Source organism: Oryctolagus cuniculus, chromosome 6 (assembly GCF_051225735.1).
Source record: "Oryctolagus cuniculus isolate XC-2025 breed Fujian yellow rabbit chromosome 6, ASM5122573v1, whole genome shotgun sequence".
Taxonomy (NCBI): Eukaryota; Metazoa; Chordata; class Mammalia; order Lagomorpha; family Leporidae; genus Oryctolagus; species Oryctolagus cuniculus.
This window is the reverse complement of record NC_142872.1, coordinates 105,355,221-105,643,578: the sequence shown is the minus strand read 5'-3', so window position 1 is coordinate 105,643,578 and position 288,358 is coordinate 105,355,221. Positions and strand designations below refer to the sequence as shown.

Sequence of the window (288,358 nt, the reverse complement as noted above, 5' to 3'; positions counted from 1 at the left end):
TTATACTGAGTTGTTAATACTCAACTTTTCAACTATAAGTATAAAGGTATATGAGATGATGTATTTTTCCTATCATTATGATTCTAGAATTTTCTCACAGGTTTTGATATGAAATTCTTTTTTGTTAGTTTCTAAATAGTTTGTGGCTTCAAACTCATTCATCTGAGTGTGCTTATCTTGTAGAATATGTTTTAAAATTTTTCTTAATTTAATTTTTTTTGAGAGAGTGAGCTTCCATCTGCTGGTTTTCTCCCTAAATGCCCATAATAGCTGGGGCTGAGCCAGACTGAAGCTAGGAGCAAAGAACTTAATCCAGGTCTCCCATGTGGGTGACAGGAATACTATCACGTGAGCTACCACCTGTTGTCTCCCAGGATGCTCATTAGCTGGAAGCTGGAACCAGGAGCAAAGCCAGGTACTCTGATTTGGGATGCGGATATGCAGGGTGGAATTGTAATGCATAGGTCAAATGCCTGTTCCACATCTCAATTTTGATCCGTTAATTTGTTTTTGGTTACCTTTACCTTTGATGATTTTTTTTTATTGTACAATGTCCAAGGAATAGTACTTTTTATTTTTTTTTCTTTTAAAGTAGTGGAAGATTTTTTCTACCTAATTTGAAAGTGATCAGGCTTTTTTTTCCCCAATATTTCTTGTTACTAAGGAAGAATTCTTATTCTCTCATAGGGAGTAAAATATCCTCTTTAAATGTGTATTTATTAGCTCAACATTGGGGATAATACTACTCAAATTCCACATATTTTTAAAATATTTATTTATTTGAAAGGCAGAGCTACAGAGAGAGAGAGAGAGAGACAGAGACAGAGAGAAAGGGGAGGGAGAGAGAAAGAGAGAAAGGGGAGAGAGAGAGAAGGAGAGAGAGAGAGGGAGAGAGAGAGGTCTTTTACCCACTGTTTCACTTAAATGGTCACAACAGCTTGAGCAGGGCGGATCCAAAGTTGGGAGCTAGGAGCTTCTTCTGGGTCTCCCACATGGGTGCAGGGGTCCAAGCACTTGGGCCATCTTCCACTGCTTTCCCAGGCTCATTAGCAGAGAGCTGGATTGGAAGTGGAGCAGCTGGGACAAGAAATGGCATCCATATGGTTGCCAGCACTGCAGGTTGTGGCTTTGTCTGCTACACCACAGTGCTGGCCACATCCTGCATATTTGTACATGGTGTTTTCTCTGTGAGACCTGTCAGATAAATAGAAAGATGTATAAAAGCTCTCATATACTTTATCAAAATATCTTTGTAGTTTTAATATCTATTTTCCTTTAAGTTTTACTCCATAAAAATAATATTATGTATTGTTCAGAGATTGTAGTTTTTTAAAGTGCAAAATAGCATTTTGCCTTTAAAATTCATTTTAGCATCTATTATTCAGTCAACCTATTTTCCTTTGTGTTTTAAAATTTTTGTTTATTTATTTTCATATTTTGTTGAAAGGCAGACAGCCAGAGAGAGACAGAGAGAGAGAGAGAGAGAAATTGATCTTCCATTTGCTGATTCAGTCCCCAAATGCCTGCATCAATTGGTGCCAGGCCAGGCCAATCAGAAGACAGGAACTTACTCTGGGACCCAACTACCAGAGCACTGAGCCATGAGTGCTGTCTCCCAGAATGTGTGTCAGCAGGAAACTGGAATTGGAAGTGGAGCTGAGACGTGAACCCAGGTACTGCCATGTGAGATGCTGGTGTCCCAGTGTCTTAACTGCTGTGCCAGATGACGCCCCTACACTTTTTCCCTTTGAATTTCTTTAATGTATTTTGTCTATTCTTTTTATGTTCAACCATTTCCCCTTTTTGTTTTTGGTATATTTCTTGCCACACATTTGTTTTGCTGTATATGCAAGCATTACTGGACACATAATTTTTTTGATAGTTGTTCTTTGTTTTTTTGTAGATTATGTTTTCCATCTAAGCTTGCAAGGAGAAGTTTAATGCCAGAGTGTTGATTTTTACTTCAAGAGGCACATTTTATATTGGACTGGTTGCATAGTTTTCCCTTAATTATTAATGCCTAGACATTTCACAGGGCTATATTTAGATGTAGACCTTTTTTTTCCTCCTCAGACTTTCCTAACTGAAGCAGATATTGAAGTGTTCTGAATTCAGTTCTTTCTTCAATTCAGCAAAAATATTTTATTATTTCCTTAATTGTTTGCCATCTCTATGATGTCCTTCTAGAAATTATTTTCTTTATTTTTCTGTATTTTTAAACCATGATTTTCTTTAAAATTCTTTGATTGTCTAATGAGACAGTTTCTCCATTTGATTTCATAGAACAAAAATTATTTCCTTCTCTTTTTTTTTTTTTTTTTGTATTTTTGACAGGCAGAGTGGACAGTGAGAGAGAGAGACAGAGAGAGAAAGGTCTTCCTTTGCCGTTGGTTCACCCTCCAATGGCCGCCGCTGCAGCCGGCGCACCGCGCTGATCCGATGGCAGGAGCCAGGATCCAGGTGCTTTTTCCTGGTCTCCCATGGGGTGCAGAGCCCAAGCACCTGGGCCATCCTCCACTGCACTCCCTGGCCATAGCAGAGAGCTGGCCTGGAAGAGGGGCAACCGGGACAGGATCCGGCGCCCCAACCGGGACTAGAACCCGGTGTGCCGGCGCCGCAAGGTGGAGGATTAGCCTATTGAGCCACGGCACCGGCTCTATTTCCTTCTCTTTCTTTGCCAATGTGTTTTCTCTTTGCTAACTCTTTAATCACATTTTAAAATTAAGATGCTAGCTTTAAAAAAATTTGCACCTGTAAGTGCTCATTGTTCTGTGTCATGGATCTTCTTATTGTAGCTCCCTTGGCAGTCTCATCTGTTTTTTCCTCTAATGTTGACCTAGTGTGCAACACCTGTGCAGACTGGCTTGGGAGCCTCCCTCCTTTGGATTGTGGGTCTGTCTTCTGGCCCTGCGCATTCGTCTCATTGGCTCTGGTCTTCTGCTCCTGAGGAGGGGGGATGGATGTGGATTTGCAGGTGAGCAGTAAGACAGATGTTTCCTTGCCAGCTGGCCAGTCACCCCTGTAAGGGTCACAAAACCTAGGATATCCACATGGAGGCAGGAGTTAGAGGCTGCTGTTTCTGGATTTTCCAGATGTGAGGGAGAAAGGCCAATCAGATTGCTTCAATCTCTTTTTATCTTCATGGATTTAACCAAAGAAGGTCCTTCTTTAGCATAGCTGCCCTGCCAGGGTCAGCCCCATGTTGTTAGATCTGCCTTTGACACAGTTGCCCTCTATTTGTGGGAGCATCCATGCTCAGTTGGTTGAGCTGCCTACAGGGTCTGCAGTGTTTATCTAGGATTACAGCAGGAGGCAGGTGTGTGGCCCCCACACTATCATTGTGCCCAATGATAATATCTCTGCACTTTAAACAATTTCAATCCGCATACATACAGCCAACTGATTTTTGACAAAAGTGCTCAGACTATAAGGTGGAGTAAGGATAGTCTCTTTAACAAATAGTTCAGGAAAAACTGGATGTTTATATGTAGAAGAATGAAATTAGACCCATACCTCTCACCATATACAAAAGATGGATCAAAAACTTAAATTTAAGACCTGAGAATATGAGGTTGCTGGAAGAAAATGTAGGGAAAACTTTCCAAGGCATTGGTATAGAGGATGACTTCTTAGATAAGACCCTCAAAGCACAGGCAAGAAAAGCAAAACTAAACAAATGGGACTATATCAAACTAGAAGCTTTTACACAGCAAAGGAAACAATCAATAGAATGAGGAGGCATCCAACAGAATGGGAAAAAATTTGCAAACCATCCATCTGACAAAGGATTAATATCCCAAGTATATCAACAATTTAAAAAACTCAACAAGAAAACATCCAATCCAGTTGAGAAATGGGCAAAGGACTTTGAAAGACAGTTCTCAAAAGAAGAGCCACTGGAAACTGGCATGGGATTGAGTCTCACCTCAGGTTCAGTAGCAATTTGTCTGGGAGCACATCGGGTCTACTTTTGAATGTTAAAAGGATTACCCCTGGTATAAATCCTCTTGGCTCACATAAATGAAATCAACTTAGTAAAACACATTTTCCTAATGAATGAGGGACATCAAGTTGACTTGGATCACTGTGTAGGTGAGTAGCTGTTAAAGGCTTAAGCAATCAACATTAAACTTATTAGTGACAATTAGTATGCACAGCTTACTCATCATATTCAATTAGCACCTTAATGTATTTGGATTATATTATATGAGGGAATGATCTTTTATTATAATTAGGAAGTGAAGTGGGAAAAAAAATCATTTGAGACTCTCACTAGATAGACCTTGTTAATTTGCTGAAATAAAACTTAAATAATTCTCATAAACTTCTAAATAATTGTTGATTTCCCCAGTATAATCTAAGCCAGCACTATGTAACAAAGCTGTGTGTAATCATGGGGATATTCTCATGTGTGATATCATAGATTATGTGGCCAATGACCACTTTATATAAAACTTGTGTTGAAAAACTGAATTTTTAATTTGATTTAATTCAAATAAATTAAATAACCACACATGGACATTATAGACCAAGTTGCTCAAATCTTTGGAGCTGTCAAATTGTTACTTCTCAAGTGTGGTGAAAATGAGAGTTGTAGGATAAGACTTTACACTTGTGGGGCCGGCATTGTGGTGTAGCAGGTTAAGTCACCGTATGCAGTGCCAGCATTCCATATAGGAAAAAGTTTGTGTCCTGGCTACTCCACTTCTGATCCAGCTCCCTGTTCATGCACCTGGGAAAGCAGCGGAAGATGGCCTAGATCCTTGGGTCCCCACACCCACGTCAGAGACCCTGATGAAGCTCCTGGCTTTGGTATGGCCCAGCCCTGACAGTTGTGGCCATTTGGGGAGTGAACCAGTAGATGGAAGATTTCTCTTTGTCTCTGCTTTTGCCTCTTAGTAATTCTGCCTTTCAAATAAATAAATAAATATTAAAACGATCTTATGCTTGTATAATGTCTTAACATTTATAAATCTTTAAAAATGACTATATGACTAAATATTTTCTTTTTACAATTGATGTAATAAAGTATCTGAAAGAAGGATGACTTGTGCAAAGCCACCTTGTTAACAAGACCATACCCTTTCATAGTGTATAATGGATTATAAGTAGTAGCATGTGGACAATGGAAATATACTGCACTTTTCTCATGTACATTAAAAAAAATGTGGTTTGACTTTTCACATAGGTATGGGCTTGGAGAAACAGCTCCAGACAACAACCTGTAGAAACATTATCTTTTAAATTTTAAGTTTCCTCTAAAGCTGGCTGGCAAAACTTTTGCTTTTGGACTTGTACGGCAAAATCAGGACTTGTTCCTTTTTAGTATTTCAGAATTAAAAACCATTATTATTATTATTAATTATCATTATTATTACTTTTTTGACAGGCAGAGTGCTCAGTGAGAGAGAGAGAGACAGAGAGAAAGGTCTTCCTTTTCCTTTTCCATTGGTTCACCCCACAATGGCCGACACAGACAGCGTACTGCGGCGGGCGCACAGGGCTGATCCGAAGCCAGGAGCCAGGTGCTTCTCCTGGTCTCCCATGTGGGTGCAGGGCCCAAGCACTTGGGCCATCCTCCACTGCACTCCCAGGCCACAGCAGAGAGCTGGACAGGAAAAGGAGAGACCGGGACAGAATCCGGTGCCCCCACCGGGACTAGAACCCGGTGTGCCGGCGCCGCAGGTGGAGGATTAGCCTATTGAGCCACAGCGCTGGCCAAAAAACATTATTATTTTAAAACTGGAAAAGATCTGAACATGTAATGTAGTTTGTCTCTTGTTACTGCTGCTATAAACAATGTCTATACATTTGGGTAAGATGAGGATCTTCTTTCTTTTCTTTTTTTATTTGACAGATAGAGTTAGACAATGAGAGAGAGAGACAGAGAGAAAAGTCTTCCTTTTGTTGGTTCACCCCCCAAATGGCTGCTATGGCTGTAGCTACGCCGATCCGAAGCCAGGAGCCATGTTCTTCCTCCTGATATCCCATGCAGGTGCAGGGCCCAAGCACTTGGGCCATCCTCCGCTGCCTTCTTGGGCCACAGCAGAGAGCTGGACTGCAAGAGGAGCAACTGGAACTAGAACCTGGTGCCCATATGGGATGCCAGCACCGCAGGTGGAGGATTAACCAAGTGAGCCACAGCGCTGGCCCTGATGAGCATCTTTTCCAAAATAAAAAGATAACTAGAAAAATATTTTAAAAAGAATATATATCTTCAAATTTCTTTAAAAGGTTTATTGTTTAAAAAGATAGTAATAATATAATTTGAAAGCAAAATGCATACAACTATACCACAAAGAACTAGCAAGGGTAACACAAAATATCTTTGCAAAGATTTTACAGTATACATGAAATAATACATTATTTAAAAGTAGGTTGTAATTAAGAGTTATAATATAAACCAAATACTACCAAGAAAAATATAATTCAGTAATAAGAAAGAGTCCTAATTCAGGGCAAAAAATTTGAAATCATGAACAGTTTTTCATAATATGCATTTTCATGAGCTTTTAGAAGTATCCTCATATCATTAAATATCATCACCAGGGAATGTGAGGTAAGAGGTGAATTAACAGATGAAACAAATGGTAGATTTAACATCAATAAAATATTGATAGTTACATTAGCAATAAATGGTCTAAAGTTCTGTTTTTTAATTAAAATTTTTATTATGATTTTAATATAAGCAGAACAGATTTAATGTAGTCAATAGATACAATTCTAAGAACATTTTAGTTTTTTAATTTTTATTTCTAGTTTTACTGCATTATGAGCAGAGAATATTGCCTGTATTATTTTAATGTTTTGATATTAATTGAAGTTTCATAGTGCCATAATATATGTTCATTTTTAGGTGGTTCCATGTAAAACTAAGTTGTTTTTATTTCAGAGAATGTTTGCTCTGCATTAATTACTCTTACTTTAGGTGTTCTATATCATTGTTTCATGTTTTTTATTCTTGCTCTCTCAAGAACCAAGAAGATGGGTAAGATTTTCCTATTGATTTTGTGTTTTTCGTTTTAACCCTTGAAATTTTGCTCTGTGAACACTGATGTTTCTTGGTGTGTTGAATCTTAGATTTTTAAAATAGTCTTCACGACGAGTATTTCTTTTTAAAGTTAGATAGTGACCTAATTTGTTTTAAATTATGGCTTCAACGAGGCCAGATACTGAAGTTACCTCTCCCCCCTGCCCTCCTCCTGCCTTTGGCTTCTTTTTTTCCTTCTCTGCTTCTCTCCGCCAGCTTCCGCCATTCATGCCTTCCTTCGTTTTCTGCATTAGCCTCACATAAACTACCTTTGTCCATCTTTTTACTTCCTTTATTAGAGATGACTTTATTTGAGTCTAGTTCTTTGAAATTGTACTTTGTTTTCACTGATTTAAAGAATCTTGTATAGTCCAAATTCCTTGCTTTATTTTTACTGTATAATTCTTGTGATAATTAAGAGGGTTTGCATTTTTGTTCTAGTGGCTAACTTTATCATTATTGTGTGATATAAATTTCTAATTTTTTTAATACTTTAGCTAATGCCTTTTGCTTGCCTTTTATGAATCATCATATAGTTAATATATCTCCTTTCCTTTCTCTGAAACTCTAAGTTTTTTTATTATTAGTACTTTCTTTTATAATGATAAATATTTATGTCTTTTGGCATCTTTTGAATTGCAGCTGCACAGGTGAAGAAATAGTGTCCTTGTTCTAACTTCAACATTCTTTCCCCTCTGCTCTCAATTTGTGTTATATTATCTCTAGATGTCTAGGTATGTAACATGCAATATGTTTCACAGAATCTAAGGAGCCATTTACTGTAAACTGCAATAAACTTGTTGGATAACACTTTCTATGGTTTGTAAAACTAATCAGTAAATATGAAAATTAGGAGAAATGATTGAATGTTTGAATTAAACACCTAGTATTCAAATGTTTAAGACTGAAATATAAATTTTAATTTGGTATTTGAGAGTCAAGAGGCAAAATTGGCTGCTAATCAAACTGAAATCGATAAGTCAGTCTTCTTATCTGATGAAGAATAATAAAAGCTACTTAGACAATGAAAACTTAATTTTTTGCTCTTTTATCTTCAATAAATTTTATCTTTTCATACATAAAGTATCTTTTTATCTTAATTTATCATCTGTGCTCTCACTGTACTTTTATGATGTCTGAGTGTTGATTAATAGGGAAATCTTCTAGGCAAACTATATAAAGAGTTAATAAATCACTGACATACAAAGAATCATACAATTCTGTTAATTGCAAGTGATGGATCAGATAAGTGATTTTTTTAAAAAAATGTATTTATTTGAGGGGCAACGAGAGGGAGAGAGAGAGAGAGACAGAGGGAGAGAGAGAAAGGGAGAGACAGACAGAGTCAGTCATCTGCCAGTTCTACCTGAACCATCACCTCTGCCTCCCAGGGTCTGTATTAATAGGAGTCTGGAATCAGGAGGTGGAGCTGACACCAAACCCTGGTACTTTGGTGTGGGATGCAGGCAGGGTAACTAGTGATTTAACAGGTAGGCCAAAAGCCTAGAAAACTTTTTATTCTGCATTGCTATGTGTGCGTATTTTGCTGGAAGCATATGATTTTTGATTGGAAAATGAAATGGAAGCCAGGGTAAAATTCTACAGTTAGTGCAGGAAAGACTAGCAGTGCCACAAATGATGATGGTAGCTTGGCACTTCAGTTTTCACAATCAGATCACGGACATATCTCTTCTCTTGATATTTAGATTCCATACCTGAGAAAAGTATTTGTAAACTATTCTTGAGTAAATAATAAAGACAGACGAGAGGAAGCAGAGAAAAAATTATGGAGACCCAAAAGTGATGAACATAACTCGCAATATTTTGAGGTTGGTGAGTATTGTGATTCAACACTTAAAATTGTCGATGTATTTATGGTAATAGTCTTTGACTGTTTAGACAGGTATATAAATATTAAAAGACAGTTACTTTTAATAAATCCAATTTAGGTTAGCATCATGTTCATTGGATGATATCAGAAAATTATATCAGAGAGGTAAGATATTATATTATGTCTACAAACAAAAAAGAATGGGTGAGAATAGTAAGTATAGGAATCTCACAAGTTTAACTGATTATGGAACTTGATCTCAGTATTCTCAAGTCAACAATTAACCCTGGGTCAGACATCCATGGGACAAAGCCATTTTAGGACTCAATCTTCTAAAGATGTTTACTGAAGGATGAAGATATATTAGACCTTACTAGGTGAACAACTCAGGTCTAAATTTAGGTTTTAAAATAATGTATCTAAAAGTGTATGCTGTGTTAGTTATTTGACTCAGTCAAATCCCAAATCAATTTTAATCCTCTGTTGCTTAAAAGTTGAAGTTCAGTTATTTTTTTAAATTTTATTAATTTATTTGAGAGATAGAGAGTTCTTCCATCTGCTGGTTTGCTCCATAAATGGCCACAATGGCCGGAGCTGAGCCAATCCAAGGCCAGGAGCCAGGAGCCAGGAGCTTCTTTTGGGTCTCCCACATGGGTATAGGGGCCACACACCTGGGCCATCTTCCACTGCTTTTCCAGGCCATAGCAGAGAGCTAGATTGGAGGAGGAGCAACTAGGACACAAACCGGCACCCATATGGGATGCCAGAGCCACAGGTGGAAGCTTACCCTACTATGTCACAGTGCCAGCCCCCAAAGCTCAGTTAAACCATGGTCACATGAGTTGCAAATACTAATACCTTAGGTTGACTTAGTTGTAATTTTGAAATTAGCATCTAATGTTTATTGACAGTTTGCCAAATGGAAGTCCCTGAGTTAAGTATGTAATGGCTCATTCAATCTTCATAGCTAACTATATATGGGACATATATATCCCCAGTTTACTCATGAAGAACTTGAGGCATGAAAAAAAATCAAGTAACTTGACCAAGCTCACTGTTAGCGCATATTGGGCCAGGATAGATGTAGATCTGCAGACTGCAACACCTGTCCTTCCTGAAGTCATGTGATATACATTAACCAACAGGTAGGACTTAGGTGCATTTGGTCTGCTCTTTAAATTGAACCCTCTGTGGACATGCATCATTATTTTGTTCTTTATTTAGAACGTACTCAGTTCTGTTTTTCTTTTTAACCGAATGTTCTGTCACACTGATCATGAAATGGTGGCTTTGAGCAAATTAGTCCTTTGAGAAGTTAATGCCATTAGGTTAAAAAAAAAAACAAAACTAAAAATGAACACATTCCTGGCAAATATCATAACATATTTAAAATTTGGAGAGTCTATCCTAATATTGATCCTATTTATCTATGTTGTCAAACCTGTAGTTTCAAATATCCTTGAAAGTACAATAGTCCAAGTGGGTGTTTTCAGGATAGCCATGTTTTTGTGAATGGAGAAGGACATAGAATTTTCATTCATGCACTTAACCTCCCACTGGCTTGCAGTATATTTTACAAGTTTGCTAATTACAGACATCTGCATAGCACTCAGTCTATGGCAATTAAACAAAAATTGAGGCAGTTTGATAAAACCCTGATGTTAAAAATTCAGTTACCTTTTCAGGCATTTTTCTTGACTGGAATCTATAATTTGCTCCAGTGGCACACCAGAGATTCACATGAATGCCATAAATATTTGTGAGGAATTCAGGATGGAAAGTGCTTTGTCGGTGACTCCATTTTCATGCTTTGTCTCACCTTTCCAAATATTTCCAAAACAGAAATCACAGACGTAGAGATTAGTCCCTTAAACTCTATCACTGACAGTCAGCCAAAGTAATTATTCTTTAAAGGTACTTCTCTTGAATTCTCTGCACTTCTTGATCCTTAACTTATATCTTTAATTCTCTAAGTGACAGTTTAAGATGTGGAAGATGGTAATTTAAATGTCAAGTTTTTTTTTTTTTTTTTTTTTTTTTTTTTTTTTTTTTACAGAAATGTATGTCACATTCTACTGCCATTGTAAATATCATCTGCAACACATATTTAGCACTTCTGGAACAGAATTGGACATACTGATCTTTTTAGTAAAACAGGCAGATAATGTCTTTAATACTATATAAATCCTCTGGTTTAGTTGCATGATAGGACTATTCTGAATAATTTATTTTACTCAGAATCTGCAAAGAATGTCACAAGGTTTTCTTCTCCCAAAGTTTTCCTCTTAGGTTTTCTTAAGATGCACCCAGATTTCCATTGTCTTATAAGGTGACACCAAATTTTGTATTTGTTCAAGATTTTGCTGCAGAAAATTTAGAATATCCTTTTAATACAGCTTTTTCTTTGCTAGAACTAATGTTATGCTTCTTGTACAGTGTCTCTTATGGGACATTGAATAGTGCCAGTTGAGACACACGAGGCCCTAACAAGCTGCTGAAGTGAGCTCACAACCCTTGCTCTCTCTGATTGTTCCCAGTGACATGCTAGCTAGTTAGCAGCATTTTCTTGTAATATGTGTCTGTTTTATTTTTTCCCCTTTTTAAAAATAAAGATTTATGGGACCAGCGTTGTGGCTGAGTAGGCTAATGGCTACTGCCTGTGGTGCTGCCATCCCATATCGGCACCAGTTCGTGTCCTGGCTGCTCCTCTTCAGATCCAGCTCTCTGCATATGGCCTGGAAAAGCAGTGGAAGATGACCCAAGTGCTTGGGCCCCTGCATTCATGTGGGAAACCTGGAAGAAGCTCCTGGCTCCTGGCCAATCTCTTGCCATTGCCGCCATCTGGAGAGTGAACCAGTGGTGGAAAACCTTTCTTTGAGCTCTGCCTTGCCAATAAATAAGTAAGTCTTTTTCGAAAAATGAAAATTTACTTATTTGAGAGACAGAGATCTTCCATCCACTGGTTCATTCCCCAAATGGCTGCAATAGCCAGGGCGGGGCCACGGTGAAGCCTGGAGCCAGGAGTTTCTTCTAGCACTCCCACGTAGGTGCAGGGGCCAAGCACTTGGGCTGTCTTCTGCTTCTTTCCCTGGCACATTAGTAGGGAGCTGGATCAGAAGCGTAGCATCTGGGACCACTGCACCACAAAGCCAGCTCACCCTATTCTTTTTATACCAGTAGTAGAACTCTGCACTGTTTCCATTGGCACTTCCTACCTTCCCCTTTCCACTGTTGTTATTCAGCGCTCTTCCTTTTTCTGTGCACTGTTGTTTCTCTTTTTAACTTTTCTCATTAAAAAAAATTTTTTTGGCAGGTTTTGGCCCAAAGTAGGCTATTTCTTTTGTCAGTATGGCACACATCACAATTTCAGTGATCCTTTTGCTGCCAGTCATTCTTGAATATTTTTCCTACTTTCTTTATCAGGGACTTCATGTACTGGGTGTCCCATGGCTGTAGACATTGACAGGTACAGAAAGCCTGGGGGCCAAAAAGTGAAGTGCTAAACCTCTCATGTATTTTCTGGTTTTAAAATTTTTCTTTCAGAGACAGAATTTCTGAAATTCCCAACATAAAAGAGCCATGAATATAGCCATCAAGGAAAACAGTATGGAGTTTCCTTAGGGAACTAGAAATAAAAGTGCCATGTGATCCAGTAAGCCCATTACAGGGTATATTTCCAAAGGAAAGGAAATCAATATATTGAGGAGACATCTGCACTGTTATGCTTCTTGCAGCACCATTCACAACAGCTGGAAATGAACTCAACCAAGATAGCCACCAATGGATGAATGTATAAAGCAAATGTGCATACACACAACAGAATATTTTGTTCAGCCATGAGAGTGAAATCTTGTCAGTTATGGCGACATGGATGAAATTGAGTACATAGGTTGGCAAAATAAATCAGGCACAAAAAGATGAATATTGCATGTTCTTACCCTTATGTAGAAGCTAAAATAGCTGATCTCATAGAATTAGAGAATAGAATAGTGGTTACCAGAGGTTTGGCAGGATGTAGGGGAGAGGAGACAAAAAGGTGATTCGATTAATAGTTACAGGGTGAAGTTGCATAGGAAGAACAACTTCTATTGTGGGGTAAGTATTATTGGGTGCACTTAATTGTATATTTCAGAATATGTAAAAGAGAGGATTTTTAAATGTTTCCAGTACAAAGAAGCGAGAAATGTTTAAAGTTATGGTCATACTGATTACCTGGATCTGATCATTACACACTGTATACAATTATTGAAATATCACATTGTACTCTGTAAGTATGTATAATTGGTACATTATTTCATTGTGTGTCAATTAAAAATACAATGAACTTAATAAACACAATTCTTAGAGAATAAAAGATCAGGAAAGACATAAATTCATGAGGCTTCCACTAGTTAGTTGGCTAGTTGTGCTTCATAAGCAAGGTTTTCTTACAGATTTCTTTAGCTTGGATTTTTTTTAGCTAAATTCTTAACTCTCAGGTTTTCTTTTTTTCTGTCTGATGACACATAACACAAAAAGCTTGCGATGTCAGCAAGTGACTCAACCTTGGTTAGAAAAGCATGATGGGAGGGGACAGGAAAGTGATATAGAGAGCAGGTGCTGCTGCCACTGCTGCTGACTTCACGATGGTCCAGCCAAATCCGAGAACTGAGGGTAAACAGAAGATCAGGGCTGTTCAAGACACTTTTTTCTGTAGATAATTTTGATGTTTGTTTAACCTGTCATATAAAACATTTTGCAAACCATAATACCCAATCAGACATCTTTCTATTAAAACTGTTTCTTTTCCATATGCTCCTCCATTTGGGGTGAAGGGATGAAACTAAACAAGACTATCATGGAGTCTATAGGGGGCTCTGCGTGTGTGTGTGTGTGTGTGTGTTGTGTGTGTATGTATACTTTTTTAGTCATAATAGGCCTATCTCAGAAGAAGAATAGGCTTGTCCATTTAATTTTTTTACCAAATTATAAAATGCTAGACGTGGTTTTGGAATCACCCACATCAACATTAGGTTTGAACCTCATGCCAGTGAATCTTCTTGGACCACAGCTAGACATACTCAAGTATAATCTTTATACATGTGCTTGAATATGCAAGTTTTATTTAAAAACCCTAGACTTGAAGTTGTTCTTAAATCTACCACAATTTAAGAGCTACTGTGCTTTAAGGATCATCAGTAAGCCTATTCCAAACAAAATTATATAGTCGGTGTTACTTAGTTTTCTTTTTAGTAATTATTTGCTTAACTTTCTATGTCCCATATACTGTAGATCCAAGCCTCTTTTGTCTTTATCTTTCTTTATATGTTCTCATAAAAGGCTGGCACAATAATTAGTCATTACTAGCAATTTATCAAAATCTGAATTGGCATACATTGCAAATCTGAAAAAACAAGGGAAATTTGGAAAGAGACTAGTAGGAGAAATATTTTTCATTCTTTTTGATAGTCTACTCAAAGCTTGGGTGAAGAAGAGGAGAAAATATGTCAGGTTATGAGTTATCTGTTCAGCAGGGAAGTGTTTCTCAAACTTCTAGTTCAAATCATTTCTTGCTTATTAGACAGCTCTCTTAGCAGCTGTGTCTGAGTTCTTGTGTAGTTTTTTATTAGTGTTCTCAGAGATGACAGAAATAGAAATCAACAACAATGATGTTTTAAGGAGTAAGGGTCTGTTAGTTATTGTACAAATCAGCATAGGTTTCACATTAAAGGGTATCAAAATTTAAAAAGGCAAAATTAACTGAAGAGTCTCACAATACCTACAAATTAACACATTTTTATTTTCATATATATATATTCTCATATATTTTTCCTTTTTCTACACTCTTATTTGTTTGCTTGGCATAACAGCATTTTATATTTGTATTATTTTATTATAACAATGTTATAACACAAAACTAGCATATTTTCTGTGATGTTAATAGCCTTTAAAATTATTATTTTTAATAACTTCTTAAGATCCTATGGGTTTGTTTTTAACCGTTCTCTAATTGTTGATCATTTAGATTGTTACCATTTTTTATGAGTCTAAAAAAAGACTACGAAATAAAAACATTCGTAGTTACAGCTTTTTATGTTTTTAATATAATTTCTTAGGATTCATTCCCAGCAGTGGGATCACTGAGTCATGGCGATGGACATTTTTACTCTTGGTGAAAGGCATTGCCAGATTGTTCTCCAAATGCATCATACGAATTCCTATTACTGTCAGTGATGTGTGATTTTGACCTTAACCACACTGACGTTAATATTCCCCTTATCTTTACCTCCCTCTCTCTGTTTCCTTCTGCAATTGTTTATGATAGTTTTTTGACGACATTTGTCCTTTAAAAGCTTGTATTTATCAATGATTTTTGAAGAAAATACAAACACCTCAAAAGAAATATAGCATGGAAGGCTTTTTTTTCAGAGTCTTATGTAATATAATCTACATAATTCCTCTTCATGTTGAATTCATTTTCAAACTGTCTCCTCTGGAAAGAGGTTTGGTTACTGTAACTTAGCTTTCTTAGCCACTGGATATAGAACTAAACATTTTGCCATCATTATTAAGAATCATTATTACTTAAAATAGATGTTATTTGCTAATACATGCTTTGTCATTGGACAAAGGTAGATAGAATTTGATAAATTCTTCCCTCACTGAATTTGTACTATTTAAAATTCAAGTGATGCTGGCTCATACAATGAAAGGTTGACTTTGCACGTATGAGATTCCAGGAAGCTATATATTATCTCTTAAGACATTCCAGATAAAAATTAAATTATTGATTCCTGGAGACAAAGAATTTCAAGTTCAAATCACTGCAGAATCTCTTAAAATATCTAAGCATAGAAGTTCTTAATGAAGGGGTACTTTTCACTCAAGAAGTGTCCTCTTGAGTGGGAAATTTGACTTAATTTTCTTAACTTGCAACTTCAAGTGGGGCTTGTGTGAAGGAAAAGGGAAAATCTGTTTAACCATATGTTTTAGTCAAAAAAAAAACTGGACATCATTGCAGTTACATATGTCATGCCTGGATCACTGTAACAGCCGAGAGGTTGAGGTCATTTATTTTTGTGTAACAAATCACTTCAGAACTTAGTGGAAAAACAAACAAACAAACAACAACAACAACAAATAAGCATGAATTCTATAGGTCAGTAATTTGGACTGTAATGACAACTATTTGAAGAAGGGTCATTCCTTGTTGTCTCTTGCCCAAGTGTAGATCCCTGAAAACATCATGCAGGATGGTTGAAATATGTTGAAAAGTGCAACCTTACTGGCTTGAAAAACCAGTGGATAAGTTTGGATGGCCTACAACATGTAGAAAGTCAAGGGGAGTTTAATCCCACAAAAATGAGAGCCCAAGAGATGAAGCCCTATGTTGTGCATATAAGTGCTTTTCAACTCTCTGGCTGCTCTTTGAGCTGTGTAGTCTGGTGGACTCCATGCAACTCAATGGATATTGAAAAAACCATAGAGATGTCAAGTTCCACTCATCAAAAGGAAAATAGGTTTGGGATTTTAGTTCAGCCAAATTGTTTGCTAAAACAGCATGGAATCCAGAGATTCCATGGGTTTGTTTCATCCCTCTTGAAATGCTGACACATACATTTGGAATTGTGCCAGTCTTTCTAGCTACACAGGCAGAAAGTAGCTCTCAATGACTAATTCTTAACTCTCTGAATGACTTACTCAAGTCAGGTGCCAAGTTTCAGACACTTCGTTCAAAAAGCCCCCACTGTACAGAACATGAACATATTTTCTCTACACATCTTAAGTTATGCTATGTGATTCCATTATTTGAATTTCTAGAAGAGGCAAAAAGAATCTCTGGTAAAAAGAAACTTAGAAGAGGGGCTGAAAATTGACTGGGAAGGGGCATGAGGGAACTTTCTGGAGAATTCTTGTGTATTCTGATGGGAGTTTTTGTTATACAGTTCTATGCACTCATGATTCATACATTTCTACTGTACATAATCTTATCTCAACAATGCAAGCATAAGAGTTTTGAACTCTAGTTAATCAAATAAAAGCCGAAGTGTTCACAGGTGAGGCATGCCTTGAAATACATAAAAAAATTATGATGGACTGACATACGGAAAGAAGATCGAAAAAGCAAATATAATAAAGCTAATTGTAGCATCTGGAGAGTATGTACATGAAGAGCTGAGACTAGGGAAAGGCAAGCAAGGTACCAAGAATGGGAATTTTAAGTAAGTGTTCACTTCAAGCACACACAAGTGCAAAATCAGCACCTGAGAGTAAGCACCACTTTAAATTTTGTACCCAGGATGCACCTCTTGCCTCTCTAAATGTCTCAGGACAGTGAACAATCTATCCATTGTCTAGTCATACTTATCTCATTGTGAGCAGCTTGGCCTCACCTCTATGGGCGATGGAGGAGATCTCTGCTCGGCTGCTGTTCACCAGAGGAGCCGCTGTGCAGGATGCAGTGAGCTGAAAAATCCCCAGCTGCAAGTGTTTTTCAGGGTCCTTCGCAGCTTTTGAATTGAATTGTGCACTTTCAAAGCAACTCTCTGCTGAAGACTGCGCGTGGTGATGATAAAAAGGCTCACCAAATCTGGACTGTGAAGGCCCCTTCCAGCTAGAAGATTGGGACAGCTAGGACTTTCACAGAGCTGTGTCTGAGAATTTTCCTACCAACCCTCCTTTCATATCATACATGACAGACCTGCATCATGGCCTGAAGATTTTCTCTGCCTACCTGCTTCATTTTACTTTTCTTTTCTTTTAAGATTTATTTATTCGTTCTTTTATTTGGAAGAGTAAGAGAGAAAGAGGAAGAGAGAAAGAGACAGAGAGAGCGCGAGAGAATGAGAGAGCGCAATTCCATTTGCTGGTTCACTCCTCAAATGCCCACATTGGCCTGGACTGTGCCAGGTCAAAACCAGGAGCCTGAAACTCCATGTGGGTCTTCCACAACGGTGGTAGGGGCCCAAGTATTTGGGCTATCATCTACTTCCCTCCCAGGTGCATTGGTAGGCAGCTGGAGTGGAAAGGAGCAGCTGACACTTGAACTGGCACTCTACTATGGATGCCAGTATTGCAAGCAGAAGTTTAATATACTGCAGCATAATGCCAGCACCCATTTTTTTCCCTTGTGTATAGATTTTCCTCCTAAAACTGTGCACATGTAAGCCAGTCTTAATGTCTGCATGCCAGAGAACCCAACCAGCACAACATAATACCTGCCCAATCTTTGTTTAGGTCCAGATCTCTGTCTAACTGCTTATAAAGTTCACATTCTTAAAAGGATTATCAGTCCTCTGGTTTCCCTGAACTTTCAGGCAAGTTTGTTCAGAACTAAATGTCCTATTTCTGTAGACCAGCTGAAGCATCTGCCCTCTGGCAAATTTCTCTGCCATTTTCCAGCTGTTTGATCCTATGGCTATCTGTATTGCTACTTCCACACCCCTCATAAAATTTTCCCCCATCTTTTAGTAGTATTAATTAGCAATTACTTACATTAAAGATTTCCCTGCTGTATTTGCTGTATGGTTTCTGCTTCCTGACTGGGTGCCAGCAGAAATAGCATTGACAATGGATTGGTCCTGGGGAAAACACCTTCAAAGGTGGGGCTTGGAATAGGTCTTGTCATGCCATTGGGCTTTAGTGGGTCAGGTACAGAGTATGAACTAAAAGAAAGAAAATTTCAAATTTTGCTGATATACTTGTATATTAACCCTAACCTGGGGAATATATATGGAAATGGATCCTAAGTGTGTTATATCAAGGAGAATAGAAACCATACCAGAAGGGCCAGGCCAAATATGTTGGTATGAGTACAGTTACTGAAGATTCTGGATTTATTTTAAAACTTACATACATAAAAATATCTGGTTAATCCCTTCTGTGCCCAAGTGTGACTGTGGGCAATGCCAACATCTATATGGGGCATTTTCAGGTATTAATGCCATCACAGAATACTTGATTGAAAGTTGGAGATACCAACAATTCCCTCTTTCACTTATCTGGTTGGCAATGTGGATTATTCTAAATTTTATCAGATGTAAAGTCTATAGTTATTGCTCAAGATAGAGTATCTGTATGGGAGAAAATTAACATCACTCTTAAGCACAACTTTGTAAACCGTATTGACCTTGTCAATGCTTTTTTTCCTTTATTGTGTTTGTAAGGACTAGTAGAGTGTAGAGCCAATGTTACACCTTCACAACTTTGCATGGCTATGTCAACTGTCTTGCTCTCTAACAACACAATCCACAGACATCATCATGTCCTGGATGTTGACAGAAAAACCTATCATAGTCCACTATTTTGAGGAAGTTATGCTGATTATATATATTGAACAGGAAGGAGTAAAGCATGTTTTATAACTTAGTGAGGTATAGTCAACCTGAGGGTTTGAGATAAATTCTACTTTTCAGGAAGTTACTTTGTTAGTGAAGTGTCTGGGGGATTCAATGGGCAGGAGCACATTGGGATGGTCTCTCCCAGTAGAGGACATGTTGTTCCTTATATCATCTTCTAAGAGAAAAGAAACATGTTTGCTAGGATTTCAAAAGTTCTTTTTTTAAATTAAAGCTTTAGATTTACACAAAAAGTCAATATTGTATAGAGAAATCCCATATGTGTATATGTATATATGTATATTTTCTACACATCCCATTCACATCCAGCTTTCCTTCTTATCAGCATCTTGTCTATGTGTGGTACATTTGTTTCAACTGTTAAAACAATACTGATAAATTATTATTGACTGGAGTCCCTACCTAATTCAAGTGTCCTTAGTTTTCACATGTGTCTTTCTGTTTCAGGACTGCATCACATTTTGTCGTCTTGTTGTTTGTGCTCCTCTTAACTGTGAGTGTTTCTGAGATTTTCTTTGTGTTCGATGTTCTTGACAGTTCTGATGAGCAGTATTTAGATACTTTGTCTAATGTCACTTGCTTAGAATATGTCTTATATTTTTCTCATGATTAGACTAGAGTTGTTGGCTTTTGGAAAGAAGACCAAAGATGTGAAGTGTCACACTTGTCACATTATATTGAGGGTATATACTCTCAGTGTGATCTATCATTGTTGATGTCTATTTTGATCACTTATCTAAGTGAGTGAGTGACAGGTTTCTCCCCTGCAAGCATACTCATTTTGTTTTTAAAAAACATGTTTTCTATATTCTTTGGAAAGAACTCACTATACTCACAGCCCACACTTGAGAAATGAGGTATTAGGCTCCTTCTCCTCAAGGATGGAGTACCCATATACATTACTTGGAATTCTTCTGCACAGACTTTTGTTTATGCTCTCCCATTTATTTATATGTTTATCTATTTAATTATTTATTTTCCATTATGGAATGAGTCTTCTCTTTGCGTTATAATCCAATGATATTCCATTTACATTGCTGCTTAGATTGTTCCAACTTTGGCTCTGTAAGTTGGCTCCTGTATTCCTTTGACATGCACTCATCATTGTGCTTACTTTTTTCCTTGAGTACTATAATTCCTTATATTGCAGTGTAAGATGATCCAGGATCATTTTGGGCTTAATTTGTTAAAGCTAATATATTTGACAATATATCTGTCTGATACCTTTTAATCTTTCAACTGAAAAATAGTAAACACTTATTATGTGCTAAATACTCTGCAATATGCTGAGTGTGAAATTATTTTTATATCTGTGGCTATGAGCAGGTAAGGATTGTCATTTGGGTTACCACTTCCATTTTTATAATTTTTTGCTCCTTTGTTTTTACTAAGCTTCTTCCCTTTCCCTATACATTAGGTCATTAAAATTTTATCTATTTATTTGTCTGAGAGGCAGAGCCCGAGACACACACACACACATAGAGAAAGATAACTTCCATTTGCTGCTTCACTGTACAAATCCCTGCAATGCCTGGAGGTCCTGGCACTCAATTTAGGTTTCCCACATGGATGGCAGGGGCCCAATTGAGCCTTCACTGCTACTCTGAGGATTAGAATTAGCAGAAAGATGGATTCAGGAGCCAGAGAGGGGAACCAACCCAGATACTCTGACAGTGGATGCAGATGTCTTAACTATTAGGTAGATGGTCACAAAGAAGTTCTGTATTATGTGTAGTGGGAATTATGATTTTATTTCATGGATCAAGAAACTTTTTATGACTTTAAAAGGTTTTTTAAAGTAGAGTGAAATTCTAGTGTGTTGTAGCGAATGCAGCCCTTCTAAGCATATGTGGCCACCTGCTCAGATTTTTTCTTAAACAACTTCCAGGGAGCTCTCCTGATTATGGCAGCATTAGGACCACAACAGGGTTTTGTTTTATTCTCTTACAGATTTAGTCTCCACTCTTTTTTCCATTTAAAGCTATAAAATTAATTTAAATTCAGTTATATAATGTCAGCATATTTTGACTTACTTCATATTGTAATAATGTAAACTGAAGAAAATTCTATGGAATGTATTGCAATTTCTCTATAGCTTTATTTTTTAGCATAAAGTTTTCTAGGAGGTAAAATAAAATCCCCATAATTAAATGTATAAAATATTTGATATAAATTTAAAGTGTTGGTGAAATTATGAGTAATGGCATCAAATGTGTTTTAAAATACAAAATTCAGCAGAGACTGTAGAGTTTCAGTGTGGTTCTGGTGTTGTAAAATATGAAGACCTCCATTTATGGTGAAATGATGACATTGTAATGATCTTTCAAATGTCTTCCTTGTAAAGGTATAAACTAAGTTTGATTTAATTTTATTGTCTTAAGAATATAGGTTCTGGGGCCGGTGCTGTGGCGTAGTGAGTAAAAGCTACGGCATCCCATATGGGCACCATTTGAGTCCTGGCTGCTCTACTTCTGATACAGCTCTCTGCTATGGCTTGGGAAGGCAGTAGAAGATGACCCAAATGCTTGGGCCCCTGCACCCATGTGGGAGATCCAGTAGAGGCTCCTGACTCCTGGCTCCTGGCTCCTTGCTCCTGGCTTTGGATCGGTGCAGCTCCTGCTGTTGTGGCCGATTGGGAAGTGAACCAGCGGATGGAAGACCTCGCTCTCTCTCTTTCTGCTTCTCCTTCTGTCTGTGTAACTCTGACTTTCAAATGAATAAATAAAATATTTTTAAAATATAGATTGTATAACCTCATGCATAACTCATGTATTTTCAAAGACCCATGCTTGTTTGACTTTGCAATTACAGATCATGAACTTCTTAGAAAAATCTTCCTTTACTCTGCACTACACTCTAGTGTTTGTTAATGTTAAGAGAGAGCACTAAGCAGTGAGTTGTAATACAGTGACCTGTTCAGTTAATAGAATCAGGGTAGCGTTAGGGAATATTTTGGGAAGAGTATACAGCTAAATGCTACAGGCCACAGCTAAGCTGTCCCACTGAACTTCAGATAATAGATGGTCACATTTAGCCAACTTAATTGAACTGGTTTTGGCTTTCCCCTGCCCTGGTTATATGAGAAAAGGGCCATACAATTCTCAGAAGTACAAACTGTGCTGTCACTACATTGCCAGAACGCTGGAGTTGAGTTCCTACTTCCAAGTAGGAACATTTTTAACCACATTTGAGACTCGTTTGTTTATTGCCTCAAGTAGTGTCTTCTTAAAACAATTTTCTTCTGAAGAAAGTAGGACATATTTGTGTTATTGCATCTGGAACTGACAAGCCTCTAGCTAACCATTATCGCATAGCTTATCTCATGCATTAAATCATCCAGTGAACTCTGCTTATAAACTCAGGCTGCAAATCCTGCTCTGCTTCTCACTTATCATGTATATGGTTTGATTAGGAAGCAATCTGAGAATTTCCTGGAAAACTGTTGTGCATTTTTTAGTATTTAAGTAATCAGGGTAACAGAATTCAATGTCAGTAGTTTCCAGGGAATAATCAGTTTGTGGAGGTAGCATCTAGTTTATTTAAGACATTTAATTTATCCAAATTTAATGATCTGGACTATGTGCGATATACTTTCCATGAGGTGGAGGATATGAATGATCCATTCTCAAGGGGCTCAGAATCTTGTTAAAAATATTTAAATGCCTCAAGGAAGATTATTTCATATTATAATGATAATCACATAAGATTTTTTATTATACTAATAATCAAAGTAAACTTATCATGAGAGTAATTATTTCTGACTTAGAACCAAAATGGCTTTGAAGCAGAGAGTGATATTTGTACAGTGCTGTCTTTATATAGTACTCATAACAATACATGGTATAATGTTGATATTATTATTCTATTTTACATGAAATAAAATTAGGCTCAGAGAAGCTGAGTACTTGCCTGATGTTACAGAATAATGACAGATATTTAAAAGAGGATCTTGTCTGTTTCTAAAATACTTTCCTCTATTCAGTTAACTATTATCAAGGTCCAAAAATAGAGTTGACAAACCAAACAAAATAATTTTTAATTGTATCTCTCTTTACATATAAGAATGTAAAGCCTTAAAATATGTAAGTGACTTGCTTAGTATTAAACTGATAACAAATAGTGGTTCCAAGGTTTATACATGTATTTTAAAATTCGTTTTTTAAAATATTTATTTATTTTTAAAGGAATACAAATTTTATAAGTACAACTATAGGAATATAGTTATTCTTCCCACCATATCTGCCCTCCTACTCCCACTCCCACTCCTCCTTCTCCTTCCTTTCACCTTCCCAGTCCCACTATCCATTAAGATTCATTTTCAATTACCTTTGTACAAATAAGACCAACTCTATAATTAGTAAAGATTTCAGTAATTTTCAATGCACACACACACAAACTGTTTGAAATCTATTTTAACAGTTAACTCTCATAATACAAGTAATTGAAGACAGAGATCTTACATGGGGAGTTAGTACACTGTGACTCCTGTTGTTAATTTAACAATGAACACTCTTATGCATGACAAAGTGACCACCCTTGTTGCTGTGGATTCATTCTGAGAGGAGGAGCATGGTGGGGGCAAGAGGTGCAGAGTCACTACAAAGAACCGGAAGTCGAGTGAAAGCAGGCCAGAGGCGAGCAGCCCGCAGAAGCGTTTATTTCAGTTGGTACAGCAACTTAAATAGCCAAGGCAGCCAATCTGGTCCAGGGGTGGTCTATATGCTAACCAATCACAGCCTGTTGCCAGTCAGGCTCCATTGTCATGTGGTTTCCGAAGCCATCCAATCACAGCCTGTTGCCAGGCAGTTTCCATTGCCAGTGGCCATCTTGGCATGGCCTTCTCATTCCACCACACACCTGAGGCTCTTGACATGAGCTGTCCAGGCTATGGAAGCCTTTTGAATCCATAAACTGTCAGTATCTAGACAAGGCCATAAGCAAAGTGGAAGTTCTCTCCTCCTTTAGAGAAAAGTACAATCTTCTTTGATGGCCACTTCTTTCCACTGGGGTCTCATTCACAGAGATCCTTCATGTAGAACATCTTTTTGCTACAGTGCTTTGGCTTTCCATGCCTAAAATGCTCTCACAGACTTTTCAGCCAGACCAGGAAGACTTAAGGGCTGATTCTGAAGTCAGATTGTTAGTTAAAGTGATTATCATTTTATGATTCTGCTGTGTGTACTGTTTTCCATGTTGGAACATTCTCTTCTTTTTAATTCTATTATTATTACTAGACAGTTGATTCTATTTATATGATCATTTTAACACTTAATCCTGTCTATATTTTCACTTTAACACTTAAGATGGCATTTTCACTACCCAGCTTAATGGGATTTGGGGTCCCATGACTAGTTTTTAAACTGTACCCTTAGAAGTAAGTCTGGGGCCGGTGCTGTGGCTCACTTGGTTAATCCTCTGCCTGCGGTGCCAGCATCCCATATGGGCACAGGGTTCTAGTCCCGGTTGCTCCTCTTCCAGTCCAGCTCTCTGCTGTGGCCTGGGAAGGCAGTGGAGGATGGCCCAAGTGCTTGGGCCACTGCACCCTCATGGGAGACCAGGGAGAAGCACCTGGCTCCTGGCTTCAGATCGGCACAGCACCGACCATGGCAGCCATCTGGAGGGTGAACCAACAGAAGGAAAACCTTTCTCACTGTCTATAACTCTATCTGTCAAATAATAAAAAAAAGAAGTAAGTCCATAGAAATGTATGCAGAACAATACAGCTTTACAGTTACAAACTTCTTCCACCCACTCTTATTCCCACTTTTATTTTTACTGAGATCCATCCTCAATTGATTTTAAATACATATGATTAATCCATGTTAAGTAAAGAGTTCAATAAATAGTATGAAGAAAATAAATGAAAAACAAAAAAAGACCTGAAACTGTTCCTCGACATTCAACATAAGGGCAGCCCAAGTCATCCCTTCTTGAAGTGTCAATTTCACTTCTACAGATTTGTTTCTACTAGTTCTCACAGTTCAGGGAGAATATATGATATTTGTCTCTTTGTGACTGGCTTATTTCACTAAATATGATGTTTTTCATGGTCATCCATTTTGTTACAAATGATTGGATTTCATTTTTTTTACCACTGTGTAGTATTCCATAGTGTACATATCCCATAATTTCTTTATCTAGTCTATGGTTGACAGGCATTTAGGTTGTTTCCATGTCTTAGCTATGGTGAATTTAGCTGCAATAAACATGGAGGTGCAGATAACTCTTTTGTTTACTAATTTCATTTCCCTTTGGTAAATTCCCAGGAGTGGGATGGCTGTGTCATATTGTAGGTCTATAATCAGATTTTTGAGGAATCTCCACACTGTCTTCCACAGTGGCTTTACCAGTTTAGATTCCCACCAACAGTGGATTAGGGTACTGTTTTCCCCACATCCTCACCAGCATTTGTTGTTTGTTGATTTCTGTATAAAAGCCGTTCTAACTGGGGTAAGGTGAAACCTCATTGTGGTTTTGATTTGCATTTCCCTGACAAATAGTGATCCTGAACATTTTTCATGTATCTGTTGGCCATTTGGATTTCCTCTTCTGAAAAATGTCTGTTTAAGTCCTTGGCCCATCTCTTAACAGGGTTGTTGTTGAGGAGTTTCATGATCTCTTTATATATTGTGGTTATTAATCCTTTATCAGTTGTGTAGTTTGCAAATGATTTCTCCCATTCTGTCAGTTGCCTCTTGATTTTCGTTAGTGTTTCTTTTGCAGTACAGAAACTTCTTAATTTGATGTAATCACTTTTGTGAATTTTGGCTTTGATTGTCTGTGCTTCTGGTGTCTTTTCTAAGAATTCTTTGCCTGTGCCAATGTCTTGCAGGATTTACCTAATGTTCTCTTATAATTTGATGGTGTTGGGTCATAGATTTAGATCTTTAATCCATTTGGAGTGGATTTTTGTGTAAGATGTAAGGTAGGGGTCTTTTTTTTTTTTTTTCTTTACAGGCAGAGTGGATAGTGTGAGAGAGAGAGACAGAGAGAAAGGTCTTCCTTTTTCCATTGGTTCACCCTCCAATGGCCGCCACGGCTGGTGCGCTGTGGCAGGCGCATAGCGCTGATCCGAAGCGGAGCCAGGTGCTTCTCCTCATCTCCCATGGGGTGCAGCGCCCAAGCACTTGGGCCATCCTCCTCTGCACTCCCTGGCCATAGCAGAGAGCTGGTCTGGAAGAGGGGCAACCGGGACAGAATCCGGTGCCCTGACTGGGACTAGAACCCAGTGTGCCGGTGTCGCAAGGTGGAGGATTAGCCTAGTGAGCCACGATGCCAGCCAGGTAGGGGTCTTGCTTCATACTTCTGCATGTGGAAATCCAGTTTTCCCAGAACGTCTGTTGAAGAGACTGTCCTTGCTCCAGGGATTGGTTTGAGCTCCTTGGTCAAATATAAGTTGGTTGTAGATGTTTGGATTGATTTCTGGCATTTCTATTCTGTTCCATTAGTCTACCCTCTGTTTTTGTACCAGTACCAGGCTGTTTTTGATCATAACTGCCTTGTAGTATGTCTTGAAATCTGGTATTGTGATGCTTCCAGCTTTGTTTTTGTTGTATAAGATTACTGTAGCTATTCAAGATCTCCTGTGTTTCTATATGAATTTCAGCATCATTTTTTATATATTTGAGAAGAGTCTTTGGTATTTTGATTGGTATCACATTGAATCTGTAAATTGCTTTTGGAAGAATATTGATTTTAATCATATTGATTCTTCCAATCTATGAACATGGAAGATTTTCCCACTTTTTGGTTTCTTCTATTTCTCTCTTTAATGTTTTGTAATTCTCATTTTTGAGATCTTTAACATCCTTGGTTAAATTTTTCTAAGGTATTTGATTTTTTTTTGTAGCTATTGTGTATGGGATTGATCTTACAAGCTTAATCTCAGCCTTGGCATTGTCTGTATATAGAAAACTCATATATATATATATATATATAAATAATTTTAAACACATTTTGTAGAGAAAAAGGTACAATGCACCTATATGCCCATTATTCAGCCTCAGCACTTGCTAACAGCTCACATGCATTTACACCTCCTTACTCACTACCCCTGCCCCAAGAACTGTTTTGAAGCAAATCCCATACAAACATACATGGAATGTTGGACTTTTATCTATACAAAGTCCATGTGTCTGAGAGTAATGACCTCTTGTTAAGGTAGCTACAATGCTGTATTCACCCTAAAACAAAACAAAACAAAACAAACAAAACAAAACAACAAATAAGTAATTCCTTAACACCATCAAATATCCGTTCTTCTCATATGTGTTTTGTTTCTTTTTAGGTTTTGCTTTGATGACTTATTTGAATCAAGATCCCAATAGTGAACTCACATTACATTTCATTTGTAGGTCTTTATGTCATAGATTAGTCTCAATTTTATTTGTTTATTTTACTTGGAATTGACTTGTTGAAACTACTGAGTAATTGTCTCACGAACTTTCCTCTTCAGTTATTTTTGATTGTTTTCCTCTGTTTTCTGAGTTTTTTTCTGTATTGGTAGCTAGATCAAGAAGTATAATCATTGATATGCTGTATTTTTTTTACAAGACTATTTCATGGATAGTATTCTATACCTCCAGCATGGGTTGCTTAAAGCCCAGTTGTGAGCTTCTGTGGTGTTAGCTGCTGTTGGGGATCTTTATTTTAGACACAAGGTCTACTTAGGGGTAGACAAGATTATAAGATCACAGTTTTTCCATTCTCTTTTTACTTACTAGCAGGAATACTTACACAGAAATTAATTTTTATCAATTTTTGAATATCTTGAGATACTTTTTTACTGGAAAGACAAATTATATGGATGAATCTTTCTTTTCATTTACCAATTTTCAGAATGAGTTGTTTTCCCACATCCTCCAAAGGTGATCAGGTTTTTAATGATCATTGTGAATTCCTGGATTTTTAGGATATTTGACTCATTTCAATCCACTGATGCTATTATTCTTAATGGTGTTCTAGATGACCCATCTTTGTACAGGGGAACCATTTCAAGTTGGTCCATGAATCCTATCCCAATAGATTTTGATAACTTCCTTGTTCTCTGTGATGATGAAATATTAAGATTTATCTTATAAGTTTCCTGCTTCTGATCTTTATCACTGTCTCCTATATGAGTTTTCTGTCAATGATCTTAGAATTAATTCCATTCATCTATTAAAAAAGGACATTTAGATTATTTCTGGCCTTTTGGCACTACAAGTTATGGATCAAGTAGTCACATGTTTACACTTTTTAATATTTACCATTTTATCTTTGGAACTGATTCCTAGAGGAAGGGGAAAATACATACATATGTAATTTTGCTAACTAGTGCCTAATTGCCCTCCAAAGGGTTTGAAATATTTGCATTCTTTTTAGTAATACATGTTTACTTATTTCTCCTTGGCCTTTCCAAGCAAATATGTGAGCCAACTTCTGCTTTTTTTTTTTTGCCAATTTGATGGCTAAAATATAGTATAACTGTGTTATATGTATGTTAATTTATATTTCTTTTATTAGTGCTGTCACATAATTGTGACCCTGAGATATTTAAAAGTCTTAAATTTCTGAAGACCATTTTTAGTACATTTTCTTTTTTTTTAACTTTTATTTAATGAATATAAATTTCCAAAGTATAGCTTATGGATTACAATGGCTTCCCCCATAATGTCCCTCCCACCCGCAACCCTCCCCTTTCCCACTCCCTCTCCCTTTCCATTCACATCAAGATTCATTTTTTATTCTCTTTATATACAGAAGATCAGTTTAGCATACATTAAGTAAAGATTTCAACAGTTTGCTCCCACACAGAAACATCAAGTGAAAAATACTGTTTGAGTACTAGTTATAGCATTAAATCTCAATGTACAGCACACTAAGGACAGAGATCCTATATGAGGAGTAAGTGCACAGTGACTCCTGTTGTTGACTTAACAAATTGACACTCTTGTTTATGGCATCAGTAATCACCATAGGCTCTTGTCATGAGCTGCCAAGGCTATGGAAGCCCCCTGAGTTCACTAACTCTGATCATATTTAGACAAGGCCATGGTCAAAGTGGAAGTTCTCTCCTCCCTTCAGAGAAAGGTACCTCCTTCTTTGATGACCCATTCTTTCCACTGGGATCTTACTCGCGGAGATCTTTCATTTAGTTTTTTTTTTTTTTTCCCCCAGAGTGTCTTGGCTTTCCATGCCTGAAATACTCTCATGGGCTTTTCAGCCGGATCCGCATGCCTTAAGGGCTGATTCTGAGGCCAGAGTGCTATTTAGGACATCTGCCATTCTATGGGTCTGCTGTGTATCTCCCTTCCCATGTTGGATCGTTCTCTCCCTTTTTTATTCTATCAGCTAGTATTTGCAGACACTATTCTTGTTTATGTGATCCCTTTGGTTCTTAGTCCTATCATTATGATCAATTGTGAACAGAAATTGATCACTGGGACTAGCGAGATGGCATTGGTACATGACACCTTGATGGGACTGAATTGGAATCCCCTGGTATGTTTCTAACTCTACCGTTTGAGGCAAGTCAGCTTGAGCATGTCCCGAATTGCACATCTCTTCCTTCTCTTATTCCCACTCTTATATTTAACAGCGGTCACTTTTCAGTTAAGTTTTAGCACTTAAGAAGAATTGTGTATTGATTACAGTATTCAACCAAAAGTATTAAGTAGAACAAACAAAAAAAATACTAAGAGGGATAACATATCAAGTTGCTCATCAACAGTCAGGGTGAGGGCTGATCAAGTCACTGTTTCTCAAACTATGCAACTGATAAAGGGTTGATAACCAGAATCTACAAAGAGATCAAGAAACTCCACAACATCAAAACAAACAACCCACTTAAGAGATGGGACAAGGACCTCAATAGACATTTTTCAAAAGAGGAAATCCAAATGGCCAACAGACACATGAAAAAATGTTCAAGATCACTAGCAATCAGGGAAATGCAAGTCAAAACCACAATGAGGTTTCACCTCACCCCGGTGAGAATGGCTCACATTCAGAAATCTACCAACAACAGATGCTGGAGAAGATGTGGGGAAAAAGGGACACTAACCCACTGTTGGTGGGAATGCAAATTGGTTAAGCCACTATGGAAGTCAGTCTGGAGATTCCTCAGAAACCTGAATATAACCCTGCCATTCAACCCAGCCATCCCACTCCTTGGAATTTACCCAAAGGAAATGAAATTGGCAAACAAACAAGCTGTCTGCACATTAATGTTTATTGCAGCTCAATTCACAATAGCTAAGACCTGGAACCAACCCAAATGCCCATCAACAGTAGACTGGATAAAGAAATTATGGGACATGTACTCTGTAGAATACTATACAGCAGTCAAAAACAACAAAACCTGGTCATTTGCAACAAGATGGAGGAATTTGGAAAACATCATGCTGAGTGAATTAAGCCAATCCCAAAGAGACAAATATCATATGTTCTCCCTGATTGGCGACAACTAACTGAGCACCAAAGGGGAAACTTGTTGAAGTGAAATGGACACTATGAGAAACAGTGACTTGATCAGCTCTTGTCCTGACGGTTGATGCACAATGTAATACTTTATCCATTTTAGTATTTTTTTTTTTTGTTCTAGTAGTGTTGGTTGACCTCTGTAATTAACACACAATTATTCTTAGGTGTTTAAATTTTAACTGAAAAGTGATCCCTGTTAGGAATTTGGAAAGCATCATGCTGAGTGAAATAAGCCAATCCCAAAGGGACAAATACCACTTGTTCTTGATAGGTGACAACTAACTGAGTACATTTTCTTTTTTTAAAGATTTATTTATTTATTTGAAAGTCAGAGTTATACAGAGAGGAGAGGCAGAGAAAGAGAGGTCTTCCATCCACTGGTTCGCTCTGAAACGGCTGGAGCTGCGCTGATCTGAAGCCAGGAGCCAGGAGCCAGGAGCCAGGAGCCAGGAGCCAGGAGCCAGGAGCCAGGAGCTTCCTCTGGGTCTCCCACATGGGTGCAGGAGCCCAAGCACTTGAGCCATCTTCTACTGCTTTCCCAGGCCACAGCAGAGAGCTGGATCAAAAGTGGAGCAGCCGGGTCTTGAACCAGTGCCCATATGGGATGCCGGCACTTCAGGCCAGGGTGCTAACCTTCTGCGCCACAGCACCGGCTTCTGTAGTGCCTTTTCTAAAAACTACCTCTTCCCATCTTTAGCTCATTTAAAAAACAGAGTTATTAGTTTTTTAGTTTGCTTATGAAGTTATATTTAACATTAATATTTAAATTTTATATAACAAATTTATTCATTATTTTATTATTGCTTCTAGAATTTGAATTGAAGGAATTTTTTTTCATTTCTAGGCCTTATAGACATTTACAGATGTCTGTACTTGTGCAATATAATTCTTTTATATTTAAATTTCTTATTCCTTTGAAATTTTTCTTGATTTTTGGTGTCAGAAATGCATTCAATTTTTATTGATTTTTTATTTAATGGCAATGTATATTGCCATTATGTTATCCTAGCACCATTTATTAACATTCCTATATGTCCCACTTGAGTCATGACTCTATCCTTAAAGATTTTATTTTTTATTTATTTGAGAGGTAAAGCCACAGAGAGAGAGAGCGAGAGACAGAAAGAAAGATCTTCCATCTGCTGGTCTGCTGGTTCACTCCCCAAGCAGCCATGGCTTGTGCCAGGCGGATCAGGAGCGAGAAGCCAGGAGCCTCCTCTGGATCTCTCACGCGGGCCCAGGGGCCCAAGCACTTTATCCATCCTCCACTGCTTTAGTAGGCCATAGGCTGAAAGCTGGATTGGAAAATGAGCAGCCAGGACATGAACTGGTGCCCATAGAGGATATTAGTGCTTCAGGAAGAGGCTTAGCCCACTATACCACAGTGCAGGCCCTGTGTCTGTATCTTCAAATATCTATGCACAAGTGTATATATTTCTGGATCTGTTTTCTACTGATCACGGCCAGCACTACCCTGTTTTGCTACAGAGGCCTTATCATGTTTTATATGAGATAGCACCCACTATTTCTACTCTTACTCTTTCTTTTCAGGTGAATCTAGATCTTTAAACACTAAATCCAATGTCTTTTCACTAGGTTTTACTTCTCTCAGGAGGGCATGAAAACAGAATGTCCAAATTCTTTTAAAAAGAAAAGAGGAAAGTAAAATTGTGAGAGTTTGATAGTAAACAGGGTTAAAAGTAATTTTGTTTTTATTTTGTTTTAATGAAAAAGATAAGAAGACAATGGTATTTTTAGCCTGGTTAGCCTTATTTTCCCTCTGCAAAGCCCCTTAGAGAAATAAAGGATTAGCCTGATTTAGCAACCAAAATTCCATTTTGTAGACCTACTTAATTGACTCTTACAGAATACAAGAGAATAGCTTGTGTTTGAAATCACTTGAAAGATTAAAATTTATTAATGATAACACCTTTTCAACAAGTAGGAAGTAATGTTCTCAATATTTTTGTGTAAGATCCAAGGCAGAGTTATCTGTGGTTGTTATATTGGAATATATGACTGTGTGTGTTCGTATGCTACACACCATTCTTCACTAGAATATAGTGTGGTTCAATGTGCATGTTGTTAGTCCCCAAATTCAGTTATATTTCTTAATATGATAATTGGAGGAGAGAAAACAATAATTAAAATGTTGAGATCATACATTTTATGAGAAAAATAACACATTTCCCATTATTTTGGGATTTAATGTTGAAGCACAGCAGTGGTGTCATAGTTTTGGTATTTTACCAAAGTCTTTATGATGATACTAAAAACAGATTAGTAAGTACCCATACCATGTGCCAAACTCTATGTAGGTTATTCTGGATATATGTCAAAGTAATTTGGGGAAACAGACATGTCACAAACAAGAGTATAATGTTGAGGGCAGACATTTGGCTGGTTAAGACACCAGCATCTCACATCGGAGTGCCTGGGTTCAGTTCCTGGCTCTTGATTCTAGCTTCTTGCCAATGCATACCCTGGGAGGCAGTGGTGATTGTTCAAGTGATTGGTTTCCTGCCAAAGTGAGGAGCCTGGAACTCATTCCAGGTCTCCCACTTGGGTGGCAGGGACCCACATACTTGAGTTCCTCCCAGAGTGTGCATTAATAGGAAGCTGGACCAGACAGCTGAGCCAGGACTCGAACCCTAGCACTCCAATAAGTGATGCAGGCATCCCAAATGGCTTCTTAACCATTGCACCAAAAATCTGCCTCCAAATTTCTTGTATTTAAAAGACATCATAAACTTCAGTAACCTAGTATTGTCCCATTGTGACTTTTTAATTCAATTGTTTTAATTCAACTGCTTCCTTTTTTCTCAAAGTGTTTGTCATCTAGGTTTTTAAAACCAATGTTGTAACCTCAGCTGGTAAGACTTTGTCTCCCCCCCAAAAAACTCATCTATCCTTGTCCAACCTGCTCCCTTCTTTCTGCAGTATTTCCCATATTGGTGAACTATGTCACTGTCTATGAACTGGTCTAAAGTAGACACTTCACATTGGAACCATAGTTAGTCCTATATTCAGCGGTCTTAAAATCTTACTAATTCTCTCTCAAATGTCTGTTCAGTATGTCTCCTGCTTTTCAACTCCAGTGCCCATTGCTGTGGTCTAGACTCTGGTCTTTTATCTGTATTATTACATTCATTGAGCTGGTCACCCTATTGCTGTTGTCGACATTTTAGAGGTACTCAAATAATCACATAGCGGAACCCTTTTGCATAGGTTGCAGTAATGTGCTTCAAAGCTTGCTGATCCCCAGCCATTTAACCATACTTCCTGATGGTCTCTGCCCACTCCACAGCATTCCAACCTTAGCTGTCTGTTCTATCTACCTTAGCTATTCACGAAACATGACGTGTGGCTCCAGGTCATCATGACTTTTAAACATTATCTTTCATGTCTGAGATGCAAGTCTCTCATCATCATGCCTCTTAAATTCCTCTTCTTATTTGAGAACAAAGTAAGGAATTTTCCTGATTGTTCTCCATTCCCCCTTTGCCTGCCTTCTACTTCCAGCAATAAAGCAGACTATACAAACTGGCTGGATCTATTGTGCTCTGCATACACACAGACCACATTCGTTGCACTGCATTATGGTTTACAGTTCTGTCTCCTTGGGAAGACACACATGTATGCATACAGATGCATGTATTTAAAGACACAGATCTATTATGTTTCCCTTGTACTTTATACCCTTAGCCTAGTGCTTCAGACACAAAAAGGCTCAAGAAACTTTTTTGTGAACATTAATCTGGTTGACTATTGGGGCACACCAGATGAGGCTCCCTATTCACAATTGCAACTCAAAACAGAGGCATACTGAGGAAAAAGTCCAAATAGGGACTCTTTACAAAGCATGGATGAGCAAATCAGTGAGGAGTGGCCAAGTCTCAGAGAGAGGCTAAAGAAGCTAGTAACACCCAGAAGCCTGAATGGGCAAAGGAAGGAACTGCAGTTGTTATCAGAGTCCAGCAAAGGCTAAAGCTGTGGAAGGGCCCAAGTAATGGCCACAAAGAAAGTGCGGTGAGAAGGAAGACATTCTAGACATAAGATTTCAGGTCGGTGCCTCCCATTGGCTGGATGTCGTCAGAAGCCAAAGGACAGAAGAGCTCAGGCGATGAAGCCCTTGTAGGTCTTTTAGGGCACAATATAGAACCAGGAAAGGCAGAGAATGGAGTGATCTGGGCAATCATAGGACAACCAGCACAAATAATTTGCGTAAGCTTCAATATTTATGGATGGGTGACAACATAGCCAGCAAGACGCTTTTGATATAGTTTATTGTAGTAATATTATTACTAGTCTAAAATTAAGGTGCTTGTGTTGCCGAACAACATTCCAAACTGGTTGGATTCCCAAATCTAATTCCTGAACTGTGCGAATGCAGAGAGAATCAGTATTCTGTTCAATCCTGTAAAGAATGCTGTAGCATTCTTTAGTGGAATTGTGCAAGGTGAAAGGCTCTCCCAAGGCAGCATAAATTGTGGTGAGTAAGGTCTATGCAGAGGAGCAATAGGGAGGAGATTACTATTTTTGTGTTAAACACAAAGTAAGATGGCAAGGTTGTTTTACTTTCAAGGAGGAAAAGAAAGATTAAAAATGCTAATCAAATCTGAGCATCAGGTTACCTGGGAGGGTTTAATTAGAAAATTGCAGTGCATGTGTCTAATGAAAGATAGCACTATAATTGAATATAGAGACATGTTGATAATTAAATGATCATGTAGAATAAATCCTTTTAATAGGTTTAATGCTTTTTTGTGTCATGCATTAATGGAGCAATGCCCCTACTGTTAGCACATACCATATACAGAGTATTTATTTATTCTTTTAAAAACTTGATGCTGCATCATAGAACTGGTGACCTTCCTCTCCTTTCTTACTCAGAAACTGGAACTGTGTCGGTGTGCCTTGTCTTATCGATAAGGATGATCTAAGGAAAGTCATTTCTTCAGCCCCAGGATCTGTTTTCATTTATTTATTCATTCGTTGGTTTATTAATTAAATCAAATTGGGTCTCGCAGCGTCAGGACTGGCCCACTTAGGTCTCCGCTTTTTATCAGAGTCCCTTTGCAAGACAGGGAACAGCCTGAGAAAGCGAAGCCGCAAAGACGCTGCCACCCTCGCAGCACCGGTTTCCCAACAACTAGGGCTGGAGCCGCGGTTCACTGCGCAGGAGCGCCAGGGGCGGAGCCGCCACTCCCTGCCAAGCCCGCATCTCTGCATTGTTTTGGATCCTGAGCGCTCTGGCTATCCAAGGCCCTGGGTTAAAATTTGTTCATAGTGAACTTCCGAGTCGTTGGCGTTTTCAGTTCTTGGGGGAACTGTAAGAAATTACTGGATGTGTTGCATAATTGTTTTTCCAGGAAAAAAAATGGCATGCCTGATCACAGCCAAACAGATGTGCCACCAGTTTCTGAATTTTACAAGAGGGACGTTTTTGAGATTTATGCTATTAGTTTGCAGTCTAGTCTATTCTTTACCAGTTACCTTCCTGTTGTTTTGCTATTTATGGTTACTTCCAAGTTTGTATTACAAAGCTAAACAGTTAAATGTATTAGAATGACTAATTTAGGAAAAGAATTTTCTGGCTTTACAAAATAGCAAAGACAAAAAAGGACTTTTGTTTGAAGGGTATCTTAGTATTTATTCTCGGTATAATACTCTGTTAATGATTTTAGCATGAAGAGTTCTGGCGATCTTAATTACAACTGACACCTTTTCAAGGAGAAGATGAATAATTCAAATATTCTAGAATTGCAAAAGCATCATTTCTTGATCTTGATCTGTCAAGTCATTTTCATTTAAAGTTGCTTTTTCCCTATTTTGGGGGAATGGTGCAGATACCGTTTTATGTTTCCTTAGGTGAATATTGATTGTCAAGTCAGAATCTTTCCTTTTACAACTATATGTTTGCAAAGCCTGAACCAAGAATGCAAAGTCATTGGCCATTACTTTTCATTCTTCCTGCATTTTGTGAGTGTTTATAGCTGAACCTCTTCATCTTTCTCCTTTCCTTCGGCATTTTGTTTATGAATCACTTCATTTTAAGACTACAATGTGTAGTTGGAAACTTCAATAAGAAGAAAAGAATCATTTTGATGGTTAAATGCTTTTTATTTAAACCAAAACTTAGATTTACTGCTGAATTTTCAAAATGGGCTCTCGCCTCCATCAGGCCTTTTCAAACATTGTTATTTCAGCCATGCAGGTGATCACTTTCAGAAGCAGTGGAGGGGAGAGCTATTATTGCAACAAGCAGGGCTGTCAGAGAAACAAACCAGGCTACCAGCAGTTCCTGCAGGCAGACACTCAAAAAGCAGATCATTTTGCTAAGATGTGCTACTACTACAAGACTGTATCTATGATATCCCAAGACTGTTTGACAAGTGAAAACTAATCATTTAAAAATATTTTCCTCTCCTAGGACAATAGAAATTTGTATATTAAGAAAATATCTAGAGGTTTTGTGACAGTATGCATATAAATAGTTGAATAACTACTGAGTTAGTTTCCTATTAGGATTTTGAGTTTCATAAAGACCATGACGATGCAAAAGCTGAATTTCCTTTTGTTTCTGCTCCAAAGATAGGTACTTTACTTTGAATGTAACTTCTTAGTACCATTTACTTATGAACTTTGAGGCTTAAACATCCAAATGGATTTGCAAGCCAAATCTTATTCAAAACATAGCATTGTGAATAAATTTTTACACTGCATTCACAATGTGCAAGAGTTGCAAATACTTCACATCATTACCAACACTTGATACTGTTTTTTTTTTTTTTTAATTTTAGCTATTCTAATGGGTTAGGTCAAACCTATGGCCATTTTTGTTGTTGTTAAAGTTCTACCTACTGAAGTATAATTTACTTGTAGTAAGATTCACCCTTTTAAGGGATGCTATTAGTACGGAAATGCTTAGTAGTATTCTGCCATAGTGATGTACCACAATTTATTTATTCATTCAAAATTTTGACATTTGGATTGCTTCCACTTTTTTGCTATTATAAATAAAGTCTCTGTCAATATTCACATACATGTTTTTACGTGAGCATATATTTCATTTATTATATCCAGAAGTGGGCTTTCTGTGTCACATTGTATTATATATTTTGGCTTTACAAGCAATTGAGAAAATGAATTCCAAAAAGGCTATATTAGTTGGAATTCCAACTAGCAAAATTTGAAAATTCTTGGTGTTCCACATGCTGCTCAGTACCTGTTATTTTCAGTTTTAAATTTTAGGCATTTATTTTTGCACTTGGACACTTCTCTAATGACTAATGATAGCAATTATATTTTCATGTGTTTCTTTTCTATCTCTCTTTTATGATAAAATATCTTTAAACTCTTTCACACACTTGAAAATTGGACTGTTCTTTTATTATTGTTTTGTAGGTTTGGGCACAGATATGAGATACATGTTTTGCATATGTATAGAAACATAGTTGTACATATGGTATGTTTAGCCAAGTCAGGAACTATTAGAAAGAATTGGCATTTAAAATCAGAAAAATGCATGACAATGTAATTTAGAACTCTTCTGACTGAGAGGTTGGGGCAAAGTATTGTCAGTCAATGATATTTTAGGTAACATAAAAAATAAAAAAGCATGAGATCTGAGATTTTCTGTTTTATACCCTGATTTTTGACTTTCCTAACTACTTAGTTCAAGCAATTTAATATTGTTTATATTGCAATTAAGATATCAAGCAACAACTATGAAATAAGCTCACTTTTTTTCAAAGTAAGAAAATGAAAGCAGTTTTACTGAAATTTTAGTTATTAATCTAAAATCAAATAGAAATAGAGATTTTGATTGTCACATCTATATTTATCTGTAGCGTAAAAAGATTTCATTCTTCTTCCCAAATCCATTTTATTTTCCTCATCTCGACTGATAGGCATTTTCAAACATGTCTTTCGGCTGACAATTCATTATACTGATGACTTTCCCATGCAGGGGTGTCCATTTCTCATCTTTGATTCTGTTTAAAAGTATGGTAAATAATGAGATTGCATTCTTGAGGCATTTTAGAACAAAATTAATTTGTCCCTGACCTCATGTAGGTATCCAAACTTTTTGAGGAAAATGAGTTAAATATGCATAAGGAGGCCAATGCTGCCTCTTAGTTTGCTGAGTGAAGAACAAGTATTGTTGAAGGATTGTCCTAAATTTATGAGACTCTTTTTCTTCAACTCTGTCCTCATAGGAAGAAATACAGTAGTGCATGACTGTGGTTGTAGGGTACAACTGTACTACTTAATTTACTTAAGGTGGAAAAAGCAGAAAAGAGTTCATGCATTTAAAACTGCAGGGGTGGCAGAATGAGAAAGAATGTGATTTTCTCAGTTGTAGCTTGGCGATACTCAATGATGAGAATTGCCATATGATCCTTAATGGAAGATAGTGGTGTAGAGCTCCTAATTTCACACATCTTGTGAGACTGAGCCTGTGTTTGCAGAGTTGGGACTAGGCATGTCTAAGCCAGCTGCCTGGTTTTGAAAAGCAAATGGCCCCCGAAGTTGGAGGTATCGGCTATAGTGGGAAAAGACAAAGTGTTAAAATCACTTCTGGTTGCCTCAGGTGCCCTCTAGAAATAGTTTTCTGTGCCGTGATTTGCCATAGGCAGACAAGACTCCATCCAAACAGTGATGACTACATTTGGCAATGATTTTGCTTGAATAATATCATGAGGTCATGGGGCAAAGAAATATAGGCATGAGCAACCAGAGCTTTATGGTGGAGTGATTGAGTCAGTCGATCAAAATAAATATTTAATGTGAGCTGGGCAGGTCTTGTGCATATTGTATATTCCAAGATGTGTTTTCTAAAGAATTGAGTGATTTCAATTCCCGTAAGAATTTTTTTGACAGCAGTGACTTTAGGCAAGCTTTAGAAAACATTTTTGTTTTCCAAAATGATTATTACTGGATGTCAGAAATTTGTCAGGAAATTTAGCAGCATTCTAGCCCTTTGAATTTTATTTTGCATATCTGTTGTGTATTCTTCTCTTAGATCTTAGCATTCCACTCCAAAGAAGCAAAATGGCAATGCCACATTCCTTAGCTCTTACCTATTATTCTGAATAATTTTTAAAACTGAATTCATTTTTCAAATGACATGTCTGTTACATTAATGCATAGGTTAACGTGACTCTTTGAAATAGAAACTTTAAATGTGAAATGATTGTAAGTAATAGAATTTAATAGCTTTAGAAAAGGTTTCTTAGTAACAATCAAATGTTTTATCTTTTAATTTTTTTTATTATAAAAGTAGAGTTACAGAGCGAGAGAGAAGGAGAAACAGAGAATGAAGTATTCCATTTGCTGGTTCACTCCCCAGATGGCCACAACACCCAGGGCTGGGCCAAGCTGATGACAGGAGCTAGGAGCCAAGAGCCAGGAGCCAGGAGCTTCTATTGGGTCTCCTGTGTGAGTGTAGGGTCCCAGGGACTTAGGCCAACCTCCACCACCCTTCCAGGCACATTAGCAAGGAGCTGGATCAGAGGTGGAGCAGCCAGGATTCCAACTGGCACCCAAATAGGATGCCGGCATTGCAGTCTACAGCACAACCCACTGCTCCACAGTGCTAGCCCTAATCAAATATTTTAAAGCTGATTGCCAATTTACTAATCTCCAATGAAATCAGGTTTCAAAGTGGCCACATACTGCTTCAGTGACCCGGGAAGTGTAGGCTATGGGTAGGCTGCTGATTGAGTACTGTCAAGTGTTGGGCCTGCTTGCCAGCATGTTGGTCCCTTGGCTTTCTCTGTGCCTCTGCATCACAAAGGAGCTGACCCTACTTGGCATCTTTGGTGGTGATTGAGTTTCCTGACTGATTCCAGCCTCCATCAAGCACCCTAACTCCAAGACTCTGGCAGTATGCTGTCTTCTCTTTGTTCTAACCTAGGAGTATTTGTGACTTCTTGCTGTTTCTAATCTCTGGATTTGCCTCTTACTCTTACTGGGCTTCTCAGCAATTCTAACACCCGTATAACCAGATGCACTGATTCCCTTGTGTTTCAAATACTTTGTAGTGCTTCCTTTTTCCTTTGTTGGACCTTAATGATATAGTGGGCAGAGAATGAGACAAAGGAGTTGGTTGTATCAATCAAATGGAAATGGTCCCCAGTAGAAGCCAAAATTTGGGTTTGTTTTAAAAAGTTTTATTTATTTACTGGAAAGGCAGAGTGAAAGGTGGAGAGAGAGTGAGAGAGAGAGAGAGTGCTTTGAGCCTCTGGCTCACTCCCACAATGCCTGCAACAGCTGGGTGGGGCTGGGGCAGATCAAGGCCAGAAGCAAGGAACTCCATCTTGGTCTCCTAAATGGATGCGGTGACCCAAGTTCTTGGATCATCACTGGCTGCCTCCCAGACACATTAGCAGGAAGCTAAGTCAGAAGCAGAGTGGGGGACTGAATTCCAGGCACTCCGATATGGGATGCAGGCATTCCATGCAATGACTTAACCCACTGCACTATAATGCCCAGCCTGAAACTTTGAAATTTGATTTTTTCCTGGGCTATTGATATACCGTATGATTCCCTCTCATGATGCTGGGCAGAAGCAGTGAACTATAGCTCTTAGCCATGCAATCATGAGGGTAACCAATCAAGGGATAATGCAGTATAATGCTAGAATGTTTGGTTTAGTTTAGATACACAAGTATAAGACCATTTACTATTTATAATATTTTCAACTTATAATTGGTTTATCATGAAGTAACCCCATTGTATGGTGAGTGACATCTGCATTTAATGGTATTTTGCTTTCTCTTGTGAAAGCATGGAGCTTGGAAAATACTTGTATATGAAGTACACTCAGAGTCAGTCTTCTAACAAGGGTAACCGGAAAATGCTAAAATCTTTGAATATATTCTGGAACATCTATTTCTGCTTTCCTGAATTAGTGAATGAGATCGAATTTTTTAATTCTCCTTGCTGTTTCAGATTCATTTAATATTTCTTAGGATATCTAATAATTCAATAGGATTGGACCAAATGGGATTTATCTTTAGAATATAACTTTGAGTTAGTGTTTTAGAAACCATCTTTAATTTACTTTGTGTTTGTGTATGTCTGTTCTATTATATTAAGAAAATACATCTTAAAAGATGAATACACATCTAGTGTTTTGGTATTTAGACATATTGTGTTCAAATACACTGTTTTATTTTAAACAGAGCAGCCATACAAAGTCAGGAAGATTTTTAGGAGCAAAATCTATTTATGGTTGGTCCAACATTGGGTCATTGGAAAAGACTAGCTTTAGAAAATTTATTCAGTCAGTCATTCATTGTTACTTAAATATTTAATGATCACTTGCTATGAGCTAGGGAGTGCAAACCCCATGGTAAACAAGACTGACAGTGTTCATTTCAGTGCACTTAAAATTTTGTGGTGAAGGCAAAACCCATGGGCAATTGTAATAATTGCAGGAAGGGCAAAAGGACTTTACTGTACCCAAAGGTTAGGAAGGTAAAGAAGTGATCAGAAGAAGAGAGAGATTTCTGGCTAAAATTGGCCTACGTTATCACAGAAGATCCATTCTTCTATCCATTCTGCTCAAGAACCATTATAAAGCTCTAAGGAAGATGTTAAACAGGAATAAGGCACAGTTGCCAGCGTGTCTGAATGTGTTATCAAAAACGTGAAAGATGGCTTGACAAAGCAGGCATTCTTAAAGTTGAGCAAAGAGTTGGGGCTCATGTCATCTTAATAAATTCATGACTAACAGTGATTAATGACTTCTTTCTCTGTGCTCTAAAAGTAGCTTTTACATTCATTATAGCATTTAGTATTGCTCGATCTAAGAAATCACCTTGAGACCCTTTAATTTAGTCATTGAGGAAATTGGGGGCTCAAAGGGTTAAAAGACGTGTCTAAACTCACTGAGCTAGTTGAGCTAGTGAATGGTAGAGCATTAGCAATATGAACGAGGCTTAGGAGTCAGAATTTGTATGTTGCCTAAGCTCATTCATGCTGTGATTTCCTTATCTTGGCAAAAAAAGATATTAATAAGCATGAGGATGAAAAAAGAAAACATTTAAATCATTTAGCACTACCTGGCACAGACTATTTCATGCTAACTCTTATCAGCTATTAGACCTGTGAATCATTATTGTTGCAGTCAGGGTTCTCCAGAGAAACAGAACGAAGAGGAAATATCGGTCTATGTCTATGTCTATGTCTATATCCATATAGCTCATCTTTATTATCTATCTGTCTCTCTATCAATTTCTATCAATTATTTGTCTATCTAACTATATGAGGAATTTTGTCACAGATTATGTAGGCTGAAAAGTCCTCAATCCGCCATCTGCAAGCTGGGTACTCGGGAAAGCAAGTGTTGTACACACCAGTGAAAAACCTGAGAACCCCTGGGGCTGACGGTATAGCCTGAGGGTAGAAGATGAGATGCAATGTCCAACCCAAGCAGTGAGGCAGAACAAAAACAGGTCAATTCTTTCTTTCTTGCTTTTTGATCTAATGAGGCTCACAAGATATGATGCCCACTTGTATTGGGCATGGAAACTTGCTTTATTGAGCCCACAGATTCAAACATTCATCTCTTCTGGAAACATCTTCACAGATACACCCAGAAATGATATTCACCTTGGCATTGCGTGGCCTAGACAAGTAGACTTGTAAGGTGAACAATCACAGCCATTCAGTTTATAAAGACTCTGTGAACACATTTCATTTGATCCCATGGATGTCACTGGGAAGAGTAAGGGTGGCTGTGATCACTCCCATTTCAGAGAAAAAAGAATCAGAATCAAGAGACGTTGGTGATTTCCCCTAAGTAACACATCAAAAATTGAGTGGTGATGGAACTGAGAACTGGAGTCTTAATTAATTGCAATTTATTGCAAGTCTATTGCCTTTCCCATGCAGTCAAGTTTCACTTCATTGTACTATAAGAGGTGGTAAGAACATGAGTACATAAAAAACAAAACAAAACAAAGCATGACTACATCTTTCCATTGCTACACTAGATTATGCTGACTCTTCACACCTTTTTATTTCTTAACTAGGTATCCTGTTTTCGAAGCCAGAGAATAGATTTTATTCATCTGGGGTGTTGTTGTACCATCTAGTAAATAGGTGTTTCACCAACATCTACTGAATGAAACTGACAGGCAGACAGAGGGAGGCATATAGATAATATGTAAGGGAGGTTGCTTCAACAAGGTTTTGGATTTTCAATGCATATTATGGATACTTAGAAGCTGCTGTACCTGTCTTTGATTCACACGTCATATTCTGGGTTCACACTACAAAGTGTTGGGCCCTTTGTAAAAACATCAGCCTTCCTCTTGTGTGGACCTGTGTGCTCTTCCAGTTGAACATGGAAATGAGAGAGGGTGCAATTTTTGGCCTTCTTTTGTGTACATTTGGAAGCAGTCGCTGGATCATGCCATACTATGCTGAAGAGAATTCTCATTCCTGGAGCCACACAGTAATTCCTACATTTGTGCCTCAAGGCTCTCACAGGGCCAGCACTTCCTGTGGGGTCACAGCCTCACCATAGGACTGGGAAGCTGATACTCCTAAGGTGAAGGCTCCAGTGTGGTTCTTCCCTTTGCTGTTGAGCACTGAATGGCTCAGGCTCACTGACCACTCCATGGCTCTGCTAATTGCTGACCCAGCGCAGGGTAAACCAAGAAATGGTGTGCCTGGAAACCGAGAAGAACTCTTTACTCCTTAGTGCAAAATTCATAGCTTCAAGCACTGTGGTGATTACACAGTCCTTTTCATTCTGCTATAAATAACATTCCATTCTGGAAGTCACAGGTTATGCTTTGACAGAGTCAGCAGAGGTAAAATCTGCACGAATAGATCACAAGGCCATTCTCCTGAAGCTTACAATGTCTGTTAGAGACTTTATACAGCGGTAATTTTATGTTTCAATAACATACCATTAAAATATGATGGATAGCTAGTGAAGGGTGCACTGAATTTCCTCTGAGAATGAGCAAGAGAAAATGTGCATGAGCATATGTGTGTGCGTGCATGCGTGTATGTGTGTGTTGTGCATATATGCACATGAAGATGTCTGCATAGAACTTAGTGTGGCCTTGAAAGAGCCAATCTGCTTCTTTTTTAAAAAATGTTTATTTCAGATGACAGAGGAAGTGGGACTTCTGGGTGGAGTTGGCGTGGGATGGTGGTGCAGGCCCACTCCACCATGTCGAAGACTTCCTTTAAGATCATGCTGGCATCGGACCCACGGCTGCTATAGAAAGTACTCAGTGTTCCTGAAAGTATGTTTTTCACAGCAGTCTTAACGTTGTGGCAGAAGAATTTAAATTCCTGCAGCAACACGTGCAATTATTACCAGTCGTGTAATAGGAAAAAGCCCTGTACGGACTGCAGGAAATGTTTTTCCAAATCATGGTTCAGAGCGGCGAGTTATTCCTGGAGACTGTGTTGGAAGCTGTTAGTATCTGTTATCAAATGCATATGATTACCTTTCACAATAAATGTTGATATTTTTATCTCTGTAAAGTTGAAATCATTTAACAGACTGAAAACACCAAGTCAATGAAGTGCTGAAAGGTGACTTTTTTCTCCCTTTATTTATTTATTTGAGAGGCAGAGTCATTGAAAGAGAGATGGAGAGACAGAGGAGAGGTCTTCAACCTGCTGGTTTAGTTCCAAGTGTCTGCAACAGTTGGAACTGGACCAATCTGAAACCAGGAGCCAAGAGCTTCTTCTGGGTCTCCCACATGGGTGCATGGGTCCAAGTACTTGCGCCATCTTCCACTGCCTTCCTAGGCCATCAGTGGAGAGCTGGATCAGAAGTGGAGCAGCCAGGACTAGAACTGGCGCCCATATGGGATGCCGGCACTGCAGTTGGAGGCTTAATCTACTACGCCACAATGCAGTCCCCTCTTTTCTCCCTTTAGACACACACTGTTGTCAAAAGGGAATGCTTATTAATTGAGGGTATGACCCCCAAAAATGATCATAAGCTTTGATTGCTGCCTCACAACACAAGTAGGTGATCCATTTGGAGGATGCTTCTGATAAGTTCTTCTGAGAACATTTGGAAAATTAAATTTTACTGAATCTTACATATTCGTCTTTGAGCCAAAAATGTAAAAGGATTATGGATCATAAATCATAGTTTTCTTGATAGCATCTGACATGCAGAATCAAATTACTTGAGTTTTAAGTAAGAATATAATTTATGATGAAGATGATAGACATATCAATGAATAGTTAGCTATTTTACCTTCTTATTAATTAGGTTTTTTTTTTAATTTCAAAAGTTCATGTGTCTTATAAATTTCAGTTTCATACAAAGGAACCAGAAATTAAACTTTCGATCTAACCCTCACATGTGTGAATTGATGTTAATGGTGATCTTGTAGAATCCATTAACTGTCATGGTGGGAATCAACGTTATAGAAGCAGCCTTTGCTGAATGTTGCATTCCTTTGTCAATCTCTTTGAAATACACCATTGTAAACACAATTCCCCAGGGAAGAGGTGTCTTTTTTGAGGATGATGTTTCTAAATAGCAATGTTGCAGAGAAGATAGGACGTTTACAACAAAGTTCAAGGGGAAGCTAATGAGTTACACTTGTTGAGGATCTAATTTTTAAGAAAGTGCTAAGATTGGTTGCCCAAATGAATAAGGAACCAGGAAAGTGGGAAGCCCTCTGCCAGGGAGGAAACGAACAAAGAACAACAATGGAAAGGGACAGAAAGCCATCACAAAATTTCACAGAGAAAGCCAATTGAATAGATCACACTGCAGGAGGTTTGTTGGAAGGACTGAAAGAGAAAACAAAATATTTGACTCATAGCAAAGGCAGTAAGGAAAATCAAAGTACAGCTCTTGTCAATGTACAGATCACAAAATATCCCTTAGGAGAATCCAGAGAATGACACACAAGCAAAGGGCTTTAGTTTCCCTTCCAGATGAACTCGGTATCTACACAAAGCTTGAAAGATGAAAGGAGGATGCACAGTGCCATAAACTAAATGGTGAACTCCCTGGAGACAGCGATGGTGTCCCTGGTCCTTCCTGGAGCTGGGAATGTGGGAGGTTGTCAATAAACAATTGCTTAAAGTTATTCATGAAGAAAGTCTCAGATTGGTTCATTGGAACAAATATATAATAAAAGGCAAATGAATTGCATATGAAGGGTGGCATCCATAGTTAAGATTAGGAAATTACCGGATCTTGTTCATAAACTTGACAAATGAGCAGTAGGATTCTGAATTATCAAAGAAAACCTTTGCTGAAGTAGAAAAATATACTACAAATATTAACTAAACAGCACTCTGGCCTCAGAATCAGCCCTTAAGGCATGCGGATCCAGCTGAAAAGCCCATGAGAGTATTTCAGGCATGGAAAGCCAAGACACTCTGGGGGAAAAAAAAAAACCTAAGTGAAAGATCTCTGCGAGTGAGATCCCAGTAGAAAGAATGGGTCATCAAAGAAGGAGGTACCTTTCTCTGAAGGGAGGAGAGAACTTCCACTTTGACCATGGCCTTGTCTAAATATGATCAGAGTCGGTGAACTCAGGGGGCTTCCATAGCCTTGGCAGCTCATGACAAGAGTCTAGGGTGATTACTGAGGCCATAAACATGGGTGTCAATTTGTTTAGTCAACAACAGGAGTCACTGTGCACTTACTCCTCATGTAGGATATCTGTCCTTAGTGTGCTGTACATTGTGATTTAATGCTATAACTAGTACTCAAACAGTATTTTTCACTTGATGTTTCTGTGTGGGAGCAAACTGTTGAAATCTTTACTTAATGTATGCTAAACTGATCTTCTGTATATAAAGAGAATTGAAAATGAATCTTGATGTGAATGGAAGGGGAGAGGGAGTGGGAAAGGGGAGGGTTGCGGGTGGGAGGGATGTTATTGGGGGGAAGCCATTGTAATCCATAAGCTGTACTTTGGAAATTTATATTCATTAAATAAAAGTTAAAAATTTAAAAAAATAAACAAACAGAAAAATATACTACAAATATTAAGGGAGCATTTTTATAAACAACATTTGATGCTCAAAGACCCTTTTTTCTTATAAAATTAAGCCTCAATTAACTAAACTTTATGGATACACATTCCCTGAATTTTAGGTTTGATTTGAATATTTTTTCGGTGTGTTTGTAGCATAAAAATCTGCTTGCTGTGTTGCATAAATAAGTATATAGTGTCCTGTGCTATCAAATGACTTAGCTAATGATTTGTTCTTTGTGTTTTGAAATTATATATTGTGGTAGGCTCTAAAAACATTTTATTGGGGCCAGTGTTGTGGCATAGCTGATTAAGCTGCTGCCTGAGACTTCAGTATCTCATATGGGTACCAGTTCAAATTTCGGCTACTCCACTTCTGATCCAGCTCCCTGCTATGCACATTGGAAACAGAGGAAGATGGCCCAAATGCATGGGTTCCTACACCCATGTAGGAGACAAGGAAGAAACTTTGGGTTTCTGTCTTTGGCCAGGCCCAGCCCTGGCTGTTGTGGCCATTTGGGGAGTGAGCCAGTGGATAGAATTCTTTCTCCATCTCTCCCTCTCTCTCTCTGTAACTTTGCCTTTCAAATAAATAAAAATAAAACTTTAAAAAATTTTGTTAAACAACTAGATATTTTGTTATTAGATATATGTGACCTATGAATTAATTCTTTGAGTGTAATTTTTAAAAAAATATTTAGTTTAAATGTATTATTGGTTCATGGTTAATATCTCATGAAAAGCATTTTGTGGCCGGCGCCACGGCTCAACAGGCTAATCCTCCGCCTAGCAGCGCCGGCACACCGGGTTCTAGTCCCGGTTGGGGTGCGGGATTCTGTCCCGGTTGCCCCTCTTCCAGGCCAGCTCTCTGCTATGGCCCAGGAGTGCAGTGGAGGATGGCCCAAGTGCTTGGGCCCTGTACCCCATGGGAGACCAGGAGAAGCACCAGGCTCTTGGCTTCGGATCAGCCGCAGTGCGCCAGCTGTGGCGGCCATTGGAGGGTGAACCAATGGCAAAGGAAGACCTTTCTCTCTGTCTCTCTCTCTCTCTCTCACTGTCCACTCTGTCTGTCAAAAAAACCCCATTTTGTTATAGAAAAGATTATTTTATTTATTTGACAGGCAGAGTGACAGGGAGAGATAGAGGGAGAGGCAGAGAGACATCTTCCACCTGCTGGTTCTTTCCCCAAATGATCCCAACAGCTGGGGCTGGTCCAAGCTGAAGCCAGGAGCCTGGAACTCCATCTGGGTGGCAGGAGCCCAAGCACTTGGCCAACCTTTTACTACCTTTCCAGATGTATTAGCAGGGAGCTGGATCTGAAACAAAGCAGCTGAGAGCTGAACTAGTGCTCCCACATGCAATGTCGACCTTGCAAGTGGCAGCTTAACCTGAGGCTCCACAATGCTGGCCCTGCAAACTTGTGTCAAGAATATGAAAGGAGGCGGAGCCAAGATGGCGGAATAGTGAGGGCGCGCACCGATAGTCCGGGAAAATTTAGTTTAATAAAAGGGGAGTTACGGTAGCCGCAGAAAAAGAGAACCAGGAAAAAATTGCACGGGAATCGTGAATCAGAGGACCTACTGGGAGAACAAGGTCGCCCACCGCGCGGAAGCCAAGTCGCGGGACCGAGCCGCAAAAGCCCCAGGGTCGGCACGCCAGTGCTCCAAGGGGAGTGCACGCCACACAGACAACAGCGGGGAGACTTGGGACGCTCAGGGCTCCGAGTCCACACATCGGCGCTGGAAGGGGAGGTGAGCTCAATAACCCGAGACATTGGTGGGGAAACGGGGGTCAGAATCTAGAGGGGGGCCGGAAAGTGCAGCAAACTCACTACCGGAAAGAAGGAAAAACAAAGCTTCGGGGTTTCTCTTCCCCCTAACCTTGCAAAGGTTACAAGGCTGCAAGGCTTGAAGAGACAAAGAGCAGGCCTCCTCTCTGGATTTACATATCAATCGGGGAGAGCTAAGGAACTGAGTCACTACAATTCAGTAGCCTAGGCAACCCAGTGGGAGTCCAGAGGAGCCAAAGACTGGAAGCTAAATACCATCAATTCTGCACAGCCATGCCCTGCGGTGTTACTTACCCCCTGAATAAATAAAATAAATAAATAAATGAAAAGAGAGAGATTTACCACGCATAACCTGAGGGTGTCACCTTTGCACACCCTTAACCAGGAAGAACCAGGCAGAGCTCTCAGGCCGCACCCATCTCAAGCCTCCAAGGCTCCTCCAACAGCAGGCAGTCCACTTAACACGGACACAGTATAAAATAAAAAAAATAAAAAAAAACGCACAGTGACGCAAGAAGAATTAACTATGCCGAGTAACAAACACAGAAATAGAGGGAGCAAGATCAACGATGACACTATGATGCCTCCAAATAAGCAAAACACCCCAAGCCAAGAGTATGAAGATGATGAGATAGAAGAAATGCAAGATACGGATTTCAAAAAATTTATGATAAGAACATTTAGAAGTTTTCAAAAGCAAATCCTTGAACTACAGAAATCCTTAATGGACAAGATTGAAAATCTCTCTCGTGAAAACGAAATTTTAAGGAAGAGTCAAAATGAAACTCAGAAACTAGTAGAACAGGAAAGTGTAATAGTGAAGAGAAATCAAAATGAAATGAAGAGCTCAATAGATCAAATGACAAACACATTAGAAAGCCTTAAAAACAGAATGGGTGAAGCAGAAGAGAGAATATCGGACTTAGAAGATAGAGCACAGGAAAACATACAGTCAAACCAAAGAAAAGAAGAGGAAATTAGAAACCTAAAAAATATTGTCGGGAATCTACAGGATACTATTAAAAAAACCAACATTCGAGTTCTAGGAGTTCCTGAAGGCATGGAGAGAGAGAAAGGATTGGAAGGCCTTTTTAGTGAGATACTAGCAGAGAACTTTCCAGGTTTGGAGAAGGACAGAGATATCCTAGTACAGGAAGCTCATAGAACCCCCAATAAACATGACCAAAAGAGATCCTCACCACGACACGTGGTAATTAAACTTACCACAGTGAAACATAAAGAAAAGATCCTAAAATGTACAAGAGAGAAACGTCAGATTACTCTCAGAGGATCTCCAATCAGACTCACAGCTGACTTCTCATCAGAAACCCTACAAGCTAGGAGGGAATGGCGAGACATAGCACAGGTGCTAAGAGAGAAAAATTGCCAGCCCAGAATATTATATCCTGCCAAGCTCTCATTTGTGAATGAATGTGAAATAAAGACCTTTCATAGCAAACAGAAATTGAAAGACTTTGTGGCCACTCGTCCGGCCCTGCAAAAGATACTTAAAGATGTGCTACACTCAGAAACACAGAAACACGGCCATCAATATGAAAGAAGGGAAAGGAAGAACACCTACCAGTAAAAGACCATGGGAAGCTCAAAGCATATACTAGAAAATATTTCCGGGAAAATGGCAGGGCAAAGTCACTACGTATCAATAGTCACATTGAACATTAATGGTCTGAATTCTTCAGTTAAAAGACACCGTTTGGCTAACTGGCTCACAGAACACAACCCAACTATTTGTTGCCTACAAGAAACACATCTCTCTAACAAAGAGGCATGCAGACTGAAAGTGAAAGGTTGGAAAAAGATATTCCATGCCAACAGAAACCAAAAAAAAGCAGGTGTAGCCATATTAATATCAGACAAAATAAACTTTAATACAAAAACTGTTAAGAGAGACAAAGAGGGACACTATATAATGATTAAGGGTTCAATTCAACAGGAAGATGTAACTATTATAAATGTATATGCACCTAATTACAGGGCACCGGTCTATTTAAAAGATATGCTAAGGGACTTAAAGGGAGATTTAGATTCCAATACAATAGTACTGGGGGACTTCAATACTCCACTCTCAGAAATAGACAGATCATCCGGACAGAAGATCAACAAGGAAACAGCAGATTTAATCGACGCTATTGCCCAAATGGATCTAACCGATATCTACAGAACTTTCAACCCCACATCTACAGACTTCACATTCTTCTCAGCAGCGCATGGAACCTTCTCTAGGATTGATCACATACTAGGCCATAAAGCAAGTCTCAGCAAATTTAAAAGAATTAGAATCATACCATGCAGCTTCTCAGACCACAGCGGGATGAAGCTGGAAATTAGCAACTCAGGAAACCCCAGAAAGTATGCAAACACATGGAGACTGAACAACATGCTCCTGAATGAACACTGGGTCATTCAAGAAATCAAAAGAGAAATCAAAAACTTTCTGGAAGTAAATGAAGACAACAACACAACATATCAAAACTTATGGGATACAGCAAAAGCAGTATTGAGAGGCAAATTTATAGCAATAGGTGCCTATACCAAGAAATTGGAAAGGTACCAAATAAATGAGCTTTCAGCGCACCTCAAGGACCTAGAAAAACTGCAGCAAACCAAACCCAAATCTAGTAGGAGAAGAGAAATAATTAAAACCAGAGAAGAAATTAACAGGATTGAATCCAAAAAAACATTACAAAAAATCAGCCAAGCGAGAAGCTGGTTTTTTGAAAAAATAAACAAAATTGACACCCCATTGGCCCAACTAACTAAAAAAAGAAGAGAAAAGACCCAAATCAATAAAATCAGAGATGAAAAAGGAAACGTAACAACAGACACCACAGAAATAAAAAGAATCATCAGAAATTACTACAAGGACCTGTATGCCAGCAAACAGGAAAACCTATCAGAAATGGATAGATTCCTGGACACATGCAATCTACCAAAATTGAACCATGAAGACATCGAAAACCTAAATAGACCCATAACTGAAACAGAAATTGAAACAGTAATAAAGGCCCTCCCAACAAAGAAAAGCCCAGGACCAGATGGATTCACTGCTGAATTCTACCAGACATTTAAAGAAGAACTAATCCCATTTCTTCTCAAACTATTCAGAACAATCGAAAAAGAGGGAATCCTCCCAAATTCTTTCTATGAAGCCAGCATCACCTTAATCCCTAAGCCAGAGAAAGATGCAGCACTGAAAGAGAATTACAGACCAATATCCCTGATGAACATAGATGCAAAAATCCTCAATAAAATTCTGGCCAATAGAATACAACAACACATCAGGAAAATCATCCACCCAGACCAAGTGGGATTCATCCCTGGTATGCAGGGATGGTTCAACATTCGCAAATCAATCAATGTGATTCACCACATTAACAGACTGCAGAAGAAAAACCATATGATTATCTCAATTGATGCAGAGAAAGCATTTGATAAAATTCAACACCCTTTCATGATGAAAACTCTAAGCAAATTGGGTATAGAAGGAACATTCCTCAATATAATCAAAGCAATTTATAAAAAACCCACAGCCAGCATCCTATTGAATGGGGAAAAGTTGGAAGCATTTCCACTGAAATCTGGCACCAGGCAGGGATGCCCACTCTCACCACTGCTATTTAACATAGTTCTGGAAGTTTTAGCCAGAGCCATCAGACAAGAAAAAGAAATCAAAGGAATACAAATCAAGAAGGAAGAAGTCAAACTATCCCTCTTTGCAGACGATATGATTCTGTACTTAGAGGATCCAAAGAACTCTACTAAGAGACTATTGGAACTCATAGAGGAGTTTGGCAAAGTGGCAGGATATAAAATCAATGCACAAAAATCAACAGCCTTTGTATACACAAGCAATGCCATGACTGAGAAAGAACTGCTAAGATCAATCCCATTCACAATAGCTACAAAAACAATCAAATACCTTGGAATAAACTTAACCAAGGACGTTCAAGATCTCTATGATGAAAATTACAAAACCTTAAAGAAAGAAATAGAAGAGGATACCAAAAAATGGAAAAATCTTCCATGCTCATGGATTGGAAGAATCAACATCATCAAAATGTCCATTCTCCCAAAAGCAATTTATAGATTCAATGCAATCCCAATCAAGATACCAAAGACATTCTTCGCAGATCTAGAAAAAATGATGCTGAAATTCATATGGAGGCACAAGAGACCTCGAATAGCTAAAGCAATCTTGTACAACAAAAACAAAGCCGGAGGCATCACAATACCAGACTTCAGGACATACTACAGGGCAGTTGTAATCAAAACAGCATGGTACTGGTACAGAAACAGATGGATAGACCAATGGAACAGAATTGAAACACCAGAAATCAATCCAAACATCTACAGCCAACTTATATTTGATCAAGGATCTAAAACTAATTCCTGGAGCAAGGACAGTCTATTCAATAAACGGTGCTGGGAAAACTGGATTTCCATGTGCAGAAGCATGAAGCAAGACCCCTACCTTACACCTTACACAAAAATCCACTCAATGTGGATTAAAGACCTAAATCTACGTCCTGACACCATGAAGTTATTAGAGAACATTGGAGAAACCCTTCAAGATATTGGCACAGGCAAAGAATTTCTGGAAAAGACCCGGGAGGCAGAGACAGTCAAAGCCAAAATCAACTATTGGGATTGCATCAAATTGAGAAGTTTCTGTACTGCAAAAGAAACAGTCAGGAGAGTGAAGAGACAACCGACAGAATGGGAAAAAATATTTGCAAACTATGCAACAGATAAAGGGTTAATAACCAGAATCTACAAAGAGATCAAGAAACTCCACAAAAACAAAACCAACAACCCAGTGAAGAGATGGGCCAAGGACTTCAATAGACATTTTTCAAAAGAGGAAATCCAAATGGCCAACAGGCACATGAAAAAATGTTCAAGGTCACTAGCAATCAGGGAAATGCAAATCAAAACCACAATGAGGTTTCACCTCACCCCGGTTAGAATGGCTCACATACAGAAATCTACCAACAACAGATGCTGGCGAGGATGTGGGGAAAAAGGGACACTAACCCACTGTTGGTGGGAATGCAAACTGGTCAAGCCACTATGGAAATCAGTCTGGAGATTCCTCAGAAACCTGAATATAACCCTACCATTCGACCCAGCCATCCCACTCCTTGGAATTTACCCAAAGGAGTTTAAATTGATAAACAAAAAAGCGGTCTGCAGCCTAATGTTTATTGCAGCACAATTCACAATAGCCAAGACCTGGAACCAACCTAAATGCCCATCAACGGTAGACTGGATAAAGAAATTATGGGATATGTATTCTTTAGAGTACTATACCGCAGTAAGAAACAACGAAATCCAGTCATTTGCAACAAAATGGAGGAATCTGGAACACATCATGCTGAGTGAAGTAAGCCAGTCCCAAAGGGACAAATACCATATGTTCTCCCTGATCGGTGACAACTGACTGAACACCAAAGGGGAAACCTCCTGAAGTGAAGTGGACACTATGAGAAATGGTGACTTGATCAGCATAGCCCTGACTGCTGATGGACAACTTAATACATTATCCTTCATAGTATTATTTTTTTTTTGTCTGTTCTACTTGATATGACTGGTTTAATTCTGTAATTATCACACAGTTATTCTTGAGTGTTGAAAATTAACTGAAATGTGATCCCTGTTGAACGTAAGAGTGGGAATAAGAGAGGGAAGAGATGTGTAATTTGGGGCATGCTCGGGCTGACTTGCCCCAATTGGTAGAGTTGGAAACATACCAGGGGATTCCAATTCAGTCCCATCAAGGTGGCATGTGCCAATGCCATCTCGCTATTCCAGGTGATCAATTTCAGTTCACAATTGATCATAATGAAAGGACTGAGAGTCAAGGGGAGCACATGGGCAAGTCTAGTATCTGCTGACACCAACCGATAGAATGGATAAAGGGGAGAGTGGTCCAGCATGGGAAGTGAGATGCTCAGCAGACTCATAGAATGGCGGATGTCCTAAATAGCACTCTGGCCTCAGAATCAGCCCTGAAGGCACTCGGATCTGGCTGAAAAGCCCATGAGAGTATTTCAGGCATGGAAAGCCAAGACACTCTGGCAAAAAGATCTCTGTGAGTGAGATCCCAGTGGAAAGAACAGGTCTTCAAAGAGGGAGGTGCCTTTCTCTGAAGGGAGGAGAGAACCTCCACTTTGACTATGACCGTGTCCAAACAAGATAAGAGTCGGAGAACTCAGGGGGCTTCCATAGCCTTGGAAACTCATAACTGGTGCATAGGGAGATTACTGATGCCATAAACAGGAGTGTCAATTTGTGAAGTCAACGGCAGGAGTCACTGTGCACTTACTCCTCATGTAGGATCTCTGTCCTTAACGTGCTGTACACTGAGGCTTAATGCTATAACGAGTACTCAAACAGTATATTTCACTTTGTGTTTCTATGGGGGTGCAAACGATTGAAATCTTTACTTAATGTACACTGAACTGATCTTCTGTAAAAAAAAAAAATTATCAATTCCCAACTTGACTCTCATGGGATTAAACATGACAATAGGTCTGATCTGATTTCATCATCATTTAAAAAAAATCATCTATTATTTTTCACTTAATGTTTCTGTGTGGGAGCAAACTGTTGAAATACTTACTTAAGGTATGCTAGGCTGATCTTCTGTATATTAAGATAATCGAAAATGAATCTTGACGTGAATGGAGGGGGAGAGGGAGTGGGAGGGGGGGTTGTGGGTGGGAGGGACGGTATGGGGGGGGGAAGCCATTGTAACACATGAGTCGTACTTTGGAAATTTATATTCATTAAATAAAAGATAAAAAAAATAATTGATATATCTTGAGAAAAAAAAAAGAATATGAAAGGATCATGTTCATTGCATGTTGAGAATAAATCATATTTTGACTCTCTGGAGAAACAACACAGAATCTAATGACTGATACTATCCTTCTTCCCTGCCTACCTCTTTCCCTTTTCCTTTTTTTCCTTCTCTCCCCTTCTTGTACTGTAACACAAATACTTTAAAAGAGTTTTAATCTGTATCTAAATATAGAATATGAGAAATTTCATCCTTAAAAACAAAATCCAAAGAAAATTAGTGTAGTTATTATCAGTAATGTAGTGCAATAAATGAAGAGACTGTTTCACACATATGGAAACAGTTATGTTTGCTACAAGATAGAGAAATAAGAGAAGTCTGCTTCCTTTGAGATGTTTAATTCCATTTGATAAAGTATTTGGCCTGGTAAAAAATAGCATTTGCATATTGAAAACCTTGCTAATGCCTATTTCATTTTGCTATCATGCATAATCACATATATGAATGACTTCTGTGAATAGATCTATTTCTGAGAACATAATTATAGTGTATTTGTGGTAATTATCATGTTCTTCCACAGTATCTTACATAGCATATTCTTGCAAATTATTTAGCTTTAAGACATCATTCTTATGCTTTCACTTGGAAAACAGTTAAACTAGGCTTTTGTCCAAATGTAAAAAGGGCTTCCAGAAACAGGGCTGCCAGTTGATAGACAAGTCTAAAACTGACCATACTGGGGGGTGACCTGTGAGACAGTGTGATGGCTGATGTGGGTGTTTTTATTTTTTTTAAGATTTATTTTATTTATTTGAAAGGCAGAGTTACAGAGAGAGAGAGAGAGAGAGAGTTAGACAGACACATACACACACAGACACACACACAGAAAGAGGGGGAGAGGGAGAAGGAAAGGAAAAGAGAGAAAGAGAGGTTCACTCCCTAAATGGTCTGAAGGGCCAGAGCTATACCAATCTGAAGCCAGGAGCCAGGAGCCTCATCGGGGTTTCCCACATGAGTACAGGGGCCCAAGGACTTCAGCCATCTTGTGCTGCTTTTCCAGGAGCACTAGCAAGGATCTGGATTGGAAACGGAGCCGCCAGGACACCAAAGCCATCACCCACATGGGATTCTGGTGCTGCAGGTGGCAGCTTAACCCACTACCCATAGCGCCAGCCCTGGTGATATGGGTGTTAATGTGAGTGGACACTCAGATGGCTGCTAAGTCGTTGTTTATTCTCAGTGCTTCTGTTGGCACTGAGCCCATTTCTTTTCTACTGAAAGGGAAACTCAGGATGTTTTGCTTTTGATTGGAAGGCTGGCCTACCCCAGCCATGCCTCTGAAGGTGTTTCCAGAGGAAATTGGTGCCTGATCAGAGAACTACATGGAGAAGATCGACCTGCAGTGTAGGCATGTAGCGTCCAAGGAGCTGGGGGCCCAGACGCAGCAAAAAGACACCAGGAAAGAAAATTCCTCTGCTGCTTCTCCAGGAAATGGGGCACTCCTGCTCTCATGCTTTTGGACATCAGAACTTCCAGGTTTTTAGGCTTTTGGCCTAAAAATTCTGCCATCAGCTTCCTTGTTTCTAGGGCCTTTGACTTGGCCTGAGTCAGGCTGCTGGCTTTTCTGGGTCTCCAGTTTGCAGATGGACCACTGTGGGACTTGTCAGCCTCCATAGTCATCGAGTCAGGCTCCATGCTAAATCTCTTTTCTGATCTCTGTTTCGAAATATCCTGTTGGTTTTGCCCCTCCAAAGAACCCTGCCCGAGGCAGGTGGCAATCCTCTCTGGCTCACTTTGTCTTTCCTTCTTCACTCACCGTGAGGAAGTTCCTGGCTTCTGCGAGACACTGAAGCTTGAATTATTTGAAGGCAAGAAGCAAGGTGGTGACTTCTATTTCAAATCTCTGGGTCTTTTCATTTCGGCTCCTACCTCCTGATACTGCTTGACCTTTGGTGGCTGCTAACCACAGGCTGAATGCTGAGATGCGGGGAGAGGAAGACGCTCCGAGCAGTGAAAGGCCTCCGTCAGTTTGAGAAATGGAAAGTTCTAGCGAAGAAGAAGGGAGCATTAAAGACAAGACTGAAGAACTCAGATTTTGGGAAAATTCTGTCTGGGCTTCTTTTTTATGAGAATAACCTTGCTTTTTGAATCTCTCGCCTGCTTTTGTGTTTGATGTGTTTCTGGTTCCTGGGTTCCTGGCTCAGTTCCAGTGGGCTGACAGGTTGAAGCTCGGAGACACCGGCAGCCTCTCCTGAACAACCCTCCACATCTGCCTCATTGTTCTTCCTTTTGCCACCTGAGTCCTGGCTCCCGCATCACTTGTCACTTTTCTTTATCACTCATGCTTGAGCACATTTTGCTAGTGTGATGAAATGGGAAGACAAAGAGCTGTGGGACTTAAAGTCCCAGAAACCAATTACTGGCGGTGTGGCCTGGGATCACCTGTCCTGGCCTCAGTTTCATTTTCATTACTAGGAAAAGAGGATTTTCTCATCCCGGGTAGAGTAGAAGTGGGGACTGATGAGTTAACAGTGCTCCCACCGCGGTGATGGGCATCTGTACCCATTCAATGCCCCTTACCTTCCTTTGTGTCTCCCGGATACCATTCATTCAGAGGTGCTCCTATTTCTTTCTGCAGTGGCAAATCCCACTGAATTTTTAGGAGCTGCAGAGCCATTCCTGCAATATTGTGTAGCTTTATATCTGACAGATTTTCTTTCCCTGTTGTCCCTCGTATTGATGCTTTTCATTTCTGTTTCAGTTTTTTCAGTTCCCGGCAGGACCCCTTTCTGATACCTTACGGTTTCTCTTCTATGCCTTACTTTCACCACTTTTTGTCATGTACCGCTATTTAGAATCTGGTTTTGTCATAGATAATTTTGACTTTTTCTTTTGCAATGGTTCAGTGAATATCTTCAAAGATTGTCTATGACTAATTTTTCTGTGAGCATCATTTAGGCCCTTTATATTTTTGGCCCTCTTTCTTGTATTAGGTATTTTATCTTGGGTGGCTCTCAGCTTTGAGGACTCTAAAAATCATTGCTCAGACTGTTGGAAGGAAGCTTAACATCCTTAAATAATTGACATGACATCCCTACTGTGTTATCACCTGGCACAGCTTGAGCAACCCCAGTTCACTATAAACATTGTCTTGAGCCATCAACCTGCTCCTGAGCTTTGATTGCTAGAAATTTATCTTTCCTATTAACTCTTCACTAATTTTACCCTTTGGAATCATGAAGCAAACTTGGTTTCTACTTCTAAGCCATTTATACTTTTCAAAGGCAGATGTGTTGTATCTCCCAACAGACTTTTCCCATCTCCAGCATTTTATTTATAAATATTTATATTTACCCTAGTCATCTTAAAACCTAGTTTTTGTAAACACATAAATATACCACATTTGCCATGAAGTTAGGAACTTGTTTATCTTGGTAATTCCAGAGAAATAATGGTCATCAAAATAGTTACACTATTAAGAAAAAAACCAGCAGCATAAAAAAATTTGTGATATAAGTAATCCCATGAGATAGAATTTATGAAATGATAGCTTTGCATAGCCATCTATGTTGATTTACATAAGGAGCGTTAACAGTGTGTTTAGCCAAGCATTCACATTGTTGTGAAGATAAGTGGTATGATTTTTGAAATAACTTAAGTGCCTTTACTTTTAGAAGACTTAGAATTGTATCCATGAAATACGTGAAATCTGTTCTTTTCATATTATTTTTTTTTTTTTTTTTTTTTGACCTATTGTCATGTTTAATCCCAGTGAGAGTCAAGTTGGGAATTGAAAATTTCTTTCTTTCTTTCTTTTTTTTTTTTTTTTTTTACAGAAGATCAGTTTAGTGTACATTAAGTAAAGATTTCAGTCGTTTGCACCCCCATAGAAACACAAAGTGAAATATACTGTTTGAGTACTCGTTATAGCATTAAGCCTCAGTGTACAGCACGTTAAGGACCGAGATCCTACATGAGGAGTAAGTGCACAGTGACTCCTGTTGTTGACTTTACCAATTGACACTCCTGTTTATGGCATCAGTAATCTCCCTATGCACCAGTTATGAGTTTCCAAGGCTATGGAAGCCCCTTGAGTTCTCCGACTCTTATCTTGTTTAGACACGGTCATAGTCAAAGTGGAGGTTCTCTCCTCCCTTCAGAGAAAGGCACCTCCCTCTTTGAAGACCTGTTCTTTCCACTGGGATCTCACTCACAGAGATCTTTTTGCCAGAGTGTCTTGGCTTTCCATGCCTGAAATACTCTCATGGGCTTTTCAGCCAGATCCGAGTGCCTTTAGGGCTGATTCTGAGGCCAGAGTGCTATTTAGGACATCCGCCATTCTATGAGTCTGCTGAGTATCTCACTTCCCATGTTGGATCACTCTCCCCTTTATTTATTCTATCGGTTGGTGTTAGCAGATACTAGACTTGTTATCACACAGTTATTCTTAAGTGTTGAAAATTAACCGAAATATGATCCCTGTTAAACATAAGAGTGGGAATAAGAGAGGGAAGAGATGTATAATTTGGGACATGCTCGGGCTGACTTGCCCCAATTGGTAGAGTTGGAAACATACCAGGGGATTCCAATTCAATCCCATCAAGGTGGCATGTGCCAATGCCATCTCACTACTCCAAGTGATCAATTTCAGTTCACAATTGATCATAATGAAAGGACTAAGAGTCAAAGGGAGCACATAAACAAGTCTAGTATCTGTTCTTTTCATATTATTAAAAATTTTTTTTTTAAACTTTTATTTAATGCATATAATTTTCCAAAGTACGACTTATGGATTACAATGGCTTCCCCCCCATACCGTCCCTCCCACCCACAACCCTCCCCTTTCCCACTCCCTCTCCCCTTCCATTCACATCATGATTCATTTTCGATTATCTTAATATACAGAAGATCAGCTTAGTATACATTAAGTATGGATTTCAACAGTTTGCTCCCACACAGAAACATAAAGTGAAAAATAATAGATGATTTTTTTAAATGATGATGAAATCAGAGCAGACCTATTGTCATGTTTAATCCCAGTGAGAGTCAAGTTGGGAATTGATAATTTCTTTTTTTTTTTTTTTTTTTTTTTTTTACAGAGGATCAGTTTAGTATGCATTAAGTAAGGATTTCAACAGTTTGCACCCCCATAGAAACACAAAGTGAAATATATTGTTTGAGTACTCGTTATAGCATTAAATCTCAATGTACAGCACATTAAGGATAGAGATCCTACATGAGGAGTAAGTGCACAGTGACTCCTGTTGTTGACTTTACCAATTGACACTCCTGTCTATGGCATCAGTAATCTCCCTATGCTCCAGTCATGAGTTTCCAAGGCTATGGAAGCCCTCTGAGTTCTCCGACTCTTATCTTGTTTAGACAAGGTCATAGTCAAAGTGGAGGTTCTCTCCTCCCTTCAGAGAAAGGTACCTCCTTCTTTGATGACCCGTTCTTTCCACTGGGATCTCACTCGCAGAGATCTTTTGCCAGAGTGTCTTGGCTTTCCATGCCTGAAATACTCTCATGAGCTTTTCAGCCAGCTCCGAATGCCTTTAGGGCTGATTCTGAGGCCAGAGTGCTATTTAGGACATCTGCCATTCTATGAGTCTGCTGAGTATCTCACTTCCCATGTTGGATCACTCTCCCCTTTATTTACTCCATCGGTTAGCGTTAGCAGGTACTAGACTTGTCTATGTGTTCCCTTTGACTCCCAGTCCCTTCACCATGACCAACTGTGAACTGAAACTGATCACCTGGAACAGTGAGATGGCATTGGTACATGCCACCTCGATGGGATTGAATTGGAATCCCCTGGTATGCTTCCAACTCCACCACTTGGGGCAAGTCAGCCTGAGCATGTCCCAAATTATAGAAGTTAATTGGGCAAATGGAGTGAGATGTTTATGGGAACCCTACACTAGCACCTCACAAGTTTTGCTTCCTTTTTCTTTTTTTCTTTTTTATTTTATTTATTTATTTATTTTTTTATTTGACAGGTAGAGTTAGACAGTGAGAGAGAGACAGAGAGAAAGGTCTTCCATTGGTTTACTCCCCAAATGGCTGCTACAGCCTGTGCTGCGCCCATCTGAAGCCAGGAGCCAGGTGCTTCTCCCTGGTCTCCCATGCAGATGCAGGAGCCCAAGCACTTGGGCCATCCTCCACTGCCCTCCAGGGCCACAGCAGAGAGCTGGACTGGAAGAGGAGCAACCTGGACTAGAACCAGATGCCCATATGGGATGCTGGTGCCACAGGTGGAGGATTAGCCAAGTGAGCCACGATGCCGGCCCACAAGTTTTGTTTTGTAAATTTAAAACTACTCTGAAATAATGTTAAAAGTAATAAAATCATAAGTAAGTCATAAAAAGAAAATTGACATTAAATATTCCTAGTTTAGTATACATAAAGAATTATCTCAGTTCATTTTTCATTCCTAAGTATAACTAAAGGTTTTAATGTAAATAATTGTTTTTAAATTGTGTGATTCTATGTTCATACATATATTAAAAAGTTTAGTTTGCAGCCGGCGCCGTGGCTCACTAGGCTAATCCTCCGCCTTGCGGCTCTGGCACACCGGGTTCTAGTCCCGGTCAGGGTGCCAGATTCTGTCCCGGTTGCCCCTCTTTCAGGCCAGCTCTCTGCTGTGGCCAGGGAGTGTAGTGGAGGATGGCCCAAGTGCTTGGGCCCTGCACCCCATGGGAGACCAGGATAAGTAACTGGCTCCTGCCATCGGATTAGCGTGGTGCGCCAGCCACAGCACGCCGACTGCAGCGGTCATTGGAGGGTGAACCAACGGCAAAGGAAGACCTTTCTCTCTGTCTCTCTCTCTCACTGTCCACTCTGCCTGCCAAAAAAAAAAAAAAAAAGTTTAGTTTGCTAGAAAAAGAGAGTCCCATGGTCTTTGCTTTAGTTAACTTGAGATAGCCATCTGTTCAAGGGAGGAAGAAATTTATTGAGTATTGATGAACAATGAGAATAGCTTTTGACATGAAAAACAAAACTAAAGCAAAATAAGAGTCTTGTGAATAACATGATTTTGGGAGATCATTTTACAAACCCCATTATTTTTCTCCTCTAACAAGTCAGATACTAAACCTGGAAGATCCCGTAGTAGAGAAATTACCCTTCCATCCATGGCAACAAAGCCATGTGCCTAATAGGGTTAGAATATTGGAGGAAAAGCAAAGCTTACCTTTCTTTTTTTGAAATCCGGGAGATGATGGTGCAAAGGGGACAGAGAGAAAGAGAAGGAAGGATGTAAACCTCCATTTCTCCTATCTGAGCTGAGCAGGGTGGATATAGGACGCTGGCTGTGATGGTGGTAAACGGAGAAGACTCTGGACCGTGATCCCCTTTGGGGGCTGCAAAGGAAACTCCCCAACGTTTACCAGCGTTTAGTGCACCAAACACACTTCATTCCCTGGTTAAGGAACCAGAGACCCTGGGGATTAGTTTTCCTGAGCCACGATTCAGTTCCCAAGGGGATTGGGTGCTGAGCCTTTGAATCTATGTAGGGGTCTACCAAGGCGTGGCCAACTCTTAAGGGCAAAAGCTAGCAAAGAACACAAAGTTTTGGAGCCAGCAGGTGTCACAGTGAGACCACTTTGGCCAATGAATGGACTGAGTTGTGACTGATTTGGGGGAGAGGGAGAGAGAAAGAAAGACAGGAGAGAGAGGAAGAGCAAAAGTGAGAGAAAGTGAGTGAGCAAGAGACAGAAGCTACAGACTGCAACAGCAAACGCAGCCAGCTAAGCAGGACAGCATCATGTAGGGACTAGAACACCTGTTCAAGATCACTGTCTCTACACATTTCCCACTCTTTGCCTAGCACCATCCATACAGCCACAGGCTTTCTTTTAGAGATAGGTGAGTAGAGAGAGGAAGAAGGAACCAGAGACTGAGTTCTTCTTCTGCTAGAGATACTGAATATTGCCTGAAGAGACTCTATAAATTACCAAATTAGAATGTGGTAGACATTCATTACAAAATTTCCCCTCTAATAAGAAGGTGGGTGCTCATGGAGAAAACCCTAAACAACAACAACAGAACATTTTCTCTGCATATCCCAGGTGTGTGAGTTAAAATCTTTGACTCCTATTATGACCCTACTACCCTACAAATACCACTAATCACATTTGAAAGGGGGAGAGAAATTGTCGCCATGATTTGTTTCCTGGATTTACTGATGCATGAAGCTAATCCCAACTTTCTATTCATGTAGGGTTTATTTGCACACAGTATACTACATTAATTTTTCAGCACAGTTTTTATGTATTTTTATTAAAGTATACTTTTCTTTTGGCATTTTAAAAGCCCTGTCGGCATTGCAGTAACCAATGTGTGCATCCATGGGTTTGATTCATGTCTGCTTCTTGGTTTACTGTTTGTGTGTCTTCAGGGAGAGCAGAGCGGCAAGTCCTGTTTACCCTTTGCTGTTCACTCAGTATTAATCTAGGCTTCTATATACTCCCAGAGTTATTATTCCTTATGCTTGAATGCCATGGAGTTAGGAGAGCTGATAAATTCATTAATTTCCATGAGAAAAAATTTTAATATTTTACTACAAATAGCAAATTGATCTTACCAAAGTACTTTCCTTTAAGACACTGACTTCAGATGTTCATTATCTTCAGAAAAATTCAGATTTGTTGAGATTTACACAGTTTTTGTGAGATTCTGCTTTACCATTGGAGTTATAAGAAATTATGTTATTTGTGGTAGTGTTATATATTTATTGGGAAAGCAAAGTGATTATATTATAGGATCAAAAATTCTGATTTTTTTAATTAAAAACTTGAAATATTTATTGAGCCGCTATCTTTTTAAAAAATAAAACTTAAAAATTAATATTCTTTTTTGTTTGAAAGTCAGAGTTACAGAGAGAGAGAGAGAGAGAGGGAGAGACAGAAAGAGAGAGATCTTCCATCGGCTGGTTCACTCCTCAGATGGCTGCAGCTGCCAAGGCTGGGCCAGGCCATAAACAGGAGCCAGGCGCTCCATCTGGGTCTCCCACGTGGTTGGCAGGGGTCCAAACACTTGGACCATCTTCTGCTGCTTTCCCCAGGCTGCTAGCAGGAAGATGCATTGGAAGTGGAACAGCTGGGACATGAACTGTCAGACATATGGGATTCTGGCCTTGCAGGCAGCGCCTTTATCCACTATGCCACATGCCGGCCCCATTTAAACTTCTTAAGTGGTAGAGCTCCCCATGGAAGTCCTAGTGAATGGAGCCTAAGCTGAAGGAATGTGTTGATGGATGGCATCATTTACCCACAGAAATTCTTGCAGTCATTGCCTGAACTTAGAGAAACATCTGTAAGGCAGCATATTTGGGAACCTAGGAAAGTTGGGGGAGAAACATTTTGGGACAGCAGGCACATCAGTGCTTCTTAAACTTTAAGTGACTGCCTGGTTTCTCTCCTTCTATAGCAAAGCAATGGTGAAGAAGTAATAGACCCACAGAGGATAGAAACAGTAGGACCCTGTGAGTTCTAGTTCACCACCTCCTGGGGCCTGTGTGCTCTTGGGCAAATTACAAACCTTTCAGAGCCTGAGTTTTACTCATCTGTAAACTGGGGATAACAATGGACCTTGGCATGCCTACCTCACAGAGTTTAGAACGATGAATGAGGTGACATATGAGAAAGCCTTTTGTACACTATAATCACAGTAAGTGCTGATACATGCGTTTATTTTCCTTGGCATATATGGGCTGAGAGGAGGATTGAGGTGGTAAGTGTAAGGAAACGGGATACAGATTGCTGCCTCCTCACATGGGGCACAAAATGTAAAAAAAGGGTGCAGAACAGAGAGAAGACAGAACACAAACTTGCAGCCAGGCTCAATTTATTCAAAGAAAATAAACTTGCAGAGGTTGACTAACTGCCAGTGTGCACACAGACCAAACATACGGCGGAGGGCCCAGATGCCAGCGGAGGTGGTGTAGGGGCAGTAGGTAGGGGCAGTAGGCAGGGGTGAGTGTCTCCATATAGGTTTTTTCGAATTTGGGTCACAAATGGCTTCCAAACCTGAGGAAGAGTGCAGGGGGTGGGGTGGGGAACAATAAGGTGTGAGACCGAACTGGTCTCTCGAAAGAAGGCAGGGGTAACAAGACTCTAAGATGGCTGAGGCTCATGTCCTTATTTCATCAGGAGGGATGCTGGTTCTGTTCCTTCTGACTGTGGTCCTCCCAGCCACTGCAGGAATGGTCTTTCCCCTCATCAGATATTGGCTTCCTTCTTTCTTTTTGACTTCCTATGGTCTGGCCTGTAACAAAAGCACTGAGTTCAGATGGAAGAAGTTACAGAGGACCTGCACTAATGCCCGAACATGGAGACTGTACCTTCTGAGGGCGATGTTCTGAAGAATGCGGGCTATTACCAGCATGAAGTCCCAGCTGAAGGCTGGTGAGCAGGTGCATTATTTGTTATAACCACACTACTTCCAGTAGAGGCAGCAAGCACAGATCAAAGCTTGCACACTTCTGATCATTCGCATATGCTCTTCCAAGTAAGCCTTCACTTGAATAATAGTTCTTTCATCCTCTAACTTCTGTAGTATCTTTATCTCCATTACTTTCTTCTAATCATTTTCCCCCAATCTCTCACCAGTCTGAGTGAATATTTTGGAGACTTAAAACTAAGTCCCACTTCCTGCATAAACTCAATTATTTTTTAAATTTTGGCCTAAGCCCCACATTGTTTCTATTTTTTCTTTTGGAAGTCAAAGCCAAGTAAATTCAGCAAGGCTTTTCACCTTGAAATATATTCCTTTTCAGGCAGTCATGAGGAAATAGTGTAGCTGCTTGGAAATGAATGGAATGTGAGAGGTTTGAAGGTCAAATGGGAATACACCAAGGAGAATGTGGTAGCTTTAAAACAATGACCCTGCACACCGGGTTCTAGTCCCGGTCGGGGCGCCGGATTCTGTCCCGGTTGCTCCTCTTCCAGGCCAGCTCTCTGCTGTGGCCAGGGAGTGCAGTGGAGGATGGCCCAGGTGCTTGGGCCCTGCACCCCATGGGAGACCAGGATAAGTACCTGGCTCCTGCCATCGGATCAGCGCGGTGCGCCGGCCGCAGCGCGCTAGCCGTGGCGGCCATTGGAGGGTGAACCAACGGCAAAGGAAGACCTTTCTCTCTGTCTCTCTCTCTCACTATCCACTCTGCCTGTCAAAAAACAAACAAACAAACAAACAAACAAACAAAACAATGACCCTATCATGCTTGTGTTTGGGATTATTTACCATGGCAGATTTTGGAGGCATGAGAATAAACTCACTTTAACCCATTCTTCTCTAAGTAAGAGAGTTATTTATTTTTATTTTTTTATCATGTGTCTTAAGGGGTAGAATTGAATATATCAGCTTCACTAGTTCCTAAGATCTGAGACTGAAAAATGCAGTGTCCAATGAGGAGCTGCAAGCTTGGTATAGAAATGGTGTTTATTTCCGGGTGAAGTAGTCTAGACAACTTTATTTTAAATCTGTGTAACAGAGCACATGTTTCCAAGTACAATAAAACATGGTGTCCCAGGCAGGGGCAGCAAGGCTTATTCCTGGACTTTCCTAGAACCGCAACATGTGGAGGTTCAGCTTTGACTCTGCTCTCTCGATGTGGTTCTAGCATGAGGAGAAACTCATTTGCAAACATCTAAAAAGTGAAACACATTGAAAATGTTCCAGAAATTTTCGTTTTCACTTTATTTACACAGCTAGTTCAACGTCTTGAGTTTGATTTCAGCCTCTGCTTCCACATGTTTTATCAGCTTTCTTTTCAATATTGATTTCACACTACTGAGTAGTGTGGGTCTGAGAGTGAGAGACAGCAGAACACAGATAATTAAATTTATCAACTTAGAAATTAGGGCAAAAGGGCATGAAGGAAAATAGGTTATGTGATGTTTAATACTTGAATCTCAGTCTTCTGCGGTCCAGTGATTCTTAGTTATGTTAAGGCTAACAAATCTTGAAGGGTAACTATTTGATTGAATAGCTTTAAAAATTTTCTTTTAAAAACTTGCCTTCCATAAAATGAAACTGAATATAGATAAATTTTTACAGAGACATGAGGATCAAAGTTCCAGTTTTTTAACCTGGAACATCCTGACACATTTTAATAATCATTGCCTTCATCCTTTCCCACCTCCTGCCCTTGCCAGCTCCTGCTTGTACTCGAAGTTTATTAATGGGTTTCACCCTCAGTCACCTAAATCAGTCTTAGTTCTAGTGCTTTTCAAACATCTCCCAGCTTAGCTTGTTTCCAGGAAGTCTGGTCCCAGGGTTGGAAAACATTTTAGGATCATTCAAAATCATGATTCTTTTTGTAATATTTTTATTTATTTATTTTTATCTTATTTGAAAAACATGCAGGGGTACACACATTCACAGAAAATCTGTGAACTGGCAAATGCTGACGATGGCCAGAGCTAGGCAAGGAGGAAGCCAGGAGCCTGGAACTGCATCTGCCACATAAGTGGCAGGGGACCAAGTACCTGAGTCATCCTCTGCTCCTTGCAGGATTCACATCAACAGGAACCTGGGCTAAAAGCAGTGTAGGCGGCCGGCGCCGCGGCTCAACAGGCTAATCCTCCACCTTGCGGTGCTGGCACACTGGGTTCTAGTCCCGGTCAGGGCGCCAGGTTCTGTCCCGGTTGCCCCTCTTCCAGGCCAGCTCTCTGCTGTGGCCCGGGAGTGCAGTGGAGGATGGCCCAAGTGCTTGGGCCCTGCACCCCATGGGAGACCAGGAGAAGTACCTGGCTCCTGGCTTCGGATCAGCCAGGATTACCTATTTCAAAAGCCAGAAGCTAGCCAGTTCTTTGGACACCTCACACGCTCCCTTCTGAATTTCTGCTGATCTACCTGAAATGAGTCTTTCCTGGATTTTGTGTGAAACATATGATTAATTTTATCTTTTATTTTCCCACAAATGCCATGTCATGACAGGAGATACTTGATCATTTTTGGCTTTATATTTATTGAATTGTATTATATCTATGTTCCTGAGATTTGCTTTTTAAAAACTCTATATGTGCTTTTTTTCATCTTCAGATTCAACCCTTTTGATGCAAATAATTCATTTATAATTCTTTTTTTCATACTATTTTTTGTTTTATGAATACCAAATATTACTCTCTTTATGAATTACCAAATATTACACAAACAACATTACCCAGCCATCCCACTCCTTGGAATTTACCCAAAGGAAATTAAATTGGCAAATAAAAGAGCTGTCTGCACTTCAATGCTTACTGCAGCTCAATTCACAATAGCTAAGACATGGAATCAACCTAAATGCCCATCAACAGAAGACTGGATAAAGAAATTATGGGATATGTACTCTATAGAATACTATACAGCAGTAAAAAAAAAAGAAATCTGGTCATTTGCAACAAAATGGAGGAATTTGGAAAACATCATGCTGAGTGAATTAAGCCAGTCCCAAAGGGACAAATATCATATGTTCTCCCTGATCAGTGACAACTAACTGATCACCTAAAAAGAGACCTGTTGAAGTGAAATGGACGCTATGAGAAACAATGTCTTGATCAGCCCTTGTCCTGACTGTTGAGGAACAATTTACTGTTTTATTCCTATTAGTATTTTTTTTGTTCTACTTAATACCATTGGTTGCACTTGTTAATTAACACACAATTATTCTTAGTCATTTAAATTTAACTGAAAAGTGATCCCTGTTAAATATGAGAGTGGGAATAAGAGAGGGAGGAGATATACAGTTTGGCACATGCTCACTCAGACTTACCCCTAATGGTAGAGCTAGAAACGTGCCAGGGGATTCCAACTCAATCCCATCAACGTGGCATGTACCGATGCCATCTTACTTGATCAGTTTAAGTTCATAATTGATCAAAAAGATAGGATTAAGCATCAAAGGGATTACATAAATAAGACCAGTGTCTGCAAATAATAATTGATAGCATTAAAAAGGAGAGAATGATCCTACATGGGAAGCATGATACATAGCAGACTCATATAATAGCAAATGCCCTAAAAGCACTCTGGCCTCAGAATCAGCCCTAAGGCATCTGGATCAGGCTAAAAGGCTCATGAGAGTTTCACAGGTGTGGAAGGCCAAGACACTGTGGCAAAAAAAAAAAAAAAAAAAAAAAATGGCATAAATGACAAATCTATGTGAGTAAGATCCCAGTGGAAAGAACGGGTCATCAAAGAAGGAGGTACCTTTCTCTGAAGGGAGGAGAAAATTTCCACTTTGAATATGGTCTTGCCTAAATAAGATTGGAGTTGGTGAACTCAAGAGGCTTCCATAGCCTTGGCAGGTCATGACAAGAGCCTTGGGTGATTACTGACGTCATAAATAAGAGTGTCAATTGTTAAATCAATAACAGGAGTCACTGTGCACTTACTCTCCATGTAGGACCTCTGTCCTTAATGTGTTGTAATATATGAATTAATGGTAAAACTACTACTCAACAGTACTCTATACTTTGTGTGTTTGTGTGGGTGCAGTCTGTTGAAATCTTTACTTGGTATATACTAAAGTTAATCTTCTGTATATAAAGATAATTGAAAATGAATCTTGATGAAGAATGGGATGGGAGAGGGAGTGGGAGATGGGATGTTTGTGGGTGGGAGGGACATTATTCGGGGGAAAGCCACTATAGTCCAAAAGTTGTACTTTGGAAATTTATTAAATAAAAGTTGAAAAAAAAGATTCAAAATCAAGATTTATGTCAGTCATAGACCTCCAGATGGAGTGGCATGGAGGGTGGCTCCAATAGAGGAAAAACCCAAAGAGGCTGATGGTAGTGGGGTTTTTAAGCATAATCTTGGGGAAAGAAACTGTCAATCAGTACAAGGTAGAAACAAACAATTTATATTATAATTTTTTACACTGTCTGGCTTGTTCATGATAAAACAAAAGAGCCATCAAAAGGGTAGCATACCTAATTTGGTTTATGGTAGACTGGGAGCTAAGAAGGTTGGAGTCATCACCCTCTTGCTATTCTCATGGTAAAATTAGAGATTCCTAAAGAAGTAGGGCAGACATTTTTGATCTTCCTGAAGATAACTTTTTTGGGGAAGAAGGCATTTTGCACTCTCAATTTCCACTAAGACCAACCTGATTGCCTATTAAGCCATCTGACTCCTCACATACCCTCCCCTAGAAGAATAGATCCTACTTCTATTAGGGGAACTGGGAGATGACCACTCTGGCTGCTTCATGCTCAAAGGGGATGTTGTTGAAATGGTAGTCAAGACAAGATTCCCTCAGGAGGTGGCCTCTTGAGGGAGACACAGTGCCAGCTTGCAGAAACTGCTTCCATCCAAGGCTTCATGTGCATGGCCATCTAAGATTTCACTTTTCAAGTCTGTAGAAAGATTAAATACACAAGATCTAGAACAAGGGACAGAGTCATTATCAGAAGATCTAAGAAAGGTGCTACCTAAACCATGAAGACGTTTTCCCATTGAGAAGCAAATAGAAACTGACAGGAGGGGCCTGATAACAATCAGATGGGGGATAAGGCCTGGCCAAGTATAAGGCCCAGATCTATCTGCCTTTTCACATGGGATATTAGAAGAGACATATAAGGGAAGTGTGAATCTCCTTAGGGAAGGCAACCTGTTGACTTCCATTACCTAGCTGGCCTGGGAGGACAGTTGGCCTGAATAGAAAGTAGGTGGCAGCTCTAAAAAGAAAGAGTTCTTGCAAAGTTTCTGACTCAACTTGGCCATCTCCTCAACAGCAGTGGTTACCTTGGAAGCTGGGCCGAGTGAAGGACTTTAGAGCCAACAAGGTCTGCAGCTCTGACCTGGGAGACTTTGACTACAGAGCATTCCATTTTCAGTGACCCAACTCTTGGCTGGCAGAGCTGCCAGGCTCTTTAAAAGCTGACTTCTGTCCGTAGCCCTGAGTTTCCACATAAAAAACCGATGCCATTTGTGATGGACAGGTCTGTTGGGTCTCCTTGATGGCAGATTACTGTGTAAAGCAGCCATTAGTTAGCTTGACACCTATTCTTACATTGCTTCTGCTGCCTCGCTTGCTCCTCTTCCTCCTGGTTTCTGGTAGAGTAGACCAGAGGAAACCTTTAAGAGGATGCAAGTCAAGGGAATGCTCATTCCCATTTCTAATCTTTGGTGGCCTAAGCTCAAAATCTATAGTTATAGGAATGTTCTGATAGTGGTTTTTCTGTGAGGTAGACAATGCCCATGAGGAAAGCTATATCCTCACTTTAACATCAAACATGATGACCACCTTACATATAAAACTTGAAGTCATTAATAAAACTTTCTCTCCCTTCATTTAGTTTGAATAGGGAGACATTGACTGTTTACTGTGCTGTGCCTATGGCAAAGTAAATCTAGCTGTGAAATCATAATTTAAGCTCTCATTTTGGCTATGTTAATTGGTTTTTTATGTGGCCAGGCTATTATTGTAGAAAAATATTAGCAATCCCTTCTATAAGGTCTAAAGATCAAACTGTACATCCCAGTGGATAGTCCTTAAGAATAGAATCAGTTTCTCATGTTGGAAAGAATAGAAGAATGAGGGAACAAGTTAGGCTTCCCAGATTGCATACTCTTAGTAACTTAATAGCAAGTGGAAACTTAGCAAACGATTTTAACTATTAAATAACAACTTACAAAAACATTTATCAAAAGGTCCAATGCCTTCTATACTTTTTTTTTTACAGACAGAGTGGACAGTGAGAGAGAGACAGAGAGAAAGGTCTTCCTTTGCCGTTGGTTCACCCTCCAATGGCCGCCGCTGCCGGCGGGCTGCGGCGGGCGCACCACGCTGATCCGAAGGCAGGAGCCAGGTGCTTCTCCTGGTCTCCCATGGGGTGCAGGGCCCAAGCACTTGGGCCATCCTCCACTGCACTCCTGGGCCACAGCAGAGAGCTGGCCTGGAAGAGGGGTAACCGGGACAGAATCTGGTGCCCCGACCGGGACTAGAACCTGGTGTGCCAGCGCCGCTAGGCGGAGGATTAGCCTATTGAGCCATGGCGCCAGCCAACCTTCTATACATTTTAAGACAAGAGCACATATATTTGGAAACATCTCTTAAATATCTAACACAGAGTAACTTGTTTGACCAGCAAACCCAAGCATAAACATACCAATGACTTAAACATTTTTAGTTCCTTACAGAGATTTATTTAGGTTACATGAACCCAAAAAAGGTATCTTTGAGGAGTTTAGCAGTTTAACTTTATGAACAATCTTATATCTATAAGCCAATTAAAACATAGTTCTTAATAAATTTTCCCATGTAGGCATACAACATGTACACATGTATAACATACTTCTCAGTTGGAACCTGTAGACCATTATTGGCTTTATCTGCTTACAAAACTGTCCCAAAGTATTGAATACAATTAAGTTCATGGAAAAAGAAGTCCTTTGGAACCTAAAAGAAGACACATTTAAATGCAGAACCAACAATGTTTTAACTTCATGAGCAGTAAATCATATTTTTAGTGTTTGGAGAATACAAAGCTGTGGATGACAAAAGACTTTAAATAGCCATGTTTAAAATTATAAACTTATTGACCAACAAGAAGCACTTGCTTACTCCACACAGTATTTTTGAAAACAGCTTTAGGATTTTATAAAACATTTATCCCTTTTAGGCCTCTGAGCCTTTCTCTTTAAGATAACAATCATGTCTGAAAACACAAGATCATTAGATTTTGTAACTTTTGGGACATTTTTATCAGAAGCATTTTACATGATCATAGTATTTAGCGCTTCACATATTGACAGTTTCTTTAACATAATCTAAATATCTTTATTAGTTGGTGTCGCTGCAAGATGAGACTTATATCCTTTGATATTTCCAGGGGCCCAACCAGAAATATCAAAGTCCAAAGAATTCGGAACTTTGATTTTTTTTTGAATTCCTGTCAAAGATGTAAAGAAAGTTTAAAATATCTGGTAGAAACAGTTTAAAATATCTGATCCCTTAACATCATGACATAATATAGACCATGTTTGATCATTATTACAAAGCAGTCACCTAAATGCTTTAGAATAAGTATGTATACCCATTGCCTATTAAACCACGTTACAAAACAAGTTTGGCAAATTACAATGCAAAATTTTTTAGGCAGTTTTCTTAAACCCAATGTCCCATTACAGTTGAGTCAAATTCTCATGCATGAGATTGTTGTCTACCCATGACATCTTTTTAGACTCTAATTGAATTTGAGTCTATTTTCCACTGGATATTGTTCACCATTATGTTAGTTTGAATGGGAGAGGGCATCCATCAGAGCAGATGGGTACCTCTCCAGTGCTTCCTAAGGAGAATCTGATAGGGCAGAATAAAGGGCAGTGACCTACAAGGAGGCTCCTGTAAGAGCCCACAAAGAGGCAGGGTAGAGGGAGAAAAACTGGAGGCCTTGCAGAGAGACAAGCAGTCAAACCAGACTCAGTGATAAGGTGTCAGCTCAGGAGGTGTCTCAACAAGTCCAAGACTTCATCATATGGATTAATCCATGTATATTCAATAGCATCTGAAGTCACTGGGCCTAGATTCTTGCTTAGAAACTTCTAGGCAAAATTGCAACAATGGGGGCAATGGTTGCCTGATAAACTCTCCTCCACTGGGGATTAAAGGCCTCAACACTATTCAAATGTGAAAAAAGAGGGACCCTGGTGGCTCACTAAATAGACCCAAGGATCTAGTGACACTCTGGAAAACAGTTTAATGCATATTAGATCATGTGCAGGGAAATAGAGGCAAATGGCCATTTAGGAGGCAGAGTTCTGAGTCAGAGAGTCAGAGTAGAGGGGCTGGCGACTCTACTTAGGCTAACTTCTCCATCCTCTAGCTTGTGAGCACACCAGATGGTCGTGCAGAAAAAGATGAGTCATTTTACTATACACTTGGGAGTCAAAAGAGTCCCAAAGTCTATTGATGCATCCCCAGGGAATGCTGACACCAATGAGAATCAAAAATGGAAGTGCTCCCCAGTTCTTATCTCTCCTGAGTTTGAGGCATCTCTTAGAACCCACTGCTTGTGGTATCCAGACATGCACGGAAGCCCACAGGGAATGGAGGAAGGTGAGGGTGGGATTAGCATGTATTACCCACTCTTGCTCAACCTTCCATGCCTGTAACCTTGGGTATACATTTGACAGAATAGCACATGCAGGGAGTGATCAATTCCTTTTACTAGTGGTATGCTAGACTGGGCCTCTGTCTGGTCAAATACATACTGTCACTTTTGTCTCCTACATGAAAAAATAATAGCTGTTTTATGCCTTTTAACACTGAGTCTTATCTAATAGTCCTGGTTTTGACAATGAGCCTTCATGGAGAGAGCCTTAGCAAACAAAAGTGTTTTGAGCTAGAGTTTGGAGAGAGGGTACAAGTCCTGGTTACCACCTAGGTTGGTGACTAGGCAGGTGAATGAATAAAGAAACATAGTCAGGGAATAGAATTCTCCCCAGTAAACCTGAATTAGGCAGATGCAGAGATAAAGAAGCAAAATGGGGGAATAGAAATACTCCCCAGTAAACCTCCTCCGAGGTATGAGCCACATAGGAAAGACCTGACAGAGGGTCCCAATAGAGTGTTCCAATAGAAGGAAGGTAGGGGATACCAGAGACCTGCTGAGATTTGTCTACACAAATTCAGATCATGTGGGGACTTATATCTAATGGGAGTCTAGATCACAAAACTGTCTTCAACTAATGAATGAACTATGTAGGAAATATCTTCAAATAGGATTGAGGAGACTTGGCAAGGTACAGAACACATTTGGAGGAACAGATAGAGACATAGATCTTGTCAGGTTCTGGGGTAAAGGAAAAACTCACTGAGGCATGGAGCCCAGAGGCCATGGCCTCTCTTCAAGCTGTGCCCCATCTTGCTGACAAATTAGTCCGAGGAAGGAAGAATGGAATGCAGTTTTCAGCCAGCACCCTAAAAGGTTGTCAGAGTCTAGTGTCCAGTCAGGGAGCCCTGGCATGAATTTCAAGGTGAATCCAAGCCCGTTTCCCAGTCCTGAGTGTCAGGCTGGTCCCCGTGAAAGGAAGCCCAGTCAGAACAAATCAACATTCCCAGAGTTGAGATGAAACGTATGAAGAGTGGAGCCTCTGGCTTTACAGCTCGTGAGGACTCTGAAAGAACAGGGGACTTGCCCCCTGCAGTAAAGTGTGTTTTCTGGTCCAACAGCATTCTGGTTGTCAGGGTCTGGTGTCCAGCCCAGAGACCTTCTGGAAGCACTGGAGTGTAGCACCACCCAGGATCTGTCAGTTGTCTCAAGGTTTTTCCCCAGTCCCATGCAAAGGGCTAATCCACACGTTGGGGAGGAGAGATGTTTCTCAGCCCAGTGCCTGTGTGGGCTTGCCAGAGACTGGGGTCTGGCTAAGAGATGTTCAGAACACTGGGGAGTACCCTAGCCAGAGTCCTTCAGTCATCTCAAGGCCTTTTCCCAGTTCCTTCATGAAGGGCCAATTCTCGAGAGAGAGAGAGAGAGAGAGAGAGAGAGAGAGATTTTTCCATTTGCTAGTTCACTTTCCAAATGGCCACAACTGTTGTCAGGGCTACACTAGGTTGAAGCCAGAAGCCAAGAGACCCATCCAGGTCTCCCATGTAACACCAAACTAAGTAATTACTAAAGATAAGTAATATTTAGATTTTTATCACACATAATTTTTTAACAGTCATAAAAATCTTTTATTAAAATCCAGTCAAAGGGAAATAGTTAATAACACAGTTCAAGTGCACTGCCTGACTTTAACTTCCTGAGTTAATCAATTTTCAAGTAGGTATGCAGAGGCATATGCACAGAGACAGTTATTTCTTTCTTTTTTAAAAACTTTTATTTAATAAATACAAATTTCGAAAGTACAGCTTTTGGATTATAGTGTTTTTTCCCCCCATAACCACCCTCCCAACTGCAAACCATCCCATCTCCTACTCCTTTTCCCAATCCATTCTTCAAAATTTTTTAAGCTATACAAGGTTCATGTATTTCATATATACAGATTTAAGAACACAGAGATACTTCTTACCCTACCCTCATCCTGCACATGTTCCAACCCTTCTTCCTCCCTCTCCTATTCTCACTCTTAATTTTTATAAATATCTTTTTTTAGTTTATTTTATATTCATAAGGTTAGCCCTACACTAAGTAAAGAGTTAAACAGATAGTATGAAGGAAAAAAAAAGCAAGGTTTCTCAACAGTAGAGACAAGGGCTGTAAACAATCATGGACTCTCATAATGTCAATTTTACTCCAATACATTACATTTAGGCACTCTAGTAGTTACCATAGATCAGGGAAAAAAGATGGTGTCTTTTTGCAACTGTCTTATCTGACTAAATATAATGGTTTCCAGTTGCATCCATTTTTTTTTGCAAAAGACAAGATTTCATTTTTTGTTTTACAGCTAAGTAGTACTCCATAGTGCATATATACCATAATTTCTTTATCCAGTCAATGGTTAATAGACATCTGGGAAGATTCCATACCTTAGCTATTGTGAAATGAGCTGCAATGAACATGGGGGTACAGATAACTATTTCATATACTGATTTATTTTGGTTTGGGTAAATTCTCAGGAGTCAGATGGCTGGATCATATGGTAGGTCTACATTCAAATTTCTGAGGTATCTCCATACTGTCTTTCACAGTGGCTACACTAGTTTACATTCCCACCAACAGTGGATTAGGGTACCTTTTTCCACACATCCTTGCTAGCATTTGTTTTGTTGATTTCTGTATGAGAACCCATCTAACTGGGGTGAGGTGAAACCTCATTGTAGTTTTGATTTGCATTTCCCTGATGGCTAGTGAACTTGAGCATTTTTTCAGCTGTCTGTTGGCCCTTTGAATATCCTCTCTTGAAAAATGCTTAAGTCTTTTGCCCATTTCTTAATTGATTTGTTTGTTTTGTTGTTATTGAATTTCTTGAGCTTTTTATTTTTAAAAAGATTTATTTTATTTGAAAGGCAGAGTTATAGAAAGGCTGAGGCAGAGAGATAGAGAGAGAGAGAGGTCTTCCATCCACTGATTCACTCTCTAAATGGCCCCAGTGGCCAGGGCTGGGCTGATCCAAAGCCAGAAGCCAGGAGCTTCATCCAGGTCTTCCATGAAGGTTCAGGGGCCCAAACACTTGGGACATCTTCTACTGCTTTCCCAGGCCATATCAGAGAGCTGGATCAGAAGTGGAGCAGCCAGGACTCAAAGTGGCACCCATATGGAATGCTGGCATTGCAAGTGGTGGCTTTATGGCACAATGCTGGCCCCTTGAGCTCTTCATAGATCCTGAATATTAACCCTTTATCAATTGCATAGTTTGAAAACATTTTCTCCTATTTTGTCTGGTGCCTATTCACTTTGCTGAGTATTATTATTATTATTATTATTATTTTTTGCAGTGCAGAAGCTTCTCAGTTTGATGTAATTCCATTTGCTAAAACTGGCTTTGATTGCCTATGCTTCTGTAGTCTTTTCCAAGAAGTCTTCGCCTATGGCATTGTATTGCAGAGTTTTGCAAAATGTTCTCTAATAATTTGATGATGTCAGGCCTTAGATTTAGGTCTTTGATCCATTTTGTGTGGAATTTTGTGTAGAGTATAAGGTATGAGTCTCATTTCATATTTCTGCATGTGGAGATCCAGTTTTTCCTGAACCATTTCCTTGCTCCAGGGATTGATTTTAGCTCCTTTTTCAAAGATAAGTTGGTTGTATGTGCATGGATTAACTTCTTGAATTTCTACTCTATTCCATTGGTCTACACATCTGTTTTTGTGCCAGAACCAGGTTGTTTTGATTATGACTGCCCCGTAGTGTGTCTTGAAATCTGGTATTGTGATGCCTCTGTGTCGGGGAACGGGACAGCCTGGCCAGCTGTGCCGCTCCCGACAAGAAGTTTAGTGCTGGGCTTTTTCCACCCTGCCCGTTGCTAATTGCAAGATCCTGTTTTGACTTTAAGCATCCTGTTATTGCATGTTTCCCACACTTAGTTGGTAACATGTTTTCCGTGAATCATATATAAATAGGTGGACGGTGGGCGGGGGTAATGAATGAAGGCTGGTAAAAGGCGGAGTGAGTGAATGAATGCTGGTAAAAGACGGAGGAATGAATGAACGCTGGTAAAAGACGGAGGAATGAATGAACGCTGGTAAAAGACGGAGGAGTGAATGAAGGCTGGTAAAAGGCGGAGTGAGTGAATGAATGCTGGTAAAAGACGGAGGAGTGGATGAACGCTGGTAAAAGACGGAGGAATGAATGAACGCCGGAAACAGGCGGGAGTTATGAATGAACGCCGGTAACAGGCGGGAGCTATGAATGAATGCGAGTAGTAAGCAGGAGTGGTGAATGAAGGAGTTGTGAATGAATGAGTTGTGAATGAATGCCGGTAACAGGGCGGGCGTTCGCGACATGTAACGCGAGTCTGCTGAAAAATAAAGTGAAAGCTGAAAAGCCGATAAACGCGTCTGGTGTCTCCGAGGTCTCGCCGGCGTTAACCTATCCGGAAGGTGTACGCCTGCAACTGGTGCCGTGACTCGGATCACTGCGACGCGGAAAGAAGGTAAGAAATAAAACGTCTATAGACGGGAGTCTAGGGGAAAAAGCCTAGGAATACCGCGGTACAATGGGGAACACAGAGTCCACCACGAAAATGCACTTATTGATTAGCCGCCTTTTAAAGGCAACGGGGACGCCCGTAAAGAGTGTAGCTGTGTGCAATTTTACGAGGATACTATATAAAACTTGTCCTTGGTTTGTTGAAGAAGGAGATTTATCACAGGTTCGGTGGAGACGGGTGGGACGTGAATTGAGAAACGCTGGAGTCGAGGAGGGAGTGATCCGCTTGTGGTATCTGATAGATACTGCTTTACGGTCGGAGGATGACCAGATCGGGGAACTCTTAGATGAAGGCTCCGAACTACTGGAGGAGCTCAGCGAAGACTCCCATGATAGTAGCGAAAAAGGAGATAGTATAGAGGAACAAAGGATGGAAGAAAGCGGAGGAGCCCGACCAAAAGCGAAACATCCGCAGACGCTGGGATCGCTTCCACTATACTCGGAGTTGCCCTTAATGCCCTCCGCTCCTCCTTACGAACCACCCCGTCATCCTATGCGCTGTTGCTGTTTTGCCGGCAATGCTTTCAGTGAGATGAGGCCCATAGTTTTAGAGTCTGGGCCGGAGAAACAGACTAGAAGGCAAATGCTTGAAAATGAAAGTGCTCGTAATGACGATGAAGCCACTTTTTTTATAAATACTGGGGATTCAACTCCCCACCCACCGCGGCGCCTGAAACCAAATTGGGCAGAGTTCTTTAACCCCCATCATCTCCACTCATCATGTTAAAACCTTAAATGACTTACAAAAATTGTGTGGAAATTTAAACTGGATTCGGCCTTATTGTAAAATGACTACTGAAGAAATGCACCCTTTGTTCCGACTTCTGGAAGGCGATGCATGCCTAAATTCACCCAGACAACTTACAAAGGAGGCAAAAGCAGTATTAAAAAATTTTGAACAGCGCCTTAAGAGCACCGCTATGCAGCGGTGTGACCCCACTATGCCCTTAAGTATTTTGGTGTTCATACAAAGTCATTATCCCTATGCTTTACTCTGGCAAGAAGGACCATTGTTGTTTATATACCCACATAACCATATGCCCAGATCTATTACCTCCTGTGCGGAGGCTATGGGAAATTTAGTTTTACAAGCCATCCACCGAGTCGTAGACATAAGTGTAGATAACCATTATCCCAATCATCCCTTTATTAGATTTTGCGACACGGTACCCTTACACTATTTTAAAAGAGTTTATTCTAATCCCATTCCCAAAGCACCCATAGCTTTTACTGATGGAGCAAAAGGAGGTACCGGGGTGGCTATTTTACAAGGTCAGGTGCATCATGCAGTTACTGCATCTCCCTCACCTCAACATGCAGAGCTAGCTGTAGTGGCTAAGTTATTAAATATGGTTGAGGGTCCTCTTAATATCGTTTATGATAGCTTATATGTTGTTAATGCTGTTAAGAGGCTAGGCTCCCCTTCGTTAATATCCAAAAGTTCTACAGTGTTTCCTTATTTTGAGCTTGTTCAGCACGCTTTATTTAGGAGATCAGATCCCATTTTTATCACCCATATTAGAGCACATACCTCCCTGCCAGGTCCTCTCACCGCGGGAAATGCCCTTGCCGATCAACATTCCCGCTTCCTTTTAGCTTGCACTGCCATGGAACAGGCAACAGAATATCACAAACTTTGGCATGTTAATAGTAAGACCTTAAGTATGAGGTTTAATATCCCTATTCGTAAAGCTAAATCTATTGTCCAAAATTGCGAAAAATGTGTTATTCATCAGCCTGTTACTATGCCTACTGGAGCTAATCCCCGGGGCCTTTATCCATGTCACATTTGGCAAATGGATGTAACGCATATCCCTGCCTTTGGAAAGCTATCCTGTGTCCATGTTACGGTGGATACTTACTCAGGAGTAGTTATGGCTACCGCCGCTGCCAAAGAGTCCACCTCCCATGTAATGCAACATATGTTACAATGTTTTGCTTCTTGGGGAATTCCTAATATAATAAAAACTGATAATGGACCTGCTTATACTTCTAAGGTTTTTTCTGAGTTTTTAGCAACTTTTCATATCTCTCATTTAACCGGCATCCCATATAACCCTACTGGACAAGCCGTTGTGGAACGCACTAATCTGTATCTGAAAAACTTTGTATTAAAACAAAAAGGGGGAATAGGGGCACTATCCCGTTCCCCTAAAGACATTCTCAACCTCGCCTTACTTACCATAAATTTTTTAAATAAAAAAGCTGATGGTCTTACCCCGGCAGAACGTCATGTAATCTTGGAACAGACCCCCAATAGTAATAAACCCCATGAACCGACAGAAGCTCAGCCACACGTTAGAAAAATGATTATGTGGAAAGACCCACAAGATAACAAATGGAAAGGCCCATACCCATTAATAAGAAGGGTATGAGGCGCTGTTTGTTTTCTCCCACAGGAAGAAAAAAATCCAATCTGGACTCCAGAAAGACGGACAAGAACAATAGAGTGGCAAGATGATCGTGATCCTACTCCTACTAATAATGACGCCACTGTCACCGACGATGGCCAAGCTGGATGAGTATTGGGGTCTCTTGAGAGCCCTACCTCTCCCTCTCCAGTTGTGTATTTGCCTGAGAAGGACTTCTCTATGGCTGTTCAACACAGGAGAGACTTTGGAGTCACCGTGGTCGTCGTTGCAGTAATTGCGGCGTTATCAGCTTGTTAGGCCGCTATTGGCATGGCCATGAGCCAAACCTCCACATTGTCCATACTTGATAGCATCACAAGATCTACCGCCCAGGCACTTGATGATATACTGCTATTCAGCTGTTAATGAACGGATTTATTGCAAGATTAGGCCTGGTTGGCATACCCTGTGTTATTCGATCTACTGCAGTTTGTGTTCCCGTCTTTTGGGTAGCATGTTAATAACAGGATCAATTATTGTTCGGATCTTGCAAGGGCTGTTAATACGCAAATGGTGGTTAAACAAGCCAGCTAACCAGTCCCCATGCAAAATGGACAGATTCAGGTGTGGCTGAATCTGCTGGAATGGTAGTCAAAGACGGGTAAGTTCCGAGAGGTCTTCAAGGCAACCTAAGACAGGGCATGAACGCTCCCTCCACACCTCATGTTCATGTGCCAATGACGGGTAAGCCTGATAGATGCTCTTGGTCACCTAAGACAGGCACAGTACCACTCCATTTTGCAAAGAAATAAGGGGGAGATGTCGGGGAACGGGACAGCCTGGCCAGCTGTGCCGCTCCCGACAAGAAGTTTAGTGCTGGGCTTTTTCCACCCTGCCCGTTGCTAATTGCAAGATCCTGTTTTGACTTTAAGCATCCTGTTATTGCATGTTTCCCACACTTAGTTGGTAACATGTTTTCCGTGAATCATATATAAATAGGTGGACGGTGGGCGGGGGTAATGAATGAAGGCTGGTAAAAGGCGGAGTGAGTGAATGAATGCTGGTAAAAGACGGAGGAATGAATGAACGCTGGTAAAAGACGGAGGAATGAATGAACGCTGGTAAAAGACGGAGGAGTGAATGAAGGCTGGTAAAAGGCGGAGTGAGTGAATGAATGCTGGTAAAAGGCGGAGTGAGTGAATGAATGCTGGTAAAAGACGGAGGAGTGGATGAACGCTGGTAAAAGACGGAGGAATGAATGAACGCCGGAAACAGGCGGGAGTTATGAATGAACGCCGGTAACAGGCGGGAGCTATGAATGAATGCGAGTAGTAAGCAGGAGTGGTGAATGAAGGAGTTGTGAATGAATGAGTTGTGAATGAATGCCGGTAACAGGGCGGGCGTTCGCGACATGTAACGCGAGTCTGCTGAAAAATAAAGTGAAAGCTGAAAAGCCGATAAACGCGTCTGGTGTCTCCGAGGTCTCGCCGGCGTTAACCTATCCGGAAGGTGTACGCCTGCACCTCTGGATTTGTTTCTGTTGTGTAAGATTGCTTTAGCTATTTGGGGTCTCATGTGTTTCCATATGAATTTTAGCATTTTTTTCCTAGATTTGAGATATGAGTTCCAATAGTTTCTCAGTAGAGACTTTGAATCCCCTATATGTAGAATCATGTCGTCTGCAAATAGGGATAGCTTGACTTCCTCCTTCCCAATTTGTACCCCCTTGATTTCTTTTCCTTTCCTAATCGCTCTGGCTAAAACTTCCAGGATTATATTGAATAGCAATGGCAAGAGTGGGCATCCTTGTCTGGTTCTGGATCTTAGAGGAAATGCTTCCAACTTTTCTCCTTTCAATAAGATGCTAACTGTAGGTTTGTCATACATTGCTTTGATTGTATTGAGGCATGTTCCTTCTATAGCCAATTTGCTTAGAGTTTTCATCATGAAAGGGTGTTGAATTTTATGAAATATTTTCTCTGCATCTGTTGAGGGAATCATATGGATTTTGTTCTTCAGTTTGTTAGGCACAAGGGCTGCCACAGATTCTGCTCTCAGCCAGTTCCCAGGAGCCGTTGTTGGGGGGATGGGGTTAGAGAAACTTGCCCCCTTTATATACTGGGTCCACAGGTATCTTCTCCCCATTAGGGCTCCAGCTTTTTTTCTTTTAAGACTTGGGCTATATTTTTCCATTCTCTCCTAGGCTGAAGAGTTTCTGATGAAAAATAGCTGTGAGTATAATTGGAGATTATCTGAAAGACATTTATCATGCACATTTAGAATCTTTGTTTATGTTTTACTGTTGAAAGTTTGACTACAATGTGTCATAATGAAGATCTTTTCTGGTTATGTTTATTAGGAGTTTTATGTGTTTCCTATACTTGGTGTTGGCTGGGCACCCAAGACTGTGAGGTACTCCCAGCCTCCCAACATATCACAGGCTCTGAATAATTTCTGTCTCACTCACTGACATGTTTCCCTTCAGCAATTTTTCCTTTATGTGGGGTCTCATATCTGCCTCCAAGTTATTACTACTGTCTGCTCTCCTCAAGTTGCTGTTAAAACTCAGACTCTGGTGAGCAAGAATTATAAAATATTCTCATGGCAAATGCAGTCTCCAGGGCTGGCTTATCCCTGTAGAATTGCTGTCTCATTTCTGGACTCAAATTGTTTTTCTCAACTGCCAGCTCAACTGTGGTTTTTTTTTTTTTTTTTTTTTTTTTTTTTTTTTTTTTTATCTTTTATTTAATGAATATAAATTTCCAAAGTACGTCTCATGGGTTACAATGGCTTTCCCCCCCATACCGTCCCTCCCACCCACCACCCTCCCCTTTCCCACTCCCTCTCCCCTTCCATTCACATCAAGATTCATTTTCGATTATCTTAGTATACAGAAGATCAGCTTAGTATACCTTAAGTAAGGATTTCAACAGTTTGTTCCCACACAGAAACATAAAGTGAAAAATAATAGATGATTTTTTTTTTAAATGATGATGAAATCAGATCAGACCTATTGTCATGTTTAATCCCAGTGAGAGTCATCAACTGTGTTTTAAAGAATTTAAAATGCCTGTTATCCAGCATTCTTTTTTGGTGTTCTGTCCTGTGGTTACTTTCTACATCTAGTACATATTGCTGAAAATGGAATTCCCACTGGGGTGTCTATATAGGTTTGAATGAAAACTCACCAGGCCTCAGAGGATCTGTCTTAGCTAACACTGCTTTGAATTGCAAAATGCAAGAAGAATGAGACCAGCGGCATGTGCCTTATATTGTCCTTTGTCCTTGCTTTACTCAGAGTTTCACCATTGTGTAGGTACAGATCTCTTCATGGTCTACAGGATGAAGCTCAAACACATTTCTACAATTTACAGATGAATATTTGTGTGTGTTGATCATATATATATATATATATATATATGATTCTATTAAGACCATTCAGCCCCACAAATATACTATACATAGTCTCTCCCTCCCTCCCTCTCTCTCTCTCTGTATGTATGTGTGTGAATGAGTGTGTAACTGCTTGAGATCATTATTTTTACAAAATACTTATTTTTGATCATGAATTTCTGAATTTTCCCTGAAAGGGTCTTTGCTTACCTTGGAATGTTTGCTCTTATACTTCTTCTGTTTGGAATGTTTTCCATGCTATAGTCATATGATTCACTCTTTTATCTACATTTTGTTTTAATGCTACCATTCTAGTGAAGACTTCCTTGGTCATTTCTTATAAAATTACAAAAATTTCTTCATTTTTTCTCTTGCCTTAGCTTTTCCTTTAGTTTGTGTCAGTATGTAACAACTATGAATTTGTGTTCTGATTTCCCCACTGGCATGTAAATTTAATGTGGTCAAAGATGTGGCTCAGACCATGCCTAGCATATACCAGATACTCAACAGATATTTGTTGTATAAATTAATGAATGAATGTGAACAAACCACATTTCTATGAAGACACACAGCTTAAAGTTATCTGTTAGTCTACACTGTTATTCCTCAATTAGAAAAAAATGATCTTATAGTTGGCATGAAGTTGGAGTTACCCATATGTAGTTGGCATAGTTAGGTTGCATGAAGCTGCCATCTGTTACATGAAGCTGGTATGTAGTTTGCATATGGTTGGCTTTGACACATGTGATCCCATTTGGGGCCGGCACTGTGTGTAGCAGGTAAAGCCATTGCCTCAGTACTGGCATCCCATATGGGTGCTGATTTGAGTCGTGGTTGCTCCTTTTCTGATCCAGCTCTCTGCTATGGCCTGGGAAAGCAGTGGAAAATAGCCCAAGTGCTTGGGCCTCTGCATCCATGTGGGAAACCTGGAAGAAGCTCCTGGCTGCTGGCTTCAGATTAGCTCAACTTTGGTCATTGTGTGGCCATTTGGGAGTGAACCAGGAGATGGAAGACCACTTTCTCTCTCTCTCTCTTATTCTGCCTCTCTGTGACTCTGCCTTTCAAATAAATAAATAAATCTTTAAAAAGTTAGCATGCAGTTGACATGAGGTTGACATGTAGTTGATATAAATTTGGCATGGATTTGGCATCATCACATGTAGTTGGTGCATTGATGGTAACATTTAATTTAGTTGACATGAAGTTGGCATGTAGTTAATATGATGTTGGCATGTAGTTGCATCAAATATCATTCTCATGTGGTTGGCATAAAGTTGACATCACTTGCATGTATTTTGTATTGTTCTCACATAGATGGAGTGTTGTTATTCACATGTAGTTGGCATAACAAATGTAGGTGGTGTGTAGTTGTTATCATTCACATGTAATTGGTATGAAGTTACCATATTTTACATGTAGTTGACATAAACTTGGCATTATTCCCATGCAGATAGCATGTAGTTGACATCAAGTTGGGGAGCTTACATGTAGTAGACATGAATTTGATAATGTTCACATTAGTTGTGCATGTAGTTTGCAATGTTCAAAGGTAGTAGGCATTTTTCATATGTAATTGACGTGAAGTTGGCTGCATTCTCATCTGTTGGTTTCAAAGTGGCATCTCTCACATGTAACTGTCATAATGTAACTGTCCTCATTCACATGAAGTTGGCATGAAGGTGGCATTGTTCAGATGTAATTGGCATCAAGTTGGGACTTTTCACATGTAACTTGCATCAAGTTGGCATGCTTTCACCAGGTTGGCATCAATCATATGTAATTGGGATGAAGCTGCCATTTAGTTGTCATCAACTTGATGCCATTCACATTCACCTGGCTGAACTTGGCATGTAGTTGACATCAGTCACATGTAATTGGCATGACAGTGACATGTACAAGGTATCAAATGCCATCATTCACATGTAATTGACATACTATTAGCATGTTTGTTGGCATTGGTAATATGCAGGTGTCATGAATTTGCCATGTAGTTGGTACCATCCACATGACATTGCTATGTAATTGGCATGTATCTGCCATCATCCTCATGTAGTTGACATAGCTCACATGTAGCTGACTTGAAGTTTCTATGAAGTTGTCATATAGTAGACATCATTTGCATGTTATTGGTATGGAGTTGGCATGTAGCAAACATCAGGGTGGCATCATTTGCATGTAGTTGGTGTGATGTTGGCTTGTAGCTGGGATCAGGTTGGCACTAAGTTGGCATTATTCATATGTGATTGGCATGTAATTGACATTATATTGGCATGTATTTTGCATCATATTGGCACCATTCTCATGTACTTGGCATGTAGATAACATGTTACTGGCCTTGAGCTGACATTAGGTAGGCATATTTCACATGTAATTGGCATTAGTTAGCATGTAGTTGTTATAAACTTGGCATCAAGTTTGTATAATTCTCATGTATGGTGTGTACTCGGCATCAAGTTGGCATCATTTATGTTACTGACATCAAGTTGGCAGTAGGCGTGAAGGTGGCATATATGTGGCAGCAAATTCCCACTGTTCACATATAGTAGACATGAATTTGACATAAGTTGCATGTACTTTGCATGTAGTTTTCATTGATCACACATATTGGTATGTAGTTGTCATTATTCACATGAATTTGGCATGGTTCATGTGTAGTTAACATCAAGATGACATCACTCACATGTAATTGGCATCAAGCTGGCATAGCTCACATGTAGTTGACATACAGTTGGCATACAGCTGTCATGAAGTTGGCAATATGTTACCATCTTCCACATGAAATTTACATGTAGTTAGAATATAGTTAGCACATATTGGCATTGTTCACATGTGGCTGACATGAAGTAGGCTCATTCACAAGTCATTGGCATGATGTTGGTATGTAACTGGCATCATTCACATGTTGTTGGCTTGAAGTTGCCATGTAGAAAACAACGGAAGAAATCCCAAGTACCCACATCGAAGACCTGGATGGAGTTCCAGACTTCTGGTTTTGATCCGTCTTAGCCCTGTCCATTGTGACCATTTTGGGGAGTGAAGCAACATGTGTCTCTCAATCTCTCCCTCTCTGTCACTTTACTTTTCAAATAAATAATGCTTTAAGTAAATATATAAATAATAAATAATTAAATGTGGGTTTAGGGATTTCTTTGTGACTTCCCAACTTGTATTTTAAAAAGTCAAATGTCTCGGGACAAATACCACTTGTTCTCCCTGATAGGTGACAACTAACTGAGCACCAAAAAGGAAACCTGTTAAAGTGAATAGAACACTATGAGAAACGGTGACGTGATCAGCCCTCGCCCTGACTGTTGATGAGCAACTTGATATGTTATCCCTCTTAGTATTTTTTTTTGTTTGTTCTACTTAATACTTTTGGTTGAATACTGTAATAAATACACAATTCTTCTTAAGTGCTGAAACTTAACTGAAAAGTGATCGCTGTTAAATATAAGAGTGGGAATAAGAGAGGGAAGAGATGTGCAATACGGGACATGCTCAAGCTGACTTACCTCAAATGGTAGAGTTAGAAACATACCAGGGGATTCCAATTCAATCCCATCAAGGTGGCATGTACCAATGCCATCTCACTAGTTCTGGTGATCAATTTCTGTTCACAATTGATCATAATGATAGGACTAAGAACCAAAGGGATCACATAAACAAGACTAGTGTCTGCAAATACTAGCTGATAGAATAAAAAAGGGAGAGAACGATCCAACATGGGAAGTGAGATACACAGCAGACTCATAGAATGGCAGATGTCCTAAATAGCACTCTGGCCTCAGAATCAGCCCTTAAGGCATGCAGATCCAGCTGAAATGCCCATGAGAGTATTTCAGGCATGGAAAGCCAAGACACTCTGGGGGAAAAAAAAAAAAAAACCTAAATGAAAGATCTCCGTGAGTGAGATCCCAGTGGAAAGAACGGGTCATCAAAGAAGGAGGTACCTTTCTCTGAAGGGAGGAGAGAACTTCCACTTTGACCATGGCCTTGTCTAAATATGATTAGAGTCGGTGAACTCAGGGGGTTTCCGTAGCCTTGGCAGCTCATGACAAGAGCCTAGGGTGATTACTGATGCCATAAACAAGAGTGTCAATTTGTTAAGTCAACAACAGGAGTCACTGTGCACTTACTCCTCATGTAGAATCGCTGTCCTTAGTGTGCTGTACATTGAGATTTAATGCTATAACTAGTACTCAAACAGTATTTTTCACTTTATGTTTCTGTGTGGGAGCAAACTGTTGAAATCTTTACTAATGTATGTTAAACTGATCTTCTGTATATAAAGAGAATCAAAAATGAATCTTGATGTGAATGGAAGGGGAGAGGGAGTGGGAAAGGGGAGGGTTGTGGGTGGGAGGGACGTTAAGGGGGGAAGCCATTGTAATCCTTAAGCTGTACTTTGGAAATTTATATTCATTAAATAAAAGTTAAAAAAAGTCAAATATCTCAATAAATTAAAAAAAGAATTTACTTTTTAAAAATGCTCAATATCTTTACTCATTAGGGAAATACAAACTAAAACCATAAGGAAATACCACAACATATCTACTAAAACATCTAAAATTAAAAGACTGACAATAATAATTCCAAATATTGAGGTTGATGCGAACAACTTGAACTCATACACTCTAGATGGGTGTGGAAAATGTTAAGCACTTTGGAAACAAGATTGGAAGTTTGGTAAAAAGACAGGCATGTGCTCAGCCATGGCATCCCTAGGTATTTATCCAAAAGATTCACATGCTGTTTCCAACATTTCTGTGTGACTAGTTATTACAGCTTTATTTGTAATTGCAAAAAAGCAGAAACAACCTTAATGTCCACTCACACGGGAATGGATAAACGTTTCGTGGTCTACCTGTACATTTCTTTCTAAAGTGGTTCCATATTCTGCTTGAAAAATTCAGAGTTCTACGACTTGATCAAAAACAAAGCCAAAGGTGACTGATAAAAGTTTGCGACATTTCTCCTGACTCTGGCCTGCTGTACCCTGCAATCTGGCACACTCACACTATGTTTGAGATTCTGTTTATGCACCTCCCTTTGGTAATTTCTCCTTTTTTTTTTGATTGCATGACAGAGTGTGTTACTGCCTTGTTAGGCCACCATAATAATGAGTTTATTTATTAAATTGAATGGCTGATAGTATTGTAACATTGACTACATCTTATTTATCTTTGCTGCATTTTTTCCAGCTACAAAAATAAATGAATGACTATCTGAATGCTTCAAAAAAAGATACACACGCCCTTCATGTTCTGCTGCTGGATGTGTGACTAAGTGCGGCTGGGCTGCCCCTTTGGGCTGCTTAACTGGGCTGTTTGGCCCAAAGTTTTCAAGAAAGTTATCTATTTAGCTTAAAAATTGATTTTTTTTCGACAGGCAGAGTTGGGCAGAGAGAGAGAGACAGAAAGGTTTTCCTTTTCCGTTGGTTCACGCCCTAAATGGCCGCTATGGACAGCGTGCTACTGCTGATGCGCTGCGCCGATCCGAAGCCAGGAGCCAGGCACTTCCTCCTGGTCTCCCATGGGGTGCAGGGACCCAAGCACTTGGGCCATCCTCCACTGCACTCCCAAGCCACAGCAGAGAGCTGGACTGGAAGAGGAGCAACCGGGACAGAATCCGGCGCCCCAAACGGGACTAGAACCTGGGGTGCCAGCAATGCAGGAGGAGGATTAGACAAGTAAGCCGTGGTGCTGACCCCAAATATTGATTTTTAAAGGAAGAATACAAGAGACTCTTTCCTGGATACAAGACAAAATCCTGAGAAGCTCAGAGTAGTACAGAATTCTGAAACAAAGAGTAGCTTTGCATAATATCCAAGGTGATAAATGTCATTAAAAAGCTAAGTTTTCTTAAACATTGTCATATGGCCTGTGTCTTGTCCAGCATGCTTGGGAGAATCAGGAGCTCTAGTGCTTTTCCAGTGATTCAGTGGGGTCCACCAAACATCTAAATGCAGTTTGATCATTTCACCTCTAACCTTTTGGGACAGAAGTCTTTTGACAATTTTATGAAAATTATGGAATTTCTTCTTAAGAAAGGATTTACTTGGGTGTGCCCATAGTTTTATATGTAATTTCAGGCAGTTCACTCTATTAACTTCTTAACTTTGTATTTCATTTAATTTTAAAATGATTGTTAAATTAAAAGAATTTAACATACATATCAAAATTGTACATATTTTTGGATACTGTTTGATGTTTTCTTACATGTGTGCATTGTCAATAAGGTAAATACAGTCATCCTTTTGGGACTTTGATGCTCCTCTTTTCTAGAGAAATGTACAGTGCATTGATACCTACTATGCAATAGAACCCCAGAACTTCTTACTCCTATCTAGCTATAAATAGATATAACTATCATTTACCTTTTCCCCCAAACCTCTCTCCCTGCTTCCCCACCCCAGTCTCTGGTGACCACCATTATATTTTTAGCTTCTATGAGATCATCTATTTTTAGACTCTATATATTAGTGAGATCATGTGTGATACCAGTTCTATCTGTGTTGTACATTTCATATTTTAAAATATCTGTGTAATATTCCATTGTGTACATGTACTGTATTTTCTTAGGCATTCATCAGTGAATGGACACTTAGGTTGTTTCCCTTTCTTGGCTATTGTCAGTAGTATGGCAGTAAACACAGATGTTTCTTCCATTTTGTTCTTTTACAAACCTTCCTGATGAGAACCTTGCACCAAACAGTATAGGATAATATCTTCTCAGTATAATCAGGGAAATTGGAGGACAATTAATAAACAAAGTATAAAAGATTTCTATGACTTACATCACAAACTTGGTGGCTCAAACCAGGAGAAATTTATTCTCAGTTCCAGAGGCCAGAAGTCTAAGATAAATTTCGTTGAAAAGAAGTCAAGGCGTCAGTAGGGTGTATTGCCTCTGGAGACTCCAGGGGAGAATCCTTCTTTGCCCATTCTAGCTTTTGTGGTTGTTGACATTCCTGGACTTGTGGTGGTATCAGTCCAATCTCCGTGTTTGTGGTCATGTTTCTTCTTCCTCTTTTTCTTTCTTTTAAAAATTAATTAATCCGTTTTCTTTCATTTGAAAGGCTGAGAGACAGAGAAAGTCAGAGACAGTGATCCAGAGAGATTTTACAACTACTGATTCATTTCCCCCATTGGCCTGTAATCACCTGAGCTGGGCCAGACTGAAGCCAGGAGCTGAGACTTCAATCCAGGTCTCCCATATGGGTGGCAGTGATCTAACTATTTGAGCCATATCTTCTGTCTTATAGGATGCTTTTTAGCAGGAAACTGGAGTCTGGAGTGGAGCCAGGACTCAGATTCAGGCATCTGATACACGGTGTGGGCATCCCAAGTGGTGTCTGAAAGCCCTTTGCCAAATACCCTAAGACTAGAATAGCTTTCATCTTATGTATGCTTTCTCATGCATGCCAATAAAATAGATTTGATATAAATTGTCGTCATGTTATAGATTAGATAATGAAAGTGTTGATCATACAGTGGATTTCCCAACAGTGCATTGCAAATCTATGAAGACTAAGATTAAGAGTCAGTTCCCTGGCAGTAAAACCATCACTTTTTCCAGTAGTATTCCTCACTGTGATTTGGGTCTCCTGGCTCTTTAATACCCACTGCAACTCAGCTTCAGAGGGTTCCACAATTTCTTACCGTTATGTCCTCTGAGGAGAGGGCATTTCCTCAGTGACTCCTTGTTACCTCCTCTAAGGTTGAGCTCCAGGGCTTTCTCCCTTACATTCCTTGAGTGGGTGCTCAGTCATACAAATTTCAAATGCTTTCTGGTTTTGTGTATACTCATGATTGTTTTCCTCCTGGGCCTCAGGAGCAGAGCAGTGCTCCATTGTCCCTCAGCAGGTGCCTTGTTACCCCTTCAACTCCCTGTCTGTTTTCATCCTCTAACCTCTCTTCTCAATAGCCATTCCATGCATCATTTTTTTATTTGTGTGTGTTCAATAAAATGCGCACTGTTTTGTTCTTGCAATACAATATATGGAAGTCATATTTTATTATTATGTTAGGATAATATTAGCTGAAATAATAAATGGTCCTTAAGTTTTAATGACTGAACACAGTAGGATTTCTTATTCACAGAACAGCACAGGAGAGGTGTTGCTTGTAGGGTGACTGCTCCACCCAAGGATCCAGGACCTGGCTCCTTCTGTTTCATGGCACCACCATCCAAGACAATGGCTCCCAGTGTCACCTTGAGGGTTGTTTCAGTCTAGACAACTAGGAAAGGGACATAGTCTTTTTGGAGGATTGCCACGTGTAGATAAATTGCCTATACTCCACCTCTCTTGCCTCAGAGTTTCAGGCACAAATGCACATAAAAGATTTCTTCTTAATCACTATTTCTTCATTCACCATGAATACTAGGTCCAAGCTCCCTAGACTACATGGATTGCTTTTGCAATAAAAGGCTTCTCAAGAAAATATCCAGTAGCTGAACAAAGTTCCATTGAGGACTTTGCTTTATTCGTGAGTACATTCAGCAAATATTGCTGGGAGTTCTTTACTTTGTTGAGTCCTGCACTAAACTCTTTGGAGGAGAAACAGGTCATACGTGGGCATTTTCCAAGCCAAAAGAAAAACCAAACAAAAAAACCCCAACCAAAAAGTCATATGAAAAATTTATGGTTTAATGCAGGAATCAGGAAAGAAATACAGCCTGCTTTGGAAGGTGTAAATAGTTTTGACAAATGAATCTGAGGATGGCTCATTTTATTATATTTACTTGGGAGAGGAAGGACACTGCAGATAAATGAATAATGTTTCCAAGCGTTGAAGGCATGAAAAAGCAGAGCAAGTCAGTGGGATGCCTGAAGCACTTGGGGCCTTGATGTTAAGGTAGCAGCCTGGATTTAATCATGCTATAGAAGTCTGCAATTATACCCAGGCTCTAGAAACAGAACATCAGGGTTCAAGTGCAGTTTTGCAATTCAGTTGAATTTTGTATACTTAAGTTTCCTGATGTGTAAAATTCCCTTGATGATAATTTCTGACTTTCATTTGGCAATGTCGTTGTGAAGCTCAAAATGGTGTGAAATTCTCCTGCATATCTTGCAACTCTTTGTACACAAGAAATTTTATTGTTTGTACCAGTCACTGGAAATCTGTTACCTAGGAGAGCCTTTGTCTCCCAGCATCATTAATCCTTTCATCTTTGATTGGTTTTTGATATAGTAGGTTTTCTTTTTTTTTTTTTATTTACACAATTTCTGTATTATGAGATTAAAACATAAAGGAAAAATACTGGTTTTTTGGTTTAGAATAACAAAAAATGGAAGTATATAACTGGTACTCATTTGCTAATAATACAGTTTAAAACCCATTTTCTTTGTAAATGAAGAAATTTTCACTTTTTAGATTTTAAATAAACTCACATGTATTTTTAGACATACTACCTATAGAATAACATTTTAAAGCATTCAGCTGTTCATAAGTGACTCTGAAGAAACTAATTCATCCATTCCATAAAAATGTATTTTGATTATGGTCAACTATACCTGGTTTAAATAAGGTGTAATGATACATTTTATGACATGTAGGTTGAGTATCCCTTATCTTAAATCTTGTGATTAAAAGTGCTCTAAATATTTGGAGTTTTTGCATATCCATAATGAGCTATTTTGGAAAAGGGACTCAGATCTTAACATAAAATTCCTTTATATTTCATATACACATTATATTCAAAGCTGAAAGTTAATTTTTTACAATATATTTGGTGTGTATTGTGACTGCAATCCATCACTGAAGGACATATGTGAAATTTTCGACTTGAGGCATCATATTAATGCTTCTAATTTCAGATTTTGGATCATTTTGTATTTTGGACTTTTCGATTAGGGATGTTTAACCTGTATTCACACTCATTGTAAAGCTGGTACATAAAGTACACCATGAGTTTGATCTATTAGGTAAATTGCATATTGTAAAACCTGAATATTTACTTGATCATAACTTAAAGTATGAAACCTCACAAGTTTCTGAAAAGATGTTTTTTGTTTTCCTAATAGGAACATTATTAAAAATCGGGGGGGGGGAGCATGAAGAACTAAATCTTCATGAGTAATACTTGCAGAGAAGTATAGCAATAAGTCTGGTGTGCACATATTTCATATGGGCTGTAGTTTCTACACACAAGGGTTAAACTGACATTTTTATTTTCCTTAGACAATAAATTTAAAATAAAGCTCACATTTGCCCAATATATTTAACAACACAAAACATTTTAGCTAAGTTCCTCATATGAATGCCACAGTGCAAGCAATATAAAATATTTTAAAAATTGAAAAAATATTTTGATTAATTCATTAGTCATCACTATATGCATGCGTGAGTAATCTGGTTAAAGTTAGGAAACTCCTATTTCGCCACCCAAAATATTAACAGCACTGCTGACAAACAGGTGCAACAGTGTAATCATGGGTAAGAATCCAGAAGTATGTATATACACACCCACAAAGTCTATATCTCTCATTCATTATGGGGAAAGTAGTGACTACATTTACTATAAAGCTAATTTGAACCTCCCAAATGGTTTATCCTACAGATTACTTGTTGTAGTACATTCTCATATCTTTTCTCCCTCATGTCTTAAGTAACTTCCATTCACGTACAGCATGACACAAACACATAGTATGTATTAACACACATCTTGATTTGTTAATTGCTTGTTAAAATAATTGGCACTGGCCATACCATTATGTAGACATGTAGACATGGTCCTTGGTACTTGACAGTCAGTAAGAAAACAATCCAAAACAAAAGAAAAAAAGTGAGCTAATTAAGGGTTACCTTGACATTAGGAACTGAATGGACATGTCATGGACTTGAGCCAGAATAGAGAGCCTCTAAAGTCTTCATTAGTCTATCAGGGCATGCCACAGAACCCCTGAGAGACCATAAGGTAGAAATGGGAGAATTACCATGACTTTCTTGGCGGCTTTAGGGAGATAAGATGCAGGCAGAAAATAGAGGTCCAAGCTGCATTCAGATGAGAGAGACCAGAAGGCAGGTTTTAAAGTCCCAACTCACATAGGAGCTATATGAGAGCCTGGGAACGAGCACCAGGGAGCACGGCGAGCATGAGTCCTGTCCTGGGAAAGCTGCTGACAAGAAACTGTGAGCCGAAGCAACAGAGAAATAGGCTGGGTCTGCCTCTTGGAAAAGGATTTTTACTAGGAACATGGAAGAGGTCCAGTTGCTTGAATGATCATGAGGTCAGAACACTGCTGTAGGCTCACTGATGTGTCTCCTGATAAATAACAGAATGCATCACAGATCTGGAAGCAGAATCATGCCTGCTGGGGGTGCTGAGGGACCTTGGTTGTGAGGCCTGGAGGGAGCTGAGTCAGCAAGCAGTCCCCGGCAATCACTCAGTGCTGGTCAGAAGATGGAGAGTTTGTAGGAATTTTAGGTCATCCATGGTGCTGTTTTTCAGTTTGCAAAAATGCATCACGTGAGACTATGAGGCTAATTGAATCAAGCTTATGTGAGTCATAGGTTTCAACCTCGACAAGAGACTGCTCATTTTGTCTTTTCCATTCTGTACCCGTTCCCCTGCCATCCTTTGTCTCTTTGTAATTATGAAGTGGCATCTAAATATTGTTTTCTCAGTTGGAGTATCTCCACTCATTGTCCCAGTTGCCTCTTGCCAGCTTGGTAATTCACCATAATTGGCTTATATGAGCCCAAATTGTCAAAGCCAAGAGGCATTTTTTTCCTAAGCATTCTGCTTCAGTTGACATGACCACTTTCATACCTTTCTTTATCTTCCTTCATCTTCTGTAATTTCAATTTCTTTATGGTTCTCCTTGCATATTGAGAAGGCTCTTACGACTACATATTTTTTTCCCCTGGATGATACCTCTAGCCCTAGAGACATAACTATCATTTACTTACTGATATTTTCCAAATCTATCTCTTATGTTCAGAGATTCTAAAGAGCTTTAGAATTGTGTACCCAGTTTCCTGCTTGGCCAGTGTGAACTGGCGTGCACTTTAGATGCCTATAATGTAATACTTACAAGCAAGCTCAGCATTTTCCTCTCTAAAGTTGATAATTTTTCTATAATGTTTTAACACCTTTTATAACATCACAATCACATAGTCATCTGTGTTACAAGTTTGTTGATGAGACATTCCTACCTCCTTATATTTTTATTCCTCATTCTTTGCTATACACAGCTACATCCCACCAAGTTAAATCCCTAAACACTTTTTTACTTTGTTTACCCCTTTTAATCTGTCCCAGGTTGACTATAGATTGCTAATTGTTCATTCCTTCTCTGCTAATTCTTCCTATTGTTCATTTGTAAGGTAAGAGATTGACCAAGGAAATTAATTTCTAAAATGATAACAAATTTTTCTCTTAGATGATGAAATTGTGAATAAAAGACTGCTAAAATAAATGATTAGGTCAATGAAATAAAATGAGAAAGTCAGAGTCCGACAAATATGGGAACTTGATCTATGACAGAGGTGGCTTTACAAATTAATAGTGTAAGGGCATTGCATTCTCTAACTTAACCAATATTTCCAAGCAAATTCTGGTGGATCAAAATCCCAAATGCATTAACAAAACACTTAATGCCCACAAGATTAAAACAGAGAAGATTATAACCTGGGAGAAGGAAAGAATTCTTAAGTGTAAAGAGAAAAAAATGATTGATTTGCATAAATATTAAAATCCTCTGTACAAAAAAACAAATATTCAAATTAAAATTTGAGCAATGAGGTATGGGAACATATTTACTACTCACATAAATTGAAGAGGTAGAATCCTGAATATATAAAAAAATCCTTCAAATAATGAAGAAGAAGACAGGAGAAAAATGAACAAAGAAAACGAGCAAGCATTTCATAGGAGGAAAGCTAAATGGTCTATTCTGGAATGCTCAGCCCCATTGATGGTAAGTGAAGTATGGATTAAAACAAAATTGACTGGATTTTTTTATGATTTTTTTGTTAAGAATAAAATGTTGGCCAATATTAAATGTTGGTGCAGACACGAGGACATGGAAATTTAGACATGTGAGCTAGTAGAACAAAATTGGACACAAATTCATAAAACAGTGAATTCTTGTCCAAAGACTCAAAAATTCAATTGGTGGAATATGTCATAGAGATACTCTCATTGTGCCAGACAGGACATGCACAAAGATGGTCACTGTGGCTCTGTTTGCAAAAAAACAAAAACCTGTAGATAACCTTTCAGTTGGGTTACACATGAAAAACGTGCATAACAGTGGAAAATTAAAATCAGCTATAGAATGATTAAAGCAGTGATAAGAATTAACATCTTTTATAAAATATTAAAAATTATTTATTTGAAAGGCAGAGGGAAAACAGAGAGAGGAAGCGATCCCCCATCCTCTGATTCACTCCCCAAATGGTCACAAGAACCATGGCTGGGTCAGGCTGAAGCCAGGAGCCTGGAATTCCATCTGGGTCTCTCACATGGATGCAAGGGACCAAATGCTCGTGGTCATCTTCTGTTGCTTTCCCAGGTGCAATAGCAGGGAGCTGGATCAGAAGCAGAGCACCTGGGACTTGAACTGGTGCTCTGATATGGGATGCTGGTGTTGCAAGCAGTCGCTTTGTCCACTGTGCTACAATGCCAGCACTGGAATTTATTATTTTTATTTTTTATTGACAGGCAGAGTTAGACAGTGAGAGACAGAGAGAAACGTCTTCCTTCCGTTGCTTAACCCCCCAAATGGCCGCTACAGCTGGCGTGCTGCCGCCAGTGCGCCACGCTGATCTGAAGCCAGGAGCCAGGTGTTTATCCTGGTATCCCATGGGGTGCAGGGCCCAAGCACTTGGGCCATCCTCCACTGCACTCCCGGGCCACAGCAGAGAGCTGAACAGGAAGAGGAGCAACCAGGACAGAATCCGGCGCCCCAAATGGGACTGGAACCTGGAGTGCCGGTGCCGTAGGTGGAGGATTAGTCTAGTGAGCCACGGCGCCAACCTGGAATTTATTATTTTTGAAAGACTTAAGTGTGTCAGACTCTGTTATAATCTTTTTGTATGTATTACCTCACTTATTCATCACACTAAATCAGCAACACTCTTTACAAATAAGAAGGCACAGACAACAAGGAGACAAATTCATCCAGGATTACAGACCTAGTAGCAAAGTTTAAGAATTTTAATGCAACCAGTCTGACTTCTGAGTTCAAGTGTTAGCCAATATGCTCTGCTGCCATCTCAGAGTTCACACATTGTGATATCATTTATACAATTAAAGATGAATACACCAAGCAAGCTATATATTATCGCTAGTTAAAATACAATTCTGGAAGTATGAAACATGGAATACATATATAAGTCCATATATATACATATATATGTTAAATTTAAAATGGTCGTTGCTAAGGAAGGAGAAGTGGTGTTAGGAAGATGGAATAAATGAGACTTTAAATTTTTTGTTTTGTTCTGTAAAAATAGAGTCTGGATCTTCATGATGAAGTAATTATCCATTGTACATGGTGTTTATTTAATTTTTCCATAAATTAGCTGTAGATTTAAAATTTCTTAAGATAAAAAGGTATAATTAGCTTTTCTTAAGTAGGGTGCAGAATAAATGAATAGAACATGATCTTGGCTTTGTAAAAAATACATATGAAATATAGAAAATACACAGAGATAGGTTGTAGTGCATTGTCTTTGAGTGATAGGATTACAGACAGGCTTTCCACTCCTCTTTCATATTTAAAATAATAATAATTAACTATGCATTACAGTAAGAAATTACAAAAAGTAATTAATTTATACTTTCCCAGTTTCCAGGCAGTGAAACTTCATAGTGTATACTCTTAAATGCCGCCTTTTCCCATTTCCACAATAAAGGGCATCCGAATCGTTTCTGTCATCTTCCTTTGTACCACTTCTCCTCTGGTTCAGACTTTAATAACATCTCTCCGGAAGAGTAACAGTTGCTGTGTACCTGGTCTCCCTATCCCTATCTCATTCTTTCTAACCCTCCTGCATTCTGTCTTGCTGAAGAGCCAGCCCCTTTATATCACTCTGCTTCACATCATCTGCAGGAGAAAGTTCATATTTATCAGAAAAACAGGAGCAGTTTCTCTGCCTCATTTTTGCTTGCCTCTTATCTTCAGTGACATCTCCGCCTTGACTCCTTTTTCTACCTATAGCAAACAGCCCCGGAGTACAAATGGTAGGAGCAAGCTACTGTCTTCCAAGTATAATATAATATAATATAATATAATATAATATAATATAATATACTATACCGTTTTACTTCTGTGGCTTCTTCCTGCCTGCCCCCACTCCCTCAGCCTGGAGGACTCTTGTTTATTTTCTATAGATGAGTTCTGTTATTGAGACATTTACTATACTTTGCATCCTTACCTAAGGTAGCAGCAACACTGCCTTTTTCCCACAGCCCATATCCACACTCCTGTGCTTATCCCATTGGGTTTAATAACTGATTTTCTTATCTGTCTCTCTGAGCAGACTTCAGATGGCTTTAGGGCAAGAATTTGTGCTTTACTTGAGTGCCTGATTCTAAGAGGAACTTAGCATTTAGGGGAATGGATTAATATATTTTCGCCTCTTGATACCTTCTTAACTAGATTGCAAAGAAGGCAGCTTTTGTGGTTTAGAAACAAGGAGTGGAATTTCTGGGAGATCTTCCTGCACCAAGAAGGTCAGGTTTGAGTGATTCAGCCACTGAGCACTCCTGCTTCAGATCACTCTAGCTTCTACAGTCTGTGATTGCAGTGACCTACATTCAGAATCACTTTATAATTCAAGAAGGAAACTCAAATGTGTTATAGAAGGGGCGCTTGTCGGTACAGGCAAACAGAAGTTTTCCGAAATACAAGATAATAAAAATGAAGAATTGAAGAACTGCTGACAACAACAGTTCAGAAACTAGGACGGTTAGACAAAGATTTTTAGAGGAAAAGAATATTCAATCACTGGAGTTTTCTACCTTTCCCATGCAGTTCCTTATCTTAAAATGAAACTTTGAATATTTTTGACCCTGGCAAGGATGTTGGTGGGATTTCCTCTTGCTTGTAGTTGTCCTACTCTTTGCATATTGCTTGAACCCAAGGGTCAATTTAGTTGATCTAACTAAGCACCAGCTTAGTGAACTGAATGAAAGACAAGTGAACTTCCATCAGACAAGTCAGAAGGGAGTTCTTGTCAGGTGAAAATGCATTTATTTATTTATTTATTTCATTAATTTATTTTTTAAAAATTTCAAGGTGAACACATTTTGTGTATTTCAAATATACAGATTTTTTATTTTTATTTTTAATTTATTTTTATTTATTTATTTTTTTTGACAGGCAGAGTGGACAGTGAGAGAGAGAGAGAGAGACAGAGAGAAAGGTCTTCCTTTACTGTTGGTTCACCCTCCAATGACCGTCGCGACTGGCACACTGTGGCAGGCACACTGTGCTGATTGGAAGCCGGGAGCCAGGTGCTTCTCCTGGTCTTCCATGCGGGTGCAGGGCCCAAGCACTTGGGCCATCCTCCACTGCACTCCCGGGCCACAGCAGAGAGCTGGACAGGAAGAGGGGCAACCAGGACAGAATCTGGAGCCCCGACTGGGACTAGAACCTGGTGTGCTGGCGCCCCAAGGTGGAGGATTAGCCTAGGATTAGCGCCAGCCCCAAATATACGGATTTAAGTGTATAGTAATAATTGCCACCCAACCCTCCCTCCCACCCACGTTCTCACCCTTTTTCCTCCTTCCTTTCTTATTCTTTCTCTTAATTTTTTACAATGATCTACTTTCAGTTTATTTTATACTCATAAGATTAACTCTATACTTGTAAAGAGTTCAACAAATAGTAAGAAGCAAAAAACCATTTAGTATTCTAAACATATATTATGAGCTCATCAAGTTAGACATAGCACATGTTCATGATATAACTTAAGATTATAAGCAAACAGGGACCAGCGTGTGGCACAGTGTGGGGATGCTAGCATCACATATGAGAGCACTGGTTCTGGTCTTTGCTACTGTTTCCAATCTAACTGTTGGTTCATGTGCTTGGGAAAGCAGTGGAAGGTGGTCCTAGTATTTGGGACCCTGCAACTCATGTGGGAGACCTGGATGGGTCTCCTTACTTTGGTTCTTGACTTCTGCCTGGCCCAGCCCCAGCTGTTGTGTTCATCTGAAGAGTGAGCCAGAGTATGAGAGATCTCTTTTTTTGCTCCATGTCTCCCTCTCTCTCTGTCGCTCTGCCTTTCAAAAAATAAATCTTTAAAAGAAGATAATGAGGAAGTACAAAGAAAACTCATTTTCAGTGGGTCTGCTGCTCCGGAGGAATTAGAGCCAGTGCTGACTGCAGGTCCTGGTCACACTGCGGACCCCAGTGCACTGGCTGACAGCCTTCTCTTCTCCAGGAGGTTCAGGCTGCCAGACAGGTGCTTAAAGCGTCCCTAGCAACTATTAATCCTCCATTCACCATCATGAGAACTGATGCCAGGGGTGTGCCAGAAGCAGGGGTCTCCAGAAAATAGACAGTAGCATATTACATGCTTCAGCTTTAGCCTCAAATTTATTCAAATCTGCTTTCCAGCAAGAAGCATTTTTTAAAAACTCTTTCTCTTTGCCTATTCTCAGTTTATGCCCTGGGGGTTTAGATATAATCGAATGTCAATCACTGCTACAGAGCTTGTTTTTCCTGATTTTAATTACTCTAAACAGCAGTTCCATCATTGATTCAAATTAGTATTTAGTAAAGAGATGCCAACAAAACTTATGACTAGTCTTCTCATTTTAAGAGAAAAAATAATGACAATTTATGCCTTATGAAATTATGATAGACTTAATCAGGCTACCAATTAATACATTCAGCAATTGTTTTGACACAGTTTTCAGTATTTTATATACATAATACATTATATTATACCACTTTGAGGTAGATAGGAATATTATTCTTGTTTTTTTTTAAGTATGGAAATTGAAGCAGAGAGTAGTTAAGAAATTTTCTTTCAAGTTTATAGAAAACGCTATGGCAATAATTATTTATGGTAGATTTGCTGCTACATAATTGTAAAAGAAACCAAGCTGATGAGTCCTTAAGTGACTTGACTGAGAACCCAAAGCACGGATCTTCCCTCCACCATATGTGGTCGGTCTGCAGTGGAGTCGGAAACGTTCTTGTGCCTCCCTCCTTGCTTACAGTTTAAAGATTCTTCTGAAGCACTTTCCTGGAGCAGGTGTCTCTTCAGAAATGACGAGAATCACTGAATGTAATGTAAGGATGCCCACTGGGATATCTTGAGTGATGGCAAGAAGTCTCCCTCCCTCCCTCCCTCCCTTTTTCCCTCCCTCCCTCCCTCCCTCCCTCCTTCCTTCCTTCCTTCTTTCCTTCCTTCTTTCTTTTGAGGCAGAGCTACAAAGAGAAGAGAGGGAGAGACAGAGAGAAAAGTCTTCCATCTGCTGGTTCACTCCCCAAATGGTCACACCAGCTAGAGTCAGGCCGGTCTAAAGCCAGGAACCAGGAGCTTCTTCTGGGTCTCCTGTATGGATGCAGGGGCCTAAGCACTTGCACCATCTTCCACTTTACTTTCCCAGGTCATAAGCAGAGAGCTGGATTGGAAGAGGAACAGCCAGGACACAAACCAACCCCATTTGGGATGCTGGCACCACAGGCAGAGGCTGAGCATACTGTGCCACAGTACCAGCCACAATGCATATATTTTAATGAAGCAAAAGAAAATTTACATTTTTGTCAAGTGCGAAGTATTTGTGTCAGCTAAAATCATAGCACTCATGCCTGTGGGCACTATTGCTTTGGTTAATTTCTCTACAGGAAGCAATCCAAGTGCACTCTCTTGTTTTTTCCAACTTCTGCACCAAATCTTGGCTTCATTTATCTCTCTTTACCCTTAAAACCCAATCAACATTTTCTTCAGCATATCTTCATTATGACCCTTAATTCTTCAGTCAAGATGAACTCAAAGGCTATGGATTTTTTTTTTAAGATTTATTTATTTGAAAGTCAGAGTTACACAGAGAAGGAGAGGCGGAGAGAGAGAGAGAGAGAGAGAGAGAGAGAGAGAGAGGTCTTCTATCCGCTGGTTCACTCCCCAGTTGGCCACAATGGCTGGAGCTTCACCGATCTGAAGCCAGGAGCCAGGAGCTTATTCCGGGTCTCCCATGCGGTGCAGGGATCCAAGGACTTGGGCCATCTTCCACTGCTTTCCCAGGCTGTAGCAGGGAGCTGCATCGGAAGTGGAGCACCTGGGACTTGAACCAGCGCCCACATGGGATGCTGGCACTGCAGGCAGCGGCTTTACCCACTGTCACGACGCCGGCCCCAAAGGTTATGGATCTTATACATGACTCCTCATACTTTCTCAGTGAACATCAAGGAAATGAGCTTAAAGTTTCTTTTACTTGTGTGTTCTATGCATATGTGAAAATGTTGATCATATCTTATTCTGGTACAGATCCCAGGCCAGACACCATTGTGACAAAAGATGTTACAAAGGTCTACATGTGCTCTAAAAGAGTTAACAGCCTGTGGGAAAAATAAGATTGCATTTTTATCTTGTTTCCATAAAAATTTCTATATATTTATGAGCAGAAAAATTGTAGAAGAATTTATAATAAAGTATTAGTGATTATCTCTGGATTGTAGGAATATATTCATTTAATATTCTTACTATGTTAACTGTATCTTTAACTTTCCACCATGCATAGCTAATGCTTGAGTGATAAAAGTTTATTTTTAGTGATGAGAGTAATCTAATGGAGTCTTACATGAAAAAAACCGTAAGAATCATGGAAGGCATACTTGGGCAGAGTAGAATGGGTAATAATGCCTTTGCGAGTCAGGTAATGGTCTACAGATAAAGTGACCTGGACTTCGGGAAGAGTGAAGAGTTTACTTGGCAGAGAAATTGTTGAGAAGGACATACTAAGCAGAAGTGTTAGAGAAAATAGGTCCAGTAAGGAATGGGACATGTGTGGGGTGAGGGCGGACAGTACAGCATTGAGGGAGTCATTGAGGAGATGAGATTGAGAGTAGAGCTTGGTCAAAAAGCACAGTCTTTAGAGAGAAGTTTTGGGTTCAAATCCCAACTTTGCCAATTTACTGGTTGTGTGATCTTCGGGGAGTTACTTTGGCCCTTTCAACTTTTATTTCTCCATTAGCTAAATGTGCATTTTGGAAATATACATGGGAACGTTTAAAGGAAGTGTGTTATAAAAATTATATATATATATTATATAAATGAAAGTGGTGTTGTCATTGTCTACAATATCTATTAGAAAATGCCTGATAGCTTGATAAATTCTTTTCTTCATATTTTAATTAAATTTTATGGTTACTTGATTTTTATTTAAATCTTTCCACCAACATGCTAGTCAGTTCTAACATACAATCCTGACAATATACAAGAATATACATCTTATGATTTACTAATTATCCATTAAATGGGTGGGGAATAGCCACCATAGTTGATGAGCCTCCTTCTTGGAGAAAGGTTGCAGGGATCAGTGAAATTCCTCATGAAGATGCAGGGTGGGGGTGTGTTCTAGGATGGGTTAACCTTGGAGAGGTAGAATCTCAAGTCCTGGAGACTGATGTTAGGCCCAGCAGGCTAATGAGCAGAAAGTGATGGTGATAAAGTGTTGGGATGGGCGGTAGAGGATGTGAGGGACTCTGAAGGCAGTGGGCTCAGGTCTGTCCAGCACTCTGTGAGTCAGATATCATGGAATGAATCTAACCTTAGAGCAGGAGTCTAATTATTTGGAGGACAAAAGGCAGGAGACTAGACTCAGAGTAAACAGGTTCCTGGAAGTACTAATAGGAAGATTCAAGTAACATCCTCAGGAAAACAGTCTGAAGCCTTGGTCTTTGATTAAGCATGCAAAACTTGGGTTCAGGACAGAGGCAAGATAGTCCATGTGATCATGAAATCCAGGCATGTCAGCATTCATGACAATCTTGGTCCCCTATTGTTAAGGGTTTTTATCATTATCAATAGTCGTAATGAGCTGGTCCTTTGGGTATGAGTGCTTATGGCTGGGAGAACCTTGGAGTAAGAAGTTTTGGTGTTGACTCTACCCATCAGTTTAAGAATTGAACTTGAGTGTGGCTGGATGCTGTTGGGGGCAGGTCTTGTCGTGGTTTTATGTGAATAAATACTCACTGCTCAAGTCACCTTACAAATAACTCCCAGTTGCTTTCTGATAACTTACTTAAAAATTATTCTGGGTCTTGTTCTCCCTGTATGTTATGATGCACCAAAGGGATTACAGCTGCATCTTGTGTATCGGTATATCTGCATCCACCCCTGAAGAGAGTTATTTGGTTTTCATTGTTCAAAACAAGCTGCTTTGAGTTGTTTTCATTTTGCTCTACCTTTCTGTGCAGTGCTAGTGCAAGGGACGTTCACAGGGATGATTTCCCTTTGGAGATGATAGAATTTGGTTAATTGGGTTATTTGCATTTCTCCCCCAGTCTCTTTCTTTTGTAATACATCGTGCACAATTATATAAACTTTTCTAAAGAAGAGTCTGTATTCACTGCCCCAATTCCCTTATCTACATTTACTTTTTTTATATGACAGGTAGAATCATAGACAGTGAGAGAGAGAGAGAGAAAGAGAGAAAGGTCTACCTTCCATTGGTTCACCTCCCAACTGGCAGCTATGCCTGGAACTATGCCGATCCAAAGCCAGGAGCCAGGTGCTTCTTCCTGGTCTCCCATGTGGATGCAGGAGCCCAAACACTTGAGCCATCCTCCACTGCCCTCCCAGGCCACAGCAGAGAGCTGGACTGGAAGAGGAACAACCGAGACTAGAACCTGGCACCCATATGGGATGCCAGTGCCGCAAGCGGAGGATTAACCAAGTGAGCCACAGCGCTGGCCCTATCTCCATTTACTTTTTATTCTACAAACTCTGGCTCTCATCTCAGCCACACCAACAACCAAGTAATTATCAAATTAAAGTGATATTTTCACTAGTTATTTATCTGAATCTTTGTTTTGGATGACACTGTCAATCACTATAAACTACTCTCTTAGTCTGTAAGACCCACATGTTCTTTAATGTTGTAATTTCCTTGCCAGGGTTTCCTTCTTCCTCCACCATCCCTCTAAAATATTGTAGAACCTCTTCCCACTGTGTGTTCTTCCTTAATCCTATCTATTCTAATAGTTTCAGATTCTTCCTTATTTTTATGGATCCCCAAATTTACATCAGTAGTCCCATATATGTCTAGTGAAATTTAAACTTGTTTGTCAAATTGCTGCCTGTAATCTCTCAGTTGTCCAAAAGACACTAAAAAGTCATTATTCCCAGAACTGAGCTCGTATCTTTGGCCACCTCCTACATTCTCTGTTCATCTAGAAGCAATAATCCTGGTGGTCACCTAAGCTAGAAACATCATTTTTAATCTTTCTCTTGTCGTCTTTCCAGTGATCATGTATATGATTTTTACTCTTAAATATTTCTTAAATTTGTTCCCTAGCCTCTATTCCTTCTACTGTTGTCTTGTCTCTTGTCAGTCTTATCACTTATCATTTCCTGCCTGGCTTTGCTGACAGATTCCCAATGGATGAACCAGTTCATCCAATGCTAAATCTTTCTGTTCTTCATAGTGCCTTCAAGACCACCTACATGTGATATAGACCTCTTCTGCTAGTATTTTTCAAATATTCATCACTAATAGGATGGTGTCGCACTTTCTTAGCATGATTTGTACATCTCATTATGACTGATTTTCACTTGTGTCCCTAAATCCTCAAATATCACCAGTCTTTTTGTTATGATTTACTTTTACTGATATGGACTTGCCTGAAGTCTCTCAATTCATTTTTTCTCCTTTCCAAGATTGTATTTGTGTTGTCACTGCTGCCTGGCCTTTTCCCTTTAAGTTTCTGGATATGTCCTGCATCTATTTGCATATGCTCGTACTGTGCTGACATCCTTCAAGAAAATCTCCTTACTCATCTTCCCTTGAGACTATCACAATTGTTTCTCTTCCATAATGTGATAATACTCTGTGCATAAGCATTATTGCAGAAGCCCTCAGATATCCTGGTAAAGGGTATGAATAAGTGTATGTTGAATTGAATTAACATAGCTTATTCTCCTTAATCTCTCTTGGGGATATTGATGACCTGTATGTGGCTAAAATGAAGTTCAAATCCAACACATGGACATAAGCCTCTTCCACTTGAGGTGTGCCGTGTCTACCCCAGTGACCTGGCCTTTCCCAGAGCCTCCTGATCCTAATCAGACCGTGGTCCTCATGGAGCCTTTTCAGTGAATGCAATGGCTATTAACATCATCTGTAGCAAGGCTACTGCCCACTCCTGATCATTTGCTGCCAGACTCCAGAGTTATGGTTGAGAGATACAAATAGGGCATTTTCCCCACTTTTCTCAAATTTGTGAGAAACACTGGTCCCTGATCTTGTTCCTTGAGACTCCATGCTGACCACTTCATGCCCAGATATCTATAACAGAATACCCCAGACTGGGGATTATACAGCAAAAGTTTGTTTCCTCACTGTTCAGAGGCTGAAACTTTAAAGATCCAGGTTCTGGCAGAGTTTATTTTCTGCTAAGGCCTCTCTTCCTGGCTTGCAGATGTATTCTTTGTCCTCAGATGATCTTTTGTGAGGGATGGAGTGAGTGAGGGGGAAAGAGAGAGAGAGAGAGAGAGAGAGAGAGAGATTTGATGTCCCTTCTTATAAGGACACTAATCCTGTTGAATCTGGCCCTATTCTATGGCTTCATTTAACCTTATTTACCTCCTTATCAGCCCTATCTTGTAACATGGTACACTGAGAGTTAAGGCTTCAAGACACGAATTTTGTCGGAAACACAAACATGCAGCCCATGAAAACCAGTTTTCTTAGGTCTGCAGAATGAGAATCACTAGGGTGAGCTGCCATGGTAACTGACCTATGAATGCTGCCCAGAGAAAGAACTGGAGCCTACATTAGAGTTAGGTCAGGTCCTGGGCACGGAATGTGCTAAGACACGAGCTTACAGTGACTGATGCAACCTGGGAAGGAGAGAAGCTATGCTTTGGATTTCATGGTACTTATGAAGTTATATTCCACTCCAGTTCATAGTTAACTGTGATTGCACTGGCTTTTTAGTACTTTGTAGCTGTGGATGTGGAAAGGCATGTCTTTGTAATGAATGGCACTGGCTCAAAAATTTCATCACATTTATTCTATATTGTATTTATTGTACCAGTCAACCAGATAGGTCACTTCAGGTTCTTTAATACGCAGTAGGTTTATAATAAGAGGATGAAACCATCGGACTTGTTTTGGGGAAGTAATGCTGAGCACAGGACTTAAAGAAACATCTAGAACATTTCAGGGGCTAATGGGAAAAATAAAAAAAGTTCCAATAGAAAAGAGAGTACATAAAATCCATTTTATTTTATGGTTTAAAAAAATGCAGCAGTAGGTCTGACCTCTTTCTTAACCTAGACAATTATGTTATTTCTTTTATTTTGACAAATGTTTATGTTAATAGTTCAGTTGATTGATTGATTGATTTTCATTTATTTGAGAGAGAGAAAGAGAGAGAGAGAGAGAGAGAGAGAGAGAGAGAGAGAGATTTTTCCATCTGCTGATTCACTCCTCAAATGCCCACAAAAGGCAGGGCTGGGCCAGGCAGAACCCAGGATCCAGAAACACCATCTGGATCTCCAATGTGGATGGCAGGGACCCAGTACTTGAGTCATCACCTGCTGACTCCCAGGGTGAGCATTACCGGGAAGCTGAATCTGAAGCAGGGGCAAGGCTCGAGCTCCCGCACTAGGATATGGGATGTGAGCATCCAGAGAGATGCTTAACCCACTGTGCCATAATACCTTCCCAGCTAACACTATTTGCATGATTAGAATTCATTAACTTTTCATAAAATGTATGGCGACTTTTACCAGGCATATATCTTCAGTTTTATTGTCGGTATGAGCAATTGCATTATAGAGCCCTCTCTCCCTCCCTTCCTCTTTTCTTTCTTTCCTTCCATCCTTCCACACTTCTTTCTTTCCTTTCTCTTCCCATTTCCTCCCTATCTCCTTTATTTTCTCTGTGTTCCTTTTGCCAATTCAAATTTGTTAATTCTGAAATTTGTTTTAGGAGAAGCGTTTAAGGAAATAGACATCCATGTCGTTTCATATTGTCTCTTAATGTTTATTTAGATAGGTCTGTATTATCACTGCAGATAAGTATAAAAGTTCTAGATTTCTGATCATGAAACTTTAGCAGTAAGGGCACATGCTACTCAGTACTCATTTATGGACGAATTTGAAGTTACAGCATTTTATTATCGCTTTTTCCCGATCTTCCTATTTTACATCCTGAATTAACATAATTTATGCCCTGAGGACCATTTCTGGAATGTTAGATTTGCCATTTTGTGGTCAGATGCACTAAGATCCCTCAGATGACAGTGGTAGTAATGGCAAATCCTTAATTTGGAAAGGAATCAGAGAGTAAAACCTCCTGTGAGTACATGACTTATTCCTTGATCCTGACAAATAATATGAATATGAAGATAGAGTGAAATGGAATTGCATTTCTTAAATTTTAACACATGTATATAATACTTGGAGGTCTTTTTAAAATTCAGGCTCTGGTCTGTAACAAGGCCTAGCATCTTCTGTTAGTTAGGATTTTTCAGATGTATTTTTTTTATTTCTCTATGTATCTATGTCTATCTCTATGTAGATATAGGCAGATAGATGGATGAATCATGGATCACACAATTATGAAAGATAAGAAGTCCCAGGATTTGCCATCTGTAAGCAGGAGACCCAAGCAAGCAAATAGAACAATTCAATCAAAATCTGAAAGCATGAGAATCAGGGTAGGTGATGGTATAAATTCCAGTCCCAGCTTAGAGGAAGATGAGATGATGTGTCCCTGCTTAGGCAGTGAGGCAAAAAAGGAAAAAAAAAAGAAAGATAAATCAGAAGTGGGGGACATGTCATTTGTTCTATTGAGGTTCTGAATATATCAGGTAGGACCCACCCACAATGGAGCAGGCAATCTACCTGACTGAGTCCACTCATTCCAATGTACTTCTCATCCTGAAACAGAAATCATGTTTCATTTGGGCTCCCCATGGCCAGTAAAATAGACATGTAGTTAGCCACCACAAGCCTGCATTTCTAACAGCCCTCAGGCAGTGCTGATGGTACTGGCTCATGGACAATGTTTTTAGAAGTAAGGACCTGGGATCCTGCTGTCTAAAATGGTAGCTTCTAGTGTATACATGACTAAACTAAAATGAAGTAAAATTAAGAATGAATTTCTCAGTCACACTAGCTACAATGCACACGCTTAACAGCCACATGTGGGTAATAACTCTCATATTAAACATCTCCATCCATGTAGAAGTTCTAATGGACAGTGCTATGTATAGAGGATATGTACCCAGATCTCAGTTCTATAACTTACTAGATTTGTCAACATTGAATTTCATATATATAAATCTCAATTTCCACATATAAAAATGGAAATTAATAATAATAACCTCAGAAGGTTGTGGAAAACAAATTAGTTAACAAAAGAGATTGACATATTTTGGGCACTGCATAAGCCACCTTATCTGTGGTTAAAAGCATGTTCTAGCCCTGAGCCAGACAGTGCAAATTATAATCTTGCTGTCTTGTTGCTGCCTCTTACTGGGTCTGTAATTTCTGCCTAGTTTCCTCACTTTTGAAATGACTGTAGTAGCTATGACATAAGGATTTTTAGGGGGACTGAATTTCCAAACACACATAAAGCTCCTAGATCAGTGTCTGGAACATAGGAAGTAGTCAATGAACATGAACAAGAAATAAGCAATGACTATTTCAGAATGAAATCGGATGTTCTTGACATCTAAACTATTCAGAAAAGGGAAACTTTTTTTTTTTGGAAAACTATTTCAAAGGGAGAGAGAAAAGGAGAGAGAGAGAGAGAGAGAGAGAGAGAGCAAGCATCCATCTACTGATTTACTCCCTCAAATGCCCACAACAGCCAGAGTGAAGCCATGAGCCAGGAACTTGATTTGGGTCTCTCATGTGAAAGGCAGTGACTCAATCACTTGAACCATTACCTGATGCCTCCTGGGGAAATATTAATAGCAACTCGAATTGGATATGGAGAAAGGACTCAAATCATGCACTCCAATATGGGATGCAATATGGGAAACAATTCTGAAGTTGTTTCTTGACCATTATACCAAATGCCTGCCCAAGAACAGGAATTTTCAACCTAGAAAATTTATAGATGGCTTCAGAGAATCTAAGTGCTCTCTAAACTTAGGTTAATTTGAGTGAATATGTGTTATGTACATTTCTCTGGATTCCTGATGTTCATCCATTCCTTAAACAGTTCTGAGAGTGTGAAAAGAAAAATGAAAGAATCACTGTTTTTAAAAGGGCTTTCATACTTGAGGGAGTGCTTTATCCAATTGTGACCCTTTGTCAATGATTTATTCTCCCCACTCATTTTTTCTGAAGTGGTTTTGTATTTGGAGTTTGGGTTCTGAGGAAGAAGAAAACATTGTGTTCCCAGAGATCAGACATTTCGCTTCAGTTCTGTGAGCCTAGTTACTTCATCTGTAAACCAGAGGCACTGGACCAGATGATCTTTGAATAACACTGGAAAGCTAACGTGTTGTGATCCTAATGCAAATGAAGTGCTGTTAACAAAAAGCTTGCTGTATCAGGGACACTGAACAGAATTAAAGTAAAAGCTTGACCAATATTGCTTTATCAAATCTCTTTAACATTGAACAGACAGCCCAGAGCAAGGAGCTCTGGGAACATAGCAGGTCTCTGAGCGGGGAAGCAGTGCTCGCTGCTTAGCAACGGTCCTGGCCATGGAGTGCAAATGAAAAGCTGCAGGACTGCAGAGTTGAGCCGTTCCAAGAGGAGCGTGACAAGGCAGCTCTGCCTCTTCTGCAGAAGGAATGCTTTAGGATACAGAAAAACGTTGCTTAGACAATGCGGCAGAATTTGGGTGTGGTCAGAAAAATCTCCGTTAGCCATATTGAGCATACAATAAACTGAAGTGCAGCATTCTTTTTAAAATTTATTTATTTGACTTGATTTATTTAAAAGGCAGAATGACAGAGAAACAGAGAGAGAATCACACACACACACACACACACACACACAGAGATAGAGAGAGAGAGAGAGAAAATCTTCCACCTGCTGTTTCATTCCCCAAATGTCTGTGACAGCCAAGGCTGGGTCAGGCTGAAGCCAAAAGCCTGGAACTCCATTAGTGTTTCTCACATGTGGCAGGATCACAGTGCTTGAGACAGCACCTCCTGCCCCTAAAGTTGCATTAGCAGGAAGCTGGAATTGGAGGCGTAGATGGCACTCAAACCTTGGCACTCCTATACAGGATGTGGGTTTCCAAGTAGTGGCTTACCCACTGTGCCACAAGGCTTGCCCCTGAAATACATTCTTTATAGCACAAACAAATCTGGAGGAAGTTAGTTATAAGATCTATGACAAACAGAGACATCTCTGTCACCAACAGCTTCAGCCTTAGACAGATATTTCTATGCAAGTGATTATAACTTTTTCTGACAAAATATTCAGACCTAAAAAAAACCTTTCTTTTTGAGCTCAAACATTTAAAAAGTATACCATTATAAAGTAAGTTTAAGTGGAAAACAAGTTGAGACACAATTCTTTAGTCATTTTGCCCAAAAGTAAATATTTTTATTTATTCTTTTTTATTCACTCTTGTATATTCCAAAGCTGTCTTTTCTTCATATTACGCCGCTTTCTTAAGAGACCACTTTTGTTTCCTGATAACAGCTGTAAGTGTTTGAGAGTAAAATGTGTCGTGTTCTAAGTGATGTAGAGAATGTAATTAGTTTCTAACCCAGATGAAATCTGTAAACCACACAGCCTCTGCCAGTACCACAGTGGTAGGACATGTGTATGTCAGCTTGAAGGGAAAGGAAGGAACGCTTCTGCTCTCAGGAGCTTTCTGGTGATTTAGTTTACTTAGGATCACACTCACGTTCTCATCATGATTTTATTCTGAGCTAATATTACCGACCCGAATGTTTCTAAGTGACAGATTGTTCTGTCTCCGACATGAAACGTAAATTGCTCTCTCTTGACTGTCTGAGTCAGGAGTCACACAAAATCTTTCTGGAACTCTGATTAAGACCATTGCTGTCATCCATCTCTGACTCATATGTAGGGTTTGTTTGCCTTTCATTTGACCTCTATTCCTGGTTAGATTCAGTATCACATTTTCTCCCAATAGTTTTCGTTTAGAAATACCACAAGCTGACCACAAGGGCCAGAGTAATTGGAGGATGTGCAGTTATCTGATGCTGGAAAGAGTAGTACATATTTCCCCATCGTTTTTGGAGTTTGAACAAGGAGAAAGAGAGCCAGTGCCTGGAACAAGAGAATCTTGTCTCGGTTCTATTTCCCCCCTACCTTAATGCAGGGAATGAGTTGGCTGAAAGGAGGGAACGGCCTCCAAAGGCTTTGAGATTCATTACTTTGGCAACATCTACAACGAAACCTTTAGAGCCAATTGTTATTTGTGCTATAGCATGTGGGTTCTTTGCAGCCATGTTTTGTGGTTTAAGAAAGTCAAAGATACATCTTCCTCATATCAAACTGATTATCACAGGCACCCTAGTCTGAGAGCTAAAATGTGGGCTTGGTAGCTAATAGATCAGGATTCAAATTCTGGTTTTTTTTTTTTTTAAAGATTTATTTTATTTATTTGAAAGACAGAGTTACAGAGAGAGGTAGAGACAGAGAGAAAGGTCTTCCATCCACTGGTTCACTCCCCAAATGGCAGCAGTGGCTGTAGCTGTGCCAATTCGAAGCCAGGAGCCAGGAGCTTCTTTTGGGTCTCCCACGTAGATGCAGGGGCCCAAGGACTTGGGCCATATTCTACTGCTTTCCCAGGCCATAACAGAACTGGATTGGAAGTGGAGGAGTCAGGACTAGAACCGGTGCCCATATGGGATGCTGGTGCTTCAGGCCAGGGCTTTAACCCGCTGCACCACAGTGCCTGCCCTCTGGTTTGTTTTGATAACTTACCTAATCTATTTGTGCCCAAGATTTCCTATCCTCCACCAGCTCAAAGAGATTGCTTAGCCTATTTTTGCCCTCAGTTTCTCTCTCTTTTTTTTTTTTTTTTCTGAAAGAGTTCCATGTGTGTTACTTACAGAAATTTTATAGGTTCAATGTAATAGTGATTCCAAAGTCCCTCCAATCTTGTTTAAGATAAGCATTCACTGGGGGGCATACATCAATCAAAATAATGAACAGTTAGAAAGCCATCTTCCAGGATGAATCCACGTGGAAGTGTTGAATAGTAAAGCCTCTGTAAGCTCGCAGTGGACAAGAGTTAATCACAGCTGCTGGAACCAAAGAGGAGTTTAACAGTGTGACAAGCAAACAATTATAAAGGGCAAACTGACCACCAGGGAGAGTTTTCTAAGTAGCACCTAAGTGGGAATGTTTCCTTTCCCCAGCTCTAGGGACCTGTAACAATCCCTTACTTCCCCCTCTGGACATATACATAACATTTTGTAGTATACATTACCAGCTAGGATGTTTTGTTACATTTTGTGTTGCTACAACAAAGCCCTCAAGACTGAGTGATTTATACAAAGAGTTTACTTTGGCTCTGTTTCTGGAGACTGGAAAGTCCAAGAGCAGGGCGCCAGCAGCTGTGTGGCTTCTGGTGAGGGCCTTTTTGTTGCAACATAACACAGCAGAGGGCACCACATAGCAAGACAGCACAAGTGAGCCACCGGTAGCTCACTTTTATCACAAAGCCACTTGCATGAATCAATCTACTTGTGGGACAGAGCCCTCCTGACCCAGTAACCTCTCACAGGTCCCACCTCTCAAATATCACTAACAGATGACTTTGGGAATAAACCTCCCAACACATGAAATAGGGGGACATGTTTAAACCACAGTAGGGATACAGCCAATTATGGAGCTATGTCCCCCACCTCCATTAGCACAGCATTGCATAGATCAGGGCGAATACTGCTAGAATAGCAGTACATCTAGCATTGCACCATGAGCAGCAATTTAAAAAAGAAACAAGTCTTTTGCAATAAGAACCACTTTCCTGATTCAGTGAAGTAGCTCAGTGTGGGTCAGCTTGGGACATAGATCAGCATGGAATGAGGAAGCAGATAAAAACAATGACTCAGGAAAAGAATTATGAAAATGAACTAGACCGCAAAGAGGCTAAGATTTATTGATGAACTAATATTAGCTATAATTGATGAGCAGAGAGTAAAGAGCTATAATTCAACCCATAATACAGAATAATTTTTCTGAAGTGGGTTATTTTCCTTTTTTTCAAAAAAAATCAAAGTATAAAATTTTGTAGAATCTTGAGTAAGGAAATACTATCAAAATTCTTCTGGTCTTTTCCAAGAAGGAGAAATATTGATTTGATCGTCATGCTCTAGGAAATTGCTTGAATTATTCTTGGTATGCGATGGAAGCACTGATGTGAAACGGAAATGGCTGGTCCCTGCTCTGCAGCTCACGTCACCAGAATTCTCTTGTCTTGGATTTTGGGGGAAAATAGCAGTTGAAATTTGTTGTTACAGTGATTTTCTTTGCCAGATGTTTCTCTTGCAAATTTTACAGGTAGGCATTGTCTTATCCTGGGGCTGAATCAAGATATCTGAGACTCCCAGGCCATAATGCCTCCATAATGGCATTGTAATCTCATCAGAGTTTTAGCACAATTATCTTGTTTAAATTTGTGTTGACTTTTTGGAGGACAATTCTGTGTACCGAGGATGCTTAGAAAGGCACATATATTATAGGAAATGGAAGCCGTAGCTCCTAACTATGAGATGGGAATGCAAATAGAGTTACTGTTAATGTGAACTTGAGGTCAAATAATGTTTAGATGAGAGCATTAATCAACTATTTTGCATACTGTGTGATATTCAAATGAGTGAGATGTTGGAATTTCTTTTTGTTGTATAGAATGCTTTTTGTGTGTTTTTGAGGATATCTCCTGATTTTTTCCTTTTGTTCTGACTACACAGCTTGAAGCCTAGTCAAGGCCTCTTTCTTCAAGGGCCCTTGCAAACAGGGCACCTGCTACTAGAAGTAATAGAAGATATGAGGGTTTATTTCTTTTCTAAGCAGAAGAATTAAAAGCGGGAGGTAGCATGGCTTAGTGGTCTTTTCTAAGCAGAAAAATTAAAAGAAAATCAGTAAATAAAGGGCCTTGCAATGACCTTTAGGCAGAATCTGACAACAGAAGCAAATACTAAGGACAGGAATGGAACGGGAGCTTTTTACTCACAACTGTAGTCTTCCCTAGAACAGGTTATTGATTGTTTCTAAAGAGTGGCTCTTGATCCATTAGTGGGTTATGAAATTAAGTTAGTGGGCTAAACCATGCAATTTAAAAACATGAAGTTGAAAAGAAAAAAACCAAAAAACTTCAAAGTACATCTCATATTTCATAATGTTTCATGAAACTCGTCTATAGTGAAAACTGCAGATTTATTTTTTCTGTGTTTTGTGGTTAAAAAAAAATTGAAAACACGCTTCTCTAGGTCAAAACTGACTTCCCTGAAGCCAGGAACAGAGTTCTCATCTGCCCACCATCCCCATCAGACTTGTGACACAATGCCTCCACCACAATATTGGAACGCTCGGAGAGATACACTACGATACCAGCCAAGAGACTGCAGTTTGGACCAGTATACTCCTTTCTTCTTAGATATTAAGATGTCTTTATACTCATAAATTTTGTGCATAGTAGTTTGCCTCTGCTATCTCATCATATCCTATTATAAGGAGGAACAAGGGGAAGAATATCTTGGCCTATTTTGAGATTGCAGGTTTATGGCAAGTCAGCTCATTCTTCACACTCTGTAGAGGAACGTGCTTAAAAACTCTGAAGCGATTGTAGTCGCTCCTCCTACTCCCTGAATATGAGATCCCTTGAGCATATGACTATGTCCTTGAAAAAGTGACTCATTTTGTACAGAAAGGAAACTGGAGCAAAACAAAACAATACAAAAACAAAACAAAACTGTTTGAAAATTTGCCCAGAATAAACAATCTAGAATAAAGCCAAACGCTTTTTTTTAAAAAAAGATTTACTTATTTATCTGAAAGTCAGAGAGACAGAGAGAGACAGAGAGAGGAGAGAGTGAGATCCACCACCTGCTTGTCCACTCCCCCAGATGGTCACAACAACCAGGGCTGGGTCAGCCCAAAGTCAGGAGCCAGGAGCTTCATCTGGTTCTCCCACATGGGTGTCAGGGTCCCAAACACTTGGGCCTGCGTCTGCAGCCTTTTCCATGCCACCAACAGGAATCTGGATTGAAAAGTGGAGCAGGCAGGACCTGAACCAGTGCCTGCATGGGACGCCGGCATCACAGGTGGAAATTTTTAAAGAAGGTATCTTGAGGTCATGCATTCACAAATACCTTTATTAGAGAGATAGAGCGAAATTGTACATCTTTTTGTGTTGTATTCTTTTTTTAAGATTTTACTTATTTATTTGAGAGGTAGAGTTACAGACAGAGAAAAGGAGAGACACAGAGAGAGGTCTTTCATCTGCTGGTTCACTTCCCAAATGGCTGCAATGTTGGAGGTGGGCCATTCTGAATCCAGGAGCTTCTTCAGGGTCTCCCATGTGGGTGCAGGGACCCAAGGACTTAGGCCAACTTATACTTCTTCTCCAGGTGATAGCAGAGAGCTGGATTGGAAGAGGAACAGTGGGACATGAACTGGATCCCATATGGGATTCCTGTGCCACAGGTGGAAGCTTAGCATACGACGCCGGCCTCTGTGTTGTGTTCTTAATTAGAATCTTCACTACCAAAGGCCTGAACCCATGTCTTATACGTTTCTTGACCTAAGAATCCATCTGACTGACAGGTAGGTATTAAGGCATATAATATTTTTGAATAAGGAAATCTTATTTTTATTTAATTTATGGACATTTGACATTGCTTAAAAAATTTCACGTTCAGGGGGTGAATGGGGCTAAGCAAATTGCTTCAAAATTTTTAAGTATTTTCCTCATTAGGGTATAGAGAATGAATTACCATAACACTAGCAGTCTCAAAAAAATAGATAAAACCTCAAGATATTCTTTCCCTTTGTTGCTTATTGAAGTGAGAAAAGATTAGACATCAAAGGCAAAATATGGAGTAGAAAATATGCAAGTATGAAGACATCTTTATATCTAGTGAGAAAAAGAGAGAGAGAAAGAGAGAGATTTAGGTAGAGAGAGGGAGGAAAGGGAGAGACAGAGAGAGAACATGCCATTCCAAATTACAGTCTCCCTTACCTGATAGGGAATATATTTTATGGTGAAGGCATTGCATCACAAGTCTCATATGGGTGGTAGGCAGATGAGAAATCTTGCCTTGGTTTCAGGGAAGTCATTATTGAACCATGGAAGTTTGATTTTCAAGCTGTTTTAAGCAAGCAAGAAAGTATGGAGAGATGTTGGGAAGGCCTTGCCAGTCATCATCTCTGCGTTGGCTTCTCTGTCATTCATTGTCAACTTGTACATTCTTTTAACTGAAAACTCGAGATGAAAAATGACTGCTGTGTGAACTCACCTAACTCTGTTACCATATATCATTTACAAATGGCTTGGCTACAGAAATGCCAGTTGCCTGGAAATCTTTTCAGATTGTTATGGCACTGGGTTGAACTCTACAAATGTCAGAGAAGAAAACTTCACTCTTGGATAACCTTGCAGACCTTAAATTACAGTACACTTAATTGAAACATTTACTGGCTATATGGCTTTGTTCTGTGTGGGGAGCAATCCGGACTAGACTGAGTTACTGGAATTAAGACTTATTCTGTGCATCTGCTCTCCCACAATATGGCGCTGGGAGAGGAGAAAACAGCTTCTACGCAGCTGCCTCCAGTTCAACCAATAAACTGTAGGACCTACTCCTGATTGGAGGAGAGCAGCGTACTCGGCGTGTGGGCAGCCGAGTTGGGATTGGCAGAAGGGGACTATAAGGGAGGAGAGAGACGGCATGCACCGGGAACATCTATGGGGAACATCTAAGGGAACCCGTGCAGCCCCCGAGAAAGCTGGCCGGCGGTGTGCCGCTCCCCTGCGGAAGTGGGGAATGCGGCCAGGGGGAACTGCCCTTCCACGGAGGTGGAAGGGATAGTAGCCAACCCGGGAAGAACCAGCAGCAAACCCGGGGAGGGCCGAGCAGACGAAAGAACAGCGCAGGGTCCTGTGTCGTTCCTCCACGAAGAGGGGGAGCGACATAATGGTGCCGTGACTCGGATATGAAGCCTAGGCAGGGTCCTGTGTCGCTCCTCCACGAAGAGGGGGAGCGACAGTTCTGGGGTATATATAAATGGATGCAGCCCAAGAGGTATAGGAGAAAGAAAATATATACAATGAGCTGTATCACAAGGTATTGTGTGGGAAATGCCATCAACAACATGCCAGCCAAGACCTATAGGGACTCAGAGGTGAGAGAGTCAATTGTGACGTGGACCTCATGAAGGAGATACTGGAACTTGAACTTCTATTGTAGTCTTGCAAGAGGCTCAAAGAAAATTTTGTCAGGAGGGCTTTCCACGGACAGAAAAAGTACACACATTGGAGAAAAGAGTTTCTGAAGGTGAAAAGTAACTGGCTAAGTTTGGGTGACTACAGGTCACTGGGCATTTGGAGCTTGTGCCAGTGAAAAAGGAGTTGGGACATTGTATGGCAAATCAAGGGTTCTTAAATAGGAGCTATGACCATAGGTTTGCTGGTGAGGAAGCCTGCTCAGGAAAGAGTGGAAGGCATGGATTATGTAGACAGAGAGAGTTCCTTTGGGAATTATTGCCTTATTCCTGTTGGATACAACAGAGGCTTTCCATGGGACCAGGTGTGAAAATGAAAAGGTGGGATGAGGATCAATGCTTTGAGGATGAACAGAGCCCTTATATATCTTTTTGGGGCTTTACTTAGTGATGAAAAGGGCACTTGAAGGATGGACACTGGATCATCACTGTCTGGTAGAAATATAATTAAAGTCACAAATACAAGTCACATACAGGGATATTTAAAAAAGTTCATGGAGAATGGGTATTATGAAAAAACCATGCATGAGTTTCCAAATACTTTTTTTTTAAGAGAAAGCTATGGTTATCTTATTTGAAAGGCAGAGTTACAGAGAGGGAAAGAGAGACAGAGAACAAGAGTTCTTCCATGTGCTGGCTCACTCCCCAAATGACTGCAATGGCTGAGGCTGGGCCATGCCAAAGCCAGGAGCCAGGAGCTTCCTCAAGGTCTCCCATTTGGGAGCAGGGCCCAAGCACTTGGTTCATTTTCTGCTGCTTTCCCAGGCCATTAGAAGAGAGCTGGACTGGAAGTGGAGCAGCTGGGCCTGCACTGTAATCAGTGGCTTAAGCAGCTACATCACGGTGTCAGCCCCCTAAACTTATCTTTAATTTCGTTTTTCTTTTTTTTAAATTTATTTATTTTATTTGCAAGAGTTACACAGAGAGAGGAGATGCAGAGAGAGAGAGAGAGAGAGAGAGAGATACAGAGAGAGAGAGAGAGAGATACAGAGAGAGAGAGAGAGAGCTTCCATCTGCGGGTTCACTCCCAAATTGGCTGCAACTGCTGGAGCTCTGCCGATCCAAAGCCAGGAGCCAGGAGCTTCTTCCGGGTCTCCCATGTGGGTGCAGGGGCCAAAGACTTGGACCATCTTCTACTGCTTTCCCAGGCTGTAGCAGAGAGCTAGATTGGAAGTGGAGCAGCCAGGTCTCGAACCGGCATCCATATGGGATGCTGGTGCTTTAGGCCAGGGTGTTAACCTGCTGTGCCCCAGTTGCGGTCCCTTTAATTTCATTTTTCTGTGAAAAATGTTTGAACTACCTCATATATGATCAACAATTTTTAATAGTCATATTGACAAAAGAAACATGTAATAATATATTCAATTTACTAAAATATCAAAATATTTCAATATGCAATTAATGGAGTACTCTTTTTTTTAGTTTCGAAACACAATTTATCATGTTATATATATATATATATATATATATATATATATATATATATATATTCCTTTGCTCGCTATCTGAAATGCGAGCCAGGAAACCCCTCTCACACAAGCGCTTCTGCGGAATATGACCCGGAGAGGGAGCACCTCCACCGCCTCCAAGTTCCTTCCAGCGCCTTCCAGTCCTTAAAACCCATCAGCAAGTCTCAGCAGTGGAGCTTTCTGGGCTGAGAAGCACCTGCACCCTGCAGCGGGGAGGAGGCTGGCGACGCTGCTTTCTCTCGTGTTCTTTTCTGGTGCTTTCCTGCAGGCTTCCTCACTCTCCAAGCGCCCAGTCTTCTCCCCGTACACCACTTTTTTTTTTTTTTTTTTTTTTTTTTTTTTTTAGCAGTCCAGGTTGCAGGTGGAAATGCAGTGGCTTCCCCCGCCGGCTATTCCCTGTTGATAAACTTATTGCACCCCAGTTCTTCTATGAGAGGATTGATCACCTTGGACGCAGTCAGAGCTATGGTTAAAAAAAAAAAAAAAAAAAAAAAGAGAGAGAGACCTGGAAGTCCATCTTCTGGGGGTTGCGCTGGTACTCAGCAGGCCTCCATGAAGCGCCCCCAGCACGCCTCCCGCTCTGAATCCGGCCCAGCATGGAATACTCTTTAATAAATTATGTTTACATTACATCCAATAACTTCCAATGATGAATTTAATAGTTAATATATTTTTATATCATTATCAGTAACAAATTAATACTACTATTTAACTTTATTTTTCTTACCAAAACTTTGGAACCCAGTACTTCCTATTCAACAGCACATCTCAATTCAGATTCACCACATTTCAAATGTTCAGTGGTCACATGTATTCATTAGTGACTATCCTGCTGGGCGGCACAGACTTAGATCAACACTTACAAATCTATTTATTACTAATGTACTATCTACATAGCTAGATTATGCTATTTGCTTAACTCATTAAATTGAAATTATTTGTTTTAGTGATTTTGAGCTCTTAGAGGAGGGACCTGGTTTTATGATGGCCCAGGATTCACAGCTCTGGCCATGACCAGAGAAAAGGGAAAGTTTGTGTTTTTTAGTCTGATTCAGTTCTAACATTGAGAGAATTGTGAATGGTCCTGCCTCCCCCAGTGAAGCCAGTGTGACTAGGAGAAGCAATGATGTTGCTATGATCCCTATATTTATCCAAGGTACTCATAGACAAGGAATTGGTCTGGATAAAGTTGTGTGGCTTCACTGATGAGAGAGTCATTAAAAATACTTAATGCTTTCACCCTGCAAAAAAAAAGGTTTCAGGACTGAAATGTGTTTCTCCATCAAAAGTGGCTTTAATCCTTTCTCGTTTTTGAAATGTTCACCTTTAACCTCTCACACCTGATCTCCTTTCATTTTTCCCTGTCTGCTTTGCTGTCTGCTTTTCTTTTATAGCTCATTTATTTTGGACACGTATTCTTGCCAATGGTAAATTTAGGGCAGAAGGTTGTACATATAAGGGTGTATCAGAGGATTTAAAATGTGCTTGCACTAAAGGGAAGTCTTTTAGGGAAGTGGTAACTGACTAAAAAAAAGGGAGTAAACCCCATTAAACATTCTAAAAAGTCCATGCAAAGACATTAGGAGAGTAGGGTGTGGGGCGTGTATCTAGAACATGCTGGGTGTTTTTCCTGTGCTGTCTTATTTATTCATCCTCAGTGCACAGATGAGACTCAGAAGTAAATAATTAGCTCAAAGTGATGCAATGAGGTGCTGGACTTGAACTCAGGTCTTTCTTAGTCTACCACCCACACTCTCAGTGCGAGACTATTTTCCTCTTTCAGAAATTCTACAAAATTGTGCATGAAAAACTGAACCTAAAATTATGTGTACTTGGAGGATGCAGAATTTGTAATGCTTTCTTGTTGTTCATGCTTGATGCACAGCATATTTTTGGATATTGTGTTAAGGGACCAAGAATATGAAAAGAAACGCTGTAGAATTTATTTAAGAATGAACAGGGTCATATGGAAGACAATGACAGAGACACTGAGCATGAGAGGTGTTGCTCATATTGGAAAAGGAGGCACAAGTGTACAGAGACAAGAGGGAATTAGACAGCTGCCAAAACAAGTTGAAAGTGAGTGGCCACGTCTCAGCTGCTTCTTCCTTTTTTTTTTTTTTTTTTTTTTTTAGGGAAACTTATGAGTTGATAAGATTTAATTTATCAATTTTCTCAAGTCTACTATATTAATGCTATAATTCAGCCCACGTTTATGAATTTTTCATGGAAATAGAGGCTCTGATACTCTAGAATTATGAAACATAATTTGAGGGTTTCCTAGGCAATGACTGGAAATAAGATGAATGTAATATAACAATAGAACACTTGCTTTTCACAGCTGCTAAAGAATAATAAACCATGTAAAGATTTTTCTTCTGTAATAAAATATTTTGTCAACATACTTTTTAACACAGATAAATGAGTAGATAGGAAAAGAAAGATATACATGAATATTAAATTACATGAAAAGCAAGGATAATTCGTACTTCCAGGAGATTTAACTTTTAGTATAAAAAGGTGTGACTCCAAAGGGAAATGACATTGGAAATTTGGGATTCAGGAGAAAGTAAACATTTAGTTTGATTGTCATAAATTATTACTGGAATTATTTTGATGTATTTATGGTTCAATGAGTCCTGATTATACTTTCCAATGACTTCTTTGGCTCTTCAGATTATTTCAAAGTACAAAATTACAATGTGGCAATTTTCCAAAGCTTAAACTGAGGCATCACTGGATTTATAATACCTCAAAACTTGGATTCAACATTTTAAATGAAATACAAGTGTGGCAAAGATGAAGTGAAATTACATGGATTTAGCAGAAGAATTCCTTGTGTATTACCCAGCTACGACTGCTAAGAAAACTCTGTCAACTGGAAAATAGCAGATGTCAGAGAAGAAGGGTGTCCCAGTAGTCGATGAAGCATGGAGCCCTGGAAAAGACACATTACCTCTGCATGGGAACTCTATCAGTTCCCTTTCATCTGTTTATCTTTCGTACAGTGCAAGAAGGTGTAGTGTGACCTTCTGCTGTTCCTTTTTTTGCAACAATTTATTATAGAATAGATTTTGTGTTCTAGTGTCCTGAAAGTGGGTAAAACTAAGAATTTTCTAAATATAGGGATAGGCGGTGAAAAAGGGAGAGACATGCCTGAGGAATAACGAAAGGTGAGTCAGTTGAGAGCGACTTCAGGGAGACTCCTAGAATTAAATCAGTTCTCCCTGAAGTTCCCAGGGCAAGGCAGTGACAACGTAATAAGAGCTTAGCAGTAAGAATGGGCTCTAAATTTGGTGTTTGCCAGAAGACAGCATTTTCCCTTGTGTTCAGTCTAATTTCCTTCCATAAAAAAAGAAGCTAGACTAAGACACTTTGTAAAAGAATCCACTCTCTTGACTGGAGCAGAGAATGTATGAATTCTGGAGGAAAAGAAAATCTAATTTATGTGAGATAATTCCTCCAAGAGATAGAGAAGGAAAATGGAACATTTGAAAGATAATAGATTGGCTTTTGCTTATAGAATTTCTTGGTTTTCTATTACCTCTTCCTTTGTTTCTTTCTCACATCCACTGAAGTTGTTATGTAGCAGAAATGCAAAGTCACAAAAACAAAAGGGCTCTCTTACAGTGTAATAATGGTCTTGGTGTCTTTCAAAATTATCGAATATCTGAAACACAAAAAGTACAGAGAATGATACTGTCACAAATTTGCATTTAGTTATCACTCAGAAGTTTTCAAATATTAATATTTTGTATTGCTGTCTTTTAATAGAATTACAGAGACACTTAAGCTACCTTGTCACCCATCTGTGATCCCAGTCTCTCCCTTCCTAAAGATAAAGCCAACTGTTACTGGATTTTATGTTCCAATTCCCATGCAGGAACTCTGAGAGCAAAGAGAATCCTACACACAGCGTCATCAGGCTTGCAAACTGGTTAACTTCAGTAGAGCACAACAAGCTGGAGATGTAGCTTTCTCAGGAAGGAGAGGCTCCACTTCCGGGCATAATCTTAATGTGCACAGAGAAAATATACAGAGTTCATTGCTGCATTATCAGAAGTAAAAAAATCATCTTAGTTACACACATTATTTTATGCTATAGCTACTCTCCCTTGTGAGATTTATGTGAAATGGAAATCAAGAAAAATCTAAAAAAGGACAGTATAGAAAAGAAAAAAAAACAATCTTTCAGGATCATGTGAACATTTTGTTAAGCTATGCATTTTCTAGGGTTTACCCTGGTTGGTTTGGTAAGCAGTAATCTTAGCTTTTGACTCAAAGTGTGGTCCATGGATCAGGGCAAGAATGTCTACTGCACTGTATTTAAAATGCTGAATTTGGGGCAGGTGCTGTGGCATAGTGAGAAAAGCCACTGATTGCTATGCTGGCATCCCATATGGGAGCTGGTTCGAGATCCAGCTGCTCCACTTCTGATCCAGCTCTCTGCTATGGCCTGGGAAAGCAGAGGAAGATGGCTCAAGTCCTTGGGCCCCTGCAACCATGTAGGAAATTTGGAAGAAAATCCTGACTCCCAGCTTTGGATGGGCCAGCTCAGCTGCTGTGGCCACCTGGGGAGTGAACCAGCACATGGAAGACCTCTTTCTCTCTTTCTGCCTCTGCCTCTCCCTCTCTGTAAGTATGCCTTTCAAATAAATAAAAAAAATCTTTAAAAAATAACTAAATTTCAGGATCTTATTACTAAATTAGAACTTGCACTTTAGCAAAATGGACAGATGATTTTAATGCATATAAACATGTGGTGGCACAGATCTGGAGCAGCTGCCCTCAACTCAATGGGCTGAGGGATGATTAAAAGCTGTGAGGTGGGGCTGGCACTGTGGCGTAGCGGGTAAAGCTGCCACCTGCAGTGCTGGCATCCCATATGGGCACCAGTTCAAGACCTGGCTGCTCCACTTCTGATCCAGCTCCCTAATGATGGCCTGGGAAAGCAGTGGAAGACGGTCCAAGTCCTTGGGTCCCTGCATTCATGTGGAAGACCTGGAAGAAACTCCTGGCTCCTGGCTTCGGATTGGCACAGCTCCAGTCATTGCGGCCAATTGGGAAGTAAATCAGTGGATGGATGACCGCCCCCCCCCCCCCCACCTCTCCTCTCTCTGTGTAACTCTGAATTTCAAATAATTAATTAAATTAAAAAAGAGCTGTGAGGTGAGTCATAAACATATTACTTTCATTAATAAGTACAATAAAAACTTTTTTGAATGACTTAGAAAGGAGCAAATTTGAAGTATTTCACACTCTGCACCATTACTGAGGTTTCTGTGTTTTTCCTGAGTGTGAGAATAGGAGCTGAGAGGAGACAGAATTCAGGTTATGTTGGGATGCTGGTGGGGCGTTGGGGAACCATGAGTTTTGTGCTTGTTGTGGAGTAAGAGGGAGGTGACAGGAGAGCTGCCTTCCCCAGGGAACAGACAACACGATGATAATGAGTATCTGCTCTGAGAGAGCAGCCACTCATTGACATGTCTGCTCCTCTCTCACACATGCCACCTGCTCTGCTAGACCTCAGGGGACAGCGATGAGCACCACAGTCTCAGTCCTTCCCTCCTGGAAACTGGATTTGCTCAGTGGAGGCAGACGTTTAGTATTACTGGCTGAGGAATTTTCTGAGAGAGACATTAATCTTAAGAAGACAGATGCTAGGCAGATATAGAGGTGGATGGATGGGTAGACAGATACAGAGACAGTGCAGGGAGAGTGAGAACAGATACCAGAGGCCACTCAGGCTTCACGCCAGATGCCAGGTGTTAGCATTTGAGAGGTTAGAGAGAGAAGAAACATCTGATCTTCACAGAATGTGTGGAATTCTTAGTGGGACAATAATACTTGGGGCATTGGCTTTAAATAAGATGATCAGATACATCAAATTTCTAAAAAAGGTATTATTTACTGTATTTGGGTAGGTATAACATTTCAGAAAGGCATCAGGCTATCTGTAAACTGGCATTTGGAAATCTTGATTCAAATATGATCCAGATGCCTTAAGATTTAGTTTTTGAGCTTTTAGGTTGAATACTTTTCCTCCATGTGTGACATCTTTCTCAAGGATCTTTCGGGGGATTCTCAAGCTAATTTTATTTGAAGAAATGAGGACACACTAGGTAATTTTTTGTAAGTTCCATATGACATATGTAATACACATATATACTCATGTGTATATAATGTGTATGTGTGTGTATGTGTATGTGTGTGTTCTGGTACTTTCTGTTACCTGAAGTCTCCTTCTCCATGCTACATTTATTTCTTCTTTAGAATGGATAAGACATCAGAAAGAGAAAACAAAGTTTTCCTCTGGGTATTGAATTACACATGTTTAGTATAGTGTTCAGAAGGCAAGGTCATGATGTTTGGGAAACCTCAGTAAAAGAACACAGTAGCTTGCCTGGTGATCAGATAAGGATATTCTGATCTGCAGGAGGGTGATCCAAAGGGAAATAAGAAGAGGCTTGAGCACTTGACAAGGAGGGAAGCTCTTTCCTGTTTTTTTTTTTTTTTCCCTGCAATTTAAACCCTTGGGAGAATAAATAAAGGCCCCATTAAGTTTGGTAAACTGAGAGCAGAGATGTCTCTTCTTGGGCTGAGTTGGGCTGGTAGAAGCACCGTAAGGCCTTTCTTCTTGGGCTGAGTTGGGCTATTAGAAGCATCTTAGGGCCTTTCTTCTTGGGCTGAGTTGGGCTGGTAGAAGCATCCCAGAGAGGGAGTGCCTGTGTGGTGGGTTTCGGCAGGGAGGCTTTAGTCCGACAGGGGCAGTTTCAGTTCTCCAGGGAACTGCAGTTTAAAGGTAAAGGGGCTTAATTCTCCATGGCCCAACCTGGTGTGGAAGTGCAGAAGGAGCCTGCAGATGAGCTGGGCTTGAGGGGTCTACCGCCCGTGCACATGGGTAACTCTGTCCGGTGGACTGCAGGCCAGCCCTCTGACAGGAATCAAAGCTCTCATCCGATGCTGAGGCCATCCATCCGAGGATAACACCATGGAAACACTCTAGAATGCATATGTAATCCCAAGCTGGGGAAAGGCCTAAACTCATTAAAATTTAATTTGTATTATTGTTCAAATGGGGTTGAGTTATAGAACAATAAAGATATATTCCTTCACAATGAAGTTTTGGCTTGAAGTTTGCGTTCCTCTTAGTGGTGCTCTCTGTATTGGGTTGTACTGGTGCTTAGGGATGAAGTATACCAAGGGGATATCCTTCTGTCTCCTTCTAACTTTAGGCCATTGAGTTATTTGTTTACCACAGAAGAATTTCTGTTCCTTCGCCATCTGTCCCAGGCTTGTTCATGCACATCTATTTTTCCCTCCGTGGCTTACCACTGAAGTCAGAAATGATAAAGACAACACCATTTCACAGGTTTCTGCAGGTATCTGAGGCCCTGTTGGCTCTAACACCCACTTACTTTTCATTTTTGGGGCCCAAGTTATTCTGGAGGTATGGAAGCAAAATCTTTGGGACTTTGTGAAGAAATGGAAAATGTGAATAGGGAAGAAAATGGATGGAGAAAGTATCCACAAAGCTGGAAAAGATTTAAGAATTCAGCTAGGGGTGGGTATTGTGGAGCAGCAGGGTGAACCGTGCTTGGGATTTGAGAATCTTATATTAAAATGTCGAATGAGTGCTGACTACACCATGCTTCTGACCCAGCTTCCTGCTAATGCAGCTGGGAGGCATTGAATGATTCCTAAGTACCACTAACGTGGGAGACCCACATGGAATTCGTGGCTCCTGGCTTTGGTTTGGCCTAGCTCCAGCTCTTGTGGACATTTGCACAGAGAACCAAGCAGATGGAAGATCTCTTTCTCTGTCACTCTGCCTTTCAAAGTAAATAAAAAGTGAGCAAATAATAAAATTCAGCTAGAGAGAAGGGAGAAAGTATAAATGTGATTTTCTTTTTTAAAAAAAATATTTATTTATTTTTTTGAAAGGCAGAGTTACAGAGTGAGAGAGAGGTAGAGAAGTCGGCTGGTTCATTCCCCAAGTAACTGCAACAGCCAGGGCTGAGCCAGGCTGAAGCCAGGAGCCAGGAGCTTCATCTGGGTCTCCCACGTGGGTGGCAGGGTCTCAAATACTTGGGCTATCTCCTGCTGCTTTCCCAGGAGCTTTAGCAGGGAGCTGGATTGGAAGAGGAGCCGCCGGGACTTGAACATATGCTTATATGGGATGCTAACATCGTAGGTAACGATTAACCTGTTATGCCACAATGCCAGCACTGGAAGTTTGATTTCCCTATTGAAAAACATGTATCAGTTTGCCAAACAATCATTTCCCCTCCCAGGGAGAATAGGATAGATGCTGTCACCTGGAACCCTCACTTACTGCTGTGCTCCTGTGTTGCTGGCTGCTCAGCCACCCTCTGTCATATGCCAGGGACACAGCAGCACCGGGTTTCCATTTCTATACAACAGAACTAATTGATATTTATTTATTTATTTAACTATTTATTTTTATTTATTTGAAATGCAGTGTGTGTGTGAGAGAGCAAGCGAGCTAGCGAGCTTCCATCGGCTGATTCATTACCAAAATATCTAGAACAACAAGGGCTGGGCCATGCTGAAGCCAGGAGCCCCGGACTCCATTCAGGTGCCCCGTATGGGTAGCAGGGATTCACATCCTGGAACCATCATCAGTTGCCTCCTTGGGTGACCATTGGCAGGGCTTAGTCCCGGGCACTTATATATGAGATGCTGGCTTCCCAAGTGCCGGTTAAACTTGCGATGCCACAATGTCTGAGAATGTATTTTGTTGTATGCAGATTATATACACACACGCCTAACGTAGATTCATTGCTGTGGACATGAGAACATCTGGGGGCTTCTAACTCTCTGGGAGCTGAGCATTATATTTTCTGTTTTTAAAGCTTTTTCTGTTGTCAAGATAGATTCTGTCCCCTGAAGTCCCCGCCCTTCCTGCTCTGCTCCTGTGTGGCTGGCTGCTTAGCCACCCTCTGTCAGAAGTCAGTGAGAGAGCAGCACTAGGTCACCATTGCTGTCCGCAGAGCAACAGAAGTAATTATTTTGACGACAGTGAGAAACATCTTGTCATCATGAGATCCCCTGACCCTCCCTGCTCCTAGGAGTTGTCATTTTGCTGTTGAAAAAAAGTCTTTGGTGGGAAACTCTTTAACCCCTCCAAGGAAGTGTGCTGTGTGCATTCAGCAGGGGAACTGGTTGCTACTATTGCAGTAAAGTTAATGGAGGATTTTGTTTGGTCTGGCCACACCTATGACCCTGCAGACCCGCGAACAGTGTTCCCCATTGCTCACGTTCACAGGAGAAGCCTCCCATGGCTTGTTTTTGTCTACGGCAGATGCTTGTCTAGAGCCCAACACCACAGCACTACTTAGGACCATTTAGGGTGGTCGATGGCAAACCCTGGGGAGACCGCGGGAAGGGGAGGGAGGTGTGTGTTTCGCCAAGTCTCTGGCTGCAGCATTTGTCTGTGTGAGGAAGCCAACTCAGCACCTATCTATGCTGCACTGACTCAGGCTTCTGTAATTATTTTTTCTCTTTAGGGAACAATAAAATGCACAAAGCAGGAGCAGAGAGCTCAGGCTGGGTTGCAAGAGAAGAGGAAACACTGTGTGGTCTGGGGAGGGACTGCTCTGCCTCTTTTGTCCTGCTTCCCTGTTTCCCACCCTTCAGTTGGTTTCATTAACACTTTGTTGAATGAATTAATATTTTGACATGAAATAGTTAATTGGAATTGTTGCTTTGATAATCAAATTGTTGGCAACAATGACATTCTTGTCTACTTTTGTTACTGGGAGACTTGTTTTTATGATCACATTGTCTAACATTTTTTTTCTAATAACGCATCCGTGATAATTAGACATGAACCTTGCCCATAGAAATGGATACAGGCTGGGTAATTCTGTGAAACACAATCTCAGGCCCCAGAAAAGGGAAGTCTGAAGGGGGACTCTGTATCCAGCACTGTCTCCCCACCCCTGGGAGAGCATTTTGGGGCAGAGAATCCATTGTGTGATTGCTTGGTTTGTGAAGGGATGGCTCAGGCAGAGCCATTATTTCTTTATATGATGGGAGAGGGATTTGCAATGCAGGCAGAGTGGGAAGGAAGTGGCAATCCCCAAGCACATCAATGCCAAGGTCTTATTTCGCAAAGAGGAGAGGAAAGGCTCTGTGATGGAAAGAACTGTTTTCTTGTGAGAGTCTTTCCTTTCCCCTAGGTGAGTTAAGGAACATGACTGCAGTCGCTACTTGTGAAACACTCGGCTGGATTCTTCTGCTCGTGAGTGCACTGCCTGTGGCTCCTTCTCAGATCCAGCAGAAGCTTGCACAAAGAAAATCTTCCATGACCATTTTGCTAAGGTCTGAGATGGCAGGGTGTGCCCAAGGTGAAAGAAGAGAGGAAGATATCAAAAGGCCTCTTTCTCACGTTGGGAGGTAGGAATTTTCTGGAAGTAGAGAGCAGACCTGGGGAAAGGTGAGATTTGGGGAAGATAGGGTCTTCGTTAGATGCACTCTGCAGGGACAGTGGAGCTGGCAGGGCAGATAGGGTTAGGGGGAGCAAAGGACTTTCCCCCAACAGCTGGATGGAGAACCTGTATTTTCTGATGCCTTTGCGTGGTTCTAAGGATTGAAGTTATTAACTAAGGCTACATCTCCTGGTCCCATTTTATAGTGTTAGGATGTATACTTGGTATTTCTGTAAGAGTTTTAAAACCTCTGTTGGAGCCCAGAGTTCATCTGAACGTGAAAGAGCAGCATGGTGTGATGGGGAAGGGGAAAGCAAGCCTGGGTCCCTGGTCAGGGGCCCCTTATTCCTTTCACCTCGTTTTGGGTTACCAGACAGAGGATGCTGACCTGTGAACCACTCCAGAGAGGTGGAGAAGCCTCTTCCATAAGCTTCAGTTCCCAAGAGAGGCTACTGGCCTGCATGGAGTCATTGTTTTTCAGGATAAAAAAAAAGATTCTTGTACATTGTAGTATATAGAAGCCTTTTTCTCCACTCTCCTCTCATGAAATTCTTTCTCAAAGACTTCAAGTCTTCTATGGGCCAATGTGATTCCACAAGTCCAAATGTTTTAATTGCTTATTGTTTTAAAGGAGCTGAAACCTGAATAAATCACAAGTTATATTCTTCTGCATCCTTCTACATATCCTTTTGTGACACTCATAAATGAGTATTTCAAGCATCCTAAAATATATTAGGGGATAAAATTAGAGAAGTAAAATACTATTTTTACAAGTGTTAGAATTTCACTAGTATAGGATCTTTATCTGGGTATGTGGGCCTATTTTCAAGATTTCCAGTTTTTTTCTTTTTTTTCCTGAGAGGGAGGGAGGGAGGGAGGGAGGGAGGGAGGGAGAGAGAAAGAGAGAGAGAGAGAGTGATAGAGAGAGAGAGAGAGATTGAAATTCCATTTGCTGGTTCACTGTCCAAATGCCTGCAGTTGCTGGGGCTGAAGCCATGAGCTGGGGCAACAATTCAGGTTTCCCATGTGAGTGGCAGGCCCCAGTTCTTGGGGCCATTTAAGCTGCTTCCCATCACTTGCTTTAGCAGGAATGTGGAGTCAGGGGCCAGAGCTGGGAATTGAATCAGGTACTCAGATGTGAGATGCCAGAGTCCTAACTACTAAGCCAAATGTCCACTCTCTTTAAAACTATTTTAGCATATCATCCCGTGTACCTTTAAGCCAGCTACTTCTGTGCTGTTTTTTTTTTTTTGAACAGGAAGCCATATATGTTAAGTATATCATATATAATTACATGTGGCATTGCTTGGATATTGCAAATTCAACTGACAAGCCCTCATTAATTTGTTATCCTGCAAGTAGAATGAGATCAGTCTATTATTTGAGTCTGGATCCTTCTTGCAATTAATCTTCTTAGTAATTGATGCTTCCTTAAGAGTTGTATTAAATTAACTTGTTACTCTGGCTTTTTTCTGAAGGTGAACTGGATTCATTTTTAACTTTTCACTGATTTTTAAATTATGTTTATTATCTTTACTAGGTTTATGGAGTTGTATCTCACCTGTATAATAAGTTGTTTCTAGAACATCTAGAATTTCATCTAATACTTGTGGTAAATTGGCTTATAGAGCTCTTTTTATGGTGTCATTAAGTATACTTTTAATTGTGTGGAGAAGAGTCCAATATTTGTTCATCTATCGCTCATTCTTGAGCATGTAGAATTTAATTTAGTCAATAATTAAGTATAACAGTGGAGACAGTTTTTTTTGTGTGTGTACCAATAAGTAGGTTACCTCTCAAAATTAATCTGATAATGTATCATTTAGCAGATTTAGTCAGTCAGTGGAGCACATGAGATGTGGGGAGCAACTCGGACTAGACTGTTACTGGAATTAAGACTTATTCTATGCATCTGCTTTCCCACAATATGGCGCTGAGAAGGGAGTAAACTTCTACGCAGCTGCCTCTCACCAACTTGACAAACTGCGGGAGCTGATCCTGCTCCTGATTGGAGGAGAGCAGCGTGCTCAGCGTGTGGGTAGCAGAGCACGGATTGGTGGAGAGGACTATAAAGGAGGAGAGAGACAACATGCACCAGGGAACATCTATCTGAAGGAACACCTGAGCAGCCCCCAAGAGAGCCGGCTGGCGGTGTGCTGCTCCCCCGCGGAAGTGGGGAAAGTGGCAGGGGGAACCACCCTTCCACGGAGGTGGAAGGGACGGTAGCCAACCCAGGAAGAACCAGCAGCAAACCCGGGGAGGGCCGAGCAGACAAAAGAACAGCGCAGGGTCCAGTGTCATTCCTCCACGAAGACGGGGAGCGACATAATGGTACCGTGACTCGGATAGGAAGCCTAGGAGTGACATAATGGTGCCGAGACTTGGATAGGAAACCTAGGCAGGGTTTAGTGTCATTCCTCCACGAAGAGGGGGAGCGACATAATGGTGCCGTGACTCGGATAGGGAACCTAGGAGGGAAGAAGCGGGAAGAAGTGGGGATATACCGGAGAGAGAGACTAGCAAAGAGCCGAGGGAAAAGTGGGATGGAAGAAGTGCCAGAAGTTAGGATTGAAAGCGAAAGTGAAAGCTGGAGGAAACATAGACTCGGATGCAGACTATGGCGGGGAAGCTAGGAGATTAAAAGAGAAAGTGAAACCTAGAAGAAACTTAGACTCGGATACGGACTGTGGGGAGAAGCCAGGAGAAATGAGAGGGGAATATTGTTGGAAGAAAACTTAGGGAAACATACTGGGTAGAGAAAAATATTAGGGAAAATGAAGCTGCGGGGGCAGGCTGAGGCGGAGACGTAAGCTAGCTTGGGATTCGTCAAGTCAGCCCGGGGAGAAAAAGGCGAAAAGCTAAAACCAGAGGCGGAGACGCGTAAACTAGGTTGGAATCCATCAGATTAGCCCGGGGAGCAAAAGACGGGAAGGCAAACCGAAGCGGAGATGTGAGCTAAGTTGAATTTGCCAGGTTAGCCCGGGGAACTTAGACTGAATACCGGTGGCGGAAACGTGAGCTAGGCTGTGTGACTCGCGGAAGCCGCCGCGCGCAGAGAGAGCGCGCGGGGCACGAGCGGGGAGAGCGCACGAGGCGCGAGTAGAGAGAGAACGTGGGGCTGGCGCGAAGGCCGTGGTGCGGGCGCGAAGGGCGTGGAGACTGCGGAGTGTGCCGCGAAGCTGAGCCGCGCAGAGCCGGGAGCCCGCCGGCGGGGCGAGGTGCCGGGAAGCCTCGCAGAGCCGGGAAGCCGCCGCGGGGCGAGGCGCCGAGAAGCAGCCTCGGGGAGGGCGCCGGGAAGCCACGGGGATAAGAGAAACAGAAGTTTAGAAGTAAAATGAGAGAAATAGGAATGCTGGCAGATAGAAGTAAAATAGGAGAAATAGGAATGCCCGGAGATAGAGAAATAGAGAAAAATAAGGCCTCACCACAACAGGACAGTGAGAGGGCTTGGATTCGGTCTGCCTGATTAGTAAGATGATAAGCACCTGCTGGCGGCTAGCAGCTTACCCGCTGCAGGTCACCGAAGACAGGCACGTTATCAACACCAATAAGTCTCCCCTCAAGACGGCAATGAGAAGGCTTGGATTCGGTTTGCCTGATTGGTAGGGCTTGTAAGCACCTGCAGGCAGTTCTTGCAGAGCAGAGCATGTGCTGCAGGGCACCGAACACAGGCACGCATCAGCGCCTAAAAACCTCCTCACAACATGGCGAAGAGAGGACCCAGATTCGGTTTGCCTGATTGGTAGGGCTTGTAAGCACCTGTAGGCAACTCCAGCAAGCAGAGCAGAGTGTGTGCCGCGGGGCACCGAAGACAGGCGCGTATCAACGCCAAAAAATAAAAAGAAAGGGGGAATTGTGGGGAGCAACTCAGACTAGACTGTTACTGGAATTAAGACTTATTCTATGCATCTGCTCTCCCACAATATGGCGCTGAGAAGGGAGTAACAACTTCTACACAGCTGCCTCTTGCCAACTTGAGTGATGACCTGCAGGAGCTGATCCTGCTCCTGATTGGAGGAGAGCAGTGTACTCGGCGTGTGGGTAGCAGAGTTGGGATTGGTGGAAGAGGACTATAAAGGAGGAGAGAGACAACATGCACCAGGAACATCTATCTGAAGGAACACCTGAGCAGCCCCCAAGAGAGCCGGCCGGCGGTGTGCCGCTCCCCCGCGGAAGTGGGGAAAGTGGCAGGGGGAACCGCCCTTCCACGGAGGTGGAAGGGACAGTAGCCAACCCGGGAAGAAGCAGCAGCAAACCCGGGGAGGGCCGAGCAGACAAAAGAACAGCGCAGGGTCCAGTGTCATTCCTCCACGAAGACGGGGAGCGACAATGAGATTTTTTCATTTGTTGCAATCTTGAAATATCTCATAATTCATTACAACTTCCAGACCAAGAAGCAGCACTAGAGAGCATGAAAGGTACCAAAAGTGGGTCTTTACATGAACATGAGGAGACAGGAATTTGTATGACATATGAAATTCGCCACCTGCAGACCCATGTGTGCTCATCGCAAGTTGACTCATGATTGGTCCTTCAAGTGCCTTTTCAAGGCAAGAAGCTAGACCAAAGTCTGGAAATGTGTAGAGTGTCAATTTGCTTACTGTATTCTGTGTCATCCTATGGTTAAGAAATCTGGGGGACCAATGTTGGGAGGTAGCAGATTAAGCTGCAATGCTGACATCCCATATGGGCACAGGTTCAAGACCTGGCTGCTTACTTCCAATCCAGCTCCTTGCTAATCAGCATGGGAAAGCAGTGGAAAATGGTGCAAGTACTTGGGCCCCTGCATTCTTGTGGCAGACGCAGAAGCAACCCCAGACTCATGGCTTTGGCCTGGCCAAAGTGAACCAGTGGATGGAAGATCTCTCTCTCTCTCTCTCTCTCTCTCCACCCTCCTCCACTTGGGAACTCTGCCTTTCAAATTAATGAAATTAAAATAAATTCTAAAAAAAAAAGAAATTTGGGTCCCAAGTGAGAGAAAGTTAAGGTAAAACGGCTGCTCCTTTACCCTCAAACACCAGTATTTTGGTTTTGACCATTACTTGATGCTTTGTGTGGTGGGATAGCACTTGACTGTAAGGAAATATATATCTAATATATGCATGAAGAATTTGATTTATATTGACTAGGGAAAACATTTTTAAACCAACAGATGTGTTTTATCATAACACATTTAAATAGTTTCTCCTGATTCTAGTCGTAGACCACTGAAATGTTATTTGGGAAACTGGGAAGCCAGGGGTTGAGGGGGTGGAACACTGGACTGAAAAAACAAGATTGTATATATGGAAATGATTTGTAAACCCTAAAGTGATGAGCAAATTCTAGCTGCCATTATTATTTTATCTAATGTCTTCCCTGATAATCTGCATACATTTGTGAATTGCTGAATCACCTTAAACTCAGGGACAATATTCTCTAGCTGATTTTTAATGTAATTGAATTTTCATAAAGAGCAAGATGGCATAGTTACTTTGCATTTTAATGAAATGAAAGGGCTCAAGTCCCTAATGTATTGCATGTAAGTACAGTCTCTTTAGAAAATTCCTAACTATGATCTAAAATATGATTTGAATAACTAGGTGTTTTAATGTCATAAAAACTTTTTATTGCTTTTAAAAGATCCTACTGGGAATTTTGTTTTGATATTACAAGAAATGTATCCATTTCTACCCAAACACTATAATAGATATTACCCAAACAGAATACCTTGTTCTATAAAAATAGTGTTAATTAAATTTAAAAAAGTGTATCAGTGAAAGCTTAAACTAATGAAAAAATTGATGAATGAGTACAATTTCAATCATTTATTTACAGTGATTTTTGATATTCATATTGTAGAATTTTCAAAGTAAAAGGCTGTAAGTCTCAGATCATTTTGTCATTACCATGAGTCAGGATATATTGGCAGACATATAAAATATATATTGGTTCTGCATATAATGTTGGGACACACACACACACACACTCATAGCAGAATAACCAGAAAAAAGTTAAATTAGAACTGAGATTTAGGGGCCAGTGCTGTGGCGCAGCAGGGTAAAGCCCTGGCCTGAAGCACTGGCATCCCATATGGGCACTGGTTCGAGACCCGGCTGCTCCACTTTTAATCCAGCTCTCTAATATGCTCTGGGAAAGCAGTAGAGGATGGCCCAAGTCCTTTGGCCCCTGCACCTGCGTGGGAGACCTGGAAGACGCTCCTGGCTCCAGGCTTCAGATTGCCGCAAGTCCGACTGTTGCAGTAAATTGGGGAGTGAACCACTGGATGGAAGTCCTCTCTCTCTCTGCCTTTCCTTCTCTCTCTGTGCAACTCTGACTTTCAAATAAATAAATAAATCTTAAAAAAAAAGAACTGAGATTTTACGTATGCAACCTACATCTTGGGCTACCAGTCAGCTTTTCTTGAATTTCAGTCATATGTTAGTTCTTGGCTTCTCATTTGAACCTGCTGTAATCTACATTCTTTGTAGTGGTAGATATCAAACTCTTCCTCCAGTTTAAATAAATTTGCATCCATTTAGTTCATGTAAAAAATAGCTTCCAGAGTCTTCCCTCCCTATACATTTACTGAAACAATGATGAGAAACTATTAAATTCTTCAACTATGGTTGATTTACATCTGTCACCATTGCTTTATTCTCCAGAACAGATGATCATAAACAATGTATATCCCCCAACCGGAACCACTACTGAAGGTTAACAAAGTCTGTCTGTCTGTTTATCTATCTATCTTCTATCATCTTCTTCTTCTTCATCATCATTATCATCATCACTTATGTCTTAATTCCTATTGAACTAATATGGTTCAGTTTCATTCAGTTTATGGCAGGAAAAACATATGTACCTAGCACGACTCACACAGAATTTAAATTTTTCAGTCTTAGAAAAAAGCAGCCTAGACAAATGGATTACTAAGAGGTGGCAAAGAAAAATACAAAATAAATAATATCAAACACAATAAACATTGCTACACTCCAAATGTAACCAACTTTTTGGGTGAGGTTGGTGAATGTGAAAGAGAATTTCAAAATATCACTTCCTCTTCATTTATTTCAGCATTAGCACTCCTGCTAATACTTTCTGCTATAAACACAGTCCCTTTAAAATTATTATTTAAGTTGTTGAAAATTTTGTCTTAAGTCCTTCCTCTAGTCTCAACTAAAGGTTCCCTAGAGGACATATGGTAAAGTCCACAGATATTTTTGGTTGTCACATTTGAAAGTGGAACATCTAATAGATAGATACCAGGGATATTACGAATACCCCACAATGCACAGAATAGCCACCCAAAGCAAACAATAATTCAACTAAAAATATTAATGATGCTGAGATTTAGAAATCCTGCTCAAGACTCTCCCCTTTTAAAGAGCAATGGGAGCACCATTGAAAGCCTCTTCAAATCCTAGAAAGGAGCCACCACAATTGTCAGACATGAGATTGTTTGAAAATTACTTTTGAGTGGATTCTGGAAAAAACAGAGGAGAATACTGATTTCCTTTTCTTGAAAATAGATTCAGTACCATGGTCATATGTTTTTCCCAAATGAAAAATCATGATTAAACTTAGAAGCTTATTTATCTCTCTGATGGCTTCTCATTTCTGCTTTGCCCTAGAAATTCTCAACTTTTAGTTGCTGGGTTTGTTGGCTGAGATTTTTCTGGGTTTCTGCAGGTATATATGCTAATGAACACATAGAAGCTCTGGTTGGGCCAATTTGTTCTTCACCAAACTATTTTCTTCATCAGTTCCATTTTTGGTTGACATGAAATTCCTCCTTCACTATGGTGTTTCACAAACTTATTTGAATATCGATTTTTTTTTCCAAGGGATAATTTTTACCATTACTTAACCCTAATAAGATGAGAAATTACATTAAAAAATTGTATTTCTGTGCTGGAGTTTATAAAGAAAATTCAATCACTTTGTTCTTGTTCTCAATGGAAGGTAAAACTAGATCAATGAGAAATATCCCAAAGTCATTTATATTTGTCCTTTCAGGAGTTTGAAAAGTAAAAAGAATTGAATGAAAGTCCTTGTGGAAGCAGGATCTTTTAGGGATGTGAAATTTCTATGAAACATAGACAAGGATTATCTCTTAAAGTAGCATTCGCTGCTTAAGAAATCAGCATACTTCCTTCTGAAAGAGAATCTGAAGAGACTGGGGAATCCAGAAGATACCTTCAGAAAATTTCTTCATGGAAAAGTAAACTAAAATGAATTGTGGGTATTGTTATAGACTTCCAGGAAATCGAGTCCTCAGGGATGCCATGTTAGTGGGTATCAGTTTACTTGTATTTTTTTTTTTATTCTGCTTTATTGCAAACAGAGTTTTGTACGAGATTACTTGTACTATAACCTCAACCCATTAAACTTTTATTTAATAACAGAGGATTATTAAAATAAAATATAGGGAGATTTATGCAATTAATAGATCCAGATATGAGAAAGACTGTGTAAAAGCTATATATATATATATATGTATGTATGTGTCTTCATCTGCTTCTACAAAGATACCATGATTTTGGATGTGTACTTACCATAAACCGTCAACACTCTGGAAAGCTCGTTTGTGATTTTCACTGTGCTAGGAATCATGTATACAGATTTAGTTGAGAATATCTCAGCTACTGTGAAGCTCCTTTCATCTCTAAAATGCCACTAAGAGATCTTGCTAATGACTGGGGAAAAAGGAGCTACACATAATCAAATTGCAAACATGGTACATATTTACCAGGGTTTACAATCAAAATCCTAGGAACTACCTGGTCTTAGCCTTGAAGCACACTGTGAGCCCTGCATCATGAAGAATGAGTGAAATTTGAGGTCAATTGTTGCACTAGCCACCAAGACCTCTTACTGTATAACCAGGGACTAAGATATATAGGGGTTTATAGTTGTAATTAAGAAATTATATTTTTGAGCCGGCGCCGTGGCTCAATAGGCTAATCCTCCACCTTGCGGCGCCGGCACACCGGGTTCTAGTCCCGGTTGGGGCGCCGGATTCTGTCCCGGTTGCCCCTCTTCCAGGCCAGCTCTCTGCTATGGCCAGGGAGTGCAGTGGAGGATGGCCCAGGTGCTTGGGCCCTGCACCCCATGGGAGACCAGGAAAAGCACCTGGCTCCTGGCTCCTGCCAGGATCAGCGCGGTGCGCCGGCTGCAGCGGCGGCCATTGGAGGGTGAACCAACGGCAAAGGAAGACCTTTCTCTCTCTGTCTCTCTCTCTCACTGTCCACTCTGCCTGTCAAAAAAAAAAAAAAAAAAAAAAAAAAAAAAAAAGAAATTATATTTTTTCTGTATGCTTGACACAGGCCTGACTTATTCCTCTTATTATTATTTTTGATCAATTATAATTATTAGCAAGACCCTATTTTAGTCTCAAAAATGACCTCGTTTGGGTAACAAATGGTATTGTCTTAAATAAATATGAAAAAATGTGGGGTTTGGAATTAGTTCAACCTAGGTTTTAATTCCAGCTTTGATGTCTGCCAAGTAGGTGACATAGTGCTGGTTACCTAATATCTATGAGCTGCAATCTTTTTTTAAGCAAAATGGGGAAAATAATTCCTTCAAGAGTTGTTGAAAGGCTTACATGGTAAGATATGAATGTAAGATAAGCAGGTGAGTACCACACATATGAAGGACCCTAAATAAACTGCAGCTACTTTTGCTACTCCAATTGATATTTTCATTCAAGGAGAATCAAGGATGAGATAATAGAAATCCAGGCAAGAGGTGATATTTCAAGTAAGGTTCTAGTTGTTCCTCCTCCAGGGAATAAAACATGACCAGGAGTCAAGTACACAGAGGAGACTGCCCAGCTACCGCTAGAAGAGTCCTGCAGAATATGAGGCAGGCAGTCAGAGACTCATGCCAATGGCTTGTTCAAATGTAAGGTGTAGACCAAATTGCAGGAATGTGTCAGAATTGCACTTACAGGGACCAGGCCTATGTGGAGAAATTGTGGAAGAGAGCAGCCACCACAGTGCTCTGGATGCAACAGGATACAGTCACTGGCACTCCAGGAACTACATCTTTCAGATGAATTCATTTCCATCCCATTGCAGATTGAGTGCCTTAATGGTTTCCTTGATCTGTTCCAGGCTGACACATGATCCAGATATTTGAATACACGCTTTCAGATCCTGTGGCTGAGTTAGACTTGGAAGGAGGGGCTAACTTAATCAAAGCTATTTTCTTTTTTCTGGTTGCATAGTGTACTTTACATTAGGAGGGAAAGATACATTTTCAGAACATGACCAAATTATATGATACCCAAAGCTTATGGTTAAAGACTGTAATGTTTTATACCAATTTTGTGTATAAATAAATTCTGTTGAAATAGCCATTTTGTTTCAAGAGCAAAAGACTCTAATGTTTCATGAAATACCATGGCATTTTATGATAGTGCTATTTTTACAAGTATCTGATATACGTGAATTTTAATATTCCTATTCCTTGTGTACACACTTTGCATGATCACAGGGTCCTTAATCACTTGACTTTGAGTTAAGCAGAAGGGAGATTACTGGCATGGGTTTGGCCTAATCAGGTCGGTCCTTAACAGAGGTCAAAAGATTTAAAGAAAGGAAGGTTCTTTTATGGGCCTTGAAGGAACTATTTGCTGTGTTGTGGAGAGGGCTATGTGGCAGACAATACTGGGGGTCCTTTAGTAGACTCTGCATCTGGCAACATCCTGAATGAGTTTGGGAGAGGACCTGAGCTTCAAGTGAGAATGTAGTTCTAGTCAACACCAGGATTTCAGTATTGTAAGCCCCTGAGCGAAGAACTGGATGATGACTCCTCCCAGTCTTCTGAAACTGTGAGATAGTGGTCAATGGTTGTCATAAGTCATGAAATTTGTGATATAACAAGAGAAAACTAATAAACTTTAAGACAAATTTTTACCCTGAATTTTAGATCTAATGATTTTTGAATCCAATTTGAAACTGATTGAAATCCCAGGATTAATGTCTTTAGGTTTGGTCAGCTATAATCAGGAAGAGATTTAATGAGGTTATTCTATACCTGATAAAACTATTTAAATTACATTTGGGTTATTTTCCATAAATTTCTGATTCACTAAGAGTTATTTTATAATAATTTATTTAAGTTACTTTTTTGGATCATGTATTTGATGTTTTCTAAGAATCAGAGAAAGCATATTTTCTGTATGTGTAGGTCTACTAGATACTGTGCTTTTCAAAATATTTCCTATGTTCAAAAAGGTCTTTATGTAACAGCTTTTATTCATTAAACTTTTGCTGATCAAGATCAGTGGAAGGCTGAAGAGACTAAGATATACATCTCTTCTTGATGGTTGAATAACCTGGATAATAGACATTTTCAAAGAGGCACTGAAATCATTAAAACTAACTAATGCCTTACCATGTAAGAAGATGAATTCCTACCCTTCTGCAGACTTTTTGTCTTAGAAGCTTTTTGTTTTGTCATATGCTGCTCATTATTCATTCTTAGTATTTCATGAGACAATGGAGTTGTCATATTTTTAAATGTAAGTTCCAATCTTAGTTTATATATGTCTTTCCTAGAAGAATCCTGCAACAGATGATGGATTTTTACTAGGTTAAAATCTTTTTAGATGATTCAGAAGGGAAAGGTACTGGGAATGTAATAGCTGCTCTTTTAATATAAACTATGTTACAGTGACTTTAATTTAAAATATTTATTTTTCCCAAACATGTATGCTTAGGCCCATATTTCTGACTCTCATTGTGCGTTATCTGGTGTGGATGATGATCAGCTTGAATGGGCACACTCTTGCTTTATTTTACTGCTACCTTGGGGAACGATTGAGTCACTTTTGTCACCTTTGTCATGACACATCTCCCCCCACTTTCAAATGTCCTTCCGTCAAAAGGCACATACATTTTGCACCCTTCAAGATGATTTTATCCCTTTTTAAACTTCAAAGTAAATGTTTGAAATAAAGAAGAGAAAGAAAATTGTTAAAGTAGTGAGGATAGGATTTTATGATTGAGCTTCACAAGCTGACAGTTGATTAGCTCTGATGTTTTCATGCATTTAGGAAAAATTGCTTTGGTTCAGATTGCGTTAATGGTCTGTTGTTTTAGTCAAAATAGTAGTGTGTCTTCGAAAAATCTTTCCCATTCATTTTTGCTTCCATTGTCTCAGACTCTTGAGAAACATATGAAAGACTAATTTATAATTTTATAAGCAGCAGGGGTACTTAAAGGAAATTGATGAAGCATGTCTCCCTCTTCCCTTCCCCCTAAAGCTCCTTTCTCCACAAAAGCTCTCAGAAATGGAATATTCTTGAGACTGCCAGTGAGTGCCATTAGTTGGACTGCATCTTAACACTTTACTAATGAGGCTAGACTGTGTTGTGGTCATTAATGATGACTTAAAAATGCGTTAATTATCTCTGTATTGATTGCGGCTGCTTACTTTATGGCTTCAGTTGTAGCTATGTTTAATGATGTATTCCTTTTGGAGCTTTTCTGTAATACTTGATATTGCGTTTTGGCAGAAAAGTATACTGAATGAGCTTTACCATTTGTCATTTTGGTAGAGCTGATTCATAGATCTTTATATTTTGTTAAACTCATCCATTTCCTGACATTTTGCAAGTAAATACTCAGGGTACTGCTAAGCTTCTTGTTTGCAAGGAATAACCCAGTCTTGGATCATATCTAAGTACATCTTGTAATGGTGATGTGTTTCCTTTTATTTGCAGATTAGGCTACTTCTTTTTGTAAATATTTCATTTTGTTAGATGCAGCCTGTTGTTTGGTTATGAGAAACCATTCTTAGAGCTGTTAGATGCTAATTCACTCCACATACTTGAATATTTTTCCTCCTTTGTTTGTGGTTATTTTACTTGCTTCTAACTCAACCATATTTGGCCAAGTGCTGGTCTTTAAACATTCACAAAGTCTGAGTCACCTCAGGTTTTGGCTGACATTCAATCAAATGACTTTGGCAAAGCAGACATTTTACTGATCTCCATAGATACATTTTACGTGGAATTCTAAATTCTTCCCTGATATAGTGGAAAGTGTGCTGGCTTCCTGATACATGGGCCAGAGTCAGAAAGCATAGGTCTGCCACACCTGGTGTGTGACTGTACATAAATTACTTAAGCTTATAGAACTTTAGTTTGCTATTGAAAAAAGGTGCATGAAGTGCCTCTTATGCTTCTTATAAAGATTAAGACTGATATAAATAAAATATATGTCATGCAATGTATATGTGAGTACTTCAAGAAGTTTATAAAATTAAGTTAAATAATAAGTTTATTTTGGTGAAAAAATATTTGAATTCCATGGGTAAAATGGCATTTCAAAAATTTCATGGAAAATATAATGAAAAAAATGCATGGATTTCAGAATGTTTTTGCAGCAAAATAAATGTATCTTTTAGTTTTATTTTCCCAGGAATTTTTAAGTACCCTCATCCATATTAAATATAATTTCTGTAGTATACAATAAAAACTTCATAATATCTAATAGGCTCTTAAATGTATGTTGTCTTCAGGAAGAGTTTTTTCTTTTTTGTTTTCCTATGCACCGCCCCCCCCCCCCCAAAAAAAAAAAAAAACAATAACTAAAAGCACCAGGTGCAATTTTACTATCAAATCCACAACTAAATAGTGGGTTCTCACCTCATCTAGTTCTCTTGATAGAATAATTATAAAAAGCTAGTGTAATTATTATGATAGAGTCTTATGATCGCAAAAGATCTATTTATAGCACATACTTTTCTTTAACACGAATTTAGTGCTGAAAATGTATGGAACTGAAGCATTCCGTTCGTTCTTTAATCTCCCAGAAGAAAGAGAATGATTTGCATTTATTTAATTTTAACAGCAGAAGCAGAGATGGCTTGATTATTATTCCTCTGGAAGTCATACTGATGGACATTTATAATAAGTTGTAAGCAATGGATATGGAGACATCTGGAGCATGAAAGCCAGTCCCAGCCAATTAAACAGTGAATTCCCAGATAAGATGCAAGTTAAATCTTTATTACACTGAATGACATTTACATTTAATTTTGTAGAATATTTAGAATGCCTTAAGTTTTATGGATTAGTAATAAATGCCCATGCATTTACTCTATGGCACTTGTTTTTTAAAGTGTTTTAGAATCAAAGAAAGTCTGAGGATGTATTATCACAAACACATATATGTAAAGGAGGGAAGATATTTGAAGAGGAGGAAGGATTTGTGGGTGAAAGACAAAGAGATTTTCCTCCTGAAGCAGTGAACTCAAGATGGAGAGCATGGGTGTGGTGCGTGGGGGGAGTAGGCATCACTAAATCTACTAAAATTAAGGCATCATGTGGAGGTGATGTCCACACTCCCATCAGCCAGTGCAGGAGTGGGGATGGTGTCTCCCCTTTTTCACAAGTCATTTCAATAATGCCTGCATTTGACAGAAGGCACTTTGCAAACACGTGGACTGTGCAAGAGGAATATCGGAATATGAAGAATCTGTCCCCTCTGACCAGGAAACTGGAGAGTGTCTTGAGGATAGCAACATGAGGGAGATAGGGAAGCATATGTTTTCAAATTCCAGTCAGCCCAGAATTGCTGATTTCTGTCTTCTAGGTGTCCCCAGAGTGCTGTCTGCTGTCTGGTGATTAAAAAGCAAATTAAAATACTTTAACCTTTGAAGGACATATTAACTCAATGGATCTGGTTGAAATGCCTTAAAATTGGAAAGATTATGGTTCTTTTAAGCTTCTTTTCCTAAGAAAGAGATAAAGTCACAATAAGCCTAGAATGGAAATCTCTCCCATGCCAAACCCAAGAACATCCTTTGTTTATTTGGACAAAGAAAGCTGTGTAATACCTCTTTGTACTTACTTTCAAGGCTGAGCTGAAGCTCAACTAGATATTCTGGCAGTGTTTTCTGTAGGATGCTTTCTATCAGCAGAAAGCTTCCAGCATCCTTTCTTATTACTTAAAGCTACCTGAGGAGAGACACTAGGTATTGCCCGTCTGTCTCCACCTTCTGCCTAATGTGCCCTGCCAATCACAGTGCTCTGCAAAGATAGGCAATCAGTCAAATCGTGGGCAAAATACATGTTAGAGAAATGCAGAAACATTCCAAATAAACAGTTTCATTTTGGGAATTGAAAGAACAGTTTGTGTTTTTAGAAATAAAAGAGTATGAAAAAGGAGACCCCCACTTGTTTGGGCTATGGGGGTGAAAACAAGACCTGTAGCAGAGCATCCTGCTTTCCAGCCCCCATGCCGCCGTGTTTATTTGGCAAGGAGCCAGGAAAGCCTGTGCAGGTTTTCCTACCTGTTCATTCGTGAAGAGGAAGCCACATGGGTCCCTTCAGACCACAAGTGAGCTGATAGTTGTTGGACCATCACAGTTATTTTTCTCATTTTGTCTCATACATGGAATTCAAGAGAACTGACAGGAGTTACCCTCACCTCCAGAAGACTCTGCCCACCTGATGGAGCAGGGAGACTGTGTCGTTTTCTTCTTTGACTTTCTTGATGACAGAAATGGGAGTCACATTAAAGATTTGCCAGGTTCCAATCAGCATTTGTGCTGAAATCTGGGAGCAGTCCCAGATTTGACAGAACACCCATTACTGTTGTTAGTAATTCTTACAACTTTCATTTTGGGAATTTATTTGCTATGTTAAATTTTGTCTAGCAAATTTATTTTCTTAAGCTTTCTTAATGGGGGAATTTTGAAGTTTAATGTGTTCTCCTTCAAAAGATAATACTTCAGCCTTTTCACTCTCTTCATATTTGCGCAACTATAATTTTTGGTCTGATAGATGCATTTAATGCACAAAAGAAATATGCCAGAAGTGAAATTTCAAAGGCTCATTCTGAGCTATCTCAGGTTAGTTTATATTTACATCTAAAATAGTTACAGAAATCAAGGCCAGTTTTGTGGCATAGTGGATTAAGCCACCACCTGCGACACTGCCATACCATATGGGCTCCAGTTTATATCTTGGTTGCCCCACTTCTTACCCATCTCTGTTAATGCATCTGGGAAACCAACAGATGGCCCAAGTGTTGGGCCCCTGCCATCCATGTAGGAGATCCCAAAGGAGCTCCTGGCTCCTGGTTTCAGCTTGGTGCAGCTCTGGCTGTTGCAACCATTTGGGGAGTGAACCAGCAGATGGAAGACCTTTCACTCTCTTTGCTCCTCCCTTTCTCAGAGTCTCTGCCTTTCAAATAAATAAATAAATCTTTAAAAAAGTCACAAAATTTCAATTGATGTTAGACACCAGGAGCATATGCAAACAGTATAAATCACGCTTCATCTTTGGAGTTTAAAAAAGATACTTAAAATTTGTTATAAACCCCCTAAATATGATCTTGAATAAGTTAGGAATTTTAAAAAGCTGTTCAACTCCAACATTTTTCCAAATATTTTAAAATGCATATACATTCATCTGCTGCATATTTCAGTCAACATTGGACAACACATGACAGTGGTCCCATAAGACTATAATCAATCTGAAAAATTCCTATCACTTAGTGATATTGTAGTCATTTTAATGTCAGAGCTCAGTGCATTACTCTTGTGTTTGTGGTGTAGACAAACCTACAGCACTGCCAGTTGTATAAAAGTTTAGCATATATAATTATGTACAGCATGTAATAATTAATAATTGCAGTAAATGACTACATTACTGGTTTATGTGCTCATATGCAGTACTTTCTACTAAGTTAACAGTAACTGTTTATGTTCTTAAGTTTTACATAGGTAAGTTTATTTTGGTACAAAAATTGAAATCTGCATTTTTTGTTTTTGATAATACTGTTTTGAAGATTGCTCAAATGCGTGGATATTTAAAACATCTGGTGTTCATGTGTACCAAACAGAAACACATGATCTTGATTTGAGTTTGAGTTGAGTTCATCAAAAACTGCCATAGTCTTGTTTACATTAGTGAATCATCAGATTAAGGAGACCCCTGAGAAAGAGAGTAAATCTTAAAACAGTATCAATAAGTTTAGAATTTTAAAGATTTGAAGGTGCATGTCATTAGGATAGAATTTGAGGATACATTTTTTAATATGTGAAAAACTACCCTCTAAAAGCAGTGACTCTTAACTTGTTAGGTTAAATTTGAGAGATTTTCTCTCACAAATTCACTGTTAAAATCTATTTTTAATATACTAGGTTAACAAAAATATTTAAAACTGTTGAGTAAATTTAGAATTCACTGACATACAAGTTGCTTCCAAAATAATTATACAGTCAAGATATATTTTGTGAGCATTAATTTCATAGATCATATATTACTGTTAGCTTTCAACACAATTAGATTACTAACTTGCTATTAAATATTTTCTAATTCATATTTTACTTTCAATAAGGAAAAGTCCACAATATTGAAAGAGTGTTATTTATGAATAATATGCATGAAGTTTAACTTAACTTTTTGAAATATGCTTCATTTTTTCCTTAAAATCAGTAATTAAATTAAAAATCAGCAATTAAAAAAATTGAATACTGAATTTCAGGAATTTTCAAGATGTTAAAAAATATTATTTGTTATTTTCCTGAAAGAATTATTAAAAAATACTTAAGAAACAAAGTAATGCACAGATAGAGGCCTGAAATTTCAACCCTTCTAGATTTAGAAGAAAAATCTAAGTTCATAATTAATGCATACCCAAATATGCACATAAATGCACGCATATATGTACACATCTACTCACAATAGTCATACATACATGTACCTATATGCAACATTGAGTAAGTATGTTTACTTGAAATCTGGATTCTATTTTTATGAGAACTCAACCATTTGGATATTTGTTTGCTATTATTTAGCTATTGATTTTATTAAACTTATTATCCCTGGGGCCTTTAAACATGAGACAGACCATCCATTCATCCTCTGACCCTTAGAGGATAAATAATTTGCAATCCATACTAAAATTAACAAAGCAACAGTCTACCTAAAGGCATCACTAGGGTTGGAGAATTATAAATTGTAAAGCATATTTGAGGACTGGTTAAGAGGGGTATAAACCTTTTTTACAGAAAGATACCTATTCTTGGGTTAAAATTCATAGATTTGGGCCAGGACTGTGACATAGCAGGTAAAGCTGCCACCTGCAGTGCCAGCATCCCATATGGATCCAGTTCAAGTTCTGGCTGCTTCTCTTCTGATCCAGCTCTCTTCTGTGGCCTGGGAAAGCAGTAGAAGATGCCCCAAGTCTTTGGGCTCCTGCACCCGCATGGGAGACCTGGAAGAAGCTCCCTGGTCCTGGCTTCTGATCAGCGCAAGTCCAGCCCTTGCAGCCATTTGGGTTGTCAACCAGCAAATGAAAGACCTCTCTTTCTCCCTCTCTGTAGCTCTACCTTTCAAATAAGTAAATAAATCTTTAAAAATAATAAAAATCATAGATTTCTAAAGATAGAAGGCTGTTGAAGTTTCATCCAATTAAACTTTCTTGTGTCTGTCTGGTTTGGGTCAAATTATTTAACAGTAATTTTTCCAATCTTGAAAATTGAGCAATTAACACCTACTCTCAAACATCTTGTGAATGCTGATGGAGATAATGAGTACAAAGGAAACGTAATAAAGCACTTGGCTAATAGCAAATGCTGAAAGCTATTTATTATTATGACTACTATCCTAGAAAATGTTAGTTATGATTATTATCTCTTCTATGAAAATCTATTGCTTCATAATATTACCTTTATAAGATTCCTTATAGTTTCTCACATTATGATTCAATGAGTCAAGTTCCAATTGATGCATGCAAACTTTAGTGAATATTTCCTTTTTTGAAAATGAGTCATTCTGATAGTACCACTCTCTTCCCAAAGCAACACAAAAGGACTAAGATAGCTACCAAGGGGGACGACGATGTGGCATAATGGGTTAAGCTTCCACCTGTGGTGCCAGCATCCCATATGGGTGCCAGTTAGAGTCCTGGCTGCTCCTCTTCCAATCCAACTCTCTGCTATGGCCTGTGAAAGCAGTAGAAGATGGCCCAAGTCCTTGGGCTCTTGCACTCAGGTGGGAGACCCGGAAGAAGCTCCTGGCTTCTGGCTTCAGATCAGTTCAGCACTGCACTGTTTTGGCCATTCAGAGAATAGATGGAAGACCTTTCTCTCTTCTCTCCCTCTCTTTCTGTGTAACTCTATCTTGCAAATAAATAAAATCTTAAAAAAATAGTTACCAAGGAAACCCTGAGCCATGTTGTCAAATGGCTTCAGTTTTTTAACAAGCCTCCTTGTTTGCCTCTATGTGAATAACAGTAGAGGTTATTTCTACCACTATCCCGGGTGCCTCGATGTGTTCCTCTAGTAATTCAAAGTTTCATGTCTTAAATTTATGTCATTACTCCCTTTTAAGTTTATTTTTGTGTATTGCGAGAGATAAAATACTAGTTTCATTCTTGTACATATAGATATCTGCTTTCTTCCCAGCATTTGTTGAAAAAGATTTTTCCCCCAATCCATGTCAAAGGATCAATTGGCTATGTGTGGATTTAATTCTAGAGTATCTGTTCTGTTCCACTGGTCTATAAATATGTTTTGTGTCAGCAACATGCTGTTTTCATTACTGTGGCTTTGTAATTTATTTTAAAGTCAGTTGGTATAATGCTTTCTACTTTTTCCTTTTGCTCAAGACTGCTTTGGCTATTTGGGGTCTTCTGTGACTCCATACAGATTTTTGTAGTTTTTTTTTGGCCCTTTAAAAACTACCACTGGAAATTTGTTAGAGATAGCACTGAATCTACAAATCACTTAGGTTGCATTCTCATTTTAATGATACTGATTCTTACAACCTAAGAACATACAATCTATTTCCATTCTCTATGTCCTTTTCAATTTCTTCCATTAATGCATTATAGTTTTCATGGTAAATATTTTCACCACTTTGGTTAAATTTATTCCCAGGTATTTTTTAATAGTTACTGGAAATGAGGTTGCCTTCTTGATTTCATTTTTAGATGATTCACTATTGCTGTAGGAAAAAATTATTGATTTTTGCACATTGACTTATGTCCTGAAACTTTGATGAATTTGTTCATTAGTTTTTTTTATCAGTCTTTGGAGTTTCTTCAACATAAGGTCATTTCATCTTCAAATAATGATAATTTGATTTCCCTCTTTCTAATTTGTATGCCCTGTATTTCTTTCTCTTGCCTAATTGCCCTTCCAATACTATGTTAAACAAAAATTATGGAAGTGTTCATCTTTGTTTTGTTTTGTTCCTGATCCCAGAGAAAAATCCCTCAGGTTTTCCTATTCAAAATGATGTTAATTGTTGGTTTCTTATATATTGTCTTTATTATGTCCAAGTATATTCCTTCTATGCCTAGTATGCTAAGTTTTTTGTCACGAAGCAATGTTGAATTTAATTTGATGTCTTTAATACACCAATCGACATTATCATGATTGCTTCCCCTTCATTCTGTTGACGTGTTGTATCACACTTATCATACGTCAAAACATCCTTGCATCCATGGGATGAATTCCCTTAGATTGTCTTGAACAATCTTTTTAATGTGCTGCAGGATTTGATTTACTAGTATTTTATTTGGTATTTCTGCATCTATGTTCATTAAGAATAATGATCTGTATCTTTCTTTTATTGTTTCCATGTATGGTTTTGCAATCAAGATAATGCTGACCTCATAGAAGGAATTGGGAGGAATTCCCGTTTTTTTAATTTTTGAAGTAATTTAAGCAAGATTGTTGTTAATTCTTCTTTAAGTGGTGCTTGAATTTAGCAGTGAAGCCATCTGGTCCTGGAATTTTCTATAATGGTTAAGTTTTTTAGTTATTGATTCAATTTTGTGACTTGCTATTGGCGTATCTAGGTATTCTAACTTACCATGAGCCCTTCTTTTTTTTAAAGATTTGTTTATTTATTTGAAAGTCAGAGTTACACAGAGAGAGGAGAAGGAGAGAGAGAGAGAGAGGTCTTCTGTCCGTTGGTTCATTCCCCAAATGGCCGCAACAGCTGGAGCTGCGCCAATCCTAAGCCAGGAGTCAGGAGCTTCTTCCCAGTCTCCCATGCGGGTGCAGGGGCCATCCTCTACTGCTTTCCCAGGCCATAGCAGAGAGCTGGATAGAAAGTGGAGCAGCCAGGTCTCGAACTGGCACCCATATGGGATGCTGGCGTTTCAGGCCAGGGCGTTAACCCACTGCGCCACAGTGCCGGCCCCACATAATTCATTCTTGATAAGGCAAATGTTGTCCATTTCTTCTAGGTTGCCAATTTTTTGTGCAAACAATAATCCTTTTTGTGTTTGTGGTTAATTCATAATATCTCCCATTTCACCTCTGATTTTATGTATTTCATCTTCTCTCTTTTTTCTTAGTTGATATTTTAGTGTTCTCCAATTTTGTTTATAGTGTTTGCCTCACTGACCTGTTTGAAAATCAATTTAAAAGTTTTTTGTCATTTAATTGTGCTCTGAGTTTTATTTTTCTTTCTAACAATTTTTGATTTGTTCTTGTTTTTCTAGTCCCTTGAGATACAGTGAGAAATTTATTTTGGATATTTCTGATTTTTGATGAAGGCATTGATATTATAAACTTCTCTCATTAATGTTTTTGCCGTATCTAATATGTTCCAGTATTTCATGTTTCCAATTTCATTCATTTTAAGAAATTTTTAAGTTCTGTCCCTGATTTCCTATTTCCATCGATGTTTACAAGTAAGTTAAGGTCCATGTATTTGTATAGTTTCCAAAGTTTTTCTTGTTATTGATTTCTAGTTTTACTGCATTGTGGTCATAAAGGTACTTGATATTATTTCATTGACTTAAATTTCCTAAGATTTGCTTTGTTACCTATCATGAGCTACACTGAAGGATGAGTTGTAAAGAGGACTGTGTTCAGTAACTTTTGGATAGTTGTGTAGGTATCTACAAGTTCCAATTGCTCCAGGGCACAGTTTAAGTCTATCAGTTATTTGCTGATTTTCTCTCCGGTTTATCTGTCCATATTTGAAAATAAGGTGTTAAATTCTCCTACAATTATTGTATTGTACTCTACCTCTCCATTTAGGTCTATTAATATAATATATCTTTTTTGGCATTTAAATGCTCTGATATTGGGAACATACATACTCTTGGTCTTTTTTGCTTTTGATTTAAAATGTTTCATTTGAAACGAGTGTAGCTACTCTTACTTTCTTTTGAGTTTCATTTTCATAGAGTATTTTATTCCATCATTTCACTTTCAGCCTATGGATGGCCTTAAAGGTGCAGGGAGCTTCTTTTAAGCAGCATATAGCTGGGTCTTCCTTTTCTATCCATTCAGTCATTCTATGACATTTAATTGGAGTATTTAATCCATTTACTTATTAAAAAAAGATTTATTTGAAAGTCAGAGTTACACAGAGAAGAAGAGGCAGAGAGAAGAGAGCGAGGTTTTCTATCCACTGGTTCACTCCCCAGTTGGCTGCAATGACCGGAGCTGTGACGACCCAAAGCCAGCAGCCAGCAGCCCACTTCAGGTCTCCCACATGGGTGTAGGGGCTCAAGAACTTGGGCTACCTTCTACCACTTTCCCAGGCCATAGCAGAGAGCTGGATTGGAAGTGGAGCAGTAGGGACTCGAACCAGCGCCTGTATGGGATGCCGGCACTGTAGGCGGCAGCTTTACACACTACGCCACAGCACCAGCCCAGTAATCTATTTACTTTTAAGGTAATCATTTATACAAATGTTTTTACTACTGCCATTTTGATTCTTATTTTTAAATTTTACTTACAGTTCCTTTGTTCTTTCTTCCTGTCTTACAGGAAGAAAGTTAAGTGACTTTTCTAATAGTGTATTTTGATTCCTCGCTTATTATTTTTGGTTAAGTCTACTATAGATTTTTTCTTTGTAGTTACTATGAGGTTTAAAAAAATGTTTTGGTCACAGAAAACTGTTTTGAAATTTTAACAACTTAACTGTCATTATAAAGATAGGGAAAAAGGGCCGGCGCCGTGGCTCAATAGGCTAATCCTCTACCCGCAGCTCTGGCACCCCAGGTTCTAGTCCCGGTCGGGGCGCCGGATTCTGTCCCAGTTGTTCCTCTTCCAGTCCAGCTCTCTGCAGTGGCCCAGGAAGGCAGTGGAGGATGGCCCAAGTGCTTGGGCCCTGCACCTGCATGGGAGACCAGGAGAAGCACCTGGCTCCTGGCTTCGGATCAGCCTGGTGCGCCAGCCGTAGCGGCCACAGGGGCGTGAACCAATGGAAAAGGAAGACCTTTCTCTCTGTCTCTCTCTCTCACTGTCCACTCTGCCTGTCAAAAAATAAATAAATAAAGGTAAATGAAAGAAACACACAAAAACCAAAGAAATAGGAGATAGTAATAAAGAATTCTATACTTATGTTCCATTTTTCTTCATATTTTGAGTGTGTGTGTGTGTGTGTGTGTTTAACAGGCAGAGTTGGACAGTGAGAGAGAGAGACAGAGAGAAAGGTCTTCCTTCCATTGGTTCACCCCCCGAAATGGCCACTACGGCCGGCGTGCTGTGCGAATCTGAAGTCAGGAAGAAGCCAGGTGCTTCTCCTGGTCTCCCATGGGGTGCAGGGCCCAAGCACTTGGGCCATCCTCCACTGCACTCCCTGGCCACAGCAGAGAGCTGGCCTGGAAGAGGAGCAACCGGGACAGAATCCGGCGCCCCAACTGGGACTAGAACCTGGGGTGCCAGCGCTGCGGGTGGAGGATTAGCCTATTAAGCCAAGGCGCCCACCCTGGGTTTGTCTTAATTTAGCTATGAAGGCTCTGTAACAATGCCTTTAATTATTTGAATTCAATTGCTTCATTTTTTTTTTTACTTCCAAAACCTAGCGTATATCATGCAGTTTATGAGCCGGTTATTTTTTAGTCACTTCATATATGAACTTATGGAGTTAATTCTTATAACAAAACTGCAGTGGATATTGTTGATTATGGTCATACAAATTAAGTTATTCTCCTGTCATTCTTAATTCTAACTTTTGAGCCTTATATTACTTTAGGAATACTTAATATATTGATATGGAAATGAACTAAATGAAATAGAAATAAATAGAAAATTATTAAAGCTTAGATTAAAAAGATCTTGCTATAAATTTCTAAACCACAATCCTGTTTTGAAAAAAAAAGATCTGATTTCAAACCCCAATGAGCCGTAGAATGAAAAAAAACAACTATTAAGTGAAACTTGCATGCAAAGTACTTTAAGCAATGAATGTGAAGGCTTAAATTATATCAAGAAAAACATTACTAGTAAATTAAATTGTAAACCACTGGCAACATTCAGAAATTGATTTTACTTTTATGGCAGTACAAATTAGATTATTAATTGAGGTCTTGTTCAGCCATGAAATGTGGATAGGTTGTTTAGTATGCATGTTGATGACATTTCTAACTAATTTTATTGGTCATTACAATTAATTTAATTTTTAAAGAATGGGTTAATACCTTATAATACTGTTTCTTGAATAACATTGGCTTTATTCATTTTTAAAATGCCTACTGTAAGAGAAATATTACAATTAATTTTATGTTATGTGAATCAAAGAAAGGAAAACTAGGAGAGTTTAAGCTGTTATCTTGTCTGTTTACTGCCTTCCAGTAGAATTGTAATTAAAAATGTACTGAATGAAGTAGTATAATATTGAAATATTAAATGATTTTTTTCTGTATTTCGTAATACCCTTCAGGAAATCTGCAGAAATTAGATTGCATGTCTGAGGTTTATCACCTAAAATAAAGGATAAAAGCAGGAGGAAAAATTCCAATGCTTTGCATTTGACTTCTATTTATTAGTAGCTCTTGATGGAGGTGGTTTTGCTAACCTCCCCCTCCAGGGACAGTTGGTAAGGCATAGAGTTGTTTTGTTATTTTATTTTATTTTATTTTTTTGGTTATTACATAGAACAAGATAATCCAGGTGAGAGAGAGGGAGATGGAAACTCTCAATGGACTTTAGGGTATCTAAAAGCAGAGTAAACCCGTACTTGTATTTTGCTTGCCAAGGTACAATGTCAACCAAAATTTGCTACCAGCTTGGTATGGCAGGGCGGAGAATCCAGACTGAGACTTGCTAAGACAACTGCAATGTTACTTCGTCACTGCTCCGAGTGGGGTCACTTTTATCTCAGAGTGGTATGGGAGAATATACAGACATTTTCAATTACTGTAAGACCATAAAAGTGGCTGAGCTAGTTTTCAGACTGGAAGATGTATCATGGTAATGGCAAGGTGATGCCATCTATAAATGTGGGGCATGGGACCACAGGGGCCAGATATCATAAAGAGGCCCGGACATCAGCAGTAAATGATATCAAGGACAGATGACATAGGCAAAGGTTACATCTTACAAGGACTGGAGTTGATCCTGGGTCAGTGTGAAAGATGTACTTCTTCTCCTCCCAGTCATAGCATGCTAATGCATCAGGCTGCCTTAGAACATAGATCTCACCCTGGTGATAAAGGGAGATTCTTGACTTAGAAAATTTCATACTCAAAATTACTAAGAGAACACTAATTGAAATTAAATATTCTCCCAACACTGTGATGGAAATGTATGATGGAAATTCCTTGGTGACAGAAAATAAATTTACATGTTTAATTCCAGAGTTTTTTATGTTTTGTAAATTCAAACATAAGTATCTATATAAGATACAATATGGAGTGGAAATTAAATTTTTTTTGCCAGGCAGAGTTAGACAGTGAGAGAGAGACACAGAGTTATAGACAGTGAGAGAGACAGAGAGAAAGGTCTTCCTTCCGTTGGTTCACTCCCCTAATGGCCGCTACAGCCGGCACTGTGGGGATCTGAAGCCAGGAGCCGGGTACTTCCTCCCGGTCTACCATGCGGGTGCAGGGACCCAAGCACTTGGGCCATCCTCCGCTGCCCTCCCGGGCCACAGCAGAGAGCTGGACTGGAAGAGGAGCAACAGGGACCAGTACCCGGCGACCCAACCGGGACTAGAACCCCGGGTGCCGGGGCCGCAAGTGGAGGATTAGCCTAGTGAGCTACGGCGCCAGCCTAAAAATATTTTCAAGAGCAAGGCATATAATCTGGCTTGCAGCATTTTTCTTCGATCAATACCATAGACTACTGCATAATAATATTTTAAAGGTACTTCTTTACACCTATCACCTAATCTACCAAAAACTTAAGGATTTTCTTTAGCTTATAGGTAAAATCCATACTTTATGTTAAACTTCTAAAACTTAGTTCCTATGTAATTATCCCCAACCCTAACATTTATCCCTCCACCCACAGTCAGAATTCTCTCTTTTTTTAAGCTTTATTTATTAATTTGAAAGAGTTACACACAGAGAGGCAGAGAGAGAGAGAGAGAGAGAGAGAGAGAGAGATTGAGGTCTTCCATCTGCTGGTTCACTCCCCAGTTGGCCACAACGGACGGAGCTGTGCCGATCAGAAGTCAGGAGCCAGGAGCTTTTTCCGGGTCTCCCATGCATGTGCGGGTCTTTGGGCCATCTTCTACTGCTTTCCCAGGCCATAGCAGAGAGCTGGATCGGAAATGGAGCAGCCAGGACATGAATTGGCATGCGTACGGGGCCGACACTGCAGGTGGCGGCTTTGCTGGCTCCATCACAGTGCTGGCCCCAGAATTCCCCCTTTAGCCTACGTAAATCTATTAGATTTCACTCAGATTTCCAGGCACAACTTTCCTTCTTGTCTTGGATCACAGTATTCTGCTGGTCTGGTATGTCATTTACCCTACTTCCTGCTTTTCTAATTTTATATTTCTTTTGAAATATATACTCATGCCTCACATGTTTTATGAAGCTTCCTCCAAATGCTTCAATTTGAATTCCTATGATCTGTTATAGAAATGACAGCATATATATATATATATATATATATATGCATTGGCACATGGAGCATGTGGATAGTCTGGCTGTGTTCTTATGACGGATTTTATTTAAATGCAGCCACATCTTGGGTTTTGTATATGTAATTGCTCCTATTTTGAATGCTGAGCTTTCATCAACCATAATTCTTTATGGTACCTAATTTCTTTTTTCAGATTCATGCAATGTTCAATTGAAAAGATTCCTTCTCTTTTTGTGCATTATCTTTGAAATACCTCTTCCCCAGGAATGATTTTACTTTCTCTGAAATGTGCTTTCTGAAATGAAGTCAAGAAATGTGAGTTGCAGCAAAGACAATGCTTTTAGTATTAAGGAATAATTACTAGATTGGCTGTTACCTAGAAAATTTCCCTCACTGTGCAGAAGCTACTCTGCCAGACAAGCCACCCCAGTGGAGATAGGGAAGCGTGCACTGCATTTACTCTGTGTTGCCAACATGTGATTAAAATAATGAATTAGCAGGAATCATCTTCTTCAGTGAATTGGGTCATGTATGTAGTCAATTAACCAAAAAGTGAGTAAAATGTGAAGTTGTAACATGGGGTTATGCAGAAGAATTAAGGAAACCCGCAGTGAAATATAACCTTTATTTTGGCTTCTGAGAGATGCTTTCTTGCCTGAGAGGAGTGTATCTTTGCCTGGGGCAGTGTACTAAAGCATGCACGCATAGCCTGAACTTCTAGGAGAGGCTGAGACTAAAGGACGGCCACGTGGGCCCTGTGTGACTGAGCTCCAATAGGAACCCTGGACACTAAAAGCTTGGGTGAGTTTCCCTGGTTGTCGACACTCTGGATTTTCACACATCAGGTATGGGACAATGAGATATTCATGATTTGATAGGAAAAGATGGTGGAATCCTCACGTTTGGAGCCTTCCCTAGGTAGTTCCCTTTGTCTTCTTCCTTTGTCTTGTTTTAATTCATATCTTTCTGGTCATAAACCACAATTGCAGCAAAATAAACTGATCATTTAATTCCATTTTCATTGAAAATTTTAAATAACTGAAATTTGGGGATTATTGGTTACTACAGCATTATCTAGACATTCTCACTGATGAACACACAAAATAAAACTTGGGCTCTGCATTGTCACTAGAAGGGTGAATTTAGTTGACTGCATTTTTGAAGGTATTTTTTATGTGTATAGATTCAGTTTTGTTCTTGAATAAATCAATCTCATATCTCATTCTCTAATATCCAGAGTCTTAGTCCACTTGGTTGCTTATAAAAATACTGTAGACTGGGTTTCTTATATACAGGAGACATAGTTATTCAAGACCAGGGCACCAGCCTATTTGGAGTCTTGTGAGGGCTCACTTCTTAATACAAAGATGGCATCTTCTTGTTACAAGAAAACTAATTCCACTCCTTAGGGCTCCACTCTCATGAGCTAATACTATCACCTTGGGGGTTAGTGTTTCAATAGATGCATTTTGCGAGAACACAAATATTCACTCCATAGCATCAAGTTTTGATTTCATTGAAAATTGAGCACAATCGATCTCACAGCAGTCATAATCTGGTTTAAGAAAAAAATACAAGGGCACTACAAAAAGTTTGCGTAACAAATAAAAGATGCTCATTTTGGTTCAAAAATTTTTGAAATTATTTCCTGCTTTAGTTATTTATCTATTTGGGAGGCAGAGAGAGGGAGACAGAGAGAGAGAGAGAGAGAGAGTACTCCCATCTACTGGTTCATTCTCCAAGTGCCTGCAATGGCCCCAAGCAAACTGGAGATCCAAAGCTAGTAGCTGAGAAATTGATCCAGGTCTTCCATGTGGGTGAAAAGAACCCAATAACTTTAGTCTTCACTGTTGCCTCCCAGGATATGCATTAGCACGAAGCTGGAGTCAGAAACAAGAAGTGGTATCCCAACCAAGTACTCTGATATAGGGTGCAGATGTCTTAACTGCTAGGTTAAATGACTGACCCACATAGTTTCTTCATAATAGTCATTTTTCCAGGAACTTTCTAAAGATGTGTTGTATAATGAATTCTTAATAAATTCCCCATTCACTGCAAGGGGAAATGTCCAAGCATGCATGAGGGTGGTTTAGGATTGGAGAGTGTTAAATGTGTCATGAACATCTGTACTTAAGTTTTACATAAGCAATGACATAAGACATATTAATTAAATGGTGGTTGGTTAGGAGAACTTCTGTTCTAATTGATTAAGAAGACAAGATTTGTAACTCAATACTCACACTTTGATGCAGTTCGTAAACTTTAACCAGAGTAAGATATTTTAAATTAAAACATTCAATCTGCAATTGCCTTTTGAACATTTAATTTTTGGTCTGTTTTCCTTCATTTCACTTAAATTACAGTGTTTGCTAGAAACGTTATCCAGAAAAAGACTCAACAGCATAAATGAGAGAATAAGAGGCATTTTGCTTTATTAACTTCATCTAACTGAAAGTGGTGACAAGTTACAAGGACAATTTGCATTTACATATTAAAAACAGTTTTAGATTTCTCAATATGTGGCTGAAGAGAGTGAAAAGGAATTATACCAGTTAAGATATGTTTCTAATGAGGAGTTCTAATATGGGACTGGCTTGATTCACACAGGTAATTTGTTTTTCATTCTGTCTTGTTTGTCTAGTGACAGAAGTCACAGTTTCCAGAATATGTTGTTAGCAGGTGCCATCTGCTCTGTTGATAAAAGCATTCCAGTGCCCTACAAAATCCCTTGGTTGGCACTGACAATGTTGGGGAAAGCCCTGTGACTTTCAAACTTCCTAAGACATGGGTTCACAGAATCTCATTTAGGAGAGCTTGTTCCTATTACACAAATGGGGGATTCACGTGCTTGAAAATTTTGTCTAACTTGCTCATGCACAAATAATTAATGAGAAAATCACATTAAATCTAAGGTCTCCCATCTCTTGGTCCAGTTCTCTTATCCTCGTGACTTCTTGTCAATTTGAGTCTAGAAAAATGTTGCATACCAATTCTCTACTTTTTTTTTTACCATGAAGAATGTTTGCTTCATATTTTTTCATCTTATCTAGAGAATCTAGAGAATGTTTTTTTCTTTGGCAAACTCTTCAGCAACCTGCTCACAGACTTTTCTGTAATTTTTTCTTCTCTCAATAATGTTTTGTGACCATCTTTCTATGTCAAAAAATGGAGCCAAATTATAATAGCTAACCAGTGTACAGTAATCTAATTATTTGAATGTGAATAGGACATTTTAACAGTTTAGTAGTCCCTTTCTTGTGCAGGTGATAGTGGTACCTTGTTCTCTGATCTCTGCTTTGACTGATTAAATTTCACAGCTATCAGTCTAACATAGCTTCTGTTTCATTTATCTTGCTTAATCCTTTACTTAATAAGCCCATTCTATTTAACAGCTATTTTCCTTGAGCACTGGGGATTTTTCTATTATTGTTCTTATTTGAAATAATTTTATCTTATTTATAGAAATGTTTTTATTTTATTTGAAATGTGGAGAGAAACATACACACACACACACACACAGAAGGATTTACTAGTTTATGCCTCAAATGCTGCAACAGCTGGGGCTGGGCCTGGCCAAGGTGAGGAATTGGGAACTCATTCTGGGTCTCCCACATATGTGGCAGGGAACCCTGTACTAAAGCTGTCATCTGCTGTCTTCTAGGGTGCTCATTTTCAGGAAGCTGGAATCAGAAGTGTAGCCAGCACTTGACCCAGGCACTCCAATAAAGGATGAAATTGTCCCAAGCAGCGACTTAATTACTGTGCCAGGTGCCTGCTCATTACCTTTCATTGTCTTTCTTCTCTTTTTATGGAGTTCTTAATAATAGAAGGTTGGGTACCCCTCTTCCTCGGTTACTATAATTATTTAACAGATTATCCCTAAATTTAGGAGTCTTTAAAATAACCTTTCAATTTTGCTCATGAGTTTGTAAATTAGAAATTTTGGAAAGACTTGGTTAGGCAGTTTTATTTGCAGAGTTCTGATGCCATTGTAGTCAGGTTTCAACTAGAATTGTAGTCACCTGGAGGCTCAGCTGGGCTGGACAATAAATGACTGTGCTAAGGTGGCGGTTGGTACTAGCTATTGGCTTAGAGCTCTGTGTGTGCTGCTACCTAGAGCACTACATATGGCAACTCGATCTCTTTTTTCAGCAATGTGTTGAATTCTCTGACCTTTGGAAGACTCTCAATCATTAATAGGGTAGTTTTATATTATGCCTTTTGAGTGTCCTTTGCCATCACCTGTTTTTTGGTAATAATTTTAGGGAAGTGCAACATAATTAGAGAAATATCTACAAATGTTTGATCTCTGGAATTTTCATGGAATGAACACATTCAGGGAACCAGTAGTTAGGCCAACAGACAGAACACCACTCGCCCTGCAATGGTCCCAACTCCAGCATCCTCCCTGGATACATCTCCACTCTCCTCACCTCAAACATTGTGCATTACCTTGGCTTGCCTTTGACTTAATATTAACAGAATCATAGAGTGTGGATTGTGTGTCTGGTTACTTTTGCTGGACATGATGTCTGGGAGAGTCAATCTTGTAACCCTTTTTGATAAATTCTTGACATACAATTACTTTTGATAGAATGTTATTTATTTTTATTTAGTAAATATAAATTTCCAAAGTACAGTTTATGGATTATAATGGCTTCCCCCCCCCAATAATTTCCCTCCCAATCACACCCCTCCCATCTCCCGCTCCCTCTCCCATTCCATTCACATCAAGATTCATTTTCAATTACCTTTATATACAGAAGATCGATTTAGTATATATTAAGTAGAGATTTTATCAGTTTGCTCCCACACAGAAACAGAAAGTGAAAAATACTGTTTCAGTACTAGTTATAGCAGTACTTCACATTGGACAATACATTAAGGACAGATCCCACATGAGAAGTAAGTACACAGTGACTCCTGTTGTTGACTTAACAATTTGACACTCTTGTTTATGGCATCAGTAATCTCCTTAGGCTCTAGTCATGAGTTGCCAAGGCTATGGAAGCCTTTTGAGTTTGCCGACTTCAATCTTATTCTGACAGGGTCGTAGTCAAAGTGGAAGTTCTCTCCTCCCTTCAGAGAAAGGTACCTCCTTCTTTGATGGCCCCGTTCTTTCCACTGGGATCTCACTTGCAGAGATCTTTCATTTAGGTCTTCTTTTTTTTTTTTTTTTTTTTTCCCAGAGGGTCTTGGCTTTCCATGCCTAAAACACTCTCATGGGCTATTCAGCCATATCCGAATGCCTTAAGGGCTGATTCTGAGGCCAGAGTGCTGTTTAGGACATCTGCCATTCTATGAGTCTGCTGTGTATCCCGCTTCCCATGTTGGATCATTCTCTCCTTTTTTGATTCTATCAGCTAGTATTTGCAGACACTAGTCTTCTTTGTGTGATCCCTTTGACTCTTAGACCTATCAGTGTGATCAATTGTGAACAGAAATTAATCACTGGGACTAGTGAGATGGCGTTGGTACATGCCATCTTGATGGGATTGTATTGGAATTCCCTGGCACGTTTCTAACTCCACCATTTGGGGCAAGTCCGATTGAGCATGTCCCAAATTGTACATCTCCTCCCTCTCTTATTCCCACTCTTATATTTAACAGGGATCACTTTTCAGTTAAAATTTAAACACCTAAGAATAATTGTGTGTTAATTACAGAGTTCAACCAATAGTACTTGAACAAAACAAAGAAAAATACTAAAATGGATAAAGTATTACATTGTACATCAACAGTCAGGACAAGAGCTGATCAAGTCACTGTTTCTCATAGTGTCCATTTCACTTCAACGGGTTTCCCCTTTGGTGCTCAGTTAGTTGTCGCCGATCAGGGAGAACATATGATATTTGTCCCTTTGGGACTGGCTTAATTCACTCAGCATGATGTTTTCCAGATTCCTTCATCTTGTTGCAAATGACCAGGTTTTGTTGTTTTTGACTGCTGTATAGTATTCTATAGAGTACATGTCCCATAATTTCTTTATCCAGTCTACTGTTGATGGGCCTTTGGGTTGGTTCCAGGTCTTAGCTATTGTGAATTGAGCCGCAATAAACATTAATGTGCAGACAGCTTTTTTGTTTGCCAATTTCATTTCCTTTGGGTAAATTCCAAGGAGTTGTATGGCTGGGTTGAATGGTAGGGTTATATTCAGGTTTCTGAGAAATCTCCAGACCAACTTCCATAGTGGCTTGACCAGTTTGCTTTCCCACCAACAGTGGGTTAGTGTCCCTTTTCCCCCACATCCTCTCCAGCATCTGTTGTTGGTAGATTTCTGAATGTGAGACATTCTACCTGGGGTGAGGTGAAACCTCATTGTGATTTTGATTTGCATTTCCCTGATTGCTAGTGATCTTGAACATTTTTTCATGTGTCTGTTGGTCATTTGGATTTCCTCTTTTGAAAAGTGTCTATTGAGGTCCTTGGCCCATCTCTTAAGTGGGTTGTTTGTTTTGTTTTTGTGGAGTTTCTTGATTTCTTTGTAGATTCTGGTTATCAACCGTTTATCTATTGCATAGTTTGCAAATATTTTTTCCCATTCTGTCGGTTGTCTCTTCACTCTCCTGACTGTTTCTTTTGCAGTACAGAAACTTCTCAATTTGATGCATTACCAAAAGTTAATTTTGGCTTTGACTGCCTGTGCCTCCAGGGTCTTTTCTAGGAAGTCTTTGCCGGTACCTATATCTTGCAGGGTTTCTGCAATGCTCTCTAATAATTTTTATGAAGCCATCATGACTTTAATTCCCAAACCTGAAAAAGATGCAACATTGAAAGAGAATTAAAGACCCATATCCCTGATGAACATAGATGCAAAAATCCTCAAAAATTCTGGCCAATAGAATGCAACAACACATCAGAAAGATCATCCACCCAGACCAAGTGGGATTTATCCCTGGCATGCAGGGATGGTTCAATGTTTGCAAAACAATCAATGTGATACACCACATTAACAGACTGCAGAAGAAAAACCATATGATTATCTCAATAGACGCAGAGAAAGCATTTGATAAAACAAAACCCTTTCATGATGAAAACCCTAAGCAAACTGGGTATAGAAGGAACATTCCTCAATATAATCAAAGCAATTTATGAAAAACCCACGGCCAGCATCCTATCGAATGGGGAAAAGTTGGAAGCATTTCCACTGAGATCTGGTACCAGACAGGGATGCCCACTCTCACCACTGCTATTCAATGTACTTCTGGAAGTTTTAGCCAGAGCTATTAGGCAAGAAAAAGATATTAAAGGGATACAAATTTGGAAGGAAGAACTCAAACTATCCCTCTTTGCAGATGATATGATTCTTTATTTAGGGGATCCAAAGAACTCTACTAAGAGACTATTGGAACTCATAGAGGAGTTTGGCAAAGTAGTAGGATATAAAATCAATGCACAAAAATCAACAGCCTTTGTATACACAGGCAATGCCATGGCTGAGGAAGAACTTCTAAGATCAATCCCATTCACAATAGCTACAAAAAACATCCAATACCTTAGAATAAACTTAACCAAGGATGTTAAGGATCTCTACGATGAGAGTTACAAAACCTTAAAGAAAGAAATAGAAGAGGATACCAAAAAATGGAAAAATCTTCCATGCTCATGGATTGGAAGAATCAATATCATCAAAATGTCCATTCTCCCAACAGCAATTTATACATTCAATGCAATACCAATCAAAATACCAAAGACATTCTTCTCAGAACTGGAAAAAATGATGCTGAAATTCATATGGAGACACAGGAGACCTCGAATAGCTAAAGCAATCTTGTACAACAAAAACAAAGCCGGAGGCATCACAATACCAGATTTCAGGACATACTATAGGGTAGTTGTTATCAAAACAGCATGGTACTAGTACAGAAACAGATGGATAGACGAATGGAACAGAATAGAAACACCAGAAATCAATCCAAACATCTACAGCCAACTTATATTTGATCAAGGATCTAAAGCCAATTCCTGGAGCAATGACAGTCTATTCAATAAATGGTGCTGGGAAAATTGGATTTCCACGTGCAAAATCATGAAGCAAGACCCCTACCTTTCACCTTACACAAAAATTCACTCAACATGGATTAAAGACTTAAATCTACGACCTGACACCGTCAAATTATTAGAGAGCATGTTATTTATTTTATCACTAATAACAATAATTCTTTTAATGTCTGTCTTATCAATAGCATTTTTATAATACAATTATTTATAACTTATCTGCGATTTCTTTTTGTTGTTGAAGTCCACTTCTTTTTTTAATTAAATTTTAATTTTAATGAGTTTTTAACAGATGCAATGCGACTTGTAGATACAACTCTAACAACATAATGATATTCTCTCCTCCCTTCCTCCCTACATCCCCTTTTCTCCCCACTAACCTCCTTCATTCTCTCCCTCCTTTTTTAAATTTCTGAGATAACATATTTTAAATTTACATTACATTAAAAATGCTTCATTCTTCACCAAATAAAAAGTTAAAGAAGTCCAAAGCCAAAAAAAACCCCATTGGTTAGTGGGAATAAATACAATGGCTGTAAACAACAATTTAATGGAAAAAATGACCATTTCTTCCAAATACAGAAAATTTTAAAGTAATCACAGATCATAAAAACTACAGTAATATAATATTCTTTACCATGAATTGCACAAGGGTATAAAACAAAGTTTTGCAAAACAATATTTGCATACTGATACACACAGACATTTTTTCTTCTTTTTTGTTTATTTTTAAATTTTAGCTCCCACATATAAGGGAGAATATGCAGTATTTGTCTTTCTGGGCCCAGCTTATTTTCAACATGATGTTGTTCTCCAGTTGTGTCCATTTTGCTGTAAATGGTCGAATTTCATTCTTTTTTTATAGCTGAGTAATATTCCAGTGTGTTTGTATGTTTGTATACCATGTTTTCTTCATCCATTCATCTGATGATGGACACCTTGGTTGATGCCAGATTTTGACTACCGTGAACAATACTGCTTTCATAAACATGGTGGTGCAGGTATTTTTTGATACATTGTGTTCATGTCTTTTGGTGTATATCTGGTAGTGGGATTGCTGGATCATATGGCAAGTCTATTTCCAGCTTTTAAAAAATCTCCACAGTATTTTCCACATTGGCTGCACTAATTTACATCCCCAGTATAACAGTGCATAAGTGTTCCCCTTTCTTCACTTCCATTTGTTACTGTCTGTGTTTTGGATTTTAGCCATTCTGACGGAAGTGAAGTGGTATGTCAGTGTGGTTTTGATCTGCATTTCCCTGATAGCTGGTTCTGTAGAGTATGTTTTCATATATTTGTTGGTTTGTATTGCACTTCAACTCAGCCAAAAGGCTGAGAAGCGATGGCCATTTCTATTTCTTTTTGAGACTGTCCGTTAAAGTCCTTTTCCCATTTCTCAACTGGATTGGACTTTTTTTTGTTGTGAGTTTTTAAAGTTGCTGATATAATCAGGATATTAATCCTTTGTCAGATAGGTGGTTTGCAGTTTTTTTTTATTCTGTTGGATATCTCTTCACTCTGTTGATCATTTTCTTTGCTGTGCAAAAGCTTCTGAATTCGATATAGTCCTGTTGGTTTAGTTTTGTTTTTGTTGCCTGTGCTTTAAGGGTCTTGTCCAAGAAGTTGTCTCCTACATCAATGTTTGAAGTATTTCCCTTACATTTTCTTCCAGAAAATTCAGAGTCTTAGGTCTCAAAGTTATGTCTTTGATCCACCTTGAGTTAATTTTTGTATATAGTGAGAAATATGGATTTCATTTCTTTCTGCTACATATAAACATCCAGTTTTGCCAGCACTATTTGTTGAAGAGATTATTCTTATTCCATTGTGTGGTATGAGCACTTTTGTCAAAAGTCAGTTGGTTATGTATTTGTGAATTAATTTCTGGGCTCTTAATTCTGTTCTGTTGATCTAAGTATCAGATTCTACTTCAGTACCCTGCAGTTTTAATTACTATAGCTTTGTAGTATGCTTTGAAGTCAGATATTGTGATGCTTCCAGCTTGATTTTTCTTGATCAGGATCACTTTGGCTATTCTGGATCTTTCGTGATTCCATATGAATTTTAGGATTGCTTTTTCTATTTCTGTAAGGAATATGATTCGTATTTTAATAGGGATAGCATTGAATTTGCAGATTGCTTTGGGTAATACAGACATTGTGATGATATTGATTATTCTGGTCCATGATCAAGGAATATCTCCCCCCCCCCTTTTTTTTAGCATCCCTGATGACTTCTCTCATCAATGTTTGATAATTTTCAATGTATATTTTTACTTCTTTGGTTAAATTTATTACTAAATATTTGATTTTTGTGGCTATTTTGAATGGGATTCTTTCTTGATTTTCCTTCTGTGAGTTCCTCATTAGCATACAGAAAAGCTACTTTTTTCTGTATGTTCATTTTGAACCTGCAATTTTACTGAATTGGTTTATCAATTCTAACAGTTTTTTGGTGGAGTGTTTAGGTTTTTCCATGTACAGCATCATATTATCTGCAAACATGGATAATTTGACTTCTCATTTTCCATTATTGATGTATGTTTTTATTTCTCCTCTATAATTGCTCTTGCTAAAGCTTCCAGTACTATAATGAATAAGAGTGGTAAAATAAGAGTGGACATCCTTGTCTTTTTCCAGATCTGAGTTTCAGTTTTTCTGTATTCAATATGATACTGGCCGTTGATTTGTGATGTACAGCCTTTATAATTTTGAGGAATGTTCCTTCTATACCTAATTCATGAAGGGTTTCTATCATGAAGGGATGTTGATCCTTATCAAATGTTTTCTCTGCAGCTATTTAGATGATTATAAGGTTTTTATTCTTCATTCTATTGAGGTGAATTATGACATTTATTGATTTGTGAATTTGAGATACCCTTTCATATCTGGGGTAAGTCCCACTGTATCATGATATATGATTTTTTGATGTGGTTCTGGATTCAATTTGCTAGTATTCTGTTGAGAATTTTTGCATCTGTGTTCACTAAGGATACAAATCTGTGGGGCCGGCTCTGTGGCGCTGTAGGTTAATCCTCTGTCTGTGGTGCCGCATCCCATACGGGCACCAGTTCTAGTCCCGGCTGCTCCCCTTCCAACTCAGCTCTCTGCTATGGCCTGTCAGAGCAGAAGATGGCCCGGGTGTTTGGGCCCCTGCACCTGCATGGGAGATTGGGAGGAGGCACCTAGCTCCTGGCTTTGGATCAGCGCAGCTCTGGTTGTTGCAGCCATCTGGGGAGTGAACCAGTGGAGGGAAAACCTTTCTCAGTCTCTCCCTCTCACTGTTGGCTCTACCTCTCAAATACATAAATAAAAATCTTTAAAAAAAAGGATACAGGTCTGTAGTTTTATTTTCATGTCACATCTTTGGTTTTGGTATCAAAGTAATGCTGGCCTCATAAAAAGAGTTTGGAAAAGTTCTATTCTGCTCAATATTTTGGAATAGTTTGAAGAGTATTAGAGTTACTTCCTCTTTGAATGTTTTGTAGAATTCACTAGTAAAGCCATTGGGCCCAGGACTTTTCCTTGATAGAAGACTTTTGATTGCTGCCTCAATCTCATTGCTTTTTATGGCTCTGTTTGCTTTGTCTACATCTTCTTGATTTAGTCTTGGTAGGTTATATTAATCCAGGAATTTATCCATTTGTTTGAGATTTTCCAGTTTATTAGCATATATTTCTTCAGAGTCATTTCTTATGATCTTTTGAATTTCGGTTGTGTCATTTGTAATGTTTCTTCTTTTATCTCTAATTTTATTTATTTGAGTTTTCTCTATCTTTTTACTTTGTTAGTCTCTCTGGAGGCTTATCTATTTTGTTTCTCTTCTCAAAAATCAATGTTTGTTGATTTTTTTGTAATTTTTTTTAGTTTTAGTTTCATTTATTTCTGCTCTGTTCCTTATTATTTCTCACCTTCAGCTGATTTGGGGTTTGATTTGTTCTTGTTTTTCTAAGTCTCCAAGATGCATCATTAGATCCTTAACTTGAAACATTTCTCCTCTTTAATGTAAGCACTTAATGTTATAATTTCTCTCTTAATATTGCTTTTGCTATATCCCACAGGTTTTTATATTTTCATTTTCATGTATTTCAGGAATGTTTTTTATTTCTTTTTTAATTTCTTCAATGACCCATTCAGTAGCATGTCTTTATGTACCCATGTCAGTAGCATATCTTTATGGATCTTATGTCTGAATGATCTGTCCATTGGTGAGAGTAGGGTGTTGAAGTCACCCACTATTATTTTATTGAGGTCTGTCTCTCCCCTTTAAGTCTAATAGTATATTCTGTATATGTCTAGGTGATTTTGTGTTGGGTGCAGATATATTCATGAACATTATGTCTTCTTGCTGAATTCAATTTTTTATCAAAATATAATATCCTTCTTTATTTCTTTAAAAGCATTTGATTTAAATTCTGTTTTATCTCATATCAGGATAGCTACACCTGCTTACTTTTGGATTTCATTTACCTGTATATCGTTTTCTATTCCTTCACTTTCAGTCTCTGTATATCTTTGTTTGTGAAGTGGGTTTCTTGTAGGTAGCATTTATTGGGGTTGTGGTTCTTTCAAGATTCACTTGATTTTGTCTTGACTGTTGAGGAACAGGTTTTTTTTTCATATTATTTGTTGAACTCCTTACTTAACATAGAGCTAATCAAAAGTGTATAAAGTTAATTGAAAATAGATCTTAGTAAAAAATAAAAGTGGGAATAAGAGAGGGATAAGAAATGGGGGTGGGAGTGTGGGTAGGCACAGTGGGAAGAATCACCATGTTCTTAAAGTTGTAATTATGAAATGTGTGCAGCTTGTAACTATAAAGCTGTATAGTTCTGCATACATTCCTATGGACTTACTTCTAAGGGTACAGTTTAAAAACTTGCCATGGGGGGCTGGCACCATGGCACAGTAGGTTAATCCTCTGCCTCTGGTGCCAGCATGCCATATGGGCGCTGGTTCTCATCCTGGCTGCTCCTCTTCCAGTCCTGCTCTCTGTTGTGGCCTGGGAAAGCAGTGGAGGATGACCCAATTCCTTGAGCCCTTGTACTGCATGGGAGACCATGGAGAAGCACCTGGCTCCTGGCTTCAGATCGGCACAGCTCCGGCTGTTGCAGCCATTTGGTGAGTGAACCAATGGAGGGGAGACCTTTCTGTCACTCCCTCTCACTGTCTGTAACTCTACCTCTCAAATAGATAAATAAAAATCTTAAAAAAAAAAACTTGTCATGGGAAGCCAAATGCCCATATGCAGGTGGTTAAAAAAAAAAAAAGGCATTTCAAGTGTTAAAGTGATTGTATGGATAGGATTAAGTGTTAAAGTAATCATATAAATGGGATTAGACATTAAAGTGATCATACAAATAGGATTAAGTGTTTAGTAATAATAACAGATAGAATTAAAAAGCAGGGAATGCTCCAACATGGGAAGCAGTCCGTACGGTAGACTCATAGAAAGACAATCACTTAAAGAAGCACTCTAGCCTCAGAATCAGCTCCTAAGGCATTCTGATCTGGCTGCAAAGCCCACAAAAGCATTTCAGGCATGGAAAGACACTGTGGCAAAAAGTGTCCTACATGAAGGACTTCTGTGGGTGAGACCCCAGTGGAAAGAAGTGGTTTTCAAAGAAAGATGTACTTTTCTCTGAAGGGAAGAGAGAACTTCCACTTTGCTTATGGCTTCTTCTAAATATTGAAGGAGTTTGTGGATTCAAAAGGCGTCCATAGCCTAGGAAGGTCATTTCAAGAACCTCAGGTCATCACTTATGTCATACATAAGAGTATTAATTGTTAAATGAACAACAAGAGTCACTGTGCACTAACTTTCCATGCAGGGCCTTTGTCCTCAAAGAGTGGTATTAAGAGAGTTAATAGTAAAACCTGTTCTCTAAGATGTACTTCATTTTAGTGTATTAAGTGGAGAATATTCTTATATTTCATAAGTTTTAGATAAGTCTAAGTGCCCAAGTCCATTGCCTATTTCCTTGGATGGTTCTTCGAATAATAATAAAACTTGTTCTCAAAGAACAAAAAGTATATTATCACAAAAATTAGAAAAAAATAAGAAAGGAAGCAGGAGAAAGGGTAGGAGTGAGGGAGCAAGGAGTGGGAAGTGTCATTATGTAGTTAAAACTGTGTGTATGAGATACATGAAATTAATTCCATTTATATAAAGAAAAATTTATATGAAAAGGATCCACTTGATCTTTTTGTGAATTTGGTGGTGTCATGTGTTTTCATGTTTACTTCTAGTGCAGCATGCCCTTCAGAGTTTCTCGTATTTTTAGCTTATTTGGAAAATACTTAAATCTCCTTCACTTTTAAAGGATAGCTTTGCTGGATGTAATATTCTTTATTGGAAGTTTTTTTCTTTTATGACCTTGAATATATCATCCCACTCTCTTCTAGCCTGTAGGGTTACCACTGAGAACTCTGATGTTTATCTAATTGGCTTTCCCTTATATGTAATGATTCATTTCTCTTGCTGTCTTTAGAATTCTTTGCTGGTTTTTAAATTCTGACAAGTTGTTGACAGTATGCCTTGGAGATGATAATTTTTGATTGAATGCTTGGTGTTCTTTAAGCTTCTTGTATCTGGATGTCCATGTCTCTTTCAAGACTTGGAAAATTTTCAACCTACTTTTAGTAGGTTCTCAATTCCTTTTTCCTTTTCTCCTCCTTCAAGACTACCTATAATATGAATATTTGATCATTTAATGGTATCCTATATTTCTCGTACACTTGCTTCATTCTTTTTCGTTATTTTCTCTTTATTTTGGTTGATCGGGTTATTTGAAAAATTTTTTTTTATTTTTTTTATTTTTTTGACAGGCAGAGTGGACAGTGAGAGAGAGACAGAGAGAAAGGTCTTCCTTTGCCGTTGGTTCACCATCCAATGGCCGCCGCGGCCGGCGCGCTGCGGCCGGCGCACCACGCTGATCCAATGGCAGGAGCCAGGAGCCAGGTGCTTTTTCCTGGTCTCCCATGGGGTGCAGGGCCCAAGCACCTGGGCCATCCTCCACTGCACTCCCTGGCCACAGCAGAGAGCTGGCCTGGAAGAGGGGCAACCGGGACAGAATCCGGCGCCCCGACCGGGACTAGAACCCGGTGTGCTGGCGCTGCTAGGCGGAGGATTAGCCTAGTGAGCCACGGCGCCGGCCTTTGAAAATTTTTGTCTTCAAGGTAGAAATTCTTTCCTTCACTTGGGCTATTCTTCTGGTAAAGCTCTCAATTGTATTTTTTATTTCACTGATTGAACATTTTGTCTCCAAGCTTTCTATGTGGATCTCCTTAATGAATTCTGTTTCCCCAGCAATATTTTCATTCATGTCACTCATTGATTTCTTTAAGCTATCTGTATTCTATGTGAATCTTGTTGAATTTCCTTACAATCATTATTTCAAATTTTGCATCTGTCATTTAATAAATTTACTTCAGTTCAGGATCTAATTCTGGAGGAGTACTGTGTTTTTTTGGAGGCATCATGCGACCTTGTTCCTTACTTGTTCATGTCTCCAGTGTCCCTACATTGATATCTGCCCATTTGGTGTATTTCTCTCTTCTTTATGGGGTTGGTTTTATTGTAAGTTTATAGTGTAGCTGGAATGCAGGGAATCAATCTGCTTGTTGCTTTGGCTTTCATTCTATGTGAGCTCAGCACTATATTCTTTGAGTGATTTCTTTTGTCTTAGTCAATGTCAGCTTGTCTATAAGTGACACAGTGCACTAAGCTGCTACAGTTCATAGTGATGGAAGAGTAGCTTTGCAATGCATAAATGATTTCTTCAGTGTGAAACTTTTGTTCATCGAGAGTTCAGTGCCAGCCTCCCTGGCAAATGTGATAGCCAGGGCCAAGTGTTTGTGGTGAGGGAGACAAGGATAGCTGCCTCCTTGTCCTACTGGCAACTCTGAGTGATGTGGGGTTTGTGGCACTAGTTGTGGCTCTAGGACTTTGTGGTGTGGGTGGACCCTTCCTTAGGTCCTGTTAAGAGAGTCAAACAAGTGCTGTGGCTTATAATATCAACAGTCCTAGTACTAGGGTTGTATCCTCTTTTTAAAAATATTATTCAAGGAATACAAACTTCATGCATTTCTTATATTCAAAATTGGGAACATAGTGATTCTTTCCACCCTACCGCCCTCCCACCTGTACTCCCACCCTTCTTATTCCTCCCTTCCCATTCCCATTCTTATTTTTCACAAAGATCTACTTTTAGTTAACTTTATACGCATAAGACTAACCCTACAGTAGTAGAGGCATCAACAAACAGTATGAAAAAAATGTAAAACAAAACCAAAAACCAACCAAACAGGAAAAAAAAAATTGTTTTTCCATGGTCGAGACAACGGCTGTTCAGAATCATCACATTATAAAGTATGAATTTCACTCCTAGAGATTACCTTTTAGATATTCTACTAGTTACCACAGATAAGAGAGAACATATGACATTTGTCTTTTTGTGACTGGCTTATTTCACTAAGTATATTGATTTCTAGTTGCATCCATTTTGTTGCAAACAACAGAATCTCATTTTTTCCTCTGTATAATGTTCCATAGTGTATAAGTTCCATAATTGCTTTATCCAGTCAACAGTTGACATCTGGGTTAATTCCATATCTTAGCTATGGTGAATTGAGCTGCATTGAAAATGGGGGTACAGATAACTCTTTCATATGATGATTTCATTTCCTTTGGGTAAATTCCCAAGAGTGGGATGACTGGATCGTAAGGCAGGTCTGTAGTTAGCTTTCTGAAATAACTCTGTACTGTCTTCCACAGTGGCTGCAGCAGTTTACATTCCTACCAACAGTGGATTAAAGTACCCTTTTCCCCACATCCTTGCCAGCATTTGTTATTTGTTGATTTCTGTATGAAAGCCATTCTAATTGCAGTGAAGTGAAAGCTTGTGGTATTTTTTCACGTGTCTGTTGGCCCTTTGAATTTCTTCTCTTGAAAAATATCTATTTAGGTTCTTTTCCCATTTCTTAACTGAATTGTTTGTTTTGTTGTGGATTTTCTTGAGCTCTTTATAGATTCTGAAAACTAATTCTTTATCAGGGATATATCCTCTTAACTCTTTAGGTTAATTCTATAGGTAAATCTTCAAGAGGGATAACAAATTTCGAATGTAGAATTTGGACTTAAGTGGTGAATGAAATGATTATTTACCTTAATGAAAGGTCAAAAGAGGCACATAGGTATAAAATACATCTCACCTGCCCAAGTGTTAAAAGAAGTGACACTGTGAGTCATTCATTAATGTACTGTTTCATTTCTGTTCATGATTATAAATGTAACAAAATGTTTGTTATTGAAGAACTGAAAGATTAGAAAAAATTATAAAGAAAAATGGATCCATTATCCAGAAATAATCCACTATACAGAAGTAATAACAGTTACCTTGAATATTTATAATTCATTCTTTTTTTTTTTTTAATTTTTTTGACAGGCGGAGTTAGAGAGAGAGAGAGACAGAGAGAAAGGTCTTCCTTCCATTGGTTCACTCCCCAAATGGCCACTACAGCCAGCGCGCTGCGCCAATCCAAAGCCAGGAGCCAGGTGCTTCCTCCTGGTCTTCCATGCAGATACAGGGCCCAAGGACTTGGGCCATCCTCCATTACCTTCCTGGGCCACAGCAGAGAGCTGGACTGGAAGAAGGGCAACCAGGACAGAATCTGGCGCCCCGACTAGAACCCAGGGTGCCAGTGCCACAGGTGGAGGATTAGCCTAGTGAACTGCAGTGCAGGCCTATATTTCATTCTGATTTCTCTTTTATGGATATTTAATTTACTTGTCTGAGTGTTGCTTATTAATTTATCTAACTTATACATAGGTAAAATTGTCATAATACTGAGTGCACTTCTGTTCTTGTTGTTTTCACTTAACATTACCAAGGTGATATTTCTATAATATTAAAATTTTTATAATTAATACTTTTAGTGACTGCAGTGTGTCCCCTTGCTTGAATATGCGATAATTTATCTGAGTAGTCTTTCTTTTTGTTACTATAGTTTATTTATAATTTTACTTTTATGTTTTCAACTTTTTGAAGAATGTCATTTACCTATATCTTTGATCTCATTCTGGATCGTCTTCTTCAAATAAAGTTCTAGAAATAAAATTGTTGTCACTAAACTTGGGTATTTTTTACTATTTTCCTCAGGCAAGATGCAGTCTTTCTTATCCAGTCTGATCTGGGATTAATCAGAAACAAAAGCATGAATGGCTTAAATCCAGCAGACCTTTTTACTGTAGCCTTTCCTTCTCCAGAAACACTCAATAACTTGTCTCTGTAAATTAATGGCTTTTGCTTGGCTTCCTTTCTGAGACTCTTTCAAACTCATGCTACTCTACATGTACTTTTGAAGCACAATAACTCCCACTTGCTGCCCCTGAGGGAACCTGAGGATTCTGAAATGGATCAGATCAGAGGGAGGCACCAATGTTTCATGAAGTATTCCCCTGAAACCCTGAAGAGAACACAATTACAACACCATCACTTACTCAGTGGTTTACAAATGTCCATTGTTCTGGATATTTGTACATTTTAGACAAAAGATATAAACAAATTTCACTTTTTTTAAAAATATATTTTCTCTATCACAACATCACAAGTGTTACTCTTTTATTTTTAAAGATTTATTTATTTGAAAGTCAGAGTTACACAGAGAGAGAATGAGAGGAAGAGAGAGAGAGACGTCTTCCATCTGCTGGTTCACTCTCCAAATGGCCAAAACAGCGTGGTACTGAGCACGATCTGAAGCCAGGAGCCAGAAGCCTCCTTGGATCTCCCATGTGGGTGCAGGGGCCCAAGGACTTGGGCCATCTTCTACTGCTTTCCCAGGACAAAGCAGAGATCTGGATCAGAAGTGGAGCAGCTGGGACTCGAACCAGCACCCATATGGGATGCTGGCACTGCAGGCAACAGCTTTACCCGCTATACCACAGAGCCAGCCCCCACAAGTGTAACTCTTAAACACACTGTAATACCAACTCATTTAATATTTTGAGGAAAGTAGCTGATTCTTAATCTCAGACAACATCTCAGAGCAGAGAGAAGACATAATGCTTAACTTGTTGAACACCAAATTGAGAATAGTCATAATTATCTGGAAAACAGACTTGGTTTCTGGTATGTAGAAATAAGATCGGTTTAAATAAATGAAAAATAACCATGAGGTATAAGTTTTAGCTACGTATTTTAAAACACAAATGGTCAAAATGAGTTCTAGAATTTCAGGAAAAATCAAATCTTGAAATTCAAGTTTGGAGATTATAACTTTTTTCAACTAGAGATGGGTCTCTGTGTTGTATTTTTTTTTTATTTTAAGCAATACCTCCAAGTAATTCTGATAATTAATTGTGTTTTGGAGTCACTAATCTGGTTACTACAGTGTTCACCTGTTACTGCTTTTAAAAAGAAGAAAATTATTTATTTATTTATTTGAGAGGCAGGGAGACCACAGACAGAACTCCTATCCCCTGGTTCACTCTCAAATGGCCACAATGGTTGGGGCTAGTCTAGGGTCCAAGCCAGAATCTGGGAGCACAATCCATGTCTCCCAGATGGATGCAGGAATTCAACTACTTGAGACATAACCAGTGTCTCCTAGGATCTACATCAGCAGGAAGCCAGAATCAGGAGCTGGAGCTTGGGCTTAAACCCCAGTATTTTGATAAAGGATATAGGCAAATGTTCCCTGATAATATTCATTTTACTTTTCTTAAAATGAGCACCGTAACATAATACACATTGCCAGCTGACTCACAACTGCATCATCTTCTTTTATAATTAAGAAGGAATTTAATAAAGACTTGTGCTCATACTGTTTCTCTATCACTTATTGTCTTTAAAATCTCTTTTTAGGAAACTTATCACACAGCATGACTAATCTGATGCCTAGCTTCAAAAGAAATCATTGTGATTTTTGTAATTCACTACCAGGGAAGGATTTGATTGCTGTAGAAATTCAGAAAACAAACCAAATTGATCTCTTTCTCCACCCAGGTATATTTCATAATAACAGATCCTGAGCTCTTTTAAAACTCTTTAGTGTTATTCTTTGTTCTATTTTAAAGGAAAATTTATCGCTCTTCCTTTATCATTTTTCCTACTGTTTACCACCTCCAACTGTTTTTAGCAATGCTCTAATTTTTTATGTGATTTCATTTTTATAATTTGGAATTTATTCAAAGTCATTAAAAAGGAGCAGATGCTTCCTGGAAAATACTGCTGTGCTTTTGCTTTAGGTTTTTTCTGTATTGATTTCATGGAGTTCTGTATTTCTCTAATATTTACCATTGTATATGTTTTATTTTTGTTCATCGTTAACTGATATTGGCTCATAATTCTCTTTAAAGTAATGTGAGTCTGATGTAATTATGTCTTAAACTGAAAGACCTGAAATTGCTGTGTTTGGAGGTAAAATCAGTTGAACATTGGCAAATTTGATATGATGGAGACTCATCTTTCCAGTAGTGTGATGCAATGGATTTCAAACAGAATAAGTGGCTGCTCAAAATTACTCAAATATATGAGAATTGGTTTCAATGTCATCTTTCCCCTAAAACACAGCTAATTCTCCTGTTAACCAACAGCTTGCTTTCTTTTCTTTTCTTTTCTAAATTAAAAATATTTGGGCCTTAAATTGTGTCATTTAATGTATATCATCGTGCATGTGTTGCCATTGTTTCATTCTGCCATCAAGAAGGGTATTCTATGTTACTTTGTATACTAACCTGATGCTATGTGAATATACCTTTTTTAGGTAAGAAATTACTATTATTGGCAGAACTTAACATTACAGTTTAGATTTTAATACTTTAGTTACGTTGAAAAATCTAGTGTGCTAATGCTATTTTGCTATGCAATACCTATTAAGTTTAGTAAGCATTACAAATAATCAGGCCAAAAAGGAAGGAGTAGTAGTATAGGATCAAAGTCTTAGAAGTTTGTCCCAGTAGGATCTCAAATTAGGTAAATTCATAGCCTTGGAAGAGAGTCTATACCAGAATATTTCTGCATTCATAACCATTGAGGTAAATTTACCATTTTATGAGCTTGATTATTCTACTTCTCTTTCCATGTCCTTTTCTGCCCATATAATTGTGCCATGAACAGAGTGACCTGCTGTTCCTCTTGATGTTAGGTTCTACCCATAACTTGCTTTACCCACAGAATGAGGAAGAGCTCCAAGCCCAGCACTCATGAACCTTTTACATTTCAGCTGGAACTCAAGACCAGTGGTTCTCAATGGGAGCCACGGTTTTGCTCCCGAGGGGGAACTTGGGGAATCTGGACACTTTTGGTCGCCACACTTGGGGAATTCTACTGGCCTAGTGGGTGCAGGCCCGCGATGCTGCTGAGCACACTGTTCCTATGATTCCAATAACAAAAGGGCTAAAAGTGAATTCAGGCAAAGGGATTATGTTTATTCCATGTGCTACATAAACCTCAGGAGACTGCCAATGGTGTCCACCTTCTTGTATTGATGTCTGAAGAAATAGGATAGGCTCTATACAAATATTGATTTAGTTGTTAAGACACATGGTCACACACACACACACACACACACACGCAAAGAATGTATGAAAACATTTATTGCTTTCAAAGCCAAAACTGACAAATAGGATTACATCAAACTGAGAAGCGTCTGCACTGCAAAAGAAACATTCAACAAAGCGAAGAGACAACTGACAGAGTGGGAAAAGATATTTGCAAAGTATGCAACTGATAAAGAATTAATATCCAGAATCTATAAAGATCTCAGGAAGCTCAACAAGAACAAAACAAACAATTAAATTAATAAATGGGCAAAGGACAGCAATAGGCATTTTTCAAAAGAGGAAATTCAAATGGCCCAACAGACACTTGAGAAAATGTTCAGGATCATTAGCCATGAGGGAAATGCAAATCAAAACCACAATGAGGTTTCACTTCATCCCCATTAGAATGGCTCTCATACAGAAATCAATAAACAACAAATATTGGTGAGAATGTGGGGAAAAAGATACCCTAATCCACTGCTGGTGGGAATGTAAACTGGTACAGCCACTGTGAAGACAGTATGGAGATAGCTCAGAAATCTGACTGTAGGCCTACCATATGACCCAGCCATCCCACTCCTGAGAATTTACCCACATGAAAAGAAATCAGCATATGAAAGAGTGGTCTGCAGCCCCATTTTCATTGTAGCTCAATTCACAATAGCTAATATATGAAATTAACTCAGATGTCTATCAACTGATGACTGGATAAAGAAATTATGATGTATATACACTATGGAATACTACACAGTGATAAAAAATGAAGTCCTGTTGTTTGCAATAACATGGATGCAACTGGAAACCATTATACTTATTGAAATAAACCATTTCCCAAAAGACAAATACCATATGTTTTCCATGATCTGTGATACTAATAGAGTATCTAAGATTTAATCTGCAGAACTGAAATTGACACTTCAAGATGTGATGATATTTTAACAGCCCTTGTCTCGACTGCTGAGGAAAAGTTTTTTTTTCCCTTGATACTATTGGTTGAATCTTTTACTTAGCACAGAGTTAATCTTATGAGTATAAAGTTAACTGAAAATAGATATTTGTAACAAATAAAAATGAGTATAGGAGAGGGAGGAGGAAGCAGCCTGGGAGCTTGGGTGGGAGGGAGGGTACAGCAGGAAGAATCACTATGTTCCTATATCTGTGTATATGAAATACATGAAATTTAAATATGTTCAATAAAATTTAAAAATAAAAAGATTTATTACTCAGATGAGGGGATTTCAAAATATTCATAGAAAAATGGAATTCAAAGATAGATTAAAAACTATAAACTTTATTTCTCATCATAAGCTCTTTTAAAATCAAGACTTTTTAAAAAAGATTTATTTATTTGAAAGCAGAGTTACAGAGAGGCAGAGGCAGAGAGAGAGAAAGAGAAAGAGAGAGAGAGAGAGAGAGATCCTCCATCTGCTGGTTCTTTCCTCAGATGGCTGTGCAGATATGAAGCCAGGAGCCAGGAGCCAGGAGCTTCTTTCAAGTGTCCCATGTGGGTGTAGGGGCCTAAGGATTTGGGCCATCTTCTGTTACTTTCCCAGGCCATAGCAGAGAGCTGGATCAGAAGAGGAGCAGCCAGGACTCGAACCAGTACCCATATAGGATGCCGGCACTGCAGGCTGTGCTTTACCCACTACGCCACAGCGCCAGCCCCTCAAGACATTTTTCTAAGTAATGATACCTACCATTTAGTCCATCTCTGAAGACTGAGGATTCCAGGAATTTGGTCATGTGAGTACAAGCTTTTTATATTAACTGAAGAAAAATGAGTGCCCTTTAAATTTTTTTTTTTTTAAGATTAGGAAACACCTCATGTCAGTCAGAATCAAATCATGACTGTAAGGTGTAAGCGACATGGTTTCACATTGAGTTTCTGACACAACTGTCCTTGTCTGATGAAAGGAGTGAGCAGCAGTGCTGTTATGAAGAGGGAGTCTTTGGTGAAGATTTCCTGGGCAGTTTTCTGCTAAAGCTTTGACTAACTTCCCCACCTAATAAGCAGGTGGTGCCATTTTTGGCCTTTCAGAAAGCAAACAAGCAAAATGTCTTGAGCATTCCACAAACCCATTGCCATGACCTTTGTTCTTGACCAGGCTGCTGCTTCTTTGAAAGGACCACTTCATTTTCTTGGTACCCACTGTTTTGACTTGTATTTTCTATTCGGCAACTCACTGGTATAACCGTGCTGCATCTCCAATTGCAGGTCTTCAGAGAGGGGCTTCGGGATAGTGGTTTCATCTGTGTAGAGTTTCCAGTGAAAGATCTGCTCTTGTGTGCAGCCAGTCTCAGCACAATAGCCAACAAGCAGGCAGCTTATCCCACTTTAATATTTACTCAGAATGGTGTAAGGTAAATAGATTGGGATGCATACAGTTTGGCTTTTTTTTTTTTGCTGATAGTCATTGTTGTTCTTTAATTAGAGCACAAACAAGATGAATTCTTTCATCCCAAATTGGTATGGATGGTGTGCTGTTGTGGTCTTCATCTTAAACATCATCTTGTCCCTTCTTAAAACGAGTTATTGGGGCTGGTGTTGTGGCACAGCAGTTAAAATCACAGGCTGCAATGCCAACATCTCATATGGGTACTGATTCGTGTCTTGGCTGCTCTACTTCTGATCCAGCTCCCTGCTAATGGCTTCTGGAAAGCATTGGAAGATGGCCCAAGTGCTTGGGCCCCTTCACCCACATGGGAGACCCAGAGGAACCTCTTGGCTCCCGGCTTCCTCCAGGCTTAGCCCTGGCTGTTGTGGCCACTCGGGGAGTGAACCAGTGGATGGAAGATCTCTCTTGCTCTTCCCCTGCCTCCCTGCCCTTTATCTGTAAATCTGACTTTCATATACATAAATAAAATCTTTTTTAAAAACTAAGTTATCAATTTTGGATAGTTGGTTTCTTTTAGAGATTGTCTCTGATTTCCCCTTTCCTGTACCTGAGTTTCATCATGAATTTGATGTTTACTCTTGCTTCAGTTTTAGCAAAATGCATGTTGCTGTGATAGGGTGGTCTTTTCAAACCAGTGTCTTATTCCTAGTGCATCAAATCAGATTCTGTTCAGACATGTTACAGCAGACACTATGAAATTATTTCAGTGCAATATATTAAAATCCGGGGCTGGATCTGTGGCGTAGTGGGTTAACACCCTGGCCTGAAACACCGGCATCCCGTGTGGGCGCCAGTTCAAAATCCAGCTGCTCCACTTCCAGTCCAGCTTCCTATTATGGCCTGGGAAAGCAGTAGAAGATGGTCCAAGTTCTTGGGCCCCTGCACCAGTGTGGGAGACATGGAAGAAGTTCCTGGCTCCTGGCTTCGGATTGGCACAGCTCTGGCTGTTGCGGCCAATTGGGGAGAGAACCAGCAGATGGAAGACCTCTCTCTCTCTGTCTCTCCTCTCTCTGTGTAAATCTGACTTTCAAATAATAATAATAAAAAATTAAAATCCATGCATATTTTTTCATAATATGCATTTTTCATAAACTTTTTGAAGACAGCTCATATATGTGCCTAATATAAAACTATAATCATTGTATACAATGTATAAATTTATGCAAACACATATTCGTATTCCAGGAAGACTTGCTTTACTCTCCTGCTGACATAGAAAAAAAAAGCTTTTATATTGTAAGCTGCTTATGGAAAGGGCCACATGGCAGGGGACTGTGGGAAGCTCCTGAAAGGTGAGGGTGTCAGTCCTCCAGTGTCACGTAACTGAATTTGGTCGACAATCACAACCACATGATTCTGTAGGAGAATCCTGAACGTCAGATGTGACTCCAGCACAACTGAAAACTTGACTGCAGTGCAACTGAGAGTTTGACTGAAACCGAGAACCCAGTTAAACCTTGTCCAGATTCCTGATCCACAGAGACTGCGATATAACCAGCGTGTGTTGCATTCACCTGATACATTCACAGTAAGATACTATGGAGCAACAGATAATATTCCCGGAGATGAACACTGTGTTTTCAAAAAAACAATGTGTTTAAATGTGTAAGTAAAAAAGTTTTAAGGCTCCCATTTCACTATTTCTTTACAATTGAAAACTATAACTTCTGAAATTTAATATTGTTTTCTTCCCCCAAATCCCAAAAGACACATTTTGTGAGTATTTTGTGAGTATTTGTGTGTTTCATTGCATTTTTTGCCAGCTAAAAGTGCTTCTATATTTGGATTTATTTTTAGACTCAAAACAAATTGAGATGACTGTGTACAAGATAGCAACATGAGCATATACTGATCCTGTCTCCATTCTCAAATTCTACTTAACAGGGCCACAAAAATCAACTAAAATAATAATATTTTTCCCTGCAACTAATAGGATGTGGGAAATTAGCACATTCCAAAGTTGAATGAGAGTTTAACAACCCTCATTAGTGATACTATGGAGGGGAAAAACATGATAACCTCCTTGCCACATGGCAACAAAGAACAATTTTGTTACTCGTCACATCCAGCTCATTTGTCAGCTACAGAGCCTGATGATAATCACCCTGTGTGATTATTCCATACAGCAATGCTTCGGTTTAGGCACAGATTTTCAGGAAATCCTAAGTAACAGACAATAAGGAAGAAAGGTTACAGCGTACCTGGGTTCTTACTTGCCTTATTGAAGACAGAGAGAAGATAAACTGTTTTACTCATTGCTGTGTTTGAAAGCAATGCTGCAATTATTGAAGCAAACTTGAGTGTGAGGTCCCCAATATTAAAGGCTAGCACACTCCCTCTCCCCAAAGGCATGGTGAGAAGAGAAGCTGATGTTCTGATATCCAAACGTGGCACTGCCTAAATTCTGTATTTTTAGGCATCTGAGATGAATATATTCCCTTATTTAGGCTAATTTGAATTAGCATCTTGTGTTCCTTGATGTTGAAGTCTTCTTAAATGTCTTAGTCTGTTCCACCTAGTAAAAGAAATACCATAGACTGGGTGGCTTATAAACAAACAGGTTCAGAGTGTGGTATCCTTACATCAGGCACCAGCATTATTGAGTTCTGATGAGGATCCCGTCCTGGGTTACAGACCACTGACTTTTCAAAGATGGTAACACTCAACTTTTATCTAATATAGTTCTGGAAGTTTTAGCCAGAGCCATTAGTCAAGAAAAAAAATCAAGGGGATACCAACTGGAAAGGAGGAAGTCAAATAATATCTGCAGACGACATGATTGTTTATATGAGGGAAACAGAAGCTCCCAACCAAGACTATTAGAGTTAATATGAGAATTTGGCAAAGTTGCAGGATACAAAATCAACATGCAAAAATCAATAGCATTGTTATACAATAGTAATATAGCCGAGGAAAAAATAATCCTCTTCACAATAGCTACAAAAAATGTAAACACTTTTGGAAATATTTAACCAAAGGGGTAAAAGATCTCTACCATGAAAAACACAAAACATTAACTTGAAAAAAGGAAGATATTTAAAACTGGAATAATATTCCATGTTCACAGTTGAAGAATTGATGTTCTCAGAATGTTTGTACTACCCAAAGCAATTTGCAGATTCATTACAATCTCCATCAAAATTCCAATGATGTTCTTCACAGAACTAAGGAAAAAAACCCTAAAATTTAATTGGAAACAAAGTAGTCAAAGAAATCTTAAGCAATAGAAACAATCCAGAGGTATTACAATAGTGATTTCAGGATATGCCCCAGAGCCAGTATAAATGGCAGCATGGTACTGGCATCACAACAGACCTGTAGACCAAATGAAACAGAACGGAAATTCCAGGAATAAATCCACTCCTCTGCAGCCAATGAACTTTTGGCAAATGTTCTAAAAACAGCCCCTAAAGAAAGGACAGTCTCTTCAATAAATGCTATTAGGAGAATTTATTTCCACATGTAGAAACACGGGATCCCCAGCTTACACCCTATACAAAAATCAACTCACAAAGAATCAAGAATCTAAAATAAGACCCGAAACCATTGAACTACTAGAAGAAAACATAGGGGAAACAACACAAGGCATTGGCTTAGGCAAAGGTTTTTTTTTTTTTTTTGGTAAGACCTCAGAAGCATAGACAATAAAAACAAAAATAGACAAATGGGATTAAATCAAGCTAAGAAGCTTCCCTACAGCACAGAAAACAAAGTAAAAAGACAAATGATAGAGTGGAATAAAATATGTATAAACTATGCATCCAATAAAAGGTTAATATTAAGAATACATAAGAAGTTCAAGAAACTCATCAAGAACAAAGCAAACAATCCAGTTAAGAAATGGGGAAGGCTATGAATAGATATTTTTCAAATGAAGAAATACAAATAGCCAACAGGCACATGAAAAAGTGCTCAGGATCACTAGCCATTAGGGGAATGCAAATAAAAACTACAAAGAGGGTCCACTCACTGTAGTTAAAATGGCTATTTTGCTCATAATCAGGAAATAACAAATTCTGATGAAGTTGTAGAGAAAGGCGTACCCTGATATGCTATTGGTAGGAAAGCTAATTAATACAACCATTGTGGAAAACAGGAGATTCCTGAAAACACTAAAAACGGATCTATCATATGACCCACCTATTCCACTTCTGGGAATACATCCAAAGGAAGTGAAGTTAACATATGAAAGAGGTACCTACATTCCTATGTTTATAGCAGCCCAATTTACAATAGTAAAGACATGGAATCAACCTAGATGTCCATCAGCTGATGACTAGATAAAGAAAATGTAGTATGTATACATGATGGAATATTACGCAGCCATAAAAAGAAGGCAACCCAGACATTTGCAACAAAATGGATGAAACTGGAGATCATTATGCTGAATGAAATAAGCTAGAAAAGACAAACACCAAATATTTTCTTTCATATGTGGAAGTACATTTATATTGAGAACATAAATAAAATGCATGGATAATATATTATTTGGTGTATAGATAGTTATCAATATTTTCTTCACTGAATTATGCCATCTACATGACTATATACTCTTCTTTCCTCACTTTACGATTGTTGCTGTGAATCCCACATTAGATGATATTAAAAATATTTAACATATGTGTCTGAATATAATATTTACATTTGAAGTGAATATGGCAAATTGTTAAAAATTGCTATATCTTAAAATAAATGTTAAGTACCCATTTGATTGTTTCCCAGGATGAACATTTTCAGAAAGCTGGATTGTAAATGGAGTTAGGATTTAATGCTAGTTACTCCAATATGGGATGTAAACATCCAAAGGGGTGGTTTAACCTGTTGCACCACAATGTTTGCCCTCCAATATTAATTTAAATTTTTTTTCTGAGTTTTGCATTGAGAATTAGATTAATTCCTGTGTTAGAGAAATCAAAGGAAAAATTTGGGAGGGATGTTGAGATAATTTTATACTTTCTAATGCTATTGGTACACACAGGAAAAATATAAGGTTTACCTGAAGGTAAATCATCCAAATGCATATAGGAAATATGACTTTTCAGAAAAAGAGCATTGTTAACTTTGATTTATAACCAAGTCCACTGATATTTGGAATAGCCAAATACTCTATCATTAGTCTAAATAGCAGCACAGAGACAGAGGTTTATAAGGTCACAATGTTGGTATTCATTCAAATGCCTCCTATTAGTCATACTTTGCTTGGAGAAGCGCCAGTCCTGGGGAAATGATCGAATTATTCAAGATACCTCCCCTCTGAAGACAATTGTTTCAGATTCCTTCAAGGCAAAAACCATTGATCTGAGGCCAAGAGAGAAGTGAAGGACACAGAACTGAATTGCTAGGAACAGTTATTTTTATATTTAGAGATTATATCTACACCAAGATCTTTAATTAGACACTAGAATAAAAAATACTTGAAGTCTGATAAATTGTTATGAGAACTGTATCATCCTTTGGAAATACCCTGCCCCTAGAAATTTCAGCCACCTAAAATGATCTGCTAAGTCTCCTCTTTGCAAGGTCTGTCTACATGATTCACCTGATGTGTGAGGGGAATAGAAGAAAATGTGTGGTTTTTTAATATACAGGACAGGAAAATGCTATTAGGTTGGCTCATCAAGAAACATGTTCTTCTCTCAGAATCTTTCCTTATTCCTATGGTTAATTTACGATTCTCCCTTTATTCCAGATGGAAGTTTTATTACTATTATCTTGTCTCTGCTACCTTTTGATATTGTTTATTCTAAGAGTGCACCTCTTTATTGTTAAGTCACCAGGTCTGGTCCAGAAAGAAGATTGTACATTAATAAGACACTTTGTACTTGGACCTGGAAATGGAAGAGACTTCAGTCTTTTTTCATGAAACACATGGATATGTTTAGCATTTCTAAAGGGATGAAAATTTTATCCTTCAGAGGCAGAACAAGGATGGTGACTGACAGACTCTGGTGATCACCTACCAACAGAGACACCATTTTGAATAGCTATGCACACACCAAGTCACCTTCACAAGAACTGTGAAAGCCAGTGGAGAGTCCAAAGTGCCCCATGTTGGTATAATCACAAGAAAAGTCTCATTGACAAAAGGCAAGGAGTTGACTTTGTCACCTGCCCCCAGCTTCAAGGAGCTTGGCACTTGAAGAGAAGCCTTTACTTAGAAGAGGGAGCATGAATTGTGCCAGGACCACTGCAAAAAATTTCAGTTGTGCTGAAAACTCCAGTACCTGTCCTCAAACCTATACCTGTGGAGTAAATACAGGGTGCTTCCACAGCCAGGTGTCCTCCATCAGCCCTCCCCCAACTGCCAGCAGAATGTGAAACTCTAACCATGCAGAGAGGATTGGAAATGGAGATTAGGACTGTTTCTTGGAGCTCAGAGGCAGTCTTCCTGTACTGAGACCTTGCATCTGCTGAAGCTCAAAGGCCTACCCAGCAGCCAGTGCTCACAAACTGAACCTCTAGAGACTGACCAGGCATCAGGCAAAGGCCTGTGCCCCAGTGGGTCAGACTCATTCTGGTGGCCATCATTCCTGGCCTCACATTGCCTAGTTGATACTCCTGAGACTTTTTGGGAGCCAGAAAATATTGACAATCTTCGTGGCCAGGGGGCTGCGTTTTCACCCTCCTCCAAACTTGAGCAGATAGCAGGTGGCCATTGGACTGTCTTAGAAGTCATTGTTGGACTGATGAAGCCCGATGCTGGATACATCCTAAGTTTCCATACAGAGGGGAGTTCTTATGGATAGAGTCTCCAGATGTGTCCCCAAATCAAGTGGAATCCCATACCTGGGTGAAATAGACTTATTTTGGCCCACTTTTTTTTTTTTTTTTTTTGGCCTACTATATACCCTCAAGATTACACAGGGCTTGATGACCAAGATCAGGGTGTGGTACACCTAAGGCCTACCTGAGTACCTAGGATTGCTGCTGCTTCTTCTTCTTCTTCTTCTTCTTCTTCTTCTTCTTTTTGGACAGGCAGAGTTAGACAGTGAGAGAGAGAGAGAGAGAGAGAGAGAGAAAGGTCTTTCTTTTTCTGTTGCTTCACCCCCCAAGTGGCCACTACGGCTGATGTGTTACAGCCAGTGCGCTGAGCCAATCCGAAGCCAGGAGCCAGGTGCTTCCTCCTGGTCTCCCATGCAGGTGCAGGGCCCAAGGACCTGGGCCATCCTCCACTGCACTCCCGGGCCACAGCAGAGAGCTGGACTGGAAGAGAAGCAACCAGGACAGAATCCAGCACCCCAACTGGGACTAGAACCCGGGGTGCTGGCACCGCAGGCGGAGGATTAGCCAAGTGAGCCGCGGTGCCGGCCATAGGATTGCTTCTTTCACCCCTTCTACAACTGCTAGCAGACAGCAAGGACTTACAGGGCTATTTGGAGACTCAGTGCCAGGCTAATAAAACTAAATGTCAAGCAAGTCCCAATGGTCCCTGTTCCCAGGCCAGTACCAGCAGACAAATCCTCTGAAACTGCTTTAGTGCCCAGGGGAGTTGCATGGTCCTGATTAAGCAGCATGATACCCCAACCAGCCTCATCAGTGGCTAGGAGGAATATCAGGCATTCACTTACCTCAGCGGCAGACAGACCATAGCAGCGTTGGCTTTGATTCTAAACCCAGGCTACACTGGCCTTGTTGAGCTGTGGGATCCGAATGTGATCTAGCATTGTGGCATTTGTTTATACAGAACAAGGGATTGAGCTTACCACATGCCCAGAAAGAGGCTTGTAGGGATGAATAACCCTGTTTTAGGCATGTCCATGGTTCATATTGAACTACACATCAACTGCAGGTTGAGACAAATTGAAATATTGTAGAACTGAGTCAGTAAAAACATATCAACAATAGACTTGGGACAAATCATGACTTAGTGTGCTATCTAGTGCTGTAATAGCTAAAGTATCTGCAGGCTGACAGAATAGATGACTTAGAATTTTCAGAAGGATATCCATAGATGAATCTGGATTACTAAAACTATTCCTTCAATGTGCAGACTATGTCAGACACCAATAAGCATCAAGAACTTTCAGGAAGCCGGGATGTCACTTACTGAACAAAATAAGGTGCCAGAATGAACCATCTATGATTGAAATTTCCAAGTAATCTGATGAAGATTTCAAAAAGGCATTTTAATTAAACTCAGTGAAATTCAAGAGAACATAGGGAAACAATTCAATATTCTAACACATTTGATAGAGATATGGAAATAATTAAACAAAATTAAGCAGATACCCTTCAACTGAAAAGTACACTAAGTGAAATAAAAAACATGATACAAGCCATAAATAGCAGGATATATCACATATAAGAATGAATCAGTGAACTCATTGACAGGCAGCTTGAAAATACACAGAAAAGAAAAAATAATCAAGAGGAATGAAGAAAGCCTATTGGGAAATATGGAAAAGCATGCAATGTGCCAATATTTGAGTTATTTGGATTTAAGAGGAACTTGTGAATGCCCAATGGGTAGAAAGCATATTCAAGAGATAGTGATATAAAACACCCCAAACCTAGATAAAGATACAACTGTGTATGTACAGGAAGGTCAGATGTCACCAGTCAGGTTCAGTATAATCAAGTCTACCCCAAGACGTATTATAATCAAGCTCTCTAGGGCAAAAGGTAAATAGAAAATTCTCTGAGCTACAAAGCAAAGACGCAAATAATACATTATGTGGTCCCAATTTATCCAACCGCAGATTTCTCAACAGTAATTTTACAGGCAGCAGGGAGTGGAATGAGACATTTATAGTACTAAAGGAGAACAATTTCTAGCCTAGAATATTGTATCCAGCAAGGTTACCTGTCAGATATGAGGGAGAGATAAAGACATTCCCAAAGAAAAGCTGAGAGAATTTGTCACCACCAAACCTGCCTTATAAGGAATGCTAAACGGAGTTCTTCAAAATAAAAGGAGACATTGACAAGTAAGAAGACAATATCATAAGGTATGAAACTCAGTAGTGAGAATAAATATTCAAGCAAATTTGGAATGTTCTAATAGTGTCAATACAGTTTGTAAACAATTTATGTCTTTACTGTGAACACTAAAAATATTACAAGTAGTATATTAAAATCTTTACACAGACAATATAGAAAGAGGTAAAATAATATCAAAAATTCAAAATTTAGGAAGGAACAGAACACAAATGTAGAATGGTTTATTAAGATTTCTTATCTCATTGCTTTTAGTTTGTTTCTTTCCATATCTTTATAACCAATGTTAAACTGTTCAAGACCTCGAACTATGACTGAATGAAACTTTTTAGAAAGATTTATTTATTTATGTGAAAGAGTTACAGAGAGGGAGAGACAAAGAGACAGAGAGAGATCTTCCATCCACTGGTTGACTCCGCAGATGGCTGCAACGTCCAGGGCTGGGCCAGTCTGAAACCTGGAGCCAGCAGTCGCTTCCAGGTCTCCTACGTGGGTGACAGGGGCCCCAGCACCTGAGGCATCTTTCACTGCTTTTTTCAGACCATTAGTAAGAATCTGGATAGGAAGTAGAGCAGCTGGGACATGAATCAGCCTACATTTGGGATGCTAGCTTTCAGGTGGTGGTTTTAGTAACTATGCCAAAATGCCACCCCAAGAAAATTTTTTTCTAAGTCTCATGGGACCACAAAGGAAAACCTAAAATAGACCTACCAAAAATTATAAGCAAAGGCTCAAGGTACACTACTAGTGAAAAATCACTTAAGCACAATGAATATTTTAAAGGAGGAAGAAAGAAAGGACGGAGCTACAATAAAATACAAAGCAAGCATCAGAATGTCAGTAGGAAGATGTTACCTATCAATAATTACCTTAAACATTGATTGACTAAATTCCCAATCAAAGGATCTAGAGTGACAGAATGAATAGATTAAAGCACCGGATGAACTCTGTAACTCACTTTACCACTGAGAACACAAATAGCATGAACATGAAAGAATGTAATAAAATATTCCAGTCAAATGCACCACAAAAGATAGCATGAGTAGCTATACTTTTATCAGATAAAATGGATTTTAAATAAAAAGCAGTAAAAAGAGAAAACGAAGGTCTTTATATGATAAATAAGGATTCAATCTAGCAAGTTGAAGAAACAATTACAAAATGTATACTCTCCCAATATTGGAGCATCCCAATATATAAGGCAAATATTAATCTAAAATACCTAAAAAGAGAGATTTCAATGCAATAATTGTAGGGGACTTTAATATCTCACCTTCAGAAATGAACATATTGTCTAGACAGAAAATCAATGAAGAAACAACAAAGTTCAATTACAACCTAGGTCATTTTGTACCTAACAGATTTTTACAGAACTTTTCATCAAACTGCTACAGAATGAATGGCACACATTCTTCTGAATGGCACATGAAACATTTTCCAGTATAGATTATAAGGTAGGTCACAAAACAAATCTGAAAATCTATATTGAAAAATAGAAATAACATCAAGTGTCTTTTCTGACTATGATGCAATAAAACTGGAAACCAACAAGAAAAACTAAACTTTTTTTTTTTCTCAAACAACTGAGAATTTTATTTGAAGCAGCAAAACTTATTTAATTAGAGACAGATGACACAGTGATTAAATGTGGGTGCTGAGGCTTAATCTACTTCTGGCTTGGGCAATTGATGTCTTATTTTATTTTATGTTACTGATTTTCCCAACCTTAGCAACAGGCTTTGTCTGCAGGAGCAAATCTCCTACTCTGCCTTCCATGTCTTGAATGCTTCTCAAAGTATGGTCTGTTCTTGGTCCTAGCGCACCCTCAGGGTTACTGTTAGGAACCTGAGGGTTTCTGTTCTTATGTACCATATCATTGTAGGTTCACCTGAAGATTGTCTGCCACACCCAGAATTGCTTCTTCTCTTTGCAGAATGAGGACTGTAACTCCATGCAATCCAGATTAGTGGGAGAAGCAAGTGGTCAGTAATAATCTCTACCTTTGATAAATAAGGAAAATCTCCACATTTACCACAAATTTCTTTGCCTTTCAACTATAGGACTGGGAACTAAAATAATAATAAAAAAGAAATGCCCATGAATATCACTTTTGCTTCAAATAGACTGTTTTGTTAAAAAAAAAAGAGATCAGAGTGCTCTCCCACATAATCACAGTACGATGATCACAGCCAGAAAAGTGAACATTGAAAGAATGCCATGATTGGACAGAAAGTCCTTACCCAAACATTCAGTTGTCCACAGAACCCAAACGTAAGAATCCCAACAGGAAGTTCCCTGTCCTTAGAATTATATTTCTCACCTGCATATCTGTACAAAAAGAAAACAGTCTTGAACTGTTTTCATGTCTGTAGAATGTCAGTCCAGTCATTTTTCATGCAAATATTTCATAGTTTTGAGTTCATCTGTATTTGTTATTTTTAATATTTATTTTTCTTTTGTATGTTGTTTATTTTATTTAATGTAAACAAATTTCATGTATTTCACATATGTATATGTGGGAACATAGTGATACTTCCCACCCTACCCACCTTCCCACCCTTCCGCCTTTTCCTTCTCTTATTTCCTCTGTTAATTTTAGCAATGATCTGCTTTTTTTTTGACAGACAGAGTTAGACACTGAGAAAGAGAGACAGAGAGAAAGGTCTTCCTTTTTCCATTGGTTCACCCCCCCAAATGGCATCTACGGCTGGTGCGCTGTGCCTATCCAAATCCAGGAGCCAGGTGCTTCCTCCTGGTCTCCCATGCAGGTGCAGGGCCCAAGGACTTGAGCCATCCTCCACTGCCTTCCCGCGCCACAGCAGAGAGCTGGACTGGAAGAGGAGCAACCAGGACAGAATCTGGCGCCCCAACGGGGACTAAAACCTGGTGTGCCGGCGCCACAGGTGGAGGATTAGCCAAGTGAGTCGTGGTGCCGGCTGCAATGATCTGATTTTGGCTAACTTTATATTTATATATATTAACCCTACACTAAGTAGAGTTCAAAAATAGTAAGAGGAAGAAGAAAACAACACACTGTTTCTCAACAGTAGAGACAAGGAATGTAAACAATCACAATACAAAATGTAAATTTCGCTCATATACATTACACTTTTGGTACTTTATTTTGGTACTCTCTTTTCATCACAAAAAGGATGTTGCATTTTATCAAATCCTTTCTCTGCAACCATTGAGATAATCATATCAGAGATCAGAGAAAACACATGATGTTTGTCTTTTGGGGACTGGCTTATTTCACTAAGTATAACGGTTTCCAGTTGCTTCCATGTTTTTTGCAAAAGACAGGATTTCATTCTTTTTATATCTGGGTGGTATTCCACAGTATATACAAATATACCATATTTTCTTTATCCAGTCATCAGTTGATGGACATCTGGGTTGATTCCATATATTAGCTATTGTGAACTGAGCTGCAATGGCCATGGGTGTACAGATAACTCATATGACGATTTCATTTCCCTTGGGTAAATTGCCAAGAGTGTGATTGCTGGGTCATATGGTAGTTCTATATTCAGCTCTCTGAGTTATCTCCATATTGTCTTACACAATTGCTTGCCTAGTTTACATTCCCACAAACAGTGGATTCCCCATATCCTTGTCAGCATTTCTTTTTATTTCTGCATGAAGTCATACTAACTGGGGTAAGATGAAACCTTATTGTGATTTCGTTTTGCATTTCCCTGATGGCTAGTGATCCTGAGTATTTTTTCAAGTGTCTGTTGACTATTTGAATCTCCTCTTTTGAAAAATGCCTGTTCAAGTCCTTCACCCATATCTTAACTGAATTGTTTGTTTTGTTGCTGAGTTTCTTGAGATCATTATAGATTTTGGATATTAATCTTTTATCAGTTGCATCATTTACAGATATTTTCTTCCCATTCTGCTAGTTTCATCTTCACTTTGCTGAGTGTTTCCTCTGCAGTTCAGAAGCTTCTCAGCTTGATGTAATTACATTTGTCATTTTACCTTTGATTATTTATGCTTCTGGGTTCTTTTCCAAGAAGTCTTTGCTATCCCAATGTTTTTCCATGTTTCTCCAATGTTTTCCTTAGTGCTTTGATGGTGTCAGGTTGTAGATTTAGATCCTTGATCCTAGAGTTGATTTTTGTATAAGGTGTAAAGTAGGGGTCTTGTTTCATACTTCTATACACAGAGATTCACTTTTCCAAGGATCATTTGTTGACATCCTTTCTCCAGGGATTAATTTTGCTTCCTTTGTCATAGCTTAGCTGGTTGTAGATATGTGGATTCATTTTTGGAGTTTCTATTAAGTTCTATTGGTCTACATGCCCATTTTTGTGCCAGTTACAGATTGTTTTGCTTATAATTGCCCTGTAGTATGTCTTGAAATCTGGTATTGTGATGCTTCTAGTGTTGTTTTTGTTGTTTAAAATTGCTTTAGCTAATTGGAGATTCTTTATGTTTCCCTATGCATTTTAGCATCATTTTTTCTAGATCTGAGTTGTTGGTATTTTGTTTGGGATTGATTTGAATATTTAAATTACTTTTGGTAGTAAGAACATGTTGATGATTAAGACTTTAAATCCATGAATGTGGAAGATTTTTCCATTTTTGGTGTATAATTCTATTTCTTCCATTAACATTTTGTAATTTTCATCATGGACGCATTTCATCTCCTTGGTTAAAATTATTCCAGATTTTAAATTTTTTTGTAGCTAGTGTGAATGAGGCTGATCTTAGAAGTTCTTTTTCAGCCTTTGCATTGTCTGTGTGTTCAAAGGCTGTTTTGTGTGTGTGTGTGTGTGTGTTAATTTTGTTTCCAGCAACTTTTTCAAACTATCCTAAGAGAATATTCTCACTTTGATTTCTATTCAAAATCTCAGTTTCACAGGGAAATTTTTCATCCATGTCATGTGTGGTTTTCTTTAAGTCTTGAATTTGCTTGTAAGTAATCCTGTGATCATTCTTTTAAATTCTTTCTCAGGCATTTCATCAATGTCTTCATCTTCACATTCTACTATTGAAGTTTTGTTGTGTTCCTTTGGGGGAGTCATGTTGTTTTCCTTGTTCTTGTTTCTTGAATTTCTGGTTTATTTTTAGGCATTTAGGGAAATATTTGTAGGTTTTTTCATTTGGTGGATTTTATCTTTGAACTATGCTTCTGTGATATAGAGTGTCTGCTCTTTTGGTGAATACCCAGAAGTGTGCGCTAGGTGTGGCCAGGAAGACCTGGTCAGTGCTCCAAGTTGGGTGTTGTGTATCTCTATTTTCAGCAAGGGGGAGGGTATAACCATTTCTGTTGGTGTAATCACAAATTCACCTCCTCTCTTCCAAGGTGATCAATGTCTTGGTTTTGGCCCACAGTGGGTACAACCTCTATCTATGATGGCATATGAACTGCACAAAGGATCTGTGTGGTCTTCAGTTGAGTAAGTGACCTTCTGCAGTGACCCACCCCAAGCTATCATGGAATTTTGAGTGTCTGACACCTGACACAATGATTACCCAGATACCTAGCTGCATTCCATGCCCTGTGGTAGTCACAGAATTCCCACATTCACAAGGCTCCTGCAGTCATGGGGTGCAGAGGATCCCCTTTCCACCCAACAAGTCTGCCCCATCTCCAGAGAGAGCAGAGTTGTTTCCAGTATCAGTTGTCTGTGGGTGATCTGCCTTGACATTTAGAGCCCAGTAGCCTGTGATATGTTGAGAGGATGGGGACACCTCACAGTCCTACGTGGATGTCCAGTCTCCTGTCAACCTTCCCAACCAGACTCAAATCTGTGAGGAATGCAGATTTTTCCTCTGGTAAAATCCTCTGGTTACATGAAATCAAAAGCATCACCGCAGCCTTTACTGGTGTTAAAATAGCACCATCCTCCTGCCGTTTGCTGGGCACCCTTGTTTGGGGATGAGGAGAAAGAAATGTCTTTTTCTCTCCCTGGATGAGGTGGGTATCCAGCCCCTACTAGAGCTCCAGGCTGGACTCAAAGACAGTGTGGTCAACAAGCCTCTTCTTCAGGCAATATCATGGGCTGCCACAGTCTGCTCTGACTTCACTCTCCAAAGCTGGTGTCTCTTCCAGTTTCTGGCTGTGGTGTCTCCCTTTGTTGATGCACGTTTACACCTTCCATACCACTCCACAGTGTCCCTCTCCTATAGAATTTCTATGGAAACATATCTCCAGCTCTCTCCTGGGAATGCACTGTCTCTTCTTTTCTTCTGCTGATTTTCCCTGTTCAAAAGCAGCATGTCTTTTTCCCTATTCAGCCATTTTGGAATCCCTCCTTTATTTTCTTTATCCACCCCTGCTCTGTCCTTTTGTATCTGCTTCATGCTGGTGTCTTCCTTGAACCAGCCTTAGTTGCTGGAGACACCCACACCACCAAGGGCAATACAGCTTCAAGCTGCAGTATTCTGTGGCTTAACTCCTAGAGTCCTCTGCCCTGGGTGTAGTATTAGTAGCAGTCTTCCTACTTCATTCTTGGAAGCAAAACTATTATTAAAAGTTGCCAAACCAAACATAGAAACCCATTAGAGACAGCAATACTCATATGAAATATAGAACAAGACTTGGTCATATGCTGTGTATAATTAAAATGCACAGTGCCCTGTGATAGAAAATAAAACAGATTGGTAAAAATCTATCCGGCAAAATACACATAAAAAGTAAGAGCAGTAACAGTAATACCAAATACATTTCCTAGGCTGATGAATTGAATAGGATATTCACTAGATATTGAAAATCATCATGATGCTTTACTCAAAATTAATTTAATCATGTCAAGTATGTCAAAATGCTGTATAAATTATATAAAGCATATAAAGGAAGAGTAAGCAGAATTATAATGATAAATCAACATTGTAGACTAAATGTAAGAAGTTCTAAAGACATAGAATATGTGAGTCATGAATTACTAAAAATGTCCTTCAATAATGCTACCATGTGGAATTTGTCCTAAGGCCATAAGAGGTTGAAGATGAAGATGGTGAAAACAATCATATCAATAAACAAGCAACTTAATCATAATTTAGAGCTCAAGAATTAGTTTAGATACTCTAAATATTTCATCTTAATTGTCATAATAGCCTGATAAGATAGATAACCCACCCACTTAAAATGTGAGTTACATGAGACTGGGAAAAGTTAAATATCTCATCCTAGATCAACAAATGTTTTTGAAGAAGTATTAAAATTTGAAATAGTCTTTGTCTGAATTACGGTATTCATGCTTTCTCAATCATGCTGCAATGCTCAAAAGATATTCATCCCCATAGTAGGAATTGAAAGAAAATATAAATACCTAAGAACAATAAAGTAATGAAATATCATATAATAATTAAAATGGTATTTTTCAACTGTTTCTAATATTTTATTATTTCTTTAGAAGTAGAATAGAAATTTTATATACAGTTAAATCCTAACTGCAAATAGATATAATCATTAGATTTTTTTTAAACTTTTCACATTTTCTATAATAAGTAGGTCTTATCTTTCAAAATCAACTGTTTGGGCAGATGTTTTGAGCAGTAAATAAATTTCTGCTTTGGACACCTGTAACTGATATTGGAGTGCCTGGTTTGGGTCCTGGCTCCTCCACTTCTGATCCAGCTTCCTACAGATGTGCATCCTTAGAGTCAGTGGATGAGGACTCAAGGTCTTGGGTCCATGCCACCTACAATGGAAACCCAGAAGAAGTTCCAGGCTCCTGGCTTTGGTCTGGGCCAGCTCCAACTGTTGAGGGCCCTTGGGAAGTGAACCAGGAGGGGAAGATATCTTTCTCCACTCTCATGTCTCTGCACTTCAAATATAGTAAGAGGAAATAAATACAGGTTTATAAGAAATAATGAAAATAAGCTATCAGAATCCACTCAGCATTTGGTAGCATTTTTGTGGTCTCAAGGAACATTTTTTATAAGATGTATTTTACTTATTTGAAAGGCAGAGTGACAGAGAAAGGGAGAGACAGAGAGAAAGAGATCTTCCCTCTGCTGGTTTATTCCCCAAATGGTTGTACTGGGCAGTTTTGGAGCAGCCAAAGCCAGGAGCCAGGAACTCCATCTGGGTATACCACATGGATGGCAGGGCCCACTTGGGCCATCTTCTGCTGCTTTTCAAGGCCCACAAGGCACATTCTCAGGGTGGTAGATCTGAAGAGGAGCAGCCAGGTGTTCTGATATGAGATTCTGGTATGACAGGTGGCAGATCAACTCGCTGAGTCACAATACTGTCCCCTCAGGAAACATTTTTTGAAAAAAGATTTATGTATTTAATTGAAAAGTAGGGTAAGAGAGGGAGAGGGAGAGTGGGAGGGAAGAAGGAAGAGAAGAGAGAGAGAGAGAGAGAGAGAGAGAGAGAGAGAGAGAGAGGCTATCTGGAACTAGGAGCCAGAAACACATGGGTGGCAAGGGCCCAAGAAATTGGGCCATCCTCCTCTGCCTTACCAAGTACTAGCAGATAGCTGATTCATAAGTGGCATAACCAGGATCTCAGCTGGTACTCTGATGCAGGATGATGGTGTTGTAAGTGGTGCCTGCTGTGCCCCACCCCACCCCTGCTAAAGTTTCATAGGGAACTTGAGATAGGAAGAATTCATGCATGTGGAGCCTAATATTAAAGATGAGTTGGCTATGCTGATTCATAAAGAAATGCTATCAAGCTTTTTTGGAAGCTGAAAGATACAATACCCAGATTTCCTTGTCTCTAATTATTATCCTATATTTCACAACAACATACCATTCTGTAAACACAACTTTATAATTAATCTTGCTATAAAGAGGAGATTCTTAGGCTTCTTCAAGATTCTTATATTGTTTTTATGTTTAGATGTCTAAAAATAAAATGACTTCAAATTAAGTCTTGATTCATTATTTTTGTGAACTAATTTGAAGAGAAATATGAAATTAGCCAGCCTATTGTCAGCAATTAGCTGATATATTACCATTAGTGTGAATAGTGTAGGTTATTTCACAGAATTGACCTTATTCAGCCCTTATATAGGCAATTGGTGTAGGATCTATTAAATATATCGCATTTAGCCCAAGGACATATGATAATTCTGAGGGTGTCATTTAAGTTCATGAATACTCAAATTCATGTAAACAGACCAAGTCGCAAGAGCAAATATTCTATATTGACCTTTCTTTCTTTTCCCAGTAAAGGCTGTATTGATTTCCCACCTGACTGGATAAAGGGCTCTGGTTTGACAATAGTTTGCAGTCTTCTCCCTCTAGGTAGGAGGCTCTAAAGCATCCTAACATCACAGCAGCAGTTCATGCTTATATTTTAATGAAAGTTGTACTGACACACGGAATTCTGCATCAAATGTTACATTGCAGAAGGAGCCTTTTGTTTTCAACTAGAACCCGTGTGTACTGCTTTTCACTGTGTGTGGCTGATCTTGCCGTGCTTGCAGAACTAGCCATCCGTGACTATGAAAATCTAACACACAGACAGCCTGCCTTTCCTGTTGACTCTGAGACAGTGCAGTTAGTGCTCACAGATGTTAGATAAATGCTTTGCAAAACTAATGAAAGCGTTACAAGGCCAGAACCAGCATGCATTTCCCCCGATGACTTGGAGGTCTGCTATCTTCCAAATGAAGTCAACTTCCCGGTAGAGCCAACCACAGCTCTGTTCCAGACATCCCTTAGGCTGACAACTCTGATTAGGCAGTGGCACACAAAATGTCACATAACCCATGCTTATGAAATCTGCCAACTTTTTAGACTTTTGTAACTACTTTCCATAGTTCATAAATTGTGGGATACAGTACTGCTCTATTTTTAAAATTTTTGTTTAAGTATTTTGCATATCCAGACTTAATTGTTCTCAAACATTTTAATATTTAATTTAATATATAAATTTAATATTTACAGATATTTGATACAATTATGATTTGCATTTAATAAATATTTACTATTTATTTTAAATATCTTAAATGATTACTTTTAATTCACTTGAAAGAGAATAAGAGACAGAGACAGAGAGAGAAACATCTTTCATTTGCTGATTCAATTCATATATGCCTGCAATCACTGGAGCTGGGCCATGCCAAAACCAGGACCTAGGAAACCAGTCCAGGTCTCCCATGTGGGTGGCACGGACCCAAGTACTGCAGCCATTGTTTGCTGCCTGGCAGGGTATACATTAGCAAGAAACCGGGATTACAAGTGTAGCCAGGACTCAAATCCAGGAACTCTGATGTGGGACAAGGGTGTCCTAGCCAGCATCTTAACCAAGGTGACCAATGCCTACCCCCCTGATTCTTACATAACAGAAAACTGATTCATAATTTATTTTTAATTTTGAAAAAATGTTCAAATAAGAATCACTTAATTGAAATCAGGGGGAAATATGAACTGTAGGGCAATCACCACAGTGAATTAATGTAGTTAATTATGGGATAAATCTGAGTAGTGAGGTTTCTGGAAATGTACTCATTACAAGATGGAAAAAAATACCACTAGAAATGGTTCTCTCTACTTCAGTTTGGCTTGTCTTTTAGGTTTTTCCTGTATGCTAAAATTGAGGGCCATTCTCACCAAATAAACAGTAGGACCATGCATTGTATTAAAATGAATCTGCATCATGACCAACCAGTTTTATTTCAGTAGAGGTAGAGTTCATGGTTAAAGTGCCAGCTAGCCAAATGACAAAGCCTGTTGCAGCAAGAAGAAGATAAAGATAAGCTCTTTCGGGACTTTCTGGACTGAAAAATAATAGATTGTTGATCTTCTAATCTCATACATGAAGATGTTTATGTCCTACCAGATCTTGCTGTGTTTTATGACAATAGCTGAAAACACAGTAAAATAGGTTCTTTTAAGGGCTGGGTCAGAGTTTTATAGTCACATCCTTCTCATAGGTTATTTTAGTTGGACATCTTTATTGGCTGTGGTTTCCAGAACTGATGCCACAAACTGAAGCCAAGCTACTGTGTTGGAAAGGCCGAGATGAGAGAGGTTCTGAAGCCATTGTAATCCATAAGCTGTACTTTGGAAATTTATATTCATTAAATAAAAGTTAAAAAAAAGAGTTAAAGAAGAAAAAAAAAACTATAATGCTGTGACATATTGAACGTATATGTGTCACACCTGATAGGCACTGGTGCAGGTAAACCAGTGGCTTGCAGATACAGGATACTTCAGCTTACTGGGTGTCTGTAATATATCGTTTAGAATGAATCTATAATAAAGAATGTGTTATATGTGGATGAGTAAATACAGTGAAAGAGAAATGAACACTATAATTTCAAAATTATTTCCTGCTGAAAAAACAAGCATATGTACACATGCACATACACAGATGCACACACAGAATCAAAAAGAAGAGATAACTGTTACAGCAATGTGTCCCCCAAGCGCCCGAATAGTATGCAAGTGACAGAAGCTAGACATAGAAACTCCATATTGTAAACTGCTTTTTATATTAAAATCAAATATAGGTAGTGCAACTCTATGGTGAAAGAAAAGATACTCTGTAGGCGAGAGAGTTATCTGGAAGGAGCAAGTGAACTTTCTGGAAGATGGAGATACTCTGTATCTTCTTTTGTGGTGGGAGATGATTTCACAGGTGTGTGTAGTCATCAAAATTTGTACATATAAATATAAAATGATGCTTTATGTTAATTTTACCTTAGTGGTTAGGAACCATCTGTTGCTGCTGGAGAGCACACTCCTCTGGGGCATCATTGACTGTTACAGTATCTAATCAGTTTCTTTTGCTAACACATTCAGAATGTTTTCTGAGCAGAATCCTGGTAAATATGCTTTTTTCCATAGCATTACATTTTGAATAATTTGCTTATACCCAGGGAACTTTCACTGCCTCATATGAGGGGGTCCTCAAAAATGCATGGAAAATTGTATAAATAAATGCTGGGAGCAACTACCCACCTGGTGCAGACCTAACTGGCTTCATATCTGGGGATACTGACAAACTTGTCCCAACATACCTGGCTAGTCTCATCCACTGATGCTGTTTACTACAAAGAAATCTACATTCATTTCAGTCTCAAAGAATAGCTGGCACTTCTTTTATTGATGAAGTTTTATTTATTTTTATTTATGTCAAAGGGAAGGAGGGGGGTAGGGAGAATGAGAGTGAGAAAGAAATCTTCTTTCAGTTGGTTCAATTCTCAAATGTCCTCAACAGACTGGATGAGGCCAGGCTGAAGCCAGAAGCCTGGAACTCCCTCTGGGTCTCCTACATGGGTAACAGGGACTCAAATAATTCAGCTATCACTTGCTACCTGAAAGGGCGCACATTAGCAGGAAGCTGAATTGGAAGTGGAGCTGGTACTCAAATCTATGCATTCTGGTATAGGATGCAGACATCCATAATATCCACCCCCAAGTTGATAATTTTTAAACATCTATTTTTTAAAAAAAGATTTATTTATTTAAGTCATGTTACAGAGAGAGAAATATCTTCCATCTGTTGGTTCACTCTCCAGATGGTCGCAACAGCCAGTGAGGTCAAAGCCAGGAGCCAGTAGCTTCACCCTGGTCTCTCATGCAGGTGTCAGGGGCTGAAGCACTTGGGCCATCTTCTACTGCATTTCCAGGGCCACTAGCAGGGAGCTGGATCAGCCGCATATGGGATATTGGCATTGAAGAGGGTGGCTTCACCCACTACATCACAGCACCAGCTCCTAAACATCTCTTCCAAAATTACAAAGTTATGTGATCGTTATGGACTCTGGACACCTGGGCTTGAACCTTCTCTTTATCACTTACTACCTGTGTGAATTTTGCTAAGTTATTTCACTGCTCTGTGCCTCAGCATTTATTTATATAAAATGGAAATAAAAATAGTACCTACCTCATAGAGTTTTATGAATATTAAATGAGAAAAAGAGAGAGAGAGTATGTATATATGTGTATTAGTTGGGGGTGGGGGAACTTATAACAGAGCCTGACCTTAGTATGATATAAATATTGGTTACTAATGTTTTAGTAATAATATCATTATTATTTGTGTCTCCATGCCATCACACTTATTAATCCCTTTTCCTCATGCCAGATTCTCTGCTTCTTGAATACTCATCCTTCGAATTGTAGCTGCATTTTCACTCTCTTACTCATCACACCTTAAGTGCTTTCATAACATTTCATATGCAAATGTGTTAGTGTGTTTTCTTATTGTAATTATTGTTTGTATATCTATCTCCAATATTAATTGCACATCTTTCTGTGAGAGGAATGCAATCTTATTCATCTTTTTATCCCCTCTAGCAGCAAGCTCATAATTCCCAGTAAATGTTTAACCAATAAATCAGAAGACACATGAATAATTTGTGACTTAGTCCAGTTTAATAATTTAGCTCAACAGCATTGCACATTGTGGGCCAGGCCTAGTACTGTGCCTTGAAGGTACACAGATGGGTGATGAGCACTTCCTGCTCCTGAGGCTCCCACAATTGAGAACGATAAGCCTATTCATGAGCAAAGAGTAATTGCATGATTGGGTTTTAGAGGACATGATTAGGGTGTACTACTTCAAATAAAGTATGGACTTATGCAATGTTTCACTTTGGACCTGTTACTCAGATGATAGCATATTTTAAAGCCACGGCTAGAGAAAAATGCACAGAAGGGCTCCAGAGAAACCCAGGATATTTTAAAAATGTCTTGGATATTTTAAAATATTTAAATTGTGTAAAATCAAGAATATTTTTAAAGAGTTCATTTTTATGGTTTAGAGAAAGGATTACATTAGCGAACTATAGAAATGATCCTTGAAAGTACAGTCTTAAGGATTACATTAGAAGGGAGGCCTCCTATTGTTCTTTTTTCTGGAATAGTTTCCTATTGTAATGCACCAAGTTACTGCAAGTTAAGTGTTGCAAGTCAAGTAAGTGCTACACTTAACCCACATATAGAAGAAACAGACATTTGCAATCTTACAATTGTGGAGGGCAGAAGTCTGTATTGGTCTTCATGGGCTGACATGAAACTTTGGCCGTGCTCCTTCTGAAAGATCTTGGGGAAAATTCATTTTTTCCCATCTTCCAAGCCAGCATTTTATTCCATTTTGGTTCCATGTCTTAGCTATTGAGAATTGAGCTGCAATAAACATGGAGGTGCAGATACCAAAGAGACAAATACCATATGTTCTCCCTGATCTGAAAGAACAAGTAGAGCACCTAAAACAAAATCTGCAGAAGTGAAATTGACACTTTGAGAAAGGATGGCTTGAGCTGCCCTTCTTGACTGTCATGGAACAGTTTTTTGTTTTGTTTTGTTTTTAATTTTTTCTCTTCATACTATTTGTTGAACTCTTTACTTAACATAGAGTTAATTGTATGTGTATAAAGCCAATTGAGGATGGATCTCAGTAAGAAATAAGAGTGCAAATAAGAAAGAGAGGAGGAAGTTTGTAACTGTAAAGCTGTTCTGCCTACATTCCTAAGGACTATCTTCTAAGGGTACAGTTTAAAAACTTGTGGGACACCAAATTCCATTGAGCTGGGTGATAAAAATGTCATCTTAAATGATAAGGTGATCATATTAAGCATTACTGTGAACATATAGATTGGATTAAGTGTTAAAAATGACTATATAAATAGGATCAACTGTGCTGTAATTATAGCTCCCCTGGACTTTTTAGCCAGAGCATAATGCCTAAAAGGTTGATTCTGAGGTCAGAGTGCTAATTAAGGTGAATGGCATTCTATGAGTCTACTGAATGGCCTGCTTCCCATGTTGGAGCATTCACTCCTTTTTAATTCTATCTATTATTATTACTAAACACTTTTCCCTATTTATATGATCACTTTAACCCTGAATTCTATTCATATGATCCCTTTAACACTTGAAATGCTACTTCTACTTCCAAGCTTAAGGGGATTTAGGATCCCATGGCAAGGTTTTAAACTGTACCTTTTGAAGTAAGTCTGTAGGAATGTGCACAGGACCATCCTGCTTTATAGTTAAGGACTTCACATGTTTCACACTTACAAATCTAATATCGTGATAATTCTTCTCACTAAGCATACATTCCCCTCCCATACTCCCACACTTTTTCTTCTTACTTTTCTCATTATCACTCTTATTTTTACTAAGATCTATTTTCCATTAACTTTATACACATGTGTTGAACTCTATGCTAAATAAGGAGCTATAGGATTAATATGAAAGAATAATAGATAAGTAAAATAAGAATAATGGAGAAATGTTCCTTGCATTATCAGTTTGCTTAAAGTTTTCATCATGAAACGGTGTTGTATTTTATCAAATGTTTTCTCTGCATCTGTTGAGACAATCATCGTTTTTGTTCTTTGGTTTGCTAATGTGATGTATCACACTGATTGATTTGTGAATGTTGAACCATCCTTGCATACCAGGGATAAATCCCACTTTGTCTGGGTGAATGATTTTTCTGATGTGTTGTTGGATTTGATTGACTAATATATTGTTTAGCATTTTTTCATCTATATTCATCAGGAAAATTGGTCTGTAGTCATATCTCTATTGCATCATTTTCAGGGTTATGAATTAAGGTGATACTGGTTTCAAGAAAAAATTTGAAAGGATTTCCTCCCTTTCAATTGCTTTGAATAGCTTTAGAAGAATTGGAGTTAGTTCTTATTTAAATGTTTCGTAGAATTCAGCAGTGAAGTCATCCAGTCCTGGTCTCTTCTTTGTTGGGAGGGTCTTTATTACTGATTCAATTTCTGTCTTGGTTACTTGTTTGTTCAGGTTTTCTGTGTCTTCACTGCTCAGTTTAGGTAGGTCATACGTGTCCAGGAATCTATTCATTTCTTCTAGGGTTCCTGTTTGTTGGCATAAAGCTCTTTGTAGTAATTTCTGATGATTTGTTTTATTTCTGTGATGTCTGTTGTTATATTTCCATTTTCATCTTTAATTTTATTAATTAGTATATTCCTACTCCTTTTTTTTAAGTTAGTTGGGCCATAGTGTGTCAATTTTGTTTAGTTTTTCAGAAAACCATCTTTTCATTTTGTTGATCTCTTAGATTTTTTATTTCAATTTTATTGATATCTTCTTTAATTTTAATATTTCTTCACTTGTCTCCAGAAATTTTTTGATTTCTCTTTTGATTTTTTCAATGACCCACTGTTCATTCAGGATCATGTGGTTCAATCTCCATGTGTTTGCATATGTTCTAGGGGACTGCCAACTTCATTCTATTGTGGCCCAAAAAGATGCATGATATGATTTTCATTTTTTTGAAGTTGCTTAGTCTTGCTTTATGGCCTATCATGTGGCCAATTCCAGAGAAGTTTCCATGCACTGGTTAGAAGAATGTTTATTCTGCGATTGTAGGATGGAAAGCTCTGTAGATATGTCAGGTCCACTTAGAATTTACTGTTGATTAACTCTGTTGTTTCGTTGCTGATTTTCTTTGTGGTTGATCTGTTCATCGCTGAAAGTGGAGAATTGAAGTCCCCCATTACTACTGTATTTGATTCTGTGTCTCTCTTTAAGTCCATTAATATTTATTTCAAATAGCCAGGTGTCCTATAATTAGGTGCATATACATTTATAATAATCACATCTTCCTGTTGAATTGTCCCTTAATAATTACATAGTGCTCTTCTTTGTCTCATTTAACAGTTTTTGTGTTAAAGTCTATTTTGTGTAGTATTAGGGTGACTACACCAATTCTTTTTTGGTTTCTGTTGGCATGGAATATCTTTTTCCATCTTTTCACTTTCAGTCTGCATGCATCTTTGTTGGTGAGATGTGTTTCTTGTAGGCAGCAAGTAGATGGGTTTTGTTTTTTCTTTCAACACATTCATCCAGTCTATGTCTTTTAACTGGAGAGTTGAGGGCATTCACATTCAGGGTAATTGTTGTTAAATATCGAATTTGCCTTGCCATTTTTCCACAAATATTCCTATTTTTTACACCGAATTTCGTTTAAACTTGTACTGGGAGATTTTCTGCCTTCACCTTTTTTAGTGATGTCCCTGTTCTGTGTTAGCACATCCTTGAGCATTTTTATAGGGCGGGATGTGTAGTGACAAATTCTTTCTTTTTTTAACTTTTATTTAATAAATATAAATTTCCAAAGTACAACTTTTGGATGATAGCAGATTCCCCCCTCATAACCTCCCTCCCATCCACAACTATCCCATCTCCCACTCCCTCTCCCATCCCATTCACATTCAAGATTCATTTTTAATTATCTTTATATACAGAAGATCAATTTACTACATACTAAGTAAAGATTTCAATAGTTTACACCCACACAGAAATACAAAGTATAAAATACTGTTTGAGTATTAGTTATACCATTAATTCACATAGTACAACATATTAAGGACAGAGATCCTACATGGGGAGTAAGTGCACAGTGATTCCTGTTGTTGATTTAACAATTGATACTCTTATTTATGGCATCAATAATCACCTGAGGATCTTGTCATGAGTGGCCAAGGCTATGGAAGCCTCTTGAGTTCTCCAACTACGATCCTATGGGATACAGCAAAAGCAGTGTTAAGAGGAAAGTTTATAGCAATAGGTGCCTACATCAAGAAATTGGAAAGGCACCAAATAAATGAGCTTTCAATGCATCTCAAGGATCTAGTAAAACTGCAGCTAACAAGACCCAAAACTAGTAGGAGAAAAGAAATAAAATTAGAGAAGAAAGCAACAGAATTGAATACAAAAAAATTACAAAGGATCAGTCAAACAAAGAGCTGTTTTTTTTTTTGAAAAAAATAAACAAAATTGACACTCCATCGGCCCAACTAAAAAAAGAAGAGAAAAGACCCAAATCAATAAAATCAGAGATGAAAAAGGAAATGTAACAATAGACATCACAGAAATAAAACAAATCATCAGAAATTACTACAAAGAGTTGTATGCCAGCAAACAGGGAAATCTATCAGAAATGGATAGATTCCTTGACACATACAACCTACCTACATTGAACTAAGAAGACATAGAAAACCTAAACAGACCCATAAATGAGACAGAAATTGAATCAGTAATAAAGTGCCTCCCAATAAAGAAAAGCCCAGGACCAGATGGATTCACTGCTGAATTCTACCAGACATTTAAAGAAGAACTGACTCCAATTCTTCCCAAACTATTCAGAACAGTTGAAAAAGAGGGAATCCTCCCAAATTCTTTCTATGAAGCCAGCATCACCTTAATACCTAAACCTGAAAAAGATGCAACATTGAAAGAGAATTACAGACCAATTTCCCTGAAGAACATAGACGAAAAAATCCTCGATAACATTGTGGCCAACAGAATGCAACATAACATCAGAAAGATCATCCACCCAGACCAAGTGGGATTTATCCCTGGTATGCAGGGATGGTTCAACGTTTGCAAATCAATGTGATACACCATATTAACTGACTGCAGAAGAAAAAACATATGATTATCTCAATAGACACAGAGAAAGCATTTGATAAAATACAATAGACTTTAATGATAAAAACTCTAAGGAAATTGGGTATAGAAGGAACATTCCTCAGGACAATGAAAGCAATTTATGAAAAACCAATGGCCAACATCCTACTGAATGTGGAAAAGCTGGAAGCATTTCCACTGAGATCTGGTACCAGACAGGGATAGTACTGGAAGCTTTAGCCAGATCACTAGACAAAAACAAAACAAAACAAAACAAAAAAAAAAAGAAAGAAATCAAAGGGATACAAATTGGGAAGGAAGAACTCAAACTATCCCTCTTTGCAGATGATATGATTCTTTATTTTTCTTTATTTAGGGGATCCAAACAACTCTATTAAGAGACTATTGGAACTCATAGAAGAGTTTGGCAAAGTAGCAGGATATAAAATCAATGCACAAAAATCAACAGCCTTTGTATACACAGGCAATGCCATGGCTGAGGAAGAACTTCTAAGATCAGTCCCATTCACAATAGCTACAATAACAATCAAAAACCTTGGAATAAACTTAACCAAGGGTGTTAAGGATCTCTACGATGAGAGTTACAAAACCTTAAAGAAAGAAATAGAAAAGGATACCAAAAAATGGAAAAATCTTCCATGCTCATGGATTGGAAGAATCAATATCATCAAAATGTCCATTCTCCCAAAAGCAATTTATACATTCAATGCAATACCAATCAAAATACCGAAGACATTCTTCTCAGAACTGGAGAAAATGATGCTGAAATTCATATGGAGACAAAGGAGACCTCGAATAGCTAAAGCAATCTTGTACAACAAAAACAAAGCCAGAGGCATCACAATACCAGATTTCAGGAGATACTACAGGACAGTTGTTATCAAAACAGCATGATACTTGTACAGAAACAGATGGATAGACCAATGGAACAGAATAGAAACACCAGAAATCCATCCAAACATCTACAGCCAACTTATATTTGATCAAGGATCTAAAACCAATCCCTGGAGTAAGGACAGTCTATTCAATAAATGGTGCTGGGAAAATTGGATTTCCACGTGCAGAATCATGAAGCAAGACCCCTACCTTTCACCTTACACAAAAATTCACTCAACATGGATTAAAGACTTAAATCTACAATCTGACACCATCAAATTTTTAGAGAACACTGGAGAAACCCTGCAAGATATTGGCACTGGGAAAGACTTCTTGGAAAAGACCCGGGAGGCACAGGCAGTCAAAGCCAAAATTAACATTTGGGATTACATGAAATTGTGAAGTTTCGGTACTGCAAAAGAAACAGGAAAGCGAAGAGGCATCCAACTGAATGGGAAAAAATATTTGCAAACTATGCAACCGATAAAGGATTAATAACCAGAATCTACAAAGAGATCAAGAAACTCCACAACATCAAAACAAACAACCCACATAAGAGATGGGCCAAGGACCTCAATAGACATTTTTCAAAAGAGGAAATCCAAATGGCCAACAGACACATGAAAAAATGTTCAAGATCACTAGCAATCAGGAAAATGCAAATCAAAACCACAATGAGGTTTCACCTCACCCCAGTGACAAATTCTTTCAATATCTGTTTGTTCTGGAAAGGCTTTATTTAACCTTCATTAATAAATAGGAACTTTGCAGGGTATACTATTCTGGGTTAATGGTTTTTTTCTCTCGACTTGGTATATACCTTGCCATTCTCTCCTAACCTGTAGGGTTTCTGATGAGAAATCTACTGTGAGTCTAATTGGAGTTCCTCTGAATGTAATCTGGTGTTTTTCTTGTGCCCATTTTAGAATCTTTATGTTTAATTGTGCTGAGTTTCATTGCAATGTGTCATGGTAAAGATCTTTTTTGACAATGTCTATTAGGAGTTCTATGTGCTTTTATGCTTGGATGTCCCTTTATTTCTCCAAATTAGAGAAGTTTTCGGTTATTATTTCACTCAAAAGGCTTCTAATCCTTTCTCTTCTTCCACATTTTTAGGGACTCCTATGACTCATATGTTGGGGCATTTGATAGTATCTTTTATGCCTACAACAGTGTTTTTTTTTTTAGTTTTCTGAATTATTCTTCTTGTTTTTTTGTCTGACTGTAAAATTTCCAGAGATTTTTCTTCTACTTGCATATTCTTTCTTCTGCTTCACCTACTCTGTTATTAAGACTTTCCTCAGCATTTTATATTTGATCTATTGAATCCTTCATTTCTAGTATTTCATTTTGGTTTCTCTTTTTTTTAAAGAGTTATTTATTTATTTGAAATTCAGAGTTACACACAGAGAGAGGGAGAGGCAGAGATAGAAATCGAGAGAGAGGTCCATTTACTGATTCACTCCTCATTTGGCTGCAATGGCTGGAGCTGTACCAATCCAAAGCCAGGAGCCTGGACCTTCTTCCAGGTCTCCCACACAGGTGCAGGGGTGCAAGGACTTGGGTCATCTCCTACTGCTTTCCCGAGCCACAGCAGAGAGCTGGATTGGAAGTGGAGCAACCGAGACATGAACTGGCACCCATATGAGATGTTAGCACTGCAGTTGGTAGCTTTATCCACTACGCCACAGTGCCAGCCCTTTGATTTCTCTTCAGTATCTCATGGGAAGAATTTTCATTCATATCACATACAGTTTTCTTTAGTTCGTGAATTTGCTTCTGATTGTTTTTAAGTAATCTGATGATTAGCTTTCTGAATTCTGTTTCTGGTATTTTCTCAATGTCTTTTTCTCAATGTCTCCTAATGTTGAAATTTAGTGTTCCTTTGGGGGGCTTATAGTGTTTTCCTTATTTTTATATTTTTTTTAATTTCCTTTGTTTTTAAGCATTTGTATAGTTTTTTTTTATTGTCTGGTAGTTTTTATCTTTGGTCTGTGTCTCTGTGGCTTAGTGGGACTACCTCTTGTTAGTCACTGAAAGTGTAGATGTCCCACTAAGCCACAGAGACACAGACCAAAGATAAAGCAGGGTGTGGCCAGGATGCTCTGTTCAGTATTCCAAGGTGGGGTAGTATCCAAGGTAAGACTCCTGTTGGGCTTGATAGCTCTCCTTTGGGTAACTGGGTGGAGAGGAATGGTCATCTCAGTTGGTGTGACCTGCCCGTCACCTCAGGGCTGCGGAATGCGCTGGTGTTAGTCCTCAGTGTGCGCAGCACTCATCTGTACTGCTTAATGAACTGCTCATTTATTCTGTGGAGTCTTTCCCACGTGCATGGCTTCTGTTATGAGCTGCTATAGGTAACCGAGGAGCTTGGGGGTGCAGAGAAACATTCGGTAGCTGTAGTTGCCCAGGGTCTAGCCACACTCCGTCTTCTCTTATGCAGTCACCGTTTCCCCAGACTCAGCTCCCGGGGCTCTCTGGGTTGGTGTTAGTTGCAAGGGGTCGCTTTTTTTCCTCTGCCCACTTCAGTGCTACTCACTTGTAGATGCTGCTGGGCGGGTAGAAGAGTCCCACAGGTGAACCTTCCCCTCTATGGTAGTAGCTCCTCCTTTCCTCCCATTGCTGGACAACTGGCACGGTGCAGCTTGCGGAGTGGGAATTCCTCTGAATTGTTGTGGCCCTGGCTGTTTGTCTGGGGAGGCCCCTGGTATTGCCAGGTATGAACACAGGAAGTGGGGGTGGCAGCCACCTGCTTGTGTTAAAACAAAAACAAAACAAAAACAAAAAAAAAGACTGGCCTGAGCTTTCCCACAGCTGGCTTCAGGTCTTCACTGTAGTAAGGAGGGGTTGGGGAAGGTAGAGAGACACGCGAGATGTGCACCTTTTTCCTTCCTCCTCTGCTGTCTTACGGAACTTTAAGAGCAATTCACGAAGCTCTGCCTCCTGCTGTATCAGTGGCACCGTGGTCCCATGGATTCCCCCTCTCATCTGGTTTGCTGTCGCAAGGTGTCTTCTCCAGGTCCAGGTTTTTTTTGTTGTTGTTGTTGTTGTTGCTGTTGTTGTATATTTGCTTCTTTGGTGCAGATCTGGGTCATTTCTGTTGTTTTCGCTGGGTCTCCTACTGGGGCTCTCCCACAGCTCTATCCTAGGAGTGTGCTTTCTCCCATTTTTAAATATTAATTTCACCCCATGTCCTGTCGCTATGCCACCATCATGGCTGCCCCAGCAATATTTATTTAGATTATCATAAACAATTGGAAACACCTCTAACTAAAATTCGGAATCTGTTTTAATTAAGGTCTATGTTTATATTTTAATATTAGAGGACTCACATGAACAGGGTATTTGATCTCTCTTTATTTAATGGTCTATTTGGCTTATCCTGAATAAGCACACTCAATGGTGTTAGGTTTTGTCAGTGAACATATGGAAAATACACTCTCAATGTTGGTATCATTGTCTCAGTACCAATAAAAGAGGAAGTTAACATGTCTTTGCAAAAGCAATAAATACATGGAGCTCATGGGATAATACATTAATATTTATTACTATCAGTCCTCTAATTATTTTATTAGGACTACAGAAAAGAAACAAACCAGTTTTTTCTTCTTATGGTTTTATAAGGCCATGTGAATAAATGTTTTATTTTTAAAATATAAAACAAAATGAAATCATAAAAGATAATACTAAAAGGAAGAAAGTCAAACAAAATATTTCCACAATGGTTTAACAGAATACATTCCATTTTAGGTAAAAGCCTTAGAGAAAGAGGATATCAGATACAATCTAGGGAATAATAAGAAAAATCAAAATACAAGACACAAGTAATCATTGGAAATACACTTTGAAGAAAAAAGAATGTCAGCTAATCAATATTCATTAATCTCACAAATGTCAATAATGTTACGTTTCAAATATTTTGCAACAATGTTTATGTATTTCAAAATTTTGGATTTCAGTTCACAAGCTAGTAGGCAATATAATGTGTTTAATTGCAAATAAATTTTTTTCCTTGAAAAATTTATTGTTAGATTAATGTAATGGAGTTTCCACATTAGTGCAGGATCAGTGACCAAAATATTAGTAGGCAGCCTCCAGAGACTGCTACCCTGGAATGATGATGTGGAAAACAGGAGGGTGCATAATGGGAAGAGATTCCGGAATGCAAGATACATGAGGGTTTAAAGTGGGAATCGATGGATTTTTATCCAACATTGGTTTGGGATTATTTTCAAGAAGATTCACAAACTTTTCCTGAATCTTTTATTTGTTTTACCTTGAAAATATACAGTATTATTCTGAATTGCAGGTCAGGTATTCCTGAATAAAATCTGGAAGCATAATATAGTGATAAATTAGTTGTCTGGTGAGACACACACACACACACACAATGAAACCTGATTTGTAGTATCTGCCAGTTTATGTGACATAAAATGTGCACCTTGGTTGCTGCACTCCAGCTATCATTGTGATGTTTTTGAATGCAGAGTTTCAAAGGGATGCACAGAATTGACTAAGGCAGTTTGAAATTCTAATGGTTTTGCTTTTTGACATATGTCTGAATAATTGTAATTTGCATCTTACTGGGAATACTTTTGCTCTTGCTTTTTGGACTTCCTGAAATCCTATATTTGAGGAGAAGCTGTTGTAAGCACAAGATGAGCAATTGGAAATATATAAAAACCTATTTCATATTTAGAGAACTGAAGAAAGAAAATCTTTGTTAATCTTCTATATTAGGACAGTACTTCCAGAAAGCAGATTCCAATATGAAATTAGAAGTAAAGATACTTTCTGGGGGCAACAATAGATAATAATAATAATAAGGAGCAGAGTAGGTGTGGAGAGCCAGAAGTCTGACATCTGAATGAGCTGGGAATCTAGAAAGGGTAATTCAGTAGAAAGAACCTGACTACAATGTAAGTTTGAGAGAGTCTTGGACAGGTGCCATATGGGGAATCTGAGAGCAACGATCACTTATTAGCAGAGTCATTCTGTGGGCTAGAGTGGCCCATCTCTAGGACTTACTTTGCATTCACTCACTGGCTGGGTGCAGCTCATGGACAGAGTGGGTGTAGTGGCTCATTTCTGTTGATCCTGGCAGTAAGCTACCTTTTAAGGGACAGCTTATTGACACTCCTCCATGACTGACATACTTTCATTCTTCTCTAGGATGCAAAAATTATAAGCTCCATGAGGCAGGATTTTTACCTGCTCTGTTCACTGATATATTGCCATTACCAGAATAATAAGTGGCATATGGTGGAGGCTTCATAAATATTCATTGAATTAATTAATTATGGCTCATATTAGTATAGCTCTAGTCATTCACCCATTTATGCAGATGTTTGTAAACAATTATTAAGCACTACTGTGCATTCTAGAGATTGCATGCTAGAGATAAACATGTTTACTCTTCTTGAGGAACTGCTTTATAGTTTCTCAAGAGAACAGTGACACCAATATAGTATTACTACAATGTTATTTATGGGCTGTAACAGATTTATGAAGAATATTTTATGGAATGACAGAGGAAGATAAGCCAGGATAGGAGTCACACTGGGTTTTAATTAAATTTTTGTTTAGTTTTTATTTATTCAAAAGAGAGATAAAGAAAGAGTCAGAGACAGACAGAAAGAAATCTTCCATCTTCTGGTTTAGTCCACAAATACTGCAATAGCTGAGTCAGAATCAGGCCAGTTCAGTAGCTGAGAACTCATTCTGGATCTCCTATGTGGGTGCCAGGGACCCAAGTTCTTGAGCCATCGCTGCTGCCTCCCAGGGTGCGTATTTGTAGGAAGTGGGAGTCACAAGTGGAGCTGAGACTCCAACTCAGGCATTCCAATGTGAGATGTGGACAGCCTAGGTGGCCTTCTACCCAGTGTACTAAATGACTTTTCTAGGTTTTTAATTATTTAATAATTTCATGAGAAATTATTTAATAATTTTATGAGATTTAGATAGATGGATATCTGTTTTCCTGAAATGAAGACCTTGGGAGGCAGGAGGCTGAGATTTGTCTGAATCCAGCAGTGCAATACAGCATCTCAGGACCAAACTCACAGGATCTAGAGGTTTCTATTCAACACAAGGAAAGGAGTTATAGTCATTGTGCTGTCGACATTTCCATCATCATTGTACAAGTGCATTTATTCATTTGTGTCTTGAAGCCATACTCAGATTCAATGTGATACTCCTAGATTTGAAGAAAGCATAATGCGAGAGGCCATAAAGGAAATGATTTATTCAAAGATTACATAAAACGTTTTAAGATCAGAAAGATCTTTTGGAATTGAAGTGGTTACAGGTAAGGAAAATGGCCAGTATGAGGTAGAACAGAGGTTGTCATTAGATATGAGGTCACTAAGGTATTGAGGAGCCACAGTGTGGGATGGCTGAATTGTTCCAGGATGGTGGAAGAGCTTGGAGTAGACATGAAGTGTTTCTGCAGGTACTGGAGTCTGCTATGAACTAACAGAGGAGTGCTAAGTGAGAAGTCTGAGATGAGAGCAACAAGGAGGGGAAGAGGTGGTATTTCATACTATATGTCTTTTTTTAAAAAAACTTTTATTTAATGAATATAAATTTCCAATGTACAGCTTATGGATTACAATGGCTTCCCCCCCATAACGTCCCTCCCACCCGCAACCCTCCCCTTTCCCACTCCCTCTCCCCTTCCATTCACATCAAGATTCATTTTCGGTTCTCTTTATATACAGAAGATCAGTTTAGCATACATTAAGTAAAGATTTCAACAGTTTGCTCCCACACAGAAACATAAAGTGAAAAATACTGTTTGAGTACTAGTTATAGCATTAAATCTCAATGTACAGCACACTAAGGACAAAGATCCTACATGAGGAGTAAGTGCACAGTGACTCCTGTTGTTGACTTAACAAATTAACACTCTTGTTTATGGCATCAGTAATCACCCTAGGCTCTTGTCATGAGCTGCCAAGGCTATGGAAGCCCCCTGAGTTCACCGACTCTGATCATATTTAGACAAGGCCATGGTCAAAGTGGAAGTTCTCTCCTCCCTTCAGAGAAAGGTACCTCCTTCTTTGATGACCCATTCTTTCCACTGGGATCTCACTTGCGGAGATCTTTCATTTAGGGTTTTTTTTTTTTTTTCCCCAGAGTGTCTTGGCTTTCCATGCCTGAAATACTCTCATGGGCTTTTCAGCCAGATCCGCATGCCTTAAGGGCTGATTCTGAGGCCAGAGTGCTGTTTAGGACATCTGCCATTCTGTGGGTCTGCTGCGTATCTCACTTCCCATGTTGGACCGTTCTCTCCCTTTTTTATTCTATCAGCTAGTATTTGCAGACACTATTCTTGTTTATGTGATCCCTTTGGTTCTTAGTCCTATCGTTAGGATCAATTGTGAACAGAAATTGATCACTGGGAGTAATGAGATGGCATTGGTACATGTCACCTTCATGGGATTGAATTGGAATCCCCTGGTATTTTTCTAACTCTACCGTTTGAGGTAAGTCAGCTTGAGCATGTCCCTCCCGAATTTCACATCTCTTCCCTCTCTTATTCCACTCTTCTATTTAACAGCCATCACTTTTCAGTTAGTTAAGTTTCAGCACTTAAGAAGAATTGTGTATTGATTACAGTATTCAACCAAAAGTTTTAAGTAGAACAAACAAAAAAAAATACTAAGAGGGATAACATATCAAGTTGCTCATCAACAGTCAGGGTGAGGGCTGATCAAGTCACCATTTCTCCTAGTGTTCATTTCACTTTAACAGATTTCCTTTTTGTTGAAATGAAATGGACACTATGAGAAACAGTGACTTGATCATTCTTGTCCTGACGGTTGATGTACAATGTAATACTTTATCCATTTTAGTATTTTTTTGTTCTAGTACCATTGGTTGAACTCTGTAATTAACACACAATTATTATTAGGTGTTTAAATTTTAACTGAAAAGTGATCCCTGTTAGGAATTTGGATAACATTATGCTGAGTGAAATAAGCCAATCCCAAAGGGACAAATACCACTTGTTCTCCTTGATAGGTGACAACTAACTGAGCATACTATATGTCTTTCAAAAGAATGTCAAGAAGTTATGATCAGGAAACAGGGACTAAGATCTATGAGGACCTCAGTTGCATCTTCTGACCCCCAAAATAAAAGAACCAAGCACCACCATATGAAAGGACTCCAAAGAAGGCATATCTTTGGTGCAGGGCCAAGCATCACAGTGAAGTCAGAAGGCAGTACAAATGAAATAACTCTGGTTGCTAAGTCAAGATCTAAGGTGAATTAGCTAGCTACTGTAGGGGATAAATTCAATTTTTAACTGGTCTTGTTCATATACAAGGCCACAGTTCCTTGCTCTCACTGAAGCCTGGCAGTTGATGACATTCTGGATCTGATAGAGATTGTGGCCATGGTTACTCTGAAGGATGAATTCATTTTGCTTGCTCCTTCTCCATGAAAGCTGGTAAAATGGAAGTTAGATTAGGTCAAATAGAGACAGGGCAGCAAGCCCAGTGGAACCAATCTAGCTCCTTTAGATCCACTGAGACAGCTATATTTTCTCTGTAATTTTGAGAGAATACACAAGTGATATAAAAATGTTAGTGTTATGACGTGGTTTGTGAAATGATTGGTCTTAGCATTGGAAATGGCACAGGAATCTTTGAGAACCCTTTGCCAAGTTGTTTTGGGGGTTAAAATGATGTTACCTCTATCAGCCACTCACACCAGGGCACATTTAATTACTTTTTTGCTCAAGTCATTTACCAGTCTTTTTTTCATAGCTTTCCCATCTTTGAGTGCCACTGCTCTCTCCAGCACCTTGTGCCTTTATGACAGCCTTTGGATGCTTAATCCTACTATGATGACCATCCAGTATCCGCCATTGAAGCCATGTCACCCTCTTCTCCATCTAAGTGAAACCTTACCTACACAGAGCCTCTTTTTGAGCCTCTTTTTTATTTTCAATATTTAATTGTATGTTCCCCAGAGAGAATTTAGTGAGAGTATTTAAACCCAATAGAAGGGATTTTCCTGCAATACTTGTATTGGGGAAACAGTATACAAATCTAGCATGCTTACAATTACCTATTACAGCTACTGTAATCTCTAGTAATAAGTAAGGTTTGTTTTTATTTTTTTAAAAGGGAACAAAGACAAAGCCTCTATAATTTATAATTGCAGAATTATTTGCAAATCTCAGAAATCAACAAATCAAGGGAAATATTTGTTTTAATCTATTATTTAAGGTCTGCAGTTCTGAGTTCATGTTAATTGGCTAAAGCTTTGCTTGCAGGAGAAAATCTTGGATATAAGATCTTGTTAACAGCACATCCCAGACGGACACAAGATGCAGGGTTCTTGTCACCATGGAGACAGCAGAAAGAAGAGAAGGAAATGCTGCTGTCCTTGATGATTTCCGATACAAAAGAAACAAATCAGAATGCAAAACACTTCTCACAACCAATAGCATCAAGTTCAAATGCATATATGATACCCTCTGTATTACATGAGGGTAAAACTGGGAAGAAGGTGTTATCTCAAGATACACAATATGGAAACACCTGGCTACTTACGTGTCATGTCTGTCTTAATCTTCTTTAAAAACGAGGGATTTCCTTTAAATTTCAGCTTCTTCAACTAAATGTAGAAGTATACATTCCCTCTGAAGCAATGTGAGCACTGCTAGAAAACATGTAATAAACATAGTTCAGTTAGTACATTGATTGTTGGAATCAAGGACAACCGTATCATTCATTTATATGTCCATTCATCCATTATTTTTCTTCAAATATTTTAATTATTTGAGAGGTAGAGTTACAGACAGTGAGAGGGAGACACAGAGAGAAAGGTCTTCTGTCCTCTGGTTCATTACCCAAAAGGCCACAATGGCTGGTGCTGAGCTGATCCAAAGCCAGGAGCCAGGAGCTTCTTCCTGGTCTCCCACGTGGGTGCAGGGGCCCAGGGTCTTGGGCCATCTTCTACTGCTTTCCCAGGCCATAGCAGAGAGCTGGATCAGAAGAAAAGCAGCCAGGATTCAAACTGGTGCCCATTTGGGATGCCAGCACCACAGGCTGCAGCTTTACCTGCTACACCACAGCACCATTCCCCGGATGTATTTTTTTTTTAAGATGTATTTTATTCATTTGAAAGGTAAAGTGACAGAGATAAGAATACACATACACACAGACATCTTCCATCTGCTGCTTCACTCACTCATCAAATGGCTTCAATGGCTGGGGCTGGGCCGGGCTGGGCCAGGCTGATGCCAGGAGTGTGGACCTCTGGGTCTCTCTCTGATGTGGGTGCACTTGGACCATCTGCTATTTTCCCAGGTGCACTAGCAGGGAGCTAGATCGGGTTATTTTTCAAGAGTACATAAACATTTAGACAACAGCAACTTAGATACAGTTTAGATTAAACAGAAAATTATTTTCTAATTTCAGCAGCCAGTTCATTTTGCTAGGAGAAACTTGAGAAAGAAATGTGAGATTATTTTGAAGGTGAAATTTTGCCTTCACTTTCATGGACTGGGTAAACATTGTGACACCACAAATACTTAAATAATCTGTTTCAAAGAAACTGTTACTGAAAATAATATTTCCAAAAACAGTCTTTCAGATGATGACCTAAGTCATCCAAATCTGTGTCTCCTTGGGATATCTGGTAATATGAATCGAACTGTGCCCCTCCTCAAATTTGTATTGAAGTCCTAAATTCCCAAACCTCGGGATGTGACTTTGTTTGGAACTAGAGTGGTTCCAGGTGTAACTAATTAAGATGAAGCCTCCGCAGTAGACCTTAATCCACCAAGCCCTCATTAAAAGTGTGGAAATTTGTACAATGAGAGCTGCACACAGGGAGGACATCGTGTGAAAGTGAAGGCAGAGATGTGCAAGCCAGAGAATTACAAATTATGAATTGCCAGCAAACTGCCAGAGGATAGGAAAAAGGTGTGGGGCAGATTTTCTCTGCCTTCAGAAGGAGTGAACCTTGTGATACTTGGATCATGGACCATACACCATATATGAGACAATAAAGTGACATTGTATAAGCATACAGTCTGTGGCATTTTGCTATGGCAGCCCTGGCAAACTAATGTACCCATTTAGGGAAGCTTCATAGTCATTGATTCACTCTTTACTGTGACAGCCACGGGACTGGAAACGTGGCAGTGAGATTTCCTCAGAAAGCATGCAACGGATTTAGAACAGTCTCAGTGTAGGAAATTCATCACCTTATCCCCAGGAGTTAATACTCAATATAAGGGATGTAATCAACAAAAATCAGCTTAAACATTCATGTAGCAAATAAAAAGACATCATGATATAGCTCCTCCACTTCCACATCATTATACAGCTTTTCCACTGAAACCGTATATTGTCAGGATCTTAAAAAAGATATTGAAAAAATATTTGTGTGACCTCCTGAGAGAAACAGAGGAAATTGAGACAATAAAAAATCATAAAGGAGAACTCCACAGTGTTCTTTAATGCCATACTCACAATTCATTCAGGAAAAGAAAATAAAGGCACATAATGCTCAGTAAAGAAAATGTTATGTATCGACTTTTTTCCATGTTATGGGATCTTCAACCAATAATGGAACAGCGTTTAAGGGTTTTCAAGGGCCAGATGAAGGTGACAAAGAGAAAAGCAAATACATCTGAGATCAATTAAGGTGAGTCTCATCAACTTCACCTTCCAGGCCTCCAGAAAAATCAAGCCATCAAACTTCTCTGTGATCCCCACTTGGTTTCGACTTAGAGATCAGTGATGTTCAGGGACGGTTTGAGAAAACAATTTTCACCATGTGATGAAGTTCAGCTAGATTGTATTATCAACAATTATAGAGTTTGAAATGCCTACTCTCTTGCTGGAGCCAATCACGTGCCAACCAACCCCTCCCTGTTTCTGCTGTTCCTTTTCTTTCACTTAGCGTTTAGGGGAGGGGCTTCTCAGTCATTTTCTTGCATGAACAATTGAATGTACTGGAACAGAGAAGCTGAAATACGTCACCTTAATTCCCACAATTATTTCTGTACTTTATTTTTTTTTTAAACTTTTATTTAATGCATATAATTTTCCAAAGTACGACTTATGGATTACAATGGCTTCCCCCCCATACCGTCCCTCCCACCCACAACCCTCCCCTTTCCCACTCCCTCACCCCTTCCATTCACATCATGATTCATTTTCGATTATCTTAATATACAGAAGATCAGCTTAGTATACATTAAGTATGGATTTCAACAGTTTGCTCCCACACAGAAACATAAAGTGAAAAATAATAGATGATTTTTTTAAATGATGATGAAATCAGAGCAGACCTATTGTCATGTTTAATCCCAGTGAGAGTCAAGTTGGGAATTGATAATTTCTTTTTTTTTTTTTTTTTTTTTACAGAGGATCAGTTTAGTATGCATTAAGTAAGGATTTCAACAGTTTGCACCCCCATAGAAACACAAAGTGAAATATATTGTTTGAGTACTCGTTATAGCATTAAATCTCAATGTACAGCACATTAAGGATAGAGATCCTACATGAGGAGTAAGTGCACAGTGACTCCTGTTGTTGACTTTACCAATTGACACTCCTGTCTATGGCATCAGTAATCTCCCTATGCTCCAGTCATGAGTTTCCAAGGCTATGGAAGCCCTCTGAGTTCTCCAACTCTTATCTTGTTTAGACAAGGTCATAGTCAAAGTGGAGGTTCTCTCCTCCCTTCAGAGAAAGGTACCTCCTTCTTTGATGACCTGTTCTTTCCACTGGGATCTCACTCGCAGAGATCTTTTGCCAGAGTGTCTTGGCTTTCCATGCCTGAAATACTCTCATGAGCTTTTCAGCCAGCTCCGAATGCCTTTAGGGCTGATTCTGAGGCCAGAGTGCTATTTAGGACATCTGCCATTCTATGAGTCTGCTGAGTATCTCACTTCCCATGTTGGATCACTCTCCCCTTTATTTACTCCATCGGTTAGCGTTAGCAGGTACTAGACTTGTCTATGTGTTCCCTTTGACTCCCAGTCCCTTCACCATGACCAACTGTGAACTGAAACTGATCACCTGGAACAGTGAGATGGCATTGGTACATGCCACCTCGATGGGATTGAATTGGAATCCCCTGGTATGCTTCCAACTCCACCACTTGGGGCAAGTCAGCCTGAGCATGTCCCAAATTGTACTTTAAGTAAAACGTCCACATATTTTTCTTTTTTGCCTTTCCCCGAATGACATTTTTCTTTTTTAAAAATTTTAAAAGATTTATTTATTTATTTGAAAGTCAGAGTTACACAGAGAGAGGAGAGGCAGAGAGAGAGAGAGCAAGAGAGAGAGAGAGAGAGAGAGAGAGAGAGGTCTTTCATGCACTGGTTCACTTCACAGTTAGCCGCCAACAGCTGGAGCTGCGCCTATCCGAAGCCAGGAACCAGAGGCCTCTTCTGGGTCTCCCATGTGGGTGCAGGGGCTCAAGGACTTGGGCCATCTTCTACTGCTTTCCCAGGCCATAGCAGAGAGCTGGATTGGAAGTGGAGCAGTCATGTCTTGAACCAGTGCCTATATCGGATGTCAGCACTGCAGGCGGCAGCTTTACCTGCTATGCCACAGTGCCAGCCCCGATGACATTTTTCTTAGGCAATCCATGACATCTATTAGTCTAAGGGGATGTGGTGGGTCTGAAAGTGGGCATAAATTGTTACAATGAGATTGAAAAGCAATCATAAAAGATCTTGCAATACAGCAGACTTGACAGCCTTTCCACAGATGGAGAAGATCTTCCGTATTTTATTAGCATGGAGCAGTGTACCTCAGCATACTGGTGGGTTTAGCACTAGCTCTTGGCTTGTAAAATCTTACTGTACTCAAAGCTTCAAGCGATCAGAATGTACAGGGTTAAGGCAAGCCCTGGAGTCTGGAGTACAAATGGGCATTGCTTGTCAGGGTTAGAGGAAGAGATTCTAACCAAGATAAGAAAATATGGACCAAGTGTTAGAGAAGCTGCTGTTGTTTTCCGGCACGGCGAGCAGCCGCCTGAGAGCAAAGACCATTACTATGGAAACCAAAGAAACCAGATAGAGGACAACACCTGGATCCAAGATTTATTTCACTCTTTCTCTGTGAGGTCACATAAGCCACAGCCTCCCCCAGGAAAGGAGGAAATGTGAAATCTAAGAGACTGCATATTTCTCCTAACAGCACTATTTATGATTATTTTGAGTGAAGACAGTGGGCTGAAACAAAAGTGAATTCAACCAACAGTGGACTGAAAATACTGGAAAAAAACAAAAACTGCTTCTGCACTACAACATATAGGTTTTTTTTTCTTTGTCATCATTTCCTAAATGATACAGCATGGAATTCATTGTGTATGAGGTACTATAAGTAACTTGGAGATGATTTCAAGTATAAGAGATGATGCATACAGGTTATGTGTAAATATTACATTATTTTATATGAGAAACTTGATCATTCATGGGTTTTGATATCCTCTAGGCATCCTAGGGCCAATCTGCCACGGATACCAAGAGTCAATTCTATTTTCAGACTGGGTAGATTCAATGTACTTTTTTCCCCCCTGTACTAAGGTTTGGGGACTTTTGAGGAAGGTCAAAACAAGCCTAAGGAATGGGAATACATTCTCTGGGTACATAGTGCTGCAGTGTGAGTGCATTAGCTATTGTGTTGAATTTTATTGCCTTTCCTCAGTGTTCTGCCTGTCCAGTCTCAGGAGGAGATGGATCAGGAAGTGGATTCCCCTGACCAAATGAAAGGGATATACATAGAAACATTCTGTTTCCTCAACATCTCCTCCCATTCACCACATCTCTCTCTCTGCTCCCCAGCTTTTTGAATAAGTCTATTTATTTATTTTCATCTACTTGAAAAGCAGGATAAAATAGAAAGAGAGAGAGAGAGAGTGAATATATCTCTCATCCATAGAGTCTGTCCCCAAATACCTGTAACCGCCAAGGCTGGGCCAAAGGGAAGCCAGGTGCCCACTGGATCTTCCATGTGGGTATCAGGAGCCCAAGCACTTGAGCCATTGTCTGCTGCCTCCCAAGATGCTTTAGTAGGAAGCTGAATCAGAAACAGAAGTGACTGCATGAGAGAACTGTGAAGCTATGTGTGATTGCCTTGTTAAGAGGGGCTGTGGATTTCACCAAAATCTTTTTTCCCAGTTTAATGTAATTGTGGCTACTGATTTTTCAGTCCTGTGGGCTGCTGGATAGGCTGAAAATGACTAGGTGGCTCAAAGTAACTTAAGCATAGAGTAGGCGATATTGCTCTGCTCATGCGACAGCATAGGCTTTTGTAAAAAAGAATTTCTAATGTGACAAAATATGATACAAATGAGTCATTGAGGTTCAGAAAGGTTGACCATGTCTCTGAAGGTCACAGAGCATTGATGGTGCAAATGTCAAAGCTGGAATATTTAATTCAAATCATCGCCTCCTATTCTTACTATGCTAACATTTTCCCATTTCTTTATATTCATGGCAATTGCATCAAAAATAGTTCTGCTGCTCTCTTCTAATCTCAAAAGAGAAGAGGAATGTTTGAGGGATAACTGGTTTCACATTTGAAATCAGGGTCTTGCACTGCACTGGAAATCCATTTATTTGGAAGTGACACAATTCTATTTTGAATTTACATAGTAAGGGGTAAGGACTGGCGAATAAGCTTTGTGTGTAGACCATGACACATTAAATAAATATACTTCAAGTAAATCCAACTAAGAAAAACACTAAGGGGCTTTGTTTTACAAATGACAATGCAGCTCTAATAATGCTCTCCATGGCAGGCAAACCTCTTCTGGCCCATCTCTCCAAAGAATTAGTAGTAGAAAATTACTATGCTTGAGCATCTTAATTTCAAGTTTCTAAAAGGTAGAACTCATTTGGGTTTCAATATAAAGAAAGAAGACATAAAAAGACATTTAAGGGAAAATGGTACTGAAAATATATAAACAGGTGGAATGTAAATTGCACAATAACCTCTGTAATTTGATGTATAATTCTCAGCAAACAGATCGGTTAGCAGAGAACATTCTGCATTTGTTACCTTAACTGCATTGGGCTCCATTAGCTGTTGAAGAAAGTATTTGTTTCTATGTTATCTTTGGTTTTAAGAAAGCCTTTTTCCCATGCTCTGAATTAAATGTTAATAGGATAACTATTTTACACTGGATAACTACAAATTGCTTATTTAGGTGTTTCTATGGTTCAGTAACAAAGCATGAGTGAATATGTAATTAGCTTTTAAACTCTACCCTAATAGGCGATATACAATTGCTGTTCCATAGAACTTCATTTAACATGTCCCTAAGCATTTTTAAAGTGTTAAATAGAATGCTACCTGGTATTTGCCTCAGCGCAGTGGATTTATTCTCCAACAGACATGCAATCCCTACAAACGTCTGAAAGAACTCTTTATTGTAGTGCTATAAATTCAAAGTCTGTTGTGGGGCCTACATCCACAAAACAACCAGGACAGTGAAAGGAAAGGGTGTCCTGAGACAAAGATCTTCCGAGATCTTAGCTTCCCTTGAAGTCATAATATAAACGCCAACATATAAAGTGCACATTGTTTTAGAGAAAATAGAGGAAGCACTTACCTAGATATTGGCCATTAGTACTGGAGAAAGAAAGTAGGGAAAGTAGGAGACGTTCAGTTAGACAAAATGTTTTAGGGCTTATCTAAAGTTCTATGTAGAAAAGATAAGAATCTCATTGAAGCTGGTGCTGTCACACAAGGAGCTTTTTCCTCCTCCTGAGAGAATCTCTGTGGCTGGTGAGAAGTTAGGGAAGCTTTCTGGAACATGTTACAATTGCAGGAAGAATGAAAAGACACGAAACAGATGCTTTCTCAAATAGTATAACTAGAAGAAGAAGAAAACTAAAGACTTTCCACTGATTTCTTAATTGAATTCTTGGTGCTACAGTTTTGACTTTCCAGCCCACTAATAAGTATTTTATCGGATTTAAGAAGTTTTCATGTTCATTTCATAGAGGGCCAGAATTCCTGAAACGTGTGGATTTTCACTTGTGACTTTCATCTCTGCACAAGATGAGCAGCTTTAGTCAGTGTTAAACAATCTGTTTATCCATAATTGATGAAAGAAACTGGTAAATGAAAGATTCTTTCCAAATACATTCAGGAAACGTGTAGGTGAAATGACCTAAAATAAGAAAATCCTTGTGATTTATATTTGATTATTCAGTCATTACATGTTCACGCATCTGTGCACAAAGTTTTTGTTTTGTGTATTCATAAAATAAGTTTATTTCCAATTCCAATGAAAGCCTCTGTCACCCTATTTTTAAAGAATGTTTACTTTATGATTATATTTTTGATTAAATATTATCCTTTTTCTTGACTATTGTAGTGAAATGTTCTTTTGGCATAAAATGGTGAATAGAAATGTGTATGCTGACTCCCTATTGTACCTCTAATTCTGATTAGGTCCAAGATTTTTTCTGAGAATGGGATAGGGTTGAGAGATCTAATACATGACATCCCTGGAGCTGAGAAAGGCATAAGAGGTAGCGAATATGAATGAAAAGAATTAAGTCACATTACTCAGGAGAAACTCCAAAGGTGTCAGACAGAAACAAAACAAAGAGAGAAGACAGAATTATTCAGTGATATTTTGGCCTGTAAGAGCAGTTTCCACTGTGCTCTGCTCACATTATGCTGGTAAGGGCTTTCTCCCTCTGCTAGTGACACATGCATTAATTTTTATAAAATAGAAGCAATAATGAGAGATTGAATAGCAATAATCTAATTAGCTCCACCATGAGGGAACGGCTGGGGGAAGAATGGAAAGAATTTGTGATACAAGTTAAGAGCTGGCTCGTGAACGTTATTTAGAAACCATGAATGCACTTCTGGATACTAATAACGCATTGCTTCTCCTCCTGCCTCTAGAATAGAGGGTTGTCTTGGCTTCAGCTGTGTTATACACAAGTACCAAGGGTAAGAAATGCACAGATGTTTGTTCTTCTGGTGCTTTTCATGGTGGATGTGGGTGCTGCTTAATCCTGGTAACTCCCCAAAGAATGCTTCTCTGTCTTCCTTATCATCCCAGAGGGTTGCTTATTTAGGATCAGGAGTTCAGCAGGGTCAATGAGCAGAAAGAATCATCCTTATCTCCTCCTTCAGAAACAATGTATCACATTCCGGTATTTTCCTGCTTTTTACAACATGCCTGAGACTATCTTTTATTATGTAATCTTTAAGTATTAAAGTATTTAAATCTGAATGTATTGCTTTTTGCACATTTATTTACATAGATGTATTTATGCATATTTCATTTTTGATTGCATGTATAACACCAATCATCCTTTTTAAAAAATTATTTATTTTTAATGTCAGAATTAGAGAGAGAGAGAGAGGCAGAGAGAGAGACAGAGAGAGAGAGAGACCTTCTATCCACTGATTCACTCCCCAGATGACTGCAATGGCCAGGGCTGGGCCAGGACAAAGTCAGGAGCCAGGAGTTTCTTTCAGGTGTCCAACATGGGTGGCAGGGGCCTAAGCACTTAGACAACCTTCTGCTGCTTTTCCCAGGCTGTTAGCAGGGAGCTGGATCTGAAGTGGAGCAGCCAGGATATGAACTGGTGCCCATACATGGTGCTGGCAGCTGTGGAATTACCCATTATGCTACAAAGCTGACCCTTCACTAATCATTCTTCACACACAGGTGATTTTAGTGGTTGATTAGTCTTTAAAACATCTATTTATTTATTTATTTATTTATTTGATAGAAATAGAGAGATGGAACGAGATCTTCCATCAGCTGGTTCACGCCCAAAATGGCTGTTAAGTGGCTTGGTTTGGGCCAGGTTGACGGCAGGAGTCGGAACTTCATCTGAGTCTCCCACATGAGTGGCAGAGGCCTGAGCACTAAAATCATCTTCTGCTGCCTTCCCAGGCACATTGGCAGGGATTCAGATTGGAAAGGGATCAGGCAGGATTAAAACCAGTGCTCAAGTGGGATGCTGACATCACAGGAAGCTGCTTAAACTCTGCACTACAACAAAGGCACTAGGGTTTGCACATTTTTTTTTTTTTTTGCTGTTGTGAAATTCTTAGAGTTTTTCATGCATTAAAAAATTCCAAATATTGTTTTACACTGTCAATATTCTTAGCTTTCTTATGGTACATGTCATATAAGTGTAATTCAGTCCCTCATTTCCCTGTTATGAATGCAGGGAACGCCTTCACATGTGCCTCTGTGTATCTCATCATGCTAAGTATTTAGTTGCATGGTCAGGGACTGATGACTAGGTGCATTTCCCATGTAGCTACTGAAAAACCTTTGTGAAAAATGTCTGTTAGGTTTCCCTTCAGTATCTTCATGTGCAATTTCACCATGAGCCTTACCAGTTCTGGGAAAGTCACTGACAAGATCACAAGGAAGTTATTCCAAAAAGTGGGTCACACGTGTCTGCCTCCTTCATCCTCACTGTCTTCCTCATGTTCCCCCTTTCCCCGCTTTCATCCTTCCCTCAGAATACCTCTGTCTAGCGTCCCTCCCTATTCCCTTGAGAAATTATTTTCCTCCCATAGGAAGAGAAGATTTAGGCTCTTGATCCTGTATCCTGCAAACATAAGCAGTGCCTGTCAACTGGCTTCTCAAAAGATTCTTTTGGGGTAAGCATTTGTTATAGCAGCTAAGACCTTCACAGGGGGCCCCTTCTCCTATACTGGTGCAGCTTCCTGCTAATGTGCACCCTAGGCAGATGAGATTGCTCAAGTAATTGAGTTTGTGTCACCCTCATGGAAGACCCAGCTTGAGATCCTGGTTCCTTGCGTTAGCCAGGGCTTGGCCAAGCCAACCATTATGGGCATTTGGGAAGTGAACCAGTGGATGGGAGCTATTTTTCTCTGTGGGCTTTCAGAAATTTCTCAGTGCTCAGTTCTAGGCCAAACTTCTCATCAAAATCCCCCTACTCCCATGAACTGGCTGTGGTTCATTTTCTTACCTGGTCTTTAGCAGTCTGCATTTGCACAGAGGGAAGAAAGCTTCTCCTCTTGGTGTAGTTTTGTCCTTGATCCTAGATTCCACCCAAATTATGCCAAACCCAAGCTCAGTTGTAATGCAGAGAAGTAATACTGGGTATGCATGATGGTGCCCTGTAGGAATCACACCAACTCTGATGGCACCCCCTTGCTCCAAATTTGAAGGCATGTGAGAGACAAGCAGGTTTTATATTCACCACATTATGCAAGTGCATTGTTTAACTCACAACATGCTATATGATAGTTATCATTATTCCCTTTTAGTAGGTGGGATATTGAAGCTCAGATTAGTTAAACAATCTGTTTAATGGCCAGGATTGGGCCAGGCTGAAGCCAGGAGCTTCATCCAATTCTCTCATGTGTGTTCAAGGGTCCAAGCAATTGGACCATCTTGGGCTGCTTTTTCCAGGCCATTTCAGGGAGCTGGATTGGAAGTGGAACAGCCAGGGCATGAACTGGTACTGATAAGAGATGCTGTCTTTTCAGGAGGTAACTTTACATGATTTGCCACAATGCCGGCCCCCATTTTTTTCTCTAGTCAGATCTTCAGTTGAATGAACATTATCAAACATTAGTATCATTTAGGAGCAACCTCAAGTTACACCCAGAGAAATGTTTAACAAAGTATCTGGGCACCCTGTGGCCTAATTTATTTGAAACATGAGATTAGCTGTTCCACAGTGCATGACCTAGGCACTATCATAAATAAGAAGGATGAAAAAAACACTATCTGACAATATAATATGGCTACATTTTTAAATTCAGTGAATAAATATTATCTTGATTGACTTATAAGATTTTTAAATTGTTTTCATTATAAAATAATAAATGTTTACTACAGAAATTTTATAATAAACAAGTAGTACAAGTAAGCAGCTCACTTCTAATATCACAGACTCCTTTGTTCATATTCCAGTTTTTAAAAGTACAAACATATAAATAAAAATGGAGGTATTGCACTTTTCTTCACTCCTGTTTCTAAATTGAATGTTCAAAATATTTTAATATATATTCGGTAGGCAATTGGGATGGTGATTAAAATGCTGCTTGTAATGCTCATGCCTCAGCATATCGGAGTGCCTTGGGTCAAGTCCTGGTTCTTCTAATTCCAATGTTCTTCTAATATGCACCATAGGAGGCAGTAGTGATGGCTCAAGTAGTTGGGTTCCTGTTACCCACATGGGAAACTGGTAGAGTGCACAGCTCTTGGGCACTTGGGTAGTGAACCAGAGAATGGGAGGCCTATGTTGGCATCTAATAAAATCTGTAGTATGCAAACCCGAGGCTTCAGGAGGTGAAGAGACTTTCTTCCAGTCATATGTGTGTAAATGAGGACAAGATCCATATCTTCTGTGCTTACTGATTTTCTCTCCTGCGTTGCGGTATATATTTGTCTGAACATTTTTTTTTCTCTTCAGTCTCAGATTCTAACAGGTTGCCCTTAGCAGTTGCACATAGTTTCATGCAGTGGTTTTTCCTGTAGCTCCTGAGCATCCACTGAAAAATTACTGCAGCTCCCTGAGGACGTTTTGTTGTGCATTATCTCTGCTGGAGATCATTAACCAACATTTGTGAACAGTTTTGAAAGCATAATTTTTTGAAAAAATCTTGTTGGTCTATTGAGCTCACAGGTAGCTTTGCAAAGCAATTCTAGCCAGAGCTGGAGTTTACTCTTTGCCATTCTACAACATCTGCTTGGCCCTAAAGAAGGAGATGGACCACATTCTGATCATCCTTGCTACAGGAAACGTAAGCCTGACAGTGTTTCAGTATGTGCACTGAACTGAATTTTAAGCAGAGTGAAGGATGGAATCAGCACAATTTCCTCTTTAGGGTTTCTGTGCTTCAGGGGAAGCAGTCTGGAGAGTGAGGAGGCAAACGACAGAATGGGAGAAAACATTTGCAAATTATGCAACTGATAAAAGGTTAATGACCAGAATCTACAAGGAGATCTAGAAACTCCACAACAACCAAACAAACAATCCACTTAAGAGATGGGCCAAGGATTTAGACATTTTTCAAAGGAGGAAATCCAAATGGCCAACAGACACATGAAAAAAAAATGTTCAGTGTCACTAGCCATCAGGGAAATGCAAATCAAAACCACAATGATGTTTCACCTCACCCTGGTTAGAATGGCTCACATACAGAAATCAACTAACAACAGATTCTGGGGAAGATGTGGGGAAAAAGGCACACTAATGTGTCGCTCCCCCTCTTCGTGGAGGAGCAACACAGGACCCTGCACTGTTCTTTCGTCTGCTCGGCCCTCCCCGGGTTTGCTGCTGGTTCTTCCCGGGTTGGCTACTATCCCTTCCACCTCCGTGGAAGGGCAGTTCCCCCTGGCCACATTCCCCACTTCCGCAGGGGAGCGGCACACCGCCAGCCGGCTCTCTGGGGGGCTGCACAGGTGTTCCTTCAGCTAGATGTTCCCCTTAGATGTTCCTGGTGCATGCCGTCTCTCTCCTCCTTTATAGTCCTCCTCCGCCAATCCCAACTCGGCTGCCCACACGCCGAGTACGCCGCTCTCCAATCAGGAGCAAGTCCTACAGTTTATTGGTTGAACTGGAGGCAGCTGTGCGGAAGCTGTTTACTTCTCTCCCAGCACCATATTGTGGGAGAGCAGATGCATAGAATAAGTCTTAATTCCAGTAACTCAGTCCAGTCCGGATTGCTCCCCACACTAATGCACTGTTGGCAGGAATGCAAACTGTTAAAGCCACTATGGAGGACAGTTTGGAGTTACCTCAGGGGTCTGAATATAGCCCTACCATATGACTCAGCCATCCCACTCCTTGGAATTTACCCAAGGGAAGTTTAATTAGAGCTATCTGCACCTCAATGTTTATTGCAGCTCAATTCATAATAGTTGAGACATGGAACCAACCTAGATGCCCATCAATGGAAGACTGGATAAAGAAATTATGGGATCTGTACTCTATGGAATACTACACTGCAATAAAGGAAAATGAAATCTGGTCATTTGCAACAGAATGGAGGAAACTGGAGAAGATAATGCTGAGTGAAATAAGCCAGTCCCAAAGGGACAAATATCATAAGTTCTCCCTGATCTTTGACAACTAACTGAACACCTAGAAGGAGACCTGAAGAAGTGAAGCTGACACTACGAGAGGCAATGACTTGGTCAGCCTTTGTCCTGACTGTCTAGGAACAGCTTACTATTTTGTTCTCCTTAGTATTTTCTTTTTCTACTTAATACCATTGGTTGAACTCTTTACTTAACACAGAATTATTCTTGTGTGTTTAAATCCAATTGAAAATTGACCTCTGTTAAAAATGAGAATGGGAGTAGGAAGAGATGTGCAGTTTGGCACACGTTCCCACATACTTACCCCTAAGGGTAAAGCTAAGAACTTGCCATGGTACTCCAAATCCCATCAGGCTGGTAGGTACCAATGCCATCTTACTAGTTAAAGTGACCAGTTTAGGTTCATAACTGATCATAAAGATAGGATTAAGTGTCAAAGGGATCACATAAATAAGACCGAGTGTCTGCTAATAATAATAGACAGAATTGAAAAGGAGAGAACGATCTAATACGGGAAGTGGGCCATGCAGCAGACTCATAGACTGACATAGACTCATAAAATGACAAATTTCCTGAACAGCACTCTGCCCTTAGAATCAGCCCTTGAGGCATTCAGATTTGGCTAAAGGGCCCATGGGAGCATTTCAGGCATGGAAAACCAAGACACTGTGGCAAAAAATGACCTAAATGGAGGATTTCTGTGAGATTTCGGTGGAAGAAAGGGGCCATCAAAGGAGGAGGTACCTTTCTCTGAAGGGAGGCGAGAACTTCCACTTTGATTATGGCCTTGTCTAAATAGTGTCAGCGTTTGTGGACTCGAGAAGCTTCCATGGCCTTGGCGGCTCATGACTGGAGCCTCGGGTGATCGCTGACATTATGGATAGGAACATCAATTGTTGGATCTACAGCGATAATTATTGTATGCTTGCTCCTCATGTGGGACCTCTGTCCTTATTCTTTTGTGCTGTGAGAATTTTCAGTGCAGCAGTACTTTGTACTTTGAGTGTCTGTGTGGGTGCAAACTGTTGAGGTCTTTACTTGTTATAGAATTGATCTTCTGTGTGTATAGAGATAACTGAAGGTGAATCTTTATGGGGAGTAGGATGGGAGAAGGAGTAGGAGGTGGGACAGTTTGGGGGTGGGAGGGTGAGTATGTGGGGAAGAGCTGCTATGGTCCAGGGGTTGTACTTGTGAAATTTGTATTTATTAAATAAAAGCTTTTTATAAAAACAATCCTCCTTAGTTAAGATAAAGTCTTCATGTAAAATCTGTATTCTATTTTCAAATTTTGTTTCAGAAACTTTGTGACTGTTAGGTAAAATATATTACTCCATGCATTTTAGTAATAGATGTGAATGCTTTTACTGTGCTTATAATGTGACAAAAGTATCCTAAGTACTTTACTTATGTTATTTAAGACCATAAAACATTTAAGAGGTAAGTAATACATGTTTTCAGATGAAGAAAAACTTGGTGATGCCAAGTAACTCACACAAGGTCACTTTTTTTTTTTTTGGTTAAATCACACTAGTGTCTGCACAACTAACTACCGTGGTATATATTGCCTTTTCGCAGAAAGACAACAAGGAGATAAAATAAATCCAGAAGTTAATGATTGATCACCTTTCTGTGAAGTTGTTAATAAAATTGAATGAATCTAGTCTTGGAATTCAGGAGACACTTTGATGTTGTATTAAACCTACTATCTCAAAGAGCACAATAACATTAAGAAGGTCACAACGAGTGCCACAAGAAAGAGAGTAGAGTAAGGCTTTTCAGCACTCATTCCCAAACGGAAATATCAATTTGAACAACATCAGCTGGACTAGCATGAATTTATCTTCTTGAGGGCCAGCATTGTGGCTTAGCAGTTTAAACCTATGGCTTGCTGCACTGGCATCCCATGTGGGAGCTTGTTTGAGTCCCGGCTGTTTCACCTCCTTTCCAGTTCCTGCTAATGTGCCTGGGAAATCAATGGAATTACCCAAGTGTTTGGCCCTGGCACCCATGTGGGAGACCCAGAGGGAGCTCTTAGTTCCTGAGGTCTGTCTGGCCCTGCCCTACAGACTGCAGCCGTTTGGGGAGTAAATCAACATATAGAAGATATTCTTCCCCCCCTCCCAACCCCGTTTTTCAAATAAAATAAATCTTAAAAAAAAAAAAAAACCAGAAAAAGTGCTTTGAAAAGAGTAGGAATGACCCTACCATTTACATTAATATTACCTGCTTCCCCAAACTCAACGCAATAAGGAGAAAGAGACCTCCACTTAGGGGAAGGAGGGGGAAATGAGCTTCACTTCTACCACAGTGCCAGGCTATCACAGGATTCCTGGCACCATGTCTGCTAGTGTGTATGCATGTTCCAAGCCAACACTGGTGGACCCAGTCAGGCTCTCAGCCAACTCATGTGGCACAGGATTCAGCAAAGTTGAAGGATTCAAAAATCAACATATAAAAATCTGCAGACTTTCTACATACTAACACCAAATCATCTGAAAAAGAAATCCAGAAAAAATACATTTATAACAGAATCTACGTGAATTCTTGAAATAAGTTTAACCAAACAGAAGATTTATACACTGAAAACTGGAAAACATTAATGAAAAAATGGAAGACATCACAAATAAATGAAAGATATCAATGTTTCTGTCTTTGAAGGATTGGCATAGCTAAACTACTCATGCCACCCAAAATGATCTACATATTTAATAACATCTCTATCAGAATTCTAATGGTATTCTTCACAAAAAGGAAAAACAATCCTAAAATTTAGATGGAGCCACAAAATAATCCAATGATCAAAGAAATCTTGACTGAAAAGAACACAGCTGGAGGCATCCCACTACTTGATTTCAAGATATACTATAAAGTTGCAGTAATAAAAATAGCATAGTATTGACTTTAAGAGATGTAGAAAAATAGAAAAGAATACAGAGCCAGGAAATAAATGTATATATTTATGGCCAATTGATTTTCAACATGGAGCCAAGAACACACAAAGGAGAAAGGGTAGTGGTGTTGGCAAAATTGGTTATGCAAAAAGATGAAATTTGACCTTTATCTTATACCATGTTTAAAAATAATGACTTAGACCTAAGTCCTGAAAACATAAAACTGTTAGAAGAAAGCACAGGAATATTGGCTTTGGCAACAATTTTTTGGATATGATCTCATATTTTGACAAGCCTGAGGTGAGCAATGCACAAATACAGAAAAACTGGCAAATGGGTGTTGTCGGAGATGAGCTCACTGTGGAGTTAATACTTGAATTGATACTTAGATTTTGAGACAGAAACGGTGAGAAAAAGTATCCTGAGAACAAGGCACAGTGAGCGCAACATTCTTGATCTGAAATTGACTTCCATGTTCGTGGATCAGAAGATGGAGACAGTGAACAAAAGAAAAGATGGAGAATGAAGCAGACAGTATGAGGTCTTGGTGCAGATCATGAGTTCAAGTTTGATTCTGATTACAAGGAGAACTCACTGCTGTGTAATAGGTAGTGTAGTGATATCATATGAATAACGCTCCAATTGGATCACGTTAGGTGCTGTGCGGAACCAGACAAAAGATTCACTCTGGCCTACCTAGTGCTAGAGTTCGGTAGACTCATCACAATATCACAAATAAGTGATCATTTTCCAACTATTTCTATGTGTGGAATGTTTACCCTGAAATAAATCATTTACTTCCAGTTTTCTCTCTGGTCTGTAAAAGTGAAGTAAAGTAATAAAAATCTAAAAAGCTAAGTATATAGTTTTATCAATGTAGTCCATCAAAGTTAGGGGAAATGGAGTCATTATTCTCAAGGGACATAAGTACTTTACCATCCTTATGATTATAATCAAATACCGTATTCTGAGATCCTGAATCATGAAAGTTCCTAGATAAATCCAAAAGGCCATTGACTTCTGGTAGCATACTTTATGATTTGCAGGCTAAGAAGACATAGACCTTTGCATGGTATTTTGAAGAGGTTAGACAGGCTAGACCAAAACCTACTATCAAATGGATTCTACACTCAAGATGCATCTATAAACTGAATTATCAGCAATTACTTAGTAGTAGAATTATATTTATAAGTAAATCAAAAGAGTTTCAACCTTCATAAGTTTATAAGGTCTTATTTTTTCTTTTAGCTTGCAAATCTGTCATACATGCCTGCAATTAAGGACATATTAACAATATAATTTAAATGCACATACTCATAGCTAAAATTATTCCAAAATTTCACTTACTGATCAGCTTTATTTATAAATCTTGGGTGCACACATTTTCTAAGTACAACACTCATTGGAAAACTTTAGTTTGTTTTTCTTATTTTTTATTTTTATTTTTTTTTGACAGGCAGAGTTAGACAGTGAGAGAGAGAGACAGAGAGAAAGGTCTTCCTTTTCTGTTGTTTCACCCCCCAAGTGGCCGCTATGGCTGGCACGCTGCGCCGATCCAAACAGGAGCCAGGTGCTTCCTCCTGGTCTCCCATGCAGGTGCAGGGCCCAAGGACTTGGGCCATCCTTCACTGCACTCCCGGGCCACAGCAGAGAGCTGGACTGGAAGAGGAGCAACCGGAACAGAATCCAGCGCCCCAGCCAGGACTAGAACCCCTGGTGCTGGCACCGCAGGCGGAGGATTAGCTAAGTGAGCCAAGGTGCCGGCCTGTTTTTCTTATTTTAAGTTTGCCTTTGAAAAGGGCATTTCAACTTTGTCACTAATACAGGAATTTTGCCATTTGTCTATTCCTCACATTAGGATTGTCACAATATGAAAATTATAGCTGTGAGTCAATTTAAATGCTCTTTGCTGTTATCTTGTCACAGAGTAGAGTGACTTATGTGAGTGAAATATTGTCTTACTTTTAACAGAGAAAAAATGAATAGACTGTGGAATAGAAGATTGAGGAATAAAAAGAGAAGTTTTATTGAGTGCCTACTGTAAAATAGGTGGTGATCTTTGTCCTCAGAGAATTGCAAAAATTCTATGAGTCATTAAAATTACCGGAAGGAGTTACAAGACTACATTTTCTAACACGTCTGAATTCAATTGAGAAGGGGTCACTAATATTGAGTGCTCTATTCTATGGGAAAGTCGAGGGTTTTCACAGAGGATGGGGCTAGGAATTTTGAGTTGTGAGCTGTAATTGATCTCTAGGTTTGAAAAAAATTTAAACGTTAGAAACCTAAAAACTGCAGATGACCATAATGGTCAACCGGTCCAAATTTCCCTGCAGTGAATGCCACTATTAGAAATATCCTTGAAAGGTGGGCATCAACACAGCATTCTTGGGACAGGAACAACCTACATCAGAGTGCCCAAGTTTGAGTTCCAGGTCAATTCCGGATTCCAGCATCCTGCTAATGCGCACCTTCGGAAACATTTAGGAGACCTAGAGTTTTGGGCCCCTGACTTTGACCTGGACAATCCCCAGATCAGATATTGTGGGCATTTGGGGAGTGAACCAGCAGATAGAAGATCTCTCTCTCTCTCTCCCTCTCTCTCTCTCTTCCACCACCCCAATCTCTCTTCTCTCTCCACCTTTTGAAAGAAAGAAAGATGGAAAGGGAGAGAGGAGAGAGAAAGATATCTTTGACAATGTAGTCATGGCAAGAATATTTTTTGCAATACAGATCTGAATTTATGAGGCAAACCTTTCATTTAGAGGAAGTTCCAATTACTATAAAGTTATTTTATTGAACATAGATTTTCTCTGTTGAAATATGTTTTAAATTCTGTCCTTGAGAAATGTAAAACCAAATCTAATCTCTCTTTCGAGTGACTGTACTTCAGAAATATTTGAAAGATATGCTTATATGTACTTCCAAAACCCTCTATATAACTTTCTCCCCTGTATTTCAATGCCTACTTGAAATTTGGGTGCAAGGAACTAGTTATAGTGATATTGGTTTTCTTTTTAATCTAGATCCCTAATTTGCTTCCAACTGTGAAAGCTCTTTGATGTCTTCTTATATGAGCATCATCATGAGAAGTGTTCTTCCGAGCATTTTCTAGCAATAAAAAATTTCATTTCCCATGTGTCCTATTCATATTATTCTAGAATGTAATCACCTGTGATGTAATACCTTTTTTAAAAATAAATTTTTTTTAATTTATTTGAAAAGCAGAGTTAGAGAGAGAGGAGGAGACAAAGAGAAAGAGAGAGAGAGAGAGAGAGATCTTCCATATGTTGGTTCATTCCCCAAATGACCATAAGGAATGAATCTGGGCTAGGCCTAAGCCAGGAGCCTGCATCAAAAATGCAGCAGCTGGTTCTGGAACTGGGATGTCGGCATCACAGGTAGAGGCTTAACCTGTTATGCCATAAGCCAACCCCGATGTATTGCCTTTCTAGTTCCTCTTTCCTGTTACTTAAATGGTTTAGGGAAATTGATCTCTAGCATGATCATGTGTAGTTTCATATCAAGCAAAGAGAATAAAAAAGAATGAGACAAGTTTTTTTTCAGAGCCATTATTCAATTTTCTTTGTTCAGTTTGATTTATTTTATACATTGGATAAACTCATTTGCATGAATGGATTAAATAAACTACTGAACTCTGACCCAGGTGCTTGGACATTAAGGATGTCAAGTATCCATTTAGGTTTTGTTTATATTTCCCTTCCTGTTAAATGTCATTTGTATTTGAAACCTTTCCAGCATTGACTTTAAAAAGGAAGCATCGGTCATTTAAATGAGGGAGCAAGTGGACAGAGATGTTGTAAATCAGAGCATTACTTATCATGATTGGATTTTGAACATCTTCCAAACGCATTCTTTGCATTCATTTCCAAGTTCTGCTAGTCTGATCAATTTATGATAAAACTTATGTTCTCATACTACAGTCTTTCTCTAGTTTGCTACTGGTTGACCAGCATCTCCAAAGGCAGTGATAATATGCAATAATAAGGCACATTAAATTATACTTCCACCAGCAGAAGAATTTAGGATAGGAGTATTTCCTTATAAAATAATTAATTTGCACTTGAGTCACTAATACAAATAACAAACATTTATATACCAACAACTGCAGGATGGCTATATCCCCTTTCTCACTTGTACTCAAGAGTAAGTGCAGATTGTGCTAGGCATAATGAAGAATATCCTGAGATAAAGATGAAGGACCAGAAGACTCTAAGCTCAGTTATGGCATTGATCTAGGAATTAAAGGTTCCAGTAACTTATCCAGCATCTCCTTCACCAGCATCAGCACTTCACCAAGGCTTCCCTCAGGATAAATGTAGCATAAGGCTATTAAGGCAGATAACAGCGACAACACAGTGTTTTGGAAGAGGAAGAACTTAATGACCCAGGGACTAACATAGAGGGTATGTGCCTTGAAAAAATATCCTTTGCCTCCAACAGAATATTTCTTCTATATCAATAAGGTATATAATTAATATTCTAAAATATAAATTCATTCATATGAATTGGTTTATATGCTCTAAATTTAGAAATATACTGTATTTCCTAATATTAAACTAATATGACAATTTTCTGATTTTTATGATTTGATAATTTTTAATATTTTGTCATATTATATATAAACATTATATACAAACAAATATATACTATTTGTCTTGAGAGCATGGATATTCATATCACATAACATAGGATTCATGGGAAAGAACATAAAGTGAGGAAAGAAGAGTACGTGAGTATGTGAAGGGTATAACATGTATGCATATATAAAAGTAATGTGGTGTGCACAAATTTTAATTATATTTCATTGTATGCTACATATTTCCACATATGAGAGAATCATGTAAGATTTTTGTTTCAACATCTGGTTTATTTCACTTAGCATAACGGTCTTGAGTTCCATCAATTTTTTTTTTTTTGCAAATGTCAAGATTTCATTCTTTTTTGTGGCTCAGTAATATTCCATTGTGTTTACTACAGTTTCTTTATCCATTCATTCATTTATGAACATAAAGGTTGATTTTATATCTTTTATATCTTTGCTTTTGTGCATTTGGCTGCAAGAAATACAGAAGGTCAGGTAGCTCTTTCATATGTTGACTTCCATTTACTTTGGATATATTCCCAGAAGTGGGACAGTTGGGTCATCATAGATCTATTTTTAGTCTTTTGAGGAATGTCCATAGTGTTTCTCATAACGGTTGGAACTAATTTTCATACCAACAGTCATCCTTTCCTCCACAACCTTGCCAGAATTATTATCATTAGTAGTAGTATTTTGTTTTGGGATAATGGTGTTACAGCAGAAATGAGATGATACCACAGTGTAGTATTTATTTACATTTCCTTTATGACAAGTGATGCTAAGCATTTTTTCACGTCTGGTGGTCATTTGTATTTCTTCTTTTGAAAAATATCAATTCACATCCTTTGTCCATTTTTAAACTGGATTATTTGTTTTGTTGTTGTTGAGCTTCTTTAGTTCCTTATATATACTAGATATTAATGTTTTCTCAGATGCATGGTTTGCAAGTGTTTTCTCTCATTCTATAGACTTTCACGCTGTTAACTGTTTCCTTTGCAGTACAGAAGCTTCTTAGTTTAATATGATGCCATTTGCCTATTTTTGCTTTTCTTGCCCATGCTTTGTGCTTTTATTTGCCTAAACCAATATCTTGCAGTGCTTCTCCTATGATTCCTTCTGGTATCATAGTTTCAGGCCTAACATTTCAATCATTGATCCATTTTGTGATGATTTTTGTATATGGATTTTTTTTCAATCTTTTGCATGTGGAAATCCAATTCTCCCAGCAATATCTATTGAGGAAACTGTCATTAGAGAAAGGGCTTTTGGGGTGACATAAGTTGGTTATAGATGTGAGAATTTATTTCAGGGGATTCTACTGCATTTCGTTGTTCTATTTATCTGTTTTTATTCCAGTATCATGCTGTTTTGTTTATAATGGCCCTATGGTAAGTCTTGAAATCTGTTATTGCGATGATTTTGACTTTGTTTTTATTGCTTAATATTGCTTTCTGTATTCTGAGTATTTTTTTGTCTTCACATGAATTTTAAGATAGTTTTTTCTAATTCTGTGAAAAATGTCACTAGTATTTTGATGGGAATTGTGTTGAATATGTGAATAATTTTGGGTAGTCTTGACATTTCGATAATATAAATTCTTACAATTCATGAACTTAGGAAGTATTCTTAATTAGTTTATGTGTCTTCTTCTGTTGCACAAATGTTTTGGAATTTTTACTGTAGAGGATTTTCGCATCCTTAGTTAATGTTGGACATATACAAATCAATAAACATGACAGATAATAACCACAGAGTGAAGGATAAAAATTATATGATTATTTCAATAAATACAGTGATAGCATTTGATAAAATATAGCATCCTTTCATGATAAAACCTTAAAATATTAGGAATAGAAGAGGCATACCTCAACAAAATAAAGATTATATTGACAAGCCTACAGTCAACATCATATTGAATGGGGAAAATCTGGAAGCGTTTCTATTAAGATCTGGATCAAGATAAGGTTTTAGGCCGGCGCTGTGGCTCACTAGGCTAATCCTCCACCTTGTGGTGCCGGCACACCGGGATCTAGTCCCGATCGGGGTGCCGGATTCTGTCCCGGTTGCCCCTCTTCCAGGCCAGCTCTTTACTGTGACCACGGAAGTGCAGTGGAGGATGGCCCAAGTGCTTGGGCCCTGCACCCCATGGGAGACCAGGAGAAGCACCTGGCTCCTGCCATCGGATCAGTGCGGTGTGCTGGCCACGGTGCGCCGGCTGCAGAGCCGCGGTGGCCATTGGAGGGTGAACCAACGGCAAAGGAAGACCTTTCTCTCTGTCTCTCTCTCTCACTGTCCACTCTGCCTGTCAAAAAAAAATAATAAGGTTTTCATTCTCACCACTCTTATTCAATATAAGTCTGGAAATTTTAGCCTGAGTCATTATTCAAGAGAAACTCAACAACAACAAAACAAACAATCCAGTTAAGAAATGGGCAAAAGCTTGAACAGGCATTTTTCAAAAGAGGAAATTCAAATGGCTAACAGACACATGAAAAATATTCAAAATCACTAGTCATCTGGGAAATGCAAATCAAAATCACAATGATGTTTCACTCACCCCAGTTAGAATGGCTCTCATTCAGAAATCAACAAACAACAAATGCTGGTGAGGGTGTGGGAAAAAAAGGTACCCTAATCCTCTGTTGGTGAGACTGCAAACTGGTGAAAACAATATGGAAGACACTGTGGAGATACCTCAAAAATCTGAATGTAGTCCTACTATATGATCCAGCCATACCCAAACAAAAAGGAATCAGCAGATGAAGAGTGACCTGTATCTTCATGTTTATTGCAGCTCAATTCTCAATAGATAAGATATGGAATCAACCCAGATATCCATCAAATTAAGACTGGCTAAATACATTATGATATATATACATTATGAAAAAAATATATGTGTACACCAATGGAGCAGAATAGAAACTTCAAAAATCAATCCAGGCCAGCGCCGCGGCTCACTAGGCTAATCCTCCACCTAGCGGCGCTGGCACACTGGGTTCTAGTCCCGGTTGGGGCGCTGGATTCTGTCCCGGTTGCCCCTCTTCCAGGCCAGCTCTCTGCTGTGGCCCGGGAGTGCAGTGGAGGATGGCCCAGGTGCTTGGGCCCTGCACCCCATGGGAGACCAGGAAAAGCACCTGCTCCTGGCTCCTGCCATCGGATCAGCGCGGTGCGCTGGCCGCGGCGAGCCAGCCGTGGCGGCCATTGGAGGGTGAACCAACGGCAAAGGAAGACCTTTCTCTCTGTCTCTCTCTCTCACTGTCCACTCTGCCTGTCAAAAAAAAAAAAAATCAATCCAGGCATCTACAACCAACTTATCATCAACGAAAGAGCTAAAATCAATCCCTGGAGCAAGGAGAGTCTCTTCAACACACGCTTCTAGGAAAACTGGATTTCCACATGCAGAAGTATGAAACAAGACCTTTATCTTACATCTTACAAAAAAAAAAAAAAAAACACTCAAAATGGATCTAAGACCTAAATCTATGACCAGATGCCATCAAATTACAGAACACTGAGGAAACTCTGCAAGACATTGACATAGGAAAAGACTTCTTGGAAAAATAAAACAGAAACACAGGTAATCAAAGCCAAAATTTAAAAATGGGATTACATCAAGCTGAGAAGTTTTTGCATTGCCAAGGAAACACTCAGGAAAGTGAAGAGGCAACTGACAGAATGGGAGAAAATATTTGCAAACTATGCAACTGATAAAGGATTAATATTCAGAATTTTTTTTTGACAGGCAGGAGTGGAAAGTGAGAGAGAGAGAGAGAAAGGTCTTCCTTTGCCGTTGGTTCACCCTCCAATGGCCGCCGCGGCCGGCGCGCTGCAACCAGCGCACCGCGCCGATCTGATGGCAGGAGCCAGGTGCTTCTCCTGGTCTCCCATGGGGTGCAGGGCCCAAGTACTTGGGCCATCCTCCACTGCACTCCCTGGCCATAGCAGAGAGCTGGCCTGGAAGAGGGGCAACCGGGACAGAATCCGGCACCCCGACCGGGACTAGAACCCTGTGTGCTGGCGCCGCAAGGCGGAGGATTAGCCCAGTGAGCCGCGGCGCCAGCCTTAATATTCAGAATTTATAACGAGGTCAACTGAAGACTGAATCAAGAAATTATCCTACATATATGCTATGGAATACTACACAGCAGTTAAAAAGATAAAACTCTATTGTTTGCAAAAAACTGGATGCAACTGAAAACCATCATACTTAGTGAAATAAGCCAGTTCTAAAAAGACAAATACCACATATTTGCTCTGCTGTAACAAATAGAGTACCAAAAAGGTAATTATAGGAGTCAAATTGCCACTTTGAGATCAGATAATTTTTAACAATCCTTTTCTCAACTGTTGAGGAACAGCGTTTGTTTTTCTTTCATACTGTTTGTTGAATTCTTTACTTAGTGTAGAGGTAATCTTATGAGTATAAAGTAAACTGAAAATAGATCTTTGTAAAAAATAAGAATGGGAATGAAAAGTTATCTTTATGAGTTGACAATTTATATCAAGTGCTGATTTATGGTCCTCATGTACAACTACGCTTCAAAATGTTTGTGAAGAGGGAGAGGGAGGAGAAGGCTGGGAGCATGGGTAGTAGTAAGCTATTGCTTTTTCTATTCTCAAAGTTTTCTAATTATCCTATTATTGGCCAATACCATAAAAATGCTGATGTTACACGTTTTTTAGGGGAACAATTACTATTTTCTATGAGGTTTAAAGAAAAGCTCTATGATGGATTAACACATTAGGAATAAATATTGTCACATAGTTTGTTTTATAAAAATTTCTTTAATTTTTTTGCTAGTGATTTTTTTCTTTTCAACTTTTATTTAATAAATATAAATTTCCAAAGTACAACTTTTGAATTATAGTAGCTTTTTCCCCCATAAAGCCCCTCCCACCCACAGCCATCCCATCTTCCACTCCCTCTCCTATCCCATTCTTCATCATGATTCATTTTCAATTATCTTTATATACAGAAGATCAACTTAGTATATACTAAGTAAAGATTTCAACAGACTGCACCCACACAGACGCACAAAGTATAGAGTACTGTTTGAGTAGTAGTTTTACCATTAATTAACTTGGTATGAATGTCTTTCAAAAGCCAAGTTGAAAGTTACTACTATAGTGTCTCCATCACAGGCAGAACTTGGTCATAAAAGTTTACAGTGTTAAAAAATGTTCACCTGATGGTGCTAGTGCTTTGGAACACCATAGTCTTAGACATAGATAGGTAATCAGAAGGTTTTTTTCATGGTTATCTTCATGAGACAGCAATTTATATCAAGCCCTGATTTATGGTCCTCATGTACAACTATGTTTCAAAATGTTTGTGGATAATAAAATTAAAAGATAAATTTATTTTGGTACCCTCTAAAATAGAAATCTGTGACTATTATGATTCTTAAAATCATTCATGGAAAATAATAATTATGAAAAAAACTATGCATGGGTTTTCAACTTTTGTTGTATCCAAATAAATTTGTCATTTACTTCTCCATGAACTTTTTGAAGTACCTTCATAAAGTTGGAGAGTTCTACGTATTCTTAATACATCATCTGGGAAGCTTGAAATTACAATTTAATTCATTTCTTGAGTGCTTATTGGTATTTCAGAAAGCCAGGACCACTAATGACATTGCCCTGTTAAAGACCCATGTAGGCTGGGCTATTCTTTACCAGCATCAGCTGCCATAACTTTTTAAGGCATAAATTATGTGAAACGTCTGTAAATGCAACAATACTAATGGTAGAGTTGCTTATGGTACAGAGTTAGCAGCTTGATTGGAAAAGACACATTGAATGTCTTCTTGTTTCTGCAGCCATACCACCCTGAGCATGTCAGATCTCGTCTGAATGTCTACTTGTGTGGTAAATTTCAGAAATGAATGATTCAATAGTTATTTAGAAGCCAGTAATACCTGAATGAATAAGAGTATATTTTTTGCTCCTCAATGTATGATTAATATTCATCAAATGGCAAGTCTACATGCACATTATCAGATAAGACAGATATTCAGAGAATTTTCTTGGAAATTACTTGTATTATCTGAAAGTCTAGCAAAATTTTATACTCTAAGCAAAGCCAGGACAATTATTTGATAGTTATAAACAAATATATTAAATACATATATAAATATAGATGATATATTAATGAATATTAGCAAGTCATTATTATTCAAGGCACATTGGTGCTTTTGCACATAATGAAGTTTGTTGAGAATATTTCAGCTTAATAGCATGTCTTTAAGAGATATATTAAATATTTCTTTTAAGCAAAAGATTGGGAAATGTTAGCAAAATGAATTCAAATCATTAGAATTACTGAAACTGATCTAGACTTCTAAAAACCATCTAGATGTTTACTAAACTATTACAGGATAAAAAAAGCAAGGATTAAAAAATAAGAATATGGTTGATCACAGTTTTAAACCTGACTAAAGTAAAATGATTTGTTAAAACCTTAATTTAGCTTTTCAAGTTCTAAAAGGAGATTTTTAGGTTTGCTGTAAGGTAAATATCTCTTCTAGATATGTTAAGTTCCTGATGCCTGCAGTTCTAGAAACACTGATGTCATTAGCAATATTATCATCACTTACACTTTTCTAACTTTTGGGATAGCTACAAACGAGTAATATAGTATCCCATCTAATTTTGTTGTTTTATTTAACTGGCCAAAGATTCTCATCACATATTATTGAACTTACTTACGTGTAAAACTGTAATTATAAGTAATGTTTACTGCCTTCTCAGCTAACTTGTTCATTCATTCATTTGATGAATAGAGTACCCACCAACTACCAGATCCTTTCCAGGTACTGGCCACTTAGAAGTGAACAAAACAAGAAGAAACAGTCCCTAATGTGAATGAATGACACCAGTGAAGTATAAAAATAATAAGTATAGCAATACATATTTCACATCAGATGAAATCCATTTCTTTTATTAAATAAGGGCTGCACTAATGACCTAAAAGTTTTCAGGAAATGATGCTTTCCCTGAGAATCAGGACAATTTCACGTGAGGCACAGCTTAACTGCAATATTTTGAATCTCTTATTACTTAGGGAAAACGTGTATCTAAATTGAAAATCTTATGCATAGTTTCTCACTTCTTTTTCATTTAAGTGAAAAAAATTGTAGATGGTTAAACAGCTGGTCAAATAGATTGAAGAAACAGATAAAATATATCCATGTTCTTAGGTACTCCAAAATCAGTTCAATTAGTTCATTGCTAAATAATTTGGGACTATATTAAAGTATGATGTCTGTCAAACTAAAATAACTTTGGCACAATGACTTTGGAAATCAGATCAAAAACTAAAAAGTTCTTTCAGCCAGCTACATCATATAGATATAGGAAACTTCTTTTTGAAGTTAATTGATCCTGACTGGTTTCTGAGCATGTGTTCACATTGACACATGACAGAAAAATGTTAAAGTCACACTATTATAAAATTAGATGTCTGATAATGTCTGGTTGTTTAATTTATTGACATGAAAACTTTGGAGTTTCCATCAAGTACTTGTGCAACCATTAAAATTAAATCGATTGCTACCTTCTGAGGTAGGTTCTTGCTTTCAGATGTCCATGCCAGTCACTCTTTTGTTCTGAGATCGCAAAAACCATGTAATCACAGTAATGGTTAATATCCATTTTTAAGATAACTATTACACTAATGATGATGGTAATATCACTCAATTTGTTGAGTTTTTATCCATTCATTATGCTAAATGCTTAATGTAGTTTACCTTATTTAATCATCCAAGCAGCTTAACACTGGTTTTCACCTTGGAAATCAAAATGTAAGGAGAGGGCAAGTGGAAAAGTTATGTAGACAGTAAGAAAGAAATCTGATATTTACCTCATATTTAGATAACTTCCAAGTCTGTATTTTCAAAGTGTGTATTTGGAATCCTGTGCTCAAAGGAAATCCTCCACCATTTTACCTATACTACTGGAATCTTATATTCTATCAGGCATGTTTTAACCACAATCAAAATAATATTTAGGCCAGTGCCGTGGCTCACTTGGCTAATTCTCCACCTGCGGCGCCAGCACCCTGGGTTCTAGTCCCAGTTGGGGCGCCGGATTCTGTCCCAGTTGCTCCTCTTCCAGGCCAGCTCTCTGCTGTGGCCCGGGAAGGCAGTGGAGGATGGCCCAAGTGCTTGGGCCCTGCACCTGCATGGGAGACCAGGAGGAGGCACCTGGCTCCTGGCTTCGGGTCAGTGCAGCACACTGACTGTAGCAGCCATTTGGGGGGTGAACCAATGGCAAAGGAAGACCTTTCTTTCTCTCTCTCACTGTCTAACTCTGACTGTCAAAAAAAATAATATCTGTTATTTTCTTACCGGAAATTTTTATTTGGAGAATTTTCACTAAAACCCTATAAAAACTTAGTTGAATTTGCATATTTATACAGGATAACCAAAGAATAGTAATCACATAATTTTACAATTTTTCAAGCTTTGCTTTAATAATGAGCCAGAAGTATTTAAAGATACACATAATTTTATTATTAAAGAAGATGTATAATACCTGAAATCCATCTTATTTATTTTATGTGTAACCTACAAAGTTACTTACATTTTTTGAGGATTAGAAAAATGCGTATCATCAAAAGATTGAGAAAAAAAAAATGAATGCATTAGCCAAAAGGAAGAGATGAAGAAGACCACAATAACATCGAGTCTGATTGCAGCACAATGAAGTACATCATCTGATCCTGAGACAGGCCTGAGGATTTAACTTAAAACTTCTTTAAAGACCACTAAGGAGGGAAATACAGTTATCTACAAGATTCAAGTATCTCTCAAGACATCAAAAACTGAATAGTATTCAGATGGAGCACATTGCTCCCAGATTCTGAGGACAAGAATTCTCTTTCCAGCTCCAATAAAAAGATTTTTCTTGGTGACATTCTGACATTATATGAAATAAAGTTTCTTGTGTTGCACTAAAACAATGTTGTTTAAATTTGGGTAAATATGGAGTCTAATGGACTGCTCATATAAAAATTGTTGCACAAATACCATCTTTTTCTGGCAAGACTTGTGATTAGATTCAGACAGAGAAAGCTTAAGGTTAATAACCTCTGGTAAGAACCTGTGATACCAGCGTTCTGTTTGATTAAGAGAAATTTCCTTTGCTTTGATATACATTTAAGATAGTTTTCTTAAAGAAAGTACCATGATATTAACCTATATACTTGCTTTATGAGTAACTGTTCCACTCTTGGGTAGAAATAGGGCAAGAGAATAAGGATATGAAAAAGGTACAGAAATGCATTACGAGAACCTAGCTTGGAAAACTGGCTGAAGCTTTTGATAAGTTACTACACTTTTGTGGATATCGGTGTCTAAAAATTCATTATAATAATAGTAATTATCTTATATAGTTGTCATAAAGAGTAAGGGGATAAATCAAATATGGATATGTGTGTATTATATAACACTGTACTAGCATTGCACTCTTTTTCAGAGAATATTTTTAAAGTTATATATTTTTTAACTTTTATTTAATGAATATAAATTTCCAATGTACAGCTTATGGATTACAATGGCTTCCCCCCATAACGTCCCTCCCACCCGCAACTCTCCCCTTTCCCACTCCCTCTCCCCTTCCATTCACATCAAGATTCATTTTCGGTTCTCTTTATATACAGAAGATCAGTTTAGCATACATTAAGTAAAGATTTCAACAGTTTGCTCCCACACAGAAACATAAAGTGAAAAATACTGTTTGAGTACTAGTTATAGCATTAAATCTCAATGTACAGCACACTAAGGACAGAGATCCTACATGGGGAGTAAGTGCACAGTGACTCCTGTTGTTGACTTAACAAATTGACACTCTTGTTTATGGCATCAGTAATCACCCTAGGCTCTTGTCATGAGCTGCCAAGGCTATGGAAGCCCCCTGAGTTCACCGACTCTGATCATATTTAGACAAGGTCATAGTCAAAGTGGAAGTTCTCTCCTCCCTTCAGAGAAAGGTACCTCCTTCTTTGATGACCCGTTCTTTCCACTGGGATCTCACTTGTGGAGATCTTTCATTTGGGTTTTTTTTTTCCCCCCAGAGTGTCTTGGCTTTCCATGCCTGAAATACTCTCATGGGCTTTTTAGCCGGATCCGCATGCCTTAAGAGCTGATTCTGAGGCCAGAGTGCTGTTTAGGACATCTGCCATTCTATGGGTCTGCTGTGTATCTCACTTCCCATGTTGGATCGTTCTCTCCCTTTTTTATTCTAACAGCTAGTATTTGCAGACACTATTCTTGTTTATGTGATCCCTTTGGTTCTTAGTCCTATCATTATGATCAATTGTGAACAGAAATTGATCACTGGGACTAGTGAGATGGCATTGGTACATGCCATCTTGATGGGATTGAATTGGAATCCCCTGGTATGTTTCTAACTCTACCGTTTGAGGTAAGTCAGCTTGAGCATGTCCCTCCCGAATTGCACATCTCTTCCCTCTCTTATTCCCACTCTTATATTTAACAGCATTCACTTTTCAGTGACTTGATCAGCCCTCGCCCTGACTGTTGATGAACAACTTAATATGTTATCCCTCTTAGTATTTTTTGTTTGTTTGTTCTACTTAATACTTTTGGTTGAATACTGTAATCAATACACAATTATTCTTAAGTGCTGAAACTTAACTGAAACTTAACTAAAGTTATATTTTTAAATTTTATTCATTTGGGTTGGAGGAAGGGAGATATATATATAGAGAGAGAGAGAGAGAGATAGAACTCCTATATATTGGTTCATTCCCCAAATGACTGCAGTAGCTGGGGCTGGGGAAGGAACAAGTCAGTCAGGGGGTCAATCCAGGGCTCCCTGTGTTTGGTCAAGGCCTAGCTAATTGAATCATCACCTTCTGCCTCCCAGGCTGCATTAGCAGGCAGTGGGAATTAAAAGCAAAGCTGAGTCTTGAACACAGGCATTCATTCCAGTATGGCATGAAGTTCTCCCAATCAGCCCCTTAACTGTTAGTCAAATACCAGTTTCTTTTTTTTTTTTTTTTTGACAGGCAGAGTGGACATTGAGAGAGAGAGAGAGACAGAGAGAAAGGTCTTCCTTTTGCCGTTGGTTCACCCTCCAATGGCTGCCACGGCCGGAGCACTGAGGCCGGTGCACCGTGCTGATCCAATGGCAGGAGCCAGGTGCTTATCCTGGTATCCCATGGGGTGCAGGTCCCAAGCACTTGGGCCATCCTCCACTGCACTTCCTGGCCACAGCAGAGAGCTGGCCTGGAAGAGGGGCAACCGGAACAGAATCCGGTGCCCCTACTGGGAATAGAACCTGGTGTGCCGGCGCCGCAAGGTGGAGGATTAGCTTAGTGAGCCGCGGCGCCGGCAAATACCAGTTTCTAAACATATAATTCTTCCTTGGCATTCACATTTTGTTACTTCATCTTTGGAGTTATTTTACATGATGTAGCTAATTGAAGTTAGATGTATATGAGATGAGTAATTAACCATTTATAATACACATCCATATCAACGTCATGCTTTAGGCTATATAAATTGGAAAGCAGAATAATAGTTCTGTGGACCTTATCAGTGGGTGCAGATTTGCTAACATATTAGTGTTTCAGTGTGTGTAGAGGGGGTGGGAAGGGAGAGGAGAGGGAGAGAAGGAGAGAGAGACAGGTAGATGAAAGGGGGTGGAGAAAGCGAGCGAGCGAGCGAGAGAGAGAGAGAGAGAGAGTCAGACACAAGTAGATTGAAAACCAAGAGTGAGAGACATGTCATATGTGCTTGGGTGATCTAGGTGCTTAGCAGCTAGTGAGTCACAGCTTTGGTGGAGCCTGAATACTGTTTTCTTACCTGCAATGAACATGTTTGCACACCAACATGGTGCTGAAACACTAGACAAGAAGTGACAGGGGAAATAAATACGTGTGTTTGAAACTGGCCTGGTGCAACTGCAGTGTTCTATTGGTTAAAGGCATCACTGGAGGCTGGCGTGATGGCATAGAAGGTAAAGTTGCACTCTGCATCACCAGCATCCCATATGGGTGACAGTTCATGTCTCAGCTGCTCCATTTCCTATCCAGTTCCCTGCTAATGGCCTGCGAAATCAGTGGAAGATGCTCTAAGTGTTTGGGTCCCTGCCACCCCTTGGGAGACTTGGATGAAACTCCTGGATCCTGACTTTGGCCTGGGCCAACCTTGGCCATTGTAGCCATCTGAGAGGAGTAAACCAGTGGATGGACGATCTCTTTTTTCTGTCCCTCTCTCTCTCTCTCTCTCTCTGTACGTCTGACTTTAAAACAAGTAAAGAATTCTTTTTTAAAAAGGCATTATGGAAGGATCTCAAAAGGAACACCACAGCTACTAAAATGAGACTTTGAAGACTGGTTTCAGCATTAGAAATGAAGAGCAAAAGGCAGTGTTGATTTTGAACGTAGGGATTTGCTTCATCCGGCACTCAGTCATCCCATGGATGAGACCGTATTCCAGAGGGTGAGGTGAGTGATTAGAAAAAGCTGTCACATATTATCTAAGGCCACCTCTGAGCATAGTGTCAAGAGATAAAATGGTTCACAGCCTAATCATGGTGTCTTAACCTCTGGTGAGTAGTAGGTCCAGCCTGGGTGGAGCTGCCCTTCATGGCAGAAGAAAAGCTGAATTGCTAACCCATGATAATGTATTATTAGTTTCCTATTACTACCACTACAAATCATCACAAAGCTAGGAGTTTAAAACAACACAAATTCATTGTCTTGAAATTCTCTAGATCAGAAGTCAAAGTACGTTCTCACTTGCTATTGTAGTTAAGATTTAAGTTAATCCCCTAAAGATTTATGTGTTGGGGACTTTGTCCTCTAAATCTTGTTAATGGTTAATGGGTTAAGAGTGGAAACTTACTGCAATTGTCTGAAGGAAGCTGAGGGTTGATGTGAAAAATGACTGGACTGGATTAAGTTGCTTGAATATAGTCCTCATGGTAACTTGATAAGGAGAGACCACACACATATGAAGGAGAGTGTGTATATTCTCTCTGCTTTCTGGCTTGTGATATGATTCTCCCTCTGCCCATGTTCCAGTCATACATCAGCCCATTGGGGTAACCTGATCTTGAACTGTGAACCTTCAAAACTTTGAGCCACAATAAACCTTTTTTCGTAATTAGCTTCTCTCTGGTATTTTAGTTGTAGTAACAAACAGCTGATTAATACACTTGGCTAACATTTTGATGTCATCAAGGCTACTTTTCCTTATGGACGTGTGGGAGAATCCATTTGTTCTCTAGTCCCTGGAGCTGCCTGTGTATTTGATTTCTGGCCTCTTTCCTCTATCTTCAAGGCCAGCAACATTGCATATCTCTGATCCTTCATCACCCTTCGATTCTCATCTCAGCTTCAGAATGGTCTCTGCTTTGAAAACTCACGTGATTAGACTCTGTGGTAATCTCCTCATTGTAGGGACCTTAACACTAACCACAATAGCAAAGACTCATTTCCTTGTCAGGTAATTTATTCATGGATTCCAGGGATTAGGGCATAGACATTTTTGGGGCTCTTCTTTCGTCTACCACATATACTTTAGAGATATCATTTTAGACACTTGCCTCTTTCTTCTCTCCACCCCTAACTTGCCTGCTTCCTAGCCTTCTGGAGTGCTAAGTTCCACCCTCATTAGTGACCACAGCAGTAGCAAATTCCTTGCATGGCTAACATAGTGGCCAGTGGTTTCCCACCTTTACATAAAAGGACATGTGAAGGGAAACTCATTCATCTGTGGTGGCCAGAAAGGATGACTGCAGTAGATTCTTATGCATTCCTGAGCCCTCAAATGAAAATATTGTTTAAACAAACAAACAATGAACTTTCTTATGTGAGTATTCGGAAGGTCAGAAACAACAAGGCTTGAGACATCTGGTAGAAGATTATCAACACAAATGATAAATAAACAAATAGATGGAAGACTGGAGGAAATAGTTTTTCTCAAAAGTTGGTCAAGCTGGGACATACAAGTTACAGTTGAATAAATACAATGTTCCTCACAGTAGCTGCTTTTTGTATGACAATCAAAAGCATTACTTTCTTTTTAGGGGAATAAATACCAAAGATGCATAAATGCACAGAAACTCAGAGTTAGAGAGAAAATCATTTTAAAAATGAAACCTCCATAGACATTCAACTTCCTTTTTCATTCCCCAGGCGGGAGCCTGCAGCAGTCTATTAATAGAATCCTCCAGCATATAACACTCTGCAGATGTTCTCTTAATGCTGAATTTTTGTACATCCAAACCTGTTATCAATGATCTATATTTTCATTTTTGGAGGCCAGATCCAGAAAGAACATTAGCTATAGTGCTGTGGTAGCATTTCTTCCCAATGTCAAAAAGGTTGTAGCAATTTTTGCATGAAATATTTGGAAAAGATTCAATAAAAGCATTTTCCTGGGAGTTTAATTAAAACTCAATACCTGTCATAAGCTGAGGTATCTCAGTATTGCACAAGTACACATATCTTCCATCTATGAAATCCTAAGTTAGAATAATTGGAAATAGTAAACAGTAGACTCAATCTAAATGCAAGATGTGGGAGGGTGAAGGGTAGAAGGGAAAAGAGAATGATGTATGTCTTTTTCATATTCAGGGAGACGGCATTGATTAACAGCCAGTTCTGAACTCTCTAAGAGAGCTCATTTCCCAAAGTGGTTTTGAGCTCTACTTTGAGCACCAGGCAAAACTTAGCAATTTGAAAAAGTCTTTTGTTTTTTGATATCCAGTGAAACAAAACATCCTGTAAGTTTGGAATGATTATATTTTGTTTTCTTTTATCCTAATTCTGGGTAGGATTATTTCATATGCTGATTTGATATAACCCTCAATGGGTATCAACATATGCTAGAGAGAAAAGGAAGAGACTTGATTAAATACTTCATCTGTTCAATGAATATTCTGTAAATGTTCATTTGCTTAAAATTTTAAGAAAAATGGGTTCAATATATGTTTTGGATTTCAAATGTTATGCTTGATTTAAACAATAAGGCAGGCTGTATTTTCCAGCTGAGTTTGAGGATGACTCATGCCTAGCTAAGTCTGAATCCATTTGTCTCCAAGAAGTGAAATTTTAGTCTTAGTCATCTTTTATAAGAGTATCCATGGCAACAAAGGAGAAGGATACTGAGTAATGACTGGCCACTAAAGTATTTCAACAGTTTACTTCTTAGTATAAAAATAACTAGCCTAAATTGAAAAGTTTATGCTCTTTTTGTGTGGTGGGAAGACACCTAGGTCCCTAGAAACTTCTTGCCTTTTGAGTAATACTAGGAACAAAACTTTAGTTAGGGGGAATTTGGAAGCTCTATTCTTTTGACTAAGCTCCTCTTCAAAAAGGGAGGCTTCTGCATAAACGAGGGAATCCGTCATTCATTCCACTTTGCAAAACATGAGATACTTGGTCATGATCCAGCTGCTGATTTTCATGTCTTTTCCAATTCATCTTTCTCACAGGATGATGTTCCGTGCTTCGGAAGACAGAACATCCAATCTTGATATTTTCACAGAGGAAAGTGTAAAGCTTAAGACCTTATCAATACAAAAGTAGTTTTAATCTCTGGAGAGTGATGATTTGACAAAGAATAGACAAAATATGTCCAGCCTTATGGGTTGCTCTTAAAGACACAATCCAGTTTGGAGCCAATAGATCAGAGTTTTGGTTTTGGGTCATCTGCTTAGTGGTATGTGTGACCTTGAGCAGTAAGACTCAATTTTTTTTAAACATTTACTGTCGCTCCCCCTCTTCGTGGAGGAACGACACAGGACCCTGCGCTGTTCTTTCGTCTGCTCGGCCCTCCCCGGGTTTGCTGCTGGTTCTTCCCGGGTTGGCTACTGTCCCTTCCACCTCCGTGGAAGGGCGGTTCCCCCTGGCCGCTTTCCCCACTTCCGCAGGGGAGCAGCACACCGCCAGCCGGCTCTCTCGGGGGCTGCACAGGTGTTCCTTCAGGTAGATGTTCCCCTTAGATGTTCCTGGTGCATGCCGTCTCTCTCCTCCTTTATAGTCCTCCTCTGCCAATCCCAACTCGGCTGCCCACACGCCGAGCACGCTGCTCTCCTCCAATCAGGAGCAAGTCCTACAGTTTATTGGCTGAACTGGAGGCAGCTGCGTAGAAGCTGTTTTCTTCTCTCCCAGCACCATATTGTGGGAGAGCAGATGCATAGAATAAGTCTTAATTCCAGTAACAGTATAGTCCAAGTTGCTCCCCACAATTTACTTTATTTTTTTTTTGAAAGACAGAGTTACAGAGAGAAAGAGATGTCTTACATCTACTGATTCACTCTTTAAATGACCATAACGCCCGGAGCTGAGCCAATACAGAACCAAGAGCTTTTTCTGGGTCTCCCACATGGGTGCAGTGGCCCAAACATTTGAGCCATTCTCCACTGCTTTCCCAGGCACATTAGTAGGGAGCCGGATTGGAAGAAGAGCAGCCAGACTCAAACTGGAGCCTATATGGGATGCTGGCCCTGCAGGTCGGGGCTTTAACCAGCTGTATCACAGCACCAACCACAAGACTGAATTTTATATATTGTCTGCTCCATGATAATTCCTTGTGATTTCTCATATGGTAATTTGCTTTTTATCTTCATTACTAGTATTGGTGGTATATATTTTTATCACCCCTATTATACAGAAGAAGGAATTGAAATTTACACAGGTTAAGCCAAAGTCCAAAGTCACATCATGACTGCATGGCAAGGACATATTTCAGTCTGAGAGCATCTGACTCCAAAGCCTGTGCTTTATTCTGCTTCACACATTGTTCCATGAGTTATGCTTTCAGCAGTTATGACAGTAGGTTCACCTATGCCTAAACTGAATGGTAGATAATACATACTAAGCATTTACTATAAATTTAATCATTCACTGAAAACAGAGGCATGGACTACCTGTTGTGTACCATGCATTGTTCTAGTTGCTAAGGAGCACAGTGGTGCACAGTTATGACACAGCCTTTGATACTGGGAAGCCTCCCTATTGGCTTTAACTCATTTTATTACTGGTTATTTCATTGCTGAGGTGAAGGTAGAGAGTGCATTAACTTACTAGTGATGCCCTGGAAAAAATACTATAGATTGAGTGGCTTCACTGACCAAACATTTTTGTCTCATAGTACTGGAAGCTAGAAACAAGAGACCCAGATGTTGGCAGGGTGCTGCATTTGAAAATTCTGAGGAAGAGCCTGTTCTATGACTCTCTTTCAGCTTCTGGTGATTTTCTCTCAATCCTTGGTCTTTTTTGCATGTACAAATGCCAACCGAATCTCTGGCTTTGTGTTCACATGGCGTTCTGCAAGTGTGTCTGTCTATATTTCCTCCTTTTGTAAAGACACCAGTTGTAATGGGGCTCACCCTACTTCTTTGTGGTTTTGCCTTAAAAAATTACTCTAAAATAACACTATTTCCAAGTAAATTCACCTTACATATTTTTAAATTTTTGATTAATATAAAGGGAATAGATTTCATGAATTCCATAGATATAATTCTGAAACGATACCATACTTCCCCTCTTCCCTCCCTCCTACAACCCCCCCTTCCTTCATTTTTCCTTTAATTTTTACAATAACATAATTTCAATTTACTTTTTAATCACAGGCTTAATGAACCACTAACCGTAATGTTCAATAAGTAAAAAGTAGAAAGACCACCATTCTACAGGAATATAGACAAAGGCTATGAACAATAATCAAAACATAAGATGTGAGTTTCACTCTCAGATATAGTTTTGTCTTGTCTTATATGTTAACCATCACAAATCAGATAAAGCATGATTTTTTTTAAGATTTATTTATTTGAAAATCAAAGCTACAGACACACAGAGAGGTATTCCATCCACTGGTTCATTTTCCAGATTGCTGCAATGGCCAGGGCTGGGCCAGGCAAAAACCAGGAGCCAGGAGCTTCTTCCAGGTCTCCCATGTGAATGGCATGGGCACAAGAACGTGGACCATTTTCTGCTGCTTTTCCCAGGCCATTAGCAGGGATCTGGATTGGAAGTGGCACAGCCAGGATACCAATTGGCATCCATATGAGATGCCAGTGTCCCAAACAGTGTTTTACTTGCTACAGCACAATGCTGGCCCCAAAAACATATGATATTTGTCTTCTAGCTTATACCTGGCTCAGCTTCAGTCACTGCAGGACTTGGGGAAGTAAATCAGTTGGTGGGCGTTCTTCCTCTCTCTGATTCTATGTCTGATATAACAATAATTACAGATTAATTTTTATCTGAAAAATGCTATACTATCCCACAAAATATCCTAAAAATATTTGTCAATCTTGTTTGATACTTGTAAAATGAAGAGGAATTACCTGAGTTTCAAAAGCTGATCTTAATTGTTACAGGCCACCCAGACTTTCATTTCTTTAAATTTATTCACTCATCAAAGCAATCATTTGATGGATAAAAGACATTTCACACTTCCACAATGATACCACACCAAACTAGGGCACTTAGTATTTCCATCAAAATCTGACTCCAAATTCCAAGCTGTTTCCACAATATCCAGTGGACCTAATTTGGGAACATGGTGGACATAACTGGGTATTATGTAGTATGGCTGTAACTGCATGAACCTATAATTTGATTACAAATCCTATTTTATGCTTAGCCATTCCCTGGAATCTATACTTGGTATATCACTAGGCACTGAAGGACACTTGCTGAAACCTAGAACCACATCACCCGGTATTTGTTGCCAATTTTTTGTCCCCAAAAAACTTTTCACCACAGTGGGGAAATCTAAAACCATAAAATTTCATGGTACTTCATATCTTCACAGTTGTCAGCTGGGGCCTGAGACAGGCCACCTTAGTCTCATATCTAGCCTCCTTTCATCTATGTCTATATCTCCTTTCTCCCATCTCTCCCCAGCAGTGATATCCTTTGAATATTGTTTCATCTTTAACAGACTCCCTTAAATTTTTCACCCCCTCTAGAATTCTTCTCTTCTAGCCAAAGTATCAAACATGTATTTTTCTAAATATTTGACTTTGTGTTGTATGCCTAAGTAAGGTCACCTTTTTGTTCCATACCCCACAAACCAAGAATTAGAGGTACTGTGTGCATTTCCCAGAGTTTGTTGCTGTTTCAAATGCTTATTTCCATGTCCTCTTACAAAATACCTTCATCATCATGCCCAGCTTTGTGCCTCCCTGTTTACACTGTCATTCAACTGTGGTCACTGGGGACCCTAGCAACATAGACCTCTAACTCATGGTCATTCTTACCAGGACAAGACCAGCCTCCACCTTGAGAAACCTCCATGTATGTAAAGACAACCTAACAATTTCTTTAATTATAAAAGTGGACTTTTACTTCACATCATTTACTGACTGGTAACACGGTACCTGAAAATTTATTATCTTCTAACATTTCTCCATGTCTGTAATTTAAAATTTTTATATACTAATTTCAATTTCTTGTGCTTCTCAAATTTATAAAGATATTTTAGGCCTTAATGGCCCCCATTTTCCTCCCTGCCAGCCCACCCAATGCATCATTTCTATTTAAGGTTCATTTAACACCCTACTTAAATAGGTATGGGCCAGCACTTCACACTTTTCCTGTCTCAACACTTTGTCCCTTTCTTGATCTGTGAATCTTTTGAAATCCTCAATGCAGCCATAAATACTATTTGATTGTAAATTCATGTCAGTTTATGTTGTTTGCTGCTTGTGATTTCAAATTTTAGTTGTGCACTTCACATTAATAAATTCTTTTTCGTAGCTTTTCAAATGCAATGAAAATTAATAAATAAAACAATTAAAACCTTCCTTTGGAAAGGAAAATAAACTTCAGAAAAGCCACAGCAATTTGACCCAATGAGGGAGTCTGGGCATTGGTCTTGTTTTAAACCTACCAAGTCAGAGGACTATGGTGCATTTTTATCTCAATGATGACCTAGTGGGAAATGATGTGAACAGGTGGTGTTTATAACCCCATTGAAACAGTATGATTCATACAGCTTAGTATGTTCAGTCAAAAGAGTAAAACAAATGTCCTGGAAGGTCAAACACAACATGACATGAGCCCGATCCCAAGCCTTTTGGTCACTGATCAGAAACTCTGGCCAAATAGAGCAGCTGTCCTGTGATGTCCTCCAAACCTGCCCTCTTAGCTCTTTCAGATGTGAGCTCAAAAAATTATAGTTATAAATACTGGAGAAATTCTCCCCTCAATACTTTAAAATTTTGAGATAAAATTGGTAAGATTTATTCCCCTAGCCTTCTATTATCTTTTGAAAATTTAAATAAGTATTTCAATAAAGCTGGGAAAGATAATGATCCTGACCTCTATTTCTTCAGTTCCTGGCATTAATAGATAAGTCGGATGATTGGAAAATATAGGCCAGGCAAAATTATGAACGGTGTGCATTTTTTTCTGATAGTTTCAGCCATATGATTGGGGACCCTTTTCATATGGTTATGTTCCTTATTCCTCCTCTCAGATGACAGTGTTTGTGATGTTTGTTTATGACGTTGTTGATGACATTATATCTGTTTATCACATTGTTTCATCTTCACTAGTTGTATTCAGCTGACGTGACTATACTGGGAAGTATCTTTTTGGCTAGCACTGAATACACACTTACATATGCATGAGGGAACTTCAAAAAGTTGTGGAAAATTGCATTTAAAATATAAGATTATTTTAGTGCAAAAATTTTCAAATCCATGCAGAACAGGACTCTACAAAAAGTTCATGGAAAATGGGCTCTATGGAAAAATTAGGCAGGTATTTCAAAATTTCTTGCACCAATATAAATTATCTTTACTTCTATTTTCCACAAAACTTGTGAAGTGTCTTCTAATATATATTTGTGGTATGAGGGAGAGATAGAAGAGTTTCTTGGCTTTGAGGGTACAAAATTCATCCAGTAGCTGGAAGGATAAAAGTTGGTGATCTTTAGTCTTGGCTGCGAATCAAAGTGCCTGAGAAGTTTCATTTATTTAGTTCAGTGTAAGTTCCCTGCGCCTCCCAGAAAGAAAAAAAAATTATTTTGAGCAGGTAGAAAAGAGTTGGGACTTTACCATTCAATTTGATTCAAAACCCAATTGTGATGTGATGTGAATTACTCTAGTAATTTTTGTGTGTATGATCTGGTAAAATCACAGTGGGTACTGAGAAAAAGCTAAAGAGAAGAAATGAACTTCTGGATATAGTAAATCATTTCAGTAATGCAGAAAAAGTCAATCTAGCAAAAAGATAATAAAACTCCTTGAAGTAAGGGATATTCAACAACTGAAATAGAAATTTGAAGGAGTCAAATGAATAGAATTTTTCTATAGAAAAGTCTAGATCAATCATTGAAGGGACTCAATATTCAAAAATAAATTGACTCATAACTATGCAAACTGAGAAATATTCTTGGTAAGTTACTGAATAAATAAAGAGTTATTCAGTCATCTAGGCAAAAAATAAATACCATGCATAAGGGAGGAATATTCAGGTGTGTTTTCCATAGCAACTGTCAATGGAGCAATGTCTACAAAGCACAAAGGGATAAAACGTGTGATGTTAGCTAATTGTACCCATGTAAGCCCATATTCAAGAGAAAAAGTCACTAATAACTTTCTCAAAGATAAAACAAAATATGGCATCCCAGAGTTGCTCTGGAAAAAAAAAAAGGAAAACAGCATAAGCATAAACTGTATCCAAATAAAGAATTCAGCAATAGAGCAACTATGGTAAAATGCCCTTAGGTAAGTATTTAATGCACAAAAGTATAGAACCATGACTAAATAACGAAATGAATTTTAGAAGCATATTAAAATATCTGAATTTAAATGTCACTTACCCAAAGTGAACATAATACAAATATCAAACAGTAAAAAAGTGAGGGGAAGATTAAAAAGCAGAAATGCAAGAATGCATCAATCAATTCTTTTCTAATTAGAGAAATACAATCAAATATCTCTGAGTAGGAAGTGTATTTTTTGAAATGTCATGAGTGTTCTCATTCTAGAATTTCAAATGATCTTTTCTTCTTAAAATTTAGAGGGATATTGTAGAATAACATATATTTTGTAGCAAAATAGTCATCATAAAAGACTAATTCTTTCTGTTTATTTGATTATTTTTTATTGTTTAAAGTATAAGTTTGTTGATCTAATTGTTTTAGAGTTATTTATATATTTTTATGGATCAATGTTTTTGTGCAGTTTTTGTATGTGTGAATGTATTGTATGTGTGTACATACTGTGTATGTTGTATATATTTGTATATACATACATACATACATACGAAAAGAGACATAAAACTATTTGTAAAAACAATGGTCATTCACTATGAGAAATGGTGACTTGATCAGCATAGCCCTGACTGTATGAACAACTTAATACATTATCCCTCTTAGTAGTTTTTTTTTTGTCTGTTGTACTTAATATGACTGGTTTAATTCTGTAATTATCACACAGTTATTCTTAAGTGTTGAAATTTAACTGAAATGTGATCCCTGTTAAACATAAGAGTGGGAATAAGAGAGGGAAGAGATGTACAATTTGGGACATGCTCAATCTGACTTGCCCCAAATGGTAGAGTTAGAAACATACCAGGGGACTCCAATTTAATCCCATCAAGGTGGCATGTACCAATGCCATCTCACTAGTCCAAGTGATCAATTTCAGTTCACAATGGATCATAATGAAAGGACTAAGAGTCAAAGGGAGCACATAAACAAGTCTAGTACCTGCTAATACTAACCGATAGAATAAATAAAGAGGAGAGTGATCCAACATGGGAAGCAAGATACTCAGCACTCTGGCCTCAGAATCAGCCCTAAAGGCATTCAGATCTGGCTGAAAAGCCCATGAGAGTATTTCAGGCATGGAAAGCCAAGACACTCTGGCAAAAAAAAAAAAAAAAAAAAAAAAAAAAAAAAAAAAAAAAAAACACACACACACACACACACCTAAATGAAAGATCTCTGTGAGTGAGATCCCAGTGGAAAGAACAGGTCTTCAAAGAAGGAGGTACCTTTCTCTGAAGGGAGGAGAGAACCTCCACTTTGACTATGACCTAGTCTAAACAAGATAAGAGTTGGAGAACTCAAGGGACTTCCATAGCCTTGGAAACTCATGACTGGTGCATAGGGAGATTACTGATGCCATAAACAGGAGTGTCAATTTGTAAAGTCAACAACAGGAGTCACTGTGCACTTACTCCTCATGTAGGATCTCTGTCCTTAATGTGCTATACATTGAGACTTAATGCTATAGCTAGTACTCAAACAGCATATTTCACTTTGTGTTTCTATGGGGGTGCAAACTGTTTAAATCTTTACTTAATGTATACTAAACTGATCTTCTGTTAAAAAAAAAAAGAAGAAATTATCAATTCCCAACTTGACTCTCACTGGGATTAAACATGACAATAGGTCTGATCTGATTTCATCATGATTTAAAAAAAAATCATCTATTATTTTTCACTTGATGTTTCTGTGTGGGAGCAAACTGTTGAAATCTTTACTTAATGTATGCTAAACTGATCTTCTGTATATAAAGAGAACCGAAAATGAATCTTGATGTGAATGGAAGGGGAGAGGGAGTGGGAAAGGGTAGGGTTGCAGGTGGGAGGGACGTTATGGGGGGGAAGCCATTGTAATCCATAAGCCGTACTTTGGAAATTTATATTCATTAAATAAAAGTTAAAAAAAAAAAACAATGGTCATTATGACTACTCTAAAATAACCTAGGCAGGAACCCAATCATCTGCTTTGCATGAAAAATGTGTGCATCAAGACTTTGTCAAGGGAGTTAGGTTCCTACTCCATGGAATTGAATTAGTGACAATCTGGTCATTCCCTTCTTCCCCTTATTAGACAAATTCTGATCCTATTAGAAATCCTCTCACCTTCATATGTCCCAACCAAATCTCCTTAACTTTCTCCATAAGATCTTTGTGATTAAGATATCTGATCATACTTATCTATAAGCTAGTGATGCAAAAGTCCAACGTTCCTGGTCTCATTGGCCATAGATGTTTAGAAAGGGACATTTACCCAACTAGAGCAATGAGCGTCTTCACTGAAATGTAGATATTTTTATTAGGTTCTTTCAGTTTTAGTCTGGATGGAACTGTTCATGTAATGTCATAAATGGAAAAGGACCATTTACCACCACTGCATCTGGGAAGCAGGAGTAGCTGAAGTGCAATGACAGAGAATGAAGCAATGGACATGTGGGGCTACATCCAGTGTGACTTAGGGCATCTCAGTGTGTTCTCCGCTTTCAAATATTTTCGTTTTGTTTCCGGCCAATAGATGTATTTATGTAGTTTTGGAATATGTCCTCTCAGAAACATTTCTTCCTTTATGCCTTTTTAAAAATATAAATTTATATAAGGTGAATACATTTCATGTTACATATATATATATACACACACACATACACACACATTATATTTAAGAATATAATGACACTTCCCATCCTTTCCTCTTTCCCAACTTATGCTATCATTCACCCTCCTCCTTCCTTTCTTATTTTTAATTTTTTTACAATGACATACTTTCAGTTTATTTTACAATCACAAGCTTAACCCTCCACCAAATAAACAATTCATCAAGTAATAAATTAAAAAAAAAACACTATTCTTCAACAGTGTAGACAAATAATCAAATCTCAAAATGTAAATTTCACACATATAACTTACATTTTTGGGTGCTCTGTATACTAATTACCACAAATCAGAAAAAAACAAGTAGTACTTGTTTTGGGGGGACTGGTTTATTTCACTAAGCATAATCGTTTCCAGTTGCATCCATTTTGTTACAAAAGACAGGATTTCCTCCTTTTTATGGCTGAGTATTATTCCGTAGTTTATATGTTCCACATTTTCTTTATCCAGTTGTAAATTGATGGACATCTGGGTTGATTACATATCTTAGCTGTTGTGAATTGAGCTGCAATAAACATGGGTATACAGACAATTCTTTCATATGCTGATTTAATTTACCTTGGGTGAATTACCAGGAGTGGGATTGTTGGGTCATATGGTAGATCTATTTTCAGATATCTGAGAAATGTCTATACATTGTCCATAATTTCCATCTTGGAAATTAATTCTTTAACAGTCTCATAGTTTGCGAATATTTTCTCCTATTCTTTCAGTTTCCTCTTCACTTCGCTAAGTGTTTCCTTTGCAGTGCAGAAGCTACCTAGCTTGATGTAATCCCATTTGTCTGTTTTTGCTTTTATTAATTTGCTTCTGGGATCTTTTTCAAGAAATATTTGGCAATATTAATATCATTCAGAGTTTCACCAATGTTTTACTCTTATAATCTGATGGTATCAGATTGTAGATTTAGATCCTTAGTCCATTTAGAGTTGATTCTTTTTATTTATTTATTTATTTTTATTTTGTGACAGGCAAAGTTAGATAGTGAGAGAGAGAGATGGAGAGAGAGTTATAGACAATGAGAGAGAGACAGAGAGAAAGGTCTTCCTCCCGTTGGTTCACTCCCCTAATGGCCGCTATGGCCGGCGCTGTGTCCATCTGAAGCCAGGAGCCAGGTGTTTCCTCCTGGACTCCCATGCGGGTGCAGAAACCCAAGCACTTGGGGCATTCTCCGCTGTCCTCCTGGGGCACAACAGAGAGCTGGGCTGGAAGAGGAGTGACCAGAACTAGTACCTGGCGCCCCAACTGGGACTAGAACCTGAGGTGCCAGCACCGGAGGTGGAGGATTATCCAAGTGAGCCACTGCACCAGCCAGAGTTCATTTTTGAATACAGTGTAGATTTCTTGTTTCATCCTTCTTCATGTGAAGATCCATTTTTTCCAGCACCATTTGTTGAAGAGAATATCCTTTCTCTAGGGACTGATTTTAGCTCTTTGTCAAAGATTCATTGCATGTAACTAAGTGGATTAATTTCTAATATTTCCATTCTATTTCCATTGGTCAACATGTCTATTTTGTGCCAGTACCAGGCTGTTTTTATTATAACTGCTCTGTAGTATGTCTTGAAATTTGTTGTTATGATGCCTCCAGCTTTGTTTGTTGTTTAAGGTTGTTTTACCTATTTAGGGTCTCTTGTGTTTCCATATAAATTTTAGCACAGTTTTTTCTAGATCTGAGAAGAATTTCATTGATATTTTGATTAGGATTGCATTCATTCTGTAAATTACTTTGTGTTGAGTCATAAACACATAGGAAACCTAAATAGACCAGTGACCTAGATGGAGATTGAATCACTAATAATTACACTTCCAACAAAGTAAAGCCCAGGACTTAATGACTTCCCAGATGAATTCTACCAAATTTATAAAGAAGAACTAATTCCAATACTTCTCAAAGTATTCAAAACAATCGAAAGGCAGGGAATAATGCCAAATTCCTTTGAGGCCAGGACCAGAAAATTATACAGAGAAATACAACTACAAACCAATATCACGGATGAATATAGGTGCAAAATTTCTTGACAAAATACTAGCTAATTGAATACAACAATACATCAGAAAGGTCTTTCACATGGAACAAGTAGGACTTACTCCTGTGTGGGGAGCAACTGGGAGCAACTCGGACTAGACTAAGTTACTGGAATTAAGACTTATTCTATGCATCTGCTCTCCCACAATATGGTGCTGAGAAGGGAGAAACAGCTTCTACACAGCTGCCTCCAGTTCAACCAATAAACTGTAGGACTTGCTCCTGATTGGAGGAGAGCAGCATACTCGGCGTGTGGGTAGTAGAGTTGGGATTGGTGGAAGAGGACTATAAAGGAGGAGAGAGACAACATGCACCAGGAACATCTAAGAGGAACATCTAAGAGGAACACCTGTGCAGCCCCCGAGAGAGCCAGCCGGCGGTGTGCTGCTCCCCTGCGGAAGTGGGGAAAGTGGCCAGGGGGAACCGCCCTTCCACGGAGGTGGAAGGGACAGTAGCCAACCCGGGAAGAACCAGCAGCAAACCCGGGGAGGGCCGAGCAGACGAAAGAACAGTGCAGGGTCCTGTGTCGTTCCTCCACGAAGACAGGGAGCGACATAATGGTGCCGTGATAGGAATAGGATAGGATAGGAAGCCTAGGCAGGGCTTAGTGTCGTTCCTCCACGAAGAGGGGGAGCGACATAATGGTGCTGTGACTTGGATAGGAAGCTTAGGCAGGGTTTAGTGTCGTTCCTCCACGAAGAGGGGGAGCGACACTCCTGGGAATCAAGGATGTTCAACATATGCAAATCAATGAATATGATCCATCATATTAACAAACTGAACAATAAAAACCATATAATTATTCAATAGATGCAGAGAAAGAATTTGATAAAATACAACATCCTTTCATGATAAAAACCTTGAGCAAATTGGGTATAGAAGGAACATTCATCAACACAATCATTGCAATATATGACAAAGCCACAACCTGCATCATAACGAATGTAGAAAAATTGGAAGCATTTCCACTAAAGTCCAGAACTAGACAAGGATGCCCACTCTCAACATTGCTGTTTAATATTGTTCTGGAAGTTTTAGTCAATGCTTTTAGACAAAAAAAATCAGAAGATACAAATTGGAAAAGAGAGTCAAATTATCCCTGTTTGCAGATGACATGATTGAATATACAGGGAATCCAAAGCATCCCCTTTAAAAGACTATTGGAACTCATAAGAGAGTTTGGAAAGTTGCAGGATATGAAATAAATGCACAAAAATCAGTAGCTTTTATCTACACAAACAATGTCATGGCTGAGAAAGAAATTGTATGATCAGTACCATTCACAATAGCTACAAATACATTTAAATATCTTGGAATAAATTTTACCAAGGATGTGAAAGATCTCTAGAATGAAAATTACAAAAAATTAAAGAAACATAAGACACAAAAAAATGAAAAAATATTTCATGTTCACCAATTGTCAGAATTAATATCATCAAAATATCCATTCTTCCTTTATGTTTATTCCTTTGGATTTGTGTACATCATTATGTTTCCTGTTAATAAATATATCTTTCTACATAAGTCTAGCTGAGGCAATTTGTTTTGCCAGAATATTCCTCAGAGAGAGGGAGAGAAAGAGAGAGAGAGAGAGAGTCCAGAAAATGAAATATACAATAAATATTTTATGGCAATTGAACTTATATAATGGGATTTATAATCAAATTTTACTGACTTCAACTCATGCTGTATTTCAAAACTAAAATAGACTTTGACAATCATATATTTTCAACAAATATTTATTGAGCTTACTAGAAGCAAAGCTCTCTTCAGGTGCTTGAAAAATGCCACATTTAATACACTTATTTGGAGAAAATTGTCTTTGAGTCTTTGGATTTAGATTAAAATTGAAATATTTAGGGAATAGATGAGTTTATTTAGAAGTAACTGGTTCAATCTTTTCTCAAATAGAAAAAAATTCAAAAAGAAATTAATAAATGTCAGAATACAACAAGAGATATACCATATATTTAGAGTATATAATTTTATATAAGCATTGTATATAATAGAAAATTAAGAATTATTTTAGACACTTGTATTTTAATGAGGTTACTTAAGATAGGAAATTATACCTCCAAGTTTGAGCTTCTGTTAGCAAACAAGGCAATGTGTCACTGCTTAGAAAATTCATTTTGAGATAACAAAAAAAAAAAAAGAGAAAACAAAACTAAACTTTCAGTAGACATTTACTGTATGATGAATGGAATCTTTCCATTTTGAGTTTTCATTAAAAGTTGGGAAGACATCATCATATTTTAAGCCATCCAAACTTCATTCAGAAAATATCCAGTTAACTGATTATTTCTTAAGAGCTAACATATCTAAAATTTGTTGTTCAATGCAAGTTTTTTCAATAAAATATCATCATATTTGAGGTTTCTAATGTACTCTTACTCTGTGCATTCTTCATTTATACCAATTTTGACTTCATTGCAGTTATTTTTCTCTTTTTCATGTATGTCGTTCCTTTATCTCTTTGAGGACCACAGAAATATTGTTACTTGGGAATGCCATCCAATAACAGTACTACTTCTGAAATTCAGTCTTGTAATTTGTCTTTCTAGAGAGTCTGCAGTGCTCCAGGACTCCCAGAAAAGAGACAAGTCTTGAATTGCCGGCTCGAGCTCCCTAGCCCATGTGGTAATATATGTAATGCAGACACATTACTAGATCAGAGGGCATCTTGGCCATGTTGTAGTTTAAAGTTTTATTTGTCTACCTTCATCCTTATGTGACTTCCCAAACTTGTATCCATTTTCAGTTAAATTAAGCAACCCCTGGCACTTCACATGCTTCTGGACTCTGAGTCTAGAAGGTCCATGGACTCAGCCCAACTTTCGTTTCTCTTCTATTCCTGGTAAAAAGACAAGTTTCTCTTTTGATTGAGCATGATTATTTTTTAATTACCATTTTATGTTTTATCTATCATTGCTATGTATTTGGAATGGAGAGGAGATCGAAGGGAGAATTTACAGGGCTATCCTGATTAAAAGTTCTAAATGAAGTTTCAATTTTTTTTTAGATGTAAGCCAGAAGGAATAAAAAGTAGTATTTGGTGGCAGTGAGACTATTCCTCTTAAAGTTACATGAACTCCACAAATTAAAAACAAAAAGACATGCTCTGAAATGTCATGACATTTGCATCATAAATCATTTGCATGATTAGGCAATCTCGAAATAGTTGATATTGTAGAACTCCAGAAGGTCAGGACTTCTAAAGAGTTCCCACCATCAGCAAGAAAATGCTTATTTAGTTTTATACCACCAAAGTTGACAGGATATGGCAATTATAAAAATCTTTGATTTATAGACATCACAAGTAATGTGAAGTAGATTGTACAGTGGCAAACTGTTAGAGACAAACTTGGAATTCATTTTTAGTTTCTTTGGCTGTCACATCATTGTTTTCATCCCTCAATGTGGTTTAATTTATTTCTTTTCCTTATAGAAATATGTTGAGTATATTCTAAGGTTTCTAAAAAAGCCTTATTATAATCCTGGGTTAGAATTGATTCACACCTTCAAAATCTGTTGGTATTGATGGTGATGGTATGGCTTTATTGGGTACATTTTATTACTCATGAAATTTAAAATAGTCACTGATTGGACTTTGACTTTGTGAGATCAAAAATGTTAAGAGCATTGTCTGAATTTACTACGTTTTTATAACTGTGATTTATTATAATTGTTGAGCATTCATGTTTTTTGGGTTTCAGAATTACATTACTTTCTATAATTCCTGATTTCATGTTGACAGATATTGAATGGACCAAGAAATGTGGAACAACCAAGTCTGGTTAGCAGCATTTTATTGGTAAAACTTTATTTATAGAGAAAGGGCTGTGCCTCATGAAGCAGCAGCAGAAGCAGCAAGAGGGTTTGGAAGATGCATTTAAATATTTTGGCCCTTATGACTACATGAGCTGGAGCTGGCGACAGGAGTGTTTGCAGATCTTGTAGTTGCATGTACTAACCAGACAGGAAGCTCACTGTTTTGGGGTATGAGTGTTTATTCTGTGAAGACTCAAAGATCATCATGTATGAATAGTTCCTGTAAAAGCAGTCTCAGAGAACAACAGAACAGACTAAGCTGAATGTACATTTTATTCTGAGCTGATGAAAGGGAGGGTAATTTTCCCCTAACACACATGTGTATTGTGTTCTTATTATATATACCACAGGCACAGTGCTACGACTCTGAGATGAAAAAGCAGACATACTACATATTTCCTGCACTTACGGAACTGGCATACTCTAGTGGAGAAAGTAGAAAAGGATCACATAGTTTCAAGATGAGTGAAACTTAAAATTCTAAGTATGATGAAGGAAAGATACCAGCTTATGAGGGGATAATCAAAGGATTTGACTAAATTAGAAACTCAGGAAAGGAGAGGATGTGCGATTCACATAGAAGTGAATTCAGTAAGGAGAGGAAGGAAGGGCATTCCTAGCAAAGAACAGTCCTGTGGAAAGAGGGTTTATGACTTCCTCAGGGAACAAGATAGACCAACGTGTTTGGAGAATATTCAACAAGGGGAGGGTGGCCCAAGGTAAACTTTGAAGCATCTACAGGGCCAGCTTATGCATGGACTTGTAGGTAGGTGAAGAACTTTGGGCTTTTTCTGTGGATAATAAAAATAATTTGAAGTATCCAGAAGTCATTGTGACTGCAGGATGAGAATAAATCATTTTTGGGCAAGATGGATGCAGGTAGATCTGGTTTTGAAATGTTGTACCCCAGGAAAGAGATGACAGTTGCTTGAAGGAGACAGTGGGAATGAGAATGGAAGAAAGTGAACGTACTCAAGATGGATTTAGAAAGGGAAAGTTAAAGGAGTTAATTACAAGGCAGCTATCAAAATTGGTTTTAGCTCTCCATCTTGTGTATTGGGCACAAAATGGTGTAACAATAGGAACCCTGGAGGAGGACTGTTTTCAAGGTGAAGATCAAGTTTCCTATGAATTTTATTAGTTTGGAGTGCTTTGAAAGTACCTGAGAAAAGCTGCCACATAGGTAGTTGGATGTATGAGCATAAGCTTGAAACAGATAATAGTTCTAGATCCATGTAATTTTGCGGGTTAAATTTGTTTAGTGGTGGACTTGGATTAGATCACCAGGAGAAAATTACAAAATGAGAAGAGAGGCCTGGGACTTGACCAACCGAATTTAATGTTTGGGTAAGGAATGAGGAACCAACAGAGGAAACTTAAAGCTGCCAGAGTGAGGGAAGGAAATTTAGAAGAGGGCTATGTGACAGCAGCTTGTAAAGATGACACTTCAAGGACAGTGTAGTCGACACTGTCAACTCCTATTGAGAATATCAAAGAGAAGAAAGCTAAAATTATCCATAGGATTTACTAATAGGGAGATCACTTGGGGCCTTCGTGAGCGTAGTTTTAGTGGCATAATGAAGATGCCAGCCAGACTAGGTAAGAGTGACACAAAGTAGAAGACGAGGAGATGGGCACCCTTGGGAACGGACTGTTGTTTTAAGACTTTGCTCCCAAGAAGAAGGTAGAGATGAGTGGTGTGGCAGAGGAAGATCTGGGCTGTACAGATGGGAGGCTTATGCATATTGAAAACTGACAGCAAAGATCAGCTAGGAGGATACATTTATGTTCTTGAGTAAATTCTCGTTGCTTTCGACCTTTAAAACAATTCTCATTTGGTCATGTAAGACATTAATCAAATTCTAGTTTTCTGTAATGTAATTTAACGAATGCTCCCATTCACAATCTTGTTTTTATTCTTGCAGCAATGTTATGCGTTAACATTACTTTTTGCTTTACTACACGGATCATTGTTATGCTCCTCAGTGCTGAGTTCCCCATGCTGACAAAGTGCCTGAAAACAGCTAATATTCAATACACATTTATTGAAGAAGTGATTTAATATTCACCATCTACATGAACAAACCAATGCCTTACAGGTTAACATTCTGGATAAATTTATACAGTTGTTAGGGATGGTATGGGGACTTAAGACTAAGTTTAGTGGCCTTTCCACTTTAGACTTCAGAAATGTTAGAGATAAAATGAATTTAAAGCTTGGATCTATTGATTGGGATTTTTGCAGTCATATTTCTAGAAAGAATATTTCTATAATTTTTAAAAGAACAGCAGTTATAAACAAGACACAGCAACTATTCCATCTTTTAAAATCTTGAGCTGCCTGAAAAATAAATTGAAGCTACCATTGCAGAGACTGAAGACTACTGTTTTGTAAAATATAAGATAATCAAAACGATGCATTTTAATTGCAAAAAAATGCTACTTCACTTTTATTTGAAAGAGAGGCAGACACACACACACACACAGAGAGAGAGAGAGAGAGAGAGAGAGAGAGAGAGAGAGAAACCTTCTATACAGTGGTTCATTCCCCAAATGATGGCATTACCTGGGCCTGGGACAAAGTCCTCTCCCTCATGAGTGGCAGGAACCCAAATACTTGAACCATAACCTGTTGCCTCTCAGGGCGCACATTCCAGGAAGCTGGAATTAGAAGCAGGGTCAGGACTTGAATCCAGGTACTCTGGTTTGGGATGCAGGCATCTGAACCAGTGTCTTGACTCCTACATCAACTGTTCATCTCTGAGATGCACTTTAAGATAGATCTTGGCTGGCGCTGTGGCTCACTAGGCTAATCCTCCGCCTTGCGGCGCCGGCACACCGGGTTCTAGTCCCGGTCGGGGCACCAGATTCTGTCCTGGTTGCCCCTCTTCCAGGCCAGCTCTCTGCTGTGGCCAGGGAGTGCAGTGGAGGATGGCCCAAGTGCTTGGGCCCTGTACCCCATGGGAGACCAGGATAAGTACCTGGCTCGTGCCATCGGATCAGCGCAGTGCATTGGCCGCAGTGCACCGGCCATGGCGGCCATTGGAGGGTGAACCAACGGCAAAGGAAGACCTTTCTCTCTGTCTCTCTCTCTCACTGTCCACTCTGCCTGTCAAAAAAAAATTAAAAAAAAAAGAAAGATAGATCTTAGCAAAATTCCTTCAATTTGAATAGCAAATCTAGTAGGTGAAATAATAATTGATGGATAACAACTAGAATAATACATTTCTGAATTATATGGAATGAGCAAAATCTTTATTTTTGATTATGACTATAATATAAATGGAGGGACAGATGGGAGAGAGAGAGCACAATAGTGAGAGAAAGAGAGGGGGGGATTTACTGAAAGTAGACAATTTTAGCAAGCAGTAACATTCAGGACAAATTTATCAAGTAATTCAATATTAATCTATAAAATATAATACTTCATGTATTCAACATATATTATTGAACAAAACACTCATTGTCTCAGGTACATATTTTAAAAAGTAATTCAGTTCACTGTCTATATTACTTAAGTTATATTTTAATAAAATAATGACTACACGGAGGATATATTACTGCAAGCAAGGCATATAATTCTGAGCAGCATCTGTTTCCCCACTCTTTCCTATCCCAGAATACTCTTTCTTTCCCAAAGTCATATTCAAATCACTAGGAGTTTCTTCTGATAAATAACATTGCATTTATTGATCATAAATTTCTTTCATTACAGTAGTTTTAAATTTTAGATATTATCTAAATTGCCCTTCATCTTTTGTGTTACTTTTGAGAGTTCTACTGTCATTCTCATTTTCAGTCTTTTGCATGTGACTTATAATTTTGACTTGTTTCAGGAAGCACTCAGAATTTCTGTGGATTTTCTTCTTCAAATGCTGGAAAGGTGATGAATTAGCTCTTTACTGTTAAAATGAAGGAATCAGCTTCATTCTTTTTAATTTAATTTTTAAAGTAATTTATTAACTATAATGTTATTACTATACATAATAACATACAAGTAATTTATTAACTATATGTTATTACTATAACAGTTTTCAGCAACACTTTCCTATCCACTCCTGACTTTTTTCATATCTATCTATCTATCTATGCACATACATATATATATATGTATTTTCTCCTCCTTTCCACCTCCTCACCTACTCCTCCTCTTTGTTCTTTTCCTCTTATTCTTTTCTTCTTTGGCTTGCTTATTATGCATTTCTATTTTGTTCATAAACATTCTGTGCAATTATTCATCTTTATTATTTTATTGTTTGTTTGGGTTTATTAGTTTTTAATGGTAAAGAACATCTTCCAATAGTTCCTGCATGGATGTGAATGGAGTGTTAGATTTTTTTCGAGAAACATTTCTTAAAAATGCTTTTATACTCTCATGAGCTTGTAAAAAAAAAAAAAAAAAGAAATTATCAATTCCCAACTTGACTCTCACTGGGATTAAACATGACAATAGGTCTGCTCTGATTTCATCATCATTTAAAAAAATCATCTATTATTTTTCACTTTATGTTTCTGTGTGGGAGCAAACTGTTGAAATCCATACTTGATGTATACTAAGCTGATCTTCTGTATATTAAGATAATCAAAAATGAATCTTGATGTGAATGGAAGGGGAGAGGGAGTGGGAAAGGGGAGGGTTGTGGGTGGGAGGGACGGTATGGGGGGGGAAGCCATTGTAATCCATAAGTCGTACTTTGGAAATTTATATGCATTAAATAAAAGTTAAAAAAAATGCTTTTATATTATCCTCGCACTTGATCATTGTTAGGTAATTCTAGGTTGAAAACCAGTGCGCTTAGAATTTTGAAGGGGTCCTTCTATTATTTTTTAATTTTTAGTTTTACTTTTGAGAGTTTTAATGTCATTCTCATTTTCAATCTTTTGAACTTTTGAATTTGACTTGTTTCTGGAAGCTTTAACTTTTCCTTTTGCTGGTATTTTTCAGTGAAAAGACAACACACCATTGTTGTTATTCACTATATCCTTTAAATCTGAATACTTATATTTTAGTCCTTTTTAGATTTCTGGATTGGCCTTTGTAATTTTTTTCTGTCTGCAGGGAGGGAAGATTTATTTCAGATTCTTTCTTAGTTTTATACATGCTAATAAAGAAAAGGCTAAATAATCTGACTCTAAAGAGTGAAAGAGAGACTTTTTGAAACATTATCTAGCTGTGTGGTGAATAGCATTACTGAAATCTATGGTATAAACCCAGATATTCTACCTCTGTGCTAATATCTTGTGAGAGCATTCTGAAAAAAAAAAATCCAGCATTCGCACCTCAAATTTTCATTCAATAGGGTTTTGTAATACCATGGCAAATTTTATATTTTAAAAGCTACCTGAATGATTCTTATGCAAGTAAGATTTGGAAAACCTATCGGTTATTGAATTCTAGAGGTATATGGGAAAATAAGTATAATTTATTACTACTTTTTAAAGATGATATGATTTGGTCACAGTTCCTATAAAAGCTATAGCTTTCCCGGGGATGGTGTATACTTCTCTAGTCTATTGATTTAGGAGCTTCAGGGGAAAGCATGGCTTTGATCATTGGCATGTGGGCAGAGTGATAGTGTGTCAGTTGCGTGAGAAGACTTTAAGACCCATTAGAAGTGTCTCCTTGTGCTCTTATGCTTCGATACTCTGCAATGAGAAGACCTAACCAAACTGCAGTCAGGAGTCAAAGCTAAAGCCAGCAGACCCCTAGATGGTCGTCAATTTGCAGATCCCCGAATGGGAAATATATGCTTAGATTTGTGAGCCACTGAGATGTCAACTTGTATTTATTGTCATCAAAGCAACAGTTGGAAAACCCATGCCTGTTGCCTGTTTCAATCTGGGTTTATAAAGAGATAACTCATGGGCCAATGCCGTGGCTTACTTAGCTGATCCTCTGCCTGTGGCTCTGGCACCCTGGGTTCTAGTCCCGGTTGCTCCTCTTCCAGTCCAGCTCTCTGCTGTGGCCTGGGAGAGCAGTGGAGGATGGCCCAAGTGCTTTGGTCCCTGCACCCGTATGGGAGACCAGGAGGAAGCACCCAGTTCCTGGCTTGGGATCAGCGCAGCACTGGCTGCAGCGGCCATTATGGGAGTGAACCAACGGAAGGAAGACCTTTCTGTCTCTCTCTCACTGTCTATAACTCTACCTGTCAAATAAAAAAAAAAAAAAAAAAAAAGAAAAAGAGATAACTCATGGACTTTGGGGCTGATTTAAAAAATTAGTAAAGAATAATCCAGGGGCTGGTGTTGTGGCATAGCAAGTAAAAGCTGCCCCATGCGAGGCTGGCATTCCATATAGGTGTCGATTTGAGTCCTGGCTACTCTGCTTCAAATCTGGCTCCCTGTTGATATGCCTGGGAAAGCATCATAAGATGACACTGATCCTTTGCACCGCCTGGGAGACCAGGAGGAAGCATTTGGCTTCTGGCTTAGGACCAGCACTTTGGGGAGTAAACCAGTGGATGGAAGATTCTCACCCCCTTCCCCCGCCTCTCTCTCTCTCTATATATATATCCATCTCTCTCTCTCTCTCCCCTCTCTCTCTCCTCTCCTTCTCTCCTTTTCTCTCTATCTCTATCTCTATCTCTATCTCTATCTCTATCTCTATCTCTATCTCTATCTCTATCTCTATCTCTCCTTTTCTCTCTGTAAACTCTGCCTTTCAAATAAATAAATGAATTTTTTTAAACTTTTTTTTTTTTTTTTTTTTGACAGGCAGAGTGGACAGTGAGAGAGAGAGACAGAGAGAAAGGTCTTCCTTTGCCGTTGGTTCACCCTCCAATGGCCGCCGCGGCCGGCGCGCTGCGGCCGGCGCACCACGCTGATCCGATGGCAGGAGCCAGGAGCCAGGTGCTTTTCCTGGTCTCCCATGGGGTGCAGGGCCCAAGCACCTGGGCCATCCTCCACTGCACTCCCGGGCCACAGCAGAGAGCTGGCCTGGAAGAGGGGCAACCGGGACAGAATCCGGCGCCCCGACCGGGACTAGAACCCAGTGTGCCGGCGCCGCTAGGCGGAGGATTAGCCTAGTGAGCCGCGGCGCCGGCAATAAATGAATTTTTTAAAGATAATCCAAATGTTCTACCAACCTCTGAGAGGCAAGAGGACAGACTCAGTTGCTTTTGTTCTTCCCAGTAGGAGTTTCAGGGAGCTAGAGATGGGAAAAAAAAATCAAAAAACAAACAAAAAAAAAAAACAAAAAACAAAGAACACCTCTGGGATTGTAATGATATTAACCCAGCAGAAAATTGCTAACTTGAAAGGTTGCATTTGAAGCACCAATTTATTCTATGTTTACATTCTTATTAGGTAAACAGATTGGACAATAAAAAGAATTGCTTGATCTGGAAACAGATTTTATCATTTTCTTAAGCAATTTTACAACTATTTGGGCTAAAATATAGCTGCAGTTTAATCAAACTTTGGTCACATGACTTTGCTCAAATTCCTATTTATCCGAATGGATTAAAAAAAAGTCATTAATGGAAGGTTTTAGAATGTATCTGGAATAAAATTGTTAAAATAACAAATATGAAATCTGAATGTAATTTCAAGTAAGCTCTTCATGACTATAAAAGAATTTTTAATGATAATCGCCTCTTGCCAATTTTCCTCTAAATCTATTATATACTTGTATTATTTATTATACTTATTTCCTCTAACCTCAACTTTTATCTTTATTTTCCTCTGTTTTTCCTCTACTTAAAAAATGAGTGTTGGCCTTTCAGTGTTTTGCTATTATTATTTATAATAAGCAACTCATTTTACTTCAAATGAACTGAGTCCCTTCAAGTTTACAGCAAACCTCAGAGAGCTCCTTTGGCTCTCTGGTTGGGAAAGCATTTACCCCATATGATTTATAGGCTGTAGATAAATAAATAAATTATTCTGAGTACTGGTGACTATTGTTTAAAATCACTTGGTATTGGATGTTTTATTTGTAACTTTTTACCATTGCATTTGCTTCAGAAATAAGAATATATCTCATCTAAAATTGTAGGTCAAGCCAGGTATTACAGCTGAAAAGGAAATGTATCATAAAATTCCTTTTTATGACTGATTTTGAAATAACAAACGTCAGCACTAAAGCAGGTGAATTAGAAAACCATGCTTCTTGTTCTGTCATTTCTCCACTTCACTAATAGTTTCTTTTGCTATTCTGGCTGAGTGCCAAACAATGGGTACCAAAAATAATGGTGAAATAACACATGTACTATGAGTCTGGTGAAAAAATGGCAGAAATTCCTCTAAACTTCTGCTATTTTCATTGGTAAAATGCTTCTTTGGTAAGTCATGTGAAAATTTAATGAGATAAAACATCTAAATGGAGTCCAACACATAAAAGTGCTCACAGATTGAACCTTTCATAATGTTTTTCCTCCCATATTTTTACCTAAGTATAAAGACTGAAAATGAAGAGATGACAAAGCATATACATTTGCAAAAATAATTTCCTTCAAATATTTGAAAAGAAGAAGAATCCTGTAGTTAAAGAGCTATCCAATGTAGGGCTGTATCTATTATAGCTAAAACATTCTCTTTTAGCATAGATCTACTACTCAGTGAAAAACACAAGGTTATGCAGAATTGTTGGGAAATTATGAAGCACTGCAACCTCAGTTGAGCACACATAATATTTTGCTATACATTTTACACCCAAGTAAAGCTCTATAGCACTGTAGCATATGTTTACAGTGTTACACACACTGGATAACAGAATATTCGATGCCCTGAGCTTGCCAGGTGGCAGACTTTGGGCAGAATATTGCACCAAGAGAATAAAAATGGAGAATTTGTGGAAAAAGATTTCCTGTTGAGCAAACAGGACTTTTTTTTTTTTTTGCTTTTGTGTTAGCTCTACTATCCTTTGAAGTCTCACTAAAACAACAGTAAAGACTATGAGAACCACAAGCCCACAAAGCAAAGAATAACAGTATAAAGAAAAGAGACAAAAAAAAACACAAGGTGGATGAGAATTCTGGAAATGAAGAATTTGTGCTGTCTTTTGATGAGGGGTTGAGTATTTCATTTTAGTTTTATGTGCATAATTAGATTATATGGATGTTTTTGAATCAAATTCAAAGTTGTGTTTGTGTGTTTATTCAAAGACGTGAAATGCAGTGGAAATCTTTATTATATTTTTGTTATACTCAAGACATCGTGAATCAATAAATAATTGAATAATAATAATACCCACAGTTAGGAGCTGCATTATTAGATAAATCTAATGTTACTCCTTTTCACAATCAGAGACATCCTTACTTGATAATGTTTTTCTAAATTTCTCAAAGAAGGTAGATTTTCATACAAAGTCACGGCAATGTTAAACTATATATTATATGTGATGTAACAAATGAGGCAATTAATTTGGATTTGTTTCCACAGAATAAGGCAGCTGATATTTCTGTACTCTTTATGGCAGATTAGTTTTGATCATGGTAGATTATTATATTCTTTATGAGTCATTAAGAGCTATTACTGACATGTACCAAACTGTGTTTTGAAGCATTGCCATTATGGTTAAAACATATAATTTGTAGATAAAATTAAAAGCATGAAGCTTGTCAAATATCCTTTTATTTCATATGGAAAAGAGGAAGCAAACGCTTCAATGTTGAATTTTTTAAGAGAAAAATCAGTGCAAAATTGATAATTTAAAAAGGAAATATTATTATAATTTTGCAATAGATGTATGGTAAAATTTATTAAGCCTTTTCACTTTCAGTTGTCACAGCTTCCTGAGAATACAGGAAGAATCTGCTTCCCAGAACCCTTTTCACTTAGGTAGGGCCAATTTGATTATTTGTAGCAAGGGAAATATAAATGAAATTTATGAATATCTTTGCTGGCTGAGGCTTCCTAGAACAGGCAGGCCAGCTCCATGATCTCTCTGCCCCTTTGGCAATGATCATAGACGTCATTTATCCAAATTGTAGTACTAAAAAAATAAGCCTGAATTACCATCTGGAGAAAAGTAGTTCTGAAAAGACACTCAACCTACACAAGATTTGTGCATGAGAAAGAAACTTTCCTTAACACATTCTTTCTGTAGCTAATATACATTTATTATAGCTAAAATAGCTATGTCTTACTGTGCAAAATATTTATGTGTATATATACACATATATATTAATTTTATTAAACAAAACCACATTATAGTGGGAGAGATACAACCAAAACCACATTATAGTGGGAGAGATACAACCCTAAGGTAGTTGTTTCTTTAATCAAAAAATTGTGCAAGCCCAAACACTACTTAATTTACATCACTTTTGATGGATGAATCCTATAAAATTATATGACTCAAATACAGCAGTTTATGGAGAATTTTACTTCTAAAATTATTTCCTTTTATTTTATTTGAAAGGCAGAGAGAGAGAGAGGCAAAGAGAGATCTCCTATCTGCTACTTCACTCCCTAAATGCCTATAATACCAGGGCTGACCCAGGTAGAAGCCAGGAGCCAGGAACTCCAGCTGGGTCTCCCACAGGAGTGGCAGAGAGTCATGACATCAACTGACACCTCCCAGAGTTAGCATTAGCAGGAAGCAGGATCAGAAGTGGTGCCAGGACTTGAACCCCTGCACTATGATTCAGGTGAAGCCGTGTCCAATGCCTGCTCCTCCCCCAGCTGTGTGCTTTATTGTTCATTATTTGAATGGTGTGTTTATATATGTGTGAGTATGTGTAATGTGTGTCTGCATCTGTTGTGTGTGCTGAGAAAGGTAATACATATATATTAAACTAGTTTACACAATATGTTGGAATTTTTGAGTTGGAAAAGTAAGGTGATTATAAGAAATATATAGGGTGAGCATCATTTATATTGCCCTCAAAATATTGCTTCATTAGAGTTGTAGTGCTGGTTATGTACTAGGGAGGCCTTTACAGATATTATTTCATTCTGTTGAATCAAAATAAATTTGGTCTGCATCAAATTCTGTACTTGAAGGTTAAGTTTGCCCAAAGGAGTCACCGTACATACTCAACTGCAACCTTGCTTTATGTGTACGTAAACTGTAACCTAATTTGAGTGTAAACCCTTGTAACCAAGCAACCGAGCCTCAATCTCAGCAGTAGAGCTTTAGACAATCACAAGCTGCCAACTGGTCAGCGCATTCCTGTATAAGGAAAGTGGCAATTGTGCTCAGATTTTCTGTATGCTGTCTCTTGCTCTGGTTGTAAATACACCCTGTACCTGTGCCATGGTGGGTTATTCTGAACCATCTTTGGCCTGGAATGCTGCTGGGTGACACAACCTTTTTGTTGTTCAAATATACCTTGTTAAATTGAATTGTGCTCAGTTTTGTTTTAATCAAATGGAAGCTATAATAAGCAGTAATTCATTCAGTCGAGCAAACTTACATGCTCTGCGTGGTATTGAGCAACATATATAACTGATTTACCTGTTAATTGAGAGTTTATTCCATTGAGCAACATTGGTTTCATATAGATGTGAACTTGGAGAGATGCAAATTGGTTTTCAGAAGCTGAGCCCGTTCTTCACATGTCAAACTGAGCATTCTGGGAAGAATAGTGTCCCAGAAGAGGGGACATTTAAGGATGCCATACAGTCCAAGCTCACAAGCCTGGGTCATGTTTGTCATGTGTGCACACATGTGTGTGTGTTTCCAACAATTTCCTCTATAACATTTTTTAAACCTGATCTCATCTGACCTGCTTGTCTCATCAGATTCATCTGAATGATTTAGGTTAAAATAAAATCCTCCTGTGGAATTAAATCTGTTTTTTGTTCACTTGTTTTTATTTTATGGTGGCATAAATTTGCTTTAGAAAACTGGTATCCTTTTCATAAACTTACAATTTCGATCACATCAATTCATTTTCATGTGATTGCTTCAAGAGTTTCCATCTCTCTCTTCCTAGGATACTCAAATAGCTTCTATCCCTTATACTATATGTTTGCAAATGGGAATTGTTCACAGCTTTCCTTTTGCACTTTCATTTAATTTTGATATCATGGGTGTGTGAGTTTTATAAAATGAATTGAGAAGCTTTCTTTTTCAATTTTCAAAAATGATATAAAGAGAAATGAAATCCTGGCCTTCACAACAAGATGGAGGGAACTGGAGATCATTATGAAATGTGAGGGAACACAGTCACAGAAAGACAAATATAAAATTGTCTCTCATATGTGGAAGTTTTAAAAAAGAACATATATGTTCTGCTTTTATGAAAATATACCCTTCTTTCCTCATTTTATGATGTTTGTCATGAAATACACATTATAAGATCTTAATATATTCACTCTGTTTTCAAAAATAGCATGTTTCTATGTAAAATGCCTACCTAGGAAATGAATATAGCAAAATGTTAAATCTAAAAAATTGTATGTGTAATACAGCAGTAATCTGTTTCTTGAAGTGTTGGAAATACTTGCATTTAAAATCGGCCAGGCCTAGTATATGATGGAGGAAAGGTGAATTGATTATTAACTGTTTTCTCTATCTTTTTTTAGGTATCCCATTTCTTCTTTTGCTAATATTACTCTATTTTTTCTAAACATTGTTTCTCAGGTTTTGAAATTATGAAGATATTCATATATCTTTATAAAAATACCATTTCTTCTCTAATACATCTAGTTTTCTGTTATTATTATCTATTTATGATTTTTATGGGGAAAGGCATTCCAGGAATTTTTTTTATTTTATCACATATTTTCCTTTAAAAAGATATTTATTTTGTAATTATATCTATTCCCTAAGTATTAATACACATTCTCATTCTCACTCTCTCCTCACTTTTTTGTTCTTAAGGTTTATAATATTTTTCTAATCTGGCCACTGTGACAGTAATTCCAGTCTTTAGGCAATTCACCCAATTTTGCAGAAATAAAAAAAAAATGCTTAAGCCAGGACAGAAACTCTGGTCTTCTTTTTTTTTTTTTTATGGTGAAAGAACATATATGTAAAGTTACCTAGCTGGCCTCAGTTTCTAAGATCCCAAAGCATCATAATCAGGAGTCAGTCTAACGTTTTCCTTTTTCTCTCCATAGGTCTGATCAGGGCATTGTCTTTGGCAGCATCAGCGTCGCTGAGTTCTTCACAGCCTGTTTGATCTGATACTCGTTGGCCTTGACATCCTCAATGAACACGAGTGAGCTGTTGTCTTCTATCTTCTTCACGGAAGACTCAGTGGTCAGGGAGCTTGATGACGGCCTAGTGGTCAACTTGTTTCTCCTTTGGAGTGCTCATTGGACGATATTTGGGATGCCTGGAGGCCTGCTGTCTTGGGCCGCTGCAACATGGGTGACATGCAGATTTTGTTGTGTGTGTGTGTGCGGCTGTGGCCGCCTTTCAGCACTGCCTTCTAGACCTTCAACATCTTTGCTTTGGCATCGGCTTTGGGAGGGACAAGAGCTTGCTGCTGCACCTTCTGCACCATTTGAATGAAAGAAGTGATTCTGGCCTTCTAAGAGTAGGCCAGGACAGTGCCCATCAGACCACAGCTGCTTTCGAGAAAAAGAAAACTAGTTGAATGTGTGTGCAATGTTTTAAGCCGTTTTAACAAATGGTACATTTTTCCATATGGCTTATCTGGAATTATCATGTTCAATGTGTGGGACAAATCTAAGCCCATAGTCTTCATGCTATAATCCAATTATTTAATTATGTTTATGAAGAAATATGCATTTTCTTTCTTTTAAGATTTCTAATGTTATTTAAAAGAGGGTAGAAAGGAAAGTAAATTCTTGGTATTCACTAATCAGTGTTGTAATGAGACACTAATAGGAGAGGAGGTGCCTCTTCTCCTATTAGTGTTTTTCTCTGTCTACTCATGCACCTTTAACATTGTCCTTTCCCAACCTTCTTGCTGTTTAGTAATGTGTTTTCTTCAAGAGACAATTCACTTTTGGGATTTTTTAATACATTGTTCCAATTCTAAAGTAGCCGAGAACATGGATTTTAGACTTAGTAAATTAATTTGAGCACTAGTTTTGTTGTTGTTGTTGTTTTTACCAATAATTGACCACATGACCTTGGACACTGTTCTTAATCAACTTGATTCTGTTTCCTAATCTCTACAACAAAATTGAAAATGTCTGCTGCATAAGATGCCGTAAGAACTAACTACTTGATATTTTGTGTGTAAATTGGATCAATTTGTATGAATGGAAAAAATGCTGCTTGTATTCATAGGGCTTAATAGCAAGTAAAGTGTAAGTGTAAAAAGGACAGTGGAGCCAAAGAATCCTAGATTTAAATGATGATTCTGCCAGTTACTGTTCAGTGTTTTCATCTGTAAATAAGGGAGAACTATAAAATGGCCTGGTAAAACTGCTAAGAAGGTTGAATGAAATAATGCATGTAAAGTACTTAATGTCTGCCAATGTATAGTAAGCCATCTGTGGAAATGAGCTGCTTCTATTACATTCACTTATAGAAGACTCAGGGATCAGGGAAACCACTTAGAAGAGGGTTAGAAATGAGAGTAGTAGGAAAGGGGTAGGGACAGTGAGGTCAAGGGGTCACAAATGGCACCATGCACCCAGCTCAGCATTTTGATCTGTGACTCCAAGTCTGACACACATTGCTCAACAGAGCTAAGCTTGTGATTATAAAATAAACTGAAAGTATGCCATTGTGAAAATTAAAAGAAAGAATAAGAAAGGAAGAATGAGGCAGGGAGAGTAGGGTGGAAAATATCCCCATGCTCCTAAATTTGTATATACAAAGTACTTGAAATTTATTCAGCTCATATTAATAAAAAAAATTAAAATGTGCTAAATGAATAATTGCAAGGAATACCCATTCTGACATTGCATATAATGAGATATCAGAGTCACCAAAATGATTAAATTTGTTTAAAAATACGATAAAAATCAAAAATGCTTACCAAAATACATTGAAGTAGAGGCAGGGGTCCTTGAAAGGAACAAAATATTGTCATTGTAGGTGTAATATATTTCTTCCTCTCAGGGTTGTTTGCTTCATTGACATTAACTGACAGCTATGAAATACCATCAGGAACCTATGCATTGTAGCATCGTTGTTGGAAACATATACAGAAGCTCTTACCTCTAGGAGCAGTTTATGACATTAGGTTACTTACAAATGACTCATTCATTTAGAAATTACAGGAAAGTAGGGAGAATTGAGAATATGTTCTCTGTTTTAGGTCATAATCACCACTACTCACCTCCTGGACTTTCAGTCAATATCTGAATATCTCTCTGTTGATATCAGTACTCTCAGGTCAAGGCTCATTCATGCTGTCTTGACTTTCTCCACACAAATATATTCTCATACTAAGTTTGAGAACTAGACAAAATCATAGATAAAATCATAAAAGCATAATATTTATTGAAATACTTACATAACTATGGGCATACATACACATATATGCACATAAATACAGACATGTTGCCTTAGTTACTTCAGGCTACTGTAACAAAATACAAACCGCACTGCCTATAAACAACAGAAACGTCACCGTTCTAGCCACTGGAAAGTGCAAGATCAAGGCTCTGGCTGATTTGGTGTCTGATGAAGGCCTACTTTCTAGTTCA

General features: G+C 38.9%; 1 pseudogene; it reads left to right on the top strand.

Annotated features, from left to right (window-relative positions):
• Nucleotides 1-44,861: 44,861 nt before the first annotated feature.
• On the top strand, nucleotides 44,862-45,117 carry LOC100344215 (ubiquitin-fold modifier 1 pseudogene; annotated as a pseudogene).
• Nucleotides 45,118-288,358: the final 243,241 nt, after the last annotated feature.